We start from the raw sequence: 288,358 nt of genomic DNA, 5'->3' as shown, positions 1-288,358 counted from the left end.
ATTCAATTTCGCACCAAGCACGAAGGTCCGGTTTTTCGGTGTCGGTCCGGCTGGCCTGTGGGACCGATTCTCTTGCGCGGCATCCGCACCAGCTCGAGGGAGAAGCTTTGCCCCATTCTCGTCTCCTCTAGCCCGAAACGTCTAATCGTAACGAAATGCTAATGTATTCCGCCACCATTAAACAGCATCTTCGAACCGACCGCGCGCGCCAGGGGAACACTTTCCCGCAACAGTAGTGGGCTGTTGTCGTCGTCGTCGTCGTCGCCGTGTCCGGCTTGCTTCGGGGGATGGGTCGCAGAACCGGTGGCGTTATTATTTATTTGACAACAGAACTAATTTATGTAAATTCGATCAATCTGTTAAAGCGATCCGACAGCTGCGATTAAATATTTAATTTCCATAATTTTAATTAAATTTCGTCGCACAATAATTACATGCGCTCGGGACAATTAACCCGCGTGAGTCAGCTATGCGAGGGCGGCCAAATGCAGGGATGCAGGAATGCTCGTATCGTAACGCATCCTCGCTCCGAAATCACCCTATACCCGGGGTCGATATCGTTCGATTTTCGTGCCCCAAAAACACCACCAAAACACGGCACAGGAGTGGCTGACATTTTGATCAGTTATTAATAATTCATGCTTCGTTGGCGTGTCCACCAGATGGGCCGTGAAGCGTTTGGACGCTACCTTGATGCAGGAAGGTGATTTCTAAATGCTTGCCGCGTGCCATAAACACCTCCAAACCAAACCGAGTGGCAAGTGCGTAGGTGTGCCAGATGTGCGGGACTGGAGGGAGAAAAGTTTGAATTTCATTAACTTTCTGTCATAAACGGCAAATGCTATTTGGATGTCACCGAATTTTTCTTCCATAGAAATCCTGCGGCGCAGCACTGACAAGAGCGACAGTGGCGAGAGGAGAAGAGGTGCCATTACAATACACCCAAACCAAGGTCCTCGGTGTGCTTGGTTGGCAAATGTCCCTTTCGCCTTTCCTTCTGCTCGGCGACATTAAATTTCCCTTCCTTCAATTAACACCTCGGCGCGGAAGAATCGTTCGCCAACAAGCTACAATGGCATCGATTGTGTCTGACTTTGTCACTTCCATCGTCAGTGTGGTGACACACACTCGCGCAGCATGGTTCGAAGAGAACTTTCGCGTGGTTAGCAATTTTCAAACAAAGCGCAACCGTAACCTGTCAAGCGCAGGCCCCGGCGTGTAGTGTGTAACAATCTGTAGCGCTGGTGGATAATTTTCACCTCGAAAAATGGGGAGGAAATGTTTTGATGGATCTACACGATGGAGTACTGTTTTACAGCGGCGGTTAGAATACCGGGTGACGGCTTAAAAAACCGGAGTAGCGAAACACAGTGCCGAAAAAATCCACCCAGCTGTAGCAGGAAACCGACAAACCGGGGGAAAAATTAGATTGCCCTTGGGCAAACATAATTGGTTAGGCAAACTCCATACGCTGACTGGTCTATCAAGCAGTTGGCTTAAAACAACGTTCTTTTTCTTTTCTTTTATAATGTTCTGTTTGCCGTAAATCCCATCCCTGCCTGAATGAGTTGCTTGAAATGGGTCCACGCCCGTCTTAAAGTTACGCAAACGGAAAAATTATATTTGTTTGTTTCTGTTGCCGCTGCTGGTATTTCACGCAGATTCATTCTCGCTCTCTATCTCTCCTTCCCTCTATTTGTCTGCAAGGAGATGGTCCCCTTAGAGTACTAGAGCAAAAAAGGAAACACCGACCCAATCAAGAATCAAGTCTGGTCGAGAATGAATGCCAGTACCCAAGGCCCAGTACACGAGCAGACGAAACACGACGATAGGAATGTTTAATAAAAAGTCTGACATGACGCTCGGGGAGCAACTTTGCACAATGTCGCAGGCCAAAGCTTGGCCAAGGGAGGAAGCGCCGGCATCCGATCCGTACACCGGAACCGGGATCGTACAGAATATTACACGAAACCGAACCGACCCCGGGTGCAGCGAAGAAGAGTTTCTGCAACGCTTTTTGCTTCGTTTTCTTTTTTTGTGTATGTCCGTGAACAGCATCTAGCAATTCTTTAAGCAGTAAATAATTAATCAACCCCTGCGGTTAGCTCTATTCAGCTACAGCCTGGATCGCTACTTAGCAACACCGGTAAGCAATGTTTGGCGCTTGCTGTTCCCCGCCCATTTGGCTACTTTCTCTTCCGGTTCCGAGCTATATGCTTCATTAAAACAAAGAATCCTTAACTTCTCATTACAATTTCCGAACCAGTTGATGCACAGGTGACGTTTGGTAGTAAAAGTCACGAGGTTTAAACTACTGCCCGAATAGTACTTTAATGCGACGTTGTAATGAGTACGGGTAGTTCGGTTCGGTTACACACTGTCCAAAACACGAACGCGCTACAAATAGTAAATGTTGGATGACATTTTTGCCGCGAAGGAATGTAGCCGGCAAATAAACCGCAAACAGACTCGACAACCCTTATCAAAACCTTTGTTGCCTTTGTTCCAAAATTAAGGGGTTGAAACTCACCATTGAAGGGACAGAACCGTTTCACTCCCAATTAAGATCGCCCGAGCCACTAAAGCGCTGGAAGTTATTGGAATGCTTTGAAGAATGTTTTGGAAACGATAATTAGAAACTGCTGCCTCTCTGCGTTGCTGCTGTTGTTGTTGTTTCGGTTGATTACTTCTGGTTTGTTAACGTCCACTTGAGTGTCATAGTTGCAAAGCATTGGCAGCAGCAGCCAGGAAAGCAGCATAGCCAAGAAAGAACCCGGAGGAAAGTTTTCTGATTATCTATTTGACAAATTTCAGGACGAAACGTTCCGACAATGTTCCCCGGTGCGCTAATCGCGTGTATCAATTACGTTTGCGAGTCTATTGGATGTTTGCTTCGTTTGGGTTGGGATGTTTTACGAATGCTGCTGCTGCGGCGGTAAGCATTGGATTCCCACCGCGATCGTGGGTCGAAAGCTGTACACAAAAAGCTAGCACAACTCCAAACACGAACGCAACTAGAACGGAGAACTTCGACAGCTCGTTCTCGCGTCATTCGCTGAGCTGAACACGAAATTACACGATCACCAGCAGAGACAGCGGGCATTGTAGTCGATTGTCAAAATCCAATTAAATTAATAATGCTTTCCCCCCCTACAAAATGGTTAAGTAGAAGCACCAACGCCGTCTTCGGACGACAGCCTCCCGCAGTTCGTTCCTGACCAGACTTCTAACCTTGTCAAGGTGCCTTTGTGTAAAGACGGTGATGTGATTGGGACCAACCGTCACCCGCGGTTTGCCGAGATGTGCCTTATTCCTGTGCGCGGTGGAACATCGGAGCAAGATTGTTGCCAGTGCGAGAAGACACAAACAGCGCGCCGGACCGGTTGTTCTTGCGTCCCGCTGTGACGGAACCAATCCGGTAACGTCTTTGGGAGGCTCAGGTGAAGACCCTCGCGGGAAGACAAGTGGACTCCCGTGATGGTTTGTATCAGCCAGTCGGGTCGAACGAAATCGAACTAAACTTAGCCACCCGTACCTTGTGGGAGCCCAACTATCTTGATCGGTTTTCGGTGAGACGATCATTAATCGCACAAATGTTGTGAAAATTATCTTTTCAATCCACAGCAAATACCGTACCGAAATTCATTCCATCGCATTCGCGGTAGAAAACCACGAACACTGGTGCGAAATTAACGCAACTCGCGGCAGATGATAAATAATAAAAGGGGCGCTAATCATCGTACACCGGATCGGTCGACGGTGCGTAGTGTCGCACTTTGAAGTTGTGTTAATTAGAGCAGGGTGCATAAATTATTGCAACCCTCATTTCTAGCATTCATTTTATGCATAGTGCACCCACTGCACGACCTAATGTAACTGTGCCCGTCAGCCAAACCACACATAGAGGACACGCGGTGTGGTTATGATTGTCGAATAACTTTATCATTTGCGAATGAAATTACATACCCTGCATGTGTGTGCTTGGTGGGTAGACTAAAATGAGATTTTGAATTCAAAAAGAAGATTTCAATTCCATCCCGCCCTTTCCTAATGCCGCTCTAAGCCTCGTGGTACAGGTGCATGCCGACTGACCGATTAGAATTCACCGTTGATTGGCAGACACACACACACAAACACTCACAAAGGCGCGGAATGCGGTGTCACTGTTTGGTTGATTAATGCTTGGCAGCTAATTTCGGTGAACACGGTAATTCTAGTACGCCTGTTCTGTACAATGAGAATGCTGCGGAATGAGGTACGCTTGGTCGCTTGGTGGCTTCATAAATTATCATCGCACCGGAGCGGGAGCCACATCGACCGATGACGGTCAAAAGCCACCTGAATGTCTCAATTATCCAACGCACTAATTACCGTCCAATCCTAGGATTCCACCTCCTGCCTTCCATCGAAGCGCACTTGGCCGGCTTCCTAGTATGGTTGGCGAGTTCGACAAAAGGCGCGGCGCGGAAGGAGGGTTGGCTTCCGCTTACATCGCGCACCGGCTGCTGTCCGGTGATCCTTCGGCCAGCACCGTTTACCTGGGATCCGTCTTCCGGGGCAGCCTTCAGACGCGGGAAGTACCGTTCAGATTCTCGAAATTAAAGTCTCAAACCCTTGTGCAGGATTATGTTCCGGGTGGGCGGGGACAGGTGGTCGGGAAGGAGCTGTTGAAAGGAAAGCCCGAACACCGAGCGCTTTGCTGTCGACCGTTGAAAGTTTTTAGATGAAATATGTTTCTTCTCAATTCAAGGGGCCCGGCCCCGGTACACTTGCACGGCTGCAGAGCTGCAGGGCTTCGGGGCGGCTCATCCGGATTATGGACGACTAAATAAATAATTCCAAGCGTATGTGTCGTAGTTGATGGGGCTTTCTTCACGAACGCAGACTGTGCTAGTGGCTGCCTTAGCATGCAATAAACGCAACAAGTACATGTTATTTTCTTAAACGGTAGCTTTTTGGTTTCTACTGTACGGTTAATACACTTGGAGAGGATAGTTTAAAGGAATTAGCAAAACATACTAGGATATACGATTCCTGTTATTTTGGATAAGATGCGATGTAAACATATCTTTTTTACATTTTATCAAGTTGTACACAAGTTTTTTTAACATTTCAAGATACATATTTGCTTAGATACAACTCTAGCGTAGAGTTCAGTGTTGCAAAACGCCGGAACAAAATGGTACATTTCAACGTACAGTGCAGAAATTCTGAACCACTGTATAACGACTACGTTTAAGGCAGTGCATGTAATTTAGGCATTTATGTTCGTTGTTAAATAATGCAAGTGCGAATACGTCTGTTCAGAAATGGTGTTTACAATAATATTAAAAACATTGTAAAGTAAGGATAAATGAATATATATTCTTGGAAACAGCTTGTGACAGCTTTTACTGATTTGTTTCTAATTTCCGATTCAAAAAAGCTCATAACAAAATTAAATATTTTAGTTTTTTTTTTCCATCATGTAGTTTAGCTATACATTTAAAATCCTTTTATAGTTGAATTTTTTAATTAAAAACATAATCTTTGAAGGAAACATTTACACTTGAAACAGTATTTCAAATACCGTAATGCAACAAAGATATATGTTGTTTGTCAAGGTATGTTGAAAAATGTACCATAACTTGATACATTGCAAGAAGAAGAAAAATATTATGTTTATTAATTTAGCTGCTATTAAAATTATCAAATTTCAACTTTCATTACATAGTATGCAATTCTGAAGCTAAAATCTAAAGTCTCACCGAGTTTAATGGACATAATCGTTAAATTGATTAGAGGTTTGATAAAATCAAATTACTCGAACTCGTAAATTTTACAGCCTACACACCGTGGATCACGTTTATTCAAATCTTGGAATCATTTTATAACGTCGAACCATAGTTCTCAAGTATATTTGCTCTATCGAATGCCATCTATTAGTCAACTCAATTTAATGTAGCATTCACCGTCACATAAAGCATTCCCCATAGCACATTTTTTATCCAAGTATCTAGATCCATTCCTTCTGAAGAAGATAATATCCTTTTATCATCGTATCCTTTCCATTGGTCGAATCTAAAGAAACTCTGCTGGTTGGCTAGAGAGGATAATTTTACGTTTAACACCCTTTTAAAAAGCGTTCAATACGTTCACCAGCCAACGAAATATAAGCCACAGCCCAACCATTCTAAGCACCACCATCGTTTGGCCCAGCACCCCCGATTGCCTGGGGGAGCATCCATTCTAAGAAGCAGATTGCTATCAACGAAATTGATATTAGCGCAAAACGAAAGTCGTAACCGTTCACACCACTTCAATCGCAGCGATCACACGGCATGAAATCAAATTTTATCCCACCATACCATTTTCGCAAAACACGGGGCGCGCGTGGCCTCCTTCGCATTCGCCATTGAACCGTAGAATATCCGAAATAGTGGGCTGTAGCAACTGTTCTAAAGGTGTTACCGTGTCTCTTTGCCATACAATGCACCGTGAACATTCCTCCCGTCAATCGGCACCTTTACACTCTCTGGTGGGCGCTCTTGAAAGGAAATGGGGGAAAACGCAGACAATGTATCAGACAGTTGATACTTTACCTTTTCTTTTATTTTTTTAAATAAAGCACAAAAAAATGCCATACGCTCCAGCGTATTGCAGATTGCTGCGAATTTTTTATCTATATTCTCGCAAATTCGATCCGCCTTTTCCGCTCGGAATTGATTGAATGAACGAATCCGTCCTAACACGTTGAGTGGAAAGCGCGTGATAGAACGGGAAGGATAAAATAAACCATTCGATGGGATACTGCTTAAAGAGGGAGTTTTCATTGATTTGGCCAAGCGGCACAAGTGAAATGCTTTCCTGCTTATGGTTAGAACCTTTTCATTCTAACCTTTTCCTCACTCAAAGAAAGTGGCGCCTAGCAACGGGACATAACTAGAAGAAGGTGGAGTTGACGCTGCCGGCTTAATCGAATCGATATTGCAAAATAAGAAAGACCACTGTGTCGGTTTTCCTACACCCAAAGACACCTGATGCTCCCAAACCACCACGCGTGCGGGTCTGGTGTCGTTGTCGTTGCCTGGGGCTACCTTTGATGGTGTAGCAATGGAGCAGCCAGCACACACCCCGGCCCATAGCATCGGCAATGGCTCTGCTGGTGGCTCTTGTGTCGTGCGCTTAATGGTATTCAATTTACCGACGTTTAATACCAACGTTTCGCCGGTGCTTGATTGTGATTGTGAACTTGTCAGGCGACCGGAAGGCATTACTTACGTCCCATCAAACAGTTACGCAGCCGGAGGAATGTTACGGTTCTAATCGCTTTCATTATTAAATTGGGATCATTGTTGACATCACGACAATCTTCGTTCGATTGAAGCATGTTGCTATGGTTGTAACACATCCGTCGTGCTGGCTTACCAAGGAAACTGTCGCTTAATGTCAGCTTCCATTCAATCGGGAAGACATTTTCGGGCTGTTGAGAGATTTGAAATAGGTTAGATTTAATGCATTTCATTTGTTTTTCTATGTGCTAATCCTGCTTGATCGTATATCGTACATGGAAGAGTTACAGTCAAATTAATAAATTTCAAGCTCATACTCCATCAGGGCTCCCAACCGGGCCATAAAATTGCAAACATTGTTGAGAACGCTCTGCCGGCTTATGCACTAAGTCACATCACTCATCGCATAATATCGCTTACAACTCGAGACATAATTAGATAATTAATCGCCTAAACAGCTCCCCCGTGCTGCCAGCCGCTTTGGCCCGGAAATGTATGTGCGGGGGTATGATCCCAGCTACAACCTGTTGCCGTTGGGCTGACCGTGTGCTCATCTAAACCACCTAAATCATAATCGACTTCACCGCCACCGACGCCAAACAACATACACATACACAACATCACCACATGCGCGTTTTGGTCATTATCGTAAATTCACCCGTTCGACAGTTTGTAGTTTCCGTTACGACTGGCCGCGGTAGGCCGTGGTGAGGTCAGTTGGGGTTGGCCTGCTGCTGTTGCTGGTTGTGCACGAATGGCCCCCTGAACTATCGCACCAGTGTTGCCGATAAATTCTTATCCAATCAGAAAGAAAACAATACACACGATCGCGCGCAACCAGGGAGCATCGCGAGATCGACCGGCAGGGCGCGTACCGATCATAATCATTTGTTCGTATTATAAATTTCATCGCGTTTTCAAAACAAAGCGGGAGGTCAGCTGGACAACGAAACTCAGCCTGTAGGCTCTGTTTCGGCGAGTTAAAGCCCTTACCACGGACTCTACAGCCACAGGAAAGTGTGAGGTGAGAATCGGTCCGTCATAAAGCGGTTAATGATCGTTCCCGATCGCGACTTACACAGGAAAGCTCGTATACCGGGATACGAACATGGAATGGAAGGAACTGGTACACAAACTCACAACAGGTTCCGTGCACCCTCCCGTGGCGATGGTGCTCCGAATCCTGACAGCAAGATAACGTGTGGAACAGACACACAAAACCTGCGTCGGTCGAGTTTGAGCCGCGGTGTCGTGCCGAGAGCTTCACAGCGTTTGGGAACGATCAGCGGGAGACACGTTATTTGATGTGTGTATGTGTGCCCAGAACAGCCTCCACCCTTTTGCACGAAGCTTTGCACGGCCCCGGCCGTAAAGAGCTCGACGGATCGGTAGAATTGACATGATGAGAGCTTCTCCGGCTGTCGCCGCAGGACATCAAGTTCAAGGGCTGGCTGTACGTTCTGTGCCAACGCGGAACTCAACAAGTGCATTAAACTATGTACTACTTCTTACCGATCGATCAGACAATCGTGGCAAACGATTCGCATCGGATACAAATTCTTAATGCGAGAACTTCTGGCCCAACCAGCTCCATCCTAATAATGATTTATAATTTTAAATTGTATCGACCGATCAACGCTTTCAGTTCGCCGGGTGGATCTGGGGTTGGGACAAGAAAGACAAAACATAAGCTCAGCGTGTATCGTTCTCCAGCCGTTGGCGATCTCTTTGCTTGACGGCTCAAGGTCCCAATCGAACGCTGCCCAGAAAAAAAAACCAAACGCCAACAGCAAAAAAATACCTCCGAACCAAACAGCTAAAGCAGGAACGAGGAGGGAAAAAACAACATCAACTCAAACATACGACGTCGTGGACAGATTTGGGAAATTTATTGCCTCTAAAGATTATTGGAGCTATTAATTTATCTTTATTATCGCGGGGACGCGCACGCACGCACGCTACGCCAACACTCGCGCGCGCATCCACATTAAAACACGCGATCGGCGTTTTCGCTATTATTGGCCATTTCCAAACCGACTATCCGCCTAAGGCCGGCTTGCGCGTGCATGGCTTTGTGCCGGGAAGAGTAGCAACAATGTGAGTGTTTTTTTTTATATAAATCAACGATAATATTCGCTTCGGTGTAATGAAAATAAATAAACCTGATTGCTTTATGTGCAGAAGCAGCACGATGCGAGTCGATTTGTTTTTCGTGTGGAAAGTTTATTCGTGCGGACGAATACTGTACAGTATTTCGATGCGCTTCGGAAGGGAATAAAATAAAAAAAATCCACTTTGTACCCAGACATACCCTGTCTGCCAAGCCAGAAGTAAACCTTCATTTACTATTCCACAGTAGAACCGTGCTGTGATTCGCTGGCCCTATCACACTAATGCATTTATCTGATTCAACGAGTTATTTAAACTCCAAAACAAGAGCTACCAAAAAAGCATTACCATTACCGGGACGTAGGATTTTTTAGTGTGTCAATCTTCCCATGAACTATTTGTCCGCCGTCGTCTACTGTTCGCGGCGTCAAATTTCACTTGCCGGCCGAGCCTTCATTCACATTTATCACAACTTTGCGTCCATCTCTTTTGATCTTCTCCGGTGGTTTCCCCGCTGCAGATTTACTGCACAGCCTCACTGCCCATCGGCCCATCCTCTCCCTCGGTTGTATGCTTTCAAACTGATTTATGACCTAAAAGCTGCATATCACGCGCGAAGAGTGGTTGATTATTTCGCCCCGTTCTGGTCAAGAATCCATTAAACCACCGCACGCAGCCCATCAGGGCAGCCCGCGCCACAAAGGGTCCATCACCTTTCGCCTGCGACATAAAAGAAAACACACATGCGCGCGCGCGGACACGGGCCATGTTAATATTTCATTGGCTTTAATTACCCACGACAATCAGATGATGCCCGGGATGGCGCTAACGCTAGAACGGAACGGCTGGCAATGCACCACCACCACCAGCGCGGTTCGGAAGCTGATCCAGCGTGGTCCAAAAACGTCCAATCCTCTGTCGCCAGCAGAAGGCCGGGTGCACCAGAGAAGACCGATGGCTTTGGACCGATAGCAGGCCGGGCGATGGCTATCAGGGACGTTTGCCCATCATCAACGACCAACAAAAATATCGCAAAAAATACATCACACAGCACAAAGGCGCGGCAAAGCTCGGGTGCGGAGGGGGGCGCGGGTAAATGAAGGTGTTAAAGCTTGCCGGCCGGAAGGGTAGCGACCACCTTGGGCAGAATGCGTCGTCGACGAGGTGACAGGGAGTTCGCTCCAAAAATAACACCCTTCCCCATCCCGCTCCCAAGTGTACGCGGTTTCTGCAAACAGCCGCCATTTTGCCCGCACCTTTTCCTCCTTTTTGCCTCTGTGACACTCGTAATAAACGCGGCAAAATGAATATTTTCCGCATTGTTGAGCCCGCTGAAAAGGCGACCACTATCCGGAAGCTTTCACAAACACCTCGTCTCTCAAAGCCAGACCGATGTGTATGTGCGTGTGTGTGTGTGTATGTGTGAGTGAAGTACATGCGTGCAGTTTACGCTCCAGACACGAGAAATAGGTGGAAAAAAGCATTCTGGCCACAGTAGGACTCACACATACACGAAAAAGAGGAAGAGTAGCATCCGGCGCGACATTTTGTCCCTCTCCGCGATCCCCAACCTATAGCCCCGGGCGGTTGTGCATCTCCGCCCGTTTTTGGGGGCTACCCCATTCCGTTCCACACCGATGGTGACATATGACATGTGCGACATGTCGTACTTCCGCCCGGGCACTGCTTGTGGTGCGGTTGCCTGCGCACCGACCATGGCATCGCACACACACACGATACACACGATAAGCACACGAAGATCCTCGGCACTTTGCGGAGATTGACTCTCGGCTCCTCTCTCCATTTCTCTCTCTCTCTTTCTTTCTCTGTATTTCGGTGTCTCTTGGAGCTGGTTTAAATATTCATAGCTTTACCTACTTTACCGTCATTCATCATTATATCCTTTTCGGAACTAGCTGCCTTGGTGAGTGGGGCGGGAAGTCCGAGTGCGGGAAGAAGGAGTGAAAGTTGGCAAAGGCTTTCCGCACTGCAACCACGACGGAACTAACCAACTTGTCAGGTTAGCAGTAGCAGCAGCACCAACTTGTGCTGGAGGACACCCGTGAGTTATCAGCAGCGGATATGACGGATGCGAGGACGGCTGGCACGCCGTGCCGGTGGTTTGGCGGGCACCTGATACCCAACACATCTCCTTCTACCCTCTCGCAGGGTTGAACAAATCTCGGCAGCTTGTGGGGATTGTTTTGATTTTCTTCGGCAAGCTTTTCTTCCACACTTTTCTCGTTCTCGCTTGTCTTTTTTTTGTGCGGGGACGAATTCACCTAGACCTAGAAGAGGCGAAGCATGAAAGGAAGAAGTAAGCGTGGTGAGCATCCCGTAGCGAGATCGAAAAACTGGAACTTTTGAATTATTGAAACCGACGCAGTGTAGGACATGCATGACAAGCGAGCATGTCACTGGGCGCCCTGAAGCTTTTGATGCCTCCGGTCCTGGTTTACGGGTGGAGTCAAGAGCTTCGGTCAAGCATAGTGTCAAGCACGTATCTGCGGAAGGAAGGTAGTGAGGGAAAGGAGCGAAAGCAGCGAAAGGATCACGTGTTCGCCCGCCTGTCTAGGTGTATCCTCTTTAGTGCGCTTAATGAGTAAAGCTTCCGTTTGCATACGCTTCCTTGTGAACGGCGGCACCACAGGGACACCGGGCTTGCACACGGCCAGTGCCCAGTGTTCGAGTTGTGTGCTCGAAAGGACGGAAGGCCAGCTTCGCCGAGATTGAGATGCACGTTTTCACACGTGCACCAGCTACACACGCTGGTGACAGTGATATCTTGTTTCTGTTATTCATAAATGACATTAGTTTTATTCTCCCATCTCCTAACCACCTTCTATATGCAGATGACATTAAAGTATTTGTTCCAGTGATGCAAGAGGAGGATTGCAGCGCACTCCAATCTCTTCTCAACTCCCTCTCTTCATGGTGTGCGTCTAACTTCTTAGAGCTCTGTCCTAGTAAATGTAGCGTGATCTCTTTTTGTCGTCGTCATTCCCCTCTTATTCACGATTATGTTCTTAATAACACTGCTATCAACAGGGTGTCATGTGTTCGCGATTTAGGTGTTATGTTAGACGAAAGGCTATCATTCGATAGTCACCTTGAATTGGTCATCGGTAAAGCTTATTCAAACCTTGGCCTTATTTTTCGCATGACATCGGGCTTCACCGATTTGAGGTGCCTTAAGGCATTATATTGTTCCCTAGTGCGCCCTGTTGTTGAGTATGCTTCTGTTGTCTTCTGTACTAACAGGGCAGGTTGGAATAACAAACTCGAAGGCGTGCAAAAGCGCTTCACTAGGTGCTTATATCGTCGCCTCTTAGGAAATTCCACCACTGCATTACCGTCATACAGTGATCGTTGCATATTGTTCAATCTCGACACCCTCGAATCTAGACGAACTAAAGCATGTGTGTCATTTATCAGCAATTTGTTACGAGGGAATATAGATGCTCCAGACTTGCTTTCCCAACTTAGTTGGTATGTTCCTTCCAGGTGTTTAAGAAATCGGACTGCTCTTGAAATACCTTTCCGCAATACAGCGTTTGGCTTCAACGACCCGTGGCTAATTTGTTTGCGCCAATTCAATGAACATTACCGCGATTTTAATTTCTAATTTTATGTTCCGGCTCTTTGTTATTCTTTCTAATTAGGTCTCTTTTATTTTTAATTTTTTTTTTTTTTTTTTTTTTTTTTTTTTTTTTTTTTAAATATTTTCTTCTTATCCGCTGCTTATTTTACTTTCACTATGGATTTCCATTCTCTTACATCCTTTTCTATTTCCCCTTCGTTTAGTTAAGTTACAGTTAGTTTAGTTCCAATAGGGCTAACTAGGTTTTAAGCAATTATATGTTCAACCCCGGAGGCAGACATATTGAAATTAATAAATGAAATGAAATGAAATGAAATGAAGGGGACTACCCCTTCATTGCAACGGAGGTGCATAATAGGTGCTGCACGGAGCGTATGATTTCGACCGCAATCTGGTCAATAAATCAGCGGACGGATCGGCGAGCAATCGAACGACCGCAGCACTGTCGGTCACTATGTCACTAAGCGATGGTGAAACGGAAGCCCAAATGGGACACTCTGTTTCCGACCAACGAACGGGGTGATTTTTCGCGCGCACTAGCACACTCTGCGTGCGTGTTGTGTGATTTGATGGCTTTTGGTGGTCAGCGCTGCTGGTGGTCCTGGCGTAACGATATCAAATTTCAACGGAAGAATCTAAAGGCTAGATTGGGGTTAATTTGCTTGGGTCAACAAATTAAGCAAGGTGTTGATTATTGGAGAAAATTGGTGAGAGGTTTCGAGATTGGTTTATTGTTATTGTGGTAGTTTTAATTATTTTATTACAAATTTTAATAGTTGAATAGTGTCATAGATTAAAAACGGATAATGCATTAGTCTTTACGCCCCTTAAATATTGCTTTCAATTAAAAAAAAAAAAGATGTATCACAAGAAACCCAAAACTAAAATGTACATAACATAAATAATCAAATTGCTAATGGTTTGTTTGTAGTAAGTAGTAATTAACATTCTGTCTTGTCAATGATCTATCGATTTCAAGGCTGAACAATTTCATTATATATGTTAAAGTACTTCAGAAAATATTAGTTACTGAAGCTATTGTTTGGCTTATTTTTATTATATTAGAGACACTGATGAACTGTTTTCGTCAATTTTTCAAATCAAAATTATGTACAGAGTAGATGTTCAACTACTTCTGCGTATTTAATGATATATTAAAAAAGATAAACATGAATATAAAGCTTTCTTATCGAAACATAAAGAAACTTGACCCATTGTGCGCCATTGTCTTCGCCACCAACGACAATCAGAAGTGGTAGGTCCAATCAACTGTCTGCCACAAAACGGATTCGCCGGTTCGCTCCGTCGTTCGGATGGCCGCCTCGTGTTTCGGCACTCCGGACCGGGCTGGCTGGCTTATCTTGATGGACACTTTCGCATCGTCCGCCAGAGGCTGGACTGCTCACTGCATCTCATCGAGTGTTTTAGGCAGCACACCCTTCGCACTAGAACAGTTCGCACTTTCAACCTGCAGAACGGTGCATAGCCGGTGTGCAGCAATATGTGCGTTTGCGGGCGTCCGGTATGCGTGGCCGTTGTCAGGTCGTTTCCTTACAGCTTCAAAAGGAACGAACGAACGGCCACATCTTCCGTGTCGCTGTCATGTGTCGGTATTATTGAGTTATTATCCACAAACGGCCCTATTTCCACAGCCCCTTCTTTCAAGTGGTACGGCCACATTGGTCCATAAAAGTCATATACCGGTCCGAGGGAGCGTAGCAGGAAGTCGACAGGAAAGCAGATAACGTCTTCTTCTTCCTCTTGTCCACGTTCAACCCTCTGATTATCGTTCCTTTTCCGGTGATACTCGACCGAAGCCCAAACAGAACGGCGACAGCCCAGGCCGCTTGTTTGGGTCTAAGTCTGCTGCGAGAAATGTCTCCTTTTCACATCCACTCTACCTCTCTTCTACACTCAATGGCTCGACCTAAGGACAGGGACACTATGTGCTTGTGTGTGTGTGCCTGGCTCCTAGAACCCTATGAATAAAATTAGCATAAAATTTGATGGATGTTTCTTGTCTTCCAGCGGTCGGCTAGGCGCCCGGATCTTGGGACTCAAAATCAAAGCCCATCTTCCATCATCGCACCGCTGGATGTCCGAGGGATTTAAAAAAAAAGCTCCGATACACCAGCCATTCATGCAAAAAGGCTCCGCGTCAGGGTCCGCAGTGTGGCGGTATTTGCTGCCCAGGAAAATTATTGCACCGAAAAACCATGGGATGCGCCTCGTCCTGTGGGCCCCCGGATCGGCCGTACAAACGAACCAAAGCTAAAACAAACGTTCTTGCTTATCTGTTTGGAAGAGTAATGCAAGTTTATTGTTTTACAACTGTTTACCCTCTGCTGCGAAGGGTTTGGGTTCGTTGCCTTGGTGCCTGGGCCAGGTCAACCCAAGCAGAGGTGCTAAATGGTGAAGCAAACCTAAAGTTCGTCACCGTGTAAGCACGCAGGCTGGTCGTGGGTGTAATTCATTTTTTTGTTCGGAACCAAGGTTCCTGTTCGGACGAGTTCTATGGCGCCGTCTGTCCAAGGGTAAAGCAATTCTTCAAAGTGGACGACGGAAGAACTTTTTTTTCTTTTTTTGACAAGATCTTTATTCCACCAGTTTGCTGCTACAATAAAAAAAGTGTCTCCAGTTGCTTCTGGAGGGTGGATGTTACGATTGCTGTAAATCGACCCACTTAGAAGCGCCCAAAACATTACCGAAATATCCCGCGCTGCTGTAAAGCAGCAGAAAGAAAAACTCAAAGAAAAAACATGCAAGAATGCATCTTCAGAATTCATTTTAATGGTTCGCAAAAAATGAGAAGTACACTGGTTCCTCTTTACTTTCAGCAAATAACCCTTAGCCCCCACAAACCCAAATGTTCGGCGTGTGGGTGTGTGTGTGTGTTATCTGTATCATCATAAAATAAAGCTGGCCATAAGGCAGCGGGGGAGGCAAGCTTTTCACACCGGAAAACTCCATTTGAAACGGTTACGAGAATGGACGCGTTTTCTTTCGCCAGAACCGCCCGGTTTTGTAAGAGTTTTTATCGCTTCGACTTGCTCTTATCATCGTTGGACGATCGGAACACACGGTGTCGCGGAAGCAGGGGAGTGCAAAGTTTTAAATTAGAACGCCAGTGTACCTACCTTCCGCCAGTGGCAGTGGAATGTATATTTAATTTTTCCTACCCCTTACACTCGCGCCTCATGCTCATCTCCTGTTGTCTGTTTGTTTTATAAAATGAAACTGTCTAACCGCAAATTCACAGCTGCGTCTTATTGCTATCCGTGTTACGTCTTTCAACCATCTACGGGAAGTGTGCGATTCTTTTCGTTTTTGCTGTTGTTGTATTGTGTATCTTAGCTGTGCCAAACACGGAATAATCCAAGGAGACGTTGTCTCGTTGCTGCTTCAGCCAGAACGGCGTCAGAAGACAGGGGCGCGCGCGCTCTTGTTAAGATCATCTCCCTCGTGGAGAGTTGCTGCTTGCCCGCTCCCGTCGTTTCCGGTCCGTGCTGGCGGATAAGGATCTTTCGATCGCGGTAGCCATGAACATAAATAATTAATAAAGATGTGTCAAACGGAGGGAAAATTGGAGTTTTATTGTTCCTGCCACCAGAGAGGCCCGGGATGCAGCCAAGAAGGGGGTTTGTGTTTGTTTGGGTTTTCGTGGAGTGTTGTTTCTTTTTCGTATTTGCTTTCGAGTGTCCTTTTCATTGACCGTTTGTGCGCCGTGTGCGAGACGCTGCTTCCCTTTGTTGTACCTTTGTTTTCGGTTTCAGCCTTACTTTTACCTTTATTCATGTTGGCGCGGGGGCAATCATGCGTACGATTCTTCGCAGCGAGCCCACGTACACGGTAAAGGTGTGAAATGGTACTTCACGGGTGCGTTGACGATGCTGAAGATTTCCGACGAAATTGGTAACCGATGAATATTCAAGTAATAGGGCCCGAGGTAGCAGCCAAATCCGCGTACTGGTTTGCTCCCAGCTCCGAGAATAGCGCTACAAAGTCAGCTCGAACCGTCGGAGGGAAGGTCAATAGACGTAGGGAAGAATTTAAATGCCGAATGTTCCTACAGTAGCTGGTTACTGTTGGATGCATTTTCTTTAAAATTTTAGTCATTTTCTTTCAGGCAAACACGTCTTTCCACCGGATGTGTGTTTCACTTCTCGCTTTTGACGCTTTAAGGAATTAAGTCGGAGAACAAATGTATATGCATATATTCAAAACGCAACAGCATTCGTTATCGATAGCGTTTTCTTTGAATCGGCTCAATCATGTGGAAAGAAATTATTCGTCGCAACATTCTCGCTGCTGCGTGTCAGCAATACAAGCAATACTCTGCATTTGTGCATGAATTATCGGTATGGGTTCGATTTAGCGTTAAGTTGGTTAGCATTATTCATGAAACATTGCCCGAGCATTGGCCGAAGGGATAAATCAGTGCGGGTAAAAGTTTATTGTTTTTCGAAGCACTACCACGTGTTGCATTTGCTGTGTCGCGTATTGTGTTCGAGATTTAGAGTGAACTTAATCTTTTAGTCTTAACTTAATCAAATAAAAACAAATCAATAATAAATTAAATTGAAACCATACCATAGAAATTAAAAGAAAAAAGAAAAAAACATATTAACACTAATTTTCCGGATGACAAAGACATACACTTTACTATGCTTTTAGTATCGTTTATATCAGTTGCATAAAATTAAAATAAGTATTGTTATAACATCGGTAATTACAAAAAGGATAAACGGTATTGAAAATATAAATGTTTAAATGCGCCGAAGGGATGTTTCCAGTTTGCCAATCGCACAACTTACACATGCCCGCCATGGGTTCTAGTCTCGATTGGATCTTGGCTTTCCATACCCAAGACTAAATATTTGGTTATGTTAAACTAATGAAGTCACTGTTGGTTATGTTAATTAGTGGCTAAGACAGGCCAAGATCGACTATTATTACAGCGCTAAATAAAAAGACGGGACGGATGAAAAAATATGTTTAAAACAGTTTACAGATGTATATTATATTTTACTGGTCTTAAGTTAATAACATTTTGTTTTGATCGTGAATATACGATGGTAAAATGAATAATAGAAACTCTTTTATTCTATTTTTTTAAATAATAAATAATAGCCGATACATTCTTGACTATATCATTAATTTTGATATTGCAATGAGCTATAGCTAAATCCAAATCTCATAATCGAATAAATGTATCGGAAACATGCGCACAGACGTAACATAAATTTTGTACAACTTTATCGAAAAGAACAACCGATAAATATTTCAAATTAAACCTTGCACTAAGCACGCGGTAAAGCCGTTAATTGCTAATATGTACGATCTGCAGCTCTAATGTCTTTTGGACCAAATTCCCAATACATGTTAAAGACAAAAACAATTAAATGTAATATATTGTTCGCAATTGCTAAACTGCTTATTTTGTTTTAATATAAAGCTGTACAATAAACAAAATTACACAGGAAAAAATAACCAAATTTAATGTGTGTTTACCCACTATTCAATCTAGGCAACGGTGTCCATGCAGCAAAAATTCGGGTTGAGTTTTTGTTACGTTAAGTTTTGTAACTTAAAATACATGTTGAGAAGAATTAACTTGATTTTCACTTAAAAAATAAGTCATCTTCGTGTGCAGTTTTAATCTTTTAAATTACTACAGATATTAAACTTTATCAAGCATAAAATAATTAGCAGATATTTCATGAAGACGCTACCACTGTTCTATGTCATCCATTAGTCAAAAGTGATCAGTGTGGCCAGATTATTTTGGCGGTTTTCGATAGGCGAATCAAAATTCTATCGGTAGTTTTCGGTAGGTTAAAACTCAAAATTTAACTGAGTTAAAAGAAGTAAAAGCGAAAGAAGTTTTAAGCGGGATGGGAGGGGGGGGGGTGCATATGCGCAAAATGAAAGTTCCATCTCACGAGAATATGCATCCTTTACCTAGGATATGGATTAGATTTGGTTCAGTGGTTACACAAATGAAGGTTTTTCTGAAGTGTCGATCTGAAAAATGCACTAGGAATTCTAAGCCAAAGAAGGACTAAGATGCACATTTTTTTCTCAGTGGTGGCAAGTTCTTTTTCTCGGGGCTCCACGCGACCGCCTAGGGCCGCAGCAGTGCTCCATTGGGTACGGTTTCATCGTACGTGCTGTCATTTGATTTTCGCTGGATTATTTAGATTGATGTGATTGTTTGGCTAAGTTTTATAGTTCAATGATTAAAAAAATTAAGATTTTTTCCTTCATACCTAAGATACACCGGAATACATCGGTATTTATGGTCATTATGCTCGCAGGTCCAGGCGAGCTTTTATGCAGCCACCGTCGCAAAACCGTCGCAAAACGTCAAAACCGACGTCACAAGTACTGCAAACCGACGTCGCCAGCGAGCGAAACTCGCAACAATTTCGAGGCGCTGGCGACGGTCGTTTTTGACATTTTGCGACGGTTGTTGACCTTTCGAGCGAGCTTTTGCCCTGCGGGCCAGTGTGGCCAGATTATACTATATTATACAGATTATACACATACACACACACACACACACACACACACACACATACACACACACACACACACACACACACACACACACACACACACACACACACACACACACACACACATGCACACACACACAAACACAAACACATAAACCTGTCCCAACGGGTGCATGATGCGTTGAAATCACTAGGGTCCTATCATTCTGTCCGATACTGTACCCCACTTGATTCCAGCGAGTTGCGCTGTGCTGGACTGAAACCCCCTCCCGCTCGTTTCTTTCTTAGCACGCTGTGCGCTTCCCTTCACACGGACTTGGTGCATCCGAATCAAAAGAAAAATTTTAACACATTAAACTTGCTTTATAAATACAGTAGAACGTCGATTATCCGGGCAGCACGGGACCGGACAGTTTCCAAATAATTCCCAATCCCAGCTCGTACTTTATAGCTGATTTCCCAAATAGCCAGCTTGTACTTTATAGCTGATTTAGGACTGTTTAACGAAAAATTGTTCCGATGTCGTACTTTGTGGCTGATTAAGAGGTAGACGGTACTTTGCGGAACTATGGAGCTTTTTAACAGGCACATGGTACTCTTTGGAACTTTGCGGCTGATTAGCACTATGTGTAGGGTTCATGGTGGGACTTGAAGGCTTGTTAAGAAAGGGTACCGAACTTGGTGGAACTTTATAGCTTTTTAATGCATGACATCGGTACGAGATGGCTCTTGTCAAAGTGTCAAAGACGTACGCCGGCAATAATCTCATTGCTGCTGCACAAGTTAGATACGTTAATTGAAGAATGAATATTGAGTGAAGTGATTGTGAATTATCAGTAAATTGTGTAAAATTTTGTGTAATTCATCAATACAAAGGATTTAAAAATATACATATGTATTTAAACGAAACAAATCTTGTTGTTTATTTTATCGATGACGCTTGCTTGAAAATAAAACACAAAGAAAAATAATCCCTGGCATCGTGGCATAAGGAAGCTGCTTAGGCGCTGTTTGAAAGACCCACATAGAACTTTGATGCTGTTTATCTACTGCAAAAGGCGAATTAGAGCAGCGATCTTTAGCGTGCCAAAATGAGCTGCTTAAGCAATTCTGGCTATTTGGGTACCTACCCCTCGCCTGAAAATTTAATTCTCATTGTCTGTCGGGTAAGCTTTAACCGCTGACAGCGAGATTCAAATTTCAATGATTTTCTTTGACGAGCAATTCTCGGAATCCCCACAACTGACATTATCTACTTATTATGAACATTAAATTTTAACGGATAAAATTTTGAATTCAAAACGCATGTATCATTTTTGAAGTGCCAGGCAAACAAACGTGCATCAGCGCGTTAAGTAACAAATTAGGATAGCGATCCTTGAAACAGCATCCCAAGCGCCACAGATTAAACTTAAACGGTTGAAAAAATCAAATATCTGTGATTTTCGGTAGGATAGATGGAAAATCTGTAGTTTTAACCTTCGTTTCTATGACCAAAAATACATCCTCATCTTTATGACCACCTACCCGGGTAGGTAATACATTTTATAAGGGAATTCGTATTTTTATTGTTAAAAAAATGTCGTATTTTACTTATTCTATGCAGCTACAATAACAATACTTCTTTTTATGTTATAAATTTATGAAGTATGGCTTTTAGTTACATAAATTGATTGCATAGCAATTAGATGAACTGACACTAATACACTGCCATGTTTTCCCGACTGTCGGGGCAATCATTTATTCTATGTGACTTTAGAAGAATATTAAGAGCTAGAAAACTTTTGGAATAGATTCTATAAAGATAACTACATGCATTGCTATACATATCATTACAAAATTAGCGACTAATTCAAACCAAAATCCTTTATTGTATGTATTATCTACCCGGGTAGGTGGTTATAGAAGTAAGGGGTAAAAGTTGATTTTATTTTTTAAAGCACATTTAAAAAAAATTAAAAATTCTGAATTTTTTACCACCTTTTTAAAACATGTTTCTCTGGGCATTCTAGTTTTTATTGGATCGATTCGATAATCCAGTAAAAAGTTATAATAAAAAGAATAAGCAAAACACCGGGTAGGTGGTTATAGAAATGAAGGTTAAGGCGGTCATGTGAATCGGTAGGCATGTAAAAAAAATCGGTCGGAATTCAGATAAATCGGTATTTCTGGTCACTCTCAAAGTGACATTCGCTTTGCGCAATGAAAAAGAACAACAATAACAAAGCTGCCGGTTAAAAACTACAATTTGTTCCTTTTTGAAAAATTCAAGTATGGTTTAATTGGCAAAAGTTATTCGGAAGTGATTTTAACATTTATCTTTTATAAAGAACTACGACAGGATGAATCGTTTGCCATTGCGTGCGCGTGTGCTGTCAGAATGTTTTCGAAGTAAATCATTGGACCCGGTCGCTGTTGTTGAACATTCTTTAGCGCAAATAGGATCCCATAAGCATCTGAATGCGTTTGTGCGTGTATCATCGGAAAAGGCGCTGGAAGAGGCGAAGCAGTCCAAGGATCGTCACGATGCAAACAGTCCAAAAAGCGTCCTCGACGGAGTAACAATTGCGGTGAAAGATAACTTCTGTACCAAAGGAATTCTCACTACCTGTGCCTCTCGGTAGGGAAAAACATGACCATGGTTTTGTACTTGTAAATAAGCATGAACCATTTACAATCTCCACAGAATGCTGCAAAACTTCATCCCCACATACGATGCAACGGTCGTGGAGCGGTTACAGACGCGTGGCGCCGTCTTAGTTGGTAAAACAAATCTCGATCAGTTCGGCATGGGCTCTGGCTGTATCGATTCCATCTTTGGACCTACGCGAAACAACTGGAGCGAAGATACTAACGATGATCGTTTTCGTATTGCCGGTGGAAGTTCGGGTGGATCGGCTGTGGCCGTAGCTGCAGGGCTATGTTATGCCGCCCTTGGATCTGATACGGGCGGATCGACCCGAAATCCGGCTTCCTATTGTGGGATTGTTGGTTTAAAACCGACCTACGGTCTTGTGTCCCGCCATGGACTGATTCCGCTGGTAAACTCTATGGATGTTCCGGGCATAATGACGCGGACCGTGGATGATTGTGCATCCGTGTTAAATGCCGTTGCCGGTCCTGATGTCTATGATTCCACGACGGTAAAGAGACCGTTTGAAAGCATCGAACCACTGGAGAAGCAAATGTCGCTGAAAGGAGTCCGAATCGGAATTCCAATCGAGTATCACTGCGATGGCCTCGAGAAGGAAGTGCTGGAAACGTGGACAGTCATAGCGGACATGCTCGAATCTGCCGGTGCTACTGTGAAAGCCGTGTCCTTGCCCAACACCGCATCTTCGATATTCGTCTACTCCATCCTGAATCAATGCGAGGTGGCCAGTAACATGTCACGGTATGACGGAATCGAGTACGGCCATCGTTCGCAGGAGGACAGCAGCACAGAACAGCTGTACGCTCGAACGCGGGCCGAAGGGTTTAACGGTGTGGTGAAGAACCGAATTCTGTCCGGCAACTACTTCCTGCTCCGCGAGAACTATGACAAATACTTCCAAAAGGCGCTGAAAGTGCGTAGGCTCATTGCGGACGATTTTGCCCGTGCGTTCAAGGAGGTGGACGTGCTGCTCACTCCGACAACGCTGAGTGAAGCGCCACTCTACAAAGACTTTGTGCAGAGCAACAATCGGGATCAGTGCGCCGTGCAAGACTTTTGTACACAGCCGGCCAATATGGCCGGAATACCGGCGATCTCGATTCCGATCCGACTTTCTTCCCGCCAACTGCCAATCAGTTTACAGCTGATGGGAGATCATTTTACCGAGCGAAACCTTCTACAAGTCGCCAGCTGGATTGAGAAGCAGGTTGACTTTGTTGCAAATTATAGCTAAAAGCAAATAAAAGTGGCCGTTAGTGGTTCCAGTTAGCTTACACCGCGTTTCGAGAGCGTTTTATTTGACGTAGCTGGCCAGGGTTCGGGCGACAAAATTGTTCACCACGATCCAGAACACCACCGAGATGGAATTGGGCACTTTCGTCGGGAAGTTGATGAATCCACCGAACGGTTCAAAGTTAAAGTTGTCTCCGAACACGATGACGGTGGAGTAGCGGTAGAAAATGGAAATGTACATCATGCAAAGCCCGACCACGGCCATCCCGCCATAGTGCAGTCCGTACTCGTACGCAACCCGCTTTACACCATCCCGTCCTTTGGCCTCGTTCAGCGTCACTTCCAGTTTGCCAATTTCACGCTCACACCGAACGTACCGAGTGTACTCGTCGCGCATGGAAATTTTCGCCAGATCGGAGCGTAATTTGGCTATTTCCTTCCTCCGCGCTATCACTTCCGCACTATCCCGGCATATGAAGGGCAGGATCTGGGGAACCGGGGCAAAGGTTGGCGAAAGTTGTATTGGAAGGTTTTTGAATGAAAGTACTTACCATTTTCGTAATCTTTGATGCAAACGCCATCAGCAAGGACAGCAGGGAAATGACGAATATTAGATACATCGTTTTGTGTCTGCTGGCGAGGAAAATTCAGCAAATATGATTCTTGTTTTGATTTTTGCCATGCAGGCAGAGAGATTATTGTTTTGAAACGGGAGGCTGTGTCGTCCCTGTTGATCGGGCTGTACAATCGGAAGCCTTTTGACATTTGGGTAACGTGAACAGAGTCTTTTTGTTGATTTTTAGAGACAATTCTCAAATGTTTTCGTAAAATATTTGAAACGTTCAAGAAAAGCGCTGAAATCCGTTTCAAAATACACTAGGATCATTTATAAATCGCAATTATTTCTTCACTAAATTCGGCTTCTCAATGCTCGAGCCAACCTTTTAACCACACCGACCACACCGACTGTTTGACAGCTGTCAATGTGCTGGACCATCATCTTCCTCTTTCGTACAGTTTGCGAAAATACATCACCGCCGCTCCCGAACATAAGTCGCGTAATTCTGTCCAGCTGTCCCTGTTCGTGCGGGGCGTGCAAAAAAGGGCTTCGCCATCCAAGGAACATCCCTCGGTAAGCAGCTGTGCGGATCCGAGCCGGATGCAGCCAGCGGAATTCCGTGCGCTTTGACAACGTTAAAATTTCACCTTTCACTTGCTTCTGTCATCCAAGGGGGAGAGCAACGTGACGAGCAAACACCGCAAGGCACCTGAGTGAGTGAGTGAGCGATGGCCGGAATACTTTCGATATCGTCGCGAAATTTGCCCCGCGCAGCCCTCCGTCTCGGTCTGCGTTCATTGGAAGGCCAATCAGCACCCCAGCAGGTAAGGCTCTCATCTTTCGCTTGCGAATGTGAATAATCGTGACGAAATAGTGCTAGCAATGGCTCACGGGGAGAAGATGTCTCGAGTAAATCCCCGATACTTCTGCAGCAACACCGGTGAAAAACGGATTATGTAATCTCGACAGCCAACCTGTGGTCAAATGTGCATTTCCCGAGAAGGGAAAACAGCTGCGGGGCATGTGTGTGCGTGTATGTGTGTGACGATCGATGCTTGTCCTAGTTTCGAAAGGGAATGCGCGTGAACCCGGTCTGAAAAGGCTGTTGTACTGATGGATCTGTTTTTCCCATGCTTTGTAGGGCACTGTAACCGGTTCGCGATCCTACCACCAGGGGCGTCGATTGCTGCCGAGCGTCGCCGTCCGGTCCGCGGTCACCGACAGTGGCAGACGTTGCGAATCCGTTCGAAAGTAAGCGCAACTGTTATGCTTTTATTTATAGCTGCCCGTTTCCTGCGCCGTTCGATCCGTAGCATTGCTGTCGATGATCTTTGTCGCTTGATTAATAACATTGTAAGATCGCTGACGCGTGTAGCCCGTATAGGGTGGGGGTGTGTGATCACATGGTGCGGATGGCGAGAGATACTCATCCCTAACCTGTTGACACACGTACTTGTAGCGAATTGTGCGACGCGTGTTTATCGACGCATTGCTCCGGATCGTGGCGGATTTGTTTACCTGTTTACATTGGGCGACAGTTTAGCGATAAGCCACTAATGACCGACCCCGTTTGGTCCCTCTATTCGCCCCGATTGATAGCTCTATCAAGGCACAGGGATGGGCTGTGAACGAGCGGGCCATCTTCACCTCGGCCCGTATGCTGTCGTCGGAAATCGTGAAGGTGCCTCCGTTTGCCGATTCCGTGTCCGAGGGCGATGTGAAGTTTGAGAAGAAAGTCGGCGATGCGGTGGCCGCCGACGAGGTGGTGATGGAGATTGAAACCGACAAGACTACCGTCGGTGTCCCGGCCCCGGGCCATGGTATTATCGAGGAGATCTACGTCGCGGACGGCGATACGGTGAAGGCGGGTCAGCAGCTGTTCAAGCTGAAGATTACCGGCGAAGCGCCAAAGGCCAGCGCCGCCAAACCGGCCGACGCTCCGGCACCGGCAGCAGCAGCCCCACCGCCACCACCGCCACCACCACCGGTAGCGGCTGCCGCTCCGCCACCGCCACCACCAGCGGCTGCCGCAGGTACGCCTCCACCACCACCACCGCCGAAACCGGCGGCACCGATTAGCCGAATGCCGGTCGCTGCCATCCGCCATGCGCAGGCCATCGAGGCGGCCACCGTGAAGGTACCGCCGGCTGATTACACGAAGGAAATCACCGGAACGCGCACGGAGCAGCGCGTCAAGATGACGCGCATGCGGCTGAAGATTGCCTCGCGCCTGAAGGAGGCGCAAAACACGAACGCAATGCTGACGACGTTCAACGAAATCGACATGAGGTGAGTATCGGCGATAAGGCCATTATCTTTCGTCGCCATGCCTCCCATGTATGTGTGTGTATGCGTCTTATGTCGTCCGTCGCATGCCCTTATCGCTACTGGCTGGCAACAGTGAGTGGCGCATCTTGACAGACCTAATCCCATCGCATTGCTGGTGGGTTGATTGTTTTTCGAACAGCATAATCAGTCCACTGCTAGGCCAAGCCTCCGGTGAGATTTTTGAGGGCTCAAAACAAGCACTCGGCACCGTTTTTGAACCGTCCGTGCACTTTTATGGCATAGCATTTGATCAATATGAATGGTGGCGCATATTCAGTCGATGCCTCAACTGATGACGCATCAACCTTGAAGGTGGGCGACGTAAGATGACGTATCATAGCGGTGGTGAATGGTGAAGGCCAACCACCACACGACATGACGTAATTGTGAGATAATGCTTGTGGGAAAAACGGTGAGAAATGCTATGCACGCATGCGTGACAGATTTTAAGCGAAAGCTTGTCCAACATTGTACTGTACCCAATGGTGGGGTGCTTCTGTGCTGCTGTCCATTATGTTGCTCCGTAGGATAAATCTTAAAAATAACATTCGCAATAATTGGAACCCATGCGCGCCAGGTGGTAGCGTCTTTTGTGTTGGTACGCAATCTTGCGCACGGTGCTCTGTCGAAGCATTTGACATGGATTGACGCAAGTCAGAGCAGACGCTTGATATTGATCCTTTTGAATGGAAAAGGGAATGTTAATCATTCGGTTACGTAGAAACTAAAGAAATGTGACACTTTAACGTAGTGCGAAAAATAATTGTTTTCTTTTTAAATCATATGCTGTAAAAATATGTGAACTAACAAACTTACTGATGATGTTCTCTTTAGCTTCATCATGGATTTCCGTAAGCAGCATTTGGAAGCGTTCCAAAAGAAGTACGGCATGAAGCTGGGCTTCATGTCTGCCTTCTGCAAAGCAGCTGCCTATGCCCTGCAGGACCAACCCGTCGTGAATGCTGTCATTGACGAAAACGTAAGTACATAATTGATCGTTTGTTTTTCATGTTTACATTCTTCTAACATGCCCAATTGGTTGCCGTGTTGTAGGAAATTATCTATCGTGATTACGTAGACATTTCGGTAGCCGTAGCGTCGCCGAAGGGTCTGGTAGTACCAGTTCTGAGAAATGTGGAAGGCATGAACTACGCCGATATCGAGCTGGCCATCGCTGGACTGGCGGATAAGGCGAAAAAGGGAACGTTGGCCGTAGAGGACATGGATGGTGGCACCTTCACCATCTCGAACGGTGGAGTGTTCGGATCGCTGCTCGGCACGCCCATCATCAATCCTCCGCAGAGCGCCATTCTTGGCATGCACGGTATCTTCGAGCGACCGATCGCTGTGAAGGGACAGGTACGCGGGAAAGAAAAGTGGTAGCGTTGTTCGTATTTTTCGTTTAACCGTATACATGATCGTTTTTTTTTTCAGGTGGTAATCCGACCCATGATGTACGTAGCCCTGACCTACGACCATCGGTTGATTGATGGCCGTGAGGCTGTCACCTTCCTGCGCAAGGTAAAGGCCGCTGTCGAGGATCCTCGCATCGTGCTGGCCGGTCTGTAAACGAACAGTAAAATAAAATCAACAACCCCTGCCTGCGTTCACGAAGACGGATCTCTTTGAAGAATCAACTTTTGACCAGCGACGTGCGAACAGCAGAACCATCTTGTGACGATGCATGCAAATGAAAATATCGCAGGACAACGCTTTTCTGTACCGCACCCCCCAATCTATTAACTACCGTATAGAGATTGCACAACCCGTTGCCTGATTAGATGTTTCCTATGAATCTTTATTATTACCGCAGCCTCCAACTAAAACCTCTCAGAGGACGGTGTACGCTACAGGGCGATTAAAAATGGACGAAATTCAAGCATGTTGTAATTCAGTGTACTACTAACAACGCTGCGAAATGTTAAACATTGTTAGGTAATGCCAATTGCAATTATATCCTAGCCATGCCACGATCATGCAGAAACAGTTGTGCGATTATCGGTTCTACTAACTGCGACAGGAGGAGCTCTTCGGCAATCGTAACGTATATAGTATCAACTAAACGACATAACAAGCACATCGACCGGTGTATTCGCAATGTGTATGGTGCTCTATTCAAGAATGACGGCGATATTGCTAAATAGACTATTGTTGTTTGTTCGACGCCTACACACAACAGTGCACGTTGAAGTAGAAGCGTGGGAACGGAACAGAACAGTTGTGCTTAACATCATCTTAACTTGATAACATTTCGAGAAAACCTTTGAAAAAGCGATGCAAGAAAACGCAGTTTTAGGTAGAGAAGTATTTATTTGAGTAAAATGAAATAAAATCCAGTATGAAAGACAATGCGTTTCGTTTATTTGTTTTGGGGATGACGAAATATCTGTGTTAATTAGTTTGAATTGCTAATGCGAAAAAATAATTGCTGATCTTAATACCATTTTGATAGCCGAGATACGTTTTTTTAGAAGTTCTGTTCATCTTTAGTCGTAAATCTCGGTTGAAATCGAAAATGTGAAAATGTCTATCATTGTTAAAATGTTTAACTTTTCGATATGATTCGGTTACTAAACTTTGTATAATTATAATTTCCTCACATGCATGGGTTGGCAATTTAGCACCATGCATGCATTAGAAACTAAGGAAAGTCAAAGAAACGAAGAAATCAATAAGTTCGAATAGGAAAATATGAATGCAATATTAGTGGTCATATTTACCGAATAAATCGTACTGCTGCAGGGAGTCGAATAGTCGAATAGAATAGTAGCTGCAGGGAGTGATAGCTAAAGATGAAATGTTACTTCAAAATGAAAGAAACCTCACCTATCTAAAATTTGTTTAGGTGACTAACTTTAAACTCTCCTTCTTCACAGAATTTCCATTAGAACCTGCTCTCTTGTGGTTAAAATATTCAGCATTAAACATTGTATACAATACTGCATACCAGTTGCTATACTTGCTTGCTGTTGCTGATACATAAAGGTTCGATTTTATTTTTTGTATTTAAATTAGTTTTATTTAACAGACAAATTTTTGATGCAGCTGATTGTAATCCTATCACTGCGAAAAATTAAATAACAATATCGTCAAAACATGTGATTTGCTTATACACAGTTGTAACTGCTCCTAGTCATTCTTTTCATGTTAAGCTTGATTCAGACCGATGGACATCAATGGTGTAATTTTAATGTACAGTTTTTCAAAAAGAGTTTCTTTTGATGTCATAAATGTTACCGGCAAATCTGGGACATATGTTAGTATTTCGTTTACATTGTGAGAAATAAAGACAACAAATATGAGGAAAAGTCAATAAACAGGGTTTTTATTACATTTAATAGTGGCATAGGAATTTCTGGAGAGTTGAAGTGAACAAATCATTTTGTACAAAGATACTGAGAATCCAGAGATTCATTCTTTTGTAGTGCTTTGTTACGTTACTCTAGCTGCATGGAGATTCTTTCGGATATAATAACAGTATACTAGCTTGACTTTCGATCTGATTTAGTACATCGTTACTGACCTTTAAGGCACGGTGGATTCAGGTGTGGAACGCTGTTGGTAGATCTATTTAGTAAGTATGTCTTTTTCTTCTATTTGGAGTAACGTACTACGCGGACATGCCGGCTTATACAGGCTTTCGATACTTAATTCATTACCACGCAGCCCGATAGTCAATCCTTGCTACGGGGGGACGGTCCATTCTGCGCTTGAACCCATAACCGGCATGTTATTGAGTCGTTCGAGTTGACGACTGTACCACGGGACCGCCCCTTAGTAAGTATGAATTACATGTTAATAGCAAATCAAGAAATTTAGCAGGGTCTTTTCCTCACCATACAAAACATAGATAATAAAATAAAAAATAATGATTTTGAGAGACTTTCCAAAGCTACTCTTAGCAACAGGTCGGTAATTGCTTTGGTTTTGACCTACAATATTATACCTATTTTCGCATACATTACTTTGTCTTATGGATTTTTATGATAGAATATAAATGCATTAAAGACTAATTATTCACAGCAATGTTTTAATTTGATAGATAAGGTTTTTTTTGATAATGGTAACTATCCAACACATGTTTTTGCCTGAAAGGGATTGCCCAAGGGAAATAGAATAATATTTAAGCTTAAGATTGTTGGGTTTAGGTGATAAATTCAAGATCAAGATTTTGGCTATTAATACATGACAAATAAAGTCAGCGCCACTGTCTTGAGAAAGCTTTTCGAATAAAGTACACACACAATTTTGATTTAAATTTTCCAAACTATTCGTGTTAGAAAATGTGATTGATATTTTTTAGTAATAAATTTCCTGCAAAAAATAAACAAATGAGGTTGAGTTTCTCCATCAAACATCTCAACATTTGCCCCAGCAAGTTTATTTGCCAATTTTTCTTGTTCTTCAAAATTTCAAATAGATTTCTGTTCAAATAGCTTGCTAACACACAGAGGAGATGAAGAAAGAAAAAAAAAGGAATCAGTAATGAAACAAAGACATACACAGTAGTTGCGGGCACATTAATGTCGGAAGTTTTGTCATAAACCATGAGATATGAGCGAATGATTATGTTTTATTGCTACTTTGTTCGAGCGTTTTGCCAGCGTTGGCCGTTTTCGGCTGGCTGGCTAGCAGACTGGCTTCGTCATTGGCGGAAACATCTGCAAAGACAACGGATGTGAGATGGAAGCACGTAAGAAACAGAACTCGACAGACGACATTTTGATGTAAAATCGAGTGCGCTTTATGCAGTGCACATTCATTGCCGCTGTGGATGGGGAAGAAGTCATAAATCTGCTAAAACTGCACTCAGTTTCACTAATAGGGTGTGGCGAAATGAATAAAACGCTTGTTTTGATTATGTGTTGTTGTCTAAACAAATTTCTTCTTTATTAATAGTTTTCCAGTAATTTTATACACCGTTGTTCTTGTGTATTATGTATTAATATGTGCCTGTTTGTATTTTAATTCTAATGCTTCCGTGTGGATTGTAATTTAAAAAACTAACTTATATCGTTGACAATGTTTCTTTTTTGTATGTTTGTTTTTCAAACGGATGTTCGTTTTTATGTTTCATTTTTTATCATTTTAGAACTGTTTTCAAAGTATTACCCTTTGTATTTTATCCTTCAAATTTCTATTTGATATTATTTTTTACCTAATCAGATCACAAGTAGCCTTATGTTTTTAACTGACGCATAGAAGATCCGTTTCCCTGTATAATTTTCTTGTAACATTATATGAGTGATTTTGAATGTTCGTCATAAACTTCAGGCATTGTATTTTTTATAAATTCATTCGACTGTTGCCAAGATTATATTCGCCCTGATTAGTATGATTCTGAATGTTCGACGTCATCGCATGTGTTCCGGGGATATCGCAATGATGTCTCTGTTGATATCTCTTCATTATGTATCCGTGCTTGGGTGTACCCTTTTCTTTCGTATAGTCAATTAAGATAAGCTCATTCAATCCCATTTGAAAGACTGGTACTGCCGGCATGAGTGTGTTTGATTCTATTGTCCATTGCGTCCAAGAAACCATGAACTTACGGAGGAAAAACTGGTCCGTTTGAAAGCTGAGGCACGGGTACTTTGTTTGATAATTAATTTCTGCACGGCCAGTGACAGTGCTCCAAAAGAAGAACAGTCCTCGCCCAAGAAGGCAGCTCCTGCCGTACGAGAAAGTGTGTCACGGATTTAGAGACGTGATGAATGCTAAGACCTGGCTATGAGTTTTACAATTGCTCTGGATTCGCTCGTTATGTTCTATTACCCTATCTTGATTTGGAACCTATTGAAAGTCCTGTTAGGAATCCTTGCGACGGGGATAAATGCAGCATGCATCCAGTGGTTTGATACGAGTCAGAAACAAGCCCTTCCCCCTATTTTTTGCTTCTAGGTTTTTTACTTCCACTCCTCGTGCACCAATGTTTTACGCGCAAGCTAGGCCCGTCTGGTAGGGTTTCAGGTTTCGCTTTAGTGATGAAAGTTAATGGAATCGGAACGGCCCTTAAACGCTTACAAAAGTCGCAATGAATGTTAGGACGACCACGATGGTTGGAATGGAAGGCTTTTCGACCAGCTGCTGGTTGGATTTTTTGTGCACCTCCCTGTGTGCGAGACTGTTTAGGTGGAAAATGGTAACGGATTGTTTTGCTAAAGAATCGGTAGACGAATTTTTACACAACTTTGAGCATTTTTGACTTGCTGCTACCGTCAACGCCGACCGAAACGGATTTTAAGATTAGCGCCTGACTGATTTTTGGATTTTGTTTTTCAGAACATATAGTTGAATAAATTTTTGGTAGTGGTTTACTTATTAATAAAGTTGTTTGTATAACTTTTTACTATTTTCAATACTTTTGTGTATAAGTTTTTTGTGTTCTAATAGGTTTTGTTGTATTCTAACATGTTTTCTTGCGTTCTAATGTTATAGAGTGTTAAGTCATTAATTATTTTGCTCGAAAAATAACATTGAAATCTTGATACTTTTAGTATTTTTGTTACTAAAAAGTTGAAAATTTATTAACCGTATTTTGGTATTCTTTAGGTTTGTAGCCATCTAAGCTCGTTCGAATATTGCCATAATTGGTTTTGAATGTCGTTAGTTAGTTGTTATTGTTTTTTTATTTTATTACATGTGTCCGTGTTTCCTGACTTCACTGTTCAATATGCTGTAGTCTATACGCGTTCCTTTGTATCCTTCAGCACACAGTTGGAAATGAAATGAAATGTACACTTGTAATGCTCCAATTGTAAATGACCAGAATTTAATTAATTATATTGCCTGACAGTGTAAAGTTTGAGTCACTGACTGTTTTGTTTATTCATTAAAATCGGATTTCCCGTTTTATAGATTCTTCAAACCTGGACGGATTTAGCTTTGTTTATTTTTATCTAAATGTGCGAGTTTGGTATGCATATCTTTCATTCATCTTTTTCATAAGGCACTTAAACGTTGCAATTGTGTTATTTTTGAAGTAATGTTTTGAGCCGTTCTTACTGATATATTTTTTCTTCTTGTTTTGCACAATTTATCTTAGCACTTTTATAGTTATAGTTTGGTTTTCTTTTTCTTTTTGAATTGCTGTTGTATAGATTGCTGTTTTCGTTTTTTCTTTGCTTTCTACCTGTTTCATGTTTCTTGTTTTGTTCTTAAAACCTTTTTTACTTGTTTCTTTTACGTAACTTGTTGCACGTGCTTTAGTTTGCTTGTTTGTTTTTTTTCTGTTTTAAGAAAGTTATGTTTCGCGTTGAATAAGTTTCTGCTACTGCTTCGTTGTCACTGTTCGTTATTTTTGCTTAGAAATAATCATCGCTTGTTAAAATCACATCAATCGAACATGTAAAAATATTCATTGAAAACGTCCAGTTAACCTAAGCTCACCCCAAGTCCTATCAGAAAGTCTTTACTCTAGCATCTCTAGTCTAACTATACTAATGCTATTCCTTGTAACTAACAGCTTCGATGCGCTAGTAAATTTGTTACTTGATTCTTAGCTTAAAAGTATCAGCATGCATTTGATACACTTGCTGTTTTCTCAATCGAGATGCGAGAGAACCGCTTCATCGGAGAAATATTGAAAATGCGTGGCAATCAGTAGTTCAACCGTGGCATTTAAAGAAAAATGTTCGCATTAAAATGGTTTGAGTGTGAGAGAGTGAGGGAATGTGGTTGTGATGGATGTTCCCGAGCAGGCGGGAATATACTATTGCAGTGACTTTTGTTGTTGTTAAAAAAATGGGCATGACATATTTTAGATTGTATGTTTTGGATAGTTTTCAAAACATTTATGAATTGCAATTTCATTTGAATTAAAGGATTGCTTTTCAAATCCTACTTTCGAAGCTAGTGAATTAATTTATAAAAAAAAATCACACAAATTGAAGACTTAAGGAAGATAAGAAGAAACCATGGATAAGAGCGAATAATTTCACAAGACAAAAAAAAATACAGAAAGACAATACTACACTCGGTTGAATTAAATATTGTACGCACCTAGTAAATAAACCTCTTCGAAGGAACCTGACTTTTTCGCTGGGAATTTGCTTTGTCTTAAGAGGGAACGCGTTGTGGAGAGCTCGAATGGAACAAATACCAACGAGAAATATATATTTTCAATCACGAAACACGCTTCATTTTGTCTCACGTCCCCAAAATTGGCTCTCACACTGTTTACTCCCACCCCGTTTTACTTGATGAAATGACATTATGTTTTTGGGAACCAAATTGTAGCTTTTAAAATACAATTTTAGTTAATTGTTTTTTGTTAATTTCATGCTATCAAACATAGTCTTACGCTACTCGTCCAGAAACTTGACCTCTTTTGGTTAACCTACTCGTCATATTGTAGCTAAAAGGGGCACCAGAAAGTAAACCGTGGTTAGTGTATTACATTGACGATTAGTGTCAAATGATTTTTCTTCTATTTTTTTTTGTTTTTCGATGGGGAAGGTATTGTACATACATATATTTCATAGATACATAATTACTTTTTGCGTCACATGCGTTACCAGCTGCTGGACCAGAATTCCGGTCGTTATTGCATGATTATCGAAAGACGTACCAACTAAACGCTTTCTTTTGATGGCAGGCCTAATGATGACCAGGAAGGGAACGTAATCAAAGACCATATTCATAACTTTGGAACTGATTTCATGTACACACACACACAAATACCCATAACAAACTGACCAATGTGTTAGCAAATACGAAGGGCAACTTGCTAGTCGCGCAGTATCGTAACATCATCAGCAATCTTGTGTGCCTGTTTTTAAAGATTTTCGTATCCGACCAGGGTTTAAATAATCTTTATGAATCCCTTGCCTCAATCTTGCTTGGTAACTTTCAAGTCCAAACGTATGTTTCCGGCTGTGTGTGTGTGTGTGAGTTTCTGTTTTTGGAGTTCTTTTGCAGTGGGTTTATGCGTCTTACGGAAAAGTTTCACATGATTAGGTGTCCCTCGTCTGCACATTTCGCCTTTGCAAATGTCTACAAAAGGTAGCGTACACCTAAGATATGCAAATTTCTCGTTCTAGTTACTTCAGAGATGGCTTCCAACTTTGCTCCCGTTGCATGGGGAGGATGGATTAGAAAAACGGCCAAGATATAAAATCGACTGGTACAGAGATGCTTCAGAAGGAATGAAACTTTGCTACCAAGCCTGTTTGTGCAAAATGAAATGTGGTCGAGTTGTTGCAATGTGAAAGGCAAGATTAGGCGAAATCTTGCCAACTTGCTTTTAGTTGTGTTTGTAAACAATACTGCCTAATTGAGCAACCGGAAGTTTTACTTCCGATGGGCCAAAGATGTCAAAGAAATTTGTATTTTGTGTGCTGTACGTTTTTGAATGCTTGCCTGTTTACTGTAATAGGTTTTTGCACATGTTTCCATAATTATTGTTTTTATCTTTTTTTGATTATTTATGTTCATCTTTGATGTTGCTGTGTTTTCTGATTGTTGATTGTTTTTGTTATGTTCTTTTGTAAATGATTTAATACCACTTGCAGTTTTTTGTTACATTGTTTGATTTTGAAGAATTTGAGATATGTTTGTGTAAATTAGATATTGTTTTTTTATAATATATTTTCTTCGAAAATAATTATCCTCTTATATGCCTTGATATAATTTTGAGAAATTCAAATTCATTTTCAAATATTCTCACCCTTTTTGTCGTAGTGTCCGTGATTATGCAGTGCATGTATCAAGATATAGAAATCATCGCCCTTTTTGCTCTCACTCTCACGCACACACAAATTAACCCAGAACAGAAAGTGAGGGGTTCCTGTAACTCAAGCAAAAGAAAACATAAATTGCTTCACAGGACATCTTCTGGGCGTAGAAGGTCCTGCTGTTTTGTCGGGCGCTTTTCCACCCACCAGCGATCGGACTGACGCTCTTCAATAGCTGGCACCAACTTGCGCCTGTGTGGACAGAGTGTGCAGCAGGCGAAGAAAGTTAAGTTGATAGTGAAGATTGCTGAAGTGCAAATAGCGTAGCCAGTTTCGATTGACGATACGATGCATCGCTCTGTCCCTGCTCGCCGCTGTCGTGTTGAGGGAACCCAACCCAGCATTAGGGTGCGAGGTGCAAGTTAAAATAATTTTCCGAAGGAAATTTGTTTGAAGATGACGCCGAGAATGTCGTCTAGGAAATGGGTTTCTGGTATCGTTATGGGTCCAGAAGGACGGTTAGTTTTTTGTTGTTGCTGTTGCATTTTCTGATACCCTCGTGTTTGGGTGTGCTTGTGTCACTGGTATGTGGAAAATACGATAGAGACAGCACAAAGCTATAGCATTAGGTGCACTTTCTTCTCACCATCCGCTTTGCCGATTGTAGGTAGGTGGTGGTACGCTCCAGTGGTCAGGCGCTTTGAGAGGTTAATTAACAAAATATTTCGTTCGTGCTTGCTATTTTAGTAATAATTTGATTACATTTTCGTGTAGCAGAGGGTAAAAGACGACCCAGTAAGACTATGTTCTAACGTATGGGTTTAAATGTGAGAAGATTCTGTTGCACGTATGCCGACCACGGTAAACACTACCCATGTCGGTACCAATGTCTTTGCCGGAAATTGTTTCTACCGAAAGGAGTTTCGCGCAATGGTTTTTGGATTTGGGTTTTTGGAGGGTTTGGGTTTGGTTGTTATTTTTGGAGAAAGTAAATTTTGTTTTGTAATTCTATTTTTATATGATTGTGTCCGTTGGTATCGTTTTTCTGGTTTTTATCGCTAGTGTCGTTTTTAATACCCATTCATCCACACACGCCTTTTTTAGAGCCAATATTGTTTTTAAGGCAGAGGTTTCAAGTTTTGATTAGGGATTTTGATTGATTTTGAGATTGATCTTACAAGATTATTGTTTTTGATTTATTTGGACAAAATGTTTTATTTTTGGAAGTTGGCATTGCTTGAAATGATTGTATTGATTTTTTGTGATTGTTTTCATTGATTTTTATTTGTTTTTCCGTCCTGGTTTTTAAGAGTTTTATGTAAAATATGAGATTTTCCTACAATTATTCAGTTTTATTTTGGATTGCATTTTTACGAACTTCGATTTTGCATGTTATTTTATTTGAAATTTGAATTTGCTCGCTATTTCATGTGTATACTTCATTAGCTTTTTTAATTTCGTGTCTTGATTTTTTATTATGTCTTCAAATATTACTTAGTATCAAATATTGTTTGTATGCTTTAAAGTGACCTCGGTATTAGTTTGAAATACTGTTATGTTTTTAAATATTGCTATACTTTGGAAAAACTTTTGATATTAAATTTTTAAACTGTTTTTTTTTGTTTTGTTAAATTCCTGGTTATTCATCTAAACTGCTGATAAACTAATTGGTTTCAGATTTGAGCCGACCTTTTCATTCCAGAAATGGCTTCCAAATTCGTCTGAACTTTCGTCCAAGAAGGTATTCATTCTCAATGAAGCGTAAAACGGATGCTCTAAAAAGGGCAAGCAGTGATTATAAACAAGAACGATTGAGGGAAGTGTCTGCAAGATTTCCTACCAATCATATGCACCCGGAAAAGGGCAGTATCTTTAATAAAATCTCATCGAGAAGTTTAGTGCGATGCGGGTTTTTCTTGTCCAGAGTAGTTAGAGTTAAGCATCAAAGAGAATTTTGGAAAAATCCTCAGCCGAGTGCGATCATTTGCCGTTTACACCCAAAAATCCGTTTTGCCAAATTATCCGAACATTGCATGTGCCTCGAATAACGAGTCCCCCAAGCTATCATCACGATAGACCAAATTCCGAATAAATTCATTGCTACTTGTTCGTGTGCGTTTGTGTGTTTCATGTTAATATTTGATAGACACCACGCTTCGATCATGGCCGAAAAATGATTGCAAATTTTGTGGCCCACTAAGCGCTAGTCGGGGTGGTAGGGCTGTTTTGTGGTTTTTATTAATAATGGAGATTATTATCGGTGGTTGCTTTTGGAATTTTACAGCGCATATTGCAGTTCTTCGTTGGGTTCGAGTTTCATTTAAGCAAAAGAAAACCCAATTTTCCTTAGCGTCTCCGGCCGACGTGTCCTGCTAAAAGGGGAGTGGGAATGGAAAATGAATTTTTATCCCTTTCCACGTCTACAGCTGCGAAGGGACAGCTGCACACAGTGCGGTCGTACAATCCTTCCTCTGACTAACCGGATAGAATCGTCCGCATCCCCCTGTTGTACAGCGTTAGCTGGCCTGTGGAAAAACACTGTCCATTCTAGCCCGCCGCATTGCACGCCGATTCGGCGACGCTAGTTTTGCGAATGGCGTTTTCAGTGTGCATAATGGTAATGTAAAAAATAAATATATAAGAATCCTGTACGCGTGTGGACAATACATGGTTCTAGTCTCTTGATACGCACAATTTTAGCTATGGGCTTTCTTGTTTAAGTCTCAAGGATTATGATTTCAGATAGTCTTGATCTTAAGTATTAGCTTTAAATAATTAGTGTTTGGTTTTAAACAGCTGTAACTAGTGATGCAAAAAGGGAAGAATTTTCAGTACTTGCTTTTGTGATTTGGGTAAACGTTTTTGTCAGGCTAATTCCTTCCGAGGTTCGAGTTTCTAGCGAGTAGCGAGACGTGTTCGTGATTGATCGCCAGAAAGTTTTAACGCGCGTGCCCCCTTTTTTCCTATTTTCAATGACCCTGTCTAGAAAAAGAAAGATTAAAAAAGAAACTATTTTAGTATCGTTTGTTACTTCGACTATTCGTTGCCTACTTCCTCCCGCAAGGCAATCTCAATCTCGCTCTGTTCTGTGTGACCTGTTGCAACTGTCCGCACAGTGGATTGCGGAATAGATGGTATGTTGATTTGGTGGCTCAAGCGAGCACAAACAACATGCCTCCTCTTGCGATACACTGTTCCTTCACCGTGCGGGCAGCATTTGCTATAAACTAGAGTAAGTAATCAGAAACAAAATCAAGAAACTAAATAGGATCGTTACAAAAACTGGATGCCTTCTTTCGCGACTCAAGTATGTATGAACTTAATCGTAAGTGAATGTTTGCTTATGTTTTTGCTATTTAATTTAGCTTTGCAGAAAATTGTACATCGCCCTTTTGCTCGAATATCCTACATGCCAAATCATGCGCTTTTGGTTGCCAACAGTTTCGTTTTTGGTTTCGATGCCCCTTTCCGTAATAAGTTTGTGTTTAAGATTTTGTTTGTTCTTCATCGTTTGACTTATTGTTCGTATCACATTTGGTTTTGTGCCTTGCGTTTGTAAGAAAGAATTCATTTTTCCACAAAAATTTTCCCCACACAAACCAGCAACGTTTTGTGCATGATAATTCTAACATTCAATTTCAATTGCGATACTGTTTAACAAATAGGAGCCTCATTTGTATCACTTTACAAAAATAATCTCAGTCCAGTTGGTTGTTTATAAATCGGTACTTTTCAACAATGAAATAAATTCGATCAAATATTAACAATTCTTCAGCTAAATGTTTGTGCGAGGGTAAGCGCTTTCTGCCATACCCGAACTGAACTTGGCAGGTTGATTTTTGTTGTTGTATGTGTTACTTTTGAATAAACAAATCAACATTGTTCCAACATCACATTATTGCCATTTTGCTTGTCTATTATCAACTTAATTGATAGCGATTGTTTAGAACAAATTTATATTTCATCACAGTCAAACAAAGAATTATTTCATCTTTAAATTTTCTTCTGTTTTTATTGTAAGGTTTAGTGTTGCTTTCTTTTCTTCTTTTTGGTGCAGCTAATTGATTTAATTTGATATTCACTAAATACAGGCTCAACCTGCAATTCGTTTTGGCTATCATTGTCTGAGATTTTCTCTGGGTTTTCCTTTACTTTTTTTTCATGTTTCATGACTATAACAAAATGTTTGCTTTTTAAAATATTTTACTATTTGTTTTTCACATGTTTTCATGATTTGGCCACGAATAGTTATAATTATCACATATGAGGTTTCTTCAGCTTTGCTTTATCTGTTTCTGTTCCTTTCTTCTTCTTCAAATAACAATTGGATTTAGAGCTTCACCTGGGGAAAGGAGGGCTGGTTTTGCTGGCGATTGAATCATTTAACTAGTTGAATTTACGAGAAGCATTTCGGGGATGGAGGAGGAGGTTTGTCATTGATTTGTGTGTAAAAGTGCAAACGTTTAGAACTGAGTTACACGTTACTCGAAACAAAACATTCCAGTTTTTGTTTATTGCTATTGTTTCTTGTTTCTGGCGATTGGGTGCAATGTTGAGTTGTTAAGTAGATCAGTGTTTGTGGTTGTGTTGAATCTCTTGAGTGAGAGAGACGGATAGATGGATCGATAAATCGCAATAGTTGAATTGGATATCGCCTTTATCGGCAACAAGTTGTATTAATAACTAAAACCTGAGTAAAATATTTCTGTTATCGTTTTCATTGGGATGATTGTAAACGTTTGCAGTGGTAAACTAAGTGTTATAATGCTATCAATTCTGTGTCGTGATTGAAAACAGAAGCTTCATTAAAACAAGCCCGGTCAGCTATTACCAATTCTATTACTGCGTTGTTTTTGAGACTCAGCACGTAGAAAAACGCCTTGGTCCACATTTTTTTTTCTGTTTTGGCATGCTGGTGGAATGCTTCAGTTTTTGTCAATTTGTATGTGTGCTAAAGTGACTTAAAGTAGGTATTATATTAAAACTATGAAATAAAATTGGAGCGATGCATACGTTTGAGTGATAAGAGGTGATTGTGGATTGTTTTTCGTGTAATTGTAGATTTTGGGATTTTGGATTTAGTTATAGTTTTTTATGGTTGACTTTTGAGTTGTTTTATACACTTTTGTAACATCAGTTTATCTTTTAACTTTTGTGTATCATATTGTTTCGTTTGCTTTCATTAACGGGGTACTATTTAATTTGGAGGCGTTGTTTTGTTTTCTGTGCTCTGTTGCTATCAGAATGTAGTACTTCAGTGAAAAAATTAAGCGGTTTAATCGAGTGATGTGAAAAATAAACAAAACACGTTCATCAGAAATGAAATAACACAAATAAAAAAATACTTATTTAAAAAAGGCCTTGTGCAAACCCAAACAGGAATGCCAAATAGAAGCAGCTGTCGCCCTGTTGCGGGACAATGGCTTGCACGAAAAACGAAAACAATAATATGTGTGGTTATACTTCTCTGCAAGCTTCCCTCTGGCGCTTGGAAGCTTTCGCTCGGCCGTCGTCTTTGTCGTTGCTGTCCCACGTTGGTGTCACCCTGCTGTCTCGCTGCAAATACACGCCTGCCACGATGCTGTCAGATGGTTCGCGATGTGCCAGCTGTCTATTTCCCGAAATGCTGCTTACACGATGGCGCTGCTGCTGCTGCTGGTATTATGTTAGACTGTTGGACGGGGAAAACGCTCGGAACATTTTCCCCGTTTAGTTTTGAATTTTCTCCTCCGCTACCGTTTGCGCTGCCACGTTCGAAGCCAGATGAACTGTTCTGCCCGGAAATTGTCGTAGTATTGGTAGTAGTGTATGCTGTTACTGCGTGCCGAAGAAAATAGGGGAAATAGGGTTTTCCCCAGCCGAACGACGGTGCTTCTTCTTCTCATGGAGAGGTTTGGTGTTTTTGGAACGGAACGCGGCAGCTTAAGATTGTGTACGATTTCTTTTTGCAGGGTTGCGTTTTGTATATTGTTTTTCTCCGTTTTCCGATTGTATGGGTGTATGTGCGAGTGATTTTGGATTTCTTTGTTTTCTTCTTGTTTCGATAGATTTGGTGCGTGTGCAAGCGTGCTGCGTAGGTGACACGTGTTGCATGGCCATATGCCGGTGCTGCGTCTTGGTGTTTATTCTACACCGAAAGACGCTTCGCTGTGGTGTGGTCGAGCATGGCATCTCGACTGTCGTCGCTGTGAAGATGGACAAGATGGCGTATCAATATTTTATTCAGTGAATGCTTTCTTCTTCTCTTTCAAAGGCCAGGGGTGAGCTTCTCTTCGCCTTTTTCCTCCATAACTGGGACTTGTGTTCAATGAACATTCTGTTTGAACATTCTTTTGGGTGATTTGAACGAGTTTGATTATTCGGGCGTTTCTTTTGGTGTTTCTTTTTCTCTTCGATTTTTTTCTCATGGTTTTGTTGCTCATCTGAAATGTTACGTTCGGCTAACTTGAGATTCTTCTGGAATGTGTTTTCATGTGTGATCTTGTATGTTTCACTCTATTGCCAATGCCTTTGCTGGTCGGTCGATCGGAAAACTGTATCTTTTTCGTGTTTTTTAAGCGTTAAACATTTGACATGTATTATTTTCGCACGGGATGACTTGTTTGTTTTGTATCTTCTTTTAACGATGCCCATGTTATATTGATTTGTCTTGTTCAAGTTCTTCAATTATGTGCTTATTCGGGTATGAATGTTTCCAAACATGATGCTGCGGCTATGAATGTCGGGTTGGTGAGTTCGTTCAACTCCTTCTATCTGTGAAGAGAGAAAAAACAAAATCTTTTTTAGTGCTTCTTCAATGCTCAATCAGTGCATAAATTCACGAATTTTCACTAAACATTCGTTTCTAGACCACAACGCGTAGCGAATCATGGTCAATATTTTTTTCACACGATGCAACATGTTGGTGGGTTAATGTAATCATGTTTTTTTTACAAGATTGTATTGTTCATTTTTCATTCTGTTTTCCTAAGCGGCTCATTAAACCATACATAATATAAGAAATATGCATCATCTGCACTGGCTTATTACCTTGTTTTCCATTGCAAAGTCGGTTCAACGTCACTTTATTCACACCATTTTAGTAGATGTAGTTTCAGAACAGAATTTACTATGGCCAAACTGGGTTTCACAAAAATAAGAACCGATTTTTCGATACGGATTTGACTGCATTGTATGCGGTTTTGCTTCTTTTGTTTCGCGGACATTTTATGTTGGTACAAATTTTGCTTCTCTGACTTTTGCACTGCTTTTGCACGAGATGGGTTTGCCGATTTGTCAGACATATGCGCAACACACTTTCACTGGGCGCACTGATGCTCACTGTCACTGCCACTTCCACTGGGTGCATTGCTTCTTTCTGCGCTAGCGCACTGGAAACTTTGCGCGAACGCACCAACAAAGTCCAACGTTTCCATCGACGGACGATCGAAGCGCAGGATATTTGCGCAGCAGAATAAAGTGATGTTGAACGGTAGATGGACTTGAGCGAACTGACCTCCTAGCTCAAACCGTGCTCAGCAGGAAAATGTTTTCTAGCAGCAAAATCATGGTCAAGATCGGAGATCAACGGGGGAAAGCCGGTTTGGCCACTGACTGAAATAGGAGGGGAGGATTAACAACCATCCGCTAGCAGCATCCTTGGCAGCGATCTCGTTCGCTCCCAGCCGGCCGGATGGACTATGGGAGCGAGATGAAAAGTGGCCGCTGGGCAATGCGCGGTGGTTCCTGTTTCTAGAGCCGGTTTTTCAGCCACCAAAGGATCTGCACAGGATGCACGGACACCTGGACTTGCGAGTGGACCGCGAGATGCTAACGATTTATTCCGGATTTTTCTCCAACGGTCGTATGAGATGAAATGGGAAGGAACAAGTTTTTCCTGTTGGCTCGTAATTAGGCACGAATGTCCAGATGCAGATGTGCAGGACATTGAGGCTGGGAACGGATGTAAAGGTTGTCTGCATGACACTTTCGGATGCTGCTGTGTGACTCAGATGGATTACCATTGTTGGTGAACGTTATTCGCGTTGTATAAGCGATTTTGTATTTTGTATGTTGTTTTTCCAGATTTGAAAAGCAGAAACATCAACATATTGCTTACAGCCGATGGAAACGGGAATGTTGGACGTTGATTATTAAGTGTAGCATACAAACTTGGTACGACTTGAATTGGAACGGAAACGTTCTACAGTTGCTTTAAGGTTTGGAAATATGCAGCAAAAATACGTTAAGTTCAAGGTTAAATATGTATATGCATTAGAGAAGCCATTTTAAAAATGATGTTTTTACCAATTTAAATGTATTTTAAAAGAAAAAGTCTTGAAGATGCCCTATTAATATTGTCTCTAGCTAGGAATCTGATTTAAAATTATCGCTGTTTATTCTATTAAAATCTTTCAATCTTTTCATTGTGATTTTACTATGATTTTACTAACTACTATGGCGTTAGTAAGACTACTTCCTAAAAATTAATATTAAAGAATGTTTGAATCATAATGTTTTCGTAAGATTGTAATTGATGATGTATATTAATTACTTGTTAGTTCGGTAACATCAGAATTTTATCAGATTTTATTTAAAAAAATACTATTGACTAGGAAAACTGGCTCAGAATGATTGTTTATAGTAGTGGAAAATGGGATGTCTAACGAAAAACCAATATGAAACGTTACAGTTGTATACAAGACATGCTTGCATACAATGAGTTTAAAGGATGTAACGCACAGTGTCGTTATTCTGGTCATTACGACATTTGTTTTAATGCCAAAATTTTTCATTTCGTTCAATAATCGATAGTAAAATCATATCACATGTAACTAGATATTAAAGAATTTTTCATTTTAGAATTGAAATAGTAACAAAACGACTAAAATTTAACTAAAAATTAAAATACGTTGTTAACAACCCTAATATTGACAAAAACAAAATTATTTCTTTAAGAAATTTTAATTTGTAAAAACAACCTTAAGACATATCATCAAAATGATAAATGAAATGCATACGATAGTTATTTATAGGCAAAAAATAACTTAAAGTAATATATGATGGTTATAACTGATTGATGTTATTTTGCGGTATGGACGAATTTTATGAAATTATGGTTTAAAAAGGCTGCAGATTATAAACAACAATTCATTATTAATTAGTTATAAATGATTCAAAAACAGGTTCAAAGGTTCAAAAGAATCTAATTAAATTATTCAAGTCAAAATATGTTGCTGAAGTTATGAAGGATAAACATAACATATTTAATGATAAGAAAATTGTATTATAGGATGATGATGTATTTGTTTACAAAAACTAGGATAATTCAAAGCTCGTTCGTCTGTTCCATATTTACAGTAGTCATTTTCAAGCTCAAAGTACACATCAAATCTCAAATTAAATAAAAGCTAAATTAAGAAACATTAAAATTTGCCACTTTTCACATTATCAACCGAGCGTTGGAAGGGAAAGGAGCGATCAGCTTTAGCAGGTCCACCGAGAAATCGCTGTGTTGAAAAGTGCTACAATAAATTAAATACAAACCTCAACCCATTGTCCACATTATCGTCTTTCAATACGTACAATACTACATCTAGCTAGTTCGTTTTCATAGTTTCATTTTTAATTATGCCACATCAACGAGAAGACTCTTTAAACTGGCCGATGCACAAACGAGCAGACAATCTTGCAGACATCTACAAAGACACATACAAACACGCACACATAAACACAAAAGAATGGTGTATGCTTTCCATTCTGTTTCAGACCACTAGAAACCAATGAACAGGTTTTCTTTGGTTTTCCCTCCATCCCAATGTTGTACCGAGCGAATTATACGGCGTCTGTCTGTGTTTCTTCGGCCTTTCGGAGTTATCTTATAAGCGAGAGGATAACGGCAGCGGTCGGGTGAGTACAATGAAGAAAGAATGGAACAAGACGTACACGGCCTCCAAAGGGGATGATGGTTAGGCAGGAAATTGTCAACCAACCAAGCAACCAGGCCAGAGCACAGGACGACGAGGGTCACAAATGCGATGATGTAGAACATAATCCGTAAAACACTTCTGAGAAAAGGGCCGGCAGCAGCATCGTCGTCAACGGGTTGCAGACTTGGCCCGGTCCTTTGCTGCATCGATCTTCCTTTCGTGCAAGTGTGGTGGAAAATCGATGGCTTCTCCTTTTGGTAAGTTTCCAAGTCACCGGTTATCGTGTTAGCGTGCTCTTGGGAATTAGGGGCGCTTCCCTGGGCGGATAGGGATGGAAGGATGAGTTCCAGTATGACGTCGTTCTAGAAGGGAGACTGCAATGTTTTAGGCAACCCTGCTCGATGTCAATCGCAGCACGTGAGCGAAGATATTTGCACCTTGTGTGCAAATATAGTTTAATTTATTTCTTATTATTAATTAAATATCACCAAGTGCCAAATCGGCTGAAAAATGAAAAAAGTTAATATATAACATACTGTAATGTTTTAATGATACTGACATGATTATTAAGGTGGTTTGTAGCTTGTTTCAATAAATATAAATTAATAATATCAAATCGAATTACAAACAAATGGATAACTTCTTGTAAACAGCAGAACGCCGATACAAAATAAGATGGAGCATCAATGTTGCGTCTGCATAGGTTTTCCTCAAACCAAGCAAACACAAGACAGTTTCCTCCATTCCGAATCTCCATATTTGCTTTCTCGTTTTAACTTATAGCAGTGACGTTACCAAAGCAACGCTGACGATGGAAATCCGACCACGACTACCGACAATAACGATAACGTCGTCGTCGTCGTTGTCTGGCATGTCTTCCGAGGCGTTCGCTCTCCTTCTGCACCAACCGACACTACTGTGTCGTCCAGATCCTTGTTGCGGAACCAGTACCAGTTTTGCCAAGTTTTCGCCCGCTTCTAAAAAGGGAGGGGTCGGCAAATGAGTTTTTTCCTTTCTCGGTGAAGAGAGCCGTTGTCGTTTCTAAATCCTCACCCCAGCTCTCGGCACAAAAAGGGGACTGGCTTGGCAAAGTTCTGGCCGGAGCAAGACGCTCGCTCGGTAAAGAGCTGAATGGTTTGATGTGAGCCTGAGGTGTATCGTCGTCGTCGTCCTTCCTCTGTCTCAGGCAACATACACACCCCAAACTACCTCGTTTGCGGCACACACGCACACTCACTCACCACTATCTGAGCGCAGAGTGGTGTGCTCGATGGGAAGAGTTTTCCATAAGTCCCCCTTGCTTTTGCAGTGGAAAACTTCGATATGTGCAGTAGTTTTAGTGACGGGAAAACATAATAGATGTGGTGACCCGAACGAAATAGGAACCTTAAGGCACTTTTGGTTCACTCTCGGGATAGACAGGATGTGGGTGAAACGGGGGTGGCTGATTGTTCAGGAGAAAAGAAGAAGCTAAATGGGAGAAAGTTTTACAAAAGGAAAACTGAACCCAGGGTACGAGAAGTTTTGAGGTTGTGGATGTGTGCATGTGTGTGTGTGTGCTTACAAGGATAACCCGGGAGCCGGACCCGAGTCCTGGACCATTTTATTATGTCTTTTACTTTATGATGCTCAATATTTTGTAGTCATTTCATGGTATGGGATAGCTTCGTGAGACGCAACACTGACGGATGGACCTATTTCATTGCAGCAGAAGTGACCAACGATATGCCGTACCGACGTCGTCGAATGGTGGCAGTAAACACTTACCAATTATGTCCGATTTCTCTTGTCACTCAAACTTCAAACGACCAGGCGTTTTTTGCTAAGAGTCTATCTGGAAGCGAGTATCAAGTCTACTGTTGGGAGTGTGTTGTTGGTGGTTCTCCATTACATGGATCATTAGAAGTACGATGCTTACGGGGAAGAATGTTCCCCAATCGAGATGAGAAAGCTCCACTTCCTGTAGTTCAAGCGAGAGCTCTTTTGCTCTTTTTTTCGATTCGTTCCACTGTTTGGAAGCTCTCAGATCGTCCGTAACGGACAAAGTTCATTTCTTTTCATCGATGCTTACAGTTCATGTGTGGTTGATAGAATTCTTGCCACATTTTTACCTCCGACCTGTGTCTTCACCTTTCCCTTTGCGTCATTTCGTTCATTGCGTTTGAGCTGCGACTCGACCGTAGTCGGTTCTGTAACGTTCTTCCTGGTATTCGACTGGAGGACCATGTTCAAAGGCGGACGAACAAAAGCGTGCTAGATTAAAATGCATAAATTAAAATACCTTCCCAGTTTGCAGTCCGTGGGATTCCGTGTGGTGCGTTTGTGTGACCTCCCGAGCAACACCCCGTTGATGTGAGAGATGCCCAGCTAATGCTGAAGGTGGAATTTGCATGTTTCCTGTTACCGCACCGGGCCCGGGGTGTAATTGGAGCTTTTACTCTCAAGTGCATTGTACACCAAGAAGCTAAAAGAATAGTTAGGAGAGGGAAATGGAGGGTCCTACGATAGGGTTCCGATGGCGCCTTTGCAGTGCAGCGGTTCTCGGTTCACTTGTCTTCGAAATCTAATTAAAATTGCTGACCCGCTGCCGACTGCGCACTGAAGCACTTCGTTTAAAGGGAGTCAACCCTTGCACAGAGATCACTTCATTAGGAGCCTTTCTTTCAAATCAATCGACAAAAAGAGCAATCGAGGAATTACTGATTTAATTAAACCATTAGAAACTTTAATATTTGCCCTATCCGGCTCCAGAAGCGTCCGGGCGATTGCTGTTTGAATGTTTGAAGTGGAAAGGCGCAACATCCTTTCTGTAATTGCTTTACAGTTTTATTGCATTATTTGATTAGTTCTTTTAATGAGTGACGGTGTTTTTTTATTTGCAAAAAACGAAGATGACGCTAACAATTAATTCTTTTTTCCGAGTCGGCTTTCCGGGTTGGTTTTCTTGCAATTACAAAGTACAGCGCGACGTCGTCGAGATTAAAGATGATGAGCAATTGTGTTAGTAACTTTTCACAACGTAATTAACTGATGAGCCGATTCATCTTATTGTTAATCTAATCAGTCCATTTAGTAAATGAGCATTTACTCATTTTTCCACGTCTTTGAAAAAACGGAAGGAAATATTGATTCGTCGATGCTTCTATTTTGTTGGTGCTCGAATCTATTGATTTTTGGACACCAGCTACAATCGTCCATTCCATTCCTCGAAGGAGAAACAGTTACCCTGAACCTCCCGGTGGGATGAAGCTAAGAAAGAGAAAGGTGTAGCTCTTGGGTGATCCGCCACCACCACTGCCTTTTCGGTGCCTTTGGTTTCATGAAAAAAGGTGCAAAACAGGGCAAGGCAGAGGGAAAACTAAAAGAGATGATGGGGTATTGGCACAGGTTGGTGGGTTTTAAAATATAAAACACGACGAAAGTAAGTAGGCGTTGGGTGTTTGTGGCTTGGTTTAGGTTCGAGTCCGAGTGTGTTTTCTAAGAGTGTCTGCCCTTCATCAAAGATAACTCTAAAACTATGGAAAATTACTTTAACATCCTGAACCATCTCCCCCACCACCCCCGGAGAAACCAATCGATACGAAGCACGTGCGAGAAGGAAGGGCATGGTGTGCCTTCTAGGCAAACCCTATGATCGGCAGCAGGGGGATAGGGAAGCAAGTAGGGCTCCCTAGTGCTGTTGCTGTTTTTGATATGGAGCGAGGCAGGTTTGACGGGGTGTATCTGGGTGCCAAGCAAAGGGTACAGCAAGGGCTGCCACCCAGCTCCCCGAACCCGATCGATCCATTTGCGAGAAAATGCAAACGAAGCAGGAACCTATTTTCATTGGACGGAGTCCGTAGCCCGAAAGGAGAATTGGTCTATAAACTTTATAATAGTTATATCTACGGGCGTAAGTTTCTGAGCACCGAGATTTCTACCCCCGGCGAGAGCGCTGCTGGTACCGAGCCATGACCGGGTGGACTGGGAGGGATTAGGCATCAGGCATCGTGCAAGACGTGTCAGCCCATCTCGGTTGCCCCTGCTTGAACGAGCCAGAGAGAGAGAGAGAGAGAGAGAGAGAGAGAGAAAGAGAGAGCGAGCGAGAAGGAGAATGAAAACCCAAACCGAGCAAGGTGGATGGGATGGGTTTATATATATATTCTTCGATCCCGGAGCCTCCGGAGTCCGGACAGCTCGTCTCAGCTTTGCCTTGCCGATGAAGCCGCTACTGGGAGGCGAGTCTCTTAAGGACCGATACAAGGATTCTACGGCCAGACAAAGACAGGACACTTTATCTTTCGAGGAGGGCTGCTAGGAAGGTAGTGGACAGGCGATCATCCGGGGTAGCTGTAAAACGAAGCACGTGACGGTGGCCGGTTGGAGCCATCCAAGGACGGAACCCATCGGGACCGTACGTGGGAACAAAGCTGTTAGTGGCTCATAAATTGACTCCGTGGTGGAGAAACGATACGGTAAATTATTCATCGTTGGTGAATGTATATTTGCTAGAAAACTTATATTTATTCATTATATATACATTGAGCAAGTTTGCGTATTTTTCGATGTGCCCATGTGGAGCGGCAAGTTTTTACAGCGCACTGTCTTAAATCTTGAAAATGAAGACTTCCAAATGCCTCGGCTTTGAAGCGTTCATCAGATGCAGAAATGTCGGTACAATTTATTGCCAAAAAGCACCGAAAAAGAATCGTGCGAATGGCGTCATTGTCGGTGCGGTGGTGATGTGTGCTGCTTTTCACACTTGGCAACCTGCTCCAAAAACGACGTCCGTGAACGGAGCGGTGAAATTATGCCGCACCTTTCTTGCACCGCAGCTCCACGGCATACGCGGCGCGGGAAAGCGAGCTCGAGACGAAGAGATATGATCATAAAGAAAAATAATGGCCACTATTCCCAGAGTGTGTATTAAAGTATTCAACGACCTCGACCATTGCCACACGGCAAGTCCTGTATGGTGTTGGGTGGGGTTGCTGCTGCCGCTGGTCAACCGTCGCCTTTCCCGCTCATTCCGAGGGCTCCCGTTTTGCGAGCAACATTTTATGATTAAACATAAAAGTTGTGTGTGAACAAAAATTATGACATAACCGAGCGGCGATTAATGTTTAATATAGTTCTGCTGGGCGCATCCCGGGGGCCAGACCTCTGAGGAATGGAACGCGCGGGCCGAACGGTCTTGTGCGCGTTTGTTTTCCAACGCCAAGTAGCCATGTCTCGTGTGTGAGTTCTTACCGTGGTATCGGAGTGGCACGACGGTTTATTTTAGAGCATGGCATTCATTTCGCTTGCCCTAAAATTCTCATTCTGAAGAAGGGAAACTAGACAACCATTAAACTTGCTTGGCACGGGACCCAACCACACACAGAGCGCACATTAAAAGTAGCGAAAGGTGCCCATACACCCATATTCGCAGACGGTCCAATCGAGGATGGGGGATGGACTTCTTTCACATTTGGATTCGGCGCGTCCGTGGGCCTATTAACGGACTTGTAACACTAGCCAATTAGCCTGCCCCGACCCCGACCCGGTCGGTAGGTCAGGAGGGAACCGAACAACAAAAGCAATCGTAATGGCAGAAGTCAGGCCATGATTATCCACAAACGGGACACTTTGGCATAGATCCCGGTGTTTAACACAATCGCGGTGCGTTTGCTGAGGGGTGGGAAAAATTCGGGCGTAAAATGGCGGACCGTGCTGCAGTAGAGTCGGCTGTACGTGTGTATGCCATCCACCAACGGGACACGCTCATTGAGTGAGCTATTCACCCCGGAAACAAGGTTGTGTCCCGGGGTCGGACGAATCTTCGTTCGAATGTCGGCCGAAAAGCGGCGGGACGACCTTTGGACGCGCGCGCGACCCTATTCGATTGATGTTTTAGGCTTGATTAAGGGTGACGCGGTTGTAATAGAGAGGGTTGCTTTTTGTGCCGTTGGTGGCTTGGAAAAACTGGTTCTGTGCTTCGTTTGCGGAGTTTAGGTGACGCTGCAGCTGACATTGGCTGGCCGTATAATCCGGTGCAACCGGTTTTTGGGAAATGGCGAAATGGAGAAAAAGGATGTGTGTCAGCGTTTTTTTTAGTTAGTTTTGTAAGTGTAGCAAGATCCCTTCAACTACGTGATGGATTGAGTTTGTCGAGAAAACTGTTTCTAGCATCCAGTTTTAACAGATGCTTGCTTTTGTAAATAAATACATAGAATACAAGAAACCTCAAATGCATGTATTTTGTTTGTTTGCTTCAATATCTAAACTCAAACAAACATGAAGCTATTAACTTTGGTCAATATATTTGTATAACAAGCACAATGCAAGAGGACAATTACCGAACCCATTCCAAAGCTCCGATAAAGAACGGAGGCTTCTCTTTCCGGAGTCTAGATTTTGCACCAACCGTTAGATAACTAGCTGGCTAGTGGCTGGTGGTTTGCCCCAGACCGAATGGGCCCGTGACGACATGTCGATATGGCTCTACCGCCCTATCACACAATTTTCTATATACAACAACGAACCGATGCATTTACCTCCCATCCCATAGCCCGAGGAGGCCCGGGCCATGGGAAATGATAGTCATGGGGTATACCGGGCACAACTATCACATGCTGCATGAAGCTATAAAATTTTAAACTCCCAAAAGTTAATTATATATGCAAGATTATTATAAACTATAAAAGTATACAAAAGAGACTTGCTCTCTGGCACCAACGGTGATGCCGTTGCTGCTGGTGGTGCTGCCGTATGACAACGCTGCCACACGGCCAAGGGTTTTGTTAATAGAGATCGGAGCGGACACGCTGGTGTGGAGAGCTAGAGGTGGTAGAGCGGTGGCGAGTATGAAATAATTTGAAAGTTTATCTCGGTTGCCACTTTGGCATGTGTAGCGGACCGATAGCAAACGAACAAGATAGAAATCCCTGCATAAAAGATGAAGATGGCAGATGAAGGCTTGGCCAGTACCAGTAGATGGGGAGAGTAACGGGTGGCGAAGGCTTGCCCAACGGCAAAACGAAGGATGTGTGTTCCTGTCGATTGGATATATCCTGGTAGTGTACCGTCTCGAGCTTTTGCATTGCATTGGAATTTTCATCCTGTCGGAGCATTTGCACAGACACACACCGGCCATCGGGAACTAGTTTGTTCACAAACAAAATCAAGACTTTTCTGTTATTAGTTTTGAATGTTTAGTGTTTGTAACGCATCGGCTGTTGATAATCGGGAATGATACTGTGTGGGTATTACCATGCCTTACAGTTGTATTTTTAGCTATAGCTTCATGTGGCAACATTATTTAAAATTGTGTAATATTGTACACCAGCTAATGTGGATTGTATTTCTTTCCCTAAGGAACGAGTGAACGTCAGTTTGCAAACTTTCTTGTATATGATGTCTCATAAAATATAAATAAAAAAGGTTGATGAGATATCAAACGATAGAATATTAATATTATCTGAATGTATCGAATTTCTTCAGTTTTCTATTATGGAATTTTGTGTTTCGTCCTGAAAACTAAAACAAAATGTTTTGAATAAAAAAGTCAAAATAGTAGACCACTAAATAACACCCTTTACTAACTAGACTTGAGCCAAATTATATGCTGCCAAGGGCCAAGTGCTCACCGTGGACCGTAGTTTGGAGACCCCTAGCATTATGGGTTGCGTTTTTGATACATTTTACTATACTACGAACGTTAAAGATGTTAGAATGACAAAAAAAAGTGCAAAAAGAGCATAATCAGCTAAATTAGTTTTAATTAGTTGCGAAGTGTGTTGTTTTAGCATTTTTTGCCCCTAGAATCAAAGTGTACTTCTCATACAAATAGCTTTTTGCTCTGCAATGTTTTCGCATGACGAGTGAGTCATTGGAACGGGTTGAATTCGTTATGTGCGGGTTCACAGAATGTGAATTATGATAAAACTAGCTCAAATCAATCTTTTGCATTCGTTCGATGACTAAATGGTGCTTTTTTAGTCATATTTTATCAGCAATATTAATTTAATCACAATTATATTAGCGTTTACCTGTTGCGAGTTTAGAAAACTTGAGATACTATCTTAACTCCACAGCAAGATGAAAAGTTCTACCTTTAGCCTTTTAGATTTTAGATAGTTTCAGTTAAAGCTACTATTAAGATGAACAGGAGCCGCTTGGAGCGTAGATCTTTTTATATGACACCGAAGTGGTTCGATTCATATTGTAAACACAATGCTATTTTATTCGACAACATGGCAGTCGTTTACAGGTACCGTATGGATTTCAAGTGAAAATCTGGATTTTAGGAATACTGCAAGAATAATAAAGAAAAAATACATAATAATAGCATGAACATGTTGCGCCAGAGAAAAATAATAAAATAATTAAATTTCCCTGAATATTGCTGGTGTTATACGTTGTGTTCCAGCCAACAGTCTTTCTGCATGAACTATAACTCGCCACAAAGTGAACCAGATGTCACCAAAGAGAACATTCCATGTACCAACCCATTTGCGCAATAAAAACCTTATTGATTGAATCAATTACCATTAGTGAATTATTCATCGACTGATACGGGGCCGGGCTAGTTCATAACGATCAGAGCATTAACCGACAGGCGTCACCTGGCATCACACGGCAACCACATCACCTATGGAGAGGGATGCGACAACCATACGACCGGCACGAATTACAAGCCTGCGTCCTGCGCATGATTACAAAGTTGGCATCCACCCCGCGCACGAAGATGTGTGTTCTCGGGCGAAATCTTACCTAGATAGTCCGTAGCCCTGACTTCCTCCCCTGCTTGCCTTTCTATCGCCCCCGTCCCTCGTCCCTCGTTTCTCTTCAGCTTTGCCTGGACTGGTCGGGGCTCCAATGTCTTCGGCCGGTCGATAGTTTAATGAGATCTATAAAATTAAACCCAACCCTTTTCCAATCTTCTCGGAAACGACTTACATCGTCCGCCCGTGGTAGCGATGCTGGTACTCGTTGGTCCAAAACAAGCCAAAATAAAATGATCCCTGTTCTGACCCAGCTTCCAGTGGTTAGCAACGAATATTGGCAACCGGGGTTTCTCCGAGTGCGTTCATCTCAACCCTCACGCCGGGGTTGCCTTATCGGTCCATCTTCTACGGCGGGCAGGGTGGACGATGGGGGAGCGTATCAGTTCGGACCGACCTTTCGCTATGGGATGCGGGTGGGTGTACTCTATCTGTATGTATGTGTGTGTGTGTGTGTGTGTGTGTGTGTGTGTGTGTGTGTGTGTGTGTGTGTGTGTGTGTGTGTGTGGTGTGTGTGTGTGTGTGTGTGTGTGTGTGTGGTGTGTGTGTGTGTGTGTGTGTGTGTGTGTGTGTGTGTGTGTGTGTGTGTGTGTGTGTGTGTGTGTGTGTGTGTGTGTGTGTGTGTGTGTGTGTATGTGTGCGTTTTTTGCCATATCACACAGCCAAAGGAAAATGTTTCTTCTGATTAAAGATTATGTAAACTCCTCGTTCCCATCTCAAACGTTTCGACCTAGGGATGGAAGCGTTGGATAGGATTCGATTCGAGCAGCCACTGGGTGAGGAGAAGAGCATGATGAAAATCCTGAAATTGGCCCTCAACGCCGGGCTAACGGGCCCAACGTAACCTTATGCCACATAGCACCCGGCAACATTCAGCCACCGGAGATTTCCCTTCTTCTAGGTGCTGCTGCACTTTGCTCAGGTTTGGGTGAAATGGTATTGTTTTTATTGATGAAACGTTCACTGATTTCATATTTTCCCTAGCCATCCACCCGTCCATACAAACACACACACACACACACATGTACTTGGGACGAGTTTTTATGTATTATTTCCCATAACTTTTTTAATTAACTTGTCATCATTCTCGGTTAGTGCAGTGACGTGAAATTAGGAATAGTTTTCTACTGCTTGCTCTCACCCGGTCACTCGTGCTGTAGGACGTACGTATTTGGACGTTTCTTTAGGACGTAAAGTTGGCTCAACTCTTCGCCACCTAGCCCACCATGAACCGAGCTGTCAGAAAAAGTAGAAGAAAGATAAACCATTGCTGGAACCTATCAGATGCTGGGATTCTATGCTGGGTAGGGTCGCTGCGGAGACAGGTTTGATTTTGTGGGCCTATACTTCTATTCCATGTAATGGTTTAGATAGCAGTATGCTGTTGTTGATTTGGCACTAATTTCGGAGAAAAACTCTCTTTATCTTACAGCGATGGACGGTCGCTTTCGAACCCAGCTCAAAGAGTTTTATGTGAACTGGATCAAAATCGATCGATCCCAGCAAAGGCAGACACCCATTTTCTTGTTGTTCCGTAAAAGTAGGAGCCGTGCTACGCGGCATGACAAATCGTTTCTCGTTTCTCTATTTAGACACTGTGGCTATCAAATCCATTACCCTTACACACACGGAATATTGCAAGAATATGCTGACCTACTCTTCCAATCCTTCCGTTCGTTTGGCTAATCTTTAAACCATCGCCCACTGTACGACGCCTTAGTAAGGGATGTAAGCCAAAATCATCTTATATAGTGTGTAATGCGTGCGATTGCAGAATTAAATGCACACATGTAGCCATCCCTCGAAGGAGTGAAGCGTATGCTATATCTCACACAGCATACCATTTAGAGCATAGAAAATTCGCTCCCATAGACAGACAAACCAACTCAGCCATCGTATAAGATGGTTTGTTATTACCCTTCTGCATGTGTAGCTTCGGACAAGATGGGAGTCAAAGTGGTCGTACGGCTGACCAAATGGTTCTGATAGTGGTGGTGGTGGTTATGATGTTGGTTAAGAAGAAAGCATGCAAATCTAGGGACTTCTTTGATCCACCCTAAAAAGTAGTGCCTTTGCGTTGTGTTTGTACCGTGTTGGTGTATTCGTGCCATTCAACCCTCCTTTGCTTGAGGATTCATATTTTAAAGCATTTAGATGAGGAAAGAAGATACAAAACAGCCACACAGCTCTTCATCTTGCTGAGGATAGCGATGTTTTTATTCTTTTTTTATCCTTAGCAAATGGGATGGGTTCTTTGTATTTGAATGTGTTGGTGTTTTGTGTGGTGCTTTAAACTATGGATGATTAAATTACAGTTTAAATAAATAATATACGTCACAAACTCAATCAAATATATGAGCTGATGTCGATTTTGGGTAGAAAAGTATTCTTTCACTGCAATAAAAGTTGATTAGCGTAGCTCCGAGTAGCCCAAAATATTGAAGAAAGAACCATTATTCACTGTGGGATGCCCAAACCCTACTCCCTCTTCACCCGAAAACATCGAGCATATCTAATCAGCTAGCTATCAAAATATTCACTCCGTCCAAGCACATACTACCCACTGTTCCCATAGTGTCCGACAGTCCCGCTGGATGGAAAGTTTAAAGGGGGAGTGAGGGCGAAGGAAAAATCAACAACTTTACTTGTGCAATTTATAAAATTATTACTTTTGTGCGGAGACCGAGCTGGTTGGTTTGTGCCAACTTGTGCCAACTCAACAGCAGCAGCAGCAGCACCTCCACCATTACCAAGCAGCCCACAGCTCACCACAGTGGGATGGGTTTTCTGGTACGAAAAATTGCTCCTGGGAGAGTGTATGCTTGTGGTCGGTAAGCAATTTTGATGCTGCTGCTTCTATTGCTGAGCTGCTGAGTAAGCGGCAAAAGGAAGCCAACAGCTTTCCTAATCTAAATCTATTCAAGTGAAACCTAAGGAATATTTCGGCACAAAGGAAGAAGAAAACGAGTTTGATTGCTTTGGGCTGGGGTAGTAGTTTGATGAGTTTTTTTAATGTTAGTTTTACTTGATTCTCTCTCTCTCTCCCTTTCTCTCTTTCTCTCTCTCTCTCTCTCTCTCTCTCTCTCTTTATTTTTCTTGCTCGCTATCTTTTTCGCTTTATAGTTTCATAGCTTTCCTTGATATTTGGAATTCAGTTTTTGGAAACGGTTGAACGGTTGACTAAACCATTCTGCGTTCTCACGACGGACCCTTCTTTCGCCATCAAATGTGGTCCAGTCTCTTTCTGACCGTTAGTGGCACACTCGTAGAGAACCTGTTTTCCCAAGCCACAGTTCCTTCAGGATGCGTCCGATTCGTTTTGAGCTGGAAGACGATGCACGGACACAACGTTGCAAACAGAGATGCTGTGAAAAAAGTGGAAAACCCGGTTTTCTAGCATCTTGCATCCTTGAATTGCTGGTTATCTTTTCTACCAAAGAGGGGAAAGCTTTGGAAACGACATGTAACGGTTTCCATTTATTAAATGGACAACCGTTGGAATTTTGATTACGCTTTTCTTCCTCGGCTCCGACCAGAACGAGATTTAAACTCGGCTCGATGTGTGTCTGTGCAAAAAAGGTACACCACTCAACTTAAAGGAAACAATATTGACTGCTTTGTTTATTTCCCTATTATCAGTTTTACACATATTTGTAAATATTTCATTACTTTTCCTCAAAAAAAAAAAAAAAGTCCAAATGAATCAGCGGATAAAAATTTTCCTCTATAAATAACCAAGGTTCGGTTTCTCTGCAGTATTGTTGATGCAGGCTTGCATGCAAGGCTAGCTGGAGTTTGTAAAATGTTCACCACAACCATGCTCTCTGTGTTGCAGAGAAAAATGAAAAGATAGTTTTAAGAATTCATAGGCAGTCGGGCACTATCCGGTTTTTCCCAAGCCTTTTATTTAATAGCATTGTTTGACTACGCTTTTAACAAGAACGGTAGGGCCGGCACTACCCTTTTCCGAGGTGCCTTGTCTTGTGCAGGGGCAAATCCAGAAAAAGGAAGTGCTACCAAGACAGGCGACGTGTCGGAAAGCAGCAAAGTAGTTATCTCGTAGCACTTACTACTTCCTGGGTGTGTGTGTGTGTGTGTGTGTGTGTGTGTGTGTGTGTGTGTGTGTGTGTGTGTGTGTGTGTGTGTGTGTGTGTGTGTGTGTGCGTACAAGTGTGTGTGCGTACAAGTGTGTGTGTATGCTCGAGTGTGCTTCAGACCAAAGACCCAAAACTTTGCTAGAAACCACAACACCAACACCGTGAACAAAGACAAGTCGGCGAGCTTTCTATGGGCTGGCAATCGTTTGTCTTACCGACCTTTTCGGTCAGCCCGGCACACGGCTAAGCCGTTGCGCTGTGGATAACTTTTCCGGAATCTATTTTTCATGTGTTGCGCTGCATTGTTTCCGAATGATACATTTTACTGCTTTTCCGGAGGTTGCAAGAAAGTAGGGTGTTACATCGTTACGTTTATGCAAGTAGCAAAGTGTCGAATGATTGTTCTGTGCATTTTTGTCACAGTGTCTAGGTGTTATAATAAATGTTAATTTTAATATAGTAGTATAGTTTAATAGTAGACCTGTCGCTTTCAACACCACTAGATAAGATAATAGAGTAATGCGCTTGCTTTACTTCCTGCTTACTTATCAATGTCGTGTGGTACTTACAGCATGTGGCGGATTAACACGAGGCCCTAAGCGGTTACACGATGTAGCCCTTCTGAAGTGTTGAGAAGCAAATTTAATTGATAGCGAGGGTGGGTCTCTGTTGCGCGTCCCCTTAGTTTACGTACTGATTCATCCGCTCCTGCTTATAGTCGTTGTGAATGAGAGTTGAAAACCGAGAATGTTTGGTATAAAGCGAATATATTATTCAAAGTCTCCAAAACATAGAACATGTAATGAAAATTTTCAATAATTAGTATCATTATTTTCATCTATTTTCCGTATCGTTATATGCGAACATGCTGGCTATATATGCTTCATTTATTTTATTTATTCAGTACCATACAGCTGGATAATCAGTATTTGCTATGCGACAGTCCATTCTAGGTTTGAACTCATGACAGCCATGTTATGTAAGCTTTCGAGACTTATTCAGTACCATACAGCCGGATAATCATTATTTGATATGGGGCGACGGTGTTCGATTCGCTCGAGTTGACGACTGTACCATCGAACCGCTCCACATTTAGAACCAATTTTCCAGAAAAAGTATGGTCATTCTTTGAACGATGCTTTTGTATCGGCTGTGGGGTTTATTGATATTGTTATTAAAGGTCTGCCGTTAATCTAGTTGTGTTTAAACACATGCGTGCCCTGAAATTTAACTGAAATCAAGGTATTTACGGATAAAACGGATGTAACACTAAACTTCTTAATCAACATATTTGATGCGATTTCAGATTGAAGTATTTGCTGTCGGCAATTAGAGAACCTATTAGAGTTTAAACAACTGCTTTAAATATCGCAGAAGAGTCTTTCTTATGCACATCGAGATTCAGTTTGTATGTAGTTTATTTTTACGATAGTTTTAGTGTTGCCTGTCGCAGAGAAATAAACAAATCAATACAATATATTAAACATGTTATTTTGAAAACAGAAATTAACCTTGAAGCTTTAAATGTCTGATCGTTGCTGGTAGTATTGTATTTTTGAAAATACATTGAGGGAAAATACATTGGATGCATTAAGGCATTTGACCTATATAGTATCATTGCAAAAGTGATGCATTTTATTATGTCTTAATAATCAAACCAGATTTTATTTACCAGCGCAATTGATGTCTATCTTTAAGATGTACAATTATATGTTTAAATAGTTATGTTCAAATCTATCCCTCTTGTATTTGTAAACAGTCCGTCAACGCTTTTCAAAGTTATTGCAAACCGTACTTTGGTTAGTTTTACGCCTCTGTCAATCAATTACAATGGCAATTTTTCTTTTGTCGAAATATTAGCCCAAACCAGCTCAGTTGAAGCATTTTGATATCGTTCGACTGTACTTTTAACGGCTGGTAAAACAAAGAGACACACTCCATAAATACAATCATTTTGCTTGTTCGAAGTTACCTCGAAAGTAACCCATTTTTGACTGAATAAATAATGTTGTGACCTGCGTGAGTTTTCAGATATAAGTGAGATCCGACTTTTCATCCGACTACTACTACTTCTTCTATTACTGGTATACTACTAACACTGCTAATTTTACTACTACTACTATTATTACTATCCATACAATGCATTTTTTTCGAATAGAACTTAAAACTGGTTTTAATTTTATTCGAAAAAGTTCAAAACAATTTGTAAAAGAATATGTATGTATTGGACACGCAGTGTCGAGAAACACAATAAAACAGGACTCGAGTACTTGTATCATCTGTATCACCCCGCTCGAGAGGGCCACAAAAGGTCCGTTGAATTTACAAATATCAAATATCTTCTACGTTGCCATCTTGTACAATTTTGTTGGTCCACAATTTCATAATTCAAATGAACTTTCATGTTACGGCACCATTTTGAAAATAATTGAAAGAATAAAATTATCAAAACTATTTGTATGCTCTAGCAGGAATATTACAATATTCAATGCATATGTTGTGTTCGAAAACTATGTTGACAGCCTTTTAGTAAGAACGGACTTTTTACCCGTGTGATAGTAATGTGATTCGAACGCTTGTTGTGGGTTAAATAACAGTTGTAATACTTAACCGGGGGCGGTCCCGTGGTACATTCGTCAACTCGAACGACTCAATAACATGCCCGTCATGGGTTCAAGCCCGGAATGGACCGTGCCCCCGTAGTAAGGACTGACTATCTAGCTACGTGATATTGAATTAAGTCTTGAAAGCCTGTATAGGCCGGCATGTCCCACGTAGGACGTTACACCAAATAGAAGAAGAAGAAGAAGAAGAAGAATACTTAACCCTATTCAATGCAATTTGATAATCAGAAGCAGGCTTAATCAAACGGTTTACCTTTAAATATATCGCATCGAACGATATGCTGTTAAGACTCACTGGCGCTCCCAGACCGTCTATCTTTCGCTGGATCAAACCATCCAGAACTGTTCACGTTCCAACGTACCACACTGTCAGCACGTGTTTTCAGTTTGTTATGTTTATCAGCCAAAGTAACCTTTGTAGCATCGTACGTTAAATGGGGGCTCGTTCATCGCGTGTTGTTACGAATTTTTCTTTTCCTCCACCTTATATCGATGTGTGCTCTCTCTCTCTCTCTCTCTCTCTCTCTCTCTCTCTCTCTCTCTCTCTCTCTCTCTCTTACCCTTTGATGGTTGCACAATATTTTTGGCACTCATTACATTACTACAAACATCGACGCGACTATGCAATGCCGACTATCTTGCATGCCCAACATGGAGACCACCTGATGCTCTACCGCGATAGGAAGTTCTGCTTCGTCTATCAGCAAATGTACATCGTGACTCGTAACAACACCTGAGCGATGACACTTGAAAATGAAAGTTTGCCGATACAACCGAACGAAACCTCCCTGCACTGACGCTTCTATTTCAGTCCAAGACAGTCCAAAACATTTTCAAAGTCTCATGGATGTCAAAGGTGGGAAGGGTGGGGCGTGCTGCTGGCAAATGGTTGCTGCTGTTCCGGGCGCTAATGGCCTAACGGTATTGACGCGGGTAGGAGGCAATCCGACAGCCGAACACACCCAATGAGTACGACGCGTTGATAATGGAGGATAACGCGGCAGAAGCAAGAGCGAATGCGCGAACGGGAGTGACGAAAAAGAAACGAAAACGGTACACAAAAATACGATACATTCCAGAACAGGTTTGATATAAAAACGGGCGCGGGCTATAGCGGACGCATGAGAGAATTGCTCAGGTCAGTAGGTGTCGCTGGCCAACGGGAGCAGTCACGCGAGCTCGCAGTTCAATCGACATTATGGGACGTGTAGCGATCGTTTCCTTGATGGTAATACTGGCGGCAGTGATCAGTTCGATCACCAGCTACCAGGTGAAACCGGCCAACTACGCCAAACTGATCGAGAAACAGAAAAAGTTTGATGGTAAGTTATTGCGCAAAGAGTTTGTTTGAGGAGTGTGATTCGATAGAGTTTCATTAGCACGGGGTAGTTTATATGCGTTTCGTTTCGTTTCGGTTCGGCCGGCTGAGCAGAGGCATTCGAGAAGGAGTTCTACGTGGAGCACACGAAATATGTTGAAACGGGCGAGCAGTCCGAGCGACTACAGGAGATGTTTGAGCATATACGCCAGAAGCCCGACATGTTCCGCATGGAGATGGACAACCATCCGCTGCCGTACCTGACGGCAGAGTGTACGGCGTGTCGTGCCCTGGTCACTACCTATCTCACCTACCGCCGTGTGCTCGGTTGGGATCGGGATCGTATTGCGCTGCAGGCAGCTTCCACCTGTGAAACGCTCAACATTCTTACACCACCAAATTGCTTGAAGATCGTGAACAAAAACATCGACATTCTGCTGTACATTATCGACAACCGGCCGTCCCTTACCGCGCAGACCATCTGTGGCATCATCTTCCAGTCCGGTACGTGCGTGTTGGAGGATCCGGCCTTCCTGAACTGGTCGATCAATGTGCAATCGGGCGGTCGTCCAATTACCGCGTCAAAAACCTCGCCGAATCGCGGGGCCAGCGACCTGAAGATCATCCACATCACGGACGTGCACTACGATCCACACTATCGCACCGGGTATAATGCTGTGTGCGGTGAGCCGTGCTGCTGTCGCGAAGGCCAAGGCATACCGGCCAACCCAGCCGACGGGGCCGGCGAGTGGGGTGACTACCGAGACTGTGACTCTCCTTGGAAAGCGGTAGAGGATGCAGTGCGAGCTGCCGCCCGGCAGCATCCGGACGCGGCTTACATCTACTATACTGGGGACATTATCGACCACGGTGTATGGGAGACGACCGTGGCAGGCAACATCGTTTCGATGACCCGTACGTACCAGTTGTTCCGCGATGTGTTTGGCAGCAAACCCGTCTACAACGTGCTCGGCAATCATGAGAACAATCCGACAAACGTGTTCGCCCCAAGCTACATCACGCAGTCGGAGTTCTCCGCCAAATGGTTGTACGACTTTTCGGCTGATCAGTGGTCCACCTGGTTGCCAACGGCATCCCAGCAAACGATCCGGCAGGGAGGCTTCTACACGGTGCTGGTCCGGCCTGGCTTCCGTATCATTGGTATGAACAACAACGATGCGTACACGTTCAACTGGTGGATTCTGTACGATCCGGCGTATCTGCAGGCCCAGCTCCAATGGGTGCACGATACGCTGCTGCAGGCTGAGGCGGCCGGCGAGAAGGTTCACATCCTGGCCCACATTCCCATCGGTGCTGGAACGAGCTATCGCACTTGGGCCCGTCAGTATCGACGCATTCTGGACCGCTTCTGGGACGTCATTACTGCGCACTTCCACGGCCATACGCATGCGGACGAATTCAATGTGTTCTACTCGCTTGCAAACCCGCAGCACGCCATCAGCGCAGGATTCAATGGTGGCGGTACTGTACCGTTTAGCAACTACAATCCCAACTACGTTGTGTACTACGTCAATCCACAAACATACGTAAGTGTCATCACTGGTATATAAAATGGCTTACAATAGGGCATTCAAACTTCAAACATTAAGACATATATTTTCTTTTTTACTTTTTTCTCTTCAAGGATGTGACGGACTTTGAGTCGTGGTACTTTAGCCTGACGGAAGCGAACCAGAACCCGAACCGGAACCCCATCTGGATGCAGCTGTACTCGTTCAGCAGAGACTTCCAACTATCGAACGTGAGTCCAGCATCGCTCGACGGGCTCGTCCGCCGGTTTGCTTCCAATCCAGCCGAGTTGCGCCGCTACTGGGAGTTCAAGGTGAAGCGAGGAGATCCGTTCATAGCCGCTGGGTGTGATGGCGACTGTCTGCTGAACCATCTCTGCCAGATCGTCACCAACGAGGCAAACGATGACACCAAGTGTAACGCACTCGCTGCTATTTTCCGCAATCTGGACGACGAACTGTTTAACGAGGAAAAGTAATTGGATTCGATTGATGTTTTACAATGTTTTCCCTTAAAGTGGAAGTGTAATAATATTAACCGAAAAAATATAAAGACTGCATTTGCTAATAATGGTTTATATCTCTGTTTTTGACCTAAAGAATTTATGTCATACTATTCGTTCAAGTTTACAGTACTATGTTGTAATATGTATTTTTATACTTCACTGACGGATTCCACGTTCTATGGGTCTTTGCGATTTGTGATCGTCCAAATTTAACAGAAATTTCCCTTACTGATAGCGTTGAAGGTAAAGTGCCCTTCTTTGGGAAGGAGGAACACTGGATTGAAACACGTAAATCACATTTTACTGTATGTACGACTATGTTGTTATATTTCCAAAATTATTAGATTTGATAGTTTCCTAGTTCACCCCAGTTTCTAGATGAAAAACTGAGAGAATTTGATAATTGTCGGACCAACTCGAACGACTCAATAACATGCCCGTCATGGGTTCAAGCCTAGAATGGACCGTCCTCCCGTAACAAGGATTGACTATCCGGCTGCGTGGTAATGAATTAAGTCTCTAAAGCCTGTATAAGCCGGCATGTCCGCGTAGGACGTTACGCCAAATAGAATAAGAAGAAACACAATTTCTAGACATACAGCAAGCTAAACATTATATTATTATTTGCCCCCGCTGTGCATGTAAAATTATCGGGGAAAAATCACCAAAAAGATGTATTTGACTGGTACAATATCCATCGATTGGAATACTTAATTACCTCTTGCTTTGTACAGAATTTGCAACGTTTGCAAATATTATCACACTACGTGATATAACCTATTCACAAAAAGGTTCGAATTCGTACGCTATTCAAATCATCCATTCCAGCATATTGACTAAAGGCTGGACGTATAAACAATCTAGAAACACCTTTCCTCGCTTATTCACTAGTGGACTTGAATACATTAAATAGATTTCTTTTCTCCATTTTGTACGCTCGCCAACACTGCCCACAGTGTTAAAGTAAGGAGAAGCTCCTTCCGTACCGTTTCCAGTGCAAACGATGCTTTTCCATGAAGGATTGCCTTTCTTTCCAACAGCCAGTTGGGGCTCATGGCTCCAACGAAGCAATGGCTTTGCGACACTTTGCTGGTCCCGGGCAGTCCGTGTGCCGAATTCGAAATGGACAAACTTTGTCCAACATTCGCCTAAATTGATGCACATCAAACATTCAAATGAAAGAAAGTTCTGAAAAGGAAAGATGCATCCGTTCTGGTATAGCTTCCGATTTTGCTTTCCGGTGTCGATGGCTGAAGGGCATTGGAGGACGGTGTGGGTCGGACGGACGGCCAACAAATGCTGTAAATCGTGTAAATGTAGTTTATTTTCGTACATAGCCACACATATACACACACACAAATGCGCACACATAAATACACACACGATCTATTCAACTATACTGTGGGTCTGTGGAAGCTTTTCGAGGTAGGTTCGTTGAAGAAACCTGGTGGAATATCCTTCCAACTCACACAAACATATCCTTGCTTGTCCACTCTAGTCGCCGATGTCTTCCAACTGAAAGCCCGGTCCAGGCGGAACAGTTGTCGTGCATGTTAAAACAGGACATTGAATCGAATGAATGTTCGTTTGGCAGCAACAGCAACAGTAGCCAAATTCTCAATGTTTTGGGGTTAGTCCCGAGCTAGAGACATCATCAACGGCGGCCAGGTAGGGTATTGGGGTAGAAGCAAAGGAAGGAGTGCACGAAACTTTTACTCTTTCCACACAACAGCTGTAGAAATTTGGTTATTCATAAAAGTTTCGTTGTTGTTGCTGCTGCTGTTGCTGATGTTGATCGTGATAGTATTTATGGCTGTGATGTCTGTTTCTTGCCCACACACTCAATCTTGATCCCCATGAGCAATGGACTGCATCAACTGGCATGCACACGATGCATCTATATTCATTTCCCAAGCAGCTCGTCACCACAGTGCATCAAGATGTGCATCAGGAGCATCAACAGCATCAGCAGCAACAATGTTGAATGGCATGCTTCGTCTCGCATCGCTTTATTTATTTTTCTATTATCCTTGCATGGCTGAACAACGCTGAATGTCCTAGACGCACTTCTAGGACGCTTATTTGACGCGTTAGTCATCGGTTAGGTAAATTGTTACGCAGCACGGCGCCTTTCAACTTCTTTGCACGAGGCAGGGTTCGAGATTGTTATCAGAAGGGTGGGCGGTTATATTATTTGCATTTATATATGCTTGTATGAGCGTGTGACACGACTGGTGGAGGCAATTCTTTTTCGCTCTGAAGCATCGTGACCAATGGAAAAGTGTCATCATCGTTACTATCTTTTAATTTCTTGTCACTTGTACCCGTACCCGTCGCCCAGGGCTCGGTCATCATTGCGCTGATAAAGAGCACCATTGGCACAAGACACAGGACCCCATGGCGGTGGTGTGCCATTTGGGAAGCAATTTAGCAACATACCCACACACAGAACCAAACCGAATAAGGCACAGCGCTACGTCAGCTATCCAACTGTCCCGTAGGAACGAACGTGTCGATGTGGCTCATAAGAGTTTATTTTCTCCCCCGCCTTCAACTCCCAGCTCGACATTCCCAGGATCTTGGGCGACGCAACAGAATGGCTCTCCCCGTAAGCACACCCACCCGTTCTTGCCATCCCTTTGGCCCTTGGTACAAGGATGCTTATGAAGCTGCATGCAGCAAAATGGTAGACAGTACCAGTAGAGACTTCTTCACCGATGGGGTTTGTCTTTAAGCTATTGTTCTTTGTCATTTTTAGCTGATCTCCAACACCTTCCCTCCCCGTGAAAGCATGGGTATGGCCTCGGATGGCATTTTCATCCCGCTCACCACGCTTCCGGGAGGACGGCGGGCGCGGTCCAAGGGGTGCCTTTGCAAAGTTTTCTCGCCCGAATGCTATGGGAGAGCTCTTGAAATGTTCCTTGTACGTTCAATTTCTGCTACCACGCCGTCCGCTGTACGGTGCTTCCCTTTGACCGACTGCCCCGTGCGGCAGGCAGGCAGGCTGGCAAATGGTAGCCCGCCCTGTTCGAAGAAGGATCGCTCGGTACGGTACCGGCACACGCTGGCAAGTCGCTTCCTGCACCGGACAGTGTCCGAGAAAACAACATCAACAACAGCAACAGCATCATCACCCTTGCCGAACGTAAAGGAATAATGTATGGAAATGAAACTCGAAGCCCGAATCTGCATAATTTCGAAGTTTGAATCATCGTCGTAAACAACCCAAGTTGCCCGAGAAGCTCACCCTGTGTGTCGGACGTTGCCTGTGCTTGTGTATATGTGTGGTTGTATAGTTGTTTTCGTCAGTCCATTTACAAGACAGTAGGTTTGATCGTTGTTTAATTTTTGTAACCATCGATAAGAGCAGTTGAGATGAGCTACAGTTGTCGAGGAATAACAAGCGACACATGGACGATGAAGGAGGTTTACAAATAATAGTAAGATTAATATTTACGTGTTATTTACTGTTTTATTCATATTCATACAAAAAATGATTATTTTGCACCATAGAATTGGATTAAAATTTGCATGGATTTTGAAACAAATCTGTACTGAATATCGTATTGAAAATTGGAACTTAAATGGACACTCTTAACCATGGTTATTGAATGTGATCTAAACTAACTAGTTCAATGAACAGTTTCTTTACTTCAAACAATTATACAACCTGGAGGTTCCTAATGAATTAAAAGTTTCTCTGCAGAAATAATATTACCAATTCCCGATAAGTAAACAAGTCGAATATTGCTAATGAAATGCTATAATTTGTAAACGCATTAATGATTATTTTAAATATTATATTGAATGAATATTTTGTATGTATCACAGTTTTCAAAAGTGCTGTTAAATCTATTTTCTTTTTGTTATTTGGTATTATGTAGGGCAGAAACTTGGACTTGCTTGTATTAAAGCATTGCATTGAAAGGTAAAGATGAAACCCCCCACATCAAATGGAATGTTATGCTGTTTTTGTTCAGCCAAATGGATTACATATGCTGATTAGTTTGGGGAGAATTTAATGAATATTGTTTTAAAAAAATCACACCAGTATTATTATTGTAAATCGCCACCGTTATCTGCAACACTTGAAGGGAACCAAGAGTAATAGGGGGTGTATAAAAAGTCTTAAACGAACAGTAGACCATCAAACCGAAGAAGTCAAACCATCTAGCCAAAATCTTTGAGCTACCTCAACACGTAAAGAAAGAGAAAAACGGGAGTTGAATGAAATGCTAACCATTGAACGACTTAGATTCTTATATACACAGCAAAGAGGACGAGGTAACAACCCTCGAAGAGACACGTTCGTTGTGGTGCAAGGGCAAGGGACTTATGTACTTTGTTCTTTTCTCCACTTTTCAATGCCCAAGTAAGGGTTAAAATAGGGGAAGTAAAGTGTCACTGTTAGTTTTTTGCGTTCTATCTTCCATGGACTTCCAGTACGTTTCAAAAGGAACACCTAACTTTGGCAGCTAGTCATTCATAGAGGGCACCACTAGCGAAACGAGCTTTTTTGCGGCGAAAGCACAAACGAGTCAATCGGATTTGTTCAGCTTTCGGAACAGGAGAAAACACAGGATGCTGGATGAAGGAATTGAATTTTAAATTGAATTTTGAATTTAAATTGTTGATCGGTATACTGTTTGTGTTTTCAATTTGAGAAGTATTATTAAAAAAATGTTTTATTATTAAAATTTTCAACTGTATTTTTCTCATTTCTATATTTTTGTAGCATTGTAGATGTTTGTGTAGCAAATGCATTTGCTCATCGATTTTTTTTATTTTTTTCAACGTCGTCGGAACTAAGCAAACCTGTTCAAATCGTTGTCAGCCACACAGTGTAGCGCTGTTTTCCTACGTTCTCTGTAAAACGCGCCCCTCGACTAGGCGTGAGATTGTGCGTTTCGTTCACATCGCAAAACCACTCAACGGTACGGCATAGTTTTTAATCGCGAACCAGTTAAACTAGTTTTTTGATATCAAAACTAGTCTACGTATCCGCACCCCAAACGCTTTTTCTTGCATTAATTCGCAATCGCAACCTCCTGGTCGAAAAAATGGGCTTGCTTGCATCTGCTTTTTTATACGCATCCGTCGCGTTTGACGCGGCACGTGGTGGACGGAAAAATAGTTTGCATGCGTGTCGTTTTTTGTTTAATCACCTTTTCCGCTACGTCCTTTCCCCGCCGTTTCTAAGCAGTCTCGCACGCACTCACCTGCTCGTCACCCCATTTTCCACACGTCACGCTGCAGTTTCTTCTTGCTGGTCAATTCCAACCGTACGCGCGCGTGTTTTAAAACATATAGCGGTGGCGATTGTTATTTTTATCTTGAAGTGCATAAATTTATTACCGGCACATCTGGTCCTGGCATTCGGTGCACTCTGCCTGTTGAAGGCTACCTACCTAGGCCACAGGGAGCGGTGTAAACGACAGCAACTGACCAGCAGTACTGTAGGCCTCGGCAGCGCAATAGTTTGCACAAAATTTATTTCCCACATTTTAGTGAGTGATTTCGTGTCGTTTCAATAGAGCCAGGGACTCACAGAGCCGCCGTGAGAAGAGAAATTCATTGGCCAGCTGGCGCCCCAAACGCCTGCCTGCCTCCATGACGAGGAAATGGCGTCCACTGTGATGTTCGTTGGAATCGGGCCACCACCACCAAGCGACCATGATGAAGTGTTCTGAGCACGATGCCACGCAGGCGCTCTTAGTAAGGCCGAGAAAATCGATATATACCGTACAGCCGCGTGCTGAGCCAGTGCGTTGCCGGAGAACGTCGTTTACCATCTTGTTCTTTGCTTAGTTCCCGGCAGGGGACACCGTTGGACTGGTCTGCATCACCATCGTTGCCAAAATGGAATCAGTTCCCGCACTGTGAGCAGTGTGCGTAAGCGAGATAGCTATGGGCATTTCTTTCCAAGAGCCCAACCGGGATGGAAGATATCGCTTTCTTGGTGCGGATTAACCAAACGACTGGCAAGGTTCTCCTTGCACGAAGAGGCTGTGCGTACAACAAAGAGCATGAGCGCAGTCTCATAATATTCCGAACAAGCTTTTATTTTTTATTTTTCTAAATTTAATGTTTAAGCGATAGCGCACAGTGTGTGAGTGTGGGAGCAGATTTTGTTACCTGTCTATAGCACTAACACACTGAAACGAGTTTTGGAGTTTCCCTTGTAGTCACTCCGGTCGAACACTTGTCCGGCAAGAGTGCAAGGCAGCAATACGAGGAGTTTGACTGTCGAAGCGTCCGGAAGAGACGAACCCTTGCGCTTTTGTTCTGATTCTGGGAGGAAATACAAACATGTTAAGCCCTCATCCTCCGTCCATCCCTCGTCTGGGGTGATTTTTTTAATCAGCTCTCTTGTAAGTTTTTTGTTATACCAGGACAGGGACGATTTTTTTAAACAACTAGCAAACAAATCTATTCACGGATGGTTTGAGACGATAAACAAAAAAATCAGGGTGGGTTATTATGTAGCTAGAGATGAGGCTCAAAATACATAGTCTCTGGGTACACATTTTTTGTTGTTGTTGAATATTTTAGCTCAGACAGTAACCAAATAGCGTTAGAAATATGCGAGGAAATTTCGTTGATTAGAGCTACTTGTTATCGAATTTTAAGTGATGCTACACAATGTTGAAAGGAGATATGATGCTGAATTATTATGTTCGTTGTAAAAGAAAGCTATTCGAATATTGGGTTCATTTAATATTTTGTTAATATCTTATTACAATTTTCAATTAATATATAAATTTCACATAATGAATTTCATCAGGGTTCTTAAGGATATCATGAAGGGGATGGTTGTAGAAAGTGCCTATTTAATTCACAATTATGCACACATTTTATCTGACATTTCACACATTGCTGCGCTTCTGGATGTGTCCGTCCTGACTCATGATTTCCCCTATTCCGCACTACTCCGCATTGTCAGTCGACCCTTTCTGTCTTATTTTAGGACCCCTCGACCATCCCATAGCTGGACGTATTGCAAGATCCACTTCTAAATCATTCTATTTCAATGACCCCTACGGGTCACAGTCCGTTCACCCGGGTGCTTGAAGTACCCTCTCCCCGGGATGTGTTCACTCTTCGACCGGTCAATCATGTTATCGCCACTGCCCAAAAGTGCTCGAGCATGCTTTCCCAACGCACAGGACACTCAGGAATCAACCGCAGCGACCGGGTGAGGTTATCGGGTTACAAAACCGAGCAGCTTAATTGTGTAATAATGATACGTGTAATAGGGATGATAATGTTAAGCCTATTTGTCGATGTGTTTATTTAATTTGTTTACAGCTTGTTGGAGTGTGTCATAATAGGTTACACTTTGTGTCGAACCAAACCGACCCGCCGCAAATCCAGACCGGTGCCGGTCGGCGGTGGTCGTGGGCGTACGCTGGGCTTTAGCGGTCAACGGACAATACACAATTTGTCACACTGTTTCACAGGTGTCACGGAAGTCATCCTTCTCATCGTAACCGTATGCAACGCCGTATGGGGAAACTGCTGTTCGATGAGATTCGTGACTCGGGGCAACAGGCACGCGTTGAGAAGAGAGTAAATGAACAAAGCTTGGTGGGGGGGGGGCGGGGGAGGTGGAGAGAGAGAGAGGGAGAAAGAGAGAGAGAGAGAGAGAGAGAGAGAGAGAGAGAGAGAGTATGTGTGATGAATAGAGGATACGATGGACGGGGACGAGAATTTCACAGAGCGCTGTGGTGATGCTCAATCAATTATTGCTGGTTTCGGAGTGTTTGCTGCTGGATTCGTGACGGCGAATTGATTTCTTCCCTTTGCTGTGTCGATCGTATGTAAATCACAGCATAGAAACGGTCTAATTTGGGGGATGGGATGCAATTGGGATGCACTGATATCGGGATACGTCACAGTCAAACCGTTTGTCAACCACTTGTCGAAAATACGCTTACTGCACGGAACGTTATTCAATGATTCAATAATTGGATTGTGTTTCCTTTTGTACTGCATGTTTGTCCCACCGTTGGTGCCTAGTTTTTGGACAACAGATGTAAAACGAAGTAGCGTATTTTTACATAAAAATGTGCCAATCTTCAAACCCGATTGGCTCAATCGTGCTTGTCACAAACCAAAAAAAATGAATACGAAAAACTGCCACACACAAAAAGACAGTGCACCAAATGTACAATAGCTCCTTTTCTATGCATTTGCAACAGTGACAGCTTTCGGAATAATATGACGCAAGAAGGCGGAATAAAACTGTCAGTGAGAATGATTGACTTAAATTAAAATTAAATAAAACGTATCCCTTGGGTGTCCAGGCTTCTATGTTGTTTTTTTTTGCGTCCAGAGGGCAGACGTGCAGAGCTGTTTTACTGCTCAAGCACACCGAATGCTACAACAATGCGAACGAGTGCAGCGGTGCAAACGAATAAGCAGAGCAAGCGTCTTTTGCGACCTACTTGCAGTCCGCTGGAAATGCGACCGTCCTACAACCATCAACCGTCGTGGAATTCTCTGAAGAATGCTGTGCGATGATAAATGGAAAGCAACGTGAAGCTGTGCCCGCTGCTGACGGTGACTTATGCGAGATTCGCCTTGTGGCAAGCCCGCCACATCCGAAGGACGACAACTGACGCGCGATGAGGAATGGTCAGTCGGGAAAATATTGCTCTGTGCACTGTGCTTGGCCTTGGTCGGTTGGTCTTGCTGGATGATTTTTCTTTCACCATTCCTTTCCTTGTCCAGTGGTCAACCATCAACGTGCATTCGTGTATGCTTCGAAGCGTACCGAACAAAGACAGCAACCAGAGCACTTCGTAAGGAAGGTACCAACGCCTTCCCTTTCTTCCTTTGTCCCGATGGTGTTTTTTTTTTAATTTGCATTACACTTCCTCCGCCTGCGAGGGTAAAACATCCATTGTTTATGAGAATTCATTTTGATTTACGAAGACGTACTGTGGCAAACGGGGTAAGTAAAACGCCACGGGATGTGGGTGCCGCTGTGGGTGCGGCACTTTCCCATGAAATGTGTCGCAAATGAGTGAACGTGAGTAAAGAAAAATTATGACAATGACTGCATTCTCCTGTGATTCCTCTTCGAGGGTGGCAGATTAATCCTGCTCGATGGCCGATGGGATTGGTAAGAGAACGGGTCAGTGTGTGTCGTTTTATGGGAAGTAGTATGCTACTAGTTTCGGTTGCGATACCGCTGTGCAGCTACAATGTAATTATGCGATAACGAAGCTTTTGCGAAGATAACAGCATACAGTAGAGAATAAAAGCATGGAACTGTTACGGAAGGTAGCATAGCTATCATGGACATGCTTTATAATCCCATTAAAATGTCAATCATTCGTCATATAAAAACGATGCGTACCATACACCAAAATTCCAAACAAATCTGAGAAAAAATCAATAAGTTTCTGTACCAGTTTGAAAATCAATTTGAATTTTCACGAACTCTTACAATTCGGTGAATTTGGAGTATGTAAGTCCATTTCGTTTGTCAAATGTTATGTTAATTTTTGTAAATTTATTTGCCGTTAGGGTTTTTTGTAAAAGATTTAACATGTTTTATTCATTTAGAACGACCATTTTATATGATATTATATTCTACTATTTAGTGTACAGAAACAGAACAGTTCAATTTAATCCACGCACCCATAGCTCATCGTCAGATAAATGTAAAAAAAGGTTCAATACGATTGCAACACAACAAACACTGAAATTTAATTTAAATTATTTAAAAAAAAGTTTACTAGAAGACAACTAACGTCTGTCTAATTCGTTGGAAATCTATGCTTTTTTAAACATAGTATTAAATAGTAAGTAACATAGTAAGCAACATAGCAAGTCTATGTTGTGTCTATGTAGTCTATGTCTATGATAGACTATAATTTATGTTAGAACAAAGAAAAAAAATGTTAATATAGGAAGAAGAAAAAAATACTGCAAAAAACATACACACTCATGTTGCGATATGTTTCAAGGTAATAAAAACTAACATAATAAAGGAAACTACAGATTCTACAAAACATGTAAAACATTTATTATATTTTGTAGTAAGCAGGATGCCCATTAGACATAATCAAAGCATAGTATCCGAACAAGAAGCATCATATTTTACGTAAAGTTGGCAAGCCATTATTAAGGTTAAATATCAAAACAGCTCATTCTACTTGTCTGGCAACATTTTATTATAAAGCTTATCAAATTTTTGAGACCAATCTTCTCGTAAACACAGCTCATCGCTGGTACACCGTAGAAACAATAATTGCCAGCCGAAACGTGATCAAATTGGAGGTAACACTATTGCATGTGTGTGAATGTGTTTGTGTGTGTATTTGTGTGCTTGCCGGACCGGTACCTGCAGTATACACAAAACACCTCTCTCTATCCACGATAGTATCACATTCCGTGCCCGTGGGCTATGACTGAAGCTAAAACTTGTTTTAATTAAAATATTTTAATATTTAGCCATCCAAATGGGTCTGAATGCGGCTTCCGGTGAAAGCATTATCCCATCGCACCGGCCACAACTTTCGTGCCAGCGATGTTACGCGAGTGATAACGGCGGGCGGGCTCGCCATTACCGGCGTCAAGAAGGGCGGGTAAATAGTGCTGTGCACCGCCTCCCCCCTCCCCCCCTCTTCCACCCATATCCGGAGCATCTCTATTCAGCATCAGCTCGAAACTCGCTGCTTGTTGGGAATTAAAAAGTTTAAACTTTGCTGCATCCAAACCAGCCATATGAAAGGATACCGATTGGGCTATGGGATGGTGTTGTGTGTTTGTGGTTTTCTAAAAAGTTCACCATTAGTGAGCGAGCGCACTCAGTCAAACACACTCATACACACTCACACATCCACTTGCACAGAGGGCGTATAGTACTGGTGCAGAGAAGATGTCGGAAAAACGGAAGGAATGGAGCATGGTGCGACGAAAATAAAATTAAAACAGCAATGGTGTGTTTTTTTTTAATTTTTTTTCTTCTAGAAGCAAACAGACCAAACAAGAATTCCACAGAAGCGGGACTGAACGATGAGGCAAATGGACATTAAATGTACTGGTGCAGAAGTTGAATTAAAATAATAACCAAAAACTGAATTTTCTGCCAGCCGCTGTTTTCACCGGCACGAAACAACAAAATGAAACTCTGTAACAGCAAAGTTTCTATTCAATTGCAAATTTACTTCCCATACAGGGATGCGCTGAAGCGGGCAAGCTTTCCCGGTTTCGCAATGGCGATGCGCTGTGCGCCTTGGAAGTCATTACGGGGGTAGCGAAGCAGTTCGTTTTTTGCAATGGTACTACACAAATTTGGAGCGTGCCAGACAATGTAATGCACGAACGTAGCATTATAATCGAATTTGTATTAAATGAGAAGGAAACTGGTAAAAGAAAGCACATCAGCAACGAGGGGGCCTATTGTTATCTGGGCTTCATATGGAAATGAGCTGTAGAATAAATGAAAAGCAAACGTTGATGGAAGTCAGTAAGTGTAAAGATACAATTGCAAATGTAGTTTTTTATTGTTCACTTAACTTTATCGTACGTAAAATTGTAATGTATTTTATAAGGCAGCAACTCGACAACACCGACCAGCCAACAGTGGCAAGGAAAAGTTTTTCGTAAATATTCAAAGCAATAAAAACTCGGCACGAATAATATAAACTAAGAAAAAAGGAGCCTCATTCCTATGCCCTTTGCACACCATTCATACCTCCGCTTCTTATTCTGATAAACGTGACGGCGTTCCCATGTTTTCGGTAGAGAAAAACGAATCAGTTATGAAGTTAAAATGGGATAACCCGGATTTGGCAAAAACGTACTCTTGACCAAGGACCAAGCCTTGGAATTACCACATTTTAAAAAGTTAGTTTATTTTTGGCATCTCCTGCATGCGGAACGAGTTTTTCCCTCCTACTGTCCTGCCCTTTTATGCTTTTTTGTGCGAGTGTGGTTTAAGCACCGACTCCCATTAGAACGTCAGACAAAGATTCAACCAAAAATAATGATACCATGTCAAAATGGGGGCTTCCTTGCCGAAGAGAAACGAAACGTTGCTCGGTCCTGTAGTGGTTGGCTTTTGTAAAGTCACGAGATATGAGAAACGATTAGAAAAGATAACAAAGTTAAAAGTTTTATTTAATACCTCGGGTTTGCTTTTAGCACGTCTCTCTTTTCAGTGTCAGTACTCTTTTTTCCGTTACCTTCTGGTGTTCCGCGGAGTGTTGAACAAAATACGCTAGATAGAAGGCTACAAATCAGGATGCACTCTTATTTTTTATAACAAAAAGCGACAAAGGTGTCATAGATCACGGGTTTTTGGTAAAAGTTTTGTAATATATCGCCTAACATTACAGTGTGTCTTAAATCTAGCCTTGAGGAGCATATTTATTTGTTAGTTCTGAGTGTCAATTAAGTTGAGTGGTTGTTACTGACTAAATAGAGATATTGAAAACAGGTTTTTCAAGCATTATAGTAACATGTTCAGCGATTTTTGTTTTGTTTTGGGCATATAGTTGTCTCCACTTAGACCACTTGGACTGCAACTCGAATCATCTCATTTGTACGCAAGCAAATAGTTTTAAGAAAAAAAAATGCAGATTTTAACTAATTCATGCATTACTACGTTAACAAAATGGTTATTTGGCGCCTTCAACAAATTTAAGAATGAAAATTTCCAATGTGAAAAAAAAAAACAAATTAGAGTCCAAAGGAAACCTTGAACAAGTCAACGGCTATTTCCGAACAATTCAATGTCTCGCTGAAAGAGTATATTATATGCACGAACAAAACTCGCTGATCATACAAAAATAATCCTATAAAACTCTGTTATTTCCCATCTCGAGGAATATGTTCATACTAGAGTCGATTTAAAAATTATTCTGAAAGATGGAGACGCATGGTGCCTGGAGAAATGTTTTTCTCCATTCCATTCATAAATACTTTTATTAGATAATATTCAGAGATTTTTATGTATCAAAAAATGTATGTATCACTCACTGAGTTGATGGTACAGATTTGTATATTGCCATTTTTTGTTTTTCATTTTTTTTCCTGTAAGAACGGCATACGTTGGACATATCATTTTTGACATAACTTGTATTTTTTGTAAACTTAAATTTATGCTGTCGCTTTTATCATTTCATTGGCTCAATTCATTAAAGGTGTTTACGCAAAAAACTCAAGATTGAGCACAATTTGCTTGCACATCATAATTTGGCCCGAGTTCACGACTTATAACGACTAGTTCCTTTGGCTCATATTGTTATGGTTGTTACAGTAGTTTAATTGACCTAAACAGATATTCTTGATTATTTATATGTAGCTCGCAGAAGGCACATTTGTCCATGTAATTATAAGTGTACCATAAATTATTTGAGTTCAAATGAAGGTGTTTTTTGTAATATTTGGCTTAAGTATATCACACAATGTATGATAACCTTGAAATGTTACAACCAAATCGATGCTTCGAAAGATTATCGATCTAATGACACCAACATGTTAAGTGTAGCTTAAGTACTGACAAAAATATTTGATAAAAACTGAGACAATTTTGAGTACAGTAATATGTTGGTATATACATATAATGTAGCCATTCAATTTATTCATTTCAACTTTTTGTAATTATACAACTATATTGCGTGTTGTTAAAAAATATCAATAAGTTATTCTCTACAATTAAGGATTCGTTAGATGAATCACGGAATATCCTTTAAGTGTAATCGTCTTTCCTTTTTTTGGCTCAACAACCGTTGTCGGTCAAGGCCTGCCTGAACCACTTGTGGGGTTGGCTATCAGTGACTTTTGGATTACCCCTCCCCCCCCCCTCCCCCCACAGCAGGATAGTCAGTCCTACGTGAGGCGGCACGGACCATTTAGGGCTTGAACACATGACCCAGTTGACGACCGTACCACGAGACCGGGAGTCTTCACCTTACTTATCATCAAAGCATCACAAAGTGAACATTTCTTACAATAACATTACTAGATAGTGGATCAACCATAAAGTATACAGCATACAAAATGTTTTTTTTATATATTGTAAATAATAAATAGTAATTTAACGATATGGATGATTTACAAAGATTTGCTTGAGACTTGTTTAAATCATAAGCTGCTTTACTACACTATATAAGATTATGAAATGGTTAAAAATAATAGTTTTTTTTACGTGACTTTTTCCCCTGTATTGTTGTAGTGAGTCATTGAAAATCACACCAATTTCAGCCAACTGCAACAAACTATCTCCTTTCCCCATGCTTGATTAGACGATCCCAACGCATCCAGAAAACTGATACGCTTGACTACCAACTACAAAGTATCGAGAACATCAATATCCCAAGCACCCGAGTGTAGCTCGTTATTGAGTTAACCGGAAGAGATTGGATCAACTTAATTGCACTTACCACCGCGTACGTCTTGTGCGCGTATCCCATCAGCCCAGAAGACACTCTGGTTTTATGTTCACAGTTTTGATGCTTCGAGATTTTTTCCGTATTCCCCCGCACGATGTATATGAGTGATGGCTTGTACAAATGTATGTGTGTGTATGTAGATATGTACACCAGGCGATGCATTTTTTACATCTTTTCAGTGTTTTGTAATTTTCTCGTCATCAGCATCATCATCATCGCTACTACTATCATACAGCTCTTGGATGGATCGATTGTGAGCAGTCTGGTTTATTGGATGCCTCTAGCTAATGTGTGTACACCATGTTTCGAACGGTGTGGGGTGTGGTAGCACGGTTTGGGTCCTGGAAGGAGTGTTCGGCACGAACGTCTCGTTGTCGTCATCCTTGTCAGCTGCAATGCAATTGCAGCATAAAAGATAATGCAATTTAGGCGTACACGTCGGATTACAAATGGAAATTAACTGCATCCAATGGTTCGCCATCCGTCAGGGAGGAAGCGTCACCGAATGGTACGCTCCAAATGCGGCTACAACAAAGCAAAAAGAACAAAGCACTAAGACAGCAAGCCGTCCGAGCTTTGGGCTGAACACCGCGTTTCGGCACGGATTGTACATCCTCGTAGCGTTCGCACCGAATGCACCGAACACAAGTGAAGCAGCAACGAGCATATCGCTAAACTGTCCATTCAGCAAATAGTCAAAAACTCTTTCCTGTCACGCTCCGAATGATGACGGTGTTGCCTCGTTGCGCTATCCAATCCACGAGCCGTGTTCCCCTGACCGAAACACCGTTGACCGTTTTCTTTTTTTTTTTGTTCACCTTTCCCTTCCGGGCAAATCTGTTTTTCCCTTTCCGCCTTTGTTGCACTTTAATGGTGCAGTCCGGTTCCGTTTCCGTGCTGCAGTTCGGGCGGCCCATGGAACGATGGGCAGCACGAAGTTTGGTGACGAATTACGCGTCGTCAGATGAATGCACTCTGCCTGTCTGGAGTGTGCATGGATGAATGTTTTGGATATGGGGCTCATTTTTCACCATTTTTATTGGTTCTTACTGACAAGCTTGTGACAGGAATGTTGGAGTGAAATAAGATTCTTTCCGCAGGTCTTGTAAGTAGAAAAAGGGAACAATCGAAAGTATTTAAGCAATAGTTTTAACTTGAATTCTCAAATTTTCACACAATTTCCAACGAAATTTTACTCCTATTTCCACTTTATAAATCAAGAGTCTTGTATTCTATTCAATGCTATAACATATTCTCCCATTACTCAAGGTAAATCCTTATTTTCAATCGCTAGGTAGTTCGCCTGCAAGAACAATGCCTCCAGGTGCTGGTGCATCAAACTCGAACAAAGCACGAAACGTTTTTTTATTACATTTATGCTTAATTTCTCGTCAAAAAATACGAAAAAAGCCAAATCTGTCGATAGTCCCGGCCTGGTGTTCCCGATGCGTTTCGGAGCGAATGCGTCTCGAAGCCTTTCCGGCCGAAACGATGGCGAAGGACAGTAAGAATACTCAATTGTATCCAATTCAAGTACCCCCGAAGTGTACATCGAAATGAACTAGCGCTACGTACGGGAACGCACCACACTCCCCTCTTTATGTATGTGTGTGTGTGTGTGTTCTACTGACACGCGACGTTTAGACATTTTCCACCCACGGATGCGTTTTGGCCCGGAGGCCCTGGTTGGTGTCCCAAGAACGGTGGGATGATTTCCGAATGGTTGCATTCCTTACGTCTGCTGGCCGGGGCGGTTGCAGCATGGCAGGATTGAATGCACAAAGTGCACAGTGCACCAGTACGACGACCACTTGACAAACTCGCGCAACGACACAAGCGTACGGCAACGTGGGCCCTCGCGGGCACGCGGTGTGTTTGCTTCGACTCTTGTATTTGCCTTGTGGCAGACCGAACATTCAGATTGCTTGGGGTCTGCCGCAAACGGAACCGCTCCGGGTGCATCCAGTGTGCATTTGGACATCTATTCCGTACTGGCCGTCTCTCGCCCCGCTTCTTTACCAGTCCTCGTGCACTTGAACAATAGCCTGCTGGGAGTGGGTGACGAATTGATCATCGAATCTTTGCCCGACGCAGCCTGAGCGCTGCCGGTTCGTGTTGGAGGATTTTGGTGGTACGTTGGTTTTTTTTCACTTTTATTGTTATCAAGTCTAGTTTATATCGCTCGAAAATTGGAAACGAACTTTTTTGGTCTTCGCTTTTGAAAAGTCTGTTTTTATTTTATTTAGTTATTTCGTAACGCACGTAGAGAGCACAGCGGTGTGGGTAGGCTGGCACCATGGCCGTCTCGCTCCATTTGTTCAAGTGTCTAGCTGTATTGCATAAACACGCACACAGATACATACACATACATATAAAAAAAACACATACACGGTACCGAGGTTCCGATTGGAAATTGCGCGCTTTCACCGAAAAATCTATTTCTAGATTGATAAAAAAACGAGTCCCGATCGCACCCATTATCCCAAGGGCTTTAATATGTTTTTGATGATGAACACTGCGATAGTGAACCATTCTGCATACGGTGCGTTGTGGTGCATCAATGTGCGAATAAATGCACTGAGCGCTGTTGTATCACGAGGGAGGGAAAGCAAAGCGTGAGGAAAATTGATGGATAGTTGACAAAAAGTTGAACAAAAAAAAGGAAGCGAGTAAAATAGCAACAAGAACCAAGGCATTGTACGCGGATAATAGACCGCTACTGCGAAACCAGAAGAGTGAAGAATAAGCGAGGAGTGGTGGAAGGAAGAGGGTAGAAGAGGGCTCCAGTTCCTCAATTGCAGTCTAGCGCTAAACACTGGGCACAATGATGTTTTTCAGGTTTACACACAGTTCGCGCTCGGCGTGTTGCGGATGCGGAAAAAGTGTTGCAGCCTGGTGAGTCTGTGTGGTGTCTTCTGAAGAGCACGGCACAAGTTGACGGACCTGTGTTTTACGATTTTTGCACGTAATAGGTAACGCTGCAATATACTGTTCCTTTCACGTTACTGTAGAGATGGGGGAGGAATTCAGTTAAAAAAGTATAAAACAAAGTGCTAAGAGTTACATTAATGCTTACATTTTTATTCAAATTAAAACTAGTTCAAAAAATTAAGTTATGCAAATAATTTACGGCATAATGGCGAAATGCTGATGAATGCATGCGGTGGTCCAATTTAATCAGGCATTTTGATCGGGCATCAGGTTCGTTGTGACGCATTCATAGGACATCGATTTATCTTTTAGTAAGTGTAAATAGTGCTAGTAAATTAACTTATTAGAAAATTAGTACGAAAATTAATAAATTATTACTAAAATAAAAAATGTTTTTATTATTACTAATTATTTCTAAATTATATTATTATTATTAATTATATATTATTATATTATTATTACTAAATAAATTAATTAATTAAATTATTACATGTTACATTAAATTACATTTGTAAGTAAAAAAAATATTACCACTCTATGTACTCTCTTATAACAACGCGGCAACAGGTAATGTTTCGTATTCTAATTACTTTCGTAAATCTAAATAATTTAACATCTTTGAAATAGTTTGTATCCTTGTAAATTAAGTTAATAGCAACGATTATATGTATAAATCCAATAAATGTATCGATACAAATAAAATGTTGAAGAAATTTAGAAGCATATAACAAAAAAACATAATACGAATTTTTTAATGAAAAAATATTAAAAATGATAGAATGAAACCAAATATAAATGTCTTTAAGCCAATAATAAAATTATGTTAAGCAAAGCTAATTCATTTATCAAGTAATTAAAATATTGATCATAATATTTGAGTAAATTCAATAAAAAGTAATTTTGTGAGAAGAATTTAGGTAACACGAATATTTTAAATAGGTAATGTAAATTTTCGCAACATAAAATTATTTAATGCTTCTTAGATTTAAAAAATGTTAGAAATAATTTATTATAATGCTTGATCTCTGGTTAAATGAAAATAAGTAATTAAGCTTAATTTATAATGCTTTAATCTAATGAAAAATTGTTCAAAAGCCTAAGTATAAAAATATGAAACTACAAGAAAAACCAAAGAAAAAATAGGATTTGGTAAACAAAGAAACAAAACAAATAATGAAAAAAATGAAAGAAAAGTACACAGACTTTTAAAATACTAAAGACGCTTATGACAATATCGGCCAGGGATCCACCTTAATTTTGAATTTAATCATCAATGTCGCATCGCAGCAATGAAGGCGTTTAGGTGGAAATAATGAGGTCGAAACAACCAGGGTCAATGTATTCTGCTGGCCAGCCATAGAGGTCCAGGGTCGGGCAGGTCCAGTAAAGCAGAGTAAAATTTCGCATTGTGTTCATCACGCGCCAAACCGTCACTTATTCATGATGCTCAGCGCCTGTAAGTAAAATGAACAAATTTAATAAAATATTCGATTCTGTAGAGAGCCAGCAGTCAGTAAAGGCCCCTAGTCCAACATGCCGTTTCCTTTCATTGTTGTAAAAAGGGTGAGCAGAAGCATCCTAGCATCATTCCGATTACCAAAGAGATTTGAGACATGGCCATGGCGGACCCTAACCATTACGTAGGTGAATGCAAACTCGTCGTCCTACGTTCCTTGTACGCAACACTACACCTCTCCATGGAAAGGGGTGGGCGCATGATGGTTGGCAAAAGGGAAAATCAGCATGCAAAGGATGTGAAGTTGAGAAATTACACCGAGGGTTAAAAGATGGCCGATCTATGCGCCAATGGTCGCGGAACTGTAGGGGTGTTGCTGGGGAGAGGTAGGTGCGCGATAGAAAATGGAGAAACGGTACGCTAGAGTCGCTTGAACAACGGGAACGTGGGATGCAGGTAGCAGGGATGGAGCGATTAAAAAAGATAGCAAAGCAAAGGAAGCGAGATAGACGGAAGGATAATCATCCCTTACGCGTGGGTGACCGAGTGGAGGGTGGAGACGTCCGGCACAACTGGCGTTTGGGTGAAAGTTTTTTTTAAAAAGGGGGAAGACTTTTTGGTCCCTTTTTCTTTTGCCGTGTAGTGCCGGGATAGAGTTTGTTCAGATTTTTGCCACTTCTCTGTGGCATTCCGTTGACTTCGAGTTTCGTTTTGTGCGCACAGTGAAGGTAAAAAGCGGGGGAGCATATTTTTCTCCTCGGCTCTGTTTCCATGCCACGCTACACCACTCCATTCCTTCCCATCCGCAGGGTTATGTAAAAGTGAGATTTTATATCGCAATGGCCTAAGGTCTCGCGCAGATCGTTCTCAGTCAGTACTGTTTTCTTGTTTTTATTTTGTGCTTGATAAATAGGAGAATAAGGTATATTAGCGTTGTGTTATCTGCTCCCGGACACGATGCGACTCGTAATTTATTTCAGCATATAATACTATATCAAAGGAAAAGATTGTTACCCGAGGCTAGAAAATCGCACACACACAGTACAATACGAATAAGAGGCTGAAAAATCGTAGTAAACGAGTTGTATTTAAATAATCGCTGAGAAGATGGTTGATAATCGCTCAATAGGCTAACAGAAGTAATTTACAGCGAAGTAATTCTAAACATGATTCAGAAAGTAAACGAAACTTCCATATCTGAAGTGGATTGTGATATGCAATTAGAAAACTATCTATTTTACACCGTTACAACTCAACGCTTCACAATCACGCTACATCTTAAATTATCATGAGAAAGAATCACACGTGTAAGAGTTTGACCTAAAATATTAGAAACAATTTGATAATATTAAATCTTTTGTAATATTTGTTTCCGTACATTTTGGGCTCATATGTTACATGTGTTACAACCTATGTACTTATGAGGTTCTTTAAATGCCTTACACATCAAGCAACCAAATAGTCTGACCTTTTACCATTAATTTTAATCAAGCATCTAGCTTGCATATCTAATATTTATTAATATTTGATGTATGTAGGTATTCGGATCATTAAATTATTTCAATAAGACGACACAATTGAACTGTATTCAAACATACTCTCTAAACAGCTTATATGTTGTAAATTCGATTAGAGGTAAGTGCTTAACACAATGGAAATATCATACACGAATTAGAGGATAGCATATTTAAGAGTAGCATATTTTCACGTTTTGAAGCATTAAAATCTTCTGAAAAAAGATTTCAGCAATTTGAAGCATTAAAATGTTCTGAATTTGAAATGTTTATGTCTGATAGTGTTTCCGAAATATACAGTTTGCAAATTGTCTGGCGAGTTTCTTGAACATGCTTATCAACTTATTAACTAAAATACAACATTATAAACAACATTAAGGAAGTTTTTCAAGTCGTTTATTTTTGTTCTCAGTATGCCATTGCATCGTTCAGTGCGAGATTTTCATAGAATTCTCTGTAACTTATTCCATCGCTATAACTCTGTACAGAAGAAACAGAAAATAACTGAAGCGTAAGATGGAAGAAATAATTAAACATGGCGTCTGTTTTCGTTTAAAACCCGGCCTTCTCACAGCATCAAACCACTACCACAATACCCAAGCATCCACCCTAGACTGCTGCCGTTTCGTCGGACAATGAATAGAGTCTTGGTTTGGACGTTAACTAGCTTTAGTTAGACTATCCCTTTTTCCACCTTCTTTTGTTACCTCAGTACAGAGTCCTTTGTGCCCTTAGTGTACTTGATGGCTGCTGGCAGAGGGATGGTAAACAGTCGAGCTCATGCATAAAACATGCTAGATATAATCCCCAACACTTTTCTCCACCGTTTACCGTAATCTGCGCAGTGTCCGTACGTTTAGCTCACTCACCAAAGAAGAAAACATATCTGGCAGCCTTGTGTTCTGCAGCCCCCAGCACTGCTGGGGAACACAATTGAAGTCTTTAGTCTGAAAAAATGGGGAACCAATTTCCGTTCATGTAAAAGCGTCATGGTCCGTGAGCGTTCCTTAAGGCATAACGAAAGAATATGCCAATCATGAAGGAAAGACTTTTTTGGATACAAAAATAGAGCAATAGTGAATTGAAATAACGATCAAACGTTTATTTGACTCGGACAAGAACGCTCAAACATATTCGACTGCAGCTCCAATGTAATGCTTTTAAACAAACATTTATTGATTAGAGTTTGCGAATTTAATATGACCGGCAGTTTACACACATTTCGACCATCTAGCAGACCGGAATGGTTGACCGCTCCGAGTCCCATCCACGATGCCGATTGCTCTGAATTCATAATCAAGCGCAGCCGGTTTTTGTCCCTAAAGAGCTCTATTATATTTAGGTCCTGGCCGTGTTACAAGCGCACCAGGCGTTGGCGTCAAGCATTCGTATCCATTCGCCCTGCCGGTACGGCCAAGTTCCGGTTCATCCAACGGGCAAACATTAAACCAACCCTGGCGTCTTCCACCTGACGTTTTGTCGGACCGGAGGGCTTCTTTCCCTATCCGACCCAAAAGGCCAGCACACAGTATGCCTGCCTAGACATAGAGCACAATCTTACGCACACTACCATATATTACTCTAGAATTTCATCTTTGTGTCCACCCTCCCTCCTTTCCCTCCCCATGTCCGGCTCCCTTCAGAGGGGTTGGTGAGTGAATATGGGTGGGAGAAAACGTATTAAGTCACACTGTCGCAGTAAACTGCGTCGTCACCAGCTCGTCCTGGTAGTCGTTTCAGGATCGTACGAAATCGTGCACCATCTTTATTTCACCCCTTTTACTGTCCGGTTCCCGTTGCAGCCATGTTGAAATTAACATGCCCACACAGACGCACAGACGCACTCACACTCACATGGTCACCTCCTCCCACTCCACATGAAAACAGGAACGTGTTTCCATTCGCTCCTCATCCCCCTAGCTTGCGAACCCTCCCCGCCTTCCTTTGGTACGGAAAACAAATTCCAAGCAGGCGGACCGAACTGACCAACGGCTGGAGCACACACGAGGTAGATGCCAGATAAGGGATCTTTCGTCCGAAATAATGTGCTGCAATTAAATGGAATGAGCTTTGGAACATCCGCCCTTTTTCCAGTGGGTTGAGTTTTGCAATAGGGGTTTTGTGTTAGAAAGAGCGAGAAAGAGAGTAAGAGCATCTGAGAGAGGCACAGGGGGGTACAGGGGAAAAAGAAAAGAAAAACGAAGTGAGCTGGAAAGCGGGGAAAGGATGAAGGTGGTCGGTGAAATGCTTGAGGCTAAGCCATACCGCCAGTGCTGCTCCCTTTTCGCCCGGTCGTTGCCTGGCAGCCAGCACATTTCCCCCGGACCACCAGCTAGCATGAAGAGGGTTGGGAAGAACGGAAAGCCGAAAATTTATATTCTAGAAATGTTTTTATTCCTTTTTCTTTTTCCCTCCCATTCCTCGCTCACGGACCCAAAAACTTCCGCTTCACTACGTTCCCCCCTTGTGCGTCCGGCGTTTTGTGCCGGGATTGGAAAGCTAGATTCGCCTTCGTTCTAGCTCAGATTTTATCCTCCCTTCCTAGGAGCGTCTGGTGGTATGACAGCGAGGTCGGCTGGTGGGTTCGAGATGAAAAACGCATGAACGGCATGGGCAAAGGCGGAAAGGCGGTTTTGGGTTTTATTTTTCCTATCTTTTTAGCCAGGCGCTGTATATTTTAGAAGCAGATAAGCGTACCGGTCACACAGAGGAAACACCTTATCCGTTTGCAAAAGGGGTCGAAATGGAAGTCGACACGGGGGCGTGGGTGGCGGAAGGAGGAGACCATGCTGGGGGAAGGAGAAGGGATGGATAAAAGTAAAGGGATATATCTTCCATCCGATGGTCTGCAAACTCGATCTAACCAGCACCCGCACCCTAGCCGACCCGCCACATTCCAAACTCCACAACGTTGGATAAATGCTTCGTTCTGGTTGCCTTCGTTGTGTTGTCATTGCGCGTCTCTGGCGTTGGAGGGAGACCCCAGCGTCCCTGCAGCGTTTCCCTTCCATTTGATGGTCTTTGCACGCAAGCACGAGAGCATTGCGTTCGAGAAGCAAAGACATGAATGGCATTTGGAGAGGCTGAGAGATGAGGAAAATGAAACGAAAGAATTCTTGAAGCTTTGTAGTACTGTTAAAGGGGATTAATGGAAGTACGCTTGTCAGTTACGGTGCCTCTCATTTCGGCCCAGCTTTGTAGGTGAGAGGAAAGGTGTTGTTTTCTTTTGCGGATGTTGTGGGAAATATATGTTTTATTTAAAATGACTCTGAAGAAAAAACTTTGAGAATTCGTTTACTTGGCAACTCATACCAGTTGGCTTTGTGTCCATAGCTCCTAGCAAAATAAATGAAAACTCAGTTTTACCAGAAATCAGGTTAGTGCTGTATTTTAAAATTAATTAATTCTCCATTCATTCTACACGATAAACAACAAAAAGAACTCATCGTTCGGCCATTTTTCAAAACAAACGCTTCTTTAAACACGGAGCACCCAAAAACCTCCGCATCCATCTATCATCGGTGTCAGTGTGTGCCGATCCTTCATTCGCCTTCAAAACGAGCCCGGCCTCAAACATCTACAATGCATTAGATATGAGCATAATTACCCTTCTATAAATATAAAATCGGACCCACTCGGCCGTTTGCTTGTGAACGCGCGACCCTTTGCCTCTCGCATCGGGGTGGGCAGGGGTTTTGATGTCAGGGCAACCCACAGCTTTTCATCAACCCATCGAGCGCACAGTGGATTCTTTCATTCAAATTAGAAAAGGGTTAGAGTGCTCTCTCTCGTTTGAAGTGTGTGTGTGTGAAGGGCGCTTCTTTTCCGTGCATTCAAATGCCGACCCGGGCGAGCGGGCAAATTGTGCCAGAAGTGTGGACGGCCAGCCGTGGGGGCGGGGTTCCGTTGCCCGGGAAAAGGTGTATCGGGAACGGTGGTCGTACTTTGGGAAAATGAGTTTTCAAAAACAGGCCATAGTAGACACCCGCCATCTTGTTTGCTTTGCTCTGCTTACGACCAAGACGCACACGGTTAGTGGAGTGAAGCGTTGTGAAATAATATTTAAATATTCATCCTTCGCTTGAGCTGAATTCGACAGCCGGGTTTGAGTGTGAAATCGCTACCAAGTAGGAATTGTACGGAGCGTTTCTATGGAGAAAGTGCACGAAGGGCGTGGAGGATGTTTGGTACGCAAATAAGCTGGGAAATTTTTGATTTGCACAACATGCGAGAAATGATTTCAAATCTTTGCCAAGGGTACCAAGGAAAGCTGTTCAGAATGGCTTTCTTTCTATATGTTGTTATACTGCAAACATGAAGCAAATTATTGTTGAAAGGTAAATTAAACACATTTTTAGTAAAGCTAACAAGATAACCAATCCTTAAATTTCCACCTCCAAGCTTGAAAAACTCAAACTCTTTTTAAAGCGAACCGAACCACGACCCACTCCTGTTCCTGTTCTCCATTGCTGTCATTCCCAAACAGAAACCATTCCTTTCGCTAGCGTAACTTATTTAATTCGAAAGTTGAACGAAGCAGTTACATAAAATATAATGAAAAATTAAAATGCTTACTTTGCTCCATAAATAAAACAGCACTTTGCTGCTTGCGGTCCTCTTCCGGGCAGACAGCAGATCGCTTCAGACCCCCGGGGGGAAATCAGTCTCTCAGTTTGCATACCGAGGACTCGGTACCATCTTCGGTACCAATGTGCGCACATTGCCGAGTCCACTTGAATGAAAGTGGCCATCGAAACGAGAGAAAATGCGGAAGATGGTGGAAAAAACTAAGATAAATGGTTTCGTTTGTGTCGGGTAGTTTTTTTCCCCGCTTCATTGCGCCTCCTCTTCCTTCTCATACGATCTCTCGGGGGTCCCTGGTACACGATGGTACACAATTGTACGGGGATGCTATCAGTTTCTGGAGAAGTTTCGCATCCTCTTACCGCACCATAAAATGGGGAATAGTATGTTGCGTTTCGTTCTATCTCGAGAATCTCGGTGGTGCACTGTTCCCTTCTATGTACTAGAAACCCTATGCAAAAACCCCTCATTTCCTTCAGGAAGAAGCGGCCCCACCTTTCCTCCTTTCAGACTGTCCGCTTGAACTCGGCTACTGTGAAAGTTTAAATTATAAAAGTGCCGTTTCCTTCCTGTAGTGCCGTTGAGAATAACGTCGCAACCGTTTTCTTTCCCACCACAGGACCCTCGTGCGCTTCGACCACATGTCACGTCAGCTTGGTACGTGAAACTTTATCCAGTTTTTTTTTTTCACTCATGCTATGTTTCCCGTTCTCGCTTTTCTGTTCATTAGAATTTTAAACATAATTTATTTTCAACATCGAGCCACCGGGTACCTTCATTAGACATTCTAGACAAGCATCGTCTAGAAGCGATGGAGTACTTTTCTCCGAGCTCCGTGCCTGAGTTCAACGTTGCTATTGGACGGACCGAGTTGGAGCCGAGAGCGTCCATACAAGACACCAAATCCCTCAAGCGTAGGTCCAGCTCTTTCCAGCTCTTTCCTACTGCTCATACAAACGCGTTTGTCGGTTCGATCATTTGCTTCAGTTGAGCAAGGATAAAATTCACAGCGAGACAAGACCGTATGAGATAGTGCTACGTCTACTGCTGGCAACGCTTGCATTATTAGAACCACTAGACACCCAGCAAGGGTCCCGAGCTAAGCTTATTCACTGGAAAACCATACTCCCCTCAGCACGGAGAGGATCTTCTTTTGCCCACAAACCCGAACAGGGGAAGGATTAGGAGCGGTCAAACCAAGATAAAACGGTGTTCTCTTGCAACTTGTAGCACGATCGGTGTGATACGATTGAACTGATGATAGCGTTAGGTATTGGATTGGACCCCGGCAGCCGTGGTATTAGGATATTGTAAGAGAAAAATACAGCTGAAAACAGTGAGTGGGTAATGAAATCGAAATGGGTAATCGATTTGTGAAATGCAATTGGTTCGGTTATTTTTGCAAGAAAGATAAGATTTAATAAAAAATGCAATTACAGTTTTTTGGATCATCATAATTGGAAGCGTTGTATTTGTTTACTTCAAAGTAATTACTTGATAACTTCAACAGTAAAATGACGAATTATTTCAAAAATAATAAATTTACAGTGTTTATTTCATTTAGTCAAGTGATGTTTTCGACAAAGGTATTAATACGGCGTCTTCATCCGCTATATTTTAAGCCTCGAATATACCGTGTCCCCATACGAAAGACTTGACTATTCTACTACGGTAACAATACGGCACTGAAAAGCAAAGCTCACTTTCACTGCTGGGCAGACCTTGACCGACAACGGTTGTTGTGCCAAAGAAGAAGAAGAAGAAGAAGAATTCAAAATCAAGGTCAAGCCTATAAGTTTGATTAAAAATTATGAAAATATTTTGTGAAACCTGTCAAATATAAGTACAGTGAAATATCTATACAGTGAAACCAAAAACAAGATAGGTGAATGCATTTTTAAAATCGTCCCAGAATTCACCTATCTCGGGTCAAAGATCAGTAACGACAATAGCAGTCATTCTACAGCCTGAGAAATCAGTTCATCTCTAATAATCTGTTGCGACGAACGAAGCTGGTACTAAATAGCCCATACGCTTCTGAGACATGGACACTGTCCAAATCTAATGAAACCCTCTTAGTGGCGTTCGAGATGAAGATGCTCAGTAGGATCCTTGGCCCCGTATGTGTGGAACGACAATGGAAGAGCTGTTATAACAACGAGTTATACAAGATGTACGGTGTACCGTCGTACAACGTATCAAACTCGCCAGGCTCCGGTAGGCTGACGATGTTGTACGCATGGAAACGGACGACCCAGCCCATAAAGTCTTTTTAGGCCGTCCACAAGAACAGAGGAGGTATGGTAGGCCCAAATTGAGAAGGCAAGATGGCGTGGAGGTGTACGCTATTAAGGCCTTGATTGGCGGACGAAGGAGCGAGACCGTAAGCGGTTTCGAACACTCCTGCGCCAAGCGATTGAAGCGCTGGATAATTAAGTAAGTAGGATAGAGATTTAAGGTTAACTATCAACGGACTTAGCTAAGAGAGATATTCATATTGTGGAAAACTAATAGAAGTGTTGCTATAAAGTATCCAAAAATCAAGGTAAAACATGGCATCCTTTCACCAAAATATTTGTCAATGTGCAGCTCAGAGAGTATTCGCCTTAAGGAGATTTTCATCTAGAAAGAAATAAAATGCATGAAATATGACAGGACCATTAAATTGTTTATTTTAAATAAACAATTCATCTTGAAGATACTACATTTTAGAGATATTTCGCTGTTTATAAATTGTTGATCTATCCATCTGTGTTATTCTGTGGAAAAAATCGTTAACAGTGAAGAATTTGTGTTACGTAAAAATAATCACTAACAATTAAAAAAAAACATGTTATTTGGTATCAGTTGCAAATGATATCAATTTTCCATTTGAAAAATCGAATCTGAGTTTTCGACTTCATGAAAACATGTAGAACTTCTCTAACAGCAACAGCTTCTTTAGCATCTGGCAAATAATCGTAAACTGTTTTTCGCTTTTCATGCAAAATCTTTCTGTCCTAAAACAACTGAAAACAGCTCATAACATTAAAGCGGAAGCAGTAATAACGCTAATTAAATTTAAAATTAAACAAACGGTCACAAAGCAGCATACCAGAACGCTTAGCTGTCGCATTATCGCCGTGAGTTTGCAAACAATGCGAATATCTGTATCATTTATCATAATTACGCTAAATCGTGTGGATTTAAAAATTGCTGTTTTCCAACAACATCCAATGCGGCTTCCTTCTGCGCTTGCCTTTACGCCTCAGAGACAACCCCTCTGCTTTTGCTTGGTTATAGCCCGAAGGACGGACGAACTCAACGAACATGCCCCCACCATACACACACACGCACACACACTCACGTATGGTAGGAAAAAAGTACGCAAATAATTAAGGAAAATAAATGGAAATTTCTCTGACATGTTTCTGATACCTTTGCTCATCTTTGTCCAGCTTCATGCTCCCTCGCGGCCTTTCCGCCCCTGCACCGCTTCTCCTCGTACTAGCTAGCATCTCTAAACGCGCGGCATGTGAACCAGCACAGTTTTCCCTGCGTCCGGAACGGCTTTCTTTTGCCGGAGCGCAATTTCCGAATGGGGTGATGTGTCGGCAAAATTTGTAGCATAAAAGAACTCATTCTCTGAGTCCCGGGTTGGACCTGGCCGGTTGGTTCGGTTGGTTGTGAAATAATCTCTCCACCTTCTTGCCGAGTGCGCCGAGCGAGCATGGAATGGGTGGGTCGATACGGCCAGGAGGAAACCCCCCGGACCTCGGAAGCGTACGCCATTGGTGACCATGATTGTGAATGTAGGTGTGTGTGTGTGTGTGTGTGTGTGTTTGTGTGTGTGTGTGTGTGTGTGTGTGTGTGTGTGTGTGTGTGTGTGTGTGTGTGTGTGTGTGTGTGTGTGTGTGGTGTGTGTGTGTGTGTGTGTGTGTGTGTGTGTGTGTGTGTGTGTGTGTGTGTGTGTGTGTGTGTGTGTGTGTGTGTGTGTGTGTGTGTGTGTGTGTGTGTGTGTGTGAGGGTGGCGACCATAATAAGGATCCTAAAACTTTTACTGCTGCGGTCATAGCGAAAGGCGCAATGTAGTTCGGATTTATTTTATTTTGTCCATGTACTGGAACACGGTGTGGGTTTCCTCCCTTTCGGAGGGCGAACCCTTCTCGCATTAGGGCACAAAAGGCAATATTTTTTGGGACTAGGGTTTTGTGTGGCACGTTCTGCCGGTCTACCGGCCTACAAACTCCCCCTTGTGCCACATAACATATCGCCCAGAGCATTGCTGCTTTTGCGCTGCTGTTGCTGGGGCCATTTTCCTCATGTTTATGTTGTTTGCCAAAACCTTTTCTGCGCCGTACCAACACTCACCAAATCCTTCCAAACGACGGACGAGTTTTGTCAGTTGCGTTTTTCTACCAAAAGACCTCGAACCCCCCCCCCCCACCCCTTTGAATGAAGGGCAGGCAAGCTCAGTTGTTACTGCAAATTATCCGAACGATATAAAAGAAACTTTTTTAATCCTTCTTTTTGTATTATTTTTATAGAGCACGAACTTGTGTGTGCGTGTGTATGTTCTTCGTTGGGGTTGCTCTGAATCTAACTCACAACCCTCCGCTAACGCCGAAATGTGGTCGTAAGGAATTTTTTGTTTTCAAATCGTATATTCTCTTACAACATCTCCCTCTACATCGCGTTACGTGCACAGCGATAGGATTGTTTTGGGGTTGGGCGGTTTGGCAACCACGGCTGGAACAGAGTAAATATCGCATGAGTATAGTAAGATCGACATAGCTTTAGGTTCAGCCTGGCCGTGGGAATGAGGGTTCGTGTGTTGGCAATGGCACGAGAAACGAACCTACCGCTCCTACTGATGCCAACAATCGACATCTTCTGCTGGGGCAGCACATCCATATGCGATGGTACGCCGGGTGGCTCATTTTCTAAGCCAAACAATGACCGCCCGTCATCGGACACTCTCGGTGGTAGCGAACTGATAGCGGACAATTTATGCAAATCATTTTCAGTACTATACGATGAGGGCAAAATAATAACGCTACCTTTTCTTCGGAGTGGTCTTGCGAGCACTAGATCGCTTTTTAATGCAAAGATAATTAAAATTGAATTATGAAATTGAATCGTAAAACGTATGTTATTCTTTGTTAAACGTGTTGCGTTGAGAAGATTTGCACTGTTTGGTATAATTTATGTGAAACGCAACATGGAAAAAGATCATTAAGAATATCCTTGCATATACTAAAAGAAAAATATATGCCTTTCATTATATGATCTTCTTTAAACATACAAGTACAGTAGTCTTTTTCTAAGTTACAAGTTACACAGTTATCGACTCACATGGATTTATAAAAACGTACTTTGTCAAATTTGACAGCTCCTGTACTTTATTATTTATTGATCATTAAGAATGGTTTAATTTCTCATATATTATTAATTTTGATAACTCAGGTGTGACCAATACTCTTACATGTTTATTTGAGAATTTAAAACGAGTATTTGTTATTGAATTCAAAAATACCCGCTAATTAGTGGTATTCTACTTGGGTGAATATTCAAGTCAAACTGATGTTTCAGGAATATATTAACAGCCTAACTCGGGAAGAGAGTGTATTTGCAAAGAAAAAAATGCAATATCCAGGTTTGTCAGATTTAATGTGTTTATATTCTGTTTACATTAAACTCATGAATGTTTGACAACACTTTTACAGGAATTCATGGAGTAAAAATATAAGTAATGTTTTTACTCGTTATGCGAAAATTTAGGATAATCTACCAATGCACAATGGGCAGTTTAGAACAAATTTCGGGATAAAATTATTTTTCCAGAAATTGTTAGTTTTTATCGTTTGTAGTAAAGAGTTATGATAGTAAATAACATTTTATATGTAGTTCGCATCCATACCACCAGGTGGCGCTACATAAAATAGTGTTTTAAGGGACCTTTGCTTAATTTTATTAATTTTGTGTGTTTTTTTTCTTGTATTTGTTGTTTCTAATAGTATAAACCATATTAAAATATACTGTAATGTTTCATAATATATGAACAAAACATAATAATTTTGAATAAGATATAATTTTCTGCTTTGTATAGGACAGTTGTAGCTAATTTTCATCACTTTTACTCATAGGTAGTACAAATATTAAAATTTGACATACACAACTTAGGTGGATGCTATTACAAGCTCCTGACGTCTAGTTCTCATTTCTAAAGACATGAATAAAGGCATTTAAATAATTAGATAGAGCAGGTACATTGAAATAAAGTACTTCCCAAATTCATAATGAAAAGCAGCTCATATTGTTTGTCTTTGAATATTCATTCTATACTTTTCCAAGTCCTGTACTACCTTCAGAAGGGGTGATAAAACTAAACATTGTATGTTCTTGGTTTTACAACTATCCGAAAAAATCAGAGTTCAACAATAGCTACAAACAAAGTATTTACTTCATTTGTAAAGTTAAACTCTGTCTTTGTTTTAGTGCGTGTAGCTACTGATATTGAATTGGTTAACGAATCAGAGGAATACAGCTCATTATACAAAATGTCCTTCTGGATGCATTTTCTTTCTTGCAAAATATTCTTTGTAGCATACTCCCCTCTATCCTTATATTTAGTTTGTCATCACTTTTGGGAGTTTCTTCTCCCAAAACGCCAATAGATGCTGGTGCATTCCGTCGATAATCTGGAGTAGGACCAAAAGTTATTTGGTTCTGATTTGCTTCATTATATTTAATAATAAAGTTAGGTTAGAATAGAAATTTACATTTTAGATAAGTACATGAGCTGAAACTAAGATACACAGCTTCGTAATGGAAATTAAAATCACGTAGAATATAGTTTTGTGGAATACACTAAATACGCTACACTAGGCTCCTATGGAGCCGCCTAGTTGCGTATGTGTCTGTTTTTAGAAAAAGTTGATGTGAAAAAACTTGAATAAAATTCGCGTTCGCAAACTTTCGCAGAATATTTCTTCACAGATTGATAGTATATATATTACACTATTATGTGACATATATGAGACAACGCCACTCTACGCCACTTTCATAATGGCATCATGTCAAAAATTAAAATGATGAAATTTTTTAGGAAGTTTCTTCAGTTATTATCGTATATTTTTGCAAAAAATTAACTTAACTCAAAATCTTTAATGTATTTTTAAAGCTGACCAAATATCCTTTTTAAAATGTCTAAACTTATCAAAATCGGTTCATATTTGAAAAAGTTACAAAGGTTCAAAGTTTTCCAAAAAAGTGAAAAATTTTCTGCGTTTTTTTAACAAATCTCGACTTTGAAAGGTTTTTTATAGAAAACCAGAAAAGATAAAGAGCTCATATTTGGTATTTTTCTTAGCTTAACCCTTAGTATTAAAACCTATTATTTGGAATTGCGCTATTACAAAGTTGATTTTTTGAATTTCATCCCGGCAAATGCCCATTGTGAAATGGCAGGTATAGATTCTAATCAGCTATTTATTTGGGGTTGTGGCTAAAATCATGTCAACACTTGATACAAAAACATACGTTTAATACGAACCCTCAGATTAGCTAAGCTAATCTGCTTCAGCTAAAATTATTTCAGCATTAAAAATTAGACAACAAACTCCGACTCGTCGCTTGATTAGGTAAGCTCACGAATGATTGATTTTAATTTGTCTGAACCATCAACATTCTTTCAAGAGATTATTTGATTTGATTTTTCAAATTATTTAAATTACTATGCCCCTTTTCAATCGGAAAAAAGAACTACCTTTATGTAATTTCATGACAAATATTATTGATTGAGCTTGATTTATTGTATTGGTATATTTTTATTGCTGTCTAATTCACATTACAACTATTTCCAGACGCTTTTTATCATGCTGTTTAGTTAAACGCTAAACGTCCATGGTTGACTGACAGTTCAATTAAATAGCATGCGTTTAGCAATGGAAATGGGCACGCCCATGTCTTCATCAGCGGACCATTAATTCCTTAGAGTTATAATTGGAGGAAAATGTGATAACTCATCACAAAATGTATACCCAAAAACACATCATAAAACAAATTTATTGGTTTCCTCAATTCTAATAGTACTAAAAAAATTAAGTACATATTTGTTTGAACACAATGTGGTGGAAAGTAACTGTTAAATGGATACAAACCGGATGATAGAAATGGTTCCATTGGCCTGTCATTTCAGATTTTCTGGCTTGAATGATAGGACCAATAAATGGAGAAAAATTGTAAAATGTGTATGATTATTTTTTGACGAGTGAAATAGACAGGCATCGCATAAATTTAGAAACAGCTGCTGAGCTGTATTCTGTACAATGTGAAACAGAAATGTCTAACTTTGTAAAACAGAAATTTAAACAGAAAGACAATTAAAAATGCATTCACTTAAAGAAATGGATGAAGGGCCAGTGTTGGGAACTAAAACCAAGGCGGATTAAATTTCTTGCCAAAAACGATTTATTGTACTTTTACGCGCCAAAAAATTTGTCCGTTTTTCCGCGATTGGTTTAGAAAAGGGCTCGTTCCTATCTTGCGGCCCTTTTTAACGCTTTTTTTCTGTTACGCTTCGTGCCTTGTTCGTGTACTGGTCGCTCGTTTTAAAACGTCCCGTTTATGGCAGGTAGTTGGAACGCGAGATTCCAACACCCAGACTAAAATAATTTGCCATGAAAGTAAAGTGTGTCCAAAAATACAAGGTGGTAGTTTCATAACAAGTAATTCATTCCAACCATTCGACTCGTTGTTCGACACTTTCATGACCAAAGGTTTTTTTCTCTTACATGGTTCTTGAATTATTATCGAATCGATAGTTTTACCGACATAATGTCAAACTAAAGTATATTTGATGGAGCCAAATGGATTTATGAGCGAATTATAAATAAAATAACTTTTTGGAAAAATTATTTTACTTTATATTCACAATAGTTTTGGCTTCTTCACCCTTCGAAATCTTATGATCGTGAAAGGGTTAAACAAAGTATGGAAATCATAGAGTATAAAGAATCTCTTAAAATGAATGAAAAAAAAAACTAAGCAAACCATGTAATACATTCCGCCTTCTAAATACCGCCCAAAGCCACAACAATTAATTTCATGGTTTTTCAAGCCTGCAACTTTGACACACCTGGTTACGAGAAAATCATACGCAAAAAAAACTCTGAGGTATCATTGTTGCATCCTTTGCTGCTATCGTAGCATGCCGAATAAAGCATTGTACGAAACCATTCGTCCACCATCGGCTCTGGCCCTTTTCTGTGATGTGAATGTGTGCATGTGACTATGTTTGTTTTACGAACGACCGGCGTGCGCGGAACAACTCGCCGTCTCGATGCATCAGTATGCATCGATGCCGGTTGAACTGCACGAAACGTTCAATTAAAAAGCATCACAAAACCACTCTAGGTGAAGGACGCCTGTGACACTGCCAGTGCAAGTGTGGGCGCAAATTTGTTTGCTTACAATTTTATTTTATTTTTCATTCATTCTGTATGTCGTTTTGTTTATGTTCCGCTCATTTGCTGCAGCTCTAAATGACGAGATATCTTTATTTAATCTCGCTCATTTGGGTCAATAACACGATGATAATGTTTCCTAATTTTTAAATTCAACCCTAACTTTCGCAGCCAAAAAACAACGGTGCTTTAAACGACAGATGAAAGTAAAGCTCATGAGAGATTGATCTTCTTCTCCTATTTGGTGTCCTTCGCAGACATGCTGTATGCCGACCTATACAGGCCTTCGAGTTTTAATTCATTACCACACAGTCGAATAGTCAAATCCTTGTTACGGGGAGACGGTCCGTCCGTCCATTCTGGGTTTAAACCAATGACGGGCATGTTACTGAGTCGTACGAGTTGACGACTGTACCACGGGACCACACCGATGAGAGATTGGTAGACAATCCATTTAAACTTATTGAATTCGGCTTGAATAGACCAGAGGAAGTTGAATGCATTATTGGATGTATATGAATATTAACACTTTAACGGTCACGCACATCACTGAAGTGCGATGAAGAAAACATTGGTTGACGGCCGAGCACACCACTGTGGTGCGATGTAGTTTTTCGCTTCTCGCAGTTTATTGTATACTGCGTTTTTCATTATTTAACGGCATTTTTATTGCTATAGCAAATACATTTCACAGCTGAATCCTGCCCAAATTACTTTAAACAGAATAGAACAACATAACACCCCGACGAACCACGCAGTTTTCGTTAGAATAATTGCTGCGGCGCCTGGTAAAGAAACGAGTGCGAAGTGTGCAGCCGTCAAAGTGTTAACACACAAAATACAAAACACTACAGTGACACTGTATTTCACAATATCTTGTTTTAAAATGTATAGATTTTGAAAGGTCAAAATCATTTTATTCGTAAGCAATTTTAAACATTTAGTAACCGTTTTCCAATATTAAATGAGAAAGTTTAAGAAATTTGAAGAAAGTTTAATTACGGTGTTATTGTAATTTTGGTCCCAATGCGTAATAAACTTTTGATATAAAAAATACTGCATTTTGTCACTGCTCCAATTCTCGTACATCTACTTGTTTACCTCTCAAAGGAAACAAAAGCCTACAACACTGGGAAGAAGGTTTTATTCAAGCGCCTAAAAAAACAGTGTACAAAATCCTTAACCTATACGTCGAAGAAATGCTATTCGTTATGCATGTCTAAATGCATGCGTTGCCTACAGCCATGAAGCGCAGACAAACGGTATCACGATCCAATCCCATATGGTTGGATGATAGACGGTGCCATTAGTTTTCGCGAGCTGTATCGCGGATATCGCGGTATTCTGTGCCTCTTCGCACGCTCTAAAACTGATACTTTCTTTACCCGAGGATTGGCAGCGGCTGAACATCCATCGTACGCGAAAGGGCTGTGCTAATAAAAGAGAAAAGCCTTCTGGCACACAATTCGTCCGCTTCGCCAGCGAATGGGAGGGTTATCTATTCCTTTTACTACGTACCTAAAGAGCCACGCAAATGCGAATAAAGTGCATTTTTCGAGCACACCTGGTATCCATGCTTTGTCCTGGATCTGGTCTTGCTACCAACGTGTGCATTGGTTTCGCTTTTCTAGCGATTGCAGCTGCACATGCAGTGTACGTGGGTGAGAGCGTTTTTTTATTCCGTTCGCGTTTATTCACTACCTTCCCAAAAGGGCCCGAGATGGCGAAGACGAATAAACCAAAACAAAAACGCATGCAAAACAGTCCACCTTTCCAATGTTCCCGCATTCAATGGATGCACCCAATCAGGCTTCATTCTTGAAAAACGCGCTGCAAGATGAGCGCCGATGCAATGAACAAAAATATGCCCCTTTAGATTAATGCCTCGCGGAAGCGAGATTTTCCGTCGCGTTTTGCGCCAGGATGCATGCGATGGTTGGGGTTACACAGCTATGCTCTTTGTAGTGCGGGTTGGGCACAGGCACGCGAAGAAGCGGACGAGAGGCAATCTAAACATCGCGAATTCGATTAAAAGTGAACGTCAGATTCTCCTGCTGCCGAAAAGAAAGAAAGAGCATAGGACTGCAAATCCTGTCGCAGGCACGGTGCGTCCTACGGCGCGATTCTCTTGAACCATGCCACTGTTGCAGGAAGAATGGTAGTTGGTCTTTTTTGTTTTTTGTTTAGGTAGAATTCACAAGACATGCATTTGGGTTGGAATGTTTTGTGCAGCATCGATGCAATGTTCGGACGAGTGCAGACGTGAGATAGTATTATGTTTGGGAATTTCGATGAAAAGGTTTGCAATACGGTATGATACGTTGAAGATATTCTGATTCTTTTAAATTTCTTCCTACGGTTCCTACACTAATGAGACATTTGTTTTTTTTTTATTCTGATTTTCTGATTGCAACAATTGAGTTCTTTTCGTTCTTGATACTAATTTATAAATTAATCGAAAACTTTGTAAAATACTTTAAAGAATCATAACAAAATACAAGAACTATCAATTTTAATTTTTGAATTGTATGAATAAGTCTGATATATGAACTGCATTTGATGGGGGATAAGACACTCCAGGACCTGTTACTGTTTTTTTTCTGTCAATTGCCATTCATTTTAAGAAAAAATTGAGCCCCAACAAAGAAGGCTCCGACAGAACGTTGGCCGTCACGATATGCAGCTGAATAAAAGGTATTAGACGGAAAGTAAGGATGAAAATTTCGGTAAAAAACGATCTGCAATCCCTTCTTTCCATACCCACACTCCATCATTCGAGTGCATTCGCGAGGTTCCGCGATCCGCGGGTAAAAATAGAAAATGCGAACGTCACTGTCTCGCGTCATCATGCAGCCACCATGCATGGTCAGCATTTGGGGAGGGAAAAACACGGTATGCTTGCGAGAGAATAATGGGTTGGCCGGTGCAGTGTGAAGATAAAAGCCCTGCCTAACGATCGGATGACACACACACACACACACCGGCACGAACACACACATGCACAGATGCTTAGGTTCGACTGCAGCGTCCACTTGGGGCGGAGTGGCATAAAATCAGGCCTTTTCACTGATGGCCGTTTCATCACGACCTGCCAACCTGCCACCGCAGATACCTGAATACGATCTCCCCTTCCTGTTCGCCCTGCAGTGCCAGCGTATGAAGCGATTGCACTTTTTGCCGTAGTTGTTGTTGTTTTTGTGTGTATGGCATCGGTAGTGGGAAAAAACCGGGACTGAGGACAAAAAATAAACGAGCGTGCGGAAAATGCGAACGCGCGAACAAATCTCGCGCCAACCGTGCACTTCCTCACGCGTTCAAGAGCCGTTTTTCTCGCTTTAATTCGAGGGAAGGATTATGTTTCCCTCCGGAGGTTAGAAGCTGGTTTCGGTATCTTCATTTTCCTTGACACGGTGGTGTCTTCCGCAGCTGCACGCGAAAAGCGAACGACATAGGGATGCACGGGGTCTGCATGTATGCACTTGCATGCGCTGCTGCAACGCTTAGCCGTCTGTTTTTTGTTGCCTAACACACACACACACACACGAAAGATCTCAGTGACTTGCATTGATTCGCGCTCCTGACTGGGTTCAGTGAAATTATTCCAATTGAACATTTGCATGTTGTATGAACTATGATGGTTGATGTTTTAGTTGTTTTAAGGGTAGTTTAGCTAGAAATTGCATTCATTGTGTGTTTTCAAACATGCTCGTTCGATAGTATGCTAAGTATGTAGAAAAAAAATTGTTTTTCTTGATGTACCAAAACGAAACAGGCGATTCTAAACGAAATACGTCCTTTTCAAAACTATTTCATCGCACAATTTAGTACAATTTTGATTCCAGTTCAAAACTACGTTCAAATTACCATCCATTCTCAGGTGCTCTAAAACATCCTTTAACCTTAGGGGAATAACCGCCCTTTGCCAGCTACAACTTTACCGCCTCGTATAGTTTTACCGTTCAGAGGGAGGGCAAAAAGATAAGAATAACTAATTACTTCAAATATCTGTAACTATTTGCACCGTATACCTTTTAAACCCCCGGGCGCAACTGTTAGCCTCGTTTGCCCTGGTGTCTGCTACGAACCAGTGGGCTATGAGGTGTATGACCACGGCCCAGTAGTGCTGCAGTATCGCCCGCAGATATTTTTCGAGAATTTATCTGCGACCGAGTGGCTTTGAGTGCGGGTTTGCTTGTTTCGTTTGTTTTAACTTGAATGTTGTGTATTTTATCGTGCGATTCTCTGCATTACTTAGCTGCGCTGGTTGGTAGGTAAATGGTGTAAGACTTGGAAAAGCTGATAAACGAACGAGGTGAGATAGCAAAGCTGGCGTTCATTTATAATCCAGTATACAGTATGGTGGTGCTTACTGATTAGGTAGGCTACACTACCGATTCACAGCAAAAATGTAAAGAACTTTACATAGAGAGCAACATGAAATACATAGGGTCGTTCTAATGTTAATAAGGAGTGAATGGCTGGCAAGAAAAATTCAAGATTTCATTTTGATATAAACATTTGTTTAAAGTAGAGATTGCAAAAAAAAATATATAAATGTTATTGTTTAGTATTCTAAAACTACCTGCTCACCCTGAAAACTTAAAGAGACCCCAGATATTAGGGATATATAGAACAATAAAATACATAAACAAATAAAACTGATCATAAATGGTTATACCCCTAAATATTCTCATTTAAGTCTAGGAAACGTGTAATGACCAACAACATTATGAAGGTACGTACGTCAAAGAAAAACAAACGTTTAATCCATTTTAAATAAATGAAAAAAGTTTGGAATTAATAATAGCAACACATTTTTTGTAATATACTAACAAATTTAGAATAAAATTAGTTTCAAGGTTTTTTTTTGCTTTGCAATACTGATTTGTGAACAATTTATTAAATGTGTTGGTTAAAAACAATAGTTTCAAAACAACTTGCAAAACTTGCAAACATTCTGTATTGGGTATACAGCAAATAAAACATCCATCGTTAATGACTTGCAAAATATTTTAACTCGTAAAACAAAATCAACAAAAAAACTTATTTTTTTTTAAACTATTTTCAACATAGTTACAGACATTTTTAATGATTTTTGAAGGAAATTTACATAATGTGTAGGTATTGCTCTTTATTCTGTTTCGAATTTGATAGCAGTACTTTTACATTAGATTTGTTGCCTTGATTTTTAACATCCTAATGATAGTTTCTCAATAAATTGATGACGCAAGCAAACATAACTTCCATATTAAGATAATATACACTGTCTACAAAGCTTATTTTGTTTGACGATCCTTGTCCTTTTTTCGACAGTTATGTTGTTATTGCCTTTGTCAATTGATTGAATGATTCATTCAATTGAAAATAGGAGTTCTAGTTTGAAACAATCGGAACATGGCGTGCATGCTACTAACTAAAGCCTCGAAAGCCAACCTGTACGGGCGTATAACGTTTACGCCAAATAAAAAAAGAAAAAGAAGTCTACTAGTTTACATGTCCGCCTTTTAAGAACCGGCGGGTCCTTCTAATATAACGCTTTATCGTCTTAATGATTTTCATCTTGTCGAGAAAGTTTTTTCATCATTCAATCAATATCAATAATTTATAATGACAATAACAGTTTACAATAGGTCCATCATTAAGTAACTATGTTATTTGGAGTATTAACAAAATAAAATATAAAAGCCATTGTCATTGAAGTTCAAAAACAAATGGGAAATTAATTACGTTATTCAACAGCACTACAGAATTACGTTAATATTTTTCTTTACAGTATTTTTTCTGATCATAATCAACATGCTCAATATGGCCGTGCGAAAATGAAATATTCATACTTTTTTCTAGAATTGTATAAATTTACAAATGCTCCAATCTCAATTTTTCATTTCATTAATAATTTAAATATTAAGTATTATATTGCATTTCTACGCACTGATACTATTAATGGAAAATGGATAATTTTGACCAGCCTTGGATAACATATTCAACCTTCAAATAAATTCATGGCGCTTCGAACGAAAAATGGCATCGTTTAAAGCACGGTCCAATCATTACCCAATTATTAAACTATGATGTGGAATCTCATTTGTTTCGATTAAAGCCATTGAGCTATTGATTTTCAATCGACAGCCGACACCATCGTCCCCGTTTTCCCCTCGCAGCAGGATGTCGATGTGCTCTCCTTACCTAACTGTGTCCGTGCGCACCTTTTGTTTCTGTTTGCAAAAGTGAAGAAAACGACCACGTTTATCAGGTGGTTCAACTTGTCCGCTTTTCTTTTTGCCTGCATGCTCCCCCATTCCTTTCCCAAACAGTTTCCGGCCCGAGCTCGAAATGAATAAATATATTTGTCATCAATAAAATCAATAATTATACAAACGGTCCCAAACCATGCGCCCTTAGCTAGCACGGCAGCCGTGCTACCAAAATGGTGAGCTGCACCAACACATGAAGTACCTTTCCTTATGTAGTGTGGCGCTTCTGCATATAGTTTCGTTTGTTTAACGACGGACTAAGGGAAAGGTAAGAAAATAAATGAAAACAAACTTCCCTATAGAAAGCAGAAGTTATCAGCTTTCACACACATACAGACGTACACGTTTACTTTCTGCATCAAGGAACGCTTGGCAGAGGTAAAGTAGCAACTCGAAAGGACATTGGCAACATTCTGCTGGTCGGAAATAATGAGTTACTTCACCGTCGCATCCTTACCGTTGGGATTTGCGTCTCCTATTTGCAACAAATTTCCTCCTGTTTCAAAAAAAAACAAAATGCTAGAAGGTAATCTCGGTTCCTTGTCCGAGACGCCATTCCTCACCCTTGTCATCATACGGTCCAGTGGGGGTGCGGGTGTGAGCGGGTGTAATGTGCTAAGGGTAAACCTGCCTGCTAAACACACAAAAATGGTTGCCAGGGCTCGGAAGCGAACGCAAACGCGTGCGCGCGCACTCCCATTCTTCGGCAGCTCTACAAACACATTCAAATACAGCGTTGTGTTAGTGATTGCGCAAGGAAAACATGGTTTGCAATAAGCGAAAATAAAACTTGGTTCGTCGAAAGGTGACCGATACAGGAGAGTGCTCACCACTAGAGTTGTACATTACTGAAAGAATGGTGGAAAATGAGTACCTTCTCTGAGGAATCGATCGGTGAAGCAAGGATGCGAGCGCCATTCCAAAACTGCGGGATAAACAAAAAAATAACTCTCAATCTACCCTCGCCATATTTGCCACCCTCCTGCTGCTTCGAACAGTGATGGCCGGCTGCTACATCACGCACACCAGCGCACTCTAACACAAACACACCATCAGCAAAGGTGCGCATTTCCTGGCGCGGGCAAAAGGGAAAAATGGTTTGCTGATCCTACTGCTGCTGGCGTTGCGTGCTCACCAATGTATGGCGCAACTACAGTTGCAAAACGCTTCACCCTCTCACTGACTGCGCCCACCGACTAACACCCCTTTTCCTGCGAGAGCTGTACGCGCGGTGGTGTGGTAGCTCTTTCACGCTAGTAATAAATGCGAGCGACGAGAAAAAGGGGGAAAACACAAGGCATGGTTCCAGCCGACGGAAAAAAAAAAACATCGCGCGCTGGCTGTTTGAAATTTTCCGTCGTCTTTTTTCTAACCAATCCCAGTCGCAATGTAGGTGGAGCTTAAAAATTAGTCTTTTTTTCGTCGACTCGTCGCTCGTTGCCGTTTGGTTTTTTCTAACCATTTCGGCCATATTTCTTTTTTCCACCTTTTTCGTTGTTCGTTTGGAGCGTAGATTTTCAGGTTACGATTCTCGTTCGCTTTTTCCCCAGTACTCCACCGGTCATGGGCGCACTGTTGTTGGGGGCTCTGTTGAGGACGCTACTGGTGCTTCTCTGTTTCGCTTCCAGTTTGGTTTGGCGTTGTTCACTGTTTTATAACCTTCTGCCGGTGCACAAGGTGATATAAAATTGCTGTGATATTTTTCCATTCTCTTTATATTTGCCCTTTATCTCAGCTTCTTCTTCACATCGGAAGGCTTTTCTATCCCCTTTCTCCCCAATTTTGCAGTCGTATATGTGTGTGTGTCCGTTTGTTATATTTTGAATATTTTGCAAAAAGTACATGCCTTTTCCTGCTTTTTTGCATCACCGCTGGTGATGGATGATACACTCGAAAACGGTTTGTTTGTGTCCGTGTACTGTGCTTAGGTAAATGTTTTACATACTATGGTTAGACTTTTTTGTCTACTGCTTGGTTCTGATCCGATACATAAACACTTTCACATTCTCAGTAAAGGGGTGTTTTTTTTGAATCATTATTCTAATAATTTTGTAACTACTTACAACGGCGACTGCCCTTAACGGATTGCTAAACCGTAATGCTCATGAAAATGCAATTTGACTATTATGCTGACTCTAGCGTAAGCGTGGAATAGTTTGCTGGAAAAAAATCTTATAACCTCAGGAATAAAAAGGAACGCCTTAGTGACGCACATGCGACGTGTGACATCTAACTCTCTATACATGTAGCTATCAAACAATTAAAAGTAAAAACAAACGTGACTCTGACTTGTATTGAAAAGTAAAGCTCAAATGGTATAGCGCACGTCTTTTAGATTCAAACACAAATATAAAGAACCTACCATTCTTCAACACCATTTTCAACTATGCACCAGTAACATTGTTTATCAAGTAACCTCTCAGTTCATTGATCAAACTTAGATCAAACATTGATGTCAATTTTCTTTCGGTATAACGCAATAACCGTGAGTGTCCCTTATAGAAGCGTCGCTTATAAACAATATTATTGGAACATAGAGATGCTGTCATGCAAAGTGCACATATTGGCAATAGTGCATCATGCATCTACGCATGTTTAAACACATTCTCACACAAGTGTTTCTACATTCCCTACTCAAATTGATTTGACTCGATGGTTGTGAAATCGATGATTAATGAAAATTCTTCTGTTCATGATGAAAGGAGTGCAAAATAAACATAATCATATCCAGCTCGGGGAACATGGAGCTCTATCGACAAGTAATACGCAATTTTATTTATAGATTTGCAAACAACTATCATCCTTCTATAAGCAATACGGCCGAAGCCGTTCTTTCTGAATAATTAATATCATCCTTCTATACGGAGGCTGGATTTGGATGAGATCTAATCGGGACAAGTTATTCTAGGATTTTAAGTTTAGGCATTGTAGCTATACAAATGGAAGAAACAATATATTGGTGAAAAACTCACAATTATGTTAATTTTTGTCTCAAAATTGTCCAATATTTTAATTGTTCTTTGTAAAATTACCTCATCAATGGAAACCCATCTCATTAGCACCATAATATGACAGAAAGCGCTAGAAGTCGGTGCCGCTGGTGACTGAACGCTAGAGCTTCCGCTGCTGAACACTAGAGCGCGCTCGCTTACGCCGACTTTCGCCAGGAATCGTGCACGATGTCGATGTAGCGAGTCTGCGAGACAAATATCCTCCGAATGCGGAGCAAAGCATTCGCAAACACGCGCGCTACCCCCAGGTGAGACTTGTGTGAGTCTCGCAATTCTGGGTGGTCGTTTTTTTTTCACCCGTCCACCCTTAATTTCCACCGACAACCTGGACTCTTCAGCTACCCATCGCCATCCGTCCGGTGACAACAATGTTTTTGGAATAGCGTCGCTCGTAGATATGTACATGTATACGCGCGTATGTTAGCGTCAGGATGGAGGAGGGTAAGCGGAAGGCCATCCCACCCTAACTACATACTATGCTACGCACATGAAACCTCATATCCTCATGTGGACGAAGATGAAGTAATATTTGTGTGTGGGTCGCCCATTGGTCGGTCAGGGACATCGGGACCCCACACAACAGCACCCCTTGGTTGTGGTGGTGGTGTGAAATTTGGGGTGGAAAGAAAAAAAAATCCTCATCTACCGACCACCGCTTGGGCACTCGCGTCATTTTGTGCGGGTGATTTTGAGCAATTGTAGAGAAGAAAGGCAAAAAAATATTCAGGGACGCTACAATCGACCAAACGAGTAAAAAATGAGTCGCTATTTTGCCGTTCGCGAGTACATAAGCGAAAACTCGACGGCCTGCAGAAGGGATGGCATTCCTGCGCCAAGCGAAAGCAAAACCGGCGAGAAAGAGATACCGTGTGTCTCATACGCGTACACAATACCAAAACGACCTAACTAACGCACAAGGCCCAAGCTCGGGGGCGAACAGTCCCGCGTGGTTGGCAATGGGTGGGAAAAAAGTGCGCCGCTGTTCGGTGAGCATGTGTTGGTGAGCGCGAAAATCCGCGGCACTTTCGGTGGCCTCATCGATGATGCGCGCCGCGCTGGCACGATGCTTTGCGTTCGCGATCCCAAGAAATACCCCGAGTACGCGACGCGTTGCGAAATTTTGGAACGCGTCCATTAGAACCCAGTGGAGTTGATTACTGCATTTCATTTGTTATAAGTTTTTCCGGTGCAATTTTTTGTCCTGTTTGTGGTGCTTTTAATCAATCAAATCAATGTACAAGAGTGAAAAATTCTATGGGAAATAATAAACAGTGCGCTACAGACAGTCCGGTAAGTAGTGGCCGTATTTGGGGGCGAAGGTTTAGGGGTGTGCAAGAGCGAAACCCCGGCCCCGAGTGACCAGTCAAGAAAACGTTAGTGAATTAAGATGGTAGTCGGCAAAATGTGAACAAACGCTTTACCGGGCTCCAACGTGTTGCTGGGCACGATTCTCACGAAACCCGCTCGACATTGTCGGCCTTGTGTACTTGCCTTGCCTACACGTGCACTGTCCCTCGTGTCTCTTCGGAATGAGGCAGGCATGAAAATGAATAAAATGCCCAAAAATATATCATTATAAAAACGGTGCATCCTCTGCATCCGTTCCCACCTTGGCCGAATGTGCTGCGCCGACGGTTCGACAGGAGGAAGGAGGGCGCCTGCTGATATACAAGAAGTGAGCGGGAAAAAAACCAGTGGAGTGAGGGTGGGTGGGGGTTGTTGGGTAGGGGGGAGGGTTGAACACGGAGGGGCAAGGGAAGGTGTGTCATATTATTTTTTTAATTATACATAATAATGTGCTACACTGCCGCTGGAAAAAAACGACCAAAATAAGCAAAATACTATCCAGCAGCCAGCGACGCCAATGTGGCTGATTTTTTGGCAATATGCATTCGCAGCCAGGTTTGCCGCGCTTTCCATCACCTCCTCGCGTACCGGGTCCATACTTTTCCCGTGTGACCTTTTTAAATTTTACTGGTTTCTTTTTTCGCACTGTCTGATGGTTTATCAATGTGCTGTTTAATGTTTTCACTCTCACCTACATTTGGGCAGTATTTGGACGGTTGGCACACAGTTGGAGTGTCGGGTCGCTCTGGATGCTGATAATGAGTAGCGATGGTTGTTTTTCGTAGTTTTTTTTGTTTTGTTTTTGGTTAGGTGCTTCGATTGTTTTCCTCCACCCTGTTGATTGGGCATGATTTGTTTTGGACGATTTTTTACTCGGGACCATTTTCATCGCTTTTGTTTACATCGATCAGCTGTGGCATTATGTGGCAGTGAAGTTACGGTGCAAACAAATGTCGTTTGGTGAACGGTTGCGATTGTTTTGAAGGTTGGCAACTCGATTATCTTTGCAATTATCAGTGTATTTTTATTATTATATTTAAGTTATTATTTCAACTTACTTTGGATCAAAGGATTGCAATGTCATTGGTTATGATAAAGCTTATTTTATCAGATGTTAAACAACTAATTTCATTGAAATTATATTTTTAGAAAATGTTGTACTAACTTCATGAGATAGAGTGATTAAGCGTCTTCGCTTAAGTTGCCTCCGTATTTTCTGCTAGCAAAACGAAACTTCATATTTTCATGCGAGTTTTTATTAAGATCAGGAACACGCGTCAACAGCAGAATATTAATGATTCTCCAACTTTTTTTCCTGCGCTCAAACACGCCTATGATGATGCTTATTTATCATCAATCGGTTGATGAGATAATTTTGTGGATTCGCATCCTGGTGCAAATCAAACAAATCTTACCTCCTCCGCATTACTCTACCGCCCTTCGAGTCCTATTGGTCTGCCCATTTGTCTATCAACGAATTCCAAAACTCCTGCAAAACTCCTAATCCACCCCCTCCCATTTTGCACACTAATGACACCCCGAGTGCAGGCCGGCTATGCTGGTGTTGCTGCTGCAGGCGACCGAAGCAAAACCCAAAACTCGATTCAATTACCGGAAAGCGCTGAGCTCAAATATTAAATCCCCCGGTGCTTGCGCTGCCCAACCTTCCGGTGGCAAAACAGCACACCCCAACGATTTGCCTGTACCACAGGGGGAGTAGTGTCTGGCGCGCTTTTCGAACATGCAATATCCACCAATTTATCGATCATCACTCTTCATAATTATGATTGTCATTATAAACTGGTGCGACCGGGACCGGGTGCACCTGTGATGAATGTCCCGGAACGTACTGCCGGAATGCGATACTGAGGCTCAAGCAACCCAGCTCACTTCGGTCCCTACTGTCCCCACATCATGATCATGGTGCGGTACAAATAGTGACAAAAACATTAACGGCGATTAAAAAAACTATTTTGCAAAAATAAAATATCTTTCCAGCTGATATAAAAGACTACGGTAGTGGGGGAGGCCTGGCTGCACGACACGCCAGACCGGAACTTTGCTAGCCAACAAAACTGTAGGTCGATTTTGTTCCGAGCGTAGAGAACGAACGTGGGATAAATTTAATTAATATTTCGTATCCTGTTCTGCTGGCGTCGCTTTGCCTTTCATTTCGATGCATGTTGGCCTTGCGGATGATCGGGGTTATACGGCGTCGGTGGTGAAAACGTGTTCAAACTGCATCTAATTTCACTAATCAAGCAGAACATTACAATGTCTAAGAAGCGCAAACGATAACAAGGGAAGTATTGGAGAATTAAAAGTGGTGTTTCGGACATAACGGTTTGTCTTTTCGTTTACTTCTAAAAACATCCGCTGTGTTACATTCATGTTCGTATTAGACATTTGCATGCAATTAAATAACGGCATAATAGGTAGGTTCTATTCTAGACAACACAAAGCAGAAGAATACAAAAGCGTTGGCTATTTGTTTTCTACAAGCATAGTTTATTGACTTTAATTTGATCACCTTTTCCTTCTCTCTGAGGATGCTAAGTTCTTTGCGTAAGTTTAAATAGAACTAGAGCTAGTGAGCTATACACAGTGAAGTTTGTCTGTAATGAGAAGAGAAATAAAGTGTGACATTATTTGTGTTATTTAAATAATGATAACAAACTGAAATGAAAAGAAAAACAGATCGATAATGAAACATTTATTCAATGTTCGGGCCATCACATTTGAGCCTGTTTGAAGTCATCCCATTTGAGCATAGTTCGGGTTTCGGGTTTCCTTTGATACAAAACAAAACTCATCGCTGCGTTCATTTTACTTGCTTGAGACTAACCAGTCGGGTGTATGTATGTGCAAATGCGTTAGGGCTCCCTGGAAGATGAGAGTGACCCAAACCCACCATAGCTTACCCACGCTACTACCACCACACGGGCAGGATACATAAGCGCTCACGACAGAGTGTACCGATAAGCATTTCACCCAGAGCAACATCATGTCACCCCCGGGCCGAAAGTGGCAACGGACATTTGCAGGAATAGGGTAGGCAAAAAAAAACGATGATACTGATGGTCTTCGATCGGGACAGTCGCTTATGATACGGTCACTTTGACTCCCTGGAGGAAAAATAACCCTTACGCACACGCATGTACTGTTCCTATGTAGTTTTGTTGTTGTTGTTGCTTCTCTGGTTATTTCCGTGCCCTTATATCCCTTATACGCACACACACACACAAATAAAAAAGCGCACGCGCATTGCCACCAGAAATATGCACGCACGCACGCCAGTACGCATAGACACACGCACGTTGTGTGGTATTTAGATAAAAAAAGATTGAAATTTTCTTTGCAAAGACATTTCGAATGATTGTATGAACAACAAAATAGAAACGATATAATTATTAACTAAATTATTTTGCTGTGCAGTTAATAGATTTCAACAGCTTATTTACATGTAATATCATTGAAGTTGTTCATTTTTTCCTGATTTTCCTTTTCACATTAATTCATATTTGTACATTGACACACATTTTACCTTAAAAATTGATTATTCCCCCTTTTTTATTATGTTTTCGCTACTTCAGTTTGTAATTTTTATTTTTCTTTTTATTTGAATTATCAATCAGCTGGTGTTATTGCCAAACCTTGCAACGGTCCGTCTCGGGAGCATCCGCCTTCCACTCTCCTCCATTTGCATCGGTCGCTTTCGCTTTCCATGAGTGCATTAAGCACAGCTCCGACATTGAACCGAAGCACGAAGCACATTACCCGTTAACGTTTGTTTTTTGGCAACCAATAAATCGCCAAAAAATGTCATTATAATGATACACGCCCGTACACACACAGACATACGCACCCAGGTGGGGTGGATAAAAACGCGTGGTAATGTCTCTTGGATGGTGGAATGTGAATCGTTGGTATAATGGCTTTTCCGGTTTACTTCGCGACGATATCGAATGGTATACAAACCATTGCATTAGTAAACGGTTAAACGTGTTACGTGTATTGTATGGAAACGATAAATATGTTTCTGCTTAGGAAGTACTGATTGGTATAAGCTTCTCAAACATTTAATGTTTATCATAGCTTGCCTGATAATTAGTTATAAAATCATAGGTTTTCAACCATTAAAGACTTCCCGGAAAGCATCTTTTAAAGCTTTTCGACGACCATCGCCATTGGTCTGCTCCACACTGCACATGGCGTAAGATGTGCCGGGGAGATTCGTATGATCATAGCTTTCACGTAGGTTGTTTAATGAATCGTTCACGGTTTTCGATGGTGCACGATGAGCAGAACATGTTTCTCCATTTCGCTTATCTCGCTCTTTTGCATGCATTCACATTGCGCTAGCACTTGTTGCAATGAATGTGAAAGCGAAGGGAAATAGTGTGCCTGCCGCAAGTTGTACTAAGGCGCATTGCTTCCTTTCTCACTCTCCCACCTCGCAAACGTTTGCAAGCCAATGATTTTAACATAATTGCGTCCTACTATTGCCAAGTGCGAGATATGCGACTATGACAACAAGTAACAAACAATAAAGTGTGATTCACAATCAAGATGAATTCTTCGAATAGATAAGCTCCAAATCCAAGCCATAAATAGACGAGTTGTCAACCATTCCGGGTCCTCACCATTTTGAATCGAATGGAAATGGAATTTAATTTAAATCATGTCTTCGGGTGCATCATTTTCAGCAGAGCGTTACAGCAAAGGCAACACACAGTACAAATGTGATCCAACCCATCAGTAACATCTCGGTCTTATGCAAAAGCCACCACCAGCGCCACAAAATGCACAACACATTTGCACATTTAAAATCTCCGTTGATAAAAACATTTGTCCTGCCTGTGCAGTTTCTATCGTACAGTGTTTTTGCCTCTTTCTTTCTACGATTGAGGAAGAACGACTGAACTGAACAAAATACGATGGAAAGATGGACGGTTTCACAGAGTAAAGGGTTGTAAAAAAATAAACCCAACGAACGTCGAGCAATTGACATCATTGCTACATACAATATTTAATTCATTTCCCATTCCCCCTTATTCAGAAAGGGAGAGAGAGAGATAGAGAGAGAGAGAGGTTGGAGGAAATACTCCTTTCATTTTACAAGGAAAAACAACTCATGTTTCCGTTTCTATGCCTAATCGAATCGAAAACCAACGTGCACAGACCGTCCGAGTTTTGCTTTACTTCTCTATTGGATATTGCCTTCCCAGTTGCCTCACGAATGCCTCAGCAAACGAAAATAATAATCTTTGCATAAATGTACAACACTTTTCCTCGTACCGTCCTATTGTAGACCGAACAAACCACACTGGACTGAGCGTTGAGCCGGCCAGACCCTAACGCTTCCCGAGTTCGAACAGGATTCCGAATATAAATGTCTTGCCTGCTTGCACAATTTGATCCGATCTCTTCTGCATCATGTGAGCTTCGGGACAGGAGGCACGTTTGTGTATCCTTACCCGTCGTGGACCTAGTCGTACCGTATTTGAGATATTACAAGTCGCAGCCAGGGATCCATCTTCCTTTCACTGAGCACGAACGGTTCACCAGTAGTTGAACGGGCGTATTGTAACAATGAGAAAGGGTTACAAAACTAGTTTCACAATCACACAAGGTTGGTGTGGAACAGAGGAAATCGGGAGTGATGAGCATTCCACCCACAGCTCCTGCTTCTTTTGCCTTGGAATGTCGGTGCTCGGTAGGGTGCCCCATTGTTGGAATATTTAAATGAGATTTTTTTCTCGATCTCGAAAGAATGAATTTTCCCACTCCTGCCTTCTTTGTGCAGTAGTCAAACGTACCACGACACTGCCAACGATAAGGCAATGCATTTCTCTAGATGTGAAGCAGTTCCTCACAAGCTCACGTGCTCCACCTCGTTTCATCTCACACTCCCTTACCTTAATCACACACACACACGATGCATCTACGGCCACAATCGGTTCGACTGCTCTTGGAGGAACATGCAACAAACCAAAAACAAAAAATAACCAAAGCTTGAACACCACCCACCCACTTTGGTCTCACCCTCCCAGGAATGCATTTTATCTAACCCTGTTTGCGAGCAGAAACAAAAGAAACCTCTTCATAATCAGGCGCAACCCGGGGAGGCGGATGTGAGCCGGATGTGGAATCGGTTGCGAAAGAAATATAAAATACTTCTGACAAAACGAGCCAATGGAACGGGCTAGTTGGCGAACACTATTCAATCCTTCCTGCCTGGACGACTGGTGCTCCACCTTTCCCCTCCGTTTCACCGGTCCGTGGCGAGTGTGTGCTACTCTGCGAACCAAATCTTCTGCACAGTACCATCCGTTTGGACCATCATTGTCGGGTACGATGCCAGACATGTGTCAGAGCACAGAATATGTCATAGAGTGCGCATCAGCAGGGTTTGGCAGAGGGTAGGTGGGTGGATGTGAGTGTATGTGTGTGTGCTACATTTCTATCTGTTATCGCTCGAAGCAATGGCTCCACATGCCGAGGACGCCGAGGACAAACGGAACGGTCGCGTCTTTTCTCTATACTTTTTGGTACTTCTTCTTCTTCTTCTGCTGCCGGGCGCTCATTGCTTTCATTGGTTCAACAATTGGTATGAAAAGCGACAAGATGATGCCGAATAGCACAGGAATGATGCATAAAACTTGGTCACCTCTTTCATCTTTGAGTCGATGTGGGCAGTAGCGGACGATGCTGAGGTCACACGATAGCACACAAGAAAACCCTTTGTTTGCCAATCACAATATTAAAATGAAATTAATTGAAAACATGTTGCAACAGCAGTTAGCTTCATTCACACACACACACACACACACACACACACACACACACACACACACACACACACACACACCACACACACACACACACACACACACACACACACACACACCACACACACACACACACACACACACACACACACACACACACACACACACACACACACACACACACGCACACACACGCACACACACACACACACACACACACACACACAACACACACACACACACACACACACACACACACACACACACACACACACACACACACACACACACACACACACACACACACACACGCACACACACACACACGGAGCAATAAGAATGACAGTGATGTGAGGTTTCTAGAGCAGACATACAGAGCTATCTTGTTTAATTAATCAACTCATTTCTCCGTTTATTGCCTACAAAAATGATGTCTTATTGCTGGTTAGTCTCTGAAGCCGTTCCCAATTTCCTATCCTTGTTTGTGTTCAGGTATGGCAAAACTTTACACAATTGTTCATGTACTTCAATTTCCTCCAGCGAGCCTATAAGTTTGAAAATGTGTCGATAAAACTCGCCTGCTGCATCCTTGCTATACCGCTCAACTTTGACCCTTTTTCTAAACGGTTTACCAAAATAGTGGCGTCAGAGAAGAGCGACCGGTCGACCATCAGAGGTTGATCTTTTGCTCGCTTTTTAACACCCCGGAAATGAAAATGGTAAGTGTGTAGAAAGGTATACGACCCTCTGCTGGGAGTTATAGCTACAAGGTGTGTGTGTGTGTGTGTGTGTGTGTGTGTGTGTGTGTGTGTGTGTGTGTGTGTGTGTGTGTGTGCATGCAAATATTAAACTTTTATGATTATAGTATTAACGCCTGCAACTGGCGCCGGTGCCCGGTTGACGCTGGTTGAAGCCATCATTAAACTCCAGCCCATTAAATGACGTTCGTTTGGATAGTCTTAGGTATGTTTGCATACGTTCAGCTGTTTTCTTTCCCTGCTCCCGTGTTTAACCACTTTGCCGTTGAGAAACGGCGTTGATAGTGGTCTATCTACAATGGTGCATTTAATTTTCGTCCAAAAATGCCTAGCTTCTACTGCTAAACAATGACAAGTCAAATATGTACTCATACGGAGTGAGCATGAATTGCCTTGCAAAAAAAAACACTCTTTCATACATAACGCCCTCCTGGCCAAGGAATGTGCAGAAGTCTAGTTTTGTCACATACGCACGGCGCATACCAAAACCATCCAGTGCGAGCGACTGATGGAGACCAAACCTTTTGAATGGTGCTCAAATCTTAACGACCCATAAACTTCGCTCTGCTGAGCATTAATGGAGAGTATATTTCGAGCACCCTACATGCCGTCACGTGTGCCAATGGTGAATGGAATGGAAATTGAGAGAAATATTTGAATTATTTAACACTAATACAAGTCTTTTCTGGAACATTACGTGGATGTGCTTCACTTGTAAACCACAGTTTGTAAAAGCAAAATTTTAATTTACATGATAACTTTTTCAAATGAGTTTCATCAATAAAGAAGGGACAAAAATGTCATCAAACCGTACCAGATCTTCTTCCTGCGTCGTCTACTCCGCTGCCCATGAGATAGCTACATGTTTCAATGAATTGTGGATAACGGTACGAAGGACAACCAGAAGCACCCGGCAAAGAATAATAAGAAGCACAAGAAGAAGAAGAGGAATAAGGACGCTTTGCATAAAGAAAAGTTAGTTTTCTCCAATATCCCAAACCAAACATACCGCACTGCGATGACCATCACATTTCCATCCCGTCCGTGTCAACACGCGGACCTCTTCCCCGTGACTCACCGTCCGGAGGAAAACAAACTCTTTAGTAATCGTACCCACACACACACATGCTCATCCACACAGAAACTTCATCATCTGAGCCGTCCTTCGGTCAATACTTTCTACCCTGGGCCGGGGCCGTTTCCACTGCCACCGGATACTCAAGTTGCTATCGAATGAAAACTCATCGCTTTAGCGCCAGCCCGCTTACGGGGGTTGGGTCCGTCGAAAACGGGTCCATAAAAAGTATTACATTTTCCTTCCCCGGGGCAGTTGTTTTTTCTTCTTTTCTCTCTCTCTCTCTCTCTCTCCTCTCCTGGTTGGTTCGTTTTTGTTGTCAGTAACTTCTTTTCCATACACTTTCCTTCCCTACCTGACACAGTGTATCAGAGGGGAGTGTTGCGAAGGAAGGGTGGCAAATAGTTTTCCCGTTCTGCCCAAACCTGAGCAATGCAAAAAAAGGATGAAAAAGAGTTCCATTCAGCCGACATACAGTTTCCACCGACTATCTCGGATGGTGGTGGGTGGTAGGGCTGGCAGCAGCTGGCCCCAGGTTCGGAAGATGGAATTGCTTGACCTGTAGCGATGGAGGATTCTCTTTTATATTTATCTTCGGATAGAATAATTAAACATTTCGCAATCAACCTGCAGCCCGGGCTCGGGGTGGGAGAGCTTTTCAGTGCAGATGAAGATGAAGAGGCCAGTGCCCGAGCTTTCATCCCTTTTCCTGCCCGCTGATGTAACCCGTTCTTGTTGTAAATCAAACGAGTGAATGTTCGGTACTTTCTTTGCATTTCATTTCTACTTCAGTAATATGTGTCCGTATGTTTGTGTTTGTTGCTTTGTACCTTTCTGCAACTGAGTGGCATGGTGTTGGTTGATGGGGAGAAAGCAGTGCTTGCAGGATGAAGAGATTGCCACAGCATCTTCGAATGCAGTGAATGGGGTGCAAATAAATCAAACGAAACGGTTTCTACAGCCGTAGCGCTTGAGTCTGCGTTTGTCTGTGTACATGATTAATTTTTATGCTCGCTTTGCCGTACGGTTGGCTACCTTTTTGCAATGTTTTTAATAGCAAAGCAGTAAACTTGTAGCGAACATCGTAGGCCAGTACTGTTCGGGTCTTTGGATACATTGGAAAGCAATTTCATCTGCATGATATAGTTGCGAATGAAACACTCGGTGATTAAAAGGTGGCTCAGTGAGCCAGGATTATGCATAAGCCCCGGTACCGTACCGAGTAGCGTAGACCTAGTCGCACCAGCCATCGACTCAACCCGGTAATTGTCAATCATTGAGGCGCTGGAGCCGGATTTTATCGTAAGCTCTTGTTGCTTCCGTTGTTTGTTTTGCTCAATCACACAGTCGTCCGGTTTAATGTATTGGCAACTTTTCACTTAAATTCCAAGGCCTACAGCTCTGAGGCACAAAGAAGGTGGAGGGTTTTAGGTGGAAATGAATTCCAATTTTCACAGGAACCATTAATTTTGCGACTTTTCACACCCTCTGAAAGGCAATTTTTCTTGCGTGCCCTAAACCCCCTGTACGGGTTTGATTTATTAGTGAGCAACCCAACCCGGGCGGTTTTCACACAAATGCACACACAAATGATCGTTAATTTTCCATACCAGGAGCATCTTAATCATTATCTTACTGTTTTTAGCTCTTGTTTTTGGTGAAACGTTTGCCTGCCGGATATTTAAAATCCGTTCGCCCAGCGATGCTAAACATTAGTTGTGAAGCATGGCAATGGGAATGGGAGGGGTTTGGTTTCTAACATCCATTGTTGATGATACATCTGTAAATAGAGCACAGAGCACAGAGCATCGGACCGATGTGAAGATTTCACCCGAAGCACGGAGGTAGCACATCCTATGACCTTCCATGATGGTGCACACCAAAATGTGGAATGTTGAGCGAACCCCGAGTTTTGGCCCTCCCTTCCTTCATCAACCACAAAACAGGAGCCTTTCAGAACCTTCAAAAGTTCTCAGCACACACACACACACCGCCCCACATCGCATACTTTTTGTACACTGCCCGCTGCAAGAAGCGACCGTCAACGAGGTACCGATGGCGCTGGTGTGCTCGCTTTCCATCCGCACGCAAGCATTGGCCCAGCACCGGGCCCATAATGTTGTACAGAAAACTATTAGAAAATGAAGGGTTCCTTCACTCCGCCCCGTTGCTGCCAGTTGCTGCTCGAATGCGAACAATACAGGACCCACCCTGTGCAATAGGGCCCGGGGATAGGGAGGGCCGTACGGCTACACAACCCTGCCCCTTTGCTCTGCCAAAAGGGTGTTTTTCTCTCAACCCCCGATGAACGGTACTCTCGGTAGCCCAACCCCGACCGGCGAGAAGCAGGCGACCTGAATGTACCCTAGCAACACTACTCCACAGAAGCTGGCTGTGCTCGCGAGTGTGTGTGTGTGTGTGTGTGTGTGGGGGGGGGGGGGGGGAGTTTGTGTCTTCTGTTCCTGCTGCCCGGGCGAATGATTCTGGTGTTTTTGCCGAAGTGGGGAGTGTGGGGGTCACTGTCAAGAAGGGTTTTGTTGTTAGTTTAGGTAAAAGAGTTACCCCTTTAATGCCCGTACTCTCCCCGTGCCGGGCACCACAAAAGACTACTTGCTACCACTCACCACAAAGGGTAGTCAGGTTTTTCGTCTTTTTCTTCCAACTCACGGTTTCCGACAGCACATTCAGAAGGAATCGCCTCCCAGCTTGGGGCTCACTGACCAGAGAAACGAAACTAAGCGTGCTAAGGTTCCGATTGCTTTGTACTTTTCCAAAAACCCTCTCCCTGCTTTAGGTTCCGGTTCATCTTCCACCAGCGAGGATACCTGGCACCAAGAAGACCGGCAGCGCAAAACGCCGGCGGTTTGGGGGCAAGCAGAAGAGACGAACGGAGAGCGAACGAACGAGTGGTTTGGTGAACATTTTCGACTAGTTTGGATCGTTTGTTCGCATCCGACGTTTTGGGATAATGCTGTGGCTCGTACAGGTCACACAGCTAAGCGGTCCGAGATACTGGACGGGCGGAAATTGTGCAAAACGGGTAGTAGACCCCGGACCCAGAAACGATAGTTTTCACCCGCCCGGCTGGTGTGGCTCGGCTTAGGTGTGTGGCGGTGGTGGTTTTTTTGGTAACAACTTTGCTCGGGTACAGGAGAAGTTAGCCATCCCGCTGCCCGGGACGAAGGAGTTTGCCTCGCTCTGGTCTCGTTCCAAAGTCCCCGAAGCGATGCAAAAGGAAGGGCATGGGGAGTGGAAGGCGCGAGGGGGCACCAAGAACGAGAAACGAGATTGGTACGATATTTTGTGCTGAAATTACTAATTTATAGTTTTAAAAAGTGGTCACTGGATCTGGTGCAATGGCTCGGGTGCTTTTGACCTGCGCGCCGTAGACCCTACCGACAGTGTGGTGAGACCGGTAGGATTGGAGAGGTTTCTGGGCTCTAGGAGAGGCGAAAGGGGGATGGCGGTACGGTAGTAGCGCTAACTGTTGTAAGGCAATATATTTTCCTCCAAGAATTGCCCAACAGAGGGTGAAACTGGCTCGGAGGTGGGATCGGGAATATTAGAAAATGTTGAACCATAAAAGTTAAACCGCTTCGAGTAACGAGCTGTCCGTAAGGTTTCGGCGCAACGGGAACGTTGTTTAATAGCGATAAAGCATATTATAAAACTCGGCATAGCTTTTCGAAAGCACACCGCGTGCACAATATTGCTGGCGAGTTTAACTAATTTAACGACTTTCTGGAATGGTTTTCTAGCGATGCGGATATTGTACAAATTTTGAGATGAGATCGTTTTAGCCTCTCATACAATTCAACAACGCTTTTAACTGAAATTGGCAGCTAATAAAATATCAAAAGACTGGTTGCTGACGCAGGTTCTCAGGATGAAAATAGCCAATGATAACATGAACTTTTCAATGGAACTTTTGTCGTTTTTTTGTTTTGGAGACGTTGTCAATCAGCTAGTCTGTTTTGCTGCTCCCAAAAGTTAATTTTAAAACCAAGATTTATCATAATAACCGTCCTTGCCGAAGAATGACGTTAGACGTAACATACATCAATTTGCTCCCATTGCATGCATGCATAGAAAGTCCACAATGTCCCTGCTCGTATGTTCAGAATCATTCCACGCAGCCTATAAACATGACACATCGTAATCATAAACTAACTAAACCCATGCAGCGTACCTTCCAGGACAACCAAGAGCTATGGCAGAGGCATAAATAATGCTAATGCATTACATTGGGTATGTATACGTGCAGGGCGCTTTGCTCAGGTGTTCTATGCCACAAGCTGGACTGAAACCGTATCAAATGTCATCGCAACCATCACACTCGCATTGATGCATTACGTCATCAGCACGCACAGTTCCACCATCTCGGTCTCGGTCCCGAAGCAATGTGCATACTCTGTTCATCACAGTAGGTATATTGACTTTTTCGGAAAATAATTCGAAAATAGTGAAAAAGCACAACAAATCATTGGCAATAGCTATCTTGAACGTTGAATTCCTGATTATCTTTACCTTTCTAACATCAGTTTTGGACTATTTTTCTTTGTAGGTAATTGATCCTTGTTCGCTTACACGAACCCATTTCGAAACCACATTACACTCATTAATTTATAACCCGACTTTCGTCTACAATGCACCGATCCCAAGCCTAAGCTCGAGCAAACGGTTCTGGTTTTCCAGTACAAACAGTGTACCGGACCAGATATTTAACCATCCCAGCTTTATTCACGTTTTCACCGAAAACCTAGCTCTCATCATGTACCTAGTACTACCTCGCCTTCAGGTACTGTGGTGAGAGGGAGAACATTATCCCGGGACGGGTGGGGTGGCCGTTAGATGCAATTCATTGCACCATACACCCTCACCGAACCCCGGCCGCCGCTGTATGCATTTTCCATCAAACCGGATGAAACGCATTAGTGCTCGCGGGATGCGTTCGCTCTGTGTACGCGCCACGGTTTTTGCCGTGCGCGGGATGTGTGTTTTTTCGCCTTGCTCGTGCTCTGCTGGTATTGCTGCTGCGGCCCTGTCATCGTTATTCTTTTCCACATCTCTGCTTGGATAGCTTTTTGTGATGCGTTTGATTTTTCGCTTCCAAGCCCGCGGCCCGTCATCGTCAAGGATGTTATCGCGGGCGGCTGTGCTGGATGGTTTTCTACACCCTGACCCTCTGAGCATTCGCCATCCTTTCCTTTCGCACACAGATTGATCCATTTTCAAACGAACTAAAATTGAGCTGGATTGAGCTGGCGTTTGTGCTCGTGTGTGTGTATGTTAAGGTGGTCGCCACGAGCAATGAGGTCGCTGGCCGAAATGCTCGGTCGCCGGGACGCTCGGACGCTTTTGTTTCGGACCCTTCCGGGCTCCGGATTGTCCCGGGCTTTGGCAGCGGCAGCGATGATAATACTTGATTACATACCGATCACCGGTGCACGATGCAAATGGAGCTCCGAGCGGGAAGCAGGACTGGGAGCCCTCAAAATCAACCCCAACATTTCAACCGTCGTCTGCCAGGGCGAGCGTCATCGTCGCGTTTCGTACGATTTCGGCCAAATGCAACGCAGCAATGTGCATCTAATGGTGCACAAATGTAGTCGCTGCACAAAGCACGATGCACTCGGGCTTCTAATACATTCAAACTCCCAGCGAAGCATGCCCTGGCTGGAGGTGCATTGCACATGCACATGCAATGTGTTAGAAAACGCAAGCTCAAATGCGAGCGCATATCGACAAATGCAGCGGAAAGTGTGTGGGGAAATGCTAAGCTCTATCTCTCTCACACACCCATGCTCTTTTTTCCATCCCGCTCCACTAAAACCTATGCAAAACTAGCAGAAATGGGGCTAGACCCCCATAACAGCAAACCGGGTAATATATAACGGACAGCTTTCAGTCGAAAAACCCCACCCGATGTCAAATATTGTACCTGGATTACGACCCGATAGGAATGCTCCTCCGCAAACCGTACAGCCCCACCGTACAAGGACCCCTTAAATACGCACACACACGCACGTAGTGTGTGCAGCAAAAAGTGAGCCCGAAACGAATCAAGGGTGGAATTTTGAATCCCCTTTGAATTGAATTTTTCACGTCCGTCGGCAAATGCAGGCGCACGACCTGGGGACGAGGACTGCGACGGCAGGATGATGGAGAATTGAAGGGGACAGGGAGAGGTGCGGGGGGGGGGGGTGATATCCGGGAGGGAAATGCAGCTCAAACGGACGGATGGGCCTGACCGGATGTGAGGCTGCTATTTGCACCAGAAAACCTCGAGAACGCACGCACAAACGAGATGCACACGATTGCATCGCTGGTGCAGTCGTGTTGGTTGCCTAGCCATCCACTACATCACACTTGATGGCTATCCCATGCACATTCGCATACACACACATACGCACACAAACACATACAGTCAGTTGCAGGGCGAGAACCTGCTCCACTGCCACCATCAGCAACACCTTCGGCCATTCCCAGCACATGGCAAAGACGGGCACGGGAGATGTGATAGATGCCGCGTGTGCACTGGTGCATCAGCAAGAATAGCATCCGCATGCAGTGCAACAGTGCATACGGCCACCGTGCGGAGAGTACAGGCGCAGAGGGCACCCAAACACTGCCGATGCAGCGAACAAGAGCCAAAGTGCATCGTCAGGGAAACGCAACCAAGTGGAAATGGCGCTGTGGCTGTGAAAACGGGAGAAGAAGAGACACGCCATCCAGCCAGCCAGCCAGCCAGCAGCCAGTGCTAGATGAATGAAGATGAAAAGTGCATGAAAATTATTTTCAGCTACACATACACACACAGGGTAGCACATTCGCACAAATAGGGACGCACAAACAAACGTGGCTAGAGCCATAAATATGCATCCGAGACTTGGGAAATTTACAGGCTTTTTCAATTCCACTTGGATGGTTGTGTGGGCCGGGAGCGGATACATGGAGAAGATACAGAACCGTCCGGTGCTGCATCTGTGAGTGCACTCTGTCAAATACATCAAAACGCATAAATTTTTCCCAGGAGAAATGGGATAAAATTCCAAAACGCATCCATTCTCCTCCTTCCCCATTCTTTTGCAACGCACAAAACCATGCGTTGTAACGCAGCCTGAGAGCTGAGTGCAAGCTAAAAATTTACACCGCCCATCCTGCAGCTGCGCATTGACCTTTTTTTCTATGTGTGCACCAAGTAATGGATGCTTTCAATTTGTGCAATTTAAAGTGAAGGATTTTTATGAAGATTCACGATCACGGGACACTAACCTAAGAGTAACACCAAACTTACGGACAGAGCGCACGTAGACTTTACTCGGTGAAACTGTTGTGCCGTTGGAAGTCGCTCCTTAAGGGTTTCATCAACTAGCTAACTAAACTTCGCTTTGCTTGCTGCCTTCTTCGCTCAAGTCACCGATCCGATTCACGCTCGGCGTAAGACTGATCACGGCACGTAATCTTCAAGAGTGTCTAGCTCGGATGACCAGGAGATGCCATCACATCAACGCACTGTAAGGGTCCTTCTCAATCGATCTCCCGGTAGCATCAACCGGTTCTCCCAGTTGTTAGAAAACATCTCTACTATGCTCAAAAAAAAACTGTCAACGGAAGGGTCAACGGTGGCGGCAAAATTCTCATGAGACAAGGTCTCGACACATCGGACCATCTTCTTGCGCTTTGAACCCGGGCGACCACTTTTCCAAAACTTGTCCAGCTTCAGGGTGGACTTTAAGACGAAAGCCAACCGAAGCCAGCGGGACCATGAACGAGCATTCTAATGCACGCTGAATGTTCTGATTATATGCATATGGTGTGATGGAAAAGGGGTATTTTTTTAGAGAGGAAAATATTGTTCTTGTCTCAAATTCCATACATGTTTGCTGTTACATCGTTTTTTAATCTAAGGTTTGTTTGTTTTCACGTTCGCTATCTAACCCTTTTCGGAAGAGTCTCGGTAATCTTTCATTTTAAATCCCATTCGTTGTAAAGATATGATGCTCGCATTTTGCCGATCAACTTGAGTTATTATCAATATTCAATATTGTTTAGAACAATTGTCATAAACAATTTCATCTGAATTGACTCGGATATAATGATTCAATTGTAGCAATATGAGGATATTACAAAAAAAGTCAAAAACTGTCTAAATCTATCTAAAACGTTCATGAATAGGACTAAGCCTCTATCGTGTTAGAACAGATTGCTACCTACATTAGGTTCCTATAGTAATTTAATTAGCATTTCTTAGTTAAGAACATTTTAAACAGAAGTGCTTTCTCTAGTTAACTGCGTAAGTTTGACGATAGTTCTTACAGATCGTTTGTTATAATATATACGTATAGAGTTGGAAAGATTTGTTTTTAATTCCGGCTGAACGGCTAAGGGAAGATTTTAAATATGTATAATGTTGCATTAACAGATATATATGTTTTATATCTCGGGATGTGGGGCGGTGGTACAGTTGTCAACTCGAACGACTCAATAACATGCCCGTCATGGGTTCAAGCCCAGAATGTACCGTCCCCCCGTAGCAAGGATTGACTATCCGGCTACGGGGTAATGAATTAAGTCTCGAAAGCCTGTATAGGCCGGCATGTCCGCGTAGGACGTTACGCCAAATAGAAGCAGAAGATCTCGCGAATATGTATAATAATAACAATTGTATGAACAATTTTCATTCAACATCACGCTTACTGCACAAAACGAGAGTGTATGATATTTAAAAGGCGTGTATTTCCAATCTCGCGCCCCAATCCAATCTGCCGGTCTCGTAGTACAGTCGTCAACTCGTACGACTTAACAACATGCCCGTCATGGGTTCAATCCCTAAACAGACCGCGCCGCCATACGTAGGACTGACTATCCTGCTATGGGGGGAACCAATTAGTCACTGAAAGCCAAGCCCACAAGTGGGTACAAGCCCGTCATGGGTTCAATCCCTAAATAGACCGCCCCGCCATACGTAGGACTGACTATCCTGCTATGGGGGGAACCAATTAGTCACTGAAAGCCAAGTCCACAAGTGGGTACAGGCAGGCCTTGACCGACATCGGTTGTTGTGCCAAAGAAGAAGAAGAAGTATTTTCAATCTAATTGGCTGTGTTTAAACGAAATTATTTTATTATCTTATTTGTACGATCTAACTTATTTCTTTATCTAGATCTGTTAATCTATTCGGTGCTATCAAATCAAGTTAATGTTAATCAATTCAACTATGATTTGATAGCACCGTATTGAAAATTTTAGTCGAAGGAGTTGAATTTCAATAGTTAGTAGTCGATTTGTTCATTTGTGTGTGAAATAATTGGGTAACCCTTTACGGAAACTACAAACATTAAGCTGGGTAAAAGAAAATGAATCCTTGATTGTTTTTATTATACAAAAGTAATCTACTTATTTTGTATTTTGAGGTGTAAAAAGTCAAAAATTTATCACTTTTTTCCATAATTTTGTTATTATACAACACACAAAAATAAATTCCTTATCAATTCCACCTTGATTTATCTGCAAGAAAAATCAGATTGAAAAGAAGGAGTTTTTTATTTTAATAAAAAAAAATGTTTGATATATTATTTTTTCCGACTATATAACATTGTATAATTGTATAACAATCGATCAACATAAATTCGGTCCAAATATCTACAGCTTTAAGGTTAAAAAGACTGTTAAGGTTAAAAGTATTACTTTGAGATACCCAACACTAATAAAATGCTTGATGTTTTGGTACAATGAGTAATAGTTAGATTACCTCACACTCGCCGAAGATAAAACCTATCCAACAACTGCAGCTCACAGTGTTGATGCTCCTGTTTCTGCGGTATGGGGAAAGCATTTCAAGCGAACTTAATTTTCGCCCACAAACTGGTGAGCAGACTGAAGTTGGCCAGCTACACGATATGTAATGTCTGACGCTCGTGTAAGCTTATAACCAAGGATGAGCCCGAGAAATAATGTGCTCTGATGAGTTTCTGTGTAGCGTGTTAAGGAAACTTTTTCTAAACTGCTCCATGTCTTTTTTGTTCCCACCCGACATCCATCCTTCCCTCTGCCCCTTTGGTGCCACAAAATTCCTCTTTATGGCGATGAAATGCAGATGCAACGCATTTCGTCTTGCATATTTTGTATCCGTGAGCGCCACGGATGCCCTGGACGCGATATTCAAGACTCAAAGGTACCATGACGCAACATGACAGAATCCTCTAGGGAGTCAAGCAGCAGGGGACAGGTCAGCGCTCCTGTTTTATCCATCGCTGAGAGAAAGTTTCCAGTTACTAAACACTGCCCCCTTCCCCTCCTGCCCTTTCCCACACATAGTCCCACAAAAAAGACGAATAAGAATATTAAAATAATAAAACTTTTCATGCTACGATGGTAATGTTGGTGCTGCTTCTACTACTCATTGCACTTTCTATCCTGAGGTTCCTGAGGTTCCATGAACTATGGAGGCGATATAGCTGCAACATCAACGCTCCGGTAATTTTAAACTTTTCCTTTGGCCAAGCTGAGCGACCCTTTTTCTCTCGGTACCGGGTTTGCGGTTTCGATTGACCATGTTCAACAGCTTCGAGTCGAAACTTTCCTTGTCCGCTAGTTTGGCGTGAATTGAATTATTTATTCAGACAATTTGACCGTGGTACTAAGGGCACAATCGACGCATGGTGTGTTAGTACTTTCAAAATTTCTGCTGCTTTCTGCATTGCATCCAATAAAGTGAACAGGTACGGACAACCGAATCACTGATTGTCGATTAAAATTTCTTACTACTTACAAATGACTGACGAGCCACATTTCTTTACAAAATCATCTTCTAATTTGTTCAAAAAAAATAAAAAATAAAGTTAGAATCGTGTTTAAGCTGCTATGATAAGCATTATCTATTTTTAAAATTACTATCAAACTCAAGCATCTTCTCCCTGGCTCGAACATTGCACACACCTAGATCAATAAGCCGATGAAAAGCTGGGAGTGGACGTAAAGGGTTGTCACTATTCAGCAGGGGCAAAGTGACATGGCGCACCTATCTCCACTGTAGTGCCACCTACAAGTGTGAGCCCGCATTCAAACACACACACAAACACGCATCATGCCACACGTGTGTAGCCCAATGCAAACGCACCACTACCACCCGAGCGGCAAGCAGCGTAGGCAGCTGAAGCGAATTTTTAAACAACTTTCGCCTCCCATTTAAAACAACTACCGTTTTTTCATCTAATTCCTAAAAAAACAGGGAAATAAATTTAATACTCTCTCGCTCGATGCTGCTGCTGCTCGCCCAGCCAACCCGAAAGCAGCACAGCATGGGAGACCAACTGCCACCCTCTTTGTCCTCCGGAACGCCCTACCCACAACCAGCACAGTCCGCCCTCTACACCGATTAGAACTTCTTGCTGCGGTGGAAGGGCGCACTCATCTTGTCGGTTCACTGTTTGTGGCCAAAGAACGAACACGAACACCGGTTCGGTCATCTGTAGGTGACGATGACGATGGTGATGATGCTGAGAATGACGACGACAACTATGGTCCATGCAGCAAATCCGTTTCTTACAATGGCAACAAACCCCCTGTGCAGCTTGTCGATTACCATTCCTCCTTGGGGTGGCGCTTTTTGGCAATGGTGGTTTGGAGGTTTTTTAGAATGATTTGGTAAAAAGGGAAGAAGAATGTTCAAACATGACTTTTCACCCAGATGGGACGCCTTTTGACGCTTTTACGGATAGTTTTCGGCAGGAACTACATACACGATTCGTAGCTTTGCAGCAGGGTTTATAAGTCAGTTGCCTTTCTAACTCGGTACTGATTAAAGCACGGTCAGTGTGCATAAAAACGACACAGCAGACTGTGATGTGCACAAATTAATCGTCATTACGATACTGACCTTTTATCACTCCATTGTAGACGTGAGTGATAACCAATCCAATATTATTTTAATAAATTGTTTTATATCATGGATTGGATGATTTTTTTGTAAACGAAATATTTCAAAAACTATTCAACTTAAATCAAATGTCTAAAATACAGTATTCAATCATGTGTCGATAACATTTACGTCAAATTACCTATACATGAATTTGTTTTACATTGGATGATGCATTTAGATATAGTATACCGATAGGAACATTTCGATAAGCTTTGATTATATATTGTAATCGATCAAATGCCAATTTACATCAAATCGCTTACACTCAAATTGAATAACAAAACTTTAAAAGCTTTTAAACACTTTAAAGCTTTATAATCTTGCTAAATAGAGCATCATCCTGGGCGAAATAACAAACGTAATAGTCGCACTTGGTAGACGACAGCAGCAAACGTTAATCCCTTGGCGGAAGCAGTCAACCGAACGGGAAACGGCCTTAAATCCGGACGCCCGTTAATAAAATTCCCATATTAAAACAATGCATATTTCATGCATTTAACATTCCATTACCCCGCAAAATGCGAAAGGCTCCCAAGCCCCTGATTCGCTCCTGTAGCTCGTGAATCGCGAGCGACGCATCCTGAATGTGCAACGCGAATGTGTGACGTACATTACTGTATGGCAGCTGTGTCAAACTCATTTCATCATAGGGCCGCATATACAGATTTTCAATGATTCGCGGGCCGCAAATTTTAGAATAAAAAATAAAGCTAAATATTTATATAAAATATTGTTTAAAAACATTATTGTTGAACAAATTGACTTTTTGGACTCCTCGCTTCAAATCTGGACTCGTTTCTGATTTACAAATTTTGCGATGTTATTTATCATTGTGCTCTTTTATATTAAAAAAAGTGTAATATACTTTTAAAGTCACATGCAATTTCTTTTATCCTTATTATTAAAATAGGATATTTTTCATTAGTCGCGTTCTCACACGGCAGTTCTCTTAGAAAATATCGCTCAATCCCACTGTTTCACTGAGGTAGGGGGAATCTAGCAGCCTGTTGCGAATCTTTTTCAAGCAATCCGAGCTTCCCATCGCTGGATGAATAACAAAAATATTTGCCCGCCATTTTTTGACAGAGCAAGAGAAAAATTGTAATAAAACGTGTTTAAACATTATTCCAAGTTCCAAGTGTTCTGGTGGTATATGCATTTCTTATAACAAGAACCCGTATTTTACGAATATTTTTGTTTAAATTACGATAATTTTGTCTGACGAAGATTCATGGTGTGTGATCCTATAAAGATCGGCAAACCTTTTTTTGATACTTGACGGGAGATGATTCGCGAATTGAAGTATGGACCGTGTGAGCTAATCTATTAATAAGCTTTGTATTGCAAGGCTTCGGCATTTCGGTTATTTTAATCCTTAATCTAAATCCTTTAGCCTTAAGTGTAATCATATCATTTTGGTTTTGATTTTTGGGGAGGTTGGAAAGTACATTAATTCGTCTTGCAGAATGTGGGGTACAAATAATTACAACTTGGCTACAATAATTTTTATTAACATTTATGGTGGCATGATTATGGAAAAAAACAGATGTGGCTCCAATCGATCATCAAAGATGTACTATTCTAAGGTTGGAGCCGTGCACACCCGTTCAGAGAAATTCGGAGCCGAATGAATCGATTTCTCACTGCAGATTAGCCGCTCTGTGCGACAACCGATGACTCCAACGGTTCCGAATGGCTCTAAACGGCTCTACAGGCTTCGGACGGCACCGAACAGAACTGTTGGTTTGATTTAGCCGGAGTCGGAATAGCTAAGATCGGAAATGGGTTTGAGCCGTGGATGCAATTCCGACAATCCATCACTAGTTGTTGCAAAGTTTGGTGGTGTGTGTATCAAGTTATTATCATTCCTGTTTTCGTTTGTAGACACGAGTTGACACAAATCTATTTTTCCATACAGAATGTGCAATTGAGTGTCCACAAAATTATCCTAATATTCAGAATTTCGTCAAAACATAATACGACTGAGTTTGCATTCGATTCAATGTTTGTTAAGGGTCTTGATTGTTCTGTACGATTGTATAGAATAAGTTTATGAGATGTTATGGGTACATTCATGTTAGTTTCGAAAAATATACCAACAAAAGGATTGTTCTTCTCTGGAGAATGTAATACACTTCGACAAATAGTAATAACAGATTTTTATGCAATGCTTTTAGTAATCCTCAAAATATTCTCGCGGGCCACATACAGAATTGGCGAGGGCCGCATGCGGCCCGCGGGCCGCCAGTTTGACATACCTGCTGTATGGCATCCGGCTGCTATGAAAGAGCTCCACGGCTAACAAGCTGACAACAAAAACAAAGAAAATGCACTGAAACGTTTGCCCAGTTGCTCTACATTCTAATGGCACATTACTTTACGCACAGCCCGCAGGACATTTCTCCCGCAAAAAAGCGGTAAATGGTTGAATCTTACCGCTCTGTGTGCGCTCCTTGGGGCTTTCCCGCACGACATGGGCCCCGGCCCATGACAGTCGGCCCAACTGAAGGCTCTCAAAGTGGCCCGGTTTCGTACGGCATAATAATCCGTAAATAAATTATTGTAATAAAATACTTTCAACCCTGCGCCCACCCTCCAGGCTTGGGATTCACTAAGCACGTGGGCTTTACGACCCAAGAACAAGATGAGCTGTCCGGAACGGATCATCCCTGGGACTTTGGGTTTTGGATAGAAAAGAGTTGCGCTCGTTAAACATAACAGCAACAAAAAAAGCCTCCTCCACCCGGTAGCGACATAAAATCTCACTGCTAAGGTTCTTCGGCCGAAAGGGTTTATTCCCCCGTGCGTTCACTTAAGGACCCGTCCCAATGGTTTAAAGTTTGCCCTTGCTCTTCTCGTGCAAACACTCGCGCGGGACACACGCACACAAAGGGGGTTTGAAAGTCGTTCTTCCTTCTCTTACTGGTCATGCTGCCAGTAGCAGCAGTAGCAGCAGCAGGAGCACTAACAGTGTCTTCTGGACAGATTCGGCTTTTGACCTGAGATGGGTTACGTGTTTCCGGTGAGTTTGGGACAGCGGACGATCCCTTGTGTGACCCTTATTGATGGTGCTGACGATGACGATGATGGTGATGGGTTGCATAGAAAGTGAGGCAAAAAAACAAGCATAGCGAGTGGCACCCTTCCATCCTCCCCGGGTAAGCTTCTGGTCACTTGACCAGCCCGCAAGACGCAGACGGAAGGCGCGTGCGACGATGGCGCATTCGTTCGCTTCGCGACCGCTCGCACCCCGATCCGCTGTATCAAAGATGTTCCGGAGCCTAATGGACTGTTATGGGACGAAAGTACGAATGGGAATAGTTTTTTGGCGTGTTTTTAATGCGTGCCCGCACCGCGCCGGACCAATGAAGATGACTCGTTCCGGTGGGATTTAAAGGGGTTAACGGTTAACATCATCCCTTTCGGGCGATGCGGTAGACATTGTGGTGGCCGAGTTCGCCGGGCTGCCGGGGTACCTCACTAACAGGGTTTAATAGCTTATCTCTTCTGCTAACGCCACGCCCGATTGTAAAATGGTTTCTGGTATGTACAGCGAGAGAAACATTGTTGTTATATTTCGCTGCTGCTCATCACGTGTAAGAAACTGTTTTAAAGTATGGTTCTTACATGGATTGTCACTTGAACTTGAGATCATTTCAGCGGTGATGGTGTGTACATTAACTAGCAAATGTAACAGTGAAAATGAATTTCGTAGCTCATTGGACTGTTAATTAAAAACAATGTTGTCTGTGCAACGCTCAATGAAAATCCTTTTTTAGCTTCATTGTCTACAGTAGTTTTTGCACGCATTGTGCATAATTTATTGGAGATGTTTAATTGCTTTACGTACAAAACATTCAACTATCCCCCATTATTCTCCTTCCATTCCAAAAAGGACAGCTCAGTCAGTTCCTCTCTGCGAAAGAGGCGAGGAATTGGCCCATTCCATAACGGCAACCTGACTCTCTGATATCTTCTTGATTACATACACACACATAAAAATCATCCCGAGGTCAGAGGATGAAGAATAAATTATCCCCTCCAAACCAATGCCACGCGGTCGGGTGAAGAAAATCGACCCCGGCACGTCAAGGCAGCCACACCAAGCACCGAGCCAAGTGTGTTTGCTCATCAACGAACGAAACGGGAAAGCATTCCTTGCCGGGCCGCCAGCCAGGTTGCAGCGGCTAGAGAAAGGGGCAAAAAAGGGACCAATGGCTATTTACATAAAATTTGATAGTCCACCAACGGGCACCCATCCAGGCCCAGTGCCGGTCAGGGGTTTAGCAATGCAAACGAATGTTTAACAAAAAAAGGGTCCCATGTGTGAAGAGATCCTGGCCATATTTAATTGAGTGTCCCTCTTGCCCGGCACGCGTCCCATTGTTTGTGCCGCAAAAGGACGACGGTCGGTGACTTTTTATTTGCCTTCTTTTGCTTCGAAGCGGCCGACCGCGTAAGCCGTGAGTCTATTAAGCAAATTAGGTTTCGGTGGAGGCTTGCTCGCGACTGATGGCGCTTCAATTTCTAATAATTAGTCCGTTCGAACGCTTCACTGAACGTTGCTCTCAAACTAGTGCAGAAGACTATGTTTGACCGTTGGCATTCGTTGTAGAATGTAGAAGAGTTTTATGCGTGCATTTGCTGGAAAAGTTGTACCGTGAGAAACATCTCCAACCCAAGCACGCTGCAAGTAAAATTAGGGAAAAAAACCAGAGCAACAGGTTTTGCTCTTCTTAAGGTCAGTTTAAGACGCACCCGCAGAGGGATTATGCTGACAAGATTACACCAAACAAGAAAAAGGGTTATCAAACAAGCCTGTCTAGGACCGGTTCGGCGTTGCTGCGGATAGGATTTGCTTCGTTAAAATTGGACACAGCTGCCGCATTCACACGGCTTGATTCCTTGCAAGAATTGCCTCGAGAAGTCGCAAATCTGCTTGTGAGCGAAACAATATAGTATCGTTTCCTTTCCTTTGTAAATCCCGACCACTTTGTTACTTGGCTCTTTTATTTCCCTCGTGCGACACCGGAAATGCATCTCAATCCGGCTCGGCTGAACGCGTTTTTGCTGTACGGAGTTGATTAGCAACCAAAAACTGCATCATATAAAAGAGAGAAGGCTTAAACGCTTCTCTCGGTTAAGCCATCGTCCGTTCCGCTGAATGGTGCCAGACAAAATGGCATCGAACGTGCATTTAGATGGCGGAGACGGAGACGCGAAATAATTTGCTGTAATTGTTCGCTATCGTTCAAACGATGCGGCCGTTCGGAAATTGCTTTCCGAAAAGGACACGTGAAGTTAATTTGGGAAGCCAACGGTTTATCGTACTGGCCGGATCCAGGCCTCTGCTCTGCATCCGTACCGCGAAAGCCATGTATCGGTGGTTGATGACGCGGTCGCGTTTTTCGAGCTCACTAGCATGCAAAAAAACACGTTGAACACTGGCAACTGTACCGGTAAAGTGCACTCGAGCCGTTCGCGAGCGCTTTCGCGCATTTGCTGGCAATGCAGACGTTGAACGGATTGTTCAGCGGATGGCTGGCGCAAACGTAATCGTACCACACTATTTTGCAATTCAATTGCATTTGCATCGGCGATGCACCTCGGCAGAGTCCTTCCACGGTCTGGACTGGTGGCCGTTTTATGTGCGAGGCAGTAGACGCGATGGAGCGACTTTTTTAAACCGGGCAGATGTGGCAAGCAAACCTGCTAAGTAGACAATAATGTATCTATTCCCTATGATTCTATTCCCTTTCTTATGATAGTACGGTAGTCAGACTGTAAGTGAATCTGAGCATGGAAGTCGACCGTTAGCTGTAGTAGTTAGCTTTAACTATGGCCGCTAAAAATCTGCTCATTAAATGCCAAGTATGATCCAGTTAACTGACAACTATGGATTTTAGAAATAATTGAGCCGAAAAAGAGTATTTTCGTGGAGCATCCCAAGTATTCCAATTTCTAGGGTTGATGTTGGAATAAAAGTATATAAAACCATTTATTGATTGTTTGACTTTATAGAATTTTTATATCAAAAGTGGCCAATCGTATGAGACATTGGATGTTGAAATTTTTTTTTGTAACTTTTTATCAACAATCCTCATTCGTTTGAAGGCCCAAAAAAGGCAAAAATGCAAAACTTTTAAATAAAATTATCGCAGAAAGTTATTCAACGATATTTGTGGTTGTAGTATTAACGTGAATTTACTTTAACATAGAATTGAAAAGCTCCAGACGACTATTGAGTGTCCATGTACGATAAAAAAAATTTCTTCATGACATTCTTGCACGACAACAAATTCGCTGCTTGAAATGAATTTTATAATTGAAATCAAATGGCAGCACGTTCCCCTAGCAATTTAATTGCATACTCCTTTCCTAACGTCGATCCGCTATCGTGTTCTCCAAAATCCGCGCCGATTTGCCTGCCCTGTGGCCAGACTAATGCCATTCCAGCCCAAGCCCGTCAATCCGTTCGGCGTATCATCAAATTTCTACAAATAAATTTATGCTGCAGCCAACCGCAGCCAAACGCTAACACACCGAAGCTATCTCGGGGATGAAGCTAAGCCCGAGATACCAGCGTACCGAGCAGATAATTAAAACCTTTCGTCAAATTATGACCCTTTTGGCCACCAAAAGGGGGTTCGGCTTCTGAGCAACTTTTATTAACCGTCCGTTCCTTCTCAAACCATCGCACATGCTGTACTGCTTCCTCCGCTTACTTCCACCTTGATTTAATGTAATAAAACGCTGTTATACTCATGTCAGGCGGCGTTGTCGTCGTTGTCACCACCGTCAGCCCAAAATGAAAGGAGCCAAACCGTCGCCATCCTGTCCCGGTACGATGATGGTTCGTCGCATCGCATCGGGATCGGCTGCCGATCGATATTTCATCCATCCATCATAATGAGTGTAAGTCAGTTGATCGGTAGGGCTAGCCAGAAGGGGCTGGATAAAAATAGGTCTTACCCGATGCTTTCTGCCTGCTCGTACCGAAAACGTGCGCTCCCCCGGGGAGGCCACCGTGGTTTCTAGCCCATCCAAGAAGCGGTTTAAAATTTCAATTTCACTGGAGCGGGAGAAATTTTAATCATGCGTAATGAATGGCATCCACCTATTACAGCCAGTGGCCATGATAAGTAGCAATAACCGATACGGTTGGATCAAAGTCCCCTCCCAGCAGCAAGCAGGCAACACACATACACACCCATATGCTCTGCAAACTCCTGAATGGTGGTTCAGCTGCCACCGAACCTTAGATTTATGCCATCAACGATAGAGACATTTATTTGGTGCAGGGAAGAAGTGATACAAAATTAAAATTAGTTTTCCACCAGAAGGCATGAGGCAACGGGGAGAAATAATTTATAAAGGACCAAATAATTGGTCAAAGGACCGTTACCACACAAGGAGCGATTGCGAGAAGCTGGGCGATACTCAAGCATCGAACGAAAGATGTTGCGTAGAGGAAAACTGGCACAATGGTTCACATCAGTTTGCACACTGGGGACACAAGTTTTGCTCCCTTCTTTTTTTTGTAATTTATTGCTTTCAGTTGGACTCCGGCTCGGCTCCGTCACGATACCGAACGAATAATCTATCTTGGAAGAATTAGAGCTAATGAATATGTATAAGCTGTCTCGCTGGACAGAGTCCTCGAGGTCGATTTTCCCACTCCTTTGCATTAGGATGATTGGTCGGCAGGAAGCTGGAACGGGCAAAAGGATGTCGTAATTATTTTCGATCCCACCCGCCGTTGAAGTAGAGAGCATAAAAGTAGAGAGGGAAAAACGTAGCGCCGTGACTCCGATAAGAAGTAACATCTTCGTGCGTCATCCGAAGTAGGAGTGTGAAAAATCATACCCACAGCCTTTTAAAAATAAACTGCCCACATTTCTAAAACACTCTTCCCAATCGTGCCCTTATTGGTAGCTCCGATGGGACAGTGAATGGTCTCGTTATTTCCGTGCGATCGAAATTAATAATTCTTCCAACGAAGGATTTCTCACGTTGGCGTTTTCGAGCCGATGGCCGTGGTTCGGGGTTGAGTAAGCAGAAATCCCTTTTTTCCTGAAGAGAGGGTTCGCCGTGGTACCCGCATAACCCCTTGAAGTGAGGTGTTGGCGTAGGAACTCACTGGTCATCCCGTTTTTTACTCCGAATCCACTCCCAGCAAAGTCAATAACCGTAACGGGAACAGAAGGGGTGGACTTTCTACGACGTCCTTTAGCGTCCTTTGAAGAAAATTGTGCGCCCGAATCCAAAATTACCATTTTTGCCGGGCCTTTCTGCTCGGTGAAAGGTTCAAATCGTTGTAGCTGCTCTCTCTCTCTCTCTCTCTCTCTCTCTCTCTCTCTCTCTTTCTCTCCCACTCTCTCTACTCCCACAACCGGGTGCGTGTGCCGGTCAACCTTTTGAGGCAAATAGCATGCCAGCCATTCTTGGGCATGGATTTATTTATGGAGAAATTATTGCTAGTTTCCTTCAATTTTTATTCAAATTAAGGGACACGGGTTCCAGTGTCCCTTTTCGGTGGCACCCTTCTGCCCGGGCGAGATGCTAAAGATGCAAATTGCGTAGGCTTACAAGTGCTTGGGCAGAAAACGGGGTTACGGTAAACGCTTCGGAGGTGGCACGTGTGCGGGTGATGGTGCAGATGAACGCAAAAGGAACCGTTGCCTTTGCAGCCGAAGGGTCACGACGAAGGCCTTCTTCCCAAAATGGCCGAACATTTTTGGCGGTAGCACATTTGCTTAGGGTGGAACCTGCTGGAATCAAGAAGAGGTTTCGCGCTTCGAGGAGGTGTTGTCGAGAGTAGGCGAAACGGAGCCGTACAAGAATCGGTTGCGGTATTAAGATAAATGATGCGATTGTACGATGGAAAAATGGTGTACCCTTGCGGAAGAGAGGGAAAAGGGGAAACAGACGGTTATATCATTGTGTGTGCCGTCAACTCTTTTAATGTGAGGATATATACAGCAATAAGAGCTCATTTAAAATAATAATATTCAACCTAAAGCAAAAGACAACTCGGTTAAAAACCCGTAGAAACGGTACTGTTCGGAGGTGAAGACGAGATTTAGTAAAAGTCACCATAAGACACACATTTTAGATGGATTCAAGAAAAACTGAGCAAAAGATGCATTAGGGAAATGTAAGCTTACATAACGGAGGGTAAGTTTGAAATTTCGTATCCAGTACCATAATCTTTTAAAAAGTGTCTTCAACAAACATGGGAGATGTTTATTTTCTTCAAACCTGCAACAAAAAGAGAAAACTAACCGAGTAACTGCCGAGTACGGCGGATAAAGAAGCAAAACATTGACAACAAAAGAACCACAGCTTCACAAGCACACGGTGTTAGCACACGGTATCGGAAGCTTGGGTGGAAAATTTGGCCCGAATCCATCGCGCTCAACACAACACAGCGCGTCCCGGGCCGAACATTTCAATAAATCACCTGCTGTCCGTTCTGTTTAGGCCTACATCCGGGCCGTGCTTTGGGGATCTGCGCCCGGTACAGCTCGTCCGTCCCTTTCTGGTCCACTCTAAACCGCACCCATTTTGCTCTCCCCATCCCCCCTCCCCTCCCGCATCCTCGACGTCATTCTCGAGCACACACATCAACGACGACGTCACCCATCAGACGAGGCGCGAAGGCACATTGCGATCGGTGAATCCGTCGTTCCATAAATTGCATCCATCCATTTATCAAAGCCCGCGCTGCTGTCAGTTGCCCGCGAGTCGGCTCGAAACAAGTGCAACGGCTATGCACTGCTGCAGTTTGATGCAACGCCAAAGGCATGCTGTCCCCGCCGTCCCACTGCAGCTGGCAGCAGAATTCGCGAAATAGCCACACCAACAAAAAAAGCGTTTGGCATGTCCGTGGCTCGGGGACATGCCAAACGCGGGCTAGATGGATGGAAGCTGCTGCAGCGAGCCGGTGCGGTGCATTCTAACTATTGCACCGGACCTAAGGCCTCTCGCGGGCAGCCCTTGTTTCACTCTAATCGCAAAATTTTGTGCATTTTTTTTTTAATTTTGCTTCGTGCACTGCACATGCAGCACAAAACGCACATAACATACACACGGACACATAAATGCACGCAAACAAGGGCACAGCGACCGGTGGGAGCGGTTTTGCTGACTGTGAATACCGTTCTTTGGAAATCGGGGAACAAAATGGAAGCTCAGATGATCCTTTACGAACGCGCGGTGAGTCCTACGCCCCATCACTGTCCCGTGGTACAGATAGCTCCCAGCCCCTGCTGGCACTTCGCTTGCCCGTGTGCAATGTGCAACGCCGCTGCTGGCTATGCAATTTTGCGAAAAGGATAGAAATTTGCCAACATGCATTTCGAAACACAGCAAATACCCCGCACAGTCGTGTTCGTTTGCGGGAAAGTGCATCCGGTGGAAAGTCGACTGCCATTGTGCGTGTCGCTGTACGTGTCGCTGTGTGCGTGTAAATTTCCCTCCAAACGTCGGTGCCTAGGCCTGCTGAGCCTACCCAGGGCCGGGGTTGTTTTTTCCACCGTTATGCATTCACTGTGCAGAGCAACATTGGCCAAGGAGAAAAACACACACACCGACACGCACACAACGGGTACAAATGCATACGTGAACGTGAAATGCATCAATCGCATCGCGCTGGCCGGAGAAGCAGAATGCAGCTGAAGAGCGCACAAAACGCGCGGATCAAAATTTATCATCCCGTTGATGAGTCTCGCTGAAAATACGTCCGGTAGATTTCCCGGCTGTTCCTCTTTGCTTTGCTTTCCGGGACTGTCTGCCCGTTTGGAGGTATCTTCCAGTTGTCCACGACCGTGCATCGTGCAGGACGTGGTTTTCATTTCTATAGAACATAATTAATCCCACTCCTCCGGGTTGGCGAACGCCCTTCATTCGTGTCCATGAGCGTGTGCGTCCTGTACTGCCAAAGGCTACCAATGTCGCTAGGTAGTGAAGAACCAAACACCCACAAATACTCAACCGCACGCAAGCGCCTCACCGTAAGGGCAACGACGACTCGATTACATACCAAACCCACGCGCCTCGATCTCAGCGGCAGCGAAGAATCAGTCGGCAGCAGACTGTCCTACGAAACGGCCGCACGCGCTACCGCGGGTTTGCTTTCACCAAACGGTCTTTCTTCGCCTGCGTGTATTGCATCCCTCCTCAAGGGTTAGTCGACATGGGCGACAAAGCTTCCTTCCTGCTTAGCCGGGCGACCTGGCTGCAGGGTGAATAGGACTGACAGCATCGCGCTTCCGGGCGCCCTTCCGCTACCGCTCAATAGATGCCGTTGATGTCGGTGACAAGCCGGGAAGGATATTTCGGACTTCCAGTACGCGTCCAAACCCATCCCCTCCACCGGCCGGAATTATCCTTTCAAACTACTGTTTCCCTTTCGAAACACGTTCGCTCTGCATGTCTTGGGCAGCAGTGTTAGTCGTTTCTCCCCGTTCGGGCTGGCTAATTGATTACCCCTACTGGCAATTCGAAAAAAGGGGGAATTGAAAGGACATGCACACTTAGCTTTGTGCGAGGGGAAATGTTTCCCCTCCTTTTGAGGATTTAGAATTTTAAAACCTTATCCGCCGAATCGATGAACTTGAATGAAGACGAGTCATTCATATTTCAGCTTCGATTTGATTGGGCTTTCAAATGTTTTTTTTTTTTTTGTATATATTGACAAGTGGTACTTTTTTATTCAATCGTTTTACAACGATGAACAAATTCCACCACTCGATTTTGCACCTGGTTTGTTTTTGATTATCGAACATTTATCAACTGACCTATATTTATGCATTTGTTATCGAGACAATATTTCTGATTCGTGAGTCTGATTTGAACACAATTTTCAATTTTAGCTGTTAAACATCCAAAAATACTCAAACACTGATACACTATATTCGGCCGCGCTCTGGCAAGAGTCATTAATTTGCACAATTTAGGAACATTCAAATACATTTACTATTGTTTCCCATGGTACAAGCGCTCCCTTGGAACAGTTATCCACTCGTCCACTTTTTAATAACAAGCCCGTCGCGGGTTCAAGCCTAGAATAGACCGTTCCCCCGTAGCAAGCACTTACTATCCTATCCGGCTGCATGGTACTGAATAAAGTCCAAAAATGTGTAATAGGCCGGCATATGTCCACGTACTATATTTACGCCAAATAGAAGAAGATCTTTTCTTTTATGGGTAAACCAATCAGTAATAAAAAGCCAATTCAATATCGCAGGCCTTGATCGACAACGAATGTTAATGCCAAATTGGAAGAATAATTTTTCTAATGTGTTTGATAAACTTCGCTGGACTCAAGGATATTTTTTTTGGGCTCTTAATATTTAAATGATCCTTGTTTCATTCAACCATGTCTATTAACAAATAATTGTCACATGATGCAAATTAAGTATTAAATGCAACATGTAGTTTAACCCGCTTAACTCTTTTACGATTGGATTATTTTGTTTTGCCTTTCAAAATGTTTTTTACAATAGGTAATTTAAACAATCTAGTTTCAACTTTGTTTTCGTTGAATCATTTGTGTGCATGCGTAAATCAATCAATTCCATCTTCCTGTTTGGTTTAAGCATTCAATGAAACACATTCTCTTTTGATAGTAAGAATTAACAGGAATTCATCAATTTTTCTTAAATAGTATTAGGTGCCATCCATCAATTACGTCACGCTGATAGGGGAAGAAGGGGGTCACCAAACGTTACGATTTGTTACATGGGCGAGGGGAGAGCTAAACTTGTGTTACGTTATGCAACATAAAACGATTGAAACACATGTTTCCAATAAGAAATGAATACTAACCGATGAACCGATGAAACAGATGTAATCAAACTGCCTTTTCGTTTCAAACAACCTGATGATGGGATTTAAGCATTCAGCTTTTTTTTTCGACAGAGCTGGTAATTGACCGCAATTTGATGCATACATAAAAAATGCAGCCATAGTTCTTGCAAATAGTGCCGGTTTTGTCAGTTATTTGTAAGACGTATGAACATATTAAGCATCACATGTTCTTAAAGATATAATAGCTAAATGCATAATCTTACATGTAAAGACAAGGAACAGAAAATGCAAATATGGAAAGGTGGACATATTTATGGAGAGCCAGGAAGTTGGTTGGATTAATTATATTTGTGAAAATGGTGATGCAAAAACATTGCCAACTGAGGATCCAATTAGCAGCATCTTTTTTGCATTTGATTACAATAGAGGATGTCCCCAAGATACGCTATTCATGTGGACTGAGACGAATTTTGTATATCTCGGATTTCTGCGTAAGTCGAAATACGCGGTTTCCGGCCAAAATATAGCCTATTTTGGTGTAGTGTTGCATGGCGGTAGTCACTAAATTAATTTTTGGATATGATTCTGACTAAAGATTAGAATTTTGAACCTTTTTTGAATGATTTTTAAAATTCAAAAGGGCAATTAGTTTGCGATTGCTAATTTATGTAATAACACATATTTTATACACTTTTTCAAATACACGAGACTGTTAAAGGGTTCACAAACGTCTGACCTTGAACAAATCGAACAGATGCCATCATACTAATCCATCAAAGTACATATTCCCCGTTTTTTACATCCTTGTATAATAAAAAACGATTTTATAACGTACTAATGAAAAGAAAAGGTATTAAGTAGAATGTACCAAGATAGTTTATGCTTATGAAATTTAAAAAAAAAGTTACTTCCCATGAAACGATTCTTAACACGCAATTATGTATAAATGTTTTTAAAATTTGAAATACATTTACACACATGTTCTCCTATGTGTAGAAATCACAAAATAAGGTTTGAATACAAAAATTGACAGCTTTTCTTGGCACCTGTCAAAAGAATACAAACAAAGATTTGTGCAAAAATTGCATGAAAAAGATTCGCCGAACTCTGCTCGATTTTCCGTTATCGAGGGAAAAAGTGATTTTCTTTGAATACAGAAATACTATCATAGTATATTACAAAAATCTGCGAAAAAAATAATGCTCTAAATACGTTACATGCTAGTGTACATTTAATAAAAAATATAATCCATACATGCTCCGCCTTGCTCCATAACTCGTTTGTCCGTACGACATGTGTCAAACGAACCATCCTGAAAGTACGCACACCTGCAGATGGGCATTTGAAAGGCTACAGCAGTAACAGTTCTCCTGGGATGGGTAGTAACGACCAAAACTCACCCCTTCTTTGAACAATCCTTGAACGCCCGTGTACAGACACAAACAATCTACACATGTCCTTCCTTGACCCTCCCCATACTGTCCCTTCAGCATTGCTTCCACCACACTCAAGGCTGGTCTGATACGCCTTGCGAGCTCCCCATAACCCTCCACCCTAACTCTCCCCAGTGACGCCAATCGGTGACTTCAGCCGACTACACACGGCCTGTGTGTAATCACTTAAGCATGGGAAATGGGCGCACGGAGAGATAAGATAAAAATCTTTTTATGGTAGAGGAAAAACGCAACACGTTGCACGCGCTTCGGGCGGAAAATGGCTACGAAGAAACTACCGCTAATGACAGCTGCCGCTCCATTCGATATCTCGTATGTTGATTCGTGGCCCAACGCAGCCAGTACCATCGCCAGTGGTACCGCCGGTGACTCTGGAGCACTGGCACTGGCATTACATTAAGCTTCATTTCTTATCGCTCGATAGTATGGGGTAGCGGGGTTCGTGCATGTGTTCACGTGGTTCGTGTAAGGAGGAAATGGATGGCAACGATACCTGTATGGCCCGGGGTAATAAAACGTCCGTGCACCACGCAATTCTCGACACCCGCACGGTGGTTATTGTGACGGTGACGGAGGATAGGCGATCACTTCCGGCGTCAGTTTTCTTTGCATACACAGTCCGCGGCCCGAGTGTGTGGACATATGGGTTGTTTCCACGCCGTCGTCTAATCGATCGATTGTGTCAATATGCAAGCGATAAGAACCGAACTGGGGTAGGAAGGTACGAACTGGCACAAACAAATTACAAGTGCAAGATGGTCTAATTTTCTTCGTCTGCTTTGAACGTAATCATCCGATTGTGGAAGGGAGTTTCAGGACAGGATGGCGATGTATCTAATCGATGGTTGATGCTTTTAATTGTAAAACATATAGCTTTTCCCTACTGCCGTTCATTTAGTGCGGCATCGATTCGGACATCATCGCGACATCCCTATCGATGTTACTCACGACTCGAAACGGGACACGAAGAAGACAATAATTGATTTGCAGGAGAGTGGTAAATTTTCAGCTTTACGATCATCTTGTTGTCTTATGGCCTTTATTGGAATCCACTTGATTGACTTGAGTGCGAATGAACAGTCTCGACGCACACAATACATAAACCGTACTGAATTGGTTACAAGATTTTTATGAAGATAATGAAACCGAGTTTATCGTCGTCATTGGTTGATTAATTGCGATCACAGCTGGGGCGATAGCTGCACCAGAAACTTGTTTAATTTGTGGCACTATTAACTACCTTGACCGTGTTCATCTTTGCTAAGAGTCTTCTCTTTTGTCATCTTTTGTAGGTGCGAGATTAAGAGCTTGGGTGACAGAGCCTGTACCTCTAATTACATCACGCCTGTTTGTTTTAGTAAATGTCTGGGCATGAAGAGTTATGCCATTTGAACACCATAACACGCCACTGTGTGTTTAACTGTTTCAACAAGTTGGTCTCGAGCCGGAAACTGAACTACCAGGGCCGTGCATCGATGTCTGTTTTTATTTTCTTTTACTCACGAGCTCGTTTGATGTTGGCAATCGATGTGCAAACCGATGCTTCAATCATAAACACGCCGCCGCTTGGCAACCAACGGGTGAAAACATTCAAATTCCGCCACCACAATTTTATGGTCACTTGAGACTCCATTTCCATGGATAACTGCAACCTCATCTCGCATTTTTATTTCCCCACACGCATTTGACACCCATGCACCCCTCTATGTCAGGTCTGTTGTTTTGCTTTAATTTCGTTGCAAACACCGTCGATTACAAAACGGTAGCTCGCATATAAAAAGCCAGCGGCTCGCGCATGGTAACGATTACATATTTATGGTAACTCACCGCACTGGAACCATAATCACACAATTAATAGTCCTTTTTCGATTACATTCATCATTGGTCATCATCATCCCGGGCAAAACTCCCTTTTCTCACTGCCAAGGATACGATGACCGAACCGGTTTCGACCGTAAACCGTTTCGATAATATTAAACGAGGGTTTACCCAGTGTCAAGACGTTAAACGAGGTTTGTCGCTTTATTGCCTCAATAAATATGATTGTGTTAGGGGGAATTTAAGGCTGGAGCATTCGTATTAAGAATTTTATACGCTGAAGGACATGATTTGCTATCAATATGTTACAGTTAATGTTCAAACCACTCAAGATCCACAAGTAATTTTACTGTAGAAGCAGAGTCTGAAGAATATTCATCATTCCAATAAGAAAATGTGTTCGTTTGATAGCTTATAAGATATGAATGTTTTCACCATTTATTCACCTCAAACTAGTTACAGGTAGTCCCCGAGATACGCAGTTCCTTTTATACGCGGAATTGGAGATACGAGATTCTCCTAAATTTTACAGTTCTTTGATTAAACTGTACTTATTTGACACATCAATTGTGAAATGTAAAAAATCCCTTTTTTAGAAATCTATAAATAATTTATATGAAGGTATAACATTGTAATCATCAGTCAATTATATAGAACAGGCAAATTTAATGGCTAAAACTTGTTCCATTCAGGACTTGAACCCATGACGGACATGTCGTTGACGACTGTACCATCAGACTGGCCATACCTAAACCACTTGAAGCTTAAACAAAACATATTAGCTCATTCCAGCCTAATTTTGCCGATTTTGCATTGTATGATTAACATGTTCAAACATAAAGTGAATTCATAAAAATAAAACATTGAGTTGCATGTTATGTTATGAACATGATATTGGATTGTAAATTGTTATGAACATGATATTGGATTGTAAATTGTGTTTTGTCACTCGAGTGTTGAGTTATTTTATGGAAATAATCGGATATTGCTTCATGGCTGGAAAAGCCGCGTATTGAAAAAAGTTAGATTGATTTTATTAACAGTTGTAACCATTTAAAAAAGTGGACATCACTTTTGTTTTATTTTATACACTTTGTTAATTATTATTAACGGTCGATTCGCTGGCACAGTGTTATTTCTTGTGATTCCCAAAAGAGGGCGACACAGACAGGGTTTAGTGTGGTCAACGTCTATCACTGATCGGGTTGAGCATTCTCGAAGGATCCCGATCTAGGCTAAGCGAAAGATGCAAGTGCAAGTGCCTTCCTGATTTATTAAACATTCTATTTTTTTACATCGTTAACCAACAGTTTTATTTTTACTAAAAACCAAATCCTATAAAACCAAATTTTTGTTTTGCGTAGAGAAACTGCAGAAAACTTCTATACTGGACTGTCCAAATCTCCCAATAGTTCTGGTCCAAACCTCCCCAACACGGACTGGAATTTCGCGGGCGCCAAAATCCGGCTGCCAAAAAACCTATGGATGTGACAGTTCGGAAAAGTAGCTCTTGACAGTTTGTACATGGGTTTGGCTGCAGATGGAATTACACGCTCGCGAAATTCCGGTTCGTGTATTTTCTTTCTAAAATAATTACCCAATTGGACAAATAGGAGGGGTAACCGGCAACCAAACGGGCCCCGAGTTGCTCGGATAATCGAATAAGAATAGAGAAGAAATAAGTAGAAATTCAATAGTTGAACGCTTTTTTAGTTTGGCATGCCTATAAGTTAAACGCTCGATAGTTGGCTGACAATTTAATTTAAAAGCATGCGTTTGCACGGAAAGACCGATTTTTTAAAATTTCACAAAAATCTCATGGCTTTCCCAATAAAAAATCAGATTTTCAGAAAAAAACGTGCCAACTTGAAAGCACATATTCAATAGTTGTCAGAGAATCAAAATTCAACCAGTGAGTTCAAATTTCAAATCTCTTTGAAGTCAGAAATATCCTAATTTTCTGGATGAATTGTATTAAATCAATTATGAAGTGTGTAAAAGTAGTAAATTTAATCATGCATATTAATTAAGCCCCTACATTAGGGTTAGACTTACGCATATGTCTTGAATGCACACAAACTTAAATAAAATTAACAATATCAATCGTCTATTTCATTGTGCAATCTTAACTGGCATGCCATCAGTTTGACACGCCTGTCTTAGCAATTGAGTGAACAGCAACCGTATTTAGAATATTTATGCGCATTTGGAAAGCCATATTAAACCAACGGTCATAAAATAATTTACTACATGTTTTACCGAACCATCGTTATGTTACTACGCTGTTATGTTTTTAAAACTTTTTGCAATTTGATTCAAAAAAGAAGCCTCCGTCTTGCAATGATGTAAGAAACCCTGTAATACTGATGATCAGGCAACTAATATCCCGCCAAAAAACTTCCACACGCGACGAAGAGTTGTCAACGTGTAAGTAGGCTCTTCTCAAGAACCCGTCACATACACACTCGAAGACGTTTGCTTTCTTATTGCGACGTGCGCTTACGTACACTTGTTTCAGGATCACTGGCCGAATGAATCTTACCCTGCGTTTGTATAGGTATGATGGAGTTGGAACGGATTATCGGTGTATTGACGTTCCAGAACAAGTTCGCGTTGCTCAAGGTCGTTTGTTTCAGTATCAGTAGAATCGATCTCGAAAGTGGACGGCGGAATCATTTCAGGAAGTGTTCTAAATTGCTTGCACTAAGCTTACCGCTTGTCACTTTTGCTTATTTGGTGTCATTTTAGTCGAAACGCGCAAACTCATACGAGATGTAAAGGAAGACAAATCAATACTGGTGGTGTTGTGTTCGACGAGGATCAATCCACTCACAATGCTAGATGATGAAGTGCGGAGAAAGATTTCACACTAGAGGTAAGTCCATTTGTGTAATTTTACTCTTTTTTGCCTCTCTCTCTATCATCCATCATCAATTCCATGCCGTACGCGGTCTGCACGACCAACATGTGTCATTAGTGCCGTGCAGGCTACACAATTTCTTGGACCTTGAGTCCGCTTTTTATCGGCTAATGTATATCAACATCAGCGTGTGTGTCATTTTTCGTCTCTTCACCCAATCGCCGAAGAGTGGTGCAAACGCCTAAGGTTTGTGCCGCTGCCGGCGGTTGCTAATTTATTCATAAATCACGTAAAGACAATTACGCTCACTACGCCATCGGCCGCATTTCGTGCAAGGCATCAATTCGTGCGACACATTCCGTGTGCACCGGGGTCTAAAAAGACAGCTTCGCTCGCGAGACACGTACCTGCAGGGTCGAAGGGTGCGGCTGGAAGAAGTTAATACTACCAAACACATACACAAAAAGAGAAAGAAAAAAACGGAGACAACCCACAGGAAAAAACGGGAAATCGCACTTTAGTCCACCGCTTCCGGGACGTCATGGTCGCTGGTGGGACGTATGACACGGCCGCCTCATACGTGTATGATAAATTTAATAACAATTTTCCATTGAGATTTCCGGAAAGAGATAAGCGTGCAAACCACCACCCCATCGAATGTGTGTGTGTATGGCACGCCGTCGAATGCTTTCTTTGGGTGTTTGTGACCCTTCTCCTAATGGCTGCGGGTAACGAAACACTTTTATACTGCCCCATCGTCGTGCCATCGCCTTGCCATGTATGTATGGCTTTAACGCACAGTCCTGGCCCGCCAACCCTCTGCAGCATAAACACACAAACGAAAGTGTCGTCGTGGTGTTGTACCATCCGCTCCCTGAGCCCTCCCTCCCAAGGGTGACCCCAAAAAAGGCCCAGACCGGAATTAGCGCATTAGGCTAATGTTTGTCTTCGAGGCTAGCAAGCACCGACAAACCAATCCTTGTCCCTGGCGCAGTAGATTGAGCCCTTTTCCTCAGTGCGGTGCCGTAAGGTGACCTTACCAAATAGAAAAAAAAAAAAAAATACTACACACACTCACGCGCGCGGTGTCACTGCAAGCAATAGGCGGTGGGTACAGTGCGAGTTAAGCAATCATGTGCATTATTAATGTCGCTTTCTCGCGTTCGCGCAATGTACGGTTGTGTCCTTGGAGCAATAGAGCAACGTCACTCTTCATGTTGTGCTGGAAGAAAGCGTGATTAATAATTTCGTAGCCAACCTATGGGACAATTAAATGCATGGCGATTTGTAGTCAAGCTTCTGATATTTCTACCGGTGGACTGTTCTTGAACTGTGTGAGCGCTGCTTGAAAGAATGTATCCGAATCTCTTAATGGCATTAAATGATTCCACACATTCATCACCACAAACGAGCGTGTTGATTCATGCATGGTTCTTGAAGAAAATTAATTTTCCACAATCTATTACCTGCCTGTTACCAGCAAAACCGTTCGTCATGCTCCTACAGTCTTAGACACAGGGTGTGGCCCTGGTCACTTGTGTGGCCTGCTGCTTGGACGTTAAATTAAACAAATGACCCACACGTCATCAGCCGTGATCCCCGCCTGCACCTTGAGAAGCAACAGCAACCACTCGCCCTTGGCCAAGCTGGCCGACCCACCGGTGAGGCGCGTTTTAAAGTTTCGCGTTTTCATGACATGGCCGCTCTTATCGGCCGTAGCGCGCCACTTGGGTTTGGGGCTCATTTCCATAAATAAAACCCAACCCAACGACTTGGGTCTCGCGCTGGCTGGCGGCGGCACGAACGCTCGATTACTCGCTACACAGCACAGGCGGCACGGTGCGTCTTAGGTGCGGCCCCGGCCAGGCTCTATCTTCATCGTTGCGCTCCTTCCCCTTGGGGAATCTTATGACGGTCGTCGCTGCTGGCGGGACTGTCCCGGCCCAACAGGCTGCGAAGGGCACCGATTAGCAAATTAGTTTACCAGCAACGACTGATCTGGTGCGAATCTAATCGAGCGACAAGGTGTGCGTACACGCACGGTTCCGCTGGCGCTGGCAAGACTCGTCTAGGTGGCTTCCCGTGCCACAGCTTACCTTTGGTGCTCTCGCTCTCGCCTCCTGGCTCGTAGGTCGTTCGCAAACGTTACGCCCCAGAGATCCTCTTGGTCTCGGAGTTTTCCCAAACGCGTAACCAAGTGTAACGAGAACAAACGCGTTGCTTACCGAACCGAACCGTCTTCATACGCACCGAGAATCAATCACGGTACTCATCAAAGGCTCTCAGTGGCATGTGTGTTTTCTACTCAATTGGTCAAAGAATTAAGACAAAGGGCCTAAGGTGTAGAACTTTACACCTTTTCCTGGTTCCGGGCGGAGACGGGCCGAAGAAAGGCGCTGGCAAAGCTGTGGATATTTATTTATAGCTAGTCCATATAGTGTTGTAACCGCTGTTAACATGGTATTTTCCCTTCTTTTTGCACTAAAAGAAACAAGAAACTTTATGCGTACACCATCTTCATTGTGCGCCAGCTTTTACAACTATTTACTCAACTGAGTTTCGGTTTGTTTCGGTTCATTTCACATCGGCCTCGGTGCGAATGGTTTCATTAAAAAGGTGTTTATGGGTTTCTTCTCCCTGCGCCACGGCAACGAAAGGAGGGTTGTCACGAAGTGCTCAAGCATTTACTGAAGCGACACAATTTTCTTTCATGCACCTTTTACGCTCAATTTCCCATGGTCACACCCCCCTTTGCCAACAAGCATCTGTCGGAGCATCGTCATGTCCATATGTTAACAAGCTAAACTCACTAAGGGCGTAATCAGTGTTTGTGTAGTAAGTGAAGCTCTTTGTTTCCATTAATTCTGTCCACAAACAGTTAGTTGAGGCAATCTTATAATATATTTACAATTCAATGCTGCTGCCATGCGGAAAACATGAGCTAGATATCTAAAAAATTGGCCGTAATGCTGCAATATTGTAATTGTGTTCATCCTACTGATGCACGTACCTTTGGTACAGCTCAACTCGTATGAAAGAACAAAATGATTTAAAAGTATTCTCAGTCAAGCTTGTTATTGGAAGTATTCAAGACAAATTTGTCCTCAACACGTTCACCCTTAGACACACAGCTCTAGATGATATGTTTCTTTGCTTCGTTATTCCTTTATTCAACAAGAATGAGTGGATCACATCTAAAGTACACATACTCTCACTCACATTGAATTGTGTAAAAAAATCTCAACAAAAAAACTAGTGTACAATCCCTGTAGAAAAGTATAAGCATGCAGGATAAGAATACATGCCTTCTGCTATACTCTCCTTAGCAAAGTCCAAATCGCCACGTATCACGTAAAGCTCTTCTAAACAACTCACATATGCAAAACAACATATCGTACCGTACCTCCTTCTGTAAGGGGCAAGCTGTTTGCTGAAAGTTCTTTTCAGCAATGTCGACAAACATTTCCACGTTGCTTCCTTGCCGCACACCGGTCCGGGTTAGTTATAGTCCTAGTTATAAAGACAATGGGAAAAAGGGTATCGCCTCAAAGCACATGTACCGAGAACCATCTTTTCAGTCCCCGGGGCTGTTGGGCCAAAAGTAGTGACGCAATTTACCATATAGATCTTATCGCTGCCAGCTAAAGTATTTTATGTGCATGGGCAACCCAAGACAAGGTTGTCACTGAAAATTGTCTTTGAGCGAACGTAACTAGAAGCGGTTTAATTTAGTGTAAGGTTTGGGCTAAGGTTTCAAAGACAAAGACATTGGACCTAATTAATGCTTATGGGCGGGGGGTGGTCTTACGCCGGTAGGAATCAAGCGAGATAACCGATATCTGGTGCACAGGTCGATCGATCGATGGAACACTATTTCAATCCAATTTTTTCTAATGGAATCCAATTTTGTGGCTATGATATAGATAAACAATTGTGATATCTTCAGGCAGCGGAAAGAGTTAGGAGAGGTACATTGTGATTTTCAAAGAACCTTAGGGGTGGGAATTTATTTTCCCATGAAAGCAACCTGTCCCGTAGGTTCGATGCTTCAAACCATATGTCTTCATTTACCAGGTGTCCAGGAATAGTTGGACCATCTTATTCCACTTGTATAAGAACCATTCCACCTGATTGTGCCTTACTATCTAATTACTTTATTGTACGAGTGTTTGTGTGTGTGTGTGTGTGGGTCTGATTGTCTAAATTATTCATTCACCATAAACACAGCCACGGCTGGCTCAGCAATGTGGTGGATGGTAAATGTTGCCGTGTGGCATATTAAGAAATTAAGGCACCTTCACCTCCTTCAGCGGAAGATCGATAATTGGTCCTTAATTGCGTCGTTAATGAAGCTTTGTGTGGTACACTTACGACCGACTCGGCCCATATGTCCTTTCCTAGCTGTGAACGATGGACATGTGTTTCGGGGGGGTTGGGAAGCGTGAGGAGTAATGTACTCAAACACATATCGATATGAGTTGGCTTTGGGTGTAGTAGGGAAATTCCTTATGCCTATGATTTGATGGATTGACAATCTTTTGCCTGTAGGGGGATATTGAACCTAAATAACGCACAAGCCAAAAAGGAAGCACGCGGTCGCTGCTACCTGTGTTAACAAACCGCCCACCTGGCTCTATAGCAAGTCGATTGCTACCTCATTCCTTCAATGCCATTTGTACCTGACAAAAAGGTTATTGTAATATTTACGTTACAAATTAACCCTTCAAGGTTGATTACCCGTTACGTGGAGAGTCTTTCAAGACACAATCATAGGAATATAAGGATTGCTTTAGTTGGTGAACGTATCGTATGCTATCATTAGTACTCGATGCACAATAAACTCTACCTAGTGTATGCTTGGAAAGTAAAAATTTAGAATACCATCATCATTCATTCGTTCCGGATAAACAGTCGTTTAGTATCGATAGAATAGTACTGGTCATAGTAATGTTAAACATTCGCAAGGAATTTTTAAAGCCTTGAAATTATTCATATCGGTTTAAAACTTAGATTTTTAGGTATTTTGGCAAATAACTAAGTATTCCCCAATGACCGAATGCAGAACTATCGCTATTAACTCGATAAAGTATTAAATAAGTGCATAAACGTGTACGATGTCAAGGCGATTTATGCAGCCTTGATGAAATCTAATCGTGAACAAACCAACAAAATTTTAAAAATAGATATTGGAAATAGAGTTTTGTTTTCTGGATATATATTTTTATATATATATTTAGTTAATTTTAATAAGTCAGGTAACTAAGCACTAAAATCATTCTTGTTTTGAGTTGTAGCTATACTTATTTTTTACTTTTTTTTTTAATTTTACAATATAAAACTAATAAAACCCATATACCCCTGCGCATTTACAAATTTCAATTCGAAAAGCAAACGCATCATTTAAGGGGGTGCACTAAAAGGAACAGTATGCGACGTCCCTTGATATTTTCTTGATCGACATTTTTTAATCATTTGACAAATGGGAGCTGCTGGCAATACGCACCGATCATTTTGTGACGTGTAGAATTCCACCGGGAAACAATCTGTGACAAAGTGCATCGCGCCAATCAGCGTCAGGTGCATCGTGCTCTGCATGTTGAGTGTGTCCCAGTAGGATCGCATCGGCAAAGGTGATGGAAATGTGAAAAGTTGACAATATCCGCCGACCACGTAATTGTTCTAACACTGCAAAACCTGTCTCACTTGGCGTTGCTTCTAAAGGCGTAAAATATGTTATGATTGATTTTTAGAATGTTTAATATTTTGTATATGTAGCAGTAATAAGATACATTTCGGGCTTATTTGATTGAATGAAATGAAAAATCAAACCTGATACCAAGGCGAAAACAAAAACCTCTTCTAAAATTGAATGAACTTCACAACAAAGTGCTGCAAAACTGCATGAATACCGCGCGTCAATCATTAGCATCTGGTGAAGCAATTATGAAATCTGTACTCGTAATCGAATTATCTGTTCGATTTCAACGGTCGCATCGTACCTTCTCTCTCTCCGGCAGGAGCCCTCTCTCTCACCACATTCGTTACTTGTGCAATTATAGATGTCCGGGTTGTGCGATGCCCGCAATATTAGAATTAACTCCACAGTGCGTTTCTAACATTGGCTACCCACCGCGCTCCGTTCCAGGACGGTTTGTTCAAATATTTGTTCTCATTGTTTTATTTTTTCATTTCAGTTTGTTTTTAGAAGCATTTTTTTCTGCCACTTGATCGCACGCACGCGAGCACATACGCACACTTGCCTTTGCGCGGACTACCGGACTCGATGACGATGGCTGCCGAATGGGTGGAGATGGGCTCAAGAGGCAACTTGAAGCAAATGCAATCAGAGATGCACCGGATGGTGCGTAGCGCATTCCTAGGTACTCGCTACTGCACACATTAGAGCGCACAGCGGAAGGGACGGCTGGAGGGAGCGAGCAAATATAATTTGATTATGTGGTGTGCGCCATTGTTCCGGGGTGGTGGGATGCAATTTTTCCGACTCTCGACTGCATTTTTCTGCTACGGATTTCTTTTTCACTTTTCTATTGCACCGGCGCTTCATGCTGCTCCTGGTTCTCTCTGCTAACCCTTCCGAGTACCGGGTATGGCCGTCGCTCCAACTAGCGGTAAACATAATCGTATAGTGCGTATGTGTCCTCCAAGCGCCCCTTCCCCGCTCCAATGGCGTTGCCCATTTTACCGGCGGGTTTTTTCCTCCCTTCGGTCGCTGTCGTTGCTGCTGCTGTAGGGAGGAGGGCCGTTGTTTTATTTGGGAACTGTGGCTTTGGCTTATGCGCCTTGTGGAACATTCACAATCCGATGCAAATTTACGGTATGCCATTCTTTCGGCATTCTCTGCGGGCGGAGGTTAACCTAGGAGTAGGTTGGGTAGGGTGGCGGTAGTGTGAAATGAAAAAAATCCGCGATCCTCTCCAACCCTCCTGCCTTCGGTTTTGCACCCTTTTGCACAGGCGTAAAACACTTTCACAATGGGTTTGGGTTGCGTCGCGAATGTGAATAATACCCAGCATTTGCAAGGTTAAAGGTATGTTAGTTTAGCGTTATTATTCTCTCCATTGTTGACGTTGTTTATGCTGCCGAACACTATCCTATCCCTTGCATGTTGCATCGCGGCCTAGGATATGCACCAGGAATGCACATCTCTACGCGTGTGTGTGTGTGTGGTTGTGTATAAGTTTGCATTGGATTGTATCGTAATCGGGAAGCGGTGGGGGTGCAAGAACGATATCAGCTTGCGACTATTGCAGCTGAAGGTAGGACAGACAATCGGTTAGCATCGCTAGTGCGTGTGGGTGTATGGTTGGTCGCTCGGTAGTTGGGCGGCTAACACAGGTGCATAACAATTCGTGGCATAGATGATTGGCTGCTGGGGCGTGCTGTTGTTTTTCGCTTTTGCTCTTCTGTTTTTTGTTTTCTTTCTTCTGATTCTTATTTTCTCACAGTGCCCAGCTCACATGTATATTAAAAATGCATGACACACTAGAAAAAAAACAGTAAAGCATTAAGCGGCAGTAACACGCTGCTGAAGAAGAGGGAGGTGATGGAAACAACAATTGCATCTATTGTCCTCTTTACTTGCGAATAAGGCGGATGCTGTATTTTCAGTTTTCCACTAGTGACCCGTGACGACACGGCACCTCACACTGGGTTTATGGAAGATGGGTTTTGGTGGTGTTCGCTGCTTTCAGCATCTGAACTGCTCATGATTTTCAATCAGGCAGTGCTAGCCACTGATTGGTAGTCCTTGATTTAAGGATAGTAGATCAGTATCCGTCATGCAGAAAATTGACATCTAGTATTCGATTAGCATACTGACTGTGTTGCGTTCAATATTAGATGCATTCAGTTGAGGTCTGATTCATGAAATTACAGATCGAGTTACATAGCTTTTGATTGCTTACAGCTTCTAAACAACTTCAATAGAAAAGCAGTACTCCATTTCTGTGGGGTTTGAACTTCACAGAATTAAAAAGCAATTTCGTTTATTCAATTCTAAGAATTTTGTCTATGCACTCTGCATGTGAATGCACTCTGTTCTATTCCAACCTGGCTTGTTCTAATGATTATTTTGTTTAGTTTTATTATTATTGTGAATATTTTATAATTATTGTTAATAGTATGCTTATTATTATTTTTATTATTGTTTTATTTTCAGTATCATTTTCATCGTTTTTGTTTTTATTATTTTTTATTAATAATAATAATATTATTATCGATATTACCATTATTGTCATCCATATAGTTGTTATAATTATTGATAACTATTAAAAAATAATATAAAAAATAATATTTATTAAAAGAGGCAAACGAGGCCGATCGGCTCAAAGTCTCTATAAAAAATAATATGTATTAGTTCAACAATCTATTCAAATCTAACAATCTACAGTAGAGCGCCGTCTATCCGGGCTCATCGGGACTCGACGTCGCCCGGATATGCGAAAATACGGATAATGAGTCAAAAGATCTATTTAATCACAGATTTCTGATTTTTTAGTTTATCTTATTTTGTGATAAAAGTTACCCAGTTTTAATACAGTTCATGTTTTTCCTTTTAGAGAATATTTCGAATTTGCCATGAATTATAGTGTTTTTTTGTTATGTCAATGTGCTCTGATAACCTTTTTTTTTTTCAAATATCCTCCTGAGAACGCAATGTCACCTTTGTAGGGAACTGTCATTTCTCAACAGCACGGATAAACGGACAGCCGGATAAAAGGCTCCCGGTTAAACGACGCTCCACTGTATATACTATTTATTAGTTCAATTTGCAACGGGCCATACAGCCTAATTAAGATAAGTTACAGAACAAAGCTACATAGCAGAATTAAGCCTTTCATCACTTGAATACTTGATTCTCATTACTTTTTTTCAATTGTCAAATATCTCTTGCCAGCTTACAATATTTTTTGCCAGAGTAGGCTTGTTTTGACCTGCGTAACGTCTAAAAATACATATTTGTCCAGCCCAGTGCTTGGGCATAAGGGAAGGGATATTAGGCTTTGCGACTACACTGTTAGAAGGACGTAATAAATAACGTGCTCCAGGATCGATTATTTTAGAATCTTGTCTGATTATTCAATAAAAATGATTGCTTTTAGATGATCTTCTGCTTCTTATTCTTCTTCTCCTTTTTCTTCTTTTGATTATTGATGCAACGACCTAGGTGGTCATGTCTGGTACTTATGATATGATAATCCATTGACAGAGCAATCAGCGTTACAAATTTATGATTCGAGTGGTTTTTCAATTAAATTATCTTTACAATAACAGCGTAGTGTTGTTAAAAAAAACAAAATTGGTTTGAATACACATTGAACAGTACTGCTTTGAAAAAAGTAACATTTAATTAACATTTCATCCCGCTGCTCTTCAGACTGATATCTGGACTCAGACTGAACATTGTTTAAATTTTGCCGTTCCCCGTCGAAAGTTGTCCACCAGCAAGGCGCTCTTACTATGCTAATCTACACTCACTACACATTACAATGAAGATATGATGGTTACAAGACGGAAGGCTTCGCGTAGTGTGTGCATAGTCAAAAACACAACATCCTCAAACTTTGAACATCCCTGCGACCTACGATCTAGATAAGCGCCAAAAGGTTGTGTGCGAAGCTAAATTGACAGTTTTCTTGAAACACTGTACTTCTTATTTCAAGCCCATCGATTGGTGTCAAAAACATACACACGCAGCAGCAGTGAGTAGAGTAACAATCACAGCAATAAAGATAAGAGTGCTTATGGGCGAAAGTACAGGCGAGTGAAAGGTAGCCTAACCGGGGCCGGTAACCTTCGACCGCTCGGTTCAAAAGGTGCTGCTGTGCTTTGGGAGTCAGTCTCTCCGATGGACTACGTTGCTGTCGTGCTTGCTGGACTAAGAAGGAAGCTGCCGTACTTGCTGCTACAGTATGAAACGGACGGGAAACCGGGAAGCGAGGGATGCTCGACAATAGTGGTGTATGGTTTCTCGTATCCTCCCACAGTCGATCCTTCAACTACAGGTCGGCCATCTAGGCTGAAGATCCAACGGCCGGGAGGAAGGGTGTGATATACGTTGTCAGGGAAAAAGGTAATTAAAACGGATCAAATCAGCATTAAGATAGTGCCGTAAGCGTGAGCCCCGAATCTCCCCGAACCATCCGACTTCCCCCTCTTCGGCCATGCGTACCGTGTAATGTGTGCTTGCGTAACTCGTTGATGCGCTACTGTTTGTTGGGAAGAATAGCAAGAAATCAGTTCGAATTGAACGACTGTAAAACAATGACATGCATGCCTGGCCTGTGGCTTAGTGGTGGAAGTGGTATCACGGAAAGTAACGACGGGAGCGGACGGTAGTAACCATCTGGTTTCCTGCCGGGTCGGGTCAATAAATTTCGAATAATTTCCGTTCGAGGTAGTAGCCTCTGGTCAAAACCTCTAGCAAAGAATAATGGTGTCCCCGCCTCTGGCCGCGAAAACCTTCCTGCCCCTTGCTAGGACACACAATACGAAAGGATTTTCAGCAAAGAATAAGACAATGAGGAGGTCGCCTCCCAGGGAGAGAGAGAGAGAATGAGGGTGCACGATTGTCCTGTCGACATGTTTTTCCGTCCCATTGGTTACGACAATGATGGCTGGGTTCAACAGTGCCCTTAATCTATTCATTTCTTTTTATTTCTTTACGACCGGGCCTAGGCGGTGCGGAGCGGACGCACACGAGGAGAAAAGTCATGAGAACTGCTAATGAGTGATTTAAAAAACCCCGTCTTTAGCGCCGTCCGGTCGTCTCGGCACAGTAACACCTGATCCCCGTACCCAGCAGTCGGAAGTCATTCGGCAGTTAATGCTCACTCTCGCTTTTCCGGGCAGATGGAGAGTCGGAAGCCCGGCAAAACATGGCAAACTCACACACTAACACGAAGGACTTATTAGCATATCTCCGTCTAATTATCTTGCCGCACCCCCAGCGACACTAAGGGTTTGCAACAACACAAACACATGTGTCTGGTATGCGTGTGTGAGAGCGCGACCTTTCGCACAACCCGCTGTGTGTGGCCCGTCGTATGAACCGTTTCTTTCGTCTTTTAAAAGTAAATTAAAAAGATTACGGTGCTCTGGTCACACCTTTTGGCTGCTTCGAAGGCTAGCGGGGTTTCCCGGGTCTATGGAGGTGTGTAAGGATCACACACCGTTTTTCGCCACGAGTCGGTTGCACAGGTTGTGAAAGAGAGACGTACGCGCTGGGTAAGAAGCGCTTCGTACGTCGTCGACGTGTGCACAGGGACATACCTCGGTGGCGGGAAAGGCCGTTTAAAAACTTCCGCTATAGAACACGGTACACACAGGACAACAACATCGTGTACGTGTGACACTTTTGCGCCTGGCGACAGCTACAAAACCATATGCACACCGTCGATCTTAAGCTGTTTATTAGGAGCAGCTAGAGAATGACTAAATTATGTAAATTTTATTCTAGCTTGAAAAACAAAAAAAAAGGTTATCAGTTATCTTTGCCGACTGTGGGTTGCGAAGAACCGGCTGGCAAGTGAACAATGTCGCGTATTTTAAAAATCATAAACCTTATTCAATGTTTTGTGATTTTTTTAAGTCTTAGTTTCGATTGATTTTGTGCATAAAATAAAATATTTTTTATAAGATATTTTATTCGTGGAGTGTTTGATGAATCTGTTTGTTCTACAAGCTTTTCAATGATTGCATTTAATGTATAAATAGTCTTATTAATTAATTTGTTGGTTAATGGTGCATCATTTAAAGTATGTGTTAATTAACTCATTTATTTATTTTTAAAATTAATTAGTTATTTATTTATTGACCTACTTTCATGTTAATTGAATAAAATAATGAATTACTCACTTATTAGCTTACAAGCTAGCAATTAGTAGTTCATCAAATTTTATCCAAAGTGTCACCAAATTCTTCATCACAGTATATACACTCATTTACACCAATAACGTGGGGTAGGTTTTGTTACCTAAAACCTATAAGATACATAATAAAATAAATTCAGATTTGGCATATGGTTCGAAAAGAATCTGAAGAAAAGACTGAAATTCACTGTATCTTCAAATCGATAATAGGTTCATGGGGGCAAAATAGGGTTTGTCTGGTAAGCATATCGCACTTTGAATACTATTTTAACAATTCAGAAATCAGCTTGTGTTAGCATTAGACCTGTTGATTACTGGGTCAAACGCTAATTTACAATGCACGTTTCAGTGCAGCAACATGAGGACGTTGGTTTTTTTTTCTTTCCATTTTTGCCACACCACCTCATTTTCGAGTTCCACATATTATACACACATTGTCAATTTGCCCCGGTTCGTCTGATTCGTTCTATGGCATACCTCGTGCAGCTCATGCTCGCTTCGTTTACATTCCTGCTTTACAAATTTCATCCCTTCTCCTCTCGTCAACCGTCGTCCTGGTGTGTTTCATTAACGAAAAGTCAGCACCACATCCGTGTGTGACCTTAACAGTGACGTAACGGACACCCCAGCAACTGAATGCAAGGGAAGGGAGGTGGGAGGAGGTTTGTCGACGGTGAAGAGACATGCATGTATGTGTGGATGTGGAAAATACCGATAGTAGTAAACCGTAGACTCTCATTCACCACATTACGGATATGTTGGATTGTCCCAATTATGTTCCCCGAGTTTCCCACCCGGTACAAACAGTCAAAATAAGATAGAAAAAGTGCCCCAGCCAGAAAGGAAAAAATGAATGGACACGAGACACATCAACGACCTCAACACGAGTCGTGGGCTGGGATGACGGACGGGGTCGGTTGTGGTGGTTTGACCGTGAAAATTAAAAGTTGCCAAAAATATGCACACGGTCCGGGACTCGGATCCGATCCGGTGCTCCACCGTCCCCCAATGGAAAGCATCATCGGCGCAGCCTTTTTCCAGTGCAAACAAATGTCTCACTCTAGCGGTTCGTGCTGTCGGGAGTGTGCCGGGCTGAGAAAACATATGTTTTTCCCCTGGCCGTGGTGGTGGAGCAGACCGGGCGGGCATCACATGGAGTGTGTCGATGTGCGAAAAAGCAGTTAATAATTGAATCATTGCCCAATTTTCCCAACGGGTTCCACATGATTTTCCACATTGCTTCCCTGCTCCACCCATCTGACCCGTTAATGCGTGGAATGAGACGGCACGCCCTGCCGAGCGGAGGGGTTGTCGAAAAACATAATCATCCCCCTGTTGGAACCCGGTCGGTGTGGAAACCCTTTGCCGCGCCGAACCAGCGGAAGCAAACCATTCCGCAAACTAAAAAAAGAAAATATCTTCCAAAAAATGCAAAAGCCAACATAAAAACAACGCCGCTGATGACAAACAAACGCACGGCGGAAAACGGCGGAACGAATATAAAACAAGAATAAAATAACAAAAAAAAACTCGAAAACATTAACCAACACCACTCATCCTGTCCCAGTGCCTGTGTGCTACTCAGTCGAATGATTATAGGTTAATGATAAGCTCTCGTTTACTAACACACAGCCCGTCGCCGGCACCGTGTGCCGAAAAACGAAATGAATGAATCAATGCACATGCACATTCGGGTTGTGCCGGCGCGGGAAATCCTCCCAACCAGTGCCAGAGGGAATCAAAACAAAAACCAACCGAAAAACGGACGGCGGGCCTCCCAAAATTTGCCCACTTTCACCCGCCGCCATACCCACATACACACACACAGACACACACTGGAAAACTCTTTCGACACTAGTCTGGGGCAAATGAAAAATCCGACCGTGGCACAGTCGACACCGAGAGCGACCGCGCGCCAAGGCCACAGTGAACAGAGCGTCATGTGTTTTATTTTTGGGATTGTTAAAAAATAAAATTCCAAAAAAATTATAAACAGGTCCAAATTTATCGTCCTCTCGACCACACACTGATGTGTACACACCGGGCGTGTCAGTTTTTGGGACCGTGGGAAAGATTCGTCGATAGCGGAGCGGATGAAGCGGTAGAGATAGCACACTTTTAATCGGCCTTACATAATTGCTGATTTTAAAATTGCAATCAATAATCATTACTGGTGCCCAGCGTGACTGTTAAAGTTACTCATCGATTATTTCCGTTTCACTATTATTTACTTTGCTGTTTTAATGATATAGTCGTTTTGTGATATTTTTTTCGGTATCAGATTCTTCCGCTGGTCTTGTATTATTCTGATTGACCTAGAAATGGGAGAGTAATGTACATGTAGCGGTGATGTAGCTTTCCTGTTGAAAGTAAAATTATTGTTATTTTTTACTTTTGTCTGCTACATTTGGCCTGAATAATTGGAAAAATACGCTGAGTATGTTAATTTCTACATAATTAGCTTACTTAACTTTATGTTATGGAAGGTAACGAATGTATCATTCGATTTTTTATGACTAGCCTAATTTATGACTAGACAAACTACTATTATGTTGCTTTTTCTCTGTTGTTTGTCTCTGATCATTGTTTAAAAGAAGCGATTGACGCTTCCAACCGACACAAAGTGTCTATACCAAGATGAATATTATTTGTAGTAAAGCGTTTTTTTTTTTGTTGGATTATCTGGATGAACTTTTACATATAAACATAGACTTAATCAAGACATTTACCAAGGTTCATTTCAGACATTTACCGTTAGCGAGTATAACGATATAGTATAACGGCGAGTTAAATCTGTCGATGTGTAATTCGCTTTGATCGGTGTAAGGAGTATTGCGTTTAATAAGCTTTTCATAAAATAAATCAATACATTTGCGGACCAATTCCTCTAACACCACGGACCACAGGTTGGATACCACTCCATTTGACCATGTGATTGTTAACATTTTGGTCTATGTTTCTATGTGGTCTTAGTGTGTTAGCACTAAGACACCATAGAACCATAGACCAAAATGTTACCAATATTTGGACTGGTCTTTATTGTCGTTCAATGTGGGTAGTGTACACTCTTAGTAAGGTCTTAAAAAGTAAGTTGCTCGTTGATCTGTAAATAAATAGATTGTCTCTCTCTCGCAAATAGATTGATTGTAATTAAATAGAAGTGATAGGGAATATTTGTCCAACACACGTGAAATAAAATTGATAAACCCAGACAACTTCTATTAGTCTCACATATGTCATACTTGATCAGTACGTTTCGTTGCTTTGGTTGTCAGCCCATTAAAAGCATCTCTTATGTGTAGGAGTTGATCACTTTATACAATGATACTAAATTTACCTATGTATGCGCATGAATACATTATATGTTTGTTGCAACTGATACAGGGTTTCCCACGATTTGTTGGTCAGTTCCCATGATTTTTTGGTGCGTTGCTGCGATTTTTTGATCGTATCCCATATATTTTTGGTGGTATTTTGCGTTTGGATATCAATACAATTGGACCAAACAATTCGGGAAAACGGCCAAAAAATCGTGGGAACACACCAAAAAATATGGGAACCCACCAAAAATTGATGGGAACCAACCAATAAATCGTGGGAAACCCTGTAATAACAAGTAACGAGAATCATTCTACAAATCTCTTAGTTATCACAAACACGCGTATTCGATAGACAAAACTCAGTTAGTCAAGGAACAGAGCTCCACATCGACACAATCGAATTTATTTGCCTGTGTAAAATGGACCCATAATCTTTGCTCTGACGGTCCAGGCACTTGCACTACAACCCCTACTCCAAAATCTTAACACTGCAATGACCGGTGAAGTCATCATCCGCTCTTCCGTGTGCTTTATCCCATCGTTATATTGCCAGCAGTGTGATGGCACTATCCATTAGCATCCATTAATCAGTTTTTATTTTTTATTTTCAAAGAGTTTCTTTCACACGGTGATGGGCATAGCATTCGATTCTGAGCCCATTCAGCTCTATAATGCAATTGAATGCAAACGACTCTGACGAGAAGCGGCAAATAAAAAAAGGAAACTCACTCTGTCTTAGGTGCCTCGTCTCCCTTTCCAGCGGGCATTCTATTAAGCCAATTTGCACGCTGGTGGAAGTTTTATTCATTAAAGTTATTGAAGGATCGGTTTTTAATAATTCATGTAAGATAATTTGGTGGCCGACTGGTGGTAAGTGATGGGGGCAAGCCTCTTCGGCCCTATGTCTCGGAGAAAAAAGACTTGGCCAGTCCTTTGTGAACTCGCCCCTTTAATTGATCCTTTTCGTCAGCAGTGGGCGCCGGGGGGGCTTGCTCCTTACGTTTTCTCTCGCTGGAAGTTGCATCGTTCGGTGCATATTCCTTTTCGACCCACCGCACCAGCGCGCTCGTCGGCATAATCCTTCATTATCTCTGCTTCCTAGAAGTGTGCACTTCAATGAAAAGCAACCTTTACGGAGGCCGGTGTGCGGGTGGGGCGCAGGGGGGTGGTTAAAAATCGCCCACATTTTTGCAGCAGGATATGAAACGTGTATTTATGTTTTTCCCCGTTCTGAATTTCATTGCAAACTCATTGAGCTTCGCTCGGTCCGAAGCACTTCGTTACATTACGCCACTGCAGCTCGTGCGGAGTTTTGTGCAATGTATTTGTGTGTGTGGGTGGGTGTGTGTAAAGGCTGTGCATTTTTTTCCTCCCGCTCTGTTTCGCGCATTCGTTTCTTTTTTGTGCTGCTGCACCATGGATTTTCCTCGGATCTGCACCGATCTGAAAATCATCTTGTTGTGCGCGACCAACCCCTTCCCCACGTACCACGCGTGTCGTTGCCCATACCCGGAGGAAGTGAAGGTGAACCCCAGCTCCATCCCCCTCTGCGCAAGGATGGTTGGTTGTTGTGGACCGGTGAGGTAAAAAGGAGAGTATTAATACAAAAAAAAAATCAAGCGAATCGCTTGAAGCGCAGTGCAAAATTCAAACTACGCCAACAACAAAGTCCTGCGCGATCCTGCTGCCGCGAGGCTTTTTTTTTGTGTGCAGACCCGTGCCCACTCGAAGCTGCACTCTGGTCGTGGGCGAGCGACGGCAGGGAAAGTGGTGGGATGCGGGCGCAGGAGCTACCAGCGAAACGCAGACATTGATGCGAGCGATGCACATCATCCAATCCGCCCGGCGCTATCGGTTGAGGAAGGGGTTTTTTTTCGTTGCTTGTTTGCACTGCGACTGCAATAGAAGAAGTTTTCCCGCTTATACATTTGCGGCCTACAACACACTGTCTGTCCCCCAATTTCCGCGTCCCATCGGGCCCTGGTCCCAGGTCTGGCCATGGTGGGCCGCGAGCTGCTAGTGTTGTACATGCTTTCCTTGTGCACAGTAGCGCGGAAGGTTTTGCCGAAATGCTCAGCCGCCGCCCCACAAGTACACCGCACCGATTGATAGATATCGCTGGTAATGATGACGCGCGCGGGGCCCGTTGGATGTTCAAAGACACACTCAGGGCCCGGACCGACCAGGTGGAGGTTCTGCGGGTTTACGTTGGACAGAACGGGCAAAGTAAACAGAAAAATGCAATTTTTCCCATTTTTCTTGTGCACTATGCATGTCTCTCTTTCTCTCTCTTTTTCTTTCTCTTACTCTCTCTTACTATACCCTACCAAACTCGATGGCCAGTCGGGCATAGGCAGCAACAGCAGCAGTGGCAGTGAAGCGGATGGAAAGTTTGGTCGACTAAGAGGAAAAACTGCATTCGCATAAACCCTTCGTGCGCCTCCGCCGCCGCCGCCGTACCTTCTATATTGCATTTGTTTTTTTTGTCCATCTCCCCCCCCCCCCCCCTCCATCCCACCCAAGAGTCTTTACAGCAGTGAGTTGGTTGTTGTTTTTTTTCGTTCAGTGCTTCCCTCTATCCTTCTTTCTCCCATCTCGACACACAATCTCTTCACCGTATGCTTCTTGCTCCTTCGGGTTTGTGGCTATGGTCGCTGCACTACTGCTCCTCGCATTCCCGAATTGCATAGAACTGGTGCGAAGGTGCAGTGGTGGAGTGGTTTACTTTTTTTCGGGTAGTGCGTAGGGAAATAGGTACATAGCGCAGCAAAACTAACTGGTGCAACGATCTGATCCGTGTGTAGGCACGGGAGAGAGAGTGCACATTTGTGTGCATCCGGTGCATGCGTACGGCCGAGCGTGCTTTAATGCATTTCATTTTCTCCGGGCTGCAGGGGAATTGCAACGCGGGCGACAATTAATAGGGCAATTAAATCAATTTTAAATGGTTAAACTCTAACCAAAGACCTTCAAACCCTTTTGTACGATGTAAACATTCAACCTGGACGGCTTTAATCTTTGAAGCGTAGCTGCGTGTAAGGAAAACTGTACCTGGTATGCATCCGTTGCACTTTCGGGTGCATGTGCTGTGTGCATTAAGGGGAGGCAGCTGCACTGTGACGATCGTGACAGCCTAATATAAGCTTTTCCTCCCCTTCATGCTCTCCGCCTTCACCCGCTCCCCGTTGTCGATCGTTTGGAAATATTGGAAATATCGGGAAAATCGGGAAATGTGTATGTATGCGCCAGCACCCACACAGTGGCTAGAGACCATACACACAAACACTCACACACACACATTGACGGATACATACGCCACTAGCCGAAGCTGCCACTGTTGCTGTGGGACCCTTAGTGTCGGTATGTGGTTCGGTGGTGGTGGTGATGGTGGGACAAAAAATAAAAGGTGGAAAACAGAATTACGGCCTCAATTCAAACACAGTTCCTGGTACCTCTCTCTCCAACAAATAACAAATCGGGTGGGAAATAGACGCTGATGGAAGAAAAAAGCGCCTAACAAAAGCCACGTCACAAAAATGTAGGAGAAAGCTTCCTCTCTCACTCACTCGCGCTTTTCGCTTACTCCTCGGCCCATTTCGCAATGTTGATTTGTGTGTGTGGGAGTACAGGTGTATAGGTAAATCGGGAGATATTCGCGCGCGCTTTTTCCGATTTTCCACCGGCCATACGCAATCAGTTATACCTCCGACCTCCTCCCTCCACACAGAATCGTTTCGTGAATGTTCGAACTTTTCGGCTTGCAACACCTCCCGCGCGCCCCACCTGTCCAACACTGCTCTCGCCGATGGATGTTGCCAGCGCGGAATGCACCGAGTGCCTGCTACAGCAGGACAACAAGGTTGTTTTTTTTCGCTAGCCCTCCTCCTCCTCCTCCTCCTCCTCTCGGCTCAATACAGAGCGATTCGCACGCGCGGCTATGTGTGTGTGTGTGTGTGGAGTGGTGTTTTTTTTCCTGGTGAGTTTGATTATTTGCATTCGACAGCAGCGCGCCGGAATAGATGGCCAGCTGGGCGAATATACCGCGTGCATACATATGCCCGCACCAAGGAGAGGGGAGGAAGAGCAGCATCAACAATAAGAGCACACACACATAGCACACACACACACAAACGCAACCAAAGGCTGGACTGTCCTCCAACCCACAGAGAGAGGGGGTGGCAAACAAAAAATATGAAAAGCCGCTCAAAAACCCATCCTACCACCCACCCGACCACCCACCACCCACATACATACAAAACACAACGGGCGATGCGGGAATTCGGATCCTTTTTGGATTCACGCGACCGTATGCGTTAGAAGGGGGTTGAGATGGGGGTTCGGGAGGGGCGATGTCGCGGACGAGTTGTGTATGTGTGTGTGTATACATGCGTCAGCGAATATGTGTCCGGTGTGTATGGGTGTATGGGTCCACCGGTTCGGTTTATTTCCAGTTCGATACTAACCCGGTTGCTTGGTGGCCGTGTGTGTGTATGTGCGTGTGTGTCCTGTATGCCCAATATGTGTGTCCTCGCGGATGCAACATTTTTCACTTACCTTCTGTCGTGGCCACGTTTTTTCCCGTTTCTTTTTTCTCCAGCTCAGCTTTTTTGTTTCTTGTGTGTGTGTGTGTGTGTGTGTGTGTGTGTGTGTGTGTGTGTGTGTGTGTGTGTGTGTGTGTGTGTGTGTGTGTGTGTGTGTGTGTGTGTGTGTGTGTGGTGTGTGTGTGTGTGTGTGTGTGTGTGTGGTGTGTGTGTTGTGTGTGTGTGTGTGTGTGTGTGTGTGTGTGTGTGTGTGTGTGTGTGTGTGTGTGTTGTGTGTGTGTGTGGTGTGTGTGTGTGTGGTGTGTGTGTGTGTGTGTGGTGTGTGTGGTGTGTGTGTGTGTGTGTGTGGTGTGTGTGTGTGTGTGTGTGTGTGTGTGGTGTGTGTGTGTGTGTGTGTGGTGTGTGTGTGTGTGTGTGTGTGTGTGGTGTGTGTGTGTGTGTGTGTGTGGTGTGTGTGTGTGTGTGTGGTGTGTGTGTGTGGTGTGTGTGTGTGTGTGTGTGTGTGTGTGTGTGTGTGTGTGTGTGTGTGTGTTGGTCCAGTACCCGTTCACTTTCGCATCGGGTGAAAAAAAGGCGATTGCGATCGGCTGGCGAGAGCGGGCGAGCGAGCGAAAAGGAGAGAACGTGATAAATGGGCCCAGGGTCCAGTTTTTCCGCTTTTTTCCGATGGATTTTCTTTTCGATTTTTTGTTTGTCCTCTTTTTCGGTTGGTTTTGTTTCGCGGATCACCCTCTTGCCGCGGCTTCCCCTCGCCCTCTCCCCAGAGGCCCGGGCAAGGGCGCGTGGACGTGTGTGTGTGTGTGTCTGTGTATGAGTGGCGCACGTTTTTTTGTTTGTTGCGCTGTTTTCCCATATTGCTCTCACTATTGCTTTTTCCTATACACAGACACACACACACACATACACACACACGCACGCCTACTCGTGCCATCTCGCGCCATCCGGTAGGGCGCGACGAGGTTCGGTTCTATATCATATCGCCCCGCTTTGGCATTTTTGTTTTTTTTTTTTTTGTTGTTGCTGTCAGCGTTTATTTTTTTCTCTCTCGCACTTGGCCATTTTGGACCGGTTTTTCGATTCGATCGCTGTCCCCGGGTGTGCTGCTGATGCTGTTGCCATGTATGCGCGCGTGTGTGTGTGTATGTGGTCGGGTGCCGTACGTTGGGCCATGTACGCGTGTGTGTATGTAATTACCCCAGCGGTCAGTGTTTCTTTTTCCAGCGCATAATGACGCCTCAGTCACGCTGTTCTAGCGTCGTTGTTAATACGCGTGTTATCGCCGTTCGTCGCGCGATGCCAAAATACCGGCGTCAAATTTCTTATTTTTTCCATTATAAGTAAAAACTCAATCAAGACTCAACCGTTTTCTCACCTTTTCGAACGCAAAACTACTGCTGTTGGGAAAATCCTGTCTGGCGTTGAAAGCAAAAATCCCCGAAAAAAAAACAGCAAAGGCTCTAATATTTGGAGAAAAAGCCGTTGGAAAATTAGTGAAAGTTGCTCGTGAAACACATCGCACCACCCACCCAAACCCCCTCCTCCGTGCTTTGGATTAAAATAGTTCGGAAAATGAAGGAGCCAAATTGTTCCTGGTGCAAATTGCAATCGTTGTTTTGGCCGTTTTTGAAAGCAGTGCTGATGCCACAACCATCTTTGGTTGGTTGATGAGACCATGCCATCCGGTGGATGCAAGTGTCTGCCCAAAAAATAAATTGTGCGTGCGAGTGTGTGTGACGATCTGTGTTACGGAAGCTGCAAAATTGTCGAAAATTACAAGTGTGTGTCGTTGATTCGGAAAAGAAAAACATCATCTTACCGTCATCGTGTTTTCCTTACCCGATCCCGGAGTGCAAAAGTCGTGGCCACAAGGCGTACGCGCGCGTGTGTGTATCTTGCGTGTGTGCATACTAGTAGCAGTTGGCCCATTTGCCCCGAAACATTAGAGCGCGTCCTCCTGGTTTGGGATGGCACCGCAGTCGCTCTAGCTCTTCGCCTTAGTTTGCTTAGCGCCTTGGTTGAATGTGTGTTTGTGTGTGTTGTACTGTGTGCTTGAATGCAGTGGAGATGAATGCACCGCGTCTTGGCAGAGCGCTCAAGAAGGAAGGTGTATGCGCACCACCACCACCGGTGATCCTCCTCGATCGTGGCCCTTGTGCTTGAGGGGGCAGTGGTCGATTTTCGCCGCGAGGTCGTCGTCCTTAGCTTGATACACGCTGGTGTTCAGCGCTGGATGGTTCAGCGCGCTTAGCGAAACTGCAGGCACTGCTCCGGGCGGACACTATGAGCTTGTACGAAGGAAGTCGCCAGCCATTGATGCGATTCGCCGCTTCAAATCCTTCTCCGTGCTCCAAGCCAACGAAGCAACGTGGTGGCTCAGCCAAAGCCAAAGTGTAATAATAGCAATAACAAAACAAAAAAACATGATTCCGTTCAGTGACAAGCAATGCACCGCAAAAGCAAAGCCCGTTCGTTCACGTTGGTGAATAGCTTCAAGATTGACCAAACTTGTTCGCGGTGATGCACTTAGTACAACGAATTTCCAATGCTTTTCCAAGGCAAAAGACTTTGCTGTAAGTGGGCCGTTAAGTAGAAAGTTACTGGCCGAGCACATCAGTCTTTCGCAACAACTAAAATTGAAACTAACGACGTTTTGAGGGTGGTGGCAGATAGAGTTCGAGTGAGCAACGCCAAATCTTCCAAGCTACGCAGGTGTAAACAGGAGTGAAGTTTTGTGAAGAGTGTGAGTTTTGGTTTGGGTTTTAATTTACCTTTCATTTCGTTCCGGTTTTATTTGGTTCAGTTGTGTACCTTTGACTGTACCTTCTCTGGCTGTAACTGCGTGACTCAAATGTTCCAGACCAAGGAGTAAACTGACCGAAACCTTTTGCTTAGGTAAGCATCTTCAAGTCCATTATAAAGATAGTATTGCTCGTAATGCGTTACATGTTCGTTGAAGTAATTTGATATTTTATCACAACTTTCTTGAAGAAAAACTCTGTCAATAATGGTATGGTATGGTAAAAAACGTTCCTTACTTCAAACACATGGAGGCGCATGGTAGTTTATGAAATGTGCTGAGGTCTTTTTAAATTTTAATTAGTTTTAATGGCCAGAAGCAGGAAAGCTCCAGTTTTTTTGTTGAGCTTACTGTAATGTTTTGTTTTTTTTTTTAATGTAATGTAAAAATATAAACAAAACGAAATATTTTAGTTACTTTTCTCAATCGATGTTGTGCTTTTATCAATCGATGTCGACATCAATAGCATTAAAATTATGAAGGCAAACGATCTCTTTGTATGATCTGATTTGCTTTCCAGAGATGTTTTACGATTGTACCTATTTGTTTGAGTTTCGTTTGCTCATATTTGGGATATAATTATTTAGTTAAAAATCCACCCAGTATGTAAGTAATTTTATGATATGAACGAGACAATTGTTTCATGAAATTTGCGTTGGCCTAAACTGTTTTATTTTATTTTATTGGATTTTGAAAAAAAAAATGCTACAATTTAAATCATTAACGGACCGTGCAACGTAAATGATAAGGAATCGTTAATTCATCATTCTATGATTCAGAATCACTTTCTCTATCAATAGTAGCTCTCGGTCTCAATTACTCATAATTCAATTTCAAACAATCACGTTGGTTATTGAATAAAGATTGTAAGACCAATCTCTGTCTCATGAAGCTTTCACACTCATTCTGTCGTCCCTAAGGCTTCAAGACGAACAGAAATGGGACCAAGAATGATTAATTACATTAATTTTTTTACTTCGCATAGAATAAAACGTACCAAAAGGACGAGAGAGCCACTCGTCGTCAAAGCATCGGGTGCCAAAAAGATATCGTGACCAAATCATACTAAATCAAAGGCCATCCGGATCCGGTTCGTTCGTAGGGCGCACTTCGTTCGAAAGCATGAACCTCTCCCCGAGCAACTCCCCTCGCAATCGTCCAATTCGATGTGCCCTTCCACTGACGTAGATCGGGAAACCGTCGAGAAAGAGTGATAATTGCTAATACATATAGAAAGAGAGAGAGAGAGGTGGCTAATGCTAACCATGGAAAGATGCTTTGCGAGTGACAGAGAACTGGTTAGTCACCTCGCACAACCGAACATTCGGGTGTTCTGTGGGCCGGTGGTGCACGCGGGAGACGAGCGGCTGCGCAGAAAATAGAAAGTTTTAGTGATTCTAACTTGTACGCACTACCATCACCCCCCACCAACCAGCGCCGCGCACTATTAAGAAGCTCCGAGCGAAGGAGCGCGGTGAAAGTATGCAAAACCACCACACTTCCGATGGGCATCACGCGTGCAAGGGAAAGAGAAAGTCGACAGCGTTTCAGGTTTGTCGCTATATACACGAACCCGGAGCGGTGTGTTGGTGTGTGTGTGTGTATGTGTGTGGTTTGTCAGTGTGAGTAACGCACACGAAGGGGTACGTGGTCCAGTTTTCTCTCCCTAGTGCAGCACTAAGCCCGTGTTTGCTGGCGGGGGTAGATTAGGGAGGGGGAAAATCCGTCCGCCAACCCTTGCCGAGGTTAGTTTCGCCGATTGGAAGGGATTCGATGGCGGCCGGCGTGTCTGTGTTGGTGTGTACATTAGATGTTGTGAAACTAGCGGCCAACATAGAGCGCGCATGAGCAGCTTAGGTCCCTGCGGCTTTCCCTAGTGTGTGCCGGCTGCTTTGGCTGCACAGGTTGGAGGGGGTGATTCGGAAAATGATGTGTGCGTGTGTGTGTGCGCTCGCTTTTAACCACATATTTGTATCTTCTCGTTCGAACGCACCCCCCTCCACCCCTACGCGGGCGATGTTTGGGTGAAAGCCCGAAGAAGCTGCGCCGTACTCGCGGTGAGTGCTTTTCCGCGTGACGACGACCAACACCGGTGAAGGTTATGTACTCGTCGATTTTCCTCGGAATTTTCGGCGCTCACCTATACTAACGCGGACGTGATACCAACACACTCACCCTGCGGTCTTCCCCGCTTTGGAGAGACGATGACGACGACGGTGAGAAAAACGAGTAAAAAGGACAAGAAGCCACCGCCGCCGCCGCCGTATCTTCCGCACGGATGCGAGTATGATCGGTAGGGCAAATGCCGCACCCGTGGCTCCTATTCGCACGAAAGGGACAACGTAGAAAATCTCGCCTATATAGACGCTGCGCCATCGTAGTCGTCGTCGTTTTTTCCTTCTTCTTCTAATGATGCTGGCGCGCCAAGGCACGATGCTCTTTGCCGGAATAACGCGCTACCCTGTCCTGTGATACATTCTTTCTCTCCCTCTCTCTCTCTTTCTCTTTCTCTTTCTGTCTATCTGTCGCGCACTTACTTTCCCTTCCTCTCTGTTACCGCGGTTGCAAAAAAGGAAGGAACGCTGGCGCTCCCCAGGTTCTCAAGTCGTCGTCGTCAGTCGTGAGCCAAAAGTCGGACGAGATTGCTGCAAAATTAAAAACATCTTCGGTTGCGCGCGGTTAGAACGAAACGAACAAAACAAAATAGTGCAAAAATAGAGTGCCCGACCGAAGCAACAACAAAAAATTCACAACAACAAAAAAACAATAATAATAACAGAGTGTGATCGATTAAAAAAAGGCAGCAGTTCTTCGACAAAAAATGAATACATTTAGAAAATAGACGAATTGTTTGACTGTTCTACAATCGATTATCCCGTTGTGTGCGCTGAGGCTGCTTTTTGCCGGTTCGAGCCGTTAGGAATAACAAAAAAGAAAGAGAGAGCAAACCACGCTGCCAGTGTTATTGTGCCGTTGCAGTGGGGAATCATGAAGTGTTTCTTCACAAAAAATGTGTTTAAATTGTAATAGGACAAAAGAGAAAACAGAATCATTTAAAAAAAACATAAATATTAACAGACAAATTGAAGAAGTAAAAGGGTGATTGGGATGTAGAAACGATTGAAAAAAAAACGCGAAAGAAGACAAAAAAGAAAACATAGAAAAGGGAAGATAGTTAGATGGAAAAATGAGGGAAGTAATGGCGGAAAACTCGGGAGATAAACGTTGCGCGATGGAAAAGACAGTTGCAGAAGAATTCGAACGAGAAAGCTTATCTCACGAGAAGAACTCTTTTTGCTCCTTCCCTTCCCAAATGTCCTTTGCTTTGCCCGGCAACAACCTGTAATGGACGTTTCCTCCCCTTTGCCAAAAACACGCTCGGCGTGTGTGTTATATGTATTATTATATATTTCTTCGGTATTCCCACCCGCAAAGACGCACCACTTACCCTGCACGGGTGGGAGGATATAATAAGGGGTTGAGCGCGTGAGAGAATGAAGAGGGGGTTGGAGGGTCGGTGTATAAAAACCACCCCTTCGAGAAATTTTCTCTATATAAAATTTAGTGTAATTTCCTTCTTCGGCTAAATATTTACCCCGCCGCCGGTCACTCCCTCCCTCCTGCTTCTTAGAGCCGGCATGGAAGTGACGATGCTGCGCACACCGAAGGATACGCGCGTGTGCGAGGGTGTACCTGCTTATCGTCGGTGTGTGTCTGTGTGCGGGCGTGTGTCTGTGTATGTCAACTTGTGGTAGATATACTCCTTCGGAGAAGTTCGGGCAACAAGACGAAGACATCAGGCTCAGTGTGCAAACCCGCGTCCAGACCGACTGAGCATCGGGAGCAGCAGCAGCAGCGTTCTCTGCTCAGAGTTGCCGACCTCTCACCACAAAACGCCGGCCAAGGATACTTCTGGGCAGAATCTTTGACGGCGCGCAGGAAGGCATCCAGCCATCCTGAGGATAGTGGACTAGCAGATAGCAAGTAGTGGTGGGTGATTGGTGGGGTGGAATGGGAGGTTGTGGCTCGCACTCGGGACTGCTCTATCCTTTCTGAAGGTGGCGACGTCCTTCGGTGGGGACGACGGGTTTCGAAGGCGAATGGGAAAGTCTTCGGGTATCATCCTCCGAGCTTTTACTTGCCTTCGGTGAGAAGTCGTCGTCATCGTCGTTGTCGTCGTCGTCCTCGTCGACATCGTTTGCCGTGGTCTTCGTTGTCTTCGAGAAAGGGAAGCTTCGAGCGGTTTAGCCACCGGCTGGAGAAGAAAGGGTGTACAAACACTGGGGTTGTTTTAGTTGTGCGCGAACGAGATGGAGAGTGTGCGGCCTGCTCTCTAAGGAGTTTCAGCCGAGCGCGTGTGTGTGTGTGTGTAGCGTATTAGTTGCGGGGTTGCTGCGTCTCGGGCGGTGTTGGACACTTTTACACCCCATATTATCAGGTCTCAGAAACGCCAGTACCACAACTAACTCGGCTCTCTTACGGTTCGGACCGGTTGCAAGAAGCAGGCACCTCCGGGAAAGATTCCGTGTAGGAAAATTAATCGAAAAAAAACGAAAACGGAATAAGACATCGCAGCCAAATTCAAATTGGATTAAAAAAAAGTCTAAATTAAAAAAAAAACATTTCACAGCACAAACCAAACTTCCAAATAACAACATTTCCTCACCATTCTTTCGAAAAAAAACCAGGCAGAACCAGGATCTCGAGGAGGCAGCAATAGCAAAAAAAAAAAAAAAACAAAAATACAGCAAACAAACCAAACAGTGTGTGTCACAGCCATTGTGAAGAGAAAATCCATAGCCAAAACCAAACCAAGTGTGTTTATACAGTGCAAAAGCGAAAAGAGGAAGAAGCAAAAGAAGAAACCAGTAAAAAAGCGCGCGCAAAATACAGCATAAAAGTAGTAGCACCCATAACAGCGCAGCAGAAATCGAAACTCAACTCAATCTACACTCTCTCAGTACGCGCGGGAGAAGAAGAAGAAAAAACAAAAGTGAAGCTTGCAAATAGCAAACGAAAATCGCACACAACATCAACAACTCTTTACATCACAAAAAACACCGGAGCGCGCACAAGGACGAATTAAGACACGATCCTTGAAACTGACAACCGAGCGTGCAAATCAGCAATAGTTGAATTGGATTTTTCCACTCGAAACCAGTGAATGTGTGTGTGTGTGTGTGTGTGTGTGTGTAGATATGTGCTTGTGTGTGAATAGTGAGTGAAATCATCATCAGCATCACCACCATCACCACCAGCCGCGTGTTGTATCAGTGAACGAAGAAATTGAAGAAGAAAATAAAACGAAGCCGTCTGTGTTGCAAAAAAAGAAAGAAGAAGAAACAACGTGTGTGTGTGTGTGTAGACATCATCCTTAACACTCGCACACACTGTTGGAAGAAATGTTCCGCAACAACAACATCAACAACATCATCATCAGCGGAACGAAAGCGGCGCTGATCGTCCCACCGCAGCCCAGCAACAGCAACATCAGCATCGGTGGCGGTTCGGGCGGTCGCGCACACGTCGAGTCAGTGTTGCGACGTTGAAGAAAAAACAAGTTGTTCTTGGTTTTAACAACCTCATAATAATCTCATTCGTACGATTGTCATACGATGCATTTCTGTTCGAACTCTTTCGTTTGTCCGGTGCGCGTTATTAAACGCACCGAACACTAACTCTCAATACTATAAAACGACTATATAAACCGTGTGTGTCCAGTGTTCTCGAAAAAAAAAAGAAGATCAAGCCAGCCAGAAAGCGTAAGGTCTGGCAGGACTCTTGTAATAAGAATATTGTATAAAAGCTATAATATAAATATAAAACTCCATATACCAATAAACTACTACTAGCACGTAGTGTGTAACGAATGAGGAGGGAAGTGCGTTTTCAAAGTTGGTTAAACTCTCGATCGAACGCATTTAGAAAGTCAACGCATCCTCCTGGGGTTTCTGCGGTTTTCCCCCATGGTCAGGATTAACCCTGTAGTGAGTGGTGGAGCATGACGGGACACTGATCATCCGTGCTGGCTAGCAGCTTTGTCTGCCGCTACGTACGTCCAAGCCTACTATGTTCAGTGGAAACCGCCAGGGCGCTGCGCTTCATCTTGCCTTGCATCGACAGCATCATGCCGGCGTACCCCACGGTGTGCAGCGATTGGAAGAGGCAGTGCAAGCGTTCATGTTGCGTTCAAAGGTTGCGTATCAACGTGCCCGTGAGTGAAAAATTATGTGAAATTAACTTTACCGCTACGACGAGCGTCAATAACAAACGTCGCCGCAAGAAGCAGCTGCAGCGTGCGGCATGTGATAATGACGATTGATTAGGTTACGCGCGTCCCGATAACAGTAGTGTCCGCGGGTCCTCCAACGCAACATCCTGTATGCCCTTTTGTGCACGAATGTGTGTATGTGTGTGCTCGAACACAAAACGGAGAAGAACTCTGGTGGCAGGAGCGCACAGTAGTGAACGCAGCAGAAGTGGGGCATGATCGATCGACACTACGCTGTCCCGGACGATTTGAGTGTGACCAAGCAGACAGGTGGACGACCGGTCGTCGTAGTTGCTGTTGTCCTTACGGATGTGATCTACACAGTAAAGCAAACCGAATCATGTTATTTCCCCACACGTCACGGCACCACCGACTGCTGCACCAGGGGCAGTGCCCGTCGTCGTAGCCGGTGTGCGGGCCCGTTCTCGGGGCCTCCAGTGAGTGGCGTGTGCACTTTTCGTTGTTTGGTGTCTCCCCCCAAATACACGAGCCTCTTTGATTTAACGACGAGCGCGGGTAGTAGAGGCGTCAGTGTGTGTTGTTGTACGCCGCACTACTCGTGGAATTTTTTTACTACTGCAAAAAGGCCATAATAAGGTGTCCGTCAGCGGGTGCGAAACGACGCGTCCTGGCAAACCTCCGCAACCACCACCAGCCACCAGCGTGATGCAAGTATTTGCAATCAATTATGGTACGGAAGTGAAAAGCAAACCCTCTCGAACATCACTGGGAATTTTCCGAAACTGTGAATTGCTTATTGTGGGATAAGCTCAATATTAATAGTAACGCATCAAAGCGAGAAATCAACAAAACAGTCTGAGTGTTGAAAAATAAGGCCGGCTTCGAAAACATAGAAACGAAAAACGAAACCAAAACACACAACCCCCACACAAGGGTGCTGATGTAAAGTGTGAATCTCCAACTTCGAGTTTTTGACAAACACACACAAAACAAAAACAGTTGCTCGAGCTTCTTCGAGACACAAGTGTGATAAGTTCTAATTGTGCGTGATCGCGCGGGTGTGCGTGCGAGCGAGCGTAGAGCATTAGTAGTAATCGATGAGTGTGGGTCGCGAATTGTGCGGAGCTGTTAGAGTGGCAGGAAGCATGGCAGAAAAAGACGGAGAAAAAAAATGCGCCAATTGAAGCAAACAATCACTAGTGTGTGAGTTATGAAGCTTTTTACACGCTGCGTTTGACGTGCTGAGAACGAGAGATGAGAACTTATTTGGAAGCGAGCAACTAGGCTCCGTGTTGGATGTAGAGGATGAGCAAACCATTCCAATACATCTTATATAAGTGCGTGAACGTTTAGTGAAAGTGCAGTGAAACCACAAAACACTCTATTGTGTGGCCACAGTGCAACCATCCCGGTGCGTTACAACAGTGCACGCGAGAAAAGTTTGCCCAAAGAACGAAATTTGTGCAGTGTGTGTGTTTGTGCGTGTGTAAATGGTCAGAACGTGTGTGTGGTGTAGGTGTGCTTAAGTGAAGAGTGCACAGTGCAAAGTGTTTTACGAGTGAATCCATGCCGGTTCCAAGCGAAACCAGAACAGCTAGTGACTGTGCAGTGCAAGTGAGCGTGATAAAGTCCTTTTACCACCGGTACGTGTGCAAGTCGCAAAGTTTACACAGGTGATCATTCCACACTCCTCCCAGCAGCTATCTATCTAGAGAGGGATCAACAGAGGGATCCGTTTTTTTGTGTTTTTTCTCGGCCTCTTATGCGTTTATGCTGCTGGTTGTTGGGGCAGGAAGCGCAGCTAGGCGGTAGGCGCCGTTCTGCTGGATCTTCTTGGCCCGCGGTAGTTATCTTGCTCGGTGTGGTGATGTTACAGGCCCTTCTGGCCGACCTGCTCCCAGTCTCTCCCAGTCGCTAAGCTTTCCCAAATGCAACTTCCTTTGGCTGTGAAGATAACCTTCCTCGATCCTTGTGGCCGGGGAAGGTTTCGAATTGAGGTTGTTGTACTGCACCAGAGAAGGAACCTTTATCCATCTCGAGTTCTGTAGCTTTCCGCATATCGACGTTTGACCACCACATACCTTTTAATCCCATCGAGAGCTGCCAGCGGGCCAGATATGTAAAATACACCTGTTTGTACAGCACGGATTAACCGCATCTACTCGTCGTCGTCGATGTCGGTCGTCATCCTTGTTCTTTATCGTCGTCGGAAGCGAAATATAAACCGCTGTTCGTTTGGCGCATCACATCCTTCAAAGAAGGGTTGGTGAAATGTGCCTTAAATGCAGCGCTTGTCAATGCGCGTTACTCATCAAAAATCAAGAAGAAAAAGAAGAAAAAAGAAGAAAATGTTGTTTTATAAAAAGTACAAAAAAGCAATCAATCAAAAAAAGAAGAAGAAAAACCGTTAAACAAGAAGAAAAAAGAAGAAAAACACACAAGAAGAAACCAAACTGTGATAAAAAATGATGCATACCGGCAGCTACGAAAGCGATGATATGCAAACAGAAGAGAAGAAACTGTATTTAGTTAGTGTTGAACGGTTCCCATATGGTGATGTATCATTCAAGAAAAACAAAAAAAAAACAAAACAAAACATTACTAAACGCAATTTTTATTACAAAAAACCACTACACATACTGTTTAGTTTGTTCTTCTCTCTCTCTCTCTCTCTCTTTCGTCTTTGAGACTGATTGGCCCGTTGCAGATTATTAGTTCGGTGTTATTTTGTTTCGTGCGGAAATTGAAATGCTATCCCAAACGTCACTATAATTGGTTACATATTGAAAAAAAAAACACTTTCTGGCGGAATAGTAGGAGTTTTCTATTGCAATTGGAAGATAAATGGAATGAAGAGAAGCAAATTAATGTTCAACAAGAAAGCCAACGCTGCACGCAGGCAACGTCCAACAGATGGCGCCTGGTGTGGTGCTGGTGTTGTCCTACTCGCCGCTAGAGAGCGCTACAATCGGATGGATGATTTGTGATCGAACAAGATCGCACTCGTAATTCGGATTTGCGTTTTGGTTTTGTTTGTCGTGCTACTAAATCTCAAGCTAAATGGCGTTTGTTTTATGCTCCTACTCGAGCGTGCACTGTTTTTTATTATCTTCTTTTTTCCATTTTTCCTAATTATGTTAATTTCCAATTCTTTTTTAGTCTCCATTCTGAATTTGCAAAACCATGTCATCGCAACATATCAACTAATGTGTTCTATGATTGTTACAGATACTTCCACAAAATATTACCGATATTCGACACCACACCGAGAACTACCACTGATGTCAGGTGAGTACTCTATCACAATGGCATCTGCCATTTTGTTAGTTCGTTTCGTACCACTCCGGCGAACCACGAATGCTGCTACCCCTGTATGTTAGCAAAGAAGAAACACGTACGCGATCCAGTCCTACGCCTTGATGCTCCACGTTGATTGATCATATTATGAAAAGCAACGCAATGCAATGAAACGATGGAGATTATTACGCATTACGCCGCGTTTGTTGTGACACTTGAAATTGTAGTGAACAGGCGGGAGGGTTTCATTTGCGGCGGATAGGAGATGCACTCCGGTTTATCAGTCGTGACAGCGAAGATCGTTCCACATGTCACATTCCGCAATCACACGCCACCCGTCATCTTAACTCAACTACGCCGGTGCGTCCGAGTTCGTTTGAGGTTATTTTGGCTTTATAGTGATAGTACCCGGGCCAAACAAGGACAACATTCTGGAACGATCTACTATGACGTGGGCTTTTTCCGGGTGCACCAGTCACTATCACCCTCCTGCCATGCCATATGGTGGCACCAATGCCGCGGTCACCACCTGCTAGGACGGGTGTGAAGTGGTGTTTGCTACAAACGTAACGTGTTCGTTCCCGCTCTCACGGCCGGCCTGCCCAGCTCGGTGCGCGGCACTGATAACCCATATGGGGTTCTAAAGATATCAAGCAAGGGAAAGGCATGCACAGACACACATATATTTAAACAGAGGGATGATGGGTGATGAGGGTGCCGAAAAAAAATCCACTTGTCGTCACTTTCTCGAGAGAAGACAAGCTCTGAATGCTGACGGCGGCACAACTGAAAGCACTCACTTCACCCACTGCCAGCGCGCCACAGTTTCGCCACACACAAAACCTTTGCCGATAATGCACTGATGTGTATGTGATGCAGTCGATGACAAGAAATAAATTATAAACCACTATGTTATCGTATTTTCCGTCCGTACTGCTGCTGCTGCACATGAAATTTCACCTCGGCTCGATAATCGGTGCTGCACGCGAATGCGGTACACTTTGGACGGGGTTGCATTTTGTTTCCTCTCTGTCTCTCACTCGCTGTGTTTGCTACCCTTCTCGGCCGATTTTTCAACCGCTTCTCGAAACAGTTAAATATGGAAATGAAAATAAAACAGTTTTCTAAAACGCGCCCCGCCTGATGTGCCCCACCCGACTGTACGCCATTCTCCACAGAGTCAGCATGCACTCAGTTCCACGAGTACAAACATGACAGGTTATGTGTGATATGGAAATCGGTCGATAAGAAGAAAGCAGCGCGCGAACAGTCTGTGGGCTGCGGTGGGTTGTTACCATTATCAACGGGCCCTACACACACGCTGGCCAGAAGTTGCATCGATAATTGTATTGATTGTGCTGCTCTTCCTGTGTGCTGTGTTGTGACTGGTGGTTGCTCCGCCATACAAGGGCTAAGATTTGCTGCTTCTGGACAAAGAAAATGTTTCGTGTGCATTTTCTTCGCAAATAAGTAAATTAAATTGCAACCAATTTTCCCCCATGCTAGGAAGCGGTGTTTTCCCCCTATGCACACACTCATGTGTTTGTGCATGCGGTGCATCTATTAGCACAAAGCTCGTTGCACAAACTTGCTCCGAGAACGGACAACACCTTGTGGAGTTGGTGAAAAATCGGAAAAGAAAATCAACAATTACGTTCGTAAATTGCAAACTCCTCTAGCCCTACCTTTAAACAGGTTTCCACGAGTTTCGACATAGCCCGACGTGTACCCCATTCCTCAGTTGCAACCAGCGGATTCAAGTCGGTGCTGCACTAATTGCATTCTTGTCTTCAAACGCCACCGAAATAGTGAAATAGGCTGCGGGGAAAAAAATGCACCATCGATTAACCGAAAGTATTGATTTATTTTTTCGCGCAAAACTTCTCATTAATCTACCGAATGCTTTGCAATCTAGTGGTCCGTTATCGCAACGAGAGACGGCTTCACGTTGCAATACAGTCTAGCAAATCAATAAATCGACTCGAAAACTTGTAAAAAGCAAAACAAAAAAAAGAGGAGGAAAGAAAATATACCATTTGATGTGTACCGTTAACGATCCGATCGGTTTCTCGAGGCTAAATTATATCGTGCATCCCTGTCTGCTCTGTGTCTCTTCACATTCCGGCAAGGGGCGTGCAATAAAGGGTTTCACATCAATTTGCTGGCTGCACAGGATGCAAGTGGGGCATCTCTTCTGGCAGTAGCTTTCGCATCGTTAGCTCGCCCGTAGATGGAGCGCTGTTGGTGGTTCGTACACGTGTGTCCCCTAGAAACTTTGATGTTACTGTGCGGGGCTTACACGGTTGATCCAGAACGTAAACGATTTCCAAAGTCCTTGAAGAAGTGAAACGAATGTGCTGTTCGTTCTCTTGCACTCTGCGATGATGCTTAAGCCCTGGCATGGGCGTTTTAGAACGCAATAAATCGTTTCTAGGAAGAATTGATGATTTTATGATATGAGAATATGTAGAAAATATGAGATACATGTATTGCTTTTTCTTCGACAGCGATTTGTTTTCTCAGCGGAGCAATAGGGCAAAATTTGTTTCCGTCGACGTTTTCGATGCTTTTTTTCCCGCAACTTTTGAGCATCAATATACGAACGCTTGTAATGATGGCGGCAGCTACAAAGATGATTCGCGAGGAACTTGTCAGGGCGAGAAGAGCAGAGGAGTAGCAAAGTGAGTAGATGAAGATGCAATCGTTCATGCGTCGCAGAACTGGAAGCGGTGGCGAATTTTCAACGAATCGCCCTCCGCTGTGGGTTGGATGGTTGAGGCCTTTTCTGCTGTTGCTTTGGCGCCGATGTGATGCGCTTGGAAGAACAGACAAATCACGGCACAATGGTGGGGAGAAGCGCGATGTGTACTACTCTACTACCGGCAAATAGTCAAAAAAGGGGAAGTGCCACTGCGCGGATACACTGTACCACCACCCTATAGCATATCTCAGCCCAACCCACTCAACAGTGCCCTGCTTGCGCTCGCTGGGGCTAGTATGACGGCCAAACAAAAAAACGAAAACATCCGCACAATAGTGCATGATTTCTCAATCGGTTGTGTAACCCTTCGTGCAATTACAATGCAACGAATGTAAAGCCATGGGTTTCATGGCTCGGTCAATATGTCTTGTATAATAGCTTCGAGGTAGGAAGACCTTAACATTTAATAAAGAAACTTATTTAACTTTGCACATTGTTTTGACGCTTGTTATTGCCCCCATGGACAGTAAAACCTCGTTGGAAAAAGTACAAAAACCTATCAATTATATTTTTTGTTTTTATTTTTTATTGTTACGACTTACAAACAACCCTCCCAAACACACCCCAATCCTCGCCTGAAGTTTCGATCGATGATTTGAGCTGAACTCCAAACATGCTGACAGGTCAGGAAAGCGACCTTTTATTTCGCCTTTCGTCACGAAACGATTACTGTCAGACGATAACTTGGGCGAACACATTCCTTTCCGAAGAATGCAAACCGACGCAAATCAAGAGGTTTCTTGCACTTCGTTTTGATTGAATCATGTCTTGAAAGGCGGCTGCCTCGGGAGTGCTCCACCAGAAATGAAGGTTTCGTGTTTCGTGAGCGAAGGGTCCGGACGTGTGGCGAATCACGGAACTCGCACGATTAAAAAGTCTCCAGTCAGTGCGATAGTTTTTCCACATGATACTGCGCGATACCGTTCAGCGTCGTCGCACGTCTTCTTGCTGAAATGACACTGACACTGATCGGAAACCGACGCCGGAAATGGGTCTTTAAATAATGCGCACGAAACAGCGCAAGAGCTGGAACTGGTGTTCACGTGGGTTGGAATTTCGTTTCCTTTCGATTGCCATCTTTGCGCGTGTGTGTGTGCGTTTGTATGGCGTCTGGATAGCAGAAAAGGTTTGTAGGAAAAAGAAAACAAATAGAGAAATGTCATGCGAACGAAAAGCCGAGACTAGGAACTAATTCGTAATCAATAAGCAAGAATTGGTCGCCCGTCCTCGGGGTTGTGCTGTAAACCTCATGAAAGAGCACAATCTCCGGAGTCCTGATTGACCATTGCCTGCTTCACCGAACCTAAAAGGAACTAAGAAACTAATCCAGAACTTTTCTAATCATACGACCCAGAACCACTGGCAAAATGATTACGAAATGGATGTTGCAAAAATAGCCATTTTGAATCAATCCGACTCGACTGGCGCTTTGGGGATGGGAATAGGGGCAGAGAAAAAAAATACACTGCTCAGCTCCTTGATGTTTTTGACCACACAATGCAGCAAACTTCACTGGAAGAAGCAAGTCCACCTCAGAACCCGGACTCGCTCAGTCTCCATTAGCATATTTTCTTCATTACTTCCAAACCTATACAAGCCAACCAGGTGGCACCGCAAGATCGATGGAAACCGATGCAAGGGTGAAAGGAAATGAGGCAATTGCAATCATCAGAATAGAACAACCCACACCGGACCGTACTCTCTCCCCATTATCAGGACCTTTATCGGATGCAGTACTAGTACTTCTTATCCATCTCGACTGTTTTGTGTTGCACCTTCAGGAATCGTGCATATCAATACGATAACAATCGGTAATTGAGCCCAGACCAGCTTCCACTAGAGAGACGCCCTACTTTTCCCTCCTTCCAGGACAATTCGCCCCCCTCGATTTCGCTTACTTGCTCATTGCAAAATTACAAACAATCTCAGCCCAGAAATTTCAACACGCCTGCTGCTGCAGTATTGTGACCAGACCAACTAGCAAACAATGCTTTTACTGTACGGCTTCTGTTCGTGTGGCTATTGTTTTTGTCCATCCAATGACGGTAAATGTGGGGCCACCACCTCGATCTGCACACAGATATACACACACGAGAACACAAGAGTTGGAGAATGCATTCGCTGTGCCTAACTGATGCATCTCCCGTACACAACCTTTCACACACCACGACCGGTCACGGGACGAAGCAAAAGGACCGGAGAAGCTGCTGGGTGAGCTTATTAGCCGCGACCGTTTCCCTTGCTTTTGTTTGCAGGATTGCGTAAAAAAGGATGCATTACACAGGACACGAAAGAGTGACAACATGATGCTGGTGAATTTAGAGAAACAGGGAGGAGATAATGGAGCGTCATCATTCAAAAACTGGGGATTGGAGCGGTGTGGTGTTTAATTTGTCTTGTTCTATCTGCAATGTGTTAATGGAAGCAAATTGAGCTTTTACTTGGGCTTTGCGGAGTTTGTTTCTGCGCAAATAACTAGCAAGTTTGCTTTTTACACGCTTATACTTCTACTTTGAGAAATAAAAACAAATGGATAAGTAATAAGAATGAAATTCCGAATACGTAACGATAAGTACAGGAATTTTGAATGCTTTTTGTATTGAGATGAGCGTTAATGTTGTGCTAAGATATTTTTAAGGATGCATTAGAAGCTTTATTATACAGTCTGTTCCCGAGTTACACGGTTCTCGAGTTACGCGGATTCAGAGATACGCGATTTTCTTAATTTGACAGATCAAATGTCAAATCAGTACAATTTACTTCACGAATTGTTCACTGCAGTAGAAATAACATTTTTGCTAATAAATTTAATTCATTTACAAGCGAAAACTTTCAGAATATTCTGCACAAATCGCATTAAATAAATGAGAATGTGTATAAAAGTACTAAATTGAATACACATTGCGAGTAGCCATTTGTATTTTGGTCGAAAACCACGAAATTCAACTTACTCGGATATTCGAGTTACACGGATTCCTCCGGAACACACAAACCGCGTATCTCGAGAACAGACTGTATGTGTTTACTGTATGTGTTTTGATGAAACTTAAGATTTAAACTGCAGCTGTAATATTTCGATCCTACCGAGGTTTGATAACAAAATTAGCGATGTTATATTGTGGTGTACAACTATTGAACTAGTGATCAATTGCTACTAGTTCTTATTCTTATTTCTTATGTGTTGCTTTTTAGAGTGTGTAAATGCACGAATTAGTATTATTAGAACTAGCAACAATAGGGCCAACAAGAACTCGAGAGATTTCGGCAAGAATGTTAAATGTAGGCAAAATGAAAAAAAATGTTTATCATAATGCAGTTGAAGCTTGGTGTAATTTTTAAATATTCAGTGAAATAATAATATTTCATTTGCATTCCACATCACATTTCTTTTCGTTATATATATCACTACTTGAGAAGTAACATTTTTTATTTTTTTGTAACGTCTATATATTTGATTTTTGAAATGTGCAACTCCTCTTAAAAAAGCGTATTATTTGTGACATTTATTTTTCTTTGGCACAACATTCATTGTCAAGTCTAGCCTATACCACTAGTGGGATTGGCTTTCATGGACTTTTTGTTTACTCATAGCAGGATAGTCAGTCCTATGTATGGAGACACGGTCCATTCGGGGTTTGAACCCATGATGGGCGTGTTATTAAGTCGTACGAGTTGACGACTGTACCAAGAGATCGGCTTCATAAATGTGACGTATTGTTTACCATATTTGTTGACCTTTTAACCTTTGTCGTTCCTTTTTTCACTAAAGTAGAACAAGTTTCTTAAGGGTAATGATGATTGATGGTAAAAGTTTTTGACTAAATCAATGCCTTCAGATTACAGGAGCTGTTCATTGTGCGTTTTATTTTAGAACTATTGCTGCGGTCAATTCTTTCCTTAAAGCCACTTATTATCAGCGCTGGGTGAATTCCGGGAAGTTAGCATTCCGTCGTCCCTTCGCTCAAAAGTAGCACACAAAACCCATAATGTCCAGCGACGGCAGGTCTCCCCCTACTCTTTAAGTGAAATGAACGGGAAATGAAAAGAACTCGAAAGCCATAATTTACTTCCGATTGCAATTTCCGAGCGTAGAGCGGAGCGCGCCCCCTTCCCATCGAACCAGTGCGCGCTCCGCCACACCTGCCCACCTGGGTTGGTCGCTGTTTGTTTGTGATGGTGTGGGGGGTGCAAACAAAACTAAAAAAAAAAAACTTAAAACCAGAAGGCAACACCCCACTTCCACCAGTCGAAGCAAAAGAACGAGGTGCGAGGTTGATGGAGTAGTTGGCGGCAGCAGCAACAACAATACACCGGCAAACTCAATTCTCAAACGGAACGGAACTTAACTCCGTTCTAATAAATGCCCGTCCCGCTACGTGCGTGTTGGGTAAAGTTATTTTTCACTTCAAACTACACCCATACGGCTCATACACATGAATATGGTTTTTTAAAGGCATGCAATGCAAAGCAGTGACAGCGAGGGGGAAAAGGGTATAAATTGACCGGAACTACTGTCGAAAGATCATGACTCCTCGGAAGCGCTCCCGGCCGGAACCGAACCAAGCGCGCTGGAAGCCCCGGAACACCGCGACCCCGTTAGGTGAAGCGGAAGAAATCAGTCCCGCCTCTGGTGAGCGGGAGCTGAGGGGCGGGGAATGTAGAGATGGGACAGAGTGTACGGACTTCAGGGTGACCGATGACAATCAAATGATGTTATTTTTCCAACCTACTTCTTGCCCCTGCTCTTTCTGTTTGCTCCCCTTTTGTACCTTCCGTTTTCCGCACGGTTAGGAAAATGGTTATTAAGCTACAGACCAGACCGCGTAAAGTATAAAGTAACGCTAGCTCGCCTGGGGACAAACAACAGCTATGTACCCCCCCCCCCCCCCCCCCTCCTACTAACCGGACGATGGGCGCGATTTGATTGCGCACATTCCGTCCAACAACGCAGACAAGTGCGCCGCGTGCACGATTGTGTCCGCGCGATGCTCTCGACCGATGATGACGCCTTTTCGCTTGCGCGTTCGTTCCGTGCTGCTTGAGAGGGTTTGGCGACACACACATACACACCGCACGGTGGTACAGCATCGGGTGGGCCAATCAGTAGGCAAATAAATCCCTCCATATTCATTTCCTCCCCCTCGCGCAAAGGGTGGGCGCGCAATGTGTGTAAGAGTCAAGTGGAGAACTAGAATAATATGCGCGTTGATTCGTGGCGATCAGCGATGCGAAGCACCGAGAGAATCGGAAGTAGTGAACGATTTCGCTAGGAGAAGCAAGCCGTGGAGGGATGGGCAACAGTGGGGTCAAGAACGGATATAATGGGCGGGAGGGGAGGGCGTACATGGTTTTACTACTACCCTTGGAGCTTTGCACTTTGCATCAAATTGGGGACGGGTGAACACAATAGTAGGTTTCTCCGTGCTTCATCATTCTTGGGGAGTGGATGAACGCGCGAGGAAGCAAATAAAAAAGGAGAACAGAACACAAATGGCGAGGGAAGGGACGGCGTGTTACGATGTTGCGCGTTACAAAAAACCGGATGTGAGGAAGTAGTATTGCATGATGCGATTTGATTCTAGAGATTCGGTGGCCCCGATCGTCGTCCGCAGTCCGCGAAACGGAACGAAACGCGTACACTAATAAGAGCAGCGCGTGAGGCCTATCGAATGTGAGATCTCCTCATCCCAGAGGGGGAGAGGCCGCACACAACAGTGGGTGATGCGAAGCGGGAGACCTGTGCACCGACATTTCTGGAAGCCGTGTGCGCGGGTGTCCGGTTGAGTTTTCACCTTCGCACGATCTGGTTGGTAGGAGGTGGAGAAGGCGGGCGGGCGTTCTGAATCGAGAGCTCGGAGGAGGATGTTTCTGTTGATGGATGTTTCATATGGTAATTACTTCTCCGGAGAGCGACGACAACAACATGGGACGAAAAACGCTGCCCTCCCCCCTCTCGCTGCACTAAAGCGACGGAGGGTGCGGCCACACACTACAGAGCGCGTAAGTACCACGTGAGCCGCGAATGTCCAATGGCCGCTTGGGGAGTCTCAGTTGCTCACGGAGCGAGGACAGCTTGACGATTGACTTGCGGAACAGCTTCAATTATTGCTTCTCCGCCGGAAGTGGGGAGTTCCGCTCGGATTGTATAAATTAGATAAGTGTCTGTGTCCACACAAGGGGGCGGGTGGAGGAGAGGCTAGAATAATTTAAAAGCACCGTCTAGTGTTTGAACAATCGAGCGTGCCAAAGAGTACTTAGGTTGTGAGATGGAGTTTGGTTGTTTTTGTAGATGGAGTCTACATCGAAGCTTTAACTTGTTGGTATCATTTAAAATAATATTCTTCATGTCTGGATATTAGTATCTCTTCTTTTAATGTTTTTTTTGTCTTTAAAACTCCTTAAACTATAAAATGATTCTTCAAAAGTCGTCGTCTACGTCGTTAGACCTCAGAATAGTACCGCTACGTACAGAAATAAGGACCCCTCTGCAGAGGGACAACAGGACCCGATCGCAGAGAGCCTCGTTCAATTCACAGGATATTCACCAGAGCAGAACACAGCATTCCCCCTATACAACGGGTTAGCGCACACAAGCAAAGGAATTTCTCATGATTTCTTGTGACTTACTGTTTCGTGCCATTCCCGTCCTGTTGTGCGGATGTAGCAGACAAAGGGTGTGTGCCCTGTATCCTTTCGCTCCACCCTCGTGTAAACGGTCAATAAAGTTTCTCTTCCTTCCTGGGGCTCCAGGGAATGGAAATTCTTATCGTAATTAATCAATTTTGTTCTCTCTAGAGGGAAGATAATTAAAAATTTGACTCTGTGTCGCACAAGTTCACCACGGCGATGATACCTGGGAATAATGGGGGAGTCGGGGAGGCGCTAGGGCTGGCCGACACTCTGATGAGACATGTTGTTCAAGACAAAACAATCGTCCGGACGATGGCAGGACCGACAACAAGCACTCGGTGGGAGGGCTGAGCGTATGTGTAAGCACTGGAATGTTTGTGATGCGGGAGCAAAGGAAAAGTTTTGCGCCAAACTTTAATTGATAGAATTTTTCCTACATTATCAACCATGTGTGTGCATGGTGCCATGTAGCGGACAGAAGGGAGAATGTGGAAGATGTTGTGGCCGTACATTGGCAAAAGCCAATCAGTAGAACATCTTCTCTCGAATCCCAGCCCAAAAGCCACTTTCATGCTTGATTGGCAAAAGAAAAAGGCCAAAGTCACCCGCCGAAAGGGTTTTGCCCCCTGATGCTTCTTTGCCAATGTGTGTAGGCCTTTCATCTAGTTTTTAGTATTGTTGCGTTTGCTTTCAAACCCCGTGGGCCTCGAGTTTCCCATACTCTTTTGCTTCATGAATAATTTACGGAAATATTTAAATTTGCCATCGTCAACCTGTGCGAACAAGCATACATTATCGGTGTGTCTGTTGTAAAAGGAGGGTGCCCACCAAGCGTAAAAGAACACTCCCACGTGATTTTGTGTGTATGTTTTTCGTTTTGCTGCGCCGCGCTCTCAGGTGCACTACGGTAAATCACACCGGATACGGGACCGGATACCAACTACTTCCGGAATTTTCCCACGAACACATCCACCCTTACACCAACGGGCGCTCTGCTTCACCCTCTTGTCGGATTCATTATGCGATTGAAGTGTCAATAGACTCCTTTCACACGCCCTGCAATCAACCTTGTTTTCTTTTGTGCTAAAGAAGGGCAAACAGGCCAGTAACTTGTTGCATTTTGCTTCCACCATCGACGCTTTCTTAAGACGTGCAGAAATAGCAGTGGGAGTAGCTTCTAGTACGCCAGTCAAACACACTGCTCAAGCCAATCCCCTTCGTAGAGATTTTCCTTACACTCTTAAGGCTGCCGGGCACAAGATCTGAACGACAGCTAACCAGTACGACGACGACTCTTCCTACTGAATGTTGGTAGATATTTCACGTCCAAATAAGAATAATCTGCTTCCTTCTATTCTTTGGAATCGTCCTTAGTGGTGGGATGGATGATACTCATCCATTTTCACAGCTTCTTCAGATGTCTTAGCACAACTTTACAAACGAGAAGTGTAGATGTTAAACGATACCAACTCTCTTTAGGAATGTGATTGAAATGCGTTTGTTTTTCATCGATGCGCTTGTGAGGTTAATTTCTCAAATATGTTCCCTCATTAGTGAGAAAATATACGCAGAAATGTTACTGTTAAAACCATTCTTTATCATAAAAGTTTCCTAATTAACACCAAACTTGCCCGGTGGTTTGTTTTAACGCTCTTGAAACCTTTTGTTGTGCGAAGTTTGCCACAAAATTTACCTCATTACTAGCAACCAAGGGAAGGCACGACTTATTCCCGAGTTTCTAGAGACAAGGTCATCCGAACCTTGTACTCTTCTCCCTTTTGTCTCAGTGTCTGAACGCTTAAGACATCTTCTCAGAAATAATATCCCTCGGTCGCTCGATTTTCCACTGCGAGGAATAAGTACAATTAGGGCTCTATTTGTTTTCTCAAGGGTAGTCATAAACCTCCCCTCCCCCTCCCGTTCCTTCGGAAGATGTTGCCGCCTGAACAACAGGTTCTTTCATCCTGACACCGCTACCCATCTCTAGGCGGCAACATTCAACAGACGATTTCACGCTCAGCTAAAGTGCTTTTCTTTCGTAACGCAACGCCTCACCTTCTAGCTCTCCTCTGGCTGCTTCGGAGAGACGGGTTTCTCAAGAGCGTGAAGAAGTAGTGGATTAATTCCTTGAGGAAAACGAGCGTCTTTTCGCGCTGTGTTGCGTGTTCTGAGGGTAAACGCAACACTGCTCGGTTGGTCGGGGGGCGTTGAAGCGTAAAGACAAAGCTGCAAACTTTCGACCAGCAAGCATTCAAGAAGCTGAAGGACCTTTTCTTTTTCATGGTAATTAAATCGTCTTCCGTGGTCGTCGTTGTGGTTTTTCGGTTGAGATTCATTTCACTCGACGCTTTTTTGCGAACCATCCAATACCACCCTTGTGTACTCTTGGCCAATGTTTTAAGTTGTTTAACTTACGCTGGTATGATCAATCACTCTTCAAGATGGAGAACGAAGAGAACAAACAAAAAGTCCCTACCGCCAGCATCTTGGTAAACTGACCAGCATAATGTTTGAAGGTAGAACTTAAAACCCCAGAAAGGCAACCATCTTTTCATCAACGAAGCGAACGATTAGACATCGTGCTGCAATGGCCATCCGCAATCATACCGAAAACAACCATGAATAACATTTTGCCAAATCCGAAAACGATAAACTTTTTCATTTTCGTATTTCATGGTAGTAGAACAAGGCAAAAAACAATCCTTTCGATAAAGTTTTGAAAAGTAGCTGGAAAATTTTGTTCATTTAAGTAGATTTACTTCGTCTTTCACAACATCGTCAATCTATCAACTCGCCTCACCGGTTCTGGCCGAGGAACAACAATCTTGCTATGTGCTTATTTCACTGTAAATAATGCTGATTCTTCTTCGGTTCTGGGCGTTCTGGTTTGAAAATTATTTGGACAACTTTTACCCTTCTCGTCGTCCCGCTGCTACTCCCAAGCAACAACCACAGGCCCCGGATATCCATCTTCCATTTTTGCACCTGGAGTTGCTGCACCGTCGTCCACTTCGTCAATCGTTTCGCCAAACCAATTCCTGCCTAGTCGCACAAAGTGTGTCACTCTCAGACATCTTACTGCCCTTTTTTCTCTAACCTTCGTAACGGGTAAAACTGGTCCTTGCGAAAGATGTTCAATTTTATTCACGATTTATTTCTTTGCGGGTTTCTGCTTGCCGTTGGATGAAAGGATGAAAGGTAGTACAAGTACGCACATGTGGACAATTAAACGCTGCATGACGTGGGTCAACAATCTTCATTGACACATTCGATTTTTACACCCCTTTTGTGTGCCGAACAAGGCAAAATGGATGGAAGAGAAGGAGGTGAAATACATTGTATGCGTTTTGGATTTTTGCATCCGCTTCTTACCTTTGTTGCATTTCAGCTCAGCGTTCTTGAAGCGGAACAATCCTAATTGTACTACGGCTTTCTAAGCAAACACAGCAACGAACATTGCACGTCTTTCTCACAAGAAGCTTTTTTTCGGGTCGCTATAGAAAAGATAATCCTTCAAATCAGTGTCCGAGCTGTGGGAACTTCGATGCATGTAGGTGCTGATGCGATGCATGCATTCATTGGAATAGAAAATGTTTACTATGCACAAGCTTAACATATATTGCTGATGTGTTTTTAAGATATGTTGACCGATGAATCAATTACCAAAGTTGATTGATCAAGCGTCTTGAATTTAAGCACATACTAAGCAAATGGTATAGGTATCATCATTTCGTATATGTACCATAAACGTTTTACCTATTGTCTGCTAAACATACAATTTAACGATCGATTGGGTTTCTTTCATCAAAAAGCCATTCCGATACCAATAAACGGCTGGTGTGACGCTGCGGAACCGCTTAGCTTTTGAAGCGCATCGCTGTTGGTGACGCGTGCCGGCCACGCGCGTCATTCTCACTTTCCAACCGGCTTCTCAATTTTCCAGGTGAGGTAACATTACAATCAAGAAACTAGCAAACAAGCCACCGACCTCCGAGACCAGCGCGTTCTTCCTGCCTTTTTCACAAACAGGAACCACGCCGATGAGCTCTCTCACTGTCTCTGTCTGCCCGCACTGCTCTCTTTACCAAAGAGGGACGCGGAGTTTTATGTATGATGTTCACCTTTCCTCCGCCCCTCGGCGAAACACTTGGGAAGCGTCGTAACAGCAACGATAAGAACCCACATTTACGGAAAAGCCATCTCTCCCGTCAGGGGTCTTCATTTTCGTATTCGGGCACGCGCCTGCCTGCCCGTTCGCTGTGTTCCGCTTGCCAGGTTCCGCAACACATATGGGGACGACGCGCGCGCGCGTGTGTGTGTTTTTGTATGCAGCGTCATCCGTAACATGACGGTGGAAGAAATGATGCCCGAAATGTTGTCGCCCTTACCTCGACTTACGGTAATGCCCTCTTGAAGGGTTACGCTGCGTTTGCTGCCAGTGATAGGTAAAGTAATAGGCAACAGCTGCAATGGGTGGCGTATGGTAAGCGAATTTCGCTTATGTGGTGCAGCGGCATTTCGTGTAACTGTGTCTATTGAATTATCGTTGCAAATTTAGGCCACTTATTAAGGCGTCTTTGTGGGTTGGGACGATTGTTCCCTTTCCATATTTTTTCATTTTTCATTTTCATAATAATTTTGAAAAAGGAAAGTAATGAATACAGCTGAGATGAATTCAGAAAAAATATCGTAATTGGCAAACAAGATCTCTATTATTTTCCTGAAAAAAACTAAGGACACTTTGCAACAAAGAGATATCTTTTGCTTGAAGATATTTGAAAAAGTAGAAGAAATAATAAAATATTCAATTATATTTAATTCATTTTTTAATGCGATTTTTGTTGATACACTTTTTAACGTGTGCCAAGATCATGGCAATAGCATTAGTATGTTTTATTAATTTTAGTTTTCTTGTAATTCAGGCTGTATTCGGATTGAAGTATTAAACATTAATAAACACTCGTTATTTTTTGCAACACTTACTTTCGATTGCTGTGTTGATATTAACTTCAATCACAGTGTTTTCAAGAAAATCTGTTGCTGTTTGAGCAAACTTGGTTTATTTTAGGACTTATTGATTTCTTTTTATGAATGCATTTTTTCTTCTTTATTTCAATGTTTTATAGTTGGTTCTATTCATTCAATATATCGGGACTGATTTTTGCTGGTATCATCTATTCTAAGATAGTTGCTGTTTTTTCGATGATGTGAGTTTTTTCTTTTACCATGCTGATTACAAAATCATATGATTGGTTTGTATCATATATGATTGGTAATCATATCATATTGGTTGTTTTAGTTTTGATTCCCCTTTTTAAAGAAAAGTACGATGTTTTCAGATGAAACATAGGCAACGTTTATTTTAGCTTAGAATTTAAATTTAAAATGGCATCTCTAATTACTGTGTGTATTTTCAACATAGCAGCAAACTATAATTTAAAGTTGTATTTTTCTGTCCAAATGAATAAGCAAGGTTAAAATTTCATTTGATGTATCAATTGGTATCGTTGTAACAAAGCTGCTCATGAGTAAACTAAATTTTGAATGCCAACAAAAAGTTATTTCTCCAAAAATGCCGTGATTTGTTAAAAAAAACGCAATATGAAACATCATGTATAACTTGTTACAGAAGTACGGAATCAACAGATAACTGATAACTGATAACTTGTATGTTTTTATCCAACTTTTCACTATCTTGAAATGAAGTGTGAAATGTATTCAAAGCTACCTACGTTTCCCTTCCATTCTCGGAGTTAAATCATTATTATTTACAATCCCGCTAGTCGGATATGGCACTAACGGACAGGCAGATGTATTTTCCGCGTCTCATGCGTTTCGACCGGGAACATCGTGCTGCGTTCCTTCCAACTATTTCTCCCCATCAAAACGCACTGCGTCGACTGTTCTTCGACTCCGCTAGCATTAAAGCATACTTTCCAATTTGCACAAAATTCATTCCCCGGAAAGGGATCAGCAAACCCGTGCGTTGATTTTGTTGTCCCAGTCGTACCTTGATTGAGTCCTTGCTATCAACCTAAGCGGTGCACACCACCTTTACCAACATTCTTTTGCCCTTCCTCGCTCGTTTCCCCTACCCCTTCTCTTGGTTTCACAACTGCACAAGTTTTTGCTAGTAAATTTACAATCTTCCCCGATAATACCATCACCCATGTTGGGCCCAGTACCAACAAGCCAGAGAAGAACAAGACTACAACGAGAAAAACAATTCGTGACAGAGCGAGAGAAAAAAAGCCTCAAACCCAAGCACACAATAACAATAGATGTATGTTGAGCCAAACGTCCTGCGACCCCCTCGTCTAGATCTGGACCCTCGTGCTCGCTGCCGTAGAATCGGAGCTCCGTGTCTTCCCCTTTTGGAAAACGGCACTCCTTTACGTCATAGATGCAGCTGCACAGCCCGGCCCCGATCGCTCGCGCGTCTGTTGCTCGAAGTCGGCTCGTCGAAGGTGAAGCAAACCAACAAACCAACAACAGCAAGGGCTGCCAGCTCTTCGCTGCTCTCGATCCTCCCTTCAGTCGCTCACCTTTGTGTTGCGCCAAGGACTGAGCGCGTTTGTAGCAGCAAACCCCTCGGCATTTTTACGCACACACCTCATCCCATGTTCACGCGGGTCCTTTTTCTTTTGTCAAGCACAGTTGCAAACCGGTAAAGATCTCGATTGTCGTCCGAGGGTTGCTCTGTAGTTGTTGTGCGCGTTTGGTGGCAGTTTTGCCTAGGGGTGAGTTCCTGCCGGCGCACGGCGTTTGTGTGCTGTTTGCGCGCCAGGACACCCTCCTGGTGTCTTGCGCATCTATGTGCTAGCAGCTAAGCTGGGACCGGGCTTTCGATAGTTCAAGGTCCCTGCAGTGTGTATGCGTGTGTGTATATGTGCTGGTCCCCATGTTCGGAAAGGACTAGCGTCAGAACAAGAATCGAAATTGAGTGTTGCTTTGATGCGTGAAGGTCCTGCCAGGGCTTACGGGGCTAACTGAAGTAAAAAGAAGAACTTACTCGACCGTTTTATAGCAACTTACCGGGAAGGGTGCCAGGATATAATGGCTTCGAACGGACGAACTCATATGGCACACCGTACACTAATGCGTCCAGGCTCTTTGACATTCGGAGCATGATGAGCGTTCCTCATCAGCACCGACAACGACGATGACAACGAAGAAGTATGGCGATGCGACAGCTGCTACACCAATTTGCGCTTATTTTATCCGAAGCCAACTGACGGACTCGGTTAGTTGTGCAAACTGCATCAAGCACCAGGAACATCAAAGCAGGCAGGCCACGCGTCTTCCCTCGTTGAAGTCTCTCAACGATCTGGATGCATAGACGCAAGCGTTACGGCAAAGAAGCGGCCAAAGAAATCAGGCCTCACTTCTTAAAGGAAAATCGGCTCACTTCCCCTATTGTTACCTAAGCAGGGGAACTCACCAAACAATTTTCTTCCACTTCCACACTGCACCGAACGAAATGTTCCGGGCGATTTGCTTTCTTCCCCTTGTTTTCTTCACACAACCTACCGCAACGACGCAATGAGCGGTAGGTCGTCGCGTCTTACGATTGTGTTCGTAAGCGCATAAGAAAACCTCACCGTTCGGGAATGGTGATGCACGTGCTTCTCCGGGGCCATTTAAACGCTTACGTCACGGAAGGCGTGTTCCTTTGCCGGTGTTCTTTGCTCTTGCGTTTGGAAAAGGCGGACCTTCTTCGGGCCATTTTGGAGTGGGGATTTTCTTATAAGAATCAGACGTTTCTTCGCCTGGTGTGTGTGTTGGTGAGAAGGCTAAGGCATCCTTTAACCGCCACACCATATGGTTTCGGTTATTTGCTGGTGGTTGAAGATGATTATCGACGGCAAAGGACGGCAAAGCGGCGGAGGTCGTTTAACTCTACGCAACCGGGGTGTTTGGTGGCGTTGTGAGTAGGCAGTTTGTTTGTTTTTTTTGCCTGCGCTCTCGTTCACTCTCTCCCGCTTCTATAGCACTGGAACGATCATCACCTTGTGCCGGTATGGCACGAGCAGCCAGATGGTCTTGAATATTGTTATGTTTGATATTAAAAGGCATCGTTTTTTAGCTCGTTCGTTTCTCCCTAGACCAACGCTGTATGTGGTCAGGCTTGTGTCCCCTTTTATTAGGTCGCAATTTTTGGACAGCACACGAATGTTAAGCTCCGTGGGTGATAAGAGCGACCAAAGATGTAACTTTATTCTGACAACCGTTGCTCTACCAACCCCTCCGCTATACCTTGTTATTTAATATGAGCAACTTAAGTGCCCCATGCCTTAAATTAGTTTTTTGTTTTAAGGAACTACACTTCCGGCCCACATTTCCGGAAGCTGCTGTAGAAACTTTCATATTTATTTGTCTACATTCGCCCACATCTCGTGTGTCCTTCATTTGCGCAGCGAGCGACCCAGAAGAAGTCTCTCTTCATATGTCTGTTTGTGTGTATTTTCTTGAACTTCCTGCGCACCTTTTATCGGGGTACATTGTCATCATGTCCTTAGATGGGGTTTGTTTTACTCTACTGCCTGCTACTTTGTTCTCCGTAAATCTTGTACGGTATTTGCTTCTTGGTTTTTTTACGGAAAGATCTCATACTTTTGTGCACGCTACCTTCCGGATGACTGACTGAACAATGAATCCTTCCTTGGCTCATTTCCCCGAACGTTGGAAGGTGGGCCGAAATGTCCTAACAGTAGCGGACGCAAAGGTTAAAACCGCCGTGACGCTTATTGGCACCTACACAACGGTGCGCGCACAGCAGGGTGAAGACATTAGATAATGAGCCCAAGTTTTCTCGGGGGACATTGTTTTCCCTCTTTCAAACGAAGCAGGAAGTTTACTGCCGCCACCGCTGTAGAAATCGTTTCATGGCAAATTGAATTATAATTGAATGTCATTACGTTCCGGCCGGTAACGCGAGGCAAGGTGTGAAATTGACGCTCATCGAACCGTGCCCATGTCCAACGGATTCCTCTCATGCAGGGACACTGCGACACCCGAACATAGAAAGCTAGACGACAAGCCACCTTGCCTATCGATCTGTGCACGCACACATTTGCACCAGAGCTTGAATGATGGCCATTTGCTTCTGCTTTTTTGTAAGAAACAGCAGTAGTAAATAAAAATCACATTTTGGAACATTATATATTGAATGGCAAGACACCAATTCTGTCTCTTTGTTTGCCTCCATCTAGCAAAGCTCAGCAAGAAATAGCCTTCTGTTTGATACCAGCAGGATAGCTTGTGGCATGTGACGATCGGCAGCCGGTTCGGTCCGATTTATATATTGAAATCCCTAATCATGTTTCGCTGGCACGAGGGTTTCGAGCGCCTTATTCATTAGCGCACGCCCGCATTGCATTGGAAAAGAATTGGATTTCCTTCGAGATGGGCCCGATCCCGGAGATGGTTGCACTTTTTTTTCTTTCGCTTCTTCGCATCTTCGATCTGTGCTCGGTATGGTTGGCTGCTATTTGGTTAATCCACGCGTAGATGCCATAAGGTGTTCGCAGATCCCTTCGATCTGGGGACCTTGAATATTTGGAATATCATTTTAAGCGAACAAGGTGGAAACTGGTACCTTTTCACTGTAGAGAAGCGGATAGATTGGTTTCTTCGTTCTAGCTTATCCATTCCACACGATTGCCTAGGTTCGCCTATCCGCTCGTGGGTAGAGAAGCGCACCCTAACGCGTGCGCACCTCCTAAAAGACCTCGCGATGGAGGAGTAACCCAGATGCATCGGTGCAAGTCAAATCGAATCTTTCTTTTACGCTCGCCTCAACACACGCCAGCTTTCCGAAGGTAAACATGATTCAGCAGGCCCCCGTATCTGCCAATTGACTTTTAGCAGTAGTGGTAGTGCGCGGATCGCAGAACATTCGGAAGAGAGGACCAACACCTGGTCTTTTGGTTGCGTTCGTACCCCGGACAAACGCATACCGCATGCTGCGGTACGTATGGCATACCGCACCATGAGGTATAGCCTATTTCGTCCCTCTTCCTTCCTTACAGCACTGACACAAACGGAGGCACGCTTCAGCTGACGGATGCACTGAACCTCGAGTCCTCTCTCGGGGGGTTCTTCCCTTCGGTTTAACCGGAAGGAACAACATAAAAACTGGGTGATACAGAAATATTTGCCTAATGCGTTTTTTACGTGATCGGCATATTTTGTGTGTTTATCCATGCGGAATGCGCCAACCTTCGCACATCCGCCTGAGGTTGGAGTGCGTAATCGAGAGGAGCTGCTGTTGTAACATCAGGATCAAACTCAACCCAAAAAAAGGACATCAGTATTTTCAGATATTTTTGTAAATTAAAAACGAGTCGAAAAGTGATATATTTTACTTATTTTGCCACAAACCAACTCCAACAACGAAAAAGCGCAAAAAATCCGGCCACAGGACATGAAGATGAAGTGTCGGGATTTGGAGAAGATCTGGACGATGTCCGTCCGGCATAGTGATCGTGAAGTCGTTTTGTAATGCGATACTTTTGATGGGGTAAAACAACAATGTGAAACCAATGGCGCAGCTTGCACCGTGATGCATCTTCCTTAGAAGCTTCGGTCGTTGCTAATCTTGCCAGATGGTCGGGAATACTTTCACCAAAAATGGATGATTAATGGGAAGAAGCCCGAAACCACCAGTTTCGAGTGTGTTGAAAGCGCATGCGGTGCAAATGAGTAAACATTGGCCAACAACCAAACGGCCCGGTGACCATAATGCCCGGGAAATTCGGGCGGCACAGAACGGATTCGCAAACTCTTTGAGTGTCCGTCCTGTATGCGATCGATTAGCCAAAGAGACGTTTGCACCCTTTTGAAATGCTTGCGGGTTTGGGGTCAGGTTGAAAAGAAAGGGCTGCTGCTCCGGGGATAAGTATGTTATGATAATTCTTTTCGACACCGGTTCGGGTACATATGCAAAAGTGAAACAAAGGATAACCCACCGGCAGCCGACACCGGGTTGAGACACCATTTTTACCTGTGACGTGGCTGAGGGAAGGATTGTACCGCTTTTTGCCGCACGACTGGCTTGGTGCGACCTGGTTTTGGTTCTGATTTCTTTCAAGTTCGATCCTTTTTGCAATCTTCTCCAACACCGTTTGTCATGCATCATCCTGGCAGCCGTCAATGCTTCGTTTGAATGGGCATCGATTGTCGTATGTGCCTTGTTCGGGAGAGTACGCACGATTATGATGGTAAGGTTATGTGTTATGTGCCTCTGAAAAGCCATACCGCTTCTGGTCTCTGGTGTGGGTGATAAGTGTAAAAATTGAACCAAATGCTACGTTTTAAAGATATACACAACACTCTCAACCTTAGCCCCGGGTCGTCTTCCCGCATCAACCAAAACAGCGAGGCTGTCGCAGATGGTAAAGCATCGCAAACTGGCTGCAGCAAACCGACAAGTCATCCCACATCTAACCAAGAACGCGCGGTTGAACCAAATACCGCAAAACCACCACCGGTTGGTAACGAAGAAGGTGAACCCACCGACGGACTGACTAATAAGTACCCGGAGGTTTTTTTTTCCTTTTTACGTCTTTTCTGGTTCTCTGCTCTGGCTGTGGCGAAACCTGCTTGCCTGAAAAACGGACCAGCATCGATGGTGGTGACTGGTGGGCCCCGCCAACTTGACAATCATGGGTGCTATACCAGATCTTCAGTTCGGGCGCTCCACCACCAACTACACCGGCCTTACGTCCTCTAATGTCTTGGGAGATTGCTCCAGCAGCTTCTACTGCTTCGAGCGTCATTATCGCCGGTTTTGCACGTTGTATTTACATTTCCACCTGCATGTATCGTCTCGCGGGAGGGATGGAGAGGAGTCAAACGATGGCGTCCCACAAAACGACGCCCCCAAGAATATGAACGTGAACTCCCACTTTCTCGTTTTTAATGGTTTCGGTCTCTTTCATTTGGCGATGGTGGGGTAGGAACAAACGTTGGCAATGGTTTCATCATGCAGTGCAAATTTACATTTCCCATTGCTTCGAAGCTTTATCGTCAGAATGTATGTATATATGTGTGTGTGACTGTGTGGAGCTTCTTCGGAGCTCGAGTACTCTGGTGTATCCTCTGGTCTAAGAAATTGACGGTAGGGCAGAGCTATACGTTGGCTTCCGGTTACTTGCAATGGTGCGTAAAGATGTGTTCATGGTTTTGTGGCGCATGAACTTGTGCCCTTCCCAAGAGCCACTGTACCTTCTCATTTTAGCTTTCGTTATTTACTGAAATGAATAGGACTTTCTATGCCTCTGGATCTCTTCCGTATCCTTGAGCAAGGAAATCTAGATCTATCCACACTGGCAGTATCTTATCGCTGCAAGAATGACGCACAGGAACTGATGCTACTGGAAAGAAATGTCTATTTATAATGGGATATTCTTTTTTTATTTTGCACAGCTTTGTCGGTTTCTGCGTATATTTGCACATTCGTATCACTTGCAAATAGAATTCACAAGGCTTTAGTAGTAGTCTGCCAGGCTCAAACGGGTCAGCCAGCTAGGAGAAGAAGGAAATTCTGAACAGGCTAAGATGGATGGAGGTATCGCATTTTTGCTGCTGGCCATAGCTACTTCAGTACCATATGAAGAGAGAGAGAACAAGAAAGCGAGGGAAGCTGTTCACCCTATTGTGTTGTGGAGGAGTTCTATCACTAGTCTCTAGTAAGCATTACGCATCCTTAATGAGTTACGAACGACGTATAGAAATCAAAGATGAAACTTTGACAACATTGAGCTCACGAACACTGACCGCTTTCTACCGTTGTACGTAACTGGTGGATGGTTCTAATTGTAAAACAAAGAGGAAAAGTTTTTTTTATTATACTCCCCAGTTTCATTCACCCTCGATGCTACACCGTCCAATGTTACTCCTGGGGGAGTGTGGAACTGTTATAGCAAAAAAGGATTCCGTTTCAGTTCACCAAAGTAAAGGAGGAGCTTCTCCGGATCTGTTCATATTGTTTGATGCTGCTTGACTAGCATCAATCGTACCGGAACGCCCAAGTGCATGCAATATTGACTGGGAGTTGGATGAAGCTACGTGAAGGGTAAAATATTTGTTTTTACAGTCGTCTACCCAGTGTTCAATTATGCACATTAAACTTGACTCAATAATATGAGGCATAATTGTGTTACTTCTGCAAAAAAAAATTGTTTGGAACCTGTTCTAATATATTAACGTAAAAATAAATAATCCTTGGGCATAGTAAATACCACTCGAATATATTAAAAAAAAACAGAGGTTATGTTAAACTGATACAGTAGTATCCCGAATAACTACCAGTATTATCCAGACATGGTAAGCGACCATTTCCCAATGTCCAACGTTTCACCGTACGACTACATGCAAGGATCTCATTTGGATGATTAAAAAAATATACACAGCACAACGATGCAATAAAAGTCTATCGATGGTCGTCTTTTTCACAGTAATTCAATCAAGGCGTATCATCCATGAGATCCGCTGAAAGTTTTTTTTGTTTGAAAATTTCCCAACCAAATCTTCTAATGAAATTAAGAGCAACGAATAATATTTTTTACCACCGTTGCACATCCAATCCACCTGCAAAAAGTAACGAGCATTTTGAAAGCCTACGAAAAGAATTAGCTCGAATGCACATTGCTTGCAGTTCATTAAACAATTTTATGGCATGTAGGATGTCAGCAATGTTAACTTCCTGCGCCGTGGTCGCTGTTAACTTCCTACTCCGGCTTGTTATCAAACCGCTCAACACCTTCAAAGCAAGTAATGGTGTAGTTATTAATGAACCAAATTAAACGTCATTCATCCGCTAGCATTCTTTGGCTTGTTTTGCCTTGGAAAAAGATTGAGATGCACCAGCAGCCCGTTTCGAACGGCGGTTGCTGTCGAGCACGGTCCATCGTACCATGCACAAGGGTCTTTGTCAAAATGGACGCCAATCGATCGATGTCCCGAGCTGTGAGGTGCATCCCAGTCCCAGCCTAGAATCGGTGGTTTGGTGTTTTAGGCTGTTTCTTCCCTTCCGGTGTTGCTGCTGCAAGTACATATGTTTACCTTTTTCTCCCGATCACGCTATTTCCTCCGCGATGGGCTGCATGAGCTGCAGGAAGCTGTAGCCGGATTGCTGGAGGATATATGGTACCCAGGAGCACCTCCCGTTTCGATCCGCGATGCATGGCTTATGTGCATATAAATTGAATCATGCTCGGTATTAGGTCCCCAATCTCCTCACGCCGAACTCCCCCTCCTTCCTCGTTGGTAGGCTGTAGCACAATCGAAAAGATTTCCCAGTTGTCCGTCGTTGGGTGATTCGCCTCTGCTCGCATTGCGCGCTGACACAATCCTTCCGGCTGATGCCAGATCGATAACACCGGGCACGAGCCCTGGACGGGCGGAAACATTGCACTAACCCCCACGGTCATTCGCTGACACCGGGGGTACAGGGAGCCTTTTCATGCTTCGCATTCGCGCACATCCGTTGCCTATTTGCCTGCAACGTTGACAAGATTGACAAGCTGTCGCTCAGTGCAGTGGCGCGGCTATGCAGCTGCATCAGACTCCAAACTGCAGGCGGGCATTGCATACGGAGAGGAAGAAGAAATAAAACCAACGATGATATGCACCGTATCGCACAACGGCACCGAACCTAACGAGCTTTTGGCTGTTTCATCCAATTCGCGCGCCCACTCACCCACACACACAGCATCATCAGGGAAGCGAGGGAAAATCGAAACCCCAGTCCATTCCCTCCCTGCCCACCTCAATCACTTCAGCTCACGGAACCATAAAGAAGTGCATCTAGGCAACGTCCATTTACCTCTAACCCGCGATATTTTCGGGGACCTTATTGCAGCGAGAAAAAAAAAGGTGCAATAGAGAGCCACCAACATCACCATCGTCAGCAAAGCAGTCCTGGAAAAGATGGGCCCTTCGTGGTGTGCTGCAGTGCACATGCACTGACCAATTCGAGTGTCCGACAGACTTCACCCTTACCTCCGGCCAGCCCTTGCAAGCCGGACGCGTGTCTCGCGCGTCCTGCGTACAAAAAGTGCATTCAAAATGAAGCGCTATCCATTCGTGCGCGTTTCAGTCGGGGAATTTTCGCGAACAAAACCGTCCCACCCAACATTCGAAATGCGTTGCATGTGTGTGTGTGTGTGTGTTTATGTGTTTATGTGTACACGTGCGGGGGTTTATGCAAATTCGCGGACGGCGCGAGAGAACGAGCTGGGTGGAATGGGAGGCTAAAAATTGCATTTCAAAACTTTATTTACTTCAAATGCTGCTGCTGCTGCTGCTGCTTGTTGGTAGTGTAGAGTCAACAGAGAGAGAATTTCGCGGATGGGATTGAGCATACGAAGGGACAAGAGGAAGATAGGATGATGTTAGCAGGGAAAGGTTGTCCGGTTTTATATAAGCAAATGCTGTTTCCTCGAAACAACACTGCAATCGTGCGTCGCAACGAGGCTTCAGTGCAATTGATAAGGAAACAAGTGAGAGAAACGCAAGAAAAACTGTGAAAACGGAGGATTTGTGCTTCGAATTTTATCTCAACGTAACTTGATGCTTGATGATAAACCAATGCAACTATTCAAATTGTATCCATTCAGTGCAATAACTGTTCTGTCTACTAAATGCTTTAACTATGTCGAACTTATGTCGAACATGTGTATGTTTCGTTGTTGCAATACTATTTGACGATGAAAACTTTTTCCATTGCTCATTAAAGAAACTATTGCTAAATCATTTAGTTAAAACACGGTGCAACCGCTCTTAGTATCGAATCTCTAAAGAAAAATGTTGCAAATTATGGAGACCATTGAGATTACTGAAAAAAAAAACCGAGGAACAATTCGACGCTTGGCTCTACTCCATCTCGAGACGGGAAAGTGCACAAATATCCCAAAAGCGAACGAATGTAGAAGACGAAACCAGAGGGAGGAAACAGTATGGTAAAGGCAGCTAGCATAAAAAAATACACACACACTAACATCCACAAGCCCCAGGAAAATCGAGATCAACTGGGCATTATTGGCAATGCGTTTTGCTTGCAAAAGCGCATTAATCATCACCATCACCATCTTCGCAACCCCGATGGTGCCTGGGTGCTGGACTTTCCCTCCCCCTGTGCGGGGCAACCTCAGCCACTCTTCCTGTTGCCCTCCATCGCCCTTTTTGCTGCAACGAAACGCAATCATACATCCCATCCAATGCGAGACAGAGAGAAAGAGAGAGCGAGAGAGAGAGAGAGAGAGAGAGAGAGAGAGAGAGAGAGAGAGAGAGAGAGAGAGAGAGAGAGAGCGTTTCGAATGCACCGGATGCGTTGGGGATGAACTTTGTGCAGCGTTGTAGAAGGGCAGACAACGTGCGCCTGCCCCACCCGGGCTAGTGCGCATATCCTGACGAATATCCTGTGCTGCCGCTGAGCTGAGCGCTTTCCGAGTTGAGAAAGCCGGCAAAAAATTGAACGCACGGCTCATACACACATACGCGGAGGGAGAGTTACGCATGCAAGAGCCGGATGCATTTGGCCGGAGCCGTTAGCAACATCGTTTGGATGTGCTCCATGCATATCCAGGCTGCTGGATGGATACATAAGGCTCTTTTCGCTCCGACCCGACCCGGAATGCACCGGCCGACAAGTCGTCGGGCAACAAAGCCCAAACACACGGCCCTTCCCTCCCTCTCACTCTCCATCTCATTCCACCCGGCCCGGGCAGGGAGGTTTGTTTTGTGTTTGACCAGACGACGAGGCTGGAAGCGAGATGATGGGAGGGGTTGAGGGAGAATGTGCAGAATGTATGCTCCGCTCAGCATACAAAGCTGGACAAATGAAACGATGCTAGGCAAAACCCGAACCCGCGAATAGTAGTAGTCTCCATTTGGTGGTGGATATGCATTATTAGAAGGGGGCTGTACCAGTGGCACGGGAAAGGAAGCGAAGGGTGCACAATACAACGCACCTCATATTGGTACGGAAGTACGAAAAGATGGACAAACGCATATCGTGGTCATTGGAGCGGGAGAAGCGGGGCGGGGATAAGCGACGGGAAAACGTTCGTAAAACTTAGCAGCGCCAGTAGCAGCAAATGACGTCCATGTCGACCTGGTGCGGTGTGTGCGGTGCTTTGCTCCAATTGATGTCCAGTCGCGCTCTGGTCCACCCGAAGATATCGATCCAATCTCCGAACTCTGGGCTGGGGAGAGTTTCGGTTGGAGAGCCTGGGGGACCGCATGGGGCTTGTCAGATGCCATTTGATATATGCTATGTACCATGCACATGCACTTCTGATCGAGCTACCATCGCCTCCCCCTGGGGGTGGGCGCGAGGGCCTACGCAAAGCGCCATGTGCGTGTTATGTGCGTACACGCTGGGCTTCGCTTTCTATGCCTCTCCGCTGGACGCCGATGCTGGACGGTGTGTGGCGGTTGCGTGTGCATGCCTCCTCACAAGTGTATGCTATTTTTTGCAGACTGCATCGAGTGCATTCGATTGCATTTGGTGTGTACACCAACCAGCTACATCAAAGGGGGGCATGGCAGGAAGGCTTACCGGGGAAGATGGAAAGGATTTGAGAATTCGGATGGTTGTGAGCGGACTGACAAACACGCACACATACGTACGCACACGTGAGTGCGTACGCATGGTCGGGCAGCAGAAAATAGGATTAATGCCTCGAAGGGGGGCTTTATCAAGTTTTTAGTACGAAATTGTGCCCCATCGCACAATTCGCTTTTGCTGTTCATCTTGTGTTGTGTTGGGCCTATGGGGCGGTTCGATACAATGGCCGTGTACACTACGGGACACTAGCTAGGCAAACATACAACGCGCATAGACGAGCGTAGAGGACGAGCATTCAAAATCTCTACTAGCGGGGGGTATATGGGCTTTGCGTGCGCTACACGATACCGATCGGCTTTGTGTTGGGAGCTGCATAGTTTTAAACAATCGGCCGAATTAATTTGACGAATTCCTTCGCATGGACGCGTTAATTAAATGTGTGTGGCGCGAGGTGCATGAATATTTTTGATATCGAAACTCAAACCTTATGTTGTTTGATTAGGATTCACGGGTCGGTGAGAAAATATGTTTTAAATGAGCTTGCACGTTCATTGCTTTGTCTTTAAATTACCCTGTCAAATATGAATGTAAAGTAAATTAATGAATGTTTCTTCAATTAATTACTTACACTAAACTTACACCAGAAACTAAAAGAATTCTTCGGATCACAATAAAACTACGTTAGGCATATGAAAAAACATAATGAGATGATGTTGTTAATCGACTTCGTGTGCTGTGTATCTATGACTTTTGAATTGATCATTTGCAAGAAGACATACTTGAAAGTACGTCTAGCAAAGTTGGCACTAGAAGAATATAGTATTCATTGGTAGGGACATCAACAAAACTATGGAGCTATTCAGTTTCCACCAACTGTTGTAATCATTTGTCCGTAAAATCAAATATTTCCATGGGCAATCATTCAATTATTAAGCTTAGATATTCTTGGTAATAGAACCGCCTATTTAGCTTAGAGAAATTAGTTAGAGATAAAAAATTGAATGATGTTAATTGAATGTAAAAAAAATTATTTCAGAGAACCATCAAACCAACTTCTATGGATTGTTAACGTCAATAATAAATAAATGTTGATACTTAAACATCCTGAAAATAGCTTTGGCAATCCCGCATCAAAAAGTAATGTTTGGCATAATTGTTCTCTTCAATTTACTCCTATTGCAAATCAAAATGAATTCAATGGTAGTTTATATGTTGTTTTACTACACAAAATATGTGTTAATGCTTGGGGTATTATGCGTTCTTGTGTTACTCATGTGATCTTTAAAAGGGTACATTGGATATGAAAAACGCCCAGTATTGTTCCGTCATCATTCTTTATGAACGGTTCATGTTTACTTTTCAATATCTAAGAATGGTGTGGACGGAGATTAACCCGAGTCGTTGATTGTACGCGAAAAAATAAAACAAGATACAGCAATTGGAAACTGTCTACAGAAAGTAAAACCTATGACTAGGTTCGAAACAGTGGCCATGTGGTACCGATAAAGAGAGCGGCGAGACGCCCCCGATTCGAAGCACACTTTCCCTGTACGATCCAGCACAAGCAATGCGAGCCCGTATCTTGCAACACTCTTCAAAATTATTGCCATCCCTTGTTCGTCTGTTAGAGAGCTTCGCCTATGTAGTGCGATAGTGCGAGCTGTAGTGTGTGTGTTTACATCCACCTCATCAGCAGTCACGCGAAACGAAGTTGTTCTTGAACTTGTCATTTATCCATCGAACTGGAACCTGGCTGACGCGCGCCCGTCAATCCGCCTTCAAGACGAAACCATGCGCGAGTGCCCTATGCCCTATCCATATTTAACGGCTGATTGAATGTATCGGTGTGTAGATGGTCAGTGTAATCAATTTTTCCTTTCCTTGCAAGATTCCTTCAATCCCTCGAGCGGCCCAAATGTTTTAATAACTTCAAGAATCGCTTTGTTTGATGAGCGAAGCGCTTTTACGACCATTAATTGCTTCTTTTCTCCACACTGCGCGTGGCCGTCCCGAATGTAATGGCCATCGAATGTAATGGGCGCTAAACATATGCACACTGTGTCTGCGGCTGTACGTTGCTCAATTTTTCAATAAATCGTCTTCCGGGAGCGGAACCCTCACACGACTCCGTCCAACGTCCACCATATGAGCAGTGTTCGCAGTACCTTGTCTCGTAGACGCCCTTCTTCCTGCTCGGCCCTTCGGTGCCGTGTTCAACAAATGTGCTGTTTGGGGTACAAATGTATCAGAAAATGCTTGTTCGATTGCTGTCATCTTCACATGGGATGCGTGCCTTCCGTACATGTGCGCGGGGATCTTCAGAACGGAACAAGCAATTGATGGAATTGCTCCAAAGCGCACTCAATATGCGCGGGAAACTGGAAATAACTCGAAACGAAAAGCTTGGTCCACAATCCTTGCCTCCCTCCTTTCTGTGCCGTCAACGGGCCTGGTGATTCGTCAATTGGTCGTTTGCTTCAACGTTCGGTTTACGCCGGTTCAGCCGGAGTCGTTTGGGTACTGCTGGTGGCGGTGGCGGTCAATTGCCTGTCGGGCGCAACCATATGCAAGCCGCGCGTAATCCCACCTCAATGCAATGGCGCAATTGACCTCAGCACCCACCCAATGGGAGTCTTCGTCCCCATCTCCCACAGATGAACGATTCTTTCGCATACAGATTTGCCGGGCTCGCATGAATAACTCTTTCTTCTGCCGGGTGCCATTTACATCCAGCGTAATGCCATTTCCTGTCGCCACCGGAAGGAACGATCGCGCGAGAGCAAAACATTTAAAAAACGGGTGAGAAACTTGAATCCTTTCGTGTGGTGCTGGCTGGTTGTCTGCGGTTCCCATAAGATCTGTATCGGTTGTCCGGTTGCGCAAGTACTGGGCCTGGTTGTAACCTCTCGGGGGCAGTGCACAGTGACTTCAATTAAACTTGGTTCGCTCATGGTGTTGGTTGTGGTCATGATACTGTTGCGTTAATCAAGGAATGGTTTGGTGTATCATCATCAAACGCCACCAGAGCGCTGTTTAAGGCTGAACTCGGGCGATGACGACCACGGAATGCATCAAGATGCAAATTAATTAATCGCATTGCGCTGCATGACTCACACGAAATGGACACTGTTCGGGACGACGAAAAAAACCCTTCGGCGTATCGTGGGTTTCTTGAGACCGCAGTTTCTGCGCTTGATTAACTCCGCAGTTTGAGCCGTCCGTAACAGAACGAATTGGATACACGCCTAGCACAAATACGCTGTCAATTAATGACTCATCGAAACGGGTTTCATTTCGTAACCCAACATGAAGGTCGTTTTACGGCTGTTGGATGTGCTTTTCCACGTCTTAAAGGACGACATTTAAAGTAACGTCAAATGAATTTCTACACCGTTTCTCTTCAACTCATACGCAACTGTCCGAAGATATTCTCGATAGTTCTATGAAGGCAAAAGTGTTTTTTGTTGTTGCTATTTCTTCCCCTTTCTCGACTGGTTCTGCATCAAAGCATCCGAGTATAATAGATACAAAAAATAATGCAGTCCAACATTCAACTTCTACGGCAACTCATTTCCTTCCTTAATCGCACCTCCAAAAAAAGCCTAAAAACTCTATTCCCCAGCGCCTTCCAACGCTATTTCGAACAATGTATGGGAATATATACTTATTCTTTGCTTTTGTTTTTCCACCCGGATTTGCTACAAAAACTGCACCCACGGAAAGTGCATTCAGAAGCGCACACACAGCGCCATTCATAGTAGGAGCTATGCAGAAATTGGAAGGCTGGATTTGATTTGATGGTTCCTTAAATATTGTCTATACGTTGCTAGCTGCCATCGTTTGCTTGCTTCCGCGCGTTTTCTCACGTGGCAAAATGACGATGGCGGCGGGCTAGATGAATCAAATAATAGACCTTATCTCTGCCCCTGCTTCGCATCCACTGTGTCCACCCTCCTCCAAAAAAAACCCATTCTGGCACAAGAGCAGCGTGATCGTTCTGTGCCTGCCTGCCCCCGAGGAGCCGAGGAACCGGCGCGCGCGTAGAGAGCGCTGCCCTTCATTATTGCTTAATATGTGATTTTTATATTTTTGCAAATGAAAACGAAAATGCACTTTTTGGGGCGAGGCTTTTTTTATTCCACATTTAGAAGCGATACTGCAGTCGCGCACGCTTTCTCTCTTTCGTCCTCGTTCCTTTGGATTGAAGGATAGAATGTAAAAAAACCGGCATAGCACACAGGAAGCACGAGGTGTGCAGCCGTCTCCGTTTCAGAACGCGCGAGAGAGGGCGAGTTACTTTGGGTTCGTTTCGGTAAACCGGCGGGTAAACTGGGCTCCTCTGCTGCGTAACTGAATGTTCCGCGCTGGCAGTGTAGTTGGCTAGACGAAATTTTAATCGTTACTCGACGAAAAATGCAAACCCCCCACCAACCAAAACCAACTGACGTGAAAGATAGGCCGAATGCAGCAAAGCCAGAGTTTTGCACAGAGCGAGGAAGCGGAGGAGGAGGAGGAGGAAAAAAAGTCAAACAACCCAACAAACACAAACAGCTGCTGCTGAAAACTGCATCGTAATGCACACTACCTTTCAGACGATGCACTTTATTGCTTGGATCGTAATGGTGGGATGTTGTTTTTAGTTTTTTTTTTGCCAGAAAGGATGAAAATGAAAAACTCCACACCAAAGCAGCGGCAAAGTACTATCAAATGTGCATTACGTGCAGCTAATTCGCTGCGTTGCAACTTAATGCAGCAATACTGTTTAATGCTGCGATGTGGAAGCGAAACTCTCTGCACTAAACTGTTTCTATGTTGTTCATGTGCATTTTCTTCGCAACCAAAAATATATTAATGTTACTATAAAATTTGGCAAACAACCAACAAACTCTGCTCGCTTAAAGCAGGCGTCATTCTCTGTCCTTCGCTTTCTCGCTCCTTCCTACGCTCCTCTCCCCAACCAGCAGTACATGCTTCAAGTGGTGCCGGTCGCGCACGCAAGGAGCAAACTCATTAAATACGTTCTTAAGGATGTTATGCACCAAGATGCACCCAAGGATATGTGATGCCTCTCAACATTTGGCTGGCGGATGGAGGCGGGGGGGGGGGGGTTTGAAGGGTTTGAGTTTTGCGGTAAAAGTACTTCTTCTATATGCACTTGCACAGACACACCGACCCGCTCTCTGTGCACTTTGTTTGGTTCTAGCCGATGGCGCGGTGCGTGACAAACCATTTCTTGTGTGCGCAATGTCGAGAGAAGGAATACACGGAACTCCTCTTGCGGCTCGGTAAGACAACTCGACTCACCCCACGAAAAGCATACCCTGGAAGGGATTGCATAATTTGCCACCTAAGACCACATGCAAATATTCCTCCTCCCCCTCGCAGTGTGTATGCTTGGAGAGGAGGGGGGGGCAGAAGAGTGGTGTTATGTACACTTCTTTTGCGGGGGATGATCCGGTTTGAGAAAAAGGGGTGCACAAACTAAGACACGAGTAACGAAACAGAAGAGGGATTGCTGCAGTACGACGGCGGCATAGCAAGACAAAGGCCTCCAGATTTCAAGCCTCCTCCATCCCTCCCCCCCCCCGCATCCACCAAAACATTGGAACGTATCGTTAGTGGTAGCAGAAGACCAGCAGTTGGGGGGCATAAGACCGGTCATGAAATTTTATGTTTTCATGCGTTTCATCTCCTTCAGAAGTCATCAGCGAAAAGGCGAAAAAGGGGTAGAGCCTTCTTTTTTTTACATTTTCGTTGCTGCAAGAAGAATCTGTTCCGGCTTTGTATTAATTTTCTCCACTGCTCAAACATGCTCTTGCACATACTCTCCCGCCGGCAACCTGCCCACCAGCACACAAACAACGACGTGGCCTTTCCTCCTAACCTGACGTGGTTGTCTTACTCCGATGCGTACTCTGATGCGAAGTTGAACCCTTTGCAACACACCAGCAGAGACACACACACACACACACACTGGTCGGAGTTTCCCTTATGTCCTGTTTTCGTTTTCTTTTCATTGCATTTTTCGCTCGCAGAGATTTTCCTCAAAATTGTGTCTTTGTTTTCGGTTTCGGGAACTCCGAGACTCTCCTCTCGAGTAACTTTGCCGGAAAGGAGGAGGAAATAGGCGGTGTGGGAGATGGTGGTAGCAGCGTCGGGGCAACCTCAATAGGCTGATCTACAACTCTTTTTCGCCGGTGCAAAAACGCAACAACAAAAATGAGGAAACAGAATGGAAAACTTCCCGCCCCGGCAATTCCGTCCAGCCGGCCCCTGGATGGGTGAACGGGTTGAATTTTCATCAACTTCTGCAGCACAACTTGAAACGCGCGTGTTGGGAGTGGGAGAGTGGGGGCGGGGCCGTTGTGGCGATTATGTTCTGATTTCTTCTCTCGCCGTAGAAGGAGCCAAAAATCAATATTTTTTCGCAAACTTTTACGGATTTTGCAAAGAGGAGACACGTAGGAGCACTAGCGGCGGCGAGCGATATCTTGAGGGAGAGTTTTTTGGTAATAAAATATGCATTTTCATTATAAGCATCTCGCGGCACTGCATAAGGATGTGGACGTGTGCTTATTGTATTTGATACGAGCGAAAGCTGCGCTGTTTTGTTGGCCCTCTTATTGATTGGTGGGTGTGGGTGTGTGCCACGTACCAATGTATGCTGTGAGTCCGGTGGACTTGCAAACACTATTAACGCCTACCAAACGAGGAAAGGAAATAATTACACAAGACAATGGCATTTATATGCAAAACCAGCATCTCGGACGAGTCCCTGGATAAGCAGCCTCAGCAGCTATTCCTGCATTAGCCTGAGGGCAATACGTTTACACTGACGCTTGCACAACACCGGCACCACCGCACCCAGCTATCGCATTGTTGTCCAGTGTGTCGAGGCAGCAGCAGTAGGCAGCGGCGAGAAAACGTCCAATTCTTCGGACAGTTCGGTGTGATAAAGCAAGCAATGTTTTGCTGCACCACGTCACACTGCAACACCGGCCCACACTACGAACACCAACAGCAGCAGCAGCGAACAGTGACCGGATGTGACAGGGCCCCCGAGATCCCCTGACATGACCGCGACACTCTTTAATAATGCAAATGTCGTTCGAGGCACGGCAAACAGGCGGGGGCGTGTGTTCGTAAAAAAATATACAAAAAATTCGTCTACCCATCGCGTGCAAATGCCAGGAAAGTGGTTACAGTGCCAGAAGAAAAATAGTATATCCGAGGATGTCGGGCTGAAGTGCAATGAAGCTGCGTTATGTTGCGTTTTTTTTCAGTTGCATTTTTATTTTCCAACTCTTTTCGGCTCGATAATCGTAAGGCCGGCTCGCCGCACTCTGAGTACACCGTAGTAGTTGGTAGAGAGTACACGACGGGGTAGTTTCCACAGCTACCCAGATTATCCAAACGCGTACTGACGCGCGTCTCCCACTTGCCGTGTCTCCTCCCTTCGCCCTATGCTGTCCTTCAATCAAGTTAACGTATTTCGCCGTTGATGGAGCTGAAGAGAGGCGGAAAAACAGGAAAATCCGTATAACAGCGAACGTAGAAATGCATTTTCCTACCGCGCACAGGCGTATCGAAACTCGGAATCATTACAATGGAGGTTTTATTTTCGGTTTTATTTTTTTGTGTGTTGATTTTTCTCTCGCTAAGTCTCATCTCCGTCCGATTTGGTACCGATTTTTGCATGGCTGAGATGGCATTTGCAAATTTTCAGCTGCATCTATTTGCACGTAAAGCACTAGATGTCGATGGTTTTCCCATTTTACTGAGTGTTTTTTTTTCTTCTAAATATTTGCAAGCGAAAGTTTTGACATTTGTTACACATGTTACAGTTTCGTTGGTTTTAAAAGTTTTATGATGAAATTATTTTTTTAGAGAAAAAACATTTTCAAAGCAACGTCGTATGTTGCTAAGAACAAGTATGTTGGTGGCATAATGTTACATTTAAAATGTATGCTACCACAGCGAGCTCGTTTCACTTCCCCAAACGAATGTAAATAATGTTGCAATGAACATAAACACGAACACATTAAAAAAGTTCCTAGTAATAATCATTGTTGCGGCATGGTACCCGTTGGGGGAGGAGTGTGGCCACAACATACACTCCCATGGCAGATATGTCTACACATCTTTCCTTTTGACCGTGTGTGCGCCAGCCCAAACCAAGAAAAATGGCAAAAGATTCTCCAAAGCCAGCGCGAGCTTGAGCAAAGAAAATCCGCTTTTCATGGAGCGCCAATCCCAACCCCCGTCCAATCCTCCTTGTGCCAGTCCTTCGCACTTTGCTCTAGATACTTCCCGAAACGAGCTCGACACAGGAAGCAGTGCTGATGTCCGAGGATACGAAGCTATTTGCTTCGGAGGTTGCATAAGAAACCTCATATGAATGGCTTAAGGGACTCGTGCTCTTTCCCGCTTTCCAACGCAAGAGAAAGAGAGAGAGAGAGAGAGAAAGGGGTGGAGAGTGCATATTAATGGCTGGGTTTGGTTGCGGCGACGTGTGCTGAAATGTTGATAACCAGCATGCCTCAAAGATTCAACTCAAATAGAGCTGGAAGAACTTGTGCATATTTACCATCTCGGTTTGGTGGCCACACGTTTCTTTCTCCGTTTCCTCTGGAGCAGGCCTCGGGGAACAGCGGGCGGCCCACTTTTCTGGGCGACGGCAAGAAGGCGGCCGGCGGAGGGCGCACATTTAGTATTATTGCTATTGCGCTGCTGCTGCTGCGTTGCCTCGATTGGGCGACGGACGGGAAGTCCCAGTGCAAAGGAAGGGTGAGCGCAGCACCGTCGTCGTCGCCGCACTGCAGCCGGCGGTGCACGGCTAGGAGGCGATGCAATAATTTCCTTCGGGCTTTTCTTGCTTTCTGCCAACGGTTGCATTTCTTACGCCTATCCACCATCACCACCCCCACCTCTTCTATTGTATTGGAGGTATGACGGGAGCGTTGTAGGAGGGCTTCTCTTTAGCCCCAAATAGAGGAGGAGGTGTAAGATATCGCTGAGCCCGAAACGGGGAAGAAAAGAACGAAGGCGCTCCTAGGGCGGTGCTGCTGCAACATGTCGTTCGCTCCGTTTGGAAGGATGCTAGCGGCGGATGACTTGCGGGGATACGGCTGGTGTGTCCGCGGGTGTGTGTCTGAGAGTCGGCACATTCAACAGCCCAAGCCCGGCGACTAAGTAGAGATTATAAAGCAAGGAAGACGCAGATAGAACGCAGCCAGAGGACGAACGCGAGCGTGCGCGCGTACTACAACCCCGAGAACCCCGTAGGACGATAAATACGATGACGATGATGTGATGAATAAACCGTGCAGAATGAACTTATGAGTTTTAATTACTCGCTTCTCGCAATGTGCAATCTTTGGATGATTTCCGTAGTAGCTTTTTTTTTTTGTTTCTTCTCTTTCCCTTCTTTTGCTGTTTCTTGCCGTTTGCCACACGCGTGTCCCTCCTGCTCGCTGCTGAGGTGCGCGTCCTCTGTGTGCTCGGTAGAGTATAAAAAAAGGGGAAAACGTCGTCGTCGTCGTCGTCGTGCGCTTCAATCTGAGAGCCATGAGGCCCGGTTCCGTGAGTCACAAAGTCGATCAAAGTTATGGTTGCGGGCGGACGGAAGTGTGCTGTCCTTTCGCAATCCTTTCGGTCTCATTTACTGAGCAAGGGGGTTCTCCCTACCTTTTCATCGACCTTCCCTTCCTGAGGCGTGCTCCGCCTTGCCAGTGCTGTTTGCTGCGTTTGCATTGTATCCGCACCATCACCCAAGCGAGCGCGAGAACGTGTGCGTATGTGTGTGTGTGTGTGTCTTTATGTTTGATGCATTTAAAATCCTTAACCTCAACCGAAAGACGATGACACAGACCCACTTGGCAAGACGCATGCCGTACAAATCAGGAGGCGAATGCGATTGTAATGGTGCGCCGCATTTTCTCGATGCAGTCGTCGTCTCCGGGTTGTGGCGGTGGTTGGATAAGGGATGTTTTAATTCAAAAAATCGATCTTAACTCTCCATCTCAGGTGGTACAAACAGCACAGTGAACAACAAAAAAGGGGTTAACGAAAACCTGCTCGGCACTACGTTGTAATAACGTTATTTGCTTTTATTTTTATTTCGCCCCTGAAATGAACCGTTCGTCTTCAGGCCTTCGAATCCGTTCGATTGTGTGAACAGCTCAGCTCTTTGGTCATTTTCGGCAATAAATAAAGCAAGAGAATACGTGATTGGTACTCTTTTGCGCTACCAGTTACCAGCTTCCTTACTGTTCAGTATGGTACAGCCATTGTGAGTAATAAAAAAAAGCCAACAACCCTTCCCTCAACGAAGTTAACGAGTCGAAGACCACCACCAGCAGCGAAACAACGAAAGGAAGTGTTTCCAGGCCATCACAAGGATGAAGGAAGCAAGGCAAACCCGAAATCTGTCATGTGCCCTTCCTTCCTTTCAATTGAGGCTAATTGAACTTGAAGATTTGTACTGACAAACACAATGGACACAACCAGCACAACACGCGCGCGCAGCTGTGTGCTGCAAGTGCACTTGCACTGCTCCGTACAAGACTCTGAGACACAAGCTGCTGGGGCCTTTCTGCCAAATAAATCCCGGACGCAGGAATTTAATTAGCTCTAATTGATAATTGTTTGCAGTAACGACCATGAAAAACCGTACACTGTGGGTGTTTAGTTGATCTTTGTTTTTTTGTTTGTGTATGGTTTGAGTGTTGCCTTCGGGTCCGGAGGGTATACAAATTTATGCTGCAATTGCACAAAACGGCACTGCTTGAAACAACACTGCAGCAACACTGCAGCAACCAGCATGTTTCGAACAGTGTTTGATGTGATTGAGAAACAAAAAGGAAGATAAAAACCAATTAATTCTAAGTAAGTTGTAACTGTCCTATCTGTCAGGGCTTGTCAAAGAGTAGAACAAGAGCAAGACACATACCATAGATTTGCTTCAAATAACAAATCGGTCGCAAACTTCTCACCAAACAACCTTCTTCCGAACGGAAGGAGACAGTTCTCAGACATGATACTTCCTTTCGCACGGTATTCCAGTGCACGGTAGCGCGCACCTCCTCGCTTAACCGCAACTGAGAATTGTATCGTGTGCACTGTGTGTGTGTGTATGTCTTTGAATTGCTCCACCGACTCGATGCGTTGTCTTGTGGGAGAATTAATAATAATCAGCACTTCCGGAGAGGACACATCATATTACACACACCAATCGGAGGAGGATCCTCGTCGGCACTATGCAAATTTGGGAAGGGTGAACCCTCCGAAGAGAGGCGAGGAAACGAGCGAACACAAAGGCAAGCCGTGGTAATAAAAGGGTCACCCTTTACACCACTGTGCTCGGGGGGTAACATCTTCAACCGCAACAAACATCCCGAAAGAGGGCGGTGGAGAGCGGTTGGTTATCGGAAGATATCGTTTGCACTGACGATGCGGCGGGTACGGAAGGATCCCGAAAAGGAAGACACACAAGTGCACGATCGAATGGGTGTGTGTATGTGTATGTGTATGTGTGGGAGCCGTACCGGTTCGCAGCGGTCTCAAGTTCGTCTCAGAAAGGGCGTTACTGATTTACGAAATACCGGCTTTGCGTTCAACTGCAATCCGAAATTCATACAACTTTCGACCGACCGGTCAAATGTCAAATATGGGAAAAAAAGGTAACAATCACACGCGTCGCTAAGGTCCCCAAAGGGTATTGTGTCCGCAGCCGCCCCCCGGGAAAGGAAGCTAGCCACAAACCGCTGAAATATGAATGCCTCACCAGCGCAAAGAAAAGGAAATGTGGAAACCAACGTGTAGAAGAGGAGACACCTCTTGCAGTGGGTCGGTCTCAATCTGGATGTATACAAAAAAGAGCCGTTGACGGTGGGCTGCTAGAGCTGAAGACACACACCCTAGGCGCTAGCCGCAAAGCGATAACGATCTGGAAACGGTGACAACAACTGTGGACACAACTCCTCGTTCGCGCGTGTCTGCGTCTGCGTTTTGCTGCAAGCCATATGGAACAGGGTGCAATTATTTTATTTCCGTTTGGTCTAACAGCTCCAGCAAACTCTTTTCAGCGATCCTTCACAACACACAACACCGCACACGGTGCCATATGTGCACACGGCTGCGGCACACAGTACGGCCACAGGTATGCTCGAAAGCACAGAGGGGTTGGTAATGCGATTTAACCTCTACTGGAACGTGTGCTACGTAACGGAGCATAGCGAGCTCTTCCCAGCCCAAGACGTTGGCAGCGACCCTTCCCAACGTCTTGAAGAAGTTCAACGCTTTCTTAAATGTTCTCTTTCCGTTTGCTTCATCGACCGATAATGCACCTTTCGGAATGTGACAGAACGCGCTCCCTCTAGAAGACCCTCCTGAGGTGTGTAAGTCGGCAGTTGGAACGCATATACTCTCACCGGCGGTGCTCACCGAACCGTCGTATACGTGTGTGTAACGGTCGTTTTAGGGGCAGGTTTTTTTTCTCACTGTGTCTGCCACTTTCTTCTGATTTTAAACTATCACGGCAGTAACCGACTTTTTGAACGACTGTTTTGTAACGTCGCAACAAGGTTGGTCGGTGATTTTAAAAGGCACAGGATCTAAAATACGTTAGTTCAAGAAGAAACATAAAACATCAATATTTTTATTGTCCTCAGTTGTTTGATCTGTTCTTCTTCAACGTAGTATTGTCTAACAATATTCCAATAACATGATTGTAGAAAATATTCTCACAGTATAATACGCATTCAGACTCAATAGCGGCTATCATTAGATTAACTTTTATAGTGTGTGTATGTGCAAACTCATCAGCACAATAACTCAATTTTCAAATGGATAAGCGCGAATAAGCGTACACACACACAACAGACGCAAGGCTGTTCAAAGTGACCTCACTAATAAAAAAGTTGTGTCCACTCCAATCGTCTTGAAACCAATTGACAATTACCCCCTCCTTCTTCTTCTCCCTCCACCGTTTTGGTTTCGAGAAGCACGCGTCTTGAAGAAGCGATGCTCAGCATCACGTCCCCACCCGGTGATGATATCATTAGGCGTCAATCTCGTTATCGTCAAGAATGTCGCCGGATGACACAGACCAGAACTGCCAAGACGCGCTCTCCTCCTTTGCTGCCAAGAGCAGCCACGTCGTTGGCGTTGCCGTACGCAAATACATGCTCTCTAGATAGATGCAACAAACCGCGACTGTCTGTCTGTCTGCCGTGCCGCGCGGCAACTTGTCACGGGAGTGTCCAGCACACAGATAACTGGAAAGGGAAAACTGCGACACATTTTTATTATCCAATTTACGAATGTTTTGATGAGTTCTCGGATGGTCGGATGGGAACCGACGTGGCAAGACAGTAAACTTCTTAGTTTATGCTACTCCGATGGATGATACCGTCGGGTGTAACGCAGTAGTGTGCAATGAAGCACACCCGAGCATTGAAGGCGATAGATTGGAGAAGAACTTGAGATTGGGTGTCGCGATGATGGGATAGGTGGTGTACCGATTGGGGTCTGGTGTGTGGAGTAAGTAATTAAGTTCGCTCCTTGCGCGCCTCGGCTTAAATTGATATTTATAAGTCACTCTATTGGATGGTAATTAGAAGGCGCCGCACGGCACAGCATCCATTCGACAAAACGCACAAACAGCTGACTCTGGGTCGTGAGGCTTCGAACAAAAACTGCTTCTTCTCTGCAAGCCAAACGCAAACCGAACCCGGAATCGTAACGGAAGGGCGTCCTTGCAGTTGGTTGCCTTGTTTTTTTTTTTTTGTTTTTGCCTTTGACTTTGCCTTCGTCGTCCCCGTATTCCAGCAACCACAGGACATCGGGGCACATTCAGAGGACGCACAACACCGTTCCTTTTGAATGCGCCCGTGCTCTGGATACGGATGCATTCATGTCCGCGTGTTTGTGAGTGTGAGTGTACGGTGGTATGGCAAAGATCCAGGTGTGCATCGGAGTAAATTATTTTCCCTGCAGTGAACTAGAGAGGGACGCGCGTCTTCGATCACTGCCGGTCTCGGGCCCGTTCGTTGGGACGGCTTTTGGTCCTCTCGAACATCTCCATCTGGTCTCTCGCGGCCCAATCTTTTCGGGCCGAGGGGTGAGAAATGGGAAGGGAATGTCGAATGAAACGGCAACAAAACAATATTCTGCTTTTTTCATAAATTTGCCACAACAGACACATTGAATATTGGGAATAAAACGTAAACATTGTCAAATTGTAACGAGATCTTGTTCTAGTTTTTCTGTAAAATGTTGGTAGTAAACTTATCTTTATCGTAATGAAGTGGTAAACAAGACATATTGCAACAGGCGTTTGTTTTTCAAACATGTTCATAAGCAAACGTGTAGACATTCGTGTGCTTCCAAGTGGGCCGATGTATTTTTTATGTAGAAATAAAGTGTGTGTAATCTGTGTTTTTGTCCGTGCCAAACTAAAATAACCTAACTAACTCTGCTCTCCTTCTTTTTCTCCCCTTTCTTTCGCACCTTTTCGATTGCTCTCCGTTCCTTTTTCATCTTTGTTCTTTCGCTCGCACTCGCTCGGTACGTTGCGTGTTTGCCTCTCTTTCGTGCGCCCTTCGCCACTGCGCCGTACTGTAGGTCCATGCCATGGAAGGGGAAAGCTAAGGCCGGGTTAAGCGACCGTTCGGATATTGGAGGGGGCTGCTCGTGCAGCAGCAGCAGTACGAAAAAGACGACGCTAAGGAATCGCCGTGCGCAAAACAAAGACCACGCGCTTGCAGCGACCCGAACCGTTGGTAGTGTGCGTGACGACGCCGGCAACCGGGAGGGGAACGGTTCCCCCACCCGCTTGACAGCGGTCTATTTTGCAGGGGAAGTTATCTTCGCCGCCTTTGTCGTCGTCTTTGTCGTTGCCACCACCACCACCGCTGTAGCAACCGCCGCCACCACCGCTGTCGTCGTGTTCGTGAACTGCAGCAGGCTCCCTGCTTATGATGTCATCGGAGGAAGACTCTGATTCTTTCGGTTTGTACGTCGATAAGTTGCTAAAGAACAACCCTACCAACACAGTGACGATCAGCAGTAACGGCAGTAACAGCAACAGCAGCAACGGGAGCAGCAGCAGCAACGGCAACGGCAGCGGCAACAATAGCAAGCGCAGCAGACAGCGCGTAGACGCGGGCGAGCCAAGAAACAGCTACTCCTCGATACCCAGCTTCAGTTCGCGGCCGTCCTTCATGAGCAGCGGTCTATACGGGGCTATTTTTAGCCAGGCGCAGCAGCAACATTTCAGCGGACTATTCGGTCCCGGCGGTTACGGACCGGCGGCCGCCAGCAAGATGCTCAACGAACTGCTCGGCAGGCAAGTGAAGCAGGCCCAGGACGCGACCGATCAGGATACGCTGAGCATGCTGTCGGCGATCGAGGCTGCCGCGGCCAGCATCAGCAGCAGTGTGGCCGGCAGCATCGGCAACAACGGCGACTGCGGGCTCACCGCCCAGGACAACAGTAGTGGTGTGTTGAACGGTGCCAGTGGTGCGGTCAATCCCGCCAAGCTCGGGTTCGAAAGTGTGACGAATCTGAATAACAACAATACTAACACGAACAATAACAATACGAGCGCGTGCAACAATTCTGGCGCCGGTGATAATAGCGGCAGTGCGAAGGCTGCCAAGAGCGGCAAGAGTGGTAGTGGTTGTAGTGGTGTAACTGTGCCGGTGTCGGATGTGACGATGGGCTCGAACCGGCGTAGTAGCAGCTCAAGCAGTACGAGCAGCAACAGCAGTACCAGCAGCAGCAGCACTAGCAGCAGCAGCAACACTAGCAACAGCAGCAATCACAATAATGCTGTTGCGAACACTAATGGTGAAAACAACGGAGGTGGTGGTGGCGGTACGATCGGTGACAGTGGTGCGCCCAAGTCATCGAGCAGTAGGAACGCAACTACCAGCAGCAACAACAACAACAGTGGGGCGGACGGTTCTTGCAGTAATGGCCTCGGTGGTGTTATAGACCTTGACGGTGACTCTACAACACCACCCGCCACGAGCGAGCTGGCCCACCACATGTTGCGCAACATCCTGCAGGGCAAGAAGGACCTGATGGCTCTCGATCACGAGCTGCGCGCGACGATCCAGAGCAACCAGAGTGGCCAGCATGCCGCCGGCGGTCGGATATCGCCCGACAACAACAATGTGATCGGTAGCAAGAACAACAACCACAGCAGCAGCAGCGGCGGTGGCGGCGCCGGAAACACGATCTTCGACATGGGTAAGCTCAGTGAGAACAGCCTCGGCGCGATCGTGAACGGCGGCGAGCTGAGTGATTCGAGTGATGTGGGCGCGTGCACACCCAAGGCCAAGAGCCGGGGCAATAATCAAAATGCGAAAGCGAGCCACGGTGCAGCTAGTGATAGTGCGAAATGTGATGATTTGCTGGACGGGTCGGCGGACGCGTGCCGCCTGTCGAACGGCAGTGGTACGGTGGCGGTGGAAACGATCAACCCGAAGCAGGAGAAGAGCGACGTGATCGACGAGCTGGTGGCGTCCCTGCCTGAGGACGACGAGGTGGACGAAACCGTACCGTCGCCGGCGTCCTCGACCGGGGCCGGCAGTAACGGGGGGCTCATTGCGAAGCAAGAGCTGATGGACCTGGACGACTGCTGCCTGGACGATAAGGAGCGGGACGAGCGGACGCCCACGCCCGGCAGCGGCATCGTGCCGACGAGCCGGGCCGAACCAGAAGCGCTCAACATGAAGCGGGCCCGGGTGGAAAACATCGTGTCGTCGATGCGCGCCAGCCCGGCGATTCTGTCCCAGCCGCCGGTGAACGGATGCAAGAAGCGCAAGCTGTACCACCCCCAGCAGCACGACAACAGTGCGGCGGAGCGGTACGCGGCGGCGGCAGCGGCCGGCCTGAACCTAGGCCTAACGCTGCAGAACTTCATGCTCAGCAGCAGCGCAGCGGCAGCGGCGGCGGCTGCGGCGGCGACCAATACGGCCACCACGACGACGCCCGTCACCGATCCGGCCACGACCGACGACGACGAGGACCTAGTCGAGACGGTCACGACGCCCCACATCCACCAGAAGCGGGTGGAGAAGGACGTACTTAAGTCGCAGCTGCGCTCGATGCAGGAGCAGCTTGCGGAGATGCAGCAGAAGTATGTGCAATTGTGCTCGCGCATGGAGCAGCAGTCCGACACGACGCAGGAGGTCGTGGACGACAGCTCGTCGAGCGACATCATGGAAGATGATGCGAGCGCGCCCGACGTGTCGCCCGAAAAGCCCCACCACCACCACCACCACCACCATCTGTCCGCGTCCAGCACGCCGATGAAGGAGGTGGCGGCGGCCGGATCGAAGGGTCAGTCGAATGCGGCAGCCACGGCGGCGGCGGCGGCAGCAGCCGCCGATGCCTCCAGCATGCTGCAGATGATGAGCAAGATGATGTCGGCCAAGCTGCACAACTCGCTGCCCAATGCGGCCCACCCGCTGCAGGCGGGCGGCTTCAACGGGGCGCACCCGTTCCTGCAGCACATGCAGCAGGCGGCGGCCGCGGCCGTTGCGATGCCGCACGAGCCGATCGGGCAGCAGCCACCAGCGCCACCGGCCGTGGCGCCCCAGCACAGCCAGCAGATCAGCAATGCGGCGGCGATGTACCAGAAGCTGTTTCTCGAGCAGGAAGCGAGGCTAGTAAAGGCGGAACAAGCGGAACGGAGCCTGCAGGCTTCGAACCAGCAGCTTCTGCAACAGCAGCAGCAACAACAACAGCAATCGCAGCAGCAGCAGCAGCAGGCAATCATGCCACAGCAGCCCCAACAGCAGCAGCAGCAGCAACAACATCAGCCCGATCGGAACGCCAGCAATAACTCGTCACAGGTAATGCAATCGCAGGTAACTATGCAGCACCAGCCGCAACCTCAAGCACAAAATCAAACTTCCCAGGCACTGCTACAATCGCCTGTTCAACATCCGCAGAGTCAACACCCGCAGCAGCAGCAGCAGCAGCAACATTCGCCGACGCATCCGCAGCCGTCCCAGCAGTCCTGTGGGCTGGTGCAACCCGTGCCGGCAAACGTAACGCTACCGCCGCTCCCGCCGAGTCAGCAGCAACAGCACCAACCTCAACCGCATCCGGTCGTCGTGCAGCCGCCACAGCAACCGCTGTCGCCGACGCACGTCCCGATGCACGCGATGCCCCAGACCAACCATGCAGCGGCGATGGGTGGCCACAACATGCCGGCGATACCGAAGGGATCGTCCATTCCGTCCGACTTGACGAACCGGCTGAACATGATGCGCTCGAGCGCCAGCTCGGTCGGTCCCATGTCCGGCACGGATCTCGAGGGACTGGCGGACGTGCTCAAGACGGAGATCACGGCGTCGCTGTCCAACCTGGTCGACTCGATCGTGACGCGGTTCGTGCACCAGCGCCGATTTCTCGGCAAGCAATCGGAGGCGGCAGCCGCGGCGGCAGAACAGCTGAACAAGGATCTGCTGATGGCGTCGCAGCTGCTGGACCGCAAGTCGCCCCGCACCAAGATCAGTCAGTCGGACCGGAGCAGCATCGGTGGCAGTCAATCAGGTAACGCACCTATGCTAAGTATACCTAGTCTTAACAACGCGTCCCAGCCCGTTCCGATGGGTCCGGGCGGTATGTCCGTAGGACCGCCCGCGGGCAATGGTAACTGCATCCAGCAGCAGCCAACGTTGGCAAACAACGTGGCCGGCTGTGGTGGAGCGCGGCTAAACGGGAACTCGTTTCCCCCGATGCCGGGCATGAACGCGATGCACGTCCCGACTGCGGGACCGGGAGTTGATCCCAAGGGTGGCCAGCAGCAGCAGCAGCAGCAGCAGCAGCAACAGCAGCAACAGCAACAGCAACAGCAACAGCAGCAACAGCTCAGTATGAACTCGATCGGCATGCCTCCTCATGTACGTCCTTCTCCTTCTACAGCCATGTTCCAAGCGTCGAAAACGCCCCAGAACATCAACTCGGTTGCGGCCGCCGCGCTCTACAACTCGATGAACCAGGCCCTCGGAGGGACGCCCAGCCAGGTGAATCCGTTCTGCCTGCCGCCGCCGGAACCGCGCGAGCACAATCCCGAGCAGAACGAGGCCCTCAGCCTGGTGGTGACGCCGAAAAAGAAGCGGCACAAGGTGACCGACACCCGCATTACGCCGCGAACAGTGAGTAGAATTCTAGCGCAGGATGGCATTATTCCGTCCTCGAATCAGGTGCAGGTTGACTCACAACAATCTCAACAACCGCAGCAGCAGCAGCAGCAGCCATCACAACAGCAATCGCAGCAGCAAACGCAGCAGCAGCTTCCGATGGGTGGAGCAACCAACTGCCATGGGAGCAGTCTGGGGAACGGCAGCAACAACAGTAATAGCAGCAGCAGCAACAACAACAACAACAACAGCTGCAGCAAAAACAATAACGCACTGAGCGGGCAGCAACAGCCTCAGTCGCAGGCATCAACGCAGCAGCAGCAGCCAACCCCAGGCCAGCAGCAGCAGCAGCAACCACAATCGCAGCCGCCCGCCCAGTTTAGCAGCCAGTCGTCCGGTGGCACAGTCCAGCCGACCGGGCCGACCACCCCGACGGAGTGCAAGGCGGAGCGGGCCGGGTTCCACGGTTCCGCCTCGTCGATGCTGCCCGTCTCACTGCCTACCTCGGTTGCGATTCCGAACCCATCGCTGCACGAGTCGCAAGTCTTTTCGCCCTACAGCCCCTTCTTCAATCCGCACGGTCCGCACGGTGGCCCGCACGGGCCTCAGCCGTCCCAGTTTCACCACATGAAGGTGTCGTCCAGCCCGCCCGGCATCAACGGCATGTTGGACCCACGCGATTCCCCTCCCCTACCCCACCCGCCGACGATGCTGCATCCGGCCCTGCTGGCGGCCCACCACGGCAGCTCGCCGGACTACGGACATATCAGAGCATCGATGGATGTCAACGATCGCAACTCGGACTGTACCTCCGCCGACATCGCCTACAACGGGATGGAGCCTACTATATCCTTTTCAAATCAATCACTTCTGCTTGAAGCTTCCATTGCAGCGTAAGAATTTTTTCCTTCAACTACCCCCTATTAGCAACTACCATTTGCGGAAGGTCAACCTTGCGACGGTCGGCATACGATTCATGGCTGGAAAAGACCAGTTTTGATTAAATAACTCTTTGCACAAAATGTATTGGATGCACTTGGAAATATGTAGGGGTTTCTTAATCTTGTTTTCAATATATCTATTTCTATTTTACTTTTTTTTAATTTAAATCGTACGTACTGTTCTTGGACCGCATTGCCAAACATGTCCAGACATTCGTGTTGAATGTTTAAGTACATTAAAAAGATTTACATTGACTGCATCGAATGGCAGGGCCAGGGCAATCGGTATGTGTCTTAATCAGATTTACTACGGCTGGATATTCTTTCGTACACTTTCTAATCCATTCTTCGGAATGGGTTGAACGGACACTTTTATAGTTTCCTCTCTTATTACGCTGAGCCGACTGAAGTAAGTGGATATATGAAGATATCTGATTCGCACTAGCCTCTGATTCATTTGTATCACTAGTACCCCCGCTCTCCACCCGATCAAATTTGAATCGTATGCAGGACCCGTTTGGTAAGCCTTTCACAAATTGCTAGTAGCTGCGTATCGTTTTCCCTTTCCTACCATCACTATTTCATGAACCAATTTCAAATCAAACCCCCCCCCCCCCAAAAACACAGTAATCAATCCTTTACTCCGGTGAACTCGTCAACTTTGACTCCGATGCACCTGCGCAAGGCGAAGCTGATGTTCTTCTGGGTGCGGTACCCAAGCTCTGCCGTGCTGAAGATGTACTTCCCGGACATCAAGTTCAACAAGAACAACACCGCCCAGCTGGTCAAGTGGTTCTCCAACTTCAGGTAAGTGGTGAATTATTCCATCTCGTCTCGTTTGAGGCACACAAACACACCCGAAAGGCACAAGGGTTGTGACACCAGAGCCCCCTTGACTGTTGATAATTGCACGCAATAGATTAACGGTCCGGAAATGGGATGTACTGGGTTAAACAGTTCGGCCGGAAGTAGGCAGGATTTGTTTGAAATCGAGCAACACACGGCATGGTTAAGCGTGCCTCTCTTCGTATATGTGTGTGCGTGTGTATAGCAAAATGAAATTGAAAAGGGTCTTGTTCTATTATTCAGAAATTAATTATTATGAAAGGGCATCATGACTCGTGTTTCGCGTGTCCTCCAATGATACCCTGGGGACACTAGCAGAATCGCAATAGACCAGTTCATTGGCGGTGCTTTGCACGAAGAAGTTCTATGCATTTTGAGGTCTTCTGACATTCATGTTTTTTTGGTCTTTCCGTAAAACGGATAACATAAAATCAAACAATATAATCCCATAAGTCAAATAGATCGTTGATCGTTTTCTATTTGCCATTGCCGGAATGGCAATCAAGAGTCCCCGTCCCGTTGGAGATGTGCAGTGAAGGAAAGCAAAAAACCTGCTGCCTCCGTCCAGTAATTGATCAAATGCAAATTTGCTTAGTGTTGAACCACAATTCTCTTCTGTCCCCTTGGTGCTCACTCCACTGCAAAAAGAAAACGTCCCATGAGGGAGCATTTTGTGTCCAGCGATGGGTGGTCTAATGCACACAGGAAAGCCGAAAGGATAGCAGAGAGGAGTTGGTTGCAGCTTTAGCACTGTGCAAAGCCAAGCTCGGTTTTGGACCATAAATTATTCGGATATGCTATCAATCGATGCAAGCGGGACATTCGATGCATTACTGGGACTGGCTAGATTGGTGGCTCCAGGAGCAGCAGCAGTGAGAATGAAATCCATTAGATACTGGGCACGGCATAAAGCAAGGGACACGAGTGGTTTCGCGAAAATCGATCATCAAAAACTAATATGGCTTCATGCCTCCATGGACCTATGTTTTACCCGTGCTTATATAGGCGAGCACATTGTGAGCCACTTGCGTACAACTCGCTCGTCCGTCAAGGTACTGCAGCGGATTAGAACGGACGCGTGGCGGGGATGTTATGTTGTCCCATCCATCCATCATACCGATTGTTGTGATGATCGTGATGGGAGATACATTTTATTTTTTTTCGGTTCAATTTTCGTTAAGTTTTTTTAGTTTGACTACCGATTGACGCAATTGTTCGATCTCATGCACGAAACTTACCACCACCCATTTGGAGAGATCTTCAGTGCTTTTAGTATTTAACCTTCGCCATTTCATGTTGTTCTACACTTTTTCATAACGCTTGTTTTTTGTTGTTGTTGCTAAGGATGGGAAGAACGACATAGCATGAAAACGCATCCACCAATATATGCAACGCGATCATGTGCAGTCATTTCTCAGACTAATCCCAACTCACACATATACACACATAGGAGCTAACATGGGACCCCCAAATTATCCCAAAACGATTCCAAAATCTGAGCTGGAAAAAACAGCTATGTACACCAGCGAATAATTTGGTTGGCGAGAGGGCAGCATATTCTATGTTTTTCCTATTCTCTGGTGCATCCCAAACCGAGCCTATATAACTCGGGATGGATGTGCCTACATAGGAGAATAAATTGCATCCACATTCGATTAGAATTAATAGCATTTGTTATTATGTCTGCTTTGTCACGCGCGCACACCCGATGCAGTGTGTGCGTGAGTGGAATAGTGTTGGTGGTGGCGGTGCGACCGTTCACTAGACAGAATTGGACTGGGTTGTACCGAAATGCGTGTGCATAGGTGCATGCATTTGTTTGCTGCATAGCCCTGCATTTTCAGTCCGTCATCTAAGCCCTGAGGGGACGGACGGCATCCGAGACAGCACATAAGGCGGCTCTCTGCAAAAGCCCGTGCCGCTACAGGCTATTGGCACGAATCGACTGTAAACACATAACTCTCACACCCCTGGCAAACAGACACACACACACACACACACACACATGTGTGAATTTCGTCCGTTTGTTTGGAGGGGGGGGGGATAACCATCGCGGGGGGAGGGGGGGGAGGTTGTAAAAAATGCATCGTGTGGTTTTTGTGAAGCGTATGCAGTGAGCCATCAACATAGATGCACTCTCTGCACTCCATGTATTAGGTTTGGAACGCTTTTTCCAACGCTCAGGATGCACCGGAATGCACTCGCTAGGTCCTCCCGAAATCACCCCGAATTAGATCCTTACTTTCGGGACATGCAGAAGCGCGGGAAGCGAGAACGCCTAAAGGACACGAGGGCGCGCGAGTTTGTTCGTGTGCTGTGTGGTGCATTCTGAAACGAAACGCCAGGGAGAGAGATGAAGGAAAGGGGAGACAGGAACGAGACGACCAATGGTGATTCGAAATTGGGAGAATGATTTGTGAGCGTACATACATAAAATGCGATACATCCGGTGTTGCGGTGGATGGTGGCGGTGGTCTCTGCTATTCTGCAGACTCACGCACAGTCGCCGTCACACGCTGATGCGCATCGAAATGGGATGCAACGCACCACCACCACGCAAAGCAAAAGCCCGTTGCATAAAACGGCGTGTTATTGCATTTTTGGAACCTGCGTGCGTGTGTCGAGTGTCCGAGGGGGTTGATAGGAAACGATCGAGGAAAGTTGTCGTGGTATTTAGCGTAAAATCCCCTTTGTTAGACCTGGGTGGCAGTGCGGTCCTATGCGCAGCGGACGGTTATCCTATGTATTCCGAACGAAATAAATAGAATAGAACAACTAACATTGGTGAACTGGTGCGGGATGATGCTGATGTCCTCCCTCCCATTGCCAACACCAAAGCATAGGGTCAGCAATGGATAAAATAGACATGCACTGTTCACTGCAATCATAGTTCGATGTACGCCGATGTCCAATTTTAGCTATCTAAGCACATGAAACAAAGACAAAAAGAGAGAGTGCACGAAAGGTGGGTGGGATATATTCTTCCATGAATAGTTTCTACTTATTGTTAGACTAGTTTGAGCAGAGGATCAAATTATATTTTGAACTTTAATGCAGTTCAAAGGATGGTTGCTAAAATGTCATTCTAAATTTAACTTTTTACAAAAACGCATTCGATTTTAGCAGGCTCTACGAAAAAATGTCCCTAAAAAGTGGCTCAAACACCCGGAAAGAAAGAGCTGTGTACCGCGTTACAGTTGGTGCCCCAGCAGCAAGGATTATTTAGCGCCTTTTTCAACTCTTCATTCAATTCAAAACAGAAAAAGGAAGAGAGGGAGTGAAAAGCGAGAGAATCGAGGGAATCGGAAGGCATAACAAAACTTGCAGCATGGTAAAGTACGCCCACCGACTTGAACTCTGTGGATGGGTGTCGTCTTGTGGCCCTGCCAATGCACACAATGCAAGCTACGGCCAGGTTCTTCAGCGACCGCTCGAAAAGTAAGTAAGGCGAAAGAAGCAGCGCAGAAGATGCTTGAGTTTGAGTTGTGCAAACTGGCTGCAAACAGCGACCTAAAACGGAGCGCAATTCTAGCCGCCAAAAGTCCACGTTGTCGCGGCCTGAAATCGTCTAGCAAAAAAGAGGAAACTTTTCTCTTTTCTTCGGCTTACGCGAGAGCAAAAGAAATGGTACAGCGCGCTACACCGGAACCGGGTATAACAGGGAAGATGTAGACGCGAATAAAAAAATGCAATACACACACTCACAAACACAAACCAAAGGAGCTTAATTAAAAATTGCTTAATTAATGTAATTTTGCTAATTAGGAAAGGAAAAGAAACAGAGCAAGCAAGTGAAGACTGTAAATAGGAGAGTAATAGTGCTCAGCACAGCGCTCGCAGTTGTTTGCAGAAGAGAAAACCCGTTAGTAAATAACGCTTTGGATATAATTGACAACAACGACCAAGACAAGACGGTGGAAACTCGCAGTGCAAAGAAAGGACCCAAATGAGATTATGCTCAATTTATAGACACAAATATTTTATTGTTGTCTCAGCAGTATCGAAGGAAGCGAAAAGCATTTAATCTCATCGAGAGCTGATGAGAAGCTCTGATAGAAGAAGCGAGTGAGAGCTCTGATAGAAGAAGCATTTTTTTGCATCATATGTCTTTTAAATCATGTTTTTGAAGATACATTCCATTATTTTATTTGTTGCTCTCTTACAAAAATGCCCTCAGACAAGAAAACCTTGCACTTTGTTTGATCGTGCGTGCGGTTGGCTGTATCTATATGGTGCGTGACAGGTAGTCGGCAGAAAAGCACCGCAAAAGATCATCCAAATTATGAGAGAAATCGGTTTTAAGGATAATCACCTTTGCTACTATGGCGGAATTTTGTTCCATTTGCTCTGTTTGCTTGCCATTTCTCCGTAGATCTTGGGTACCTGGCGATCATCAACCTTTGTTTCAGACAGACACACTCACTTTCCTTACGTTTGTGTATGTGTGTGATTTTGGCGGGAATAAGAGCTGATGCTGCAGCCGTCAGCCTGGTGGTGCCCGTATACATCCCGTCGTAAGCGAATAAGCTATCGCAAGCAATCCTAAGATCCTGCTGCATTGCCTTTCGTACCTCCGGAGGGTTGCTATCCATTGTTTAACATTTTTGATTGTGTACCTTTCCCAGCACCCGTTGGCCGTCAAGCATTCAGCTTGCTGTCTTTAAGACGGTGTGCGTTTTATTAAGAAAACGTCGCACCGGTCCTGAGCTTTTCTTGCCGACCCTACCGATCCCTAAGACGTGTGTACGGGCGCGCGAGCGCACGCCAGTCCTTTGGTGTGCCTTACTGCTGATCCGCTTCGTTTCTTCCCCCTTTCGGTTGCGGGCATTGGCCGGGGCGGAAGTTTACGACCAAAAAGGCGGCTATTCTCCGTTTCTTTGCGACCCGAAAAAGGTTCGGGCTGTCGCCTCGCTTCGCAAACCGGCAATTATCATCAGCAAGTCACGCCAGAAGTCGTTGTGCTGTGCAGCCAAGAAGCATCTTTCCCTGCAGTATGCAACATCTTACCCTGCGCGAACACGAACACAAGCACACACAAACACACACAAATGGGAAGGAAGTGGAATTAGAAGGGCATTTAAATACTCCCCTCGGCCGTGTGTAACGCATTAAGGTCTCTGCTCTCGCTCTTTCTCTAGCTGCATTACTGTGCGATATTGTTTTTTTTTATCCTTCAGGGAATGCACAAGACAAGGGGGAATATTATGATCGTTATTCGTCTTTGTTGTGTGCATGTGTGTGCGTGCGTATTTTTTTCGTTTCTTTTTTTTATCAATCTCCTTATTCTTGGAATGCGTTTTGTTTTGCCCCTTTATGCATTCACCGGGTCGTCCGTTAGCCGGTTGTGGTGGCTTTTAATTTCTCTAACGATCGATTTTCGGTGGGAAGTAGAAAATGTGGCGTAGGGTTGATTATTTCCCATCTACCACCCAGCACCACCGTATGGGAAAATGAGAAAATAAAGGACAGGAAACCAACACTACTCACAGCTCGCACACACAAACGGGCCCGAGTTAGGGCAAACGGAAAAATTAGCGCTTCGCTGATTTTGACCGTTGGAAACGCTGAGGGAACTCCGCTGTGCTCCGGTGTGGAATATGCGCCGCAACTTAAGGGGTCAAACACGTACTTCTTACCGTTTTGTCTTGCTAAGGGGAACAATGCAAACTCTTGCGTGGAAAGAAAATAACGTGAGAAAAAGACGACATACCAGTACTGCACGCCGGTTGGCGACGGGACTAACGGACGCAATTCAGTTGGAAAGACGTTTCTTTTTAAAATTTGAACACCACCTGTGTGCTGCTGTGGCGGGTTTTGAAAGGTGGTTCGGTGCAATTAATTATGTTCGTTAATTCAAATATTAACGACATGAGCAAACAGATAGGCACACAGAGTGGATGGTAATCGTTCCCTTAGAGGGCGAAATTGAGCGAAAAAGTAGTAGAAAAAATGGGAGCTCTGTCTGTAGAATCCACCCACGGGCAATGAGGTTAAATGGCCTGTATGGCCACTCTGCGGCAGAGTGTACCGCCATTTTATTCAATTCAACCACCATGTCTCGCTGTCTCTTCAGTTCTATGCAATCTGTAGTTTATGTGTGTAAGGATCACCTCACACACTAATGATTATCCTTGGCAAGTGGTGTGCTTTATCGTCCTGTGCACTCCTGTGCTCCCACCTTTCGCGGCCTATGGTGGTGGCCTTCTAGCTCTCTCGAGTGTCCTTGCACGATGTACGCCTATACACTAGCGGCGGGCATGGATGTAAATGTTCGCTTCACAAAAACCAGCACCATATGATGATGCTTGTGGAGCAGAGGATGAATTTTTGATACCACCTCAACTAGGAACGCCAGCGGGGTGGGAGCTATTTCACTCCCCTTTTTCTCTCAGTGCCTTTCTATCACTAATGTTTAATGTGACATTTCCGCAGTGTGTTATCCTTACTTGGAGCTGGATTGTTTCCTTTTTTGTATGCCTATTCTTTCTTTATCAGGATTTTTTTTGTTTTATTCACAAACTTGAAGAATGATATGCGGAAGCGTGAGGTGCTAGACAGTTCCGGCTTTGTCGTCGACCCTATCCCTGCATGCCCATGCACACATGGAAGAAAAACAAACCACAACCACGCTCCACCAGCGCCACATTAACAAGGAGCGACATTATTCCGCATAATGTGAAGTGGATAAACGGCCAAACAAAGCACTGCGGGGAGGGAGTGAACGATTGCTCGATTATTATGAGCCTGCTTTGGGTGGTGTTGTTGTGGTGGTGTGGTGAGGGGTGTTGTGATGATAATGCAAGTGGGCTCTTAATTTCACTGTCTTCCGCGCGCCAGTTCAACATGCACATTGTGTGCTATTTCGTGCCGGTCACTGTGTTTGTGCATGTTCTTAGCGCATATGATGTTCTCGGTTGGGACGGGAGTGACAGGCACACTCCAGGCAGCACGAGGGCAAGGTTTAGCATGATGCGCTTTTCCTTCTGCAACCAAACAGCACGCGGTGTTTCATGGAGCTCACACACACACGTAACAAAAGAAGGAAAACGCTGGAGCCGTGCGCATACGAGCAGACAGGGCAGCGAATGCCTCAAATACATCGCAATCGACGTGTGCATTGTAATGCAGAAGGTTCAGTGTGCAGTTACAGTTGCAGGGAGCATTCTAATTACTGAGCTAATGATGAGCTGATTTGAAAACCTATCATGTTCTTTTGCCTAGTTTTGGGCGATGGCAAAACATAGCATCCGTGTGCCGTCTCTTGTTGACGTTTGGGAAAACGGGAAACGGCTAATTTCCTGCCTCCTGTCTGTGTACTAAAAAAAAGCAAGCCCTGCATTTATTTTCGTCCCGTGGTCGTGTCACCTCGTGTGTGTACGAATGCATTGTCATTCAGCTTCACACATTTCGCATGCTGGCACCTATCCACAATGACGAAGAGTGCAGCATTTTACGCTAAATTGCAACACTACACATGAGCATCATCGTATCGCGCGCTTCGTTTGGTTGTGCTGAAGGACCTCCTGGGTGTTGCTGCCGGTGCTGTTTGTTGGCGCCTGTGCATTGTATGACTATGTGTGTGTGTGTTTGTGTGTATGTGTGTGTGTGTGTGTGTGTGTGTGTGTGTGTGTGTGTGTGTGTGTGTGTGTGTGTGTGTGTGTGTGTGTGTGTGTGTGTGGGTATTTTTTCTTCGTCCCATTTGCATAGACCTGTCTTTTCCACGGTTCTGTTGTACGAGCGACTGCTGCATGTACCAGCAGCACACCACAAACCAACCCGAACGTCATCAAACGGAGGTAAGGCGTTGAAGCGAGGCTTGAATGGGAAAATATTTGCATGAGGAAACAACCGCCAGCACATCGCGCGCCCACGACGTCGTAGTGCAATCCGGGGAAAGTATCTTGTTTTGACGCCTCGCAGAATGGTACGGCCGACGCGTGTGTAGTGTCGTCTAGTTTGCTGCAAATGTGTGTACTACACAGCAGCAGCCCAGTAGCCCCCGTGCACAGCAGACACCTTACCGGGGCTTTCGGGGAAAACGCAGCTGAAGTGCACTTGCCAGTCGAGCATTTATGTTTACGGTTTGCCACTTAAGATGGTTGAAAACGCGTTGACAAGTTGCGGGCGCTTCGGGACGGCCGAGCAGAGCGTTTACACTCTCTGGTGCACACATCGTTCGAGATTGGCCAATTGAACGGACCGTCTATACATTACTGCCACCACCCAATATGGTGTGGGCTCTGTCGGGATGTATATGTTATTAGCACTCTTGAATGCAGCATCATCAAAAGAGTTTGAAGCAAAGCAGTTTTTGAAAAAGAAAACTGGAAAATTGCCTTCGCTGGTGAGGCAGCCGTTTTAACTGGGAGGAAGAAACAGGAGCCTGGCCTCTGATGCTTACTTTAATGATTTTTGTTTTATCTTGCGCAGGGAATTCTACTACATTCAGATGGAGAAGTACGCCAGACAGGCGGTAAGCGAGGGCATGAAGAACGCAGACGACATCCACGTAAGCAATGACAGCGAGATTTACCGCGTGCTCAACTTACACTACAATCGGAACAATCACATAGAGGTAAGATTCCCAGCACCCGTCCCATTTATCCCGCTGAATGCATTCGTCTTGCACGAGTATCATGTAGTGTACAGCAACCATCACACCGTAACATCCCTAATTGGCTAATAGAAACACAAAAGAGGCTAAATTATGAACGCTTTACCCCAAATGTCCATTTTCTTTAGGTGCCCCAAAATTTCCGATACGTCGTTGAGCAGACGTTGCGTGAATTCTTCCGCGCGATTCAAGGCGGCAAGGACACCGAGCAGTCGTGGAAAAAATCAATTTACAAAATCATCTCCCGAATGGATGATCCTGTGCCGGAGTATTTCAAATCTCCGAACTTCCTCGAGCAGCTGGAGTAAGTTAAGCGGGCGGGGTCCCGTTACTAATACACAAAGCTCTCTCTCTATCTACTACTACCTGGACAAACTAGGCGGGAAATAAACGAACAAACATGAAAGCTGGTAAAGAGAGAAAGCTGGAGAGCTAGAGCGTGTCAACCACAACAAGAGAAAACAAAACAAAAGTAATACCAAAAAACAAAAGAAGAGGGAAACGCGTGCAGCCGTAAAACAAGGCTCGTTACTGAATTAAGCACACTGAATCAATAATAGGAAAAAAGGGACAAACACAAAAAGGTAACAAAAGAGTAAGTAATATATGATACACGGACTGTGTATGAAAAACAAAACACAAAACGAAAAACAGAGAGTAATTTTATTATTAAAATTAAAGTAAATTATACAAAATTGTTATCTTAAAACAAATTTATGAAATATGGGGTACGGAAACAAAGAAATAAGTAAGACGTAAACTTAAAAAAGGAGCAAAGAGAGGAGGGAAAGTAAAAACAAAACGAGTGAGCAAAAGAAGAGAAACACGGTAAAGAGACTATATTATTTAAAACAAAGAAGTAAAAAAACAAATCTAGCCGAAGGCAAGGCGCAGTAAACGAAGGCTGAACAAGAGAAAACTACAATGCAAAAATATCTAGCAAAAAACGGTAAAACAAAAAGACAGAAACATATAAGAAGACAACATTTGTGGTTCCTATAATGTAGTGCGCTTTTCCCACAGTGAAAGAGCGTCTGCAGACATTCAAAACACACAAACACACACTAGCAATCACACATGTACACAAACACACGCTCCTACAAGAACTGTGTGCCACATTTGTGCACAAGCAGCGTGTACGAGTGTTGTGTGCGCGTGTGTTTGCTCGTGCGTATACAACAAAGAATCCGCGGGAAAGGCCTTCAAATTTATCCACTCTCCGAATGTAGCAGCACCAGAAACAAAACAAACAAATTAGCAAACAAACAAAAAACAGAAATGCTTTGAAGACGGCCATAATATATACAATGCTACCTTACATGTGAGGTATTTTTTCGCGAATCATTATTCGGGCGTTCAAAAGCACTTCCTAATGCATTTAGATGAAAACAAAAGTGGAAAACAAAAAGCAAGACACCTACACGGCAAACCTCAAAATTTACCAATTTTTAGTATATTTAAGGAAAAGTAAAAAAAAACAAAGAACAAACAAAGCAAAGCAAACCAAAAACTGGAAGCACACAAATTCTCAAGTGCTGCCCGAAAAAATCGCCAACAACGGCTCTCGAAAAGATAAAAACAAAGGGCATGAAATGAGAAACGGAAAGCGAAGATACTGTTTTAGGAGAAAAAAAACCTGGACTTAAAGCTGCAAAGCGGAAGCGGAAACCCGGTTCCGGAAGAGACAAAAAAACATCAATTGACGAATCAATGCGGCGTTTCTGATCATGACAACACAAGAGAGATGTAAACTGTATTGCGTATCGGTCGAATCGGCGGTGTCTAATTTACAATCGGCGTCTTACATTAGATGTACAGTTTTCGGGTTGGGCTGTGTTTTAGAGCCTGCCAGCCGTCAGAGCCAGCCTTCTCTTTTTATGCTTCACCCATCGTGAACGTCAGTCGTCGTGGGCAGTATGAAAACCAAAGTCGTGGGAGCTATAATTGTGGGATGTACCGCCAGCTGGTACGAAGGTTTTCGCGGTTCTTCAGTTCTGTATAGCTAGTTATTAATCTCTATGTTCTATGCGCTAGGTTTAGGGACTGATATCGTTTAGAAAGCTGTGTGAGCAAAACGTTGTGTACAAATACAAAATCTAGTAGAAGCCGCCGGTGTGTTAGGCGAATTAACTCTACTACACAGTGCAGATCGCGAACTCCAAGATTAGTCCTTGGGCAGGATCACTCGAAGCAACGGTATCGGACGACCCAGAGGCGTTGAACACTTCCTGTTGTTTCTCGGCAGTTGTAAATATGTTTATTTATTATTATGATTATTATGATTATTATGATTAATATTATGATTATTATTATTATTTTTCCGCTCTTGCGCTCACGCGGCAGCAGGAGGCGCTCTAGCGTTGAAAATAAATTATGTTTATTGAGACCAAATTCTAACTATTAAACAAAATTATCAAAATTCCAAATTAATATCAAAGTTCAGACAGCGATCGTGTTCCTGGCCCGCCAGCCACGCGCTCTCCTGTCGGCTGTTTTGATCGTATATTTAGGTAGCGAAAGTGTTTTTTGTTGTGTATTGCTATCATTTCCAAACGGTGTTTCCAAACCCCCCACGGAAGAGTATGGCTCACGTAAGAAAATCTTTGAATATTTTTAGGCTAAACTACTCACACCGTCTGTTTGCGGTACGGCTCCATCGGGTACAATCAGGACGAGGAACGGGCATATAGGAATGATATTTTTTGTCCTCCTTGGCTCTGCGTCCTTTCGTGTCGATATATTCGTAATACAAGCCGCTACCGCAAACGCGGGTGATCGAAATTTATAAGCAAAATTTGTTACTTCTGGTAAGCGCGGATGGAGAGAGAGAGAAAAAAAACTAATGATGGGGTCGAGAAAGCGTATGTTTTGTTTATTGTTTTGGCGTTATTTCGGCACTTTAGGCAAAAAAGAAACTCAAATCTACGGTTAGAAAGAAAGGGGAAAATGCGTAAAAGATATCTGTGTTTGAGGAGGGAGTAAATTGAATGCGTCCTGATCCGGTTTGCTTCGAGTAGATACAAAGCTAAGGTTCGCATGATCGCGCATGAACACCATGCGGGGCGTTTGGGGAACAGATCGGGTAAGGTACACTCACAGTTTGGAGGAGATTGTGTATACGTGATGGATGGTAATTCGGAAGCAAAATTCGTTTCGATCATGTAACGGGTGGTTATTTTTTCGTACACAAATTCGGAAAGTTTCGCTGCGAATCGGTACGGTGAACAGCGCACGCTGTGTGCAAGTATTTCTTTAAATTATTATTTAGCCTCTTTTTGTGATGGTGAATGATCTTTCTGCGTACATGAATATCTTAAATTGCGCGTGAGCAGGCGTGTCGTGTTCGTGTGCTCAATGAAGATTGGCGTTGAGAATTTGGCATCGTCTGCGGATGTACCACAAATATATATTAGACCAATTACATTCAACAAACAAAATCATTGCAATAGATTCCTAACCTGCTACGCACGCGTAGAAAAGGTACAAAAACCTTTCAGCCGATCCAGTTAATTGTAACATCAACGCGATAACGCTTGCCTTGCGCTTGTGCAACCAAAAATGTAACCGCCATGGAAGGCGACTCATGAGATCTTTCAACAATTGTAGATTTGGTGACAAAACCAAAGCAATTCTGTAGCGTGCATTAGGGTATGCTTTCTAGTATTTAGGCGCAATATTGAAGCAAAATCGATCGTGTATTAAAAAAAATTCACACATAAACCATCATCTGAAGTAGATGATGCAAAATTGATCAAATGTACTATTTAAGTTATTCCTGAACCAAAAGCTACAAAATATTGCAACTCATCTCTGCAATAAGTTTCCTCCTAGTCGTTTTAATCCATCAAGAGATGTTGCCTAATCAACGGCACCCGCCCGAACCAACCACAAACCTTGCTGACTGGTTTAAAATTCAACACACAACATTGCATCGCGTTTACATGCTTTGTACGTTGTAAAAGTTGTTAAAAAGGAAAAAAGGAGAGAAAGAGAGAGCGGCAGAGCGATACATTTGGTGAATCAGGCAAGGAGGCAATGAGTTAGCTTAAGAGATATATTTTTCGTCCTTATCAAATATTACCGTTTTGAATGAACAACCATTACTAACTATAATTGGCTTTATATGAAGAAAAGGCGCTTCTTCCAAGCCCTGGTTGCGGTGAGCCGGGAAGGGTGCGGTAGTGTCAACGCTATCGTTGGTGCTACCCTGAACCCTAACCGTCACCCATCCTTCAGGTTTGTAAGAAGTGCGTGAATGTACAAAAAAAAAACAAAATCATAATAAAGAAAACTATTATTACTATTTCCAAATCTATTAAATTAACCTGTGCTCAAAATTCGTATTTACTAACTAAAATTGTGTATTCTTTTATGATCGGTTTGGTGCGTTTTATTTATTATTTTGTTCCGAAATCGAATTGGACTACTAGGTGTGCAACAATTGATCTGCATGTGTGTTACGTTCTGTTAAATTTTACAATTGTTGTCTTATGTTCATGGTTTTATTTACTTTTTTCTGAAGTGACTCTAAATCAAAATTCCAAATCGAACACGAGCGGACGAGCGGCGGTAGTGAAAGATCCTATTACTATATCATGCCTTCCAAAATTACACAAAAAAACGACGAAAGTAACTGAAATTGTGATATTAAAAAAATTGAAAATCACACAAACTCCTCGCTTTGGGTTTTTGGGCAGAGAGGGCGATGGCATCAAGAGATATATTGGGAAAGCAGAACAGTTTTCGAGCTGCACGTTCGGCAGGGCCATCCTCTTGACGGAAGAGGGGTGCTTTGTCTTTGTGACACCCATTTCTTCAACCCGTCCTGCCTAACCCACCCGTGAGAGAGCCTGTGGATGATTCCGTGCAGCCAGCGAACTGCTGTAGCTACTCTAGTTTAGGGATTAATTGTTAAAACCAAGAAGTAAATCAAATTAACATTTCGGCATACTCGAGACAAACACGCGTCTTTTCGGCATTTCTTTAGGCATATGATATCACCAAAAGGGATAGTGTAGAAGGGGATACAGACAACACAAATTGCACACATCTTTCGGCAAAAATTTTTTGGGCATATAAAGCAAGAGGGAAAAGCGAGAGAAAGAGAGTACTCTTTGTTAATAAGCATATTTGTTTGTTTTTACAGTTTTACAAAAAACTGCGGTAATGCTTGTACGTTTTGTTTGAATTTTTTTTAGAAAGATAGAAATTAGTTGTGTGGCAGTTACCGCAAGACGACTCTGGCTCCGCTCTGGGTCCTGTTGTATAGCGACAGCACAGAGACAAGTCAACATGGCAACTTGGAATATGGCAATGTGGCACCATCTCCTGAACCCGGTGGCACAGCGCTTCGCTCATGCCCGGCGTGGTCAGCTCGCAAGTGGCAAAGCAAGCAAACATTTAAATAGTAACAGTAATTAATGGATAGTCACAGTGCGTACACACTTAGTTTGTAAGTAAAGATTTCACACAGATCAAACACATTAACAGTAATAGCAGAAATAATAAGGCCGGCAGCATAAATGGTAGAGTTACAACCCCCAACAAACACACACACACACAAATAGATATGTATGTATTACCGTGCATGTGTTTTACATTACTTAACACCCTACCGTGTGAGTGTGGTATGTGTGGTGTGTGTACACAATGCAGCAGCGCAGTACAATTTAATCAATTCCATATTAATCGGTGTGAGTTACAGTGCAGTATCCGCAAAGATAGTAAACCCACAAACACAATAGCCAGATAACTCAATCGCATTTTTCTATTCCCCATACTTCAACCAAGCAAACAACGGCATACAGACAAACTGCAACTAAATAACCCAAATCACCGCCCGGTATGAGCGAAGGGAAGGCAGCTGCTCTGGATTCGAGCAGGTCTACCTTTTTTTTACAGTTTGGTCGCTGTGCCGCGGGCAAGGTTCTGAACAAGCGCTCTACTGTGTGTATGGGTGTGGGAAGTTTGCCAACTCGGACAAGCTTCCATCTTCCAGGGATAAGCACCGAACGGGCCGAATGCCCGGGACTCTGGGTAGCTGAGGGCATAAAGCTGTGTGCCCTCATCCCCAGGAACTCAACAAGTCAACTGTTAAAAAGCACAACACACCAGGTCTATGTCATGTATGCGCCGGCGGTTGCGTTCGGTTGGAACGACCATTAGATTGGGCTGCTCTGGAGCATACCAATACGGACGTGCATGCCGACACCAGGCATCTGCCCGGTCCGGACACACGGGGAGGTTTGTTTGGAGTCAGTGATTTTGCGCGATTTTCATCACGGGCCTCATACAGACTTGCTCCGCTCCCAAGCTCCGTCGCGGTATCAGACGCGTTTTCTGCGCAGTACATCGCCATGTGCATGCAAACACCACGCATGCGTCTTGGGGTCGGTATGCGCGTGTGATTCGCTCGCTTCGATCGAATTTTCCCCCGGTGGTGGAGATGAAAACTTCATCCAGCAACATGGTGTGACGCCCAATGCGCAACATGTGGGCTTGCATCTCGACCGTTGGAGCAAACGTGTGCGCCCGTTTCCTTTCTGTAGAGTATGCACGGCCCACTACCAATTTGCCAAAATCACACACACACACAGGGATGTGGATGGCCAAAGGGTGCTATTTGTGCTTTTACCAACCGTTCGCTGGATCGCTTGGATGCACACAAAGCACACACACACACACATAAACAACCCGGAGCTGCTAACACTACTAATCTGATCTGACAGCGTGGTAGAATTATTCAGGAAATGTGTATTAGCTAGACGAAGAAAACATGTTGTACCTGTATTCTTTTGTACGATCATCGGATTCGGAGTTAACGAAGTTGTTAGGCGGACCAGAAGTCTATAGCGGGGTCGAACTGCTACACATTGTACATAGTTTGACATTTGTCGGCTCTTTATTGCATTTAATGTCCCTCGTTCTATTTATGCAAATTGTGGAGATTTTTTCTTGATTGTGCGAATAGTTTGAGCAACTCAAAGCTTGCCCAAACATCTCCAAAGTAATTTTAATATGAATTTTGGATGTATTGGTGTCACGATTTGGAAAAATTATCGCAGTCATCGCAGCTTGTGTGTTTCTTCAAACATCTCGTCGGTTGCGTATACATAAGTTAGACGTGTAAGGACCGTTTTCTTCGGGGTAAGTTATCCTGGTCGATTACATGATAAGTTGTGTGGTGTATTTTGTTCTTCTAGCAGTGCATATTCAGCTCACCTAGTTTAAGGCAATTTTCAAACATTTTGATCCTCCAAAAGCAGAGATCTCCATCTTAGTGTTAATAACATATCATTTCTAAAACGAAATGAATGCATTTAGACCAATACAATCATTTTATTTTAACGCAAAATCATTCATTAAATTACCTCTTCATGACCACCCGTAAGTTAAAACCAAATTGAACTCAAATAAATTAAACCCATCTCATAGGCGTCAACTCAACCGCAAGCAATGGTCCTCCAAACGTACAGCGAATAGTAATTGTAGAAGAAGGAGTATCATTTAGATCCTGTAAGGTTTTTTTTGTCTCTCAACGGATAACAGATAATGTCTACCTAATGATTGAAAACAAAAAAATACTTGCAATAGAATGGTGAACAATCTTACGTTTAAAGTTTTTTTGTTCTGTGTCTTCAATAACATACACTGTTCGAGAGTTATTCATTCAATAGTTTCACTATTTATCTTTATTAAATGACATCTTTTATTAAAATGCTCGAACATTGTCTGCACCGTTGCAGAAAGACGTAAAGATTTGTCCCACTATTTTTGCCTCGTTACGCGTGAGATTTTGATAAAAAATTAACTATCCAAATTTTTAAAAAATATTACAAAAACAATCAATGCAATACAGTTTACAGTCGAATGCAGTCAGAAACAGACCACACTCGTTCGCAAAAGTGTGCACTCGCACACAGCACTATGTTACTTCGCAATAACTACATGCACACCACCTAAAGGGGAAAGGGAGGAAACCGAATAAGAAGGGAACACCGAAGCTAACAAAAACCTGTTGGGCAAACATTTATTTCTGGCCAATATATTTGTTTTATAACATGTTTGGCGTCTTTTTGACAGTGTTACGGTAGGCAGTGAACCAAAGGAGTGGAGTCTTGAGAGGAGAAAATGACATTTTTGGAACAACTTCATGTTTCGGCACATATATTCAGAGGAATGGGAAACGCACGAAAAAAACGAACACGAGTGCGTTCGACGGTTGACATAGCATAAGATCTTGAATAGCTAAACAATACAATAATACTGAATAGAACAATACTGCAACATCATCAACAGCAACAACTAATAACACAGCAACTCAACAACAATAGAATGAGAGCACTTGTATTAATCACGTAACGAGACAAGCTCCTCTCGACAGGATAGTACGCCAGGACTACTAATACTACAAAGTAAATTGATCCACTTTGACACCGCACAGAATCAAACTCTAATACAACAAACCTGATACTGAAATAGACTAGCCATACTTAGGTACGAACTAAACCTGCAAATGGGGTATATAAGCGATTGCAAACCAACTCAGGGAATAGTTTTACAAACCATTCGATATTTTCCATATACTGCGCTTGTAAAGAGATGGCGAGAGAACGTTATAGAGGGACAGAAGAGAAGAAGAGGCAAAGAAGAAAATATAGCTCTCTGTTTTGTTTGACTGAGTTACAGTGCCGTGAAGCGGATACTATTTGTATGCAACGAATACAAATAGTACCGACCCCAGCTCGGCAACCGGATCCGGTTCCCCGTGGCTGTCGGTCGGTCAATGTGTGTGTGTGCGTGTGTGAGGTGTGTGACAACACAGTCAATATACAGGATATATAATCAATTAACCGTAATTTACATTTAACTGCAAATAATAAGATTCAATGAATGTTGTATAAAGCCGCTTGACCATGAGAACGATACCGGAACCTGATATACTCCCCCAATATTGCCAATTCTTTGTAAAAAAAACAAACACTGTCACAAACATACACACCGAACAAAGCAAATCTGCAAACCTAACCGTAGACTATAAACAGGCGCTGTGATACTAGAAAACGAACATAACGTGGGTAATATTTCATGAAACTCTCACAACTCGCAAACCAAGTAAACTTTCGTTCCGTGGCGGATCTGGTGGAATTGGAGTTGGGGATGAATGCATCATCATCCCTATCACAATCCACCGTCCTCACATTATTGTTTATCAAGATGAAGAACGCCAAGAAAGAGGAGACCGGTTATAAGGAAACAGCACAGCCCAGCATTTCCCTTTGTCAGCTGATCAGCTTCGGCTCAAGGTGGAAATAAAACCTCGGTGGGCTCGTCAAGCTCGCAACGGGGGTCAACCCTGCTGCACGCCCGCCAGGTAGGCTGGAAATGCTGGCCCTGTAATGCTTTTATTTTTCGTTTTACGAAGTGAAAAACATGAATTGAAAATCCAACAACACAACAATAGCAAAATGGATACAGATAAATGAAGCGTAAATGCTGAACAGCTGAACAGCTATCAAAACCGAAAACAAAACCAAACCGAATGGAAAAAAACACATCAACGCAAGATGTGTTGCGTGTTTGAAGAATTCGATATCGATTGGCTACTGCAACCACCGACTGCGACGGTGGGTGGAAACCAAAACAAAAGCAAAACCAAAAACCAACATACCAATTAACATACAAACTGGACAAAACTTCGTGAACAAACTTTTCAAGCGATTAAATATATTAAACATTAGAGCAACGATGGTTGAACCTATCAAAGCACGTTGGAATCGAACGGATGCCCATTCTAAAATTCCTGATGTTCTTATATTAGGCGGGGAAAAAGGATCCCCATCAAACATTTATATTTGTGCTTCCCGTTTGGAAGGAGTTTTTATAAGCAAAAATGTCTTTTAAGTTGATTAATGATCGTTTGGCAGTCAAAAAACAAAAAATAACACTTTTTTCCTAATGGCAGACCTAATATGATCTTTTAAAATTGAAACATAGCTACGTTACTTGCTAATATTATCCTTTTTAAAAACAGACAGTATAAATTATGAACTGATGAACAACAAAGGACGAGGAACGAAATAAATCTGTATAAATGTAGCAAAATGTGCGGCTAACTGTCCTACATTGCTAATGGAGCTTTCAAGTAAAAAAAAAAAAACAAATCAACTCAAAATTTGCACTCTAAGTTTTCCACTGCATTGAAACCCTCGAATTGCTTAGTTTTTCTCAGTTCTGTTCATCTTGCCTGTGGCAATGTTTTTGATTTTAAGATTGCACTAAAAGCATTATGCCCCAAACCCCCTGAAAACAAGACGATAAAGTCGTCATACCTTTCAATTTGAAGAAAAAAGGCCAACCAAACGAAAGCAACACTTTTGAGCCCCCCCCCCTCCTCCTCCATTTGTACAACCCTATGATTACGAGTCAACGGAAAACTGCTGTTTGATTACATATTGAAATCATACAAATTAATCATTTAAATTTGTAATAAACTCGAAAAACCAATTTTCACACGCCTCGCCAATGGTTGACACGAACGATGGTGAACCGTCACAACGTGCACACAGCGACCGAACGATCGGATTTATCCCCCTTTCCCAGGCAAGCAGCGCAGTAAAACCCGTCTCTAACCCACCGATTGTCCGAGAATGCTCCTCGAGCACTCTCACCGACAATAAAGCTGGGAGAGCATTGCAGTGCAGATGAGTAGGGGGATGATAATGCAGGCCAAAAAAAAGTAAAAAAAAAACATAAAAAATGAAGGCCGCAAACTCTCACGATTCGTCTGCTGCTTCAGCGTTTGCCAAGAGGTCGAAGGGGAACAGAGTGGCCAAACCATATATGCCACCTGATCGGTGGACGGTCCGTGTACTGTGCAAGTTCGCTGCCTTTCACCGGCTGTGCAGGCTGACCCCGACCGCTCGGGAGGGGAGGCTGGAAAGCCTTTCGGTCAACTATTGGTGCACTGGCGTGCTAGCTACTTTATATACACCGAACAAAATAACACAAAACTCGCATGCTAATATTAAAATAAATTTACAAAAATACTACAAAACAATGCAAAAAAAACAACAAAGAAACACATTTGACAGCATAAAATCACATTTTTAACAAACCAAAATACAAAATCTGATCACAAAAATAAATCTAAAACATAAACATATCTTCCACGGCCAAGAAGGTGCCGGCCCCTCGGCTTGCAGAGGCACACCATCCGCTCACCAGGATCGGGGGGCCGCCGCGGAAGATAAAATGCGAAAACAAAATCAAAGAAAATGTTTTGTTCCAAGCGGACCAGAGCGAATCGTGACAGTGCCGAAACGCCACAGTCACCATCAAGTGGCCTTACCGTACCGTAACGATGCATTTGCACCCCATCTGCACTCCCATCCGCAAACATCCATACTGGGTGGGACGACCTAGCTCTGGGCCGCGACGAGCAATGGTAGAAATATGATTTTAGCAACCAATCCAACTTTGGCTAATGTAATGTGTATCACGTTTTGAAACAGTCTGGCTAGGAATCTGATCTGATCACAAACATAAGACCGAATAAAAACGCAACAAGCGAACAAAACAACCCAAAATCGTTTCAGTTAAATGCTGAAAATGGATAACAAAAATCAAACAATTTGCGTGCAGCGTGTGTGTTTGCCCGTACCGTACACAGTTGGACGGGAGAAAAGCATATGCAGGCACTTTTTAAAACTGAATTGGGCAGACGAAAAACACAGTCACACTAACACATACACATATGTTTACGTTGAGTTGATCAAACAGGATAAACCGGACCTATGTTTTGTTGGTGCACAGCTGACACAGTTTTTGTAGCAGTTTTTCAAGCTGACAATTGAATCAATCGAATGAATGAATGAAAATTGATGATCCTTTTAACCAATAAGCAATTGGAATTATTGGCAATATGTTGGTTTAATTTTCAAATACCACCGCAAAAACAACAACAGCAATAGACGTTTTATACAGATTGCTGAGCAGATTTATGGTGCTGACGTTTGAATGTCATTCGTTTTACTTGTATAGTTTTTTTCGCTATATTTAAATTTAAACTTTTATCTTTTGTAATTAAAATTGTGTACCATATGTTACATTAACCTGTTTTTTCACAATTTTTGTGTTGATATTCCATAGACTTTTGTTCTCTTTTTACATCATCTTTTCCATTTTGTATTTGTCGTTATCTATTGATTCATTGATTGATTCATAAGCCGGTCTCATGGTACAGTCGTCAACTCGTACGACTTAACAACATGCCCGTCATGGATTCAAGCCCCAAATAGACCGTGCCGCCATACGTAGGACTGACTATCCTGCTATGGGGGGGGGGAAATCAATAAGTCACTGAAAGCCAACCCCACAAGTGTGTTGGCAGGCCTTGACCGGCATCGGTTGTTGAGCCAAAGAAGAAAAAGAGATTGATTCATTATCGTTTTTTAGATTTTTATTGCTCTATTTTTTTCATTTTGTTTAAACCAGTGTCATAAATTTGCTCAGAACAGGACATATAAAATATACTGGAATGATTTTTCATCTTTGAACCCAACAAACAAAAACATCTAACCAATCTCGTATTTATTTCCAATTGAGGTAACCATCCTTTGTTTGAAGCATAAAAATGAAGCAATTATGAACAAAAGAAAAAAGAAAAACATATTCAAACCTTTAACCAACTACACTATTTCAATTTGCAACTAGCCGTCAAAACCGTACAATTTTTATGAACAAAATTTGCTACCAGAGAAGCAAATGGAGAACGATTCAGAATCTCTTGTACACAGTTACATAGTTTTGAACGGGATCAAGCCAACAACAACAAAACCAAAAACACACACAAAAACAACTAAATTGCTCTTTAAATCTATAAAAAAAACAAACAAAAAGCTAAAAGAACATGAAAACAGTAACATCTACTAGACGGAACACAGTCTCTGCCGTCCACGGCGTGAGTGAGTGGTCCGACTGGAAAAACAACCAAAACAAGTAGATCAAACCAAACAAAACCATAAGCAAAATTCAAAATTTGTTGATGTATGATAAATGCAACTAACAAAAATAAACAAAGACGAACATCTGAGCAGCCGCCCATCGCCAAGCGGTTGGGCGGCTCATCTAATAAAATATCTAATCACGTAAGGAATGAAGTATACCAACATCACCGGGTCAGGAAAGACGCTGAAACCATCTGGAAGAGAAAAATAATGCAAACTAACAGAAATAATTCACAGAAGAATTTTCACTTCCATTTTTGCAATAGTAAAAAATATATTCTCATTCAACTCGCAGCATCCCTCAGCTGCAGCCACTGGATGGTAATATATTGCACAGTTTTTAGTTTACAATAGAAACCGGCAAAGCACGTCCCACACCACCCGCCCCGCTTCTCCCATGTCCCACGCACACATAACAAAAGCCGTGTGCGTGTGCGAGATCATGCAGAGTCGCGGGCGGGGAAGGTGCACGTGCGTTTTTCAACTAATATATAATAAACAAAATAATCACATCAGCAATGACAACACATCACCACCAGCTGAATATAGCGAAATGACAATTTTATTTCTCATAATTTTTCACTCAACAAACGCAACAAAGTAGAAGGACGCGGGCCTGCGGGCAGACGCATGCCATCTAGTGTTGCCCCACGCCCGGTTCTCTACCTTAGTGAAGGCTCCTCTCCGGTGGAACCGTGCCACCGGTCACGTGTCCCTGCTGCTGGGCTTCTATCACCATCCGGCCCAGTAATGTTGCGGGACCTGACCGGTCACAAAACAGCAACATCTCGGTTTTGTATGGCCGGTACATCCGGGGAGAAAGGGCCGAAAACAAAATGAACGCAAAAAAACATCAACAGCAACAACCCAAACCAATAGAAACCGAAGGAATCTCTAGTTTTCTTTATTCGCCATTTCATTTGCAATAGTCACTACCACAAAACCAAAAGTACATTACACAAGCACGCGATAGAGCAGGAGTAAAACCACCACCACCCTGGAGTGATAGTGTCAATCAACCAGCAACAGCATGGGCAACCTCATCAGCCTCCCTGTTTCCTTCCCCAAGAGTACACCACCACACCCCTACCATAGCAACAATAGCAGCAACGCAATAGAACTAAACCACCACCACCACCACCACCACCACCTTCCAACAATCAACCAAGCATTCCCTGAGCTCCTGCCCCGTCCCACCACCCACTCAAAACAGTCGAAGTGCCTGAGGTCATGCCTCCGACCGACCGATCGGAAGTGACTTTTTAATCATAAGTAACCGAAAACTAGCAACGCGTGTATGTTTGTGTGTTTGTACATATAGTGACACGATCGGACGGACTATCGACCTTCGGCTGTTCCGATATATCAGTGCAAACCGTACAATAGTTAAATAATGCAAAACAGCAACACAGATTTTAAAATGGTGTATTTAAGAAATGAACATAATCAAAATGCATCCCCAAAATGCGCGGCTGTTCGTGCTGTAAGCGCAGATTGACGGTATCACTCCATGCAAGGCCGCGGTGGTGGTTTGAAATCGATAAACCAAAACCAATAGATCCAAACCACAGCGACAAGATAGCAACAACTACTCAAAACTAGGCTAAAGTAAATGAAATAAACCGGAATGATTTAAAGTACAACACAAACCACTTTTTTAAAAAGCAAAGCAACAAACCAATAATATATTCAATCAAAGCAAGCAAACAAGAGAACTAATCGATCAAAGCAACCAAACCAACTAAACAAAGCAACAAACAAAAAAACCGCAACTCACTACAAAACAAGCAGTAACAACAACAGCAACAACAAAAAAACAGTAAAAACCAGAAAACCAACAATAGTAATAAAATGGAACAAAGATGATATATTTATATTTTTATACAAATCTTATTACAAGAGCCAAACGAACATGCTGCCGCGGTGCTCGGACACGCACATGCACATGAGTGTGCGGGGTTTTGTGCGAACCTCGCACCAGAACCATCTCCCTTTCAGTGTACCGCCTTCCCCCTGGGGGGCGCGGAAAGAGGGAGGCCAAGAGCGGATCGGTAATGCGTAAGGGGAAATATTTAAGCAAAAGGTTCTTCTAATGTGGCATTCTTCACAACCACACATGGAATACAAACAACCTTACCCACACGTAACCATCTGTGTAGTAGCGCCCGGCAGTAGCAGCGAAACAACAAATATGAGAACAATATTTGTAATTCAGAGCCAGAAGGGAAGACAGGACAAAAGGGGTGGCAGGCACGCGAATGCAAGACGGGGCGCTTATTCGATGGAAGTCCTTCAACGGATAGGATCTTGGGATTTTCCGACACTGCTCAAACCATCGTATGCCCTGCTACCTTGCCGGCTGCCACCACCCCTTACCACCTTCCTGGATCCACTGGACGAAAGAGAAGAAGAAACAGCATTGGAAGCAGAGCAGTGAACACACACAAACCATATAGTCGTTTTATATATTGAAATCAGTACATTTTACCATTAAACATCCTTATTTTTAAACATTTTTCTTTTCCAAAACCAACAACAACAACAACAACAGCAACAACAACAGCAACCAAAAGCAAAAGCAACACAATATAATGAAAAAAATAGAAATATGCGCGAACACTGACGACGAATCAACAAATTGAAGCTTAACAAAACCCACACAAAAAAATAAGCAAAACAATTGAAACAAGCCAAAAAAATGATACAACACGTAAATCCAATTCTCAAAGGAAGAAGAAAACGGCAACACTCAGCAGACTGTTAAAAATGTGATCAGATATATATATATCATAAAGTATATAAATATATATTAATACATACCTGTATATGTATTAGCAACGTAACTAAATCAATAGAGCAAAGTGCAGAAGAAGAAGAAGAAGGAGGCATAAAGAAAAAGGGAGAAGGAGTAGAATATTTAATCGCAATCGATACAAGCGACCGTTTGCAACAAAGCCAACGATGCCGATAGCAGCGTATGTTAGGGCAGCGGTGACTGCAACTAAACGCTAGCGACGAACCCGAGCTCGACAAACCCGGTTTCCTGCGGGGTAAAGCCTCGGGTGGGGGAAATTGTTTCCTCAACGCAAAATATTCGAGTGACTACGAGGTTACGGGGTGCAAAAAACTTTCCGCGCTTTTTTTCGGAGGTCTACCGGAAGGGAAGCCCAGGAAGTTTTACGGTTACGGGTTAGGCGCGACCATCACGCCCGATCCGCTCATAACCATAATTAATTAACCATCATCAGCACCAACCCGCAATGCTCGTCAGAAAATGGAAGTGCGAAATTGGCAACAGAAGCAAAAGCAAACAGAAAGCAAAACTACAAGTGAATGATTTACTTTTTCTTGTTCTTCTTTTTTTACAAATTTTTGCGAATATTCGCTGTTTAATATTGAAATTTTATATACAAACTGTTTTTATATATACAGTGTCAAGAGTGCGCGAGTACGCTATGCGAAGGAGCCGAGCAGAAACACGTGACCCGAAACAAGCGAAGACAGATTACGAGAGGGCTAGTAGGAACGCTAATGGAAGAGTATTTATACAAAGCGCGAAACCGAAAGCGAAGCCAGTACTGTTAAACGTGCGCAACACAAAGCTGGTCGAAGCCGTGAGAGAAACAGATAGATATACACATATATAGATATATAGGTATATATTTATACAGAGTATAATTTTACACACACCATAACAATAGTGAGCAATAGAGAAAATACCATTTGCCAAAAGCCAAACGGGCTGGTCGGCGCTGGGTCAACTCCCGGCTTCGGCTGCCCCTTTGGACCAAAAAAGATGCAAACAACCAAACCGGAATGATTTCAATTTTACCAGTTCAGTTGAAATAGCCATATCTGTGTGCTGGTTCTGGTGCCCGTGCGTAGCCCGACCCTGGCCAACCCTGTTCCAGAAGTGACCGTACCGCACCGTTTTACAGGTCGTAGGGAGGACCGCCAGGGGCAAGGCGACTGCAACGCCCGGAACACAGTACGCAGCCAACACAGGGATAATCTTCTTATGATTTTTATTGTAAAATAATGAAACGAAATAAAAAAGCCATTGTGAACACTCAACCACCGCTAACCGAGCGGCTGGAGACAACAAATGTTTGTGATATAATAAACAGCGTAAGAGCACAAATCTTAGGATAACAACTATACCTGATGCGGAAGTGAAACGTTAAGCACAGTTGTACGGGTATAGTACGCGTACCCGTTTCCAAGGCTCTGAGAGAACATTTTGTTTTCGTGAGCCATTGGAGGACTGAAGATTTTCACCACCCGTGAGCCATTCGAGAGATATGGACATCGGCTTTCGTTTTGTTTTTGTTTAGCCATCACTACAAACTAATTGTTTAAAGTTTACAACAGCAACTTTTGCCTTATTTTTAAGAAAGTTGTAGGTAATAAAAGCGCAAAAACGGCGAGCCTGGACTTGGACGCGCGAAATACTGATGCACTCACACTCACAGTTTACGTCGGCTGGAGTTGACATCTTCCAAATTCCTCTACTAAACTGATTTGCTGATCGATCGGTACTGAAGCTGTGCCGAAGCTGCGACCCTTGCCAAAACAGCAGCATGATGGTGGGTCGCTGATTGTGAAGCACACCGGCACCATCGGAAGAGTACATAGCCGCGAGCAGGGGATTCACACCATCAATTCTCCTAGTCGCTAATTACTCAAGCATGATCGGAAGATTTTTGCCACACTTCACGCCAGGCGTGGTGGAATCGAGCATTTGAATTTTTGTCACTACCGAAGGCCGGAATAGCCGCAGCATTGGCAGCATCAAATGACACATGTAGAGCGTTGAATCCTATTCGCTAGTACGATCAGTTAGCACACTGACACGCCAGTAGTGCTACGGCTCGTACTCGCTACTCGGTGCGAAGCATAACAAAACAAGGAACCAAGTAAAAAATGAAACCACCTTCAACACGACTAGCATCTAGTGCTGTGGTGGATTCATGAGAATAATAACAAACAAAATTGTACAATAAAATTTAATATTCGGCGATATTCCAAAAAGCAAGCTGTACTAGGTGATTGCGTCGAATGAATTGCCTAGTACATGTTTCGTGAGATATCATTGCTAAGGTGTTAGGGAGAAGTTTGCGGTTACTAAAAATTTGCTTGGTAAAAGAACATTTATTGAAAAAATACTCATTACTTATGTGTTATAAACGCCATCTTTGAATACCCTTAATTGATAAATTTAATGCATTCCGCTACATGAGCAAAATTGGCATATTCACAAAAAAGATCTTCTAGAACTTCCAAAAGCTCAATGTCATGATACAGTTGTTTAAGTCGTTCTTTTTCATAATTAAATAAAATTTTCCTTCAAGGATACCGTTTCCTATAACAAATATAGACATTATTTTATTCCCTCCCTAGTTTGCACAACACCGGCTTACCCTTAGCAATGACATCTAACGAGCCTTAATATCGTTTCATTTCAATCAACAATCTTACTCGAAAAGCATACAACAAACCCAAATTTGGCAAGCAAACTTTTTGCGCGGCTTTTTTCCGTTCACCACCTTCTGTTATTTGTTATTGTATAGATCAAAATGCACCATGCCAAAACCAGGGCAACAAGCAAATAGCATCAACAAATCAACAGCATGATAAATGCAGGGCCTGTGCCGAGCTGCACCAGATCCTTGCAGATATCGAAAACAAACAAATCAATAATAATTTCAAACAATAGTGCCAGAGAACTTTACCAATGTAACAATTTTCACAAACAATACAATCTTATTTTTGATTGCAATTAGTATTTTTACCAAAATATAACATTAAAGCAACTGAGAAAGAGCAGAAGAAAAAGAGATAGAGAGCAAGAGAGAGAAAGAGAGAGAAATAGAGAGAGAGAGAGAGGGAGCAACAGTTTACAATAATGTTATAAAATGAATAATAAAAGGAACTGGAACATACAAAACACGTACGTTGACCAGATTGCACTCTTACAAAGCAAAAAGAGAAGAAGAATAAGAAACAGTGAAAGTCAGTTAAACAATCTTAGTAGTAAACTGTAAAAATCACTGTATCGCAAAACCCATTTTCATTCTGTTGGGAAACAATTTTACTCTGCATCAAAATTCGGTGCCAAGAGTCGCACAAACGTTATTGCGATTAAAAACCAAGCTAATACTAATGAGTGGGAGGGGTAAGTAAGCGAAAATCATTTGAATGACAAGAGCAAAGCTGTCATTTACAAACACAAACAAACCCATATGCGACCCACGGTCCAAACGGGGGAAAACGAGCATGAAACTGTATTCCTTCAATTTGTATAGCTGTAGTATGTAAGATTTGAAACTTGGAAAACTAAACTTCAACATGGCTGCCATCTAGTCAAGCGAGTAGTCGCCGGCAGCAACTCCAAAAAAACATTGTACCATAATGCCTGTACATAGTCACAACAACCCCAACCGCACCGAAATTGCTAAAAACAATAAGTCGAGTATGGAAGAAGCAGCGAGAAAGAGAGAGAAGGCGAGAGAGTTTCATGAAATCTAACCATTACCGCGTTTTCTACGATCGTAGCGCCACAGCCGCCATTACAGCGACATCGTCACTTTAAAGTATGTGAAATAAGCCTGGATCTACCTTATAGTAGATTGGAAAAAAAAACACACATACACAACCACACAACTACAAATCCGCTCCGGTTAGGTCTCATGAAATCAAGAATTCAATTCAAACTAATGAGAATAACGGGAATAATTTTGTACAACAGCGCACAACACGGTTTTAGTTTACGATTTGGTTCACCGCGATCATGATCAGGAATCTGACTTCCAGCAAGATAAGTATGTACAGAACACAAAGAGTAAACAGAGACAGAGATAGGGAGAGGGGTGAACGAGATAAGATAATAATTGATGTAACTCGTTCTGAGGTGGAAAATTAAGCCAAATTTAGCCACACCATTCATATGTGGCCACACGATCTTACTGATCTTATCCATCAGATCAACACCACTCACCCGGATTAGGACCGGCGTGCACCACACATTCGTAAATTCTTCGATAGGCCTTTGTTGATGAGAAAAAAAACTTACCAAGCAATAGCTCTGAAGAGTTGGTCGATGTGCGTCGACAGTGTACAGAACTAGTGTTCCCAAGTAACCAATTCACGCTTTCCAATTAACATTCTTGTACTCCTTCACACAATCCTAGTCCTTCAACTTTCTTTTATTTTTGTTGCATTATGTGTACCCGTAGTAGCAACGATCGAGCCTCTAAGTTGAGTTTTGTGAAGTTTCTGTCGACCGGCGTGGCCAGCAATGTGCCATCAAGGTACGTAACTACAAACGCACAAAACGAAGGCAATTCGCAGTCGTTGAATCTACCCAGGTATTAAAAAAGTCAGCAACAACTTACAGGATGCATTGTACAGCAGTGTGCAAGCCATAACAGATACCAGTTAAACCAAACAAAAACGCAGTATATGAGCTATCGAATGGTTTGTAGGCAATTCTCTTACACACAGAACCATAACCCAACAAAACCAACAACCTCCTCCCGTGCTAGGTCCGGACCCAACAATCCGAGATGGTACCGAAGGCAAGGATGGATCTGAAAATGGGCACCTCAAACTACACCGCAGGTATTTCAGATCCTATCCAACGCTGTAGGTTCCATCCGGTCAAAATGGTACTGGATTGGGGGGAGGCTCGAAGAGGGACTACAACACTATGGCAAATCAGCTATGATGCCAGGGAATGAGCAGTCAAACAGTAACATAACTCACACTGCAGTGCTGTGAGCTGCTGGTTGAATGCAAAGAACACAACTATCTGAATGATGGAAAGCGAAACAATCAGTTTTCAATGCCGGACATGTATGACGAAACAGATGAGCAGAGCAAGCGAACATCTGTCAACGACAGCGGACATTTGGATCAAGCAAACGATCACGATCAAACGATGTCGATAAATATTGGTTACAGAAGAAAGAAACACTTATAGCTTCTCATTAACAGCTCGTATCGTAACATGGTGCAAGGAACAGCATTGCAAGCAGCCGCAGCGATAATGCACCATCCTAGCCGTGGGAATGGGTCAAACGCTACGAGAACAAAATACTAATGCTAGACAGCGAATGAAGTGGAATAAACAAAAAGGTGAGAAACAGTTTTCTGACTTTGTTTCTTATCAGTTGCGATTGGTGGGACAGTTTCCAGTAGAAGCGTGTATTTCGTTTTAAGGTGGGTTGAAATTTTACAACAATAATCCTAGTGCAAAATTACCATCGAGAACGCGAAAATACTATATTATAGCTAAAGCAAGACAAGTCCCTTAATGTGAACAGTATCCAAAGAACAAACAAAACGGAAAGAAGATAGAGAAAATTGTGTTTTGGAAGCAAAAGGGCGATTTGTGTTTTATTCTTTCACAATCACGTTGCATACCAGTTTGAATCGTTTTTGTCTAACATTTCGTGTAATCTAAAATCTACCTCATATTAACGTATACTTTTAAGCAAAGGCGAAGAAACATAATAAAAAGTTTAAAAAACACACGCTAACAATGACGTTATAGCAGGGTGAAAGGAAACTACTCTCAAAACTAAAAGTAAAACGAACGGCAACGGACATACCAACTTAGCGGTGTGTCAGAAATGCGTATCCCCAAAGAAAGATAAAAAGAGAAGTAGAGAGCAAGGAAACAAAAACACGAGAAATTATTAATGAAAAACATCTACAGAACAATATTTTTGAAACCAATCCAGGATCAAGAGGAAACAAATTACAAAACAAAAACACTTACAACTCACAACTAAAACCATCCCACATTTTGGAACCAACTGTTTGAAAACGTACGACGCAAAGGCAACCAAAGGAAATCAATTCAAATCCCATCTCGATGGCTGACCAGTCGACGGGATAATGTATCCAACGCTCATACACATACCCACCCCTTGCTTTGGCATGTCATTGGTAGAATGTTCCCTAAATTCAACATGAGAGGATTTAGCATTTCCTTCCTGTGCAGCACGCTCGAATACTTAGGTACGGCTACGGCTTCGTTTTCTTCACCCAAAAGCGCCATCTGTGGTGAAACAATTGAAACTTACAGATACTGTTAGGTTAAAAATTCGCTATCGGAAGAATGAGAAAAAAAAATCTTTATGGAATTGATCAATATTCGGTACATTTAGCTTCACTTGTTTCTGCGGAATTCCGTTCCTAACTATGTAAAATAACATTTCGAATCGAAAGTACCGAGCAACCAAAACGCTCCGGAAAGCGTTTGTCATTGGCAAACTCGAAAATTAGCAGTTCAATTCAAACGACGTGCTGTGCGAAAGCTAGTCAACAACGTTTATTATTGTTTGTTTAAAAACACATCATCCCCAGATTCACAAGAGAAAGCAAACGATCATAATGAATTCACTAAGTACGACAGAAGTGTACGGGCAACATCAAAACAGGGCAACATGCGAGTGAATCAATAGAAAAAAAACCGCACAAAAATTAAAATAAAATATTTGAACAATCTAATCATAACATAATATGGAAAGGAACATAATAATAACAATTGAGCAACTCTAACAAATATCGGATTTTTTCAAATGCGTTGTCTGATTTCGACAGTTTTGTTGGGCTGCCGTACGCAGAGTGTTCCGTCGGAACCTTGCGTACGGATTTCCCGTTTCTTAATTATGTTTTAATAACAATCCAACAACACCGAAACAAACCGGAAATATACATAGATGCGATAAGAATCGCTACTATATTAGGCCATACTTTGGAAACCATTATATCAATTTAATATGAATGTATATAAATAACCTTTAACGGACATTTCGATGAACGCTTCGGCGGAAGAAATCGAGTTGTTGCTTGCGGAAAGCAGCAACCGATTGCTCTCCGTCGAGTGTTTGTTTAAAGTTATGTTTTTGAGAAGAACGCTTGGTTTCAGGTTACACACAATTAATAAACAATCACACAAACACAGCTAACAAACAATTTGAAAGTAATACGGAAAGAAACAGCCAAGGAAGAGAAAAAAGTAATAAATAGTGGAATTCAGTTCATCAACACGAGCATAAACGAATCCAGCAGCTGATAACACATTCGCAAACAAACAATAGCACAAAGAAGCGAAACTACGAGCAATCTTCAATAAAAATCAGGTCTAAGGTGAGGTGCTTACAATGAGAAGACACTATCAAAGCTTACCCATCAAGTGAATAGTAACATCAACAAACAACAGAAGCACTACGAAGTGAAAAATAAGCTACTAAACGCGGTTCAAAATTACAGTCAAAATTCATACCAAATGTCAAAATTTCAATGGAAGATGATGATGCTGGAAAAACGTTGTTTATTGTTGATTTGCTCAAAACAAAATTGAAACCAAAAAGGAAAACTAAAACTAACGCAAAATTATTAACGATAGCCAACGACGAAAACGAGGGAAAAACGCACACTCCAGATAGGAGCGAATGCGAAGCAAGGTTTGAACTTTGTTATAGTAAACCCTTTCATTCGTACAAAAGAAATCAATAGATTACAATACCTTCAGATTCTTCTTGGTGAACGTGGTTTCGATTTAATGTCTGTTGTAATATTGTAACGCATAGTTTAAAATATTTTTTTTTTGTGTTGGGTTCAATTAAATTAAAAAAGGAAGGTAATGCTAAAAATATAATAAAAATAAATATAACAAAGCATACCAATGTTAAAATAATTGCTTTACTTATTCTCAAAACAGGCTTTATAAAAGATTTTTAAAAAAGTATGATTGAAACAAACAAACAAAAGCATTTTTTAAACCTAGTTTCGCATCGAAATGCAACAGCTCGCTCTATCTGGAATCGTGCGATGGACCAAGCGTAGGAACAGAAGGGGCTAAACTTTCGTTTCAAATATATCCCGGTCTCTTGTTTAGGAGTAATCTAGGTCAAAGTTAAAAACTTAAAACGCAGCAAACCAATAATAACAATAGAAATCAAACGAACAGATGTAAAGACAAGACAGCAAACAGGCAAACAAACCTACGAAAAGAATGGAAACAGAGGAAAAAAGATGTTCTCGGCAATGTTTTTTGGGATTTCCGGTCTAAAGAATAGAAGAAGATGAAGAAGATAAAAATATCACGAAAAAAGTACAAGCTTATTTGAAGCACCTTCGCGCCTTATCTTTAAAAAATTAAAACAAAAAAGAAAACATGTGAAACAAATCTTAAGAAACGTAATTAAGAAACACAATTTTAAACAAACAAAACAACTCAGCAAAGTAACGGTAGTGGCGAAAATAGAAACCAAGAGAAGACGAAAAACCGCAAAATGGCAAAGGGATGAACGTATGCGTGTGAACTGCGTGTGAATCAAAACGAAAGCAAAACAAAAAAGCAAACGAACGAACGGTCGTTTCACAGATTTGGACAAAATAAAAAAGAAACAAACAAAAGACAAGTCACGGAGCAAGTGAGCGTGCAAAATCAAGCAAGAAATACTACGCGTATTAAGACATTGTGTGTAATTTTACCAAAATCTGCCTTAACTTATATTTTCTTATATACAAAAAAAGAAATGAAAATCAAGAAAGCAAAAACAAATAAAATTTAAAATGTGAAATATTGCGGTTAGAATCTAAAACATTACAAAACTGAAAGCAGTAGCAGAAGAAGTGTTCCGAACCGAAAGTGCGGTAGTGCGGAGAAATTCTATATTAAGGGAAGCGCTAGAAAGCAGAGAAACTAATTCAGGTCTTAAAGTGAACAGGATTCATATTTTGACTACTCCTAACGGCTTAAGTTCCGTACATTTAGGTGTTGCTATCATGTACTATGGATCGGTACAAACAAACGGGCCACAGAACAGTAAATGGCTAACGTCATGCAAAAGCCATGCATCCAAACAAGAGGTACATGTTTCAAACACCACGCACCAACATGTTGTGAGATGAGCAAACCACTTTTTTAAAGCACGCGCTGTATGGATCACAAAAGTAAACGAACGTACCATCAAACTACACTTTTAACGGAACTTTTCAGAGCGTTCCACCATGTTTCATTTGGAATCTTCAGAAGAAAAGCAAATTAGTTTGTTTTGAAATTTATACATGAAATTGCTATCAACTACTTCTGATAAAACCAAAACCTGATTCGGATGAGGTTCATGTCAAATTTTTTTTTCAAACAGAAATACCTAAAGAGAGTAAAGGCAAATTTGTGTACAGCATTAGTACCTGTTAGTTTCGGGCCGCTGTCCTTCTCTTAACGCTGCGCATCCATGATCGAAGCGAGATTTTACCATCCAAACATCAAGCTAATCAATGTTAAGTAAAAGAAGAAATTATTGAGAAATCGAAGCGCACTGAAGAGGCGTTAGAAACCTACCAGGTACTATAGTGACTGCAAGTATGAATAAAAACTACCAAAGGCACACTTTTTACATGATCGTAAACAATGGCAGCACAAACAACACTCACATCAGTGCAGATCAGATAATCACGGTAGGGAATGGAGAAAAAAGACACATACTGTGTGAAGAAAACTAAACGGAACGAACTACTACTATTCCTACTACTAATCGAGAAGCCGACAGGGCAGCACCTATCTGGCTGACACCGGGAAATGCAACCGGAAGACATCGGATATGAAACATCGGAAAGGTTTTGTTTTTCCAAATGTTCAAAAGGACACACACAGACACGTTATGGCATAGGATGCTGAGCCCGTGTAGATTTATTTACTAGGACGTTTCTCAACAAAGAGAGGTAGAAGCATGTAACCATTTTGCCAAGAGGCAGATAGGAAACTACATCAACGAGCAGCAAACGAGAAGGTACATTTTTGTTTTATTTCATTCATTCGTGGGATGTAGCATAAATAATGTGTAAAGTTATCGGAAAAGGAGCAATCTCCGCAAATCTTGTCGAATGCGCTAGGCCAATACTATGCAAGCAGAGCGTTTGCTAAAGCAGGCAAAAATGTGGACAAACGTGCAACAGTGCATCAAAGGATAAATGGGGTAAAGTGCTAAGATAATGCAATACAGATAGAGAGAGAGAGAGAGAGAGAGAGAGAGAGAGAGAGAGAGAGAGAGAGCAAAGGAGCATAAAAAAGGCACATGCATAGGTGAAAAGTAGAAATAAAATTTCTGCCACATGACTATTAACAAAACAAAAAAGGTATAAGAGCGCAAAGTGGGGAGAAAGGCAGAAAGAGAACATACAAAAACCATTGTAATTTTATTCCTTAATAATGAAAAGTAAATCCCAAAGTAAGATAAATCAAATATTAGTAACTAAATAAAAGAAGAAACGCAGCGAGAAAGCAAGGCGCGAAAGAGAGAAACGCATTACCAAACCAAGAAGTAAAATTTAGACATAAAAGTCATGGTAGCGGTTATTTCTAAACTATTTAATACTTTAGGCCAACGTTAGTGAGCAACAAGCAGCACCATTAAGGGCAAAACGAGATCAACCAAATGAGCTGAACAAAAGACTAAAACAAAAACTGAATCAACAAGAACACAGGAAAAGAAATCTTCGAACCCCCAAACCCCATAACCGGCAAAACAAAAAAACTACATTACAATCTCAAACAAGCGTTATTTTATAAAGATGTACCAAAGCTGGCAACCTTTTTAGTTCACCCCAACTGCCAGTTAGGTATTAATTTGCGTTTACCATTTCCGGCAAATACCGAGCACACGGCCCGTGTCGCTCGGAGCCCCGTGGTCTGCGGAAGGCCTGGGCGGCACTGGTTGGAGGCACAATGGTAACTAAAGGCGTTGATGATAATTTTCTTCCACTCTTTTATTTTCAATTTGCAATTTACGTTAGGAGAAACTGGTTTTCGGTTAGTTATTGCTATGTACCCAGCAACAGCAACTACTAAGCAAACTAATACTACTACACGCACACAACACACACATACAGACAACCGCAGGTCCACCGGCGGATGGCAGAAAACAACTAGGCGGGTGACGCCAGATCAATCGATCTTTCACTCCTGCCGCTGGACCCCCAGAGAAATAATATTTGAGATTTATGATTTGCAAGATACTTAACAACATGCACGCACGCACTAACACACATACACACATACACCGTATACACATTCAGAAAGTAATGTGTGCTCTTGCCCTGAAACAACGCAAGCAAGCGAACAATTACATTATGTATTGAACGTGTGAGTGGTATTTACAGGGCCTGAGGCACACTTATTTGGATTTTTTTAGTACTCCGTACCAATCGCAAGTAGGACATATGTGTCCCGTAGGAGCCTTTCATATGTTTTCGACATAGAACATAAACCCTTGTCTTATTCGACAACGATTACAATCCAAGCGCAGCAACCAACTGTAAAATCTCGAAAACGAATGCTCCTCGAATTTGATGGGTAAACTACTACATGAACAAAATTGTAACAAACTCAAAAGCAAAATTGGAAATTACTGTTCGTCTCGTACGCAGTGCTTTCTGACGAGTGTGTAAAGAAAAACATTGAGACTTTTCGTGATTCTTGGCTACTTTTCGATTCTCCAATGAAATGGAAAAAAAGATACTTGTATATTGGTAAGCAGTTGCGCATCTTCATTGACAAAATTCCGTATCACACTGTAATGGACAGAAAATTCCAAGGAAAATTCAAAATTCCGAGCGCAAAAAAGCACTTTTGGAACGTATTTAACTTTAACTTTTGGTAAATGTTCTCTATTCGACTGAACAGAACAAAATACTGTTTCGATGGCAAATCTTTTAACAACAACAAAATCTTGGGGAAACAGAAATTTTTTTTTTACAAACTCATCACAAAAAACAAACGGTGTGATACTTTCATTAAATATAAAAAGCAACATCGAGTATTTTAATGATTGTTCTGGATGTATATGTTCAATATGAATGCAGCATTATCATTCACCACATTCACATACATACATGACACAAACACATATACACACCCACACACACCAGGAGGAAGAAAATCCCAACAATCATGGGAATTAAGTTGTGATCGTCGGACGAGTAGCCGAGCATTCTCAAAACTGAAATAGCCACGTTTTTTAATCTCTGACATAATCCAAAACCGTCCTTACAATAGCAAATGAAGGCAATCAAAATGAAATAAAAATGGAACATTTAGATATTTTAGTTTCTTTTTTGCAGTCTGCTGACGCCACACATTATCGCATGCCCTATGCAAGTGGATGTTGTTTCCGTTGCGCATTGTGCGACTACGCGTGAGCTAGTTCATTGACTATGCAGCACGGAACAATGCACTGGGCAAATGAAATTCAAACGAACGATACTGATTGAACATGCGATCGAACATGGCAAAGCAAACGTCAAACAGAAATTACATCCTTCTGGCGTAAAACATCTTTTGGCGATACTAACGACGGTACGTTATGGCTGCAAACATCTACCAAAACATAATGAGCGCGCTAGCAGTGAGTATCAACTTCACTAATAAAATCGATTGGGCATGCCACAAACATTTCAAACAAACTTTGGCTAACATTCTAAATACACTTGAACAAAAACTAACTAAACACGAAACTAAACCTTTGCCAAGACACTTTGGCCATATACAAAACATTCGGAACAATTAGTAAAATTTAACTGGTACTAAATCATGACAAAAACAACACCACACGTATCCAAAATGAAACAAAATTGCTAGCGCGTTAACATAACATCAACAGTAAACAGCAACTCTACAAACACATTTCAACCGGCATTCAAAAACAAACACAAAAAGGTAACACTTGGGCCGCCACGTCCGATCTAAAGTGCCTTCAAAAAGAATAATAAAGTAATAATGTTGATTTTTACAAAAAAAAAAGAAATGGAAAAGATAAATAATTAATAAGTTTTATATACGAAAAAAGAGAGTAAAAAAATGCGTAAAAAAAGTGCGACGATGATGAAAAACGACGAAAAAGCGGAACGATGAGGAAGTATAAAACGGGCCCTTTAATAGACTTCTCGCCCCAAACCAAAGTGTTCGGCTACTCGTGCGCGATCTTGTGTAACTTTTTTGTTTAACTTTTGTTCCATTCTACTGTCATAGAGCGTGTTAATTGATGCGCACTTACCAATCAATCAACAACAGCAACAATAAACAGCAGCAAACCATCAACAACAATACAGAGTATACTGTTGCAGATTGCAGAGTGTAAAGAGTAGCAAACAGCAGCAGCAACAGCAACAGCAACAGCAAGCCAAACCAAACAGATCAGATGCAATAGAACCACTGGACCACATTTTTATTTTTCGAACAAACACCTCTACAAAAGCACAAAACCACAGAAAAAATACAGGCAGAAACAACAAACAGAAGATAACAGTCATTTGGAAAGCTCAAAAACGTGTTTAGAAATAAAGCAGAATCGGCGGGCCGGCAGGCGAGATTGAACGGTGTGATGTCACTTTTCGTGTAATGAGTAAGTAGCGAAACAAAACACAAACCAAATCTAACCAATAAATGGATAGTGGAAGAGAGGCATGGTAGTGAAGGGAAGAAAGGACTAAATTTAAGTTTAATAATGTATAATTCAGAACATGAACAGATATAAAATTGCAGCAAAAAAAACGAATGCAAAAGCAAACCATAAAACTACACTGTTACACGAGCTGAGAAAGAAGAAAAAAAAAGAAAAATCACAAAAAAATACATTAATACACTTATAAAAAAGGTAAAATTACACACTACCACGATGAGATAGCCTATCTAAAAGCCATAATATCAAAACGATAACACTTGCATGTGCAAAATAGTTGTCGATCAAATGTAACTCGATTTCGTGGAAAGCAATGAAAACTTAAGAAAGCAAAATGTCAAAGAACTCACGGTTCAGACTTTGTCCTGTACGAGAGAAAGCTAATGGAAAGAGGAAGGAAGAAAACAACAGAGGGACAAAATTAAACATACTAGTACGTAGTGAACAAAGGCAACAAGACAGAAAACTAAAAACACTGAGCATAACCAACTTACAAGCATCAAACTCGAGATGGCCATAATACTCTATGACAAAGGGAAGAAAAACAAAACGGGAATGTATCAAATCCTATTTACATTCAGCGGCAACGGCAATGCCCGAAAGCCGTTGCGCAATTGTATTAAAGCGAAAAGGAAAAATCTAATGCAAAGAAGAGAAAAGAGAAAAATCTACCAAATTATCGAACGATGAGTTACACCTTTAAGTTACCGTATGTTTTGGCTCACCTTTGCGGCTTCGTTTAACGCTGCGTTGCGGTTTGATAGCATAGTGCCAAAACGGGGCTGCCTCCCCATTTTCACCTAATTACCGTATTACTATATACAGGGAGGGACCGCTTTGCGCATGCTACACGTACGACCGTGCGTGCAAATCGTCCGCAGCGAACGACTGTCAGCCAACTTTAGTCATCGTGTTTTGGTTTGTTTTTAGTTTTAATGTAAAACATCATGACAACCCAAACAACAGCGCAAAGCTGTGTAAGTAAATAGTTTATCAATGCAAAAAAGGAAGAAGGCAAACAACCACACTAACACAATACAATGCTCTCACACACATATTCTTTAACATTAAGCAACCAATTGCAGAATGAAGAAGCAAATGAATTACTAATAAACAAGTAACAAACCAGAAATCTTAAACCACAACCATTTCCCCCCCAACGCCAAATCATAAGCAAAGGCAATTCCTAGAGAGAAGAAAATTTCCAAAAACTTATCACTAAACGACAAAACGCAAAAAACGAAACACAAATTATATAAACAACAAGTGTCAAAGCGAAGGGTGACTACATCACTATTGATGTAGACACTAGGCAGACCGCATAAAACAAAAAAGGGGGTAAAGATTGGCAATCAATCGCAAACCATTCCTACCATGCTTTTACTTGGGTGCATCGCAAACTGTTTTCCACGCAAACGATCACAAGGAAGGCAAACCGTTTGCCAAAATGCTTCCAGTGCTTCGAGGAAGGTGACAGTAATGGCAACCGCTGATGTGCCGTTTGACGGTTTAAAAAAAGTAACAACTTGTCACTACTAGCACTACAACTATTACTAGCACGACAAGCCATCAGCAAACCAAAGACAAGCTCTTATTGTGTGCTACAGGGAAATCGAAGCAAGAAGATTTTTTTGTGGTTGGTTACTTTTAACCATCAGTCTACTTCTGTTCACTTAAAACGTCTTCTTCGAGAAACGTACTAGTTACCAGTATACTAGGCATAGTAGACACGGTTGGTCTGTTCTGTTTTTTAAGGGTTTTGTTCATCTCTCGCCTGAGCGAGCATTTGTCGAGTTCTTCGCTATTTGCTAGTTCAAAAGGGTCGCATGCACATTAAACTCTTTCCGCTGGCTGTAGAAGGCTAACAACGTGATTTCTGCTTGATACTGACGAGAGCGAAACAAGTGTAAGGCTTCGGTCGTGCTCCTTTCAGTGTCGTGCCGATTGGTACCGATCGTTAGATCGCGGAACACACGCGCTCAAACAAGCAAGACAAGTGTTTGTAGAACCTTCTGCACCGCTCTCTATACGCAGCATTAATCTAAAACTGAAGTAATTTGGCGCTCCAAAGCAGCGATATATTTTACCGGGCTTTACAAAAAACCCAGCAGGTTTTATTTTTTGTTGCCACAATTTGTGTCACAGTACTAAATAAGCAATGTATACTGCAAGCGCACTGTAACAGTAAAACCCAGAACAGAGCGTTAGCAAACCCATTTACCTAACTAACGAAGCATGCGGAGGAATGTGGCGAGATTAAGAAGCAAAACCACTCTTACACAACACGCAAACAATTTTAATATAAACAGATAAACCTAATACAAGCACCGTGACGACGAGCAGCATAAGAAGACGATGAAGAAGAAGGAGAAAGGAGTAATGAACCAAGTGGAAAACAAAAACAAAATGCATAAAGAATCCCCCATCTTCCATCCACCGATCCAGTGAGCTTCGAGGCGAACCGGCGGCTTGCCAGGTCTGTGGCGAAGGGTCATCAACTATTTTTTGCAAGTAGATTTAAGTGATAGTATGATGGGCAGTTTTTATTGGCTTCGTGTCGGTTTAGGGAGCATGGCCCCCGGCGGCACTTGCACGTGGTTCCAGGGGTTAGGTGTATGCTCAACGTTTCCTACCGTTTCACCGTGCGATGCACCGCGAAAGGAGCAATTTCCAACCGAACATGATGCTTACCGACCTGTGATGTCTGCAACATGTTTGGTCGGGTGTTGTTAGACACATGGCGCCAAAAAATGTGTTTCGATCCGACTGTTTTCACTAGATCGATCAAAGATGAAAACATTTTGCATTGTGGAAATTCTAAATTGATGCTTTCTTGGAACCAAAATTCAAAACCAAACAAAAATCCTACCCTTTTGAGTCGTTGCGTGTGAGGTGTTACATTGATGTTGTCCTCCTTTAGCAAGGATTTGTCTTGCGCATCGCATCGAGCTGAACGGGTCACCAACGTTCGAGCACACCAACCGTAGATTCGAGCAGAGATTGAGCTAATGACGGTCGGCCTGCGGTGTCGACGATTGGACTGATAAATGATGATTCCTATTACGTGCGTAAAATGCACTCTTACAAATACATTCACACGCTCACAAACACATTTACACCACACACACACACATCAACAAACATCGATCCTTCGCCCACGCGGCCAGCAAGCTGCGGTCGCCATTCTCGGTCTGCGGTCGGTATGGTATGGGGTATAACTTATTTTTTGTAATCTAATTTTAATCACACAAACACACCCACAAGCATATTGTATTTATTCTCTATTTAAATGCAGCAAAACAAGCAAAGCAAACAAAAAAAAACATAATGAATGATGAAAAATTAAATAAACACAAAACTCACCAGTAAATAGTATCGAAATAATCAGAAGTATTCAAACATTATTTCTCAAAACAAAGCAAACGAATAAAACAAACAGAAGCAACCAGCAGCAGCAACAAAACAGATACAGCTAGCTAGAGGATACGCGAACACGTAATTTCAAATCCGCAAAGGAGAAAATCTTACAAGATACGAAGAACAAACAACAACCATATGCAAAATGTATTTTAAAAAGAAAACCCAAACTTACTAACACAGAATGCAGAAGTAAATGGAAAAGTACATACGACGATCATCATCAGCAGTAACTTGAATGATAATACCATCAGAAAAACAACAACAACAACCGAACCGAATAATCTGGAATATCCATAATTTTCAATTGAGACAGTGTGCGCTACTTTCTCTACCGCTGGACACACTGTGGCCTCCCGGAAGAGGTGACAGGGTGAGACAAACCCTTGTCTGGCAGAGCGAATGCCACAAACCACCGGAGCCGACAGACCGAGTGCAGCGTGTGTGAAACAAAGGAAATCAACATTTTGAACCAACCAAATAATAACTAAATGTGAACTAATCAATCTTAATTCAACTAACAAACCAAAAAACAGCATTGAAACATAACGCAACACCGAACAACCTGTACCAGCAGTTCCAATGTAGTAACACCAGCACCGAAAGCGAAACACGATGGTACATATTATCCCGCAAAACAAACCAACCATTTTCTGCATAAGTTTTCATTTCTGTTTTAACTTTTCAATCGATTTTTCACACCTTTTCGGAAGCGTAAAAGCAAACAAAACATAACCAAACAAATCAGAAGCAAAAGATAAGATCCAAGTTCAACAACGTAAACTTTTGGCACAATTTGTAGCACGGAAACACACTTACACATTTGGACGATAGAGACATTGAAGTTGGAGAATTGTTCAACGATGCGCACCCGGGGCGCAGTCATAGGGCTCGAATCAACGCACTTACCATTCAAACACGACCACCCCAGGAAACTGGTATAAGGTGCAGCCCAGATGCTGTTGCAAAACGAAACGAAGAAAAAACTGTCACGAAACGGGAGAGATAGAGCGCAGGGAAAAGTACGATATAGAGAGAAGCGAATCTGAAGACTAATTCAAACCAATCAAACCAAACCTATCCTACCTCTCTGTGAGGTGCACTCAAAATCTAGCAGGATACTTTCGGTACTTCTTGGGAGTTATTTTCAGTTCTGGTTTTTAGTGATCCGTAGCTAACATAGTTGAGTTGTCTTTTGTCGAATGTTTGTTTGTGAGATTTCTGCCCATAACAAAACAGCACAACACCTCGGCACGCTAAGCAGTACGGTGAAGATGATGAAGATTTTCGCCCAAGATCTTCCTTCCACCATCTGCCCCGCCTATCGAACATCCTGCTGGGGTACTTCATGCCCGTATGTGCTGGTGTGCGCGAATATATTAGCATGCATGATATTGCACCGGATCCGATAGCAAGCAAGGCTTTGCAAAACATCTCGAAGCTTTAAACGCTGAAGCGTGGCTCCAGAACACCAAGGAACACGCCAACCAGAAAAGCCCCGGACATTCCACTAACAGATGGCGAAAGGGGTTGTGTGCAAATCCCACAACAAAACACACAACAACAACACTCTACTTACGTTGTAACATGCACAATAGACCATACGAGACGGCGTCGGCAACACAGTTTACCTGCGCGTTTCTCAATAATTTCTTTCTTTATTTCTCATTTGACTCTTCAACTCCAAACCAACGAGTTCAAAAACAAACAAACCCATAACGAACACACATACAGACACACTACTGCACCGGCACACGATCACACTATCCACCTACAAAACTACAACCACAGCAGCAGCAGCCGCAGCAACAGTTAGAACTGAACCACATGTGGACCCAGCGCGGGCCCAACATAAACTAACCCCAATCAACAGAAAAACAACCAACCCCCCATACGCAATAATGGCGAACAATAGTCAAACCTTCTGGACAGGATAGCCAAACCAATAACCAAACCAAACTGTAAAATAGTGAACTCGACGACAGCTCCCCGGCGGCGGAGCTGAACGAGTGTGTGGAGTTAGATGTACATACATTATAAACCATACCGGATTTATTTCACGGATCTTTACGTTCCATTTACGCGGCTTTCTGTTGACAGTTTTCCACCACCCGGTAATCAATATTGCCACAATCACAATAGCCGAGCCTGGCAGACGCCGGCTCGGGCACCGATAATTGCGCCCGCCGTGACAGCCGGCGACTACCGGTCTCCGAGCGACCGAAGCCGGGAGCATCGAGTACGGTAGTGACGACTGACGGCGGTCTGCAAAGATGTATTTTATGTTGAAATAGGATAAAGTACCTAACTAACAATGGTAAAGCAGAAGAAAAACGAAAAAAAATATTTCACTCAAGCCAAGGAAGCAACGACAAAAGACGGCAGAAGAAGCAGAAAAAAAACACAGGAAGGACAGAAATACTTTATGCAAAAAAACACCTACTAACATAAGAGAATGAGAGATAGGAAGATCGCACAACAGAGAGTAAGGAAGGGGAAAAATGAAATCAGAAAACCACCAAACAGCAAGAGAAGAAAATAATAACAGTAACTTCCAAGAAACCGACAACAACATGCAAACAGAACACGATTAGTAGTTGCAGCAAAGGGTGCAGAACACTATAGAGCATGAAAACAGTTTAACAAAACAAAAAGAAAGAAGACATCAAACAGACAGACAGATAGAGAGAATAACGGTAAGAAAGTGCATCAAAAGTAAAGAAAACGAAACATTTGTGCCAAAAATTTTCGATTGCAAAACTCACCCACACACAACACAGAAACACATACACATTTAAACACGAAAAAGTGGTATTTCTAATGCAACACAACAACCACAACCGCTGCAGGTGCTGTAAAAGGCACTTGTGATCCAGCAGGTATCTAAACTACTACTATTACTAATAGTGCTACTAATACTCAAAGATCAGAGTCATACCAGATCGATCGATGAACAAACCACAATATTTAACAACAAAAAATACACACACACATACACACACACACATACGCAACAACAACAACAGCAACAAAAAACTTGGTAATAATGACACGCTTCAGTGCGAATTATGTTTCAAATACCTTTTTGACCCTTTTCCGTTCGACCCTTCTCGGTTCCATATGTACCGGAAAGGCCGGTGCGCAAAAACGCAAAATCTCAAACACTGGAAACGTTTTAAGTTTGCTGAGTTGTCGGACATCAGCCGCAAAGCGCTGAGCTCGACTGGATGAGTTGCACGTTTTACTGTGCGCGAGCAAGTACGCGCCATCAGCCAGATCCCTCGACATTGGACGGAAATCACACAGTTCCGGAAAGTTTGCTAAATCTCTTAAAACCTTCCTTCACCGTCCACCGAACCGAAGGAAGGAAGGGCGCTCGAGGTGTGAAGGCAGAAACGGGCGCGGCTTCTCCCTCGCACATACTTTTGAGTTGAATTTTCACCATAGACAGGCAGCAGGCAAAAATGCCAGGCAATCGCACGCGGCCAGCAACATCGGCGCGGGCAGTCGATTGTTTGCATTCGCCACAGGATCAACCACATACCACCACCACCACATAGTTCGTGGAAAGAAGAGTGTGTTTTCGGTTTCGGCCATGTTTACATCACAGGAGCAAGATGGAGCAGGAGAGCGAGCGGCACTCGAGCAGCAAATACAATATCAACACACAGTTACAATATGCAACCACAAGTAAACCAATTTTCCACTAGCAATATCAAGATAATGAACGCGCAAGCTGGACGGGCTGCCAGGTGTCCAAACGGAGCGGAGAAAGGGGATACCGAAATAAAGGAAATGAACAAACGGAAAGGGTAGTTAGCGGAAGCCACCCAACAACGGAGAAGTTACATCACTTACTATCCAAGCCATAAACGAGCAACATCAAGACAAATACAGCCAATAGATGGGTTGAAAGTAACACTACACCACCAAGTAGATGCAACGACAGCAACGACAGCAGCAGCAGCAACAAACGATCAAATGATCCATCCATCACCGACGTCTGGCTGCATTCGGGGCAAATAGAGCAGCAATAGCAAACGGTTAATTTTGTGCACCTCCATATAAACGCTCGGCAGTGGCGGTGGCCCCGCTTTTCGGCCGGAGTGCTTTGACGCACTAGATGCAGCGGAAGGACACATTCCCGCGCGCCCGAAACGGTCACCATCATCCAGCGTTTGACCTACCCAAATAATGCAACAATAGACAGGTTAACAATAGTACATGAAAAAGAAAACAAAAACACACACACATACACATGCACATGCACTTACTCGTACCTACACACACACACTAAACACATTGTAATGACGACTGTAACTACTGGCTACACCACCAACACCATCTGGCAGTGCATATAATTCTTTTTGGAACGAACGCAGCAAACAAATTACCCTTTCGGACTTTGCGAATTAAACAGTTTTCGGGAAAAAACGAAACCTGACAAAAGCAAACGGAGCAGCATACACAGCAGGAACAGAACTCAATCATTTTTGGATATTCCTGACGAATCAACGAGACTCGTCTATATCATCGATACACTAGGGTCTTGTAGTAAACCGAAGAAACGTTCTCTGTTTTAGAGTTTGCGGAGACGACAACAGCAACAGCAATGGATAGCAGAAACCACTACTGGCAGCAACCATAACGACTTTTCGAATCATTCGTGCACTGTTTGTTCGAGCGGTACACGGATTTGTGTTTATCATTTTCATCGTGCAGTACACGCAATAGTAGACGCTTTTCAGTTGCCTTCAGTTTCAACCAATTCAAAGTAGAAACGACAAAGAGAGAGAGAGAGAGCGAGAGAGAAAGAGAGAAAAAGCAAAGTGAAAGGTGAAGACACACACCACTTAACCCTCATTCGAGTATCCATCAGCAGGAACCGGCTACACAACAGCGAAGCTGGTCGAACTACATCGTGCTGCTGGATGTTTGGAAACTAAAACAAACAAAGCAAAACAAAAAGGACGAAACATCATACGGCAAACAATAATGACGTAGCGGTTATGTTTTTGGAAATTTTTGGATAACAAATAATAGAAGTGCAAACAAATATCACAACTCACCCAAACGAAACCGAGCGCGCAAACGCAGCAAACAATTGAAATAGTCAAATCAACCGGAAAACAGAGCAAACTGTCAAAGTGAACAAATTCCAAAACTAATATTATTTTTGCAGTTTAGAAACAACATTTTCGGGACTGTAATGCTATTTTAGAGCGAAAAAATCTGTCTTGGAGTGACTTTTATGTTTAGTAAATTATTTCGATCACTTGTTTTAGAAGAAAAAAACAAGTATTTACAAATACAAAAGCATGGCAAAATGCGAAATGTCTCTTTTCGATCGAAACGGAAATAAAAGGAAAAACAAATGGTAGTAAACTTAAAGAAAAACGGAAGATTTAGACGTTGGCATAGACAACGAACTTGACAGAATATCGTAGTCAGGCAAGCCACAACAAAACAATTATAGCGCGAAACAAAAAGGAAACAAAGAAGACATCTCAAGAACAAACAAAAAATCAGTGTAACATTGCTATTAAACACAAGCAACATTGAATAACGACCCTGGCACGAAACTAGGCCGGTGTCCGGTACCGTTATGCAGCGGAACGATGACCTCACTGTGATCTCTTATACACAGCTGTAAGACATTGTAATTTGTACTATTTATCTAGGGAGTTAACTCAAAAATTACTCTTAATCCAGTCCGAGATCCTATTTAGGCACAAAAAAGGAAGGATTAAACGAAGAAGAAGAAGAAGAAGAAGTAAAGCTAAAACAGTAGATCTCGGATAACCAAAATTGCCCATTTAGGCCGTCGCTTATCGTGGAACCAGAAACAAGGAAAGACAGAAAGGAGAAAAGTATGTAAAGAAAAATTAAACTAAAACTATACCGTTTAGGCCACTGTACATTTAGAATGTGTGTTGTATATAGAGCACAAGCAGGAGCAAAAACGAAGCTATAAAAACAGAACAGTGTAAAGTGAGTCAAAAACGGTTCCAGAATAATCAGTACCGGATCGGAGCCTCAGGCCGTGCGAGAAGGGTAAGTTCGTCAAGCCATTCGCTACATCCACAGCTCAGCTCAGCAACATATAGTGTACGATCACATGTGCTGTATATGGTCAACAGAAACAGATACCATATGAGAAAAAGGCAAAGTTTTCATTGCACTCTAATGCGAGAAACAAAAAAATAAACAAAAACCCTCGAAAGGAAACAAAACCCAATGCTAAAATGTCTCGTGGCGATACAGTAAAAAAACAAAAACACGCAATTCTTGGATCAAACACAGAAAAAGAATGTTCGACGTGTGCAGCGTGGCTGCGAAAGCAAATGTATTTAGTCATTAAATTAAGCAAAAAATGTTTAGATAACCGAACGCAACACCTTCTTGAGAACATATGCGGAAAACCAAAATTGGAATGCAGGAAAACTAGGTGAAAGAACACGCATACACACAAGCGCGCGCGCGCGCTTTTGAGGAAAGGCTGAACTAGCGAGCTAGGGAAAGGGATGAATGTGACGTACAAAAGACGATTTATGGTTTTTGTGTATTTCAGTTGCACATCACAGAGTAAATCGTAACAAGAACGAAAAACGAACCAAAAAATACCAAATGCAAGCGTATTTTAGAGAGGACAACATCAACAACAACAACAAAAAACGGGTTAAAACGGACAAGCTAGGTAGAAGAGTTTAATGTTTCTGTTGAACGATCTTCATTTTGCGTTTTTTTTTTCAATTAGGTCGTAATTTTAAGTCAAACTGATTGTATAATAAATCACAAAAGGGGCAACACAAAAACTAAAGGTGAAATTGACGAGTTATCCACTGCATTGAAATCTTCAACCAGGAAGAATGTGAAAGTGAATGTGAGAAAAGAGCAGATTCAAGCAAAAAAGCACACACACACAACACACCTGACCGCAGGAAATGATGCAACACGGACGTTATCGCTGAGAGTTGAAAAACAAAACTGTTTCGAACATGTAAAGCTAGAATGCAGCGTAATCGGATTTCTATTTTCGGAACAAAAACATAAACAAAGCACACTGTCCCGGATAGAAGCACGAGATGCAAAAATGGCGATCATGCGTAATGTAAAATTTACATAAAAGAACGAATATGTGGTGACATATATATATATTATGTGTATAAAAAACCGCGAACGCAACAGAAAGCAAAAACAAACAAAACAAAGAGTGTTTTTAAGTTTGTGAGAAAATGAGAAACGTCTCAAAATTGCTATCTAAATTATGATAAAAATTTAAGACGACAGCATGCAAAGCGATGCGCAAATCCATTACTGACTAGTTTGGAACGACAACACGAAGTATTAGTCGGGGTGGGAAAATCAAGGAACAAAACAAAACAAACTCTTAACGTAGTCTGATGCAACCGAAAGCCGGAAAAATGCTGAAAACATGGATATGAGCATGCGCGAAAGCAAAACTAGGAGGAAAAATAAAACGAAACAATATTACCTTAAATTTAAATATGGATACGTCAGAGGCAGTGGTCAAAAATGTAAAAAAATACACACAAACACACATACATTAACACAAACACAAACACACTTAAGAAATGAAGAGAAAAACGATACTAAAGCTGTAAGATATTTAAGCGACTAAACTATAGGGTTGCAAATTTTAGATGAAACAAGCAAAACCTGCGTTAAGAAAACCCAAATTTAATGCATACTAAATCTAGGAACAATGGTGAAGCTGAAGAAAATTAAAAAACAATCTAAAACAAAGAAAATGTACGCGAAAAACAGAAGATCATAACACGAGTGAAGAAAAAAAGAGAGAAAGAAAAAGAGCGAGAGAGAGAAAAAAAACGAAACCAAACTAATTGCAAAACTGAACGAACGTGGTTGACGCACATTAAAAACCGTTTCAATTCCCCCAAAAAAAGAAACCAACCGCAGCGCCGCTTACCGATGAGCGCGCCATGCACTTAAAAGCTATAAAGCCACCATGCACAGAGTGCAACACGCTGGCAATGATGGTATCAGAATCGTATTGTACGTATTGTGGGTGGGAACAAGCCAAAAGCATGAATCCAAGAAAAGGGCTAGACAAACCGTCGCTCGTCTGGCAAGCCAGGCTTCTGCCATGATCTTGGCGAGAGAATGCAAAAAGAAAGCTAGGGAAAAACAACACATCATCTGGCAGCACAGTTCGAGCCGAATGAAGAACGGAACGATGGAAGAAAAAAGGTGAACGAAAAACATAAATTACAACAACATCCAGTGATGTACGAGGCTAGAACGGAGAAACCATGCAAAAGCAAACGAACAACAACTTAAAAAGTGGTACTATACATGTAATTATATACTTACGAAACAAGCAAAAGGAAAATGAGAATCGCAACAGCGCGATATGCGAGCAGGAACAACTACGAACGGGAGAAAAAAAGGTGAAAACTTAAGAAAAATTATAAGACAAAATCACACTAATTGAAAAAAAATCTACATTTTGCATAAACAAGAACACAAAAAAGGATATTTATGCTTATTATTTTATCTCTGTAACAAAGCGTGTCATTGTCCATACATGTTATTAGAAGTTTCAACTGTTTGGTGTAATAAAAATTAAAACTAATGAATAAAGAAAAGTAAAAATTATTAATAAACACAGGTACGTTGTCGTTGACTCTATTATGATGATATTTATGCTACTCTATGCATCGTTTTAGATGAAACCAAACGGTAAGTTCTAATGAGATAGTGGTAGTTTTGCTGACCTACAGTTTAGTTGTTCGCTGCAAAAAATACAAAACTTGGATAAACATGATAAACCGCAAAGTTTGCAGTATACCCATTTTCACTTACAAACTAACCCACTAGAAATCCGTAGCTCAAATCTTCACTGATTTCTGAGCATAGAAATGAGAGTGAACGATGTCGTTCAGCACAGTTCGTTTTCCCCGTGGCCTCACTTTTATAAAAATCTACTCAAGAAGGTTGAACACCTCGCCTACCATGATGAAGGAAAATGAGTATCACGGTGAACGGGTGTTCGTCGATCGCCCCAACGTGCTGAGGATCAGTAAGTATATCCTGATTCCAATGCGTTTCTTACATAAGCTTTTTTAATAGCGTAGTTAATGATTTTTTAATTATTTTTTAAATTATTTATTCATTTTTTTTTTTATTTATTTATTTTTTTTTATATTATTTTTTTATTTATTTCTTTAATTCATTTATTTATTTATTCATTTATTTATATTTATTTATTAATTATATTAAATTATTCGTGCTTCACACTCGAACAGGACTCCGTAAACTTCGAGAAAGCACACTCGAGGGAACCATTAACTGATGCAGCGAGAAATGCTTCAAGGACAGATTCGACGCGTAAATGGCAAAATGACTGAAACAGCACTGCAAAAGCAAGGTTGACATTCTCCCTTATTCCTGGCCTGGCAACATGGATGACCAGAGAGAAAGCATGAAGATATTGACTTTTACGTCACGCAGATCCTTTTTTGCTTCTTCACGCTTCTTCTCCTAGATGTCCATCGTGTACTGACTTTGAAGAGACAGCGGAGCAGGTTATGTTTCGTTGCCCGAGATTCATCTCGGAGCGCCAGCAGTTAAACGCCAGAATAGAGCAGTTAGGATAGGTGGAATGGAGGTAAGCTCAACGAATCTGCTCCAGTTGATGCTAAAGAACGACGCTATGTGGATTGCTGCAGCGACGACTATGAGGCAGAATCCTATATTGCCAGGTAAGGGTTTTGTGTTCTCCCCCTGAGTTTCTTACGAATTGTTTTCTCTCCTTGCAAAAACATACATACATACATACAAACACACATACATACATACATTAATGTAAATTAACACACATACGTGGAGCATGATATTTCTCATGAATTCAATTAAACAATGGTGGAATTCTTTATTTTCCTTTATATCCATTCGAGGAGATGCATTTATGAGTTTTCTTGTTGTGTCCTGATCTCTGTTTTTTGTCCTAAATTGGCTAAAAGGATTCGGAAATATTGTTATCCCTGTTACCATTCCTTTCAAATGTTGTTATGTTTTGTTATGTTGATCGGTCACATTTGCGAACAAAAGTTTCTTAACGACTTTTATTATTTTTAAGTTAAAGCTTATCAGTGTTATAATTTCGGAAACATGTGTTTTTTCTGTTGGTTATTATTTTATAACCAGGTCAATAAAACGTTCACTGAATTACTTACAAATTTTATGGCACAGAGCATAATTTATATTCAAATTGATGATTTTTTTTTTCTTTTTGGCGTAACGACCAACGCTGTCATGTCAGTCTACACGGGCTTTCGGGACTTATTGTGCACCACGCAGCAGCCGTATAAGATAGTACATGCTACAGGAGCTCCATACGAGGCTTAAACTGACAACGGCCATGTTGTTAAGTCATGCAAGCTGACGTTAGTACGATTGCATTAAAAAAGGACTCAAATTAACGGTTTTTTATGGGTTTACAAGGTTTTTCACGATTTATTGGTCAGTTCCCATAATTTTTTGGGCTCGTCTCACAATTTATTCATTGTAACCGATAGATTTTTGGTTCGTTCCCAAAATTGATTGGTATCGTCCGATTGCATGTCAATACAATTTAACAATTACAATTTACCAAAAATTATGGGAACCGACCAATAAATCGTGGGAAACCCTGTATCTTAACCCGCACTAACGAAACGTTGATTGCTTTTTGAATAATAGTATCCCATGAGTCAGTAGACAAAATTCGGTAACTCTATCAGTCGAACTCTTACCGTGATGGCCAAAACAGTAAAGCAACTTCGTTCAGGAGCGTGCGCGATCAAACAACGGTGCCCCGTAGCGTTTAAAACAGACATCGTGCGGCAGTTTGTGAGCGTTGTATAAGCCTGTTCCGGCATCTACTTGGCACCATTAGACAACAATCAGAGCATCGAATGAAAGCTCGGTTCCGAATGACAGACGACCCTGAATGACTTGGGGTTCCTAAGGAAGCTGAAAATGAAGACCGAGGGACGTGTGGCTACATTCCTGCAGAAGCTTCGCCGGGACGTCTATGCATCCGACCAATCAGTGAAATAATAGTACCTGGGGACCATGAACAAACATATAAGGAGAATAGATTTTTTTACAGCTTTATTATATATCAATGTTGTTCCTGAAGGTAGTAAAGCACCCTGCTCATGCAATGTACTGTGAACTAGATTACTGTGATAATAGTAATCTGTGTTTTAGAAATACAGATGCTCCATTAGTTGATGGTGCACTCAATATTTTCGCAATCCCTCATCAATGTTTTGGTCGGTTTTTGAGCTAGACTTCAAATTACAATGCCCTTCGATCGATAATCTTTCTGAGCATCGATTAGAGCTTCAAGAAAACGATTATCATAAATTATAAGTCTAAATTTGTAAGTGTTAAGGACAGAGGTGTTTTTGTCCCGTATTAATTTTCTTCGTGCATTGCATGTAAGTATGCGTGTAAGTGTGAGGCTATGTAAATCTGTGAAACGGGTATACATCGAGTGGACTGTCGATTCATTAATAAATATACACACATACAAATATAAAACCACCAACTTGTAGACAAGATCTGCACTGGTATAAATGGATTGATCTTCTTCTTCTTCGTTGGCGCAATACATATTTTCTGCTGCTTGTATTTCCTTCTACAACAATGAATACGATAAAAGTGCTTGTATTTCCTTTTCTCGATCTCCCAACACCGTTGCTTTCAACTACAAACTAGATTCAGTTGCCTTGAATAGAGTCGGTGTCGTTCGTGACCTGGGTGTCCTCCTTGATGTTAAACTCAACTTAAAACATCACATGGAAAACATGGTGTCTCGTGCTAATAAAGTCATGGGCATGATCTTTGCGATAGCCAGGTATTTTACAGACCCTGCGTGCTAGACAGCACTGTACTGTAGCTTAGTACGCCCTATAGTGGAATATGCTAGCATGGTGTGGTGTCCTACTAGTGCCGCCTGGATTGTTAGAATTGAAAAAAAATCAAAGGAATTTTACACACGTAGGTTGCACAAGCGAGCTTTATTAGTGGACTACTTGTTAACGTAAAGGTTGTTCCTAACCTCCTTTCACAAATTCCGTTGTATGCATCATCTCGCGTCTTACGCCATCGTAATCTTCTCCATTTGCCCACCCGATGTACTTTATTCGGGTCTTTGCTTCTATGTTTCAGGACGTCAGCTTCCCTTCACTTTGCTTCGCTTTCTCCAAGACCAAGACGCTGCACTGTGCTCTTTTCAGACCGCTGCTTGAATATGTATGCGTTGTGTGGTTTTCTGCATCTACTCAGGCTCTGGCGCCGCTTGAGCCAATTCAGCGAAGCCTTATGCCTTGCTCTTCGTGATTGGCACCGATGGCTCCACTGTGAGGCATGACAGGCTGGCATTCATCTTCGGGCTTCTTAACGGAAGTATCGAGTGTGCTGTGCTGCTCACGTAGGTTCAGTTGCACGTGCCAGCCAGGTCACTTCGTACACACCCATTGCTGCACCCCGGACATCATTTGGCGCCCGCGATCCCATGATCTGCATGACCCTTTTGATAAACTCCGTTGGTGACTTTTACGAGCCCGGTACCACGGCGGTGGTTAATTAATCAACCGAATCCGTATTACATACCACTGAGTGGCACGTATTGTGTTGATATGTATATGTAAAAGAGCAGTTTTGAGTGGGCTATGCAGTCCCTTGACAATAAACATACAACATTAAGCATTTTTAATTGAGTGAATTTATTGAATCAATTAACAAAAACAACGACAACATAATCGTCGCAAAAAGGCCAAGCATTGTCACATAAATTGAGCAACTGTATGTTCATCTCGAATGTAATAATTAGCAATGCGGCCAGACCGTTCTAACTCAACAAAACATAAAATCATTACATAAACATAGCAAAACAATTCAAATTGATAAATAATATAAAGGACGAAAAAAGGATCGTCAATGAAGATGTATGTACATTGGCACATTCAACCGTCAGCCCAAACGCGCAAGAGTCCATACACGGACCGCAATTATCTCACACTGTCATTCGGGCCTGTCATTCGCGTTTTTTGTGATACCATGAGGATCTCAGTTCTTGTGCTTTTGGTCATCGGTAGTTTTTTATCACTCTAAACCAAATTTTGAGCGATCTTTTTTGACAAAATAAATAAAAACTTTCAAACTAGCTACAAACAAGACAAAGTACCTGTTTTCCGGTGGCGCTTGTTTTGGCAGGATCCTTACCAATCCAGATCCTTACCTAAAATATCGCACTTGTTTGTTGTTGTTTTTTCTGTTGAATTTTCTTTTCAGTATCATAAAAAGGAAGGTCTTGGAAGTCTAGGCCGGCATGTTTGCGTAGGACGTTGCGTTAAATAGAATAAGAAGTAATGCACGTTCTGCACGTAATGCACATCATTTTGTACCAGAAACATATTGTACGATTGTACGTTATACTTACGAAATTTACTTCAATATGAACGCTTATCACCTTGTCCCATTGCGATTTCGTGAACAAGAACGAACCCGTCGATGAACAAAAAACGGTTGGTTAAAAAACGGCGGATTTGCTGGTTAAAAATTGCACTTTATTTTCTAACCACCTCCAACAATGTTACGTTCATGTACCGGGGTGCAATGCAATACAAAACCGTAATCTGTACTAAATAATGTGGGTTCAAATCTGGGCTCAAAGATTTGAAGAAGCCGCCACAAAGAAACATTGCCGCCCTCCTTATATCACAACCATCAATTTCCTACAAAAAAATAAAAGCGTTCTCTATTGGTAAAATAGGAAAGCATAGTACATTTGAACGAAAACACGAGCGTCCTCTTTATGACGAAACGATAAGCTTGTCAGTTTGCTGTGCCAACGGCAGCATCACCTATATGTGAAACGTGAAAACTACCCTTTGTCCAAACTAGTGTCCTCTACAGGGTAATATGAAAAGCTAATATCCAAGACATATTTAACGAAAAATGCGAGCGCCACCTGTTTTACAATAGGTAAAGCTTTTGTAATTGCAGTGTACGAAAACGTATGCAATCTGCAATTTTAGTACAGCCCAATCTCATTCTCAAATGTCGACTTGCTTACGCCTGAAGTGTATGCAATATCGATTGTACAGTTAATTGATTTTGCACATTGCTTATTCCGATAAATGAAAACGATTTTATGCAGTGCATTTTAAATTGAGTCAATTAAGATCTGATTGGTGAAGAATCGACAAGATGAAAAAACAAATACAAACACTGTTTCCAGCAAAGGCATTTTTCGACACACAACTTATAAATTTCTTTCATATAATATAATATAAGCAATGTGCAGGATTGTCGTTTGTATCACATCTCATGATGCACGTACACGAGTGCACGTAGTAGGTTCGTTCTAGTCCACGTTCGGAAGCAGTAGAACTAGGAACGGAAGTTCCAATCTAGTAGATTCGGTTGGAATTATAAAACTTATGAAACAGTCAGAAGAAGATAAGAATCACAAACAAGCTTATCAATAACTTTTTTTAAATGTTCGGAGTGTTTGCTTTGAATAGGTTTATCGAAACATATGTTTGTTTGGCTGACGATGGATGATGAAAATGATGATGATGATGTTTAATTGTTTATTACTCGTTCAATGAATAGCAATGGATCCGTGTGAATGTTCTTAAGTCTAATATTAGTTTATGATAAGTAGAAAGGTCATCTTAATAATTCGTTTCTAAGGCTGTTTTTAAAGGATTGCACTGAGGTTCCAAAATCAAACAAATGACGAACTTCATTGAACACCCTAATCATGGAGTTGAGGGGGTCTCTAAATCCATATCCAGTTCGACTACGGTTCAGGGCAAGTAACGGACGAGAACGAAGCTGAACAGCAGGCGCGTAAAAGTTTAACTGCTGGAGCAGGGATGAACAGTCGATGTTACTTTGCAGTAAACCAGCCACAAACCGTTGTTGCGCGGTACGGTGTCTGATGTGGAGCGGTTGCAGTCCGAGAAGCTGAAGTCGCGTTTCATAAGGTGGTAACTGACTGCCAGGTGGCCAAGGTAACAAGCGTGTTGCGTATCGGGATAAGCGACGCTGTATCGATTCCATTCTCTCAGAAAGTCTTTGGGTTGAGGGCTTCCAGACAACACAGGCGTATTCGAGTATCGGGCGGATAATACCGCAGTATAATGCTTTGATGCAGACTGGGTCTTTGAAATCTCTTGTCTTGATGTTGATGATGATGTTGACGATGATGATGATGATGATGATGATGATAATGATGATGAAGACGATGATGATGATGATGATGATGTTGATGATGATGACGTTGACGATGATGAAGACGATGATGATGATAAAGGTCGGCACACTTTTTAGGCAACCGGCAAAAACATTTTTTTTATATGATCAAGATCCGCTTGTCAGTAGAATACAATGATTTTTTTTTTCATTTATTGTTTTATTCTTCTTCTTTGGCACAATATCCGTTGTCGGGCCAGGCCTGTCGGTACCAGTAGTAGGCTTGGCTTTTAGTGACTTAGTTATTACCATAGCAGGATACTCAGTCCTGCGTATGGGAGCACGGTCCATTCGGGGCTTGAACCCTTGACGGGCATGATTTCAAGTCGTTCGAGTTATCGACTGTACCCCGAGACCGGGTCTCTTTTTTTAATTACGAGGTTATTAAATTTGAGATAAAAAAATAATACACAATGTGTTTGTAGTCAGACATTTCATTTCGTGGTGTTTTTTTACCATTTTCGCTTTGCGCGCAGGGGCGGATTAAGCACTACGCAAACTAAGCAGTGGTTTTGGGCTCCAAGGTCTCAAAGGGCCCCGAAAAAAGGGATCCACCCCCCGGTTACAAGTAAATTTGCTGCTCTTTAGTTTAGAAATCCTTTTACAATTTCTCGCTCAACACCTACATTTGTGTGGTTGCTTCGGGTCTCCACTCGTGTTAATCCGCCGCTGTTGACGCGAGCACTTCTTAAACGGGTCCTTCTTTTTAAGAATAGCGGTTTGAGTCGACTGGAGTCAGCAAGAGTTGGTGTCAGAGATAAAATGCCTGATTACAAACACATCGCAACGCACGTCTCCACTCCGGACCGACTCCGGACCAGTCCGGACAACTCCAATTCCGGACCGACTCTGGCCGACTCCAGATGACTCCAGACGATTCCAAGCAGCTCAGGATAATGCAGGACGAACCTACCTTCCGGACTCGGTTCTGAAATTTTCGGATTAATATCGGAGTCGGCTATGGATTTTTGCCAACTTTACCCCTCACTAATTGACATACGCTGCCTCCCTACGACGACCGGAACCTTCCGGCAAGCTGCTATTTTGTCTTCTTCAGATTAGCTATCAAACAAATGCTTGGTGCCTCTCGTTTCAAAGCCGTGCTACCGATATCTATTTTAATAATACTTAAATTAGCTGCCGGAGCTAGTTCATATTAAATTTGAGGCTTTTCAAATAATTTTCAGATATTGCCAAATTATGGTGTTACACTGTTATTAATCAAAATCATTCATATGTTTTACCGAAGTGTTCGTATCACTATGAAACTGCTGTCAGCAACAATGTTTTTTGTGCTTTAAAATGTTCTCAGAGTACATTTATGCGTACATTCATTTTTACATTGAAATGAAAGCGTCTGGCAACGTCTTCCTTATTTACACTTTAATCCTATTACAAAATACCTTTCCAATAAAAATATCAAATTCTGATTTGTTTTGTGCTTTTGCTATGGTAGAAGCAGTATCGATCAATTTAAATAAATAATAAAAGTGTGACCGTTCTCGTCGTACAGTCGTCAACTCGTACGACTTACCAACATGCCCGTCATGGGTTCGAGCCCCGGATGGACCATGTCCCCGTTCGTAGGACTGTGTCTATCCAGCTAAGTGTAATCAATGAGTCAATGAGCAAGGCAAGCCTACTACTGGTACAGACTAGAGGTGGGCATTTCGGTTCTTTTAAGTGAACGTGAGTGAACCAAGTCGTCCATTGCTGTGAACGTAAACGTGATTTCGATTCTTTCGTTCTTTTGCAAACAACAATACCTGTAAAGTCTGTGAATCGGTGCACTATTTGAAAATTGGCCGAACTACCGATCAATCCGTTGCTACCGTTCTGATTCAAATTGCGGACAACTTCAAACGCCAGACATTCGGCATGTTTTAAACTAATTTCTTCATATTTTATCCCTGGCTGTACCGACAGTTAAATTGTTTGATGATTGTCATGACGTACTAGAATCAATTAAAAATGTGTCTGACCCCTAGTAGGCCTTGATGCCACGGTAAATAAATATTTTCTGTCGGTCAATTCACCACCAGAGGCATTCTTAGCAGTTTTGCTTCAAGCCGACGCCAGTGTAATTTTGTTTATAATTCTTTACAATCGCGTCCACGTGCATTGAAGTACATCGGAATCCATTGTGGAAGTAGTTATCAAACGATAATAACAGTGTTTTATCATATCATGCTCTGAATTTCATTAAAACACGACAACCTAAGCAAATTGTGATAAATTACATGTACATATATGTTTACACAGTGATATTAGCAAGAACAAAGACTCAGTGATAGTAATATATCAACGACATTTGAAGATAGATGTGACAAATGCTTTAATAGCCGTACAGGGAAGATTGTCTTTATTGGCTCAACAGTACTGTAGTTGAATTAATCTACGAGTACAAGAGAAAACCCACACTCCGTTGTCAAT

The 288,358-nt window shown here is 43.3% G+C and overlaps 5 protein-coding genes and 2 long non-coding RNA genes across 18 annotated transcripts; 4 read left to right on the top strand and 3 right to left on the bottom strand.

Annotated features, from left to right (window-relative positions):
• The first annotated feature begins 21,668 nt into the window (after nt 1-21,668).
• LOC121588309 (glutamyl-tRNA(Gln) amidotransferase subunit A, mitochondrial) lies at nt 21,669-23,426 on the top strand. Of its 2 annotated transcripts, XM_041906072.1 has the most exons (3): nt 21,669-21,770; nt 21,830-22,119; nt 22,186-23,426. In XM_041906072.1, exons 2-3 carry the CDS (start codon nt 21,842-21,844, stop codon nt 23,384-23,386), a joined length of 1,479 nt encoding a protein of 492 aa, XP_041762006.1. In that variant the 5' UTR covers nt 21,669-21,770; nt 21,830-21,841; the 3' UTR covers nt 23,387-23,426. The 2 variants fall into 2 exon arrangements, with proteins under 2 accessions (XP_041762006.1, XP_041762007.1); XM_041906073.1 differs by having other exon boundaries at nt 21,707-22,119.
• Nucleotides 23,413-24,220, bottom strand: LOC121588310 (guided entry of tail-anchored proteins factor 1-like). The gene is made up of 2 exons (XM_041906074.1): nt 23,937-24,220; nt 23,413-23,872 (listed from the first exon to the last, which is right to left on the bottom strand). Exons 1-2 carry the CDS (start codon nt 24,003-24,005, stop codon nt 23,447-23,449), a joined length of 495 nt encoding a protein of 164 aa, XP_041762008.1. The 5' UTR covers nt 24,006-24,220; the 3' UTR covers nt 23,413-23,446.
• Nucleotides 24,221-24,373: 153 nt separating this feature from the next.
• On the top strand, nt 24,374-28,621 carry LOC121588308 (dihydrolipoyllysine-residue succinyltransferase component of 2-oxoglutarate dehydrogenase complex, mitochondrial). Its single transcript, XM_041906070.1, has 7 exons — nt 24,374-24,517; nt 24,617-24,768; nt 25,086-25,195; nt 25,544-26,233; nt 27,107-27,251; nt 27,326-27,631; nt 27,707-28,621. The coding sequence occupies exons 2-7, from the start codon at nt 24,673-24,675 to the stop codon at nt 27,839-27,841; spliced, it is 1,482 nt and encodes a 493-aa protein (XP_041762004.1). The 5' UTR covers nt 24,374-24,517; nt 24,617-24,672; the 3' UTR covers nt 27,842-28,621.
• Nucleotides 28,622-36,476: 7,855 nt separating this feature from the next.
• Nucleotides 36,477-43,436, bottom strand: LOC121603755. The gene is made up of 2 exons (XR_006006711.1): nt 42,976-43,436; nt 36,477-42,699 (listed from the first exon to the last, which is right to left on the bottom strand). It is a non-coding gene; the product is annotated as an uncharacterized LOC121603755 (long non-coding RNA).
• An 18,995-nt stretch (nt 43,437-62,431) lies between these two features.
• On the top strand, nt 62,432-64,744 carry LOC121589689 (sphingomyelin phosphodiesterase-like). The gene is made up of 3 exons (XM_041908779.1): nt 62,432-62,641; nt 62,752-64,184; nt 64,283-64,744. Exons 1-3 carry the CDS (start codon nt 62,518-62,520, stop codon nt 64,643-64,645), a joined length of 1,920 nt encoding a protein of 639 aa, XP_041764713.1. The 5' UTR covers nt 62,432-62,517; the 3' UTR covers nt 64,646-64,744.
• Nucleotides 64,745-82,505: 17,761 nt separating this feature from the next.
• LOC121603538 lies at nt 82,506-125,725 on the bottom strand. Its single transcript, XR_006006680.1, has 3 exons — nt 125,548-125,725; nt 112,157-112,241; nt 82,506-83,468 (listed from the first exon to the last, which is right to left on the bottom strand). It is a non-coding gene; the product is annotated as an uncharacterized LOC121603538 (long non-coding RNA).
• On the top strand, nt 109,444-241,814 carry LOC121603537 (homeobox protein prospero). Of its 11 annotated transcripts, none has more exons than XM_041932402.1 (8): nt 148,694-148,815; nt 149,007-149,133; nt 181,128-181,187; nt 222,788-226,029; nt 226,129-228,218; nt 228,894-229,073; nt 237,543-237,687; nt 237,855-241,814. In XM_041932402.1, exons 4-8 carry the CDS (start codon nt 223,141-223,143, stop codon nt 238,032-238,034), a joined length of 5,484 nt encoding a protein of 1,827 aa, XP_041788336.1. In that variant the 5' UTR covers nt 148,694-148,815; nt 149,007-149,133; nt 181,128-181,187; nt 222,788-223,140; the 3' UTR covers nt 238,035-241,814. The 11 variants fall into 11 exon arrangements, with proteins under 11 accessions (XP_041788328.1, XP_041788336.1, XP_041788333.1 ...); XM_041932399.1 differs by having other exon boundaries at nt 222,788-226,044; XM_041932403.1 differs by having other exon boundaries at nt 222,788-226,735; nt 227,108-228,218.
• The last annotated feature ends 46,544 nt before the right edge of the window (nt 241,815-288,358 follow it).

Source organism: Anopheles merus, chromosome 2R (assembly GCF_017562075.2).
Source record: "Anopheles merus strain MAF chromosome 2R, AmerM5.1, whole genome shotgun sequence".
Taxonomy (NCBI): domain Eukaryota; kingdom Metazoa; phylum Arthropoda; class Insecta; order Diptera; family Culicidae; genus Anopheles; species Anopheles merus.
Note: the sequence above shows the minus strand (reverse complement) of the source record. Positions and strands in the feature narration are given on the sequence as shown.

Excerpts from the sequence above, each read along its gene's own strand:
- LOC121603537 (XM_041932394.1), top strand. The coding sequence starts at position 223,141 with ATGATGTCATCGGAGGAAGACTCTGATTCTTTCGGTTTGTACGTCGAT. Across the intron at positions 228,219-228,893 it reads CTTGAAGCTTCCATTGCAGC|TAATCAATCCTTTACTCCGG; the intron begins GTAAGAATTTTT and ends CCAAAAACACAG. Across the intron at positions 229,074-237,542 it reads AAGTGGTTCTCCAACTTCAG|GGAATTCTACTACATTCAGA; the intron begins GTAAGTGGTGAA and ends TATCTTGCGCAG.
- LOC121588308 (XM_041906070.1), top strand. The coding sequence starts at position 24,673 with ATGGCCGGAATACTTTCGATATCGTCGCGAAATTTGCCCCGCGCAGCC. Across the intron at positions 24,769-25,085 it reads GCCAATCAGCACCCCAGCAG|GGCACTGTAACCGGTTCGCG; the intron begins GTAAGGCTCTCA and ends CATGCTTTGTAG. Across the intron at positions 25,196-25,543 it reads CGTTGCGAATCCGTTCGAAA|CTCTATCAAGGCACAGGGAT; the intron begins GTAAGCGCAACT and ends CCCGATTGATAG.
- LOC121588310 (XM_041906074.1), bottom strand. The coding sequence starts at position 24,005 with ATGTATCTAATATTCGTCATTTCCCTGCTGTCCTTGCTGATGGCGTTT. Across the intron at positions 23,873-23,936 it reads CATCAAAGATTACGAAAATG|ATCCTGCCCTTCATATGCCG; the intron begins GTAAGTACTTTC and ends CCGGTTCCCCAG.
- LOC121589689 (XM_041908779.1), top strand. The coding sequence starts at position 62,518 with ATGGGACGTGTAGCGATCGTTTCCTTGATGGTAATACTGGCGGCAGTG. Across the intron at positions 62,642-62,751 it reads GAAACAGAAAAAGTTTGATG|AGGCATTCGAGAAGGAGTTC; the intron begins GTAAGTTATTGC and ends CCGGCTGAGCAG. Across the intron at positions 64,185-64,282 it reads ACGTCAATCCACAAACATAC|GATGTGACGGACTTTGAGTC; the intron begins GTAAGTGTCATC and ends TTTCTCTTCAAG.
- LOC121588309 (XM_041906072.1), top strand. The coding sequence starts at position 21,842 with ATGAATCGTTTGCCATTGCGTGCGCGTGTGCTGTCAGAATGTTTTCGA. Across the intron at positions 22,120-22,185 it reads CTCACTACCTGTGCCTCTCG|AATGCTGCAAAACTTCATCC; the intron begins GTAGGGAAAAAC and ends CAATCTCCACAG.